Source organism: Phascolarctos cinereus, unplaced genomic scaffold (assembly GCF_003287225.1).
Source record: "Phascolarctos cinereus isolate Bilbo 61053 unplaced genomic scaffold, phaCin_HiC Scaffold_2;HRSCAF=192, whole genome shotgun sequence".
Lineage (NCBI taxonomy): Eukaryota > Metazoa > Chordata > Mammalia > Diprotodontia > Phascolarctidae > Phascolarctos > Phascolarctos cinereus.
The window spans coordinates 101645657-101887172 of NW_027555625.1; the positions used below are offsets into that span (position 1 = coordinate 101645657).

Here is a 241516-nt window from a genome sequence, read left to right on the forward strand (position 1 = left end):
TCCTAGTGGGATATCATGAACCTTCCATCCCGAAGAGGAGCAGGTGTTGGTGAACAAGAAACACTAGCAGAAGAAATGAATGAATGCGCCTACAGCTTGACAGACAGGAAACAACTGCTTATAGACATAACAGTCATTTCAAAGTCAGCTGTCTGTATGCAATCAGATCAAAGAGTTACAGCAAAGATCAAAGTGTATAATAAATCTGAAGAAAACATAAAGATGAGAAGACACAGTAATTACAATAGCTCCAACTGGACCTGATTAAACAAGTTGTCAAGTGTGGGATAAAAGGAAATGGAGAGAAGTAAAGAAACAGATTCACTGTCCCTTAGACAAGTTTAACTTATGCAAAACATTTCCAGGGGCAGTTAGGTGGTACAGTGGATAGAGCATCATGCCTAGAGGAGTCAGGAGGACCTGAGCTCAAATTTGACCTCCAACACTTACTAGCTGTGTGACCCTGGGCAAGTCACTTAACCCTAAGTGCCTCAAAAAAAAAAAAACACCACTCCATCAAAGGAAATAAAAAGAGTCTAGAAACCACCTTGGTCAGTAGCTGCCTAAGTTTATTGCCAAGTACAGACACTTAGCAGCCAAGGGTAACACTAGTTTAGAATACAAATTTATTTGCAAAATTTTAAGAGGAAGCTAACACAAGATTACCAGTACTACTTCAAAAAACACTGAAAATGGTGAGGAGAAAATAAGCCTGTAGAGAACTTGGCATGAGATCTAGCTAAGCCAGATAGTTCTAGTAGCATCTGTAGATGAAACTAGGACAAATTGATGCAAAAAGGAAGATATGAAACTGTTTTTGAATAATCCATTTTTATTGGTAATAACAATGGGACCAACACATTTGACCATATTATGTCAGTATCCAATGTAATATGCAATAAACCGGAAATACCATTTAAGAAAGTGAAGTTAGTAGGAGCCACTGAACCTAGCCAAAAATACAGGAGAAATCTGTACCAAAGGCAACATAATTTTAAAATTTCTCAGGAATCAGTTCTCAAGATCATTCCAGTTAGAGGGCCACTAGGGATACAAATGAAAAAGCAAAGATAGTCCCTACCCTCGAGGATCTCACATTCTAATGGGGGCAGACAATATAAATAGGGGAATGGTGGCTACGGTGGAACTTTTTGATCAAGGGAGGTTACCATTGAAAGTGAAGCTGCTGGGGAAGAGATTGACACATCCCACCCAAGGACAATAGCTGAGTTTATCTGAGCATGAGGTTTATGGTTCCAGAACTGGAAAGGTGAGAAAAAGGTACCAAGGGCTAATGATTGTTTATTATTGTGAAGGTTATGGAGTAGAGAGAGTGAAAGCTGAGGCTTTCTTGAAATAATGGAAAGGTTCCCAGAAAATGGAAACATCACAAATGGTGTTTTTTAATTTTCTCCACCAAAAGTGATCAAGAAGAAATCAGAACTATTGATTCATGAATGAATGAATGAATGAAAAAGCATTTATTAAGCATTTACTATGTGTCAGGCAGCGTGCTAAACATTAGGGATACAAATATATATATATATTTTTTAAAGTTTCTATTTCCCAAAGCAGCTGTACATAGTAGGCACACATTTGTAGAACGACTAAATTAATTAATTAATTTCATTTAAAGAGGTTTACGTGGGGAACAACACATACAGGATAAGTGGTATCCAAACAAGGGAATTTTGTTTTGAGGAATCAGCTAGCTTGCACAGTGGATGGAGTGCCAGGCCTGGAGTCAGGAAGATCTGACTTCAAATCTGGCCTCTGACATTAGCTGTGTGACCTTGGGCAAGTCACTTAACCTCTGCCTCAATTTCTTCATCTGCAAAATGGGGATAATAATAATAGTACCTACATCCCAGGATTGTTGTGAGGATGAAAATAATTATTGTTAAACCCTTAGCACATATTAGGTGCTATATAAACATTTGCTATTATTATTATTGTTGCTGTTGTTATTGTTGTGGGGGTGGTGAGCTGATGTATAGAAATGTCATCAGATAGATATGCCTTTTACTGAAGTAATGGAAATATTTGATTTGATTACCATGTCCAAAGCAAAAGTAGAAAGGGGAGAATGGGAAGGATGGTGTTTCTGCAGTGTCAAGATGTACAGTCATGATGTGCAGTGTGGAGAGCTGAATAGGAGGTGATAGCGAAGCATAATCCTGTGCCTAGAACTAGCTAGTAGATATAGTGAGCTAGTTTGCACTCATTCAATTTGATTTGTGACTATAAATCAACTAGGCTGTGTCCTTTAGCAGGAATTCCAAAGATTAATGTATTAAGTTCCTCCAGAGATTAGGGTCATTGACGCTAAAGGTTCATAGATATGAAAAGCTGGGGCCAGTATAGAAAGAGGATGCTGGTTCAGGAGGAAAGAATCAAGACAGTGAGAGCAGACATATAGTAAGACGGTTTGGTGTCATGGAATGCTGTGTGGCTAGATGGGATGTGAAAATGAAGCATTCATTTGCTTTCTCATCTCTGTACAATTTTATTAAAATGGTCTAATTACTATTATTATTATTATAAGTATTAGGAAGAAGAATGTACTGGTCATATAGTCAGAAAAAGAAACTATGGATGGATAGCTTAAGTGCTATACTGATGGCCCCAAGATATTAAAAGGAAGCTCCAATGCTTTGAATGGATCTTCTGTAGGCTAGCTCTTGAAACATGGAAAATTTCATAAGATGTTAAGCATAGAAAGATTGTGATTTATGTTGGTTCAGGAAGTACCCTTACCAAAAAATTCATGGCTCTATACTGCTGACCAACTGCTACCAAAAGGCAGGTAAGCGCAAGAGCCTCACCCCAGACCACCAGTCCTGCTCCCAGAGCAGCCCTCATGGCCACATCCAGGGAAGCAATGCCTATAAAGAGAGGCCAGGCATCCCTATCAACTGCCAAACAGCTGCCATCAACACAGCATTCAAGCTAGCCTAGCTGAAGGGGCAAGGTACTCTGGGAGAGAGACAAGAAACACCATATGCCAGGCAAGTCAAATCACGACCACAACCATCATCTCCCCTCACACTCCAACAGAAATAGCCCAGGACCCTAGACCCAAGAGCCTTTGGAATAGCAATACTTCCACCCCTAGAGCCCTCCAACGTCATCCTGGGAAGCAATGCCTAGTAGGTGCAACCTGGCAACTGCTGCCACAAGTACTACATCCACATCTCTTGAAGACCCAGAAAAGAAAGTTCTCGCCACCAAAGCCTTTGATATTGCCAAATGCCAGGAAGTGATATTTTATCAGTAGAAATAACATTAATGAAGAGGCATTACCATCTGCTTCGCTCCTGCACCTTAAGGACCATGAGACCTTTCTATCCGACTTATAGCTGAAACCTTCCATATATGTTTTCTCCCCCATTAGAATGTGATCTTAAGAGCAGGAGCTGTCTTATTTTTCTATTTGTAAGCAATAGTAAGCAATAAAGTGCTTTTTCAATCATTCATTCTACAAAAATTAAAATCTCATGATAATATACTATTTTTCAACTCCAAAATATTAAGGAATTGTTCTTTTTACATCTGGTTGCCCTCCTCTGGACTTCTCTATCATGTCCTAGGACTCTCTTCTTCCAATAAGATCACTTTAGCCCTGGAGATCAAACCCTGTTAGTACCTGTCCCTGAGGGCCCTCCAACACACTGATTGGAGCATAGAGAGCTCCTCCCAGAACCTCCATTTAAGAAGGATGCCCAGGTCAGCCATCTCTTTATTTCTACCCCATTGCAATCCTCTGGACTTCTCTATCACGCCCTTGGAGGGGGGGTGCAAATGTCCCCTTCCTTTTATGTATCACATTAGATTGTAAGCTCCTTGAGGGCAGGAACTCTCTTTTGCCTTGCTTTGCCCTCAGCTTTTAGCCCAGGGCTTGGCACATAGTAGGCTCTTAATAAATGCTTATTGACTGACTGTCATAGTCAATTTTGGAAAGATCCCAGATCCAACTGGTATAAACTAGGCTCTAAGGAAACTATATTGGCACAGTAAATTGGCAATTCTCAATACATCATATAATGTCTGGAAATTATGCTACATAGATAAGTGTACTTATCTACTTTTGCTTCTAAATTGAAATCCTTATGAGTTATACCCTCTTCAACAATTCCTCTATTTCTAAAATGAAGAATTTTTAAAACATTAAATGAATATTTGTAAAGGGAAAAGGAAAAATTCGTGGAAAGAAGTGGGTCAGAGCAAACCGTGAAATGAAATCGAGAAAGGACCATATGTGATTAAGCTCCCTAACAAATGTCAATATTATTCTTCATCATTTACCTAGCACTTCATTTTTCAGTGTGATTTGCAATGAATTAGCTTTCACAACATCCTTCTGAAGTAGGTCAGCACAGCCCCAATTTTTTAAATGAAGATGGTGAATTATATGACATATTCAAGGTTAAAAGCACAAGATAGACAAACACCAAGAGCCAGTCTTTTATGAATTCCTGTGAACTCCACTGGCCACTTGTAAAACAGACAATTCTTTACAATGTACATCACCCTAGGAATTAACTTCCTAAACTAACTTCCCACATACATGCCCATATACACATAGATTCACAGATGCAAAGAAAAGCTATTACAGTGAATATTACCACAAAAACCTCTGTCCAATAAAGGTATTTCCATGAATGTTGTATAAAAGCCATAGTCAATTGGGCTAGTTAGGGCTAATTCTAAACCACAAAAAATCCTGTACAAGTACTTTCTCGGATTCATAACCATATGTATCCATTCTTTAAAAGGAAAGAGATTATATAATACATATATACTGTTAGTGGAGAAAGCTGAAGTGAGATATTTTTGTTCAATCACTCAGTCATGTCCGACTCTTTGTGACCACATGAACCACTTGTCTATGGGGTTTTCTTGACAAAGATACTGGAGTGGTTTGCCATTTCATTCTCCAGTTTTATGTAGACAGGAGTTAAGTGACCTGCCCAGGGTCACACAGCTAGTAAGTGTCTGAGGTCAGATTTGAGCTCTGTTCTTTCTAGACTCTCTGCAGTGCCATCTAGGTCTCCCTTGAAATGAGATACAGCGGAAGTTTTAAAAAATTCTCTCATTCCATCATTAAGTAGCAGTTACATTTCAATTCCCCTAGGACACTCTACCTAAAGTGCCCCCAAAAAGATAAACAAAATCCTACCGCTTCCTCTTCTGTACCAGAGACCATATGCTAGAGGACTTCACCTTTTCAATTCTAAAATTTAACTTGGGCTCTGGGGTCCCTGCTGTTATGACTGGTAGAGTTCAGACAGATGGTAAGGCCTAATGGACCTTAGGATAGCACTTTTCATGGGGGCTCAAGCAAGGCTAAGCAAAGCACACCAAGACAGAGAAGATATTAGAAAAAGATATTTGAAAAAAGATATAAGAAAGATATCCTAAAATTTTCACAGTTGTTTTTGCTTTTGCATTCAATTCTTAAATTATCTAAGTCAATGGGCAGTATTAACAAAGGGATAACTTTTAATTAGCAGAGAAATTAGCAGCTCACATCTACACTGATTTCCTTCCTTAGTACCGACAAAAGGGAACTCTTGTAGCAATTTGGGCATCATGTGAAGCCCCAGAAGAGAAGGAAAAAAGAAGAAGTGGTCCTATACAAACTTGGAGACAGAGGAAGCCTAGGAAGAATGAACAGGGAAAGGGCAAAGGATACAAATGAATGAATTATTAAGTACTTACTATGTCCCAAGCACTGGGCTAAGCTGTGGAGAAACAAATAGAAAAAAAATGAGAAAGGCCTTACTATCAAGGTACTCATACTCTGATTAGGGAAGATAATATATACAAGAAAGCTCAGCTGCAGGGCAGACCAAAAGACCTGCAAGTCCTAAGGTTTCAGTGTGTGAATGGCAAGGACAAGGTACCCCAAGGACTTAGGGTACCCCAGTACATCAAATGACATTATCAGGCACCTACAGTGTATGGGGTGAGGGCAGATGGTTAGGGCTAGAAGACCTTAGGAGGCAGTGTCAGGGCAGAAGGTTAGGCCTGATGGTGCTCTTTCTGACTAGAAGGAATTGAGTTGGTGATTCTCTCTCATTAGCACAGTGCCTGGAACATAGTAAACAATAAATGCTTATTGACTTGACTCACGCAAGCCATGTGAGCAGTCAGGCAGTCCATGTGGCTTTTAGGGTATTCCAGTGACAAAGGAGGGGTGGAGAGGGAAAGAAAAAGAGGAAGATCTTCCCCAATAGCAACAGGTCTCCTCACCACCTGGCCATCCCAAACAAATTGTGGGATGGCCTGGGAACGACCATCTATGGATTTTTTTTTCCATAGGCTATGAAACACATCCTATCCTCACTGCCCCGACTAGTTGTCCTGATCTATATCTTGCTAGTGGACCCAGATGGCTCCAGAGGACAAAGTGAGGCTGGTGACTGCACAGCCTTCCCTAACTTAAACCCAACTTACTTGCACGTCATGGAATCACCTTCCAGATGTCATGGTACTCTTCGAGAACAAAAGACAGACAACAACAGCAACACTTGCAATGATTACTGTTTCTCCCAAAGTTGCCTGGTTGCTTGCAATGCTTAAGCCAAACCAAAAACTGATAACTTTAAAGACTGACTATACAATTCCTTTAAGTAAAATTTTGCTTCATAAAATTCATACAACAAACAATGTTTACCACCAAATATAATTTTGCTTTGACATTTCCATCGTAGGGACATTTTGCAAACAAATATGAGCCAAAGTAACAGAATGAGAAAAAGAATGCTAGAATTTGGTTTGGCATTTTCAGCTCCCATATCTTAATTTTTTTTTTTAATAAAAGCATGAGTGGTTCACCTGAACATCAGAAGTAATATTTTTCCTGACTGGCCTTAGTTCAGTTTTATTCCCCTACATTAATAAAGTAAATTATTCCTTAGCTGGAATTCAATTAATTGACATTCCCTCTTAGCAGGCATTTGATCACATTTACAGGATAATGATCAGTTACATACAACAAACATTTATTAAACACCTACTATGTACAAAGCAGTATGTACAATGAGTACAATGGGGATAAAAAGAAAAAAAAATGAAAGAGTCCATGCCTTCACGGGATTTATATTCTACTTGGGGGAGGCAGGAATACTATAGGGACACAGATAAGTAAATACAAGGTAATTTGAGAAGGGAGAGAACACTGACAAGGAGGACAACAAAGTCTTTCTGTAAGAAACAGTCCTGAAACTAAGCCTTCAAGGATTTTAAGAGGCATAGGTGAGTAGGAAACATATTCCAGGAATGGTGGACAGCCTGAAAAAAGAGATGAAGGAAGTAGCTGGAATACTGAGGTCAGGGAAGAATTAATAGGCCATTTTGGCTGGAACATAGAAATGGAAAGGTAGGCTGGAGCTAACCTGTAGAGAGCTTTAAATGAGAGATTGAGAAATTTGTATTTTGTCCTAGAGAAAATAGGAAGCCACTAAATATTTTTGAGCAAGGAACTGACACAGTCAGACCTATGTTTTAGAAAAATTATTTCAATATCTATGTGGTTTTAATGCCAAGTAGATTTTGTTGTATCCCGATTCTCTGAATATTACTAAAGTATATATGATAAAAAATATCAGTTTTCTAATAACGATATTACTGAATTAATCAGAATAACACATTTCTCCAACCGTATCTGTCAATTTACCATAAAAGAAGTTTGATGGTTGGTTTTTTTTTTTAATATTCTGGCATGAAATAAAAATAAGCAGTAAAACTGAGGTTGAATGTTTTGCCCATGACCACACAAATAATATAGCTAAAGCAATATTGGAAAACAAGTATTCTGAACTCCCAAGTCAGAACTCTTATCTCTAGCACCTAGCACAGTGTCAGGAACCAATTTGATGCTTAATAAATATTTCTTGATTGAATCCATTCTCTCAACTGCAGCCTACTTTCACAGTAGATGAAATAAATACTTGATGAATGATAAACCCAGCCAAGAGTGTTCTCTCTTTTCTCAACCTATATCACATTTTCTACCTATCATAAGACAGATTATATATATATATATACATATATATATATGTATGTATGTATGTATGTATATATATACAGCCTGATACTGATCACAACACTTTAGAATATGAATGACTTATCTGGCCCACTAGACTTTGTGCCCCTCACAGCACCTAGCACAGAGCCTTGCATATGGGCGATGCTCAGTAAATATGTTGAAAGAAGAAAAGAAGAAATAAATTAATTAACCACTCAGTTTCAAATGGCAATAAGTGATGAATAAGCCATCATATTCCAGCAAATATGGTCCATTCTTCAGTCACTACTACACGTCTGCATTCCCAACATGTAACACACTGCCTGACACAGACGGTGCTTAATAAATAACTTGCTGACTGATTTATTGGGGGAAACAGATCACAAGCTTGGCAAGGAAGTACAGCATAGTAGTGATGAGAAGTTTCAATTATCCAGACATCTGCTAGAGTTTGCTCTACCAAGAGTAGTTAATAATTTCTTGACTTCCCTTAATCATAATTTCATCCAACAAAATGTAGACATGCCAATGAGGAGGATTTCAATTCTGGACATGATTCTCAGTAGCATGAATAAACTGGCTACTTAGTGGATATGGGTGTGGAGACAGTGGAATGACGAGTGGAAATGATGCTAACTTGGGGGAAGTCATCATTACATCGTAGAATTTGTAATTGATAGGTTGGGATGTATTAGTCACCATCATATTGCCTTCATTAGACCTTTCCTAACTCAATGGAAGTGGGATTCCATGAATAAACGTGAGTACTTTGATAGAAGGCACAGAGTTGCCCATCTGAGATACACATTTGATAGCATCCTATCTCTTCTGGCAAGGGAAGAATTTAAAAATGCTACTTGTTAAATACAAAGATTTTGTCCTAACTTGCACTGAACATTGTTTTCTTTGTTCTGCTGTGCTCATACTTAGCTCACTTAGATGCAGCTAAGTAGAACAGTAGATGGAATGTTGGGGAGTTAGGAAGACCAGAGGCAAACAATTACTGTCTAGCAAGTCATTTAACCTCTGTTTACCTCAGTTTCCTCATCTGTAAAATGGGGATAAAAATAGCACTTCCTTTCCAAGATTGATGTGAGGATTAAATGAGATGATTATCTGTAAAACATTTAGCACAGTGCCTGGCAAATAGTAGGCACACTATTATAATCACGATTATTAGTATCATGAGAGCTGGTGGTGATCCAGAACTTAGTAAAGCAATGAAGACTCTACTATATACTTATACTTCCAGGTGAAAAAAAACCTCTGAAGCCAATACCTCTAAGATACAGAAAATAATGGATTTCAGGAGTGGAGGTGGGGGTGGATAATGTGGCATTTCTTTGTGCTGGGAGTGGTAATTTCATCTAATTATTTAGGCCATTAATTCCCAGTGATTTTCCAATGAGTCTTCCATTCCATTAAAAGTCAATAACACTTGTCAGTTTGTCTCAGTTTTTTATGCTCCTAATTATTGTTGAGTTATATTTTCCCATGGAGTACAATAGAAAACATACAAGCACACACATCCACAAGCTGAGGCATTTATCAACTCAAAGCAAACAGTTCATGAAGTTGACTCCCGAGTGAAATATATGGAACAACACTGCATTTCCCTAAATCAGGTACTTTATTATATGTACCAAACTTCAAAAGGCAAGGAATTTAATTCATCTCTTTTCAACAAATATTGTCTACTATATGCATGACCCAGTACTAGGTCTTGCAAGAGAAGATAGAGATGAATAAGACATAATCCTTATTTTCAAGGACCTAACATCTCAGAGGGAGAATGAGAAGTAAAAAATTAGTGCATGTCACTGTAACCCAGGCTACAACATGCAGTTGGGTGGGCAGCCCACTTAATTAGTCCACATATCTGATAATGCCATTTCCCTATTTCTGTCAAGGGCACCACCATCCCACCACCCTCACCCAGGTTAGCAACCTAGGTTGTTGCCATTTCTGACTCCTCACCATACATATTTAGTCTGTTGTCAAGTATTGACATTACTTCTTTTCATTATTTCTTTCAAAGCATCTCACATACTGACTTATTCCCTTTTGTCCACTCACATAGCCACCAGCCTGGCAGCAGCCTTCATTACTTAGTGAGTGGACTACAACAATAGCTTGCTAATTGGCCTCCCTGCCTCAAGTTTCTCCCTACTCTAGTTCATCCTCCACTCAGCTACCAAAGTGATTTTCCTAAAGCTTGTCTTCCCTCCTACCTACCTACACACACACACACACACACACACACACACACACACACACACACACACACACACACACACACACTTTCTATTAGCCTTAGGATAAAATATAAAATCCTGTTTGGCTTTTAAAACACTTGACTTGTCACCTTCCTACCTTTCCAGTCTACACCTTACTACCTTTTACATATTCTATATCCAGACTTACTATTCCTTGCACAAGATACTCCATCTCCTAACTTTTTTATTGGTTGTTTCCTATGCATGTAATGCTCTCCTTGCTCACCCATATCTCCTGGCTTCCCTCAAAACTCATCCCAAATCCCACCTTCTTCAGAGGACTTTCCTGGGTTCTACCACTACTCCTGCCTTCCCTCAGATTATTTCCCATTTATATTATATATCTATACATTGGAGAAGAAAATGGGAAACCACTGCAGTATCTTTGCCAAGAAAACCCCAAATGGAGTCAAGAAAAGTCAGACATAACCGAAACGACTCAACAACAACAAATAGATGTAGATATGTATACATGTGCATATATAGATATAGTAGATACATAATTTGCATGTTGTATACCCCATCAGAATGCATTCCTGAGAGCAAGGACATGGTTTTGCCTTTCTTTATAAGCTCAGCGCTTAGTACAATGACTGGCACACAGTAACAGCTTAATAAATATTAGCTGTCTGATTTTGCCACAAAGTCTTCAGTAACCTGATATTCAAGGCCCTCCTTAATCTAGCACAACCCTGTATTTCGAGATTGTTTTCTACTATTTTCTTCCACATTTTCTAGGGCAAAAGAAACTGAGTTTTAATAAATAAGAATTTTAAGAAAGATAAACATTTGAAGACATACATAAAACTTAACAAATGGAAATAGTAAACTAGTGCAAAAATAAACAATGTTCAAAGGGTACATAATAATGAAAAAAATTGAAAATGTTGATGTTTTAAAATGAAAATGTAAAATGAAAGAGCTAGGTGGTAAGGCAATGTCCTATCCCAGTTCTCAATCTTTGGAACCTGCCTAGCTCAGACATGCTGGAAGGAAGTTCTGACAATGTGAAACTCTTCAGGATATTAATATATTGTTTGGGACCCAGTAAGAAAACTCCTAAAACATGGGTAGATGTGGCGCCTTGGAGAAGTATCAAACTCCTTTGCCCAGTGATGTGACTAGCAAAACTTGTGATGGCCAGAACCATATTCAAATATAAATGGGAAATGTCTAGTAAACTAAACAAAAACAACACAACATAAATAATTTTCACTGGTGCTTTTCTGTCAATATGCTGCCAGCAGGGATCTGTTTTCATCTGAGTTTGACACCAGTGTCTTAGAGATTCCCAAAACCAGTTCCAGTAGAAATATTTTTTTAATTGCCATAAAATAATTTCTGCAAAATAAGATACATCTAATATCTAGCATCATTCAAGTGTTTATAAGTTAAAATAAAGAATAAATGAATCTATCCTTTTACATTTTGACTCAAAATACAAGACTTCATTTTCACCTTGATCAACAGAATAATTATAAATCTCTCATTCACCAACCTACAAATTGTCTTAAAATAAATTATACAATATACAATTTTGATGTCTAACAAGCCATTATGTTCTTATTACTGGAGCAGTAATAGTTGTTTATTAGATTTTTTTAAACATTTTATGGAGAGTTGGAGGTCTTTACCCCTCCTGAAGTAGTTTTTGTATGGAGGAAAAAATCAACCATAATGATTACTAGGAATTAGTTATTAGAAATTAAATACCCCACATCACCTACAACGATTCTTTGGAAGTTAAGAATAAGATAAAATGCACAAACCTGACCTATGAACTGGCCAAGGGCACTAATCATCTATAAATATTCTACAGATGTTTTCAGAGGGTTGTTGGGACCAACGTTATTTGCATTTGTTGCAAACAATGAAATGAAGAATTGATTCTGTTCCCAAACAGCCAAATGAAACTGCTACAAAACCAATATTGGATAATAAAATTCTTTCTTCACCTTGTATAAATACATATAAAATATTTATAGTTACTCTTGTTAAACTAAAACTACACTTACATTACTTTACTCCAAAGTAAAATCTCATTTTTTAAAAGACTCCTTGGTAACTTTGATAATCTGTGATGCAATTCATACTTGGGTCTTTCATACCTAGAGAGCTAAAGATGGTGAAAATGAAAGCTCAAAATGGTTATAAGAATCAGTGACTTCAAGAGATGTTCTAGAACAGGTTCTTAACTTTGTGACATAGAACCTTGGAGGTCTAGTGAAACCTATGGACCCCTTCTCAGAATAATGTTTTCTAATGCAGAAAAATACATAAGCCTACAAAGAAAACCAAAAGTTAGCAAAAATTATGTACTATTTTTCCTATACTAGTTCATAGATCTAAAAACTACAAGAACCCTTGTTCTAAGAGAAATTAAGAAAAAATGTTCCTGCACATAACTTGTTCTGGCTCAGTAGCACAGATACCATTTTTTAGTGCCATCAGGCCCCTTGGAACCTAGAAGATTATATTTACCTATCTTGTGCTACATTACGAAATGTCTGAATTTCACAGTCGCTGTGTGTTTTGCTTTAAAAAATAAATAAGGGGAAGAAACAAGCATTTATTAAGTGTCTTCTATGTGCAAGAGATCGTGATAAGCCCTTTACAAATATCTCATTTGATCCTCGAAACAATCTTGGGGGATAAGTGCTATTATGGGTAGCCAGGTGGCATAGTGGATAGAGGGCCAGGCCTGGCATCAGGAAGACATTGTTCCAAGTTCAAATGTGGCCTCAGATACTATGTCTTTGCCAAGAAAACCCCAAAATGGAGTCAGGGTGACAAGACTAAGACAACTGAATAACAACAACAAAAGGTGCTATTGTAATCTCCACTTTATGGCTGAGGCAACTGAGATAGACAAAGGTTAAGTGACTTGCCTAGGGTCACACAGCTAATGAGTATCTGAGGCCAAATTTGAATTTAGGTCTTCCTGACTCCAGGTCCAGTGCTCTATCCAATGGGCCACCTGTAGTCAATAAACATTTATTTATTTCTTTATTTATTTATTTTCAGCCAAAGACAAGGTTTATTAAAGATCAGCCAAATTGGCCAGACTCTTAAGGAATCTAAGCACTTGTATCGCTAATGCAAGTGGGCCAGATCTTAACAATCTTACTGGAAATAAGATGACATATATAGAAAGACTGTGGGAGAGATCTAGGGTTGGCCAAGTAGTCTGGGGTAACTGGAGGATGGGTCTAATGAGGATCTGGATGGGAGTGGCCAGTAAGCTGGGGAGGACAGATCTCCAAGGACCTGGACTAAGTGTCCAAGGAACAATGGAGTCTAGATAGGATTAAAGGTGGGAAGTGGGGAGATTTGGGTGTAGCACAATAAAAGGCCAGTTGGGTGGATTACAGCCTCAGGCAAACACCAGAGATTTGGGAAAAGTCCAGGAATTTTCTTTTCTGGGGTCCAGATTTCAAAGACAAGGTCTTTTCTTTTTAGGAGTTCAAATCCCATCCCCATCATTCCCCCCTCAAACAAATGGGACCCAAATTCTTTTGGGGTAAGAGAAGAAGGTCTTGGCTTCTGAAGTGCTTCCTGCTGGCAAGGGACCTAGAGTTGTCCCTGCCTCAAGGGGGTCCCAAAGAGGAGCTTGACTGGAACCAAGCACAGGCTGTATCCATGGGTTGATGAGGGGACATTGGCTAGTATGCACTGTTTGCTACCAATTGTAGATGAATGGCCTGTAGTCTGGAAGACACAAATCTGACAGAAAAGGCTGCAGGGCCCAGATATAGGGAGAAGTAAAAGTGTAAGAGTCCCATTAAAATCATTTACATTTGACTTGCAGATTGTCTCTACTTTTTCAAAAGTTTAAGTGATACTTTTGCAGGTAGACTTTTTCCACCCCTGGGTTCAATAGTCACACAAATGAATTTGCCAAGAGACTGAATTTCACTTCATTTATCACTGAAATTCTCCTCCCCAAACCAAACTGAAGATGTTTCTGATTTAATTTCAGTTGTCTGGGGGTATCAAAACAGCAAGATCTCACACACTTGCACTGATCTTTTACTGACCACTTGCTCTGATTATAGAAATTTGCCATAAAAGGATAAACCAGTGAAAAGATTTAGGGCCCATATATGATAGGATAAAACAACCTCAGCTCTGTTTAGATTCAGATAATTCAGTTTTCCAACCATACAGTATCAAATCCATTTAATAGCCAGACCAGGAATAGCCAGGTGGGTACTATTCCTTTTCAAAGAACATAATGGGGAAACTGAGCCAGGAAGATCCCATCTTAGATTGAGGCTAAAATTGTCCTTTCAGCTTTTCCCGATGTTGACTTCCCATCAGTAACACATTCTCTCTGAGTAGCTTGTGGCATTTCTCTCAGATAATGGATTTTTGATTATCAGTGGATTACTATAATCCATCAGACACCTCAAAATAAAACCCCATGAGCTTTTACCTCAAACATCAAGTTTCACTAATCACAGCTTAGGAAAAACTTTTCCAGGATTTACATGTCAAATTTGAATAAACATTTATTACATGCCTACTATGTCCCAGGCACTGTGCTAAGCACTGGTACATAGCTGACACTTGTGTACTCACAAATACATGTGAGTATGCACACACTCAGTATTTGTTTAATTAGCATATATAGGTAGTATAATATGGACATTACAGTTGGATGAAAAAAGGTTTTGAATCCTTTACATGCTGAAATAATTATAAGTACAGTAACAGTTATAAAGGCCAATGCATGTGCTTTATTAACTAACTCTTCCATTAAAACAATACTCTGACTTGGAATTAATCCCTTTAGCTCATATTATTTGATGCAAATATGCATATTAACCTCAGAATTGATCTTTTTTTTTTTAACCACTCACTTCAAGTGATAGTCATAACCAATCACTAGATGGACCTTCTTCTCAATTTATTTTGTCAAGTCAGGGTTTAAATTAGCACCTTTTAATGACTCATGATGGACTTTTATCATCCACATAGGAAAGCAGAAAATAGGAGAGGTTATGATAACCATTAGATGGTAAAGGAGACATAAACAGATGCTGTTCACAAGTCTCAATGCTCCAATGGCAATTACCACCTGCTCTACTTCATCTATTAGTGCCATGCATGAAATATAAGCCAAGAGACAGAAAAATTCTGCAGACACCAATCTTCACTGTCACAAATGGGTTTTAAATTCTTTCATTAACAATACAGACCACACATGACATAGCAGAATAACTCAGTGGTAAAGTAACAGACTGGATATTCAGAAATTTGATAGTATACTGATATACATATACTCAGAAAGAAGCGAGAGCATCAGACATTTTCGTTTCTTTCTCTAAAAAGTGGGAATGTCATACTTTACAATGCTGTTGTAAGAAATAATCAAGAGACAAATCTTGACTATTCCACTCCGCCCACTCAGAATTTATAAACTTTTAACATTAGGTTCAACTAAAACTTATCTTGAAACCGAAGAGAAAAGATATTAAATGAGATATGATTCATCCTTCTTGACCCTCCTGTAGCATGTGACACTGTTGAGCATTTCAAAGCTTGAAAACAGAACAGAAGTACATTCCTTTAAAAATATTTTATAATTCAACTTTTTACTTAATTCTGACTTTCCCTCTAATTTGTTTGAAGCAGTAAGATTTTCTTTTACTTCTTTTTTTTATTACTATTATTTTGGAGGCAATGGGAGTGAAGTGACTTGCCCAGGGTCACACAGCTAGCTAAGTAAGTGTCTAAGGTCGGATTTGAACTCAGTTCCTCCTGACTCCAGGGCCAATGCTCTATCCACTGTGACACCTAGCTGCCCCTTGTAGTAATTTGCCCCTTGCAAATGGAAAAGGAGAATTTCTCTGCAGCTCCAACACAAAAGTAAATTACAAACATACATTACTAAAGCTCACTTGGATTTTATCAACTCGAAAAGGAAATAAGTACTGTGGCATCTTGAATGAGATGGCCTATTTCATGCTTAAGAGTTGTTCAGTTATATGAATAAACTAATTATTGTATAAGCTTAAAACCAATATAGCCTCAAAGAACACAAAAAATGGTGCAATATGAAAGAATAAGGAGAATATACCCAATAGAAAGAAACTTAAAAGTTTGTTCAAGAAAGAAGACTTAATTAATTTTTAAAATTAAGCATGTGAGGAAATATTGTTATATCCCTTAATACTTTAAATTCAATCTGTATTTAACCAAGATCATTCATAATACATTTCCTCTGAGACAGTATTTGAATGTAAGCTCAAATCTATGGCATTCCTTTCCTGGCCTTCAGTCCTTTAGTAGACTTTAGCAGGAGAAACCTATTCTTGGACCATATAGAGACATCAGCGAAGCCTCTTACTTGCTGACTTGAATCTTCATGTTAATTTCTGGGGAAGAAAAGCAAAAACTCAGGGGAAAGATACTAGGAAGGAGGTATTTTGAAATGCCCAAGACTTTCTTCATCAAAGATTTTTATAACCAATCACTTATGTTGAAATTGGCTTCATGAGATTTTATGAAAGCAGAGTAATGGATGAAGTTCTGAAATAATTTTTTAAAAACCATGAGTCCTAAAACCCCTATTGTAGACAACAGAAACTACTTTGGCCTTACCTAGCCACTGCCATTATCTTCTATCATTTTCCCTAACCCTTAGATGTCTGCTCAGAATTTTTCCCTAAATATAGATTCCCATAAAATTATACTTAAAAAGAAATGCTAGAAAGTCAAAATATATCGAATTTCTAATTAGGCTCCCTTCCCAATTCTCTCTGCACTTACCATGATTTCTGTAAAGAAGCAAATATGTAAAAGGACTGTAGTTTCTTTTAAGGCTGACTCAATGTACTCATCTATTATTTAAATCCAATTAAGTTTACTTCAACTTCATATTTAACACAGGTTCTTAAAAGCAATAAAAATATATTAAAGACTTGCACAAAAAAGGTTATTTTTATCCAAGTGAGTAAAATATTATATCATTTAGCTGTCTCAAAAGTTGAATGAATGAATGAATGAATGAATGAATGAATGAAAAAATAATTTGTTAAAGGCTTACTATGTGCCAGGCACTGTGCTAAATGATGTGGATACATATAGAAAAAGCAAGACAGTTTTTGGTCTCAAGGACCTTACAATCTAATGGAAGAAAACAGATATGACGGAGTGGTGACCAGGGAGGGGATATTTTGTTTTGACAGGGATGGTAAATGGAATCATAGTGAAACCGATTGACACAACCTCTCCAGAAATTATAATATTGACTTGATTATTGATTTCAGAGCTAGAGGCAGAAAGAAAACACAGAGCAGGGCAGCATGGCAGGAAGGTGGCCAGAGTGTAGCATGGTGGGTCTAGACACTAGATATAGTAAATTCTCACTCATCAGCAGTATAGAGCCCCAGGATGGAAGCTCAAATGCTAAGTCTGAGGCCCAGTGTGACACCATATGGAAGGTAACACCAAAGAACCATCCTGAGTTATTTAGGCAAGAGCTTCCAATATATGAATATTTAATCATTGAGAGCCCAACTTGAATGGTTAGCCATTGATTTGTTTATTGTGCATCTAAATAACATGAACCAAACAAAGACACATTTAGCCACAGCAAAAAATCTACCTATATTTTTCTTCATCATGATCATTTAATAAAAATAGAAATATTACTCAAGAATATACAAAGAAAATGTGAAAAATGAATATTACTATGACACAATAATGACTTGCTCTGGCCCAGATTTAGGAATCATTTTTAAAAATTCAGTTCTTTGCCACAATTTTCACTTTCTTCACCACAAATCAGATTTCGTCACATATCCACAAATGAACCCAAATGATCAAGCATCTCTAGTAGCTCCAACTTCTCTCCTCAGCAACGGCAACGGCAAAGGTGGGAAGCAAAATACTGGCAACTGCGGCAACAATTCTTTTAAGTACGAGGTTTTGGCTATTTCTTTGGGCCATAAAAAAAAACCACCACTGTTTGCTCTAGCCTCCACACTACCTCAACTGAACAAAAGTCAAGCCCCAGCAAAGACGGACACTGTTGACTTATGCCCATATGCTATGTTCTAAGCCATTTCATCTCAGCACAATGACAAAGAACTTGGCTTATTCCTGGTAGATGAGGACAGAATTCACCAAAGAACATTCACGACTTCTTTGCTATCAAGTCTGGAGTCAAAGCACATCTGTCAAAGTACAGAGATTCTATACTGACTGACCACAGGTCCCCCAGTCACTCAGAATCACTATCTAGTGACCACTGACTACTGATCAACTTCTTACTCAATGCATCCAGAAAACAAATTTTTCTGCAACTCACTAACTTAGAATGATTTTTATATGCATTATATATATGTGGGTATGTGCGCACACACAGGTGTATGTGTGTGTGTGTTCATTTTTAGTCAAGTGATAATCTTATTTATGTAACTAAATGTTAAAGGAATTATCACTCAGTTACAAAGGTTCAAAACTGACACCTTTAATACAAGGCCAGAATTAAGCTTGAATTCTAAATCATAAATCATAGAATGTCAGAATAAGAAGGGACTTTAAAGGTCATAAAGTCTAACCTGAATATTGAAATGAGGAACCCCAGGAGAGACACTATTTCTTTAAAGATGGTAGAAAATGACTCCTTCATAGTGTTTAGAATCGAATTAAAGGGTTGTGTCAATACAGACCTGATTATCTTTTCAACTGAGTATGTGCTTGCATCCAGATCTGTCCCTGCTCTTGTAAACTTAAAAAATTGAATCTTTTGATAAAGAGAGGATAAAAGGAAGAAAGAAACTGGGAGAAAGAACAAATTTCCATAATTTTCAAAAGAATTCTTCCCTGAGGTTACATATGAAAAATCAATTGTTCATAAAAGTCAGTATAGTTTAAGAAATGAGAAAAGGATACAGCAGGAATGAGGAACTAGTTTCTTTATCAACAATATAGCCAATCTATACAAAATGCTCAACATCCACTGTGAATAGCTCCACTGAGGTTACGTACATTCCACTAAATGTTTCCAATCCAGGTAAATACAGAACAGCTGATGAAAACATCCTTTCTAAATCACTAGTGTTAAGAAGCAGCAGCACAGCCCAGATCCAAAATTCATAAAAGGATGAACAAGTTGAAAATTTCAATGAAAAGGGAGGAAATGGTTCAACAAAACAAATACCACAGCAAATAACATGACTAAGGTTTATAGCATAAACCAGCAATGCAGCAATAACAGCACTTCACAATAGATGGTTTCATAAGGAAAAGCCCCAGGCATGAGCTAAAGTCCCCTGGTTTTAATGTCCAATCATAGGAAGCAACTTCACAACTCTCCTCTTCATTTTCAAAGTAATAAATGAGCCATTAACTGGTTTCAATGGTCTCTCCATTCTGAGTAAGTATCAGTTCAGGAATTTCATTCATTCTCAAGACTTCTGCATAGAGCAGATAATGATGTAGGCTAGTGGGAAGAGGTAATTGACGGATAAAATTATCAGATCGCAGGCGTTCCGGTTTTAGAATGGACCGAATTTCCAAGCGGCAGAGGTGAGTCAGAGAAGGAACAGAGACTGTAGAAATAAACAAAATCAAGATGTTAAAAAAAAATTAAAATAAAAGGATGCAACAATACCATTATGCAATTTAAGGCTTCAAATTCTACAGTTAGCAACACCAATGCAAATCAAGGAAAGAATTCTACTAGGTCCAGTAATAGACAAAGGACAACAAAAAATGCCTCATTTTTTTTTTTGCCCAGAGCAAACAGCCTCCAGCTGTACCAAATCAAGCACCTTGAACCACTTGCCAGAAATATCCTCTTAAATTTAAGCACAACAGCATAAAACTTTAAAGATATGTGTGTATGTGTATATATTATATATGTATGTATGTATGTATGTATATATAATATGTATATATGTATATGTGTGTATGTATACACACACACACACACACACATATATATATATATATATATATATACATATAAAGACAATTTCAATCAAAAGAAGAGTCCTCAATGACTTCTATAGGAATGATTTTTTTTTCATGGCAGCAACTTAATTCCCAAGATAAAAATGAAAAAGTGTTTACAAAGGTTAATATCCATGAGAACTAACAAAAATGAAAAACAATCACACTTTCATGTGAATCAAGAACATAGCTTTTCTGTTAGTCCATTAAGTTTATATAATCCCTGTGAAATACAGCAAAGATTAATAGATCAAGAAAAGGAAGAGCTTGACATTGCCAGTCACTTCCCAAATTCCAAAAGTTAAATGACTAAACAGAAACCGCACTTCAATTTGTATATGAAAGCTGGATCTAAGGCACAGACAGATAGCTTCTTAAGCTTCATAAATCATATTTCAATAACTATTAATGTAGCATCTACATAGTACATTTGTTTCCATTGCTTTCAAGTCAATTACCCCCATTTTAATCTTAAATATCACAGTAAAATAAATAACAGCTGCAAATATGACCCTTTGTCAGATGGGAGAGCTCATGCTGCATGCTTTGCGTTTGTCGCATGGACCTAGACTCAGCTAGAGTAATGTTCTCCAGAAGCTGTGATATCTTAATTCTTTGATGTTTTCTTAACACTGAAATCAGTTAATCACCTTAGTTAGGTCTTAAAAGACTTAGGTATTCAGAATGAAAGAATGGTCACTTTAAGAATTGATCTCAATTTTAATAGCACCATTTTTGTTCTACTGAGGCTTTAACAGATCACTGACTTGATGAACCATAGTTGCTCAGAAATATGTTCATCTGGACTGAGGGAGTTTTTAATCTGTGGATTATTACCCCTAGCCCTTCGGTGCCATTTTTGCTTAACTTGCTGTTGAGTACTAAGGTGGTTTTAAATCCATGTATATAGTAATTGTGTGTGCAAAATGTCTGTTAAAGTTTTAATGCTAAGTGGTATTTCCAGATGTATACTCACTAGTTTAAATATTGCAATGGATACTAAATCTATATAACTGGTTGAGGTAGGGTCAAGCTCTCCCTTATATTAAAATATGAATGTCTCAGCAGAAACAAAGGTAAAATATACTTTTAAGAGAACCTAAAATCCACTGCTAGGAGACTTAAAGCTATTAAATAGAGATTTGATTTCTTAGGTTGAGACAACAACCTTTCCTATAAAATTAAGTGCAAAATCAACTAACACTTTCAAGTCATTTTCTGATCTTTTAATTCAAGATCAAGTCAAAGTCTCCCTAAGATGTAAGTGCACCTTCTATAGTTGGCTGTCTTGGAATAAGGAATAAGTCTCTTGTTGGATGGGAGTGGGTGGAGAGAACACTATGCTTCTAGAAGGATCTAGAGATTCTTAGGACCTGTGAGATAGTGGTGCAGAGTGATACAGTATTTCTTTTTAGTTATCTACAGTACCCAACCATCCATAGATACCAACCATTATAAATAAAATGGTTCTGTGTTCCTTCAAACATTTCCAGACAGGCAAGCCTTTACCTTTGAAAACACTGTGTGTATGAGTAGCCTACTAGCACTGTTTGCACCTCAAGCACTGATACCATCTAGGGGAGAGGAACTATTTCTGCTGAAATAAACACTTCATCCCACAATTTCTTTTATATTCCAGTAATCAATCTACAGGGCTGCATTAATAACAAGACAATAGTTTTCTTACTAATTCCCTTGAATTAGAGGATAATTCAGAAAAAAATTGGAACTTAAAGAAGACTGTTAAATATTCAGTACATTCAATGATACCAAAAAAAAAAATCAACATAAATGCCTATGAGATAAATTCTTTTGAATCTTCAACCAGAACAAAAATCTTCTTACAATAGGATGATTAGTACTCTACACAAGCTCTAGCAAGTGCCTAATTAAAAGAGAAAGTATTAATGGATTTATTCAGTTTTGGAGTTAATGCACTCATGCAAACATTTTTTGCCTTCATTGGGAAAGACTTGCCATATGTTAAGGTCTTCAGAGTAAACCTTCCCATTTCTTTCCTAATTGATACACTGCACTAATTTTCCCATTTGGCATATGTCCTTTCTTTTGACTCTGTTACCAAAACCACTGTCTCTCATCTTTTTGTACTGAATAGATTTTTGTTCTTTATGGATGTGGGTACATAATTGATATCATCAGAACAAACACTCAATGTTAAGAATTACATGCAAGTCAGAACCACAATATTAAGGGGGAAAAAATACCTCTGTACTTGAAAACTAACAGGAACTTCAGATTATTATCTTTCCTCACTGGGTATCTAATAGCTCCATTCAACCTGATAATAATAATTATATTTATACTGCAACTTAAAATTTATAAACAAAAAAACAAAACTCTCTTTACAGCTCTCTGAGGGAAGAATTAGAAGTATTATTATTTCCAATTTAAAAAGGAGGAAACTAAGAGACAGAGAAGATAGGCCTTTGTCAGAAGACAGGGTTAATGTCAGATTCTCTCTCCACTATACTATACTGTCTCTCAATATAAATGAAAAAGATTGCTAAAAAGAAGCAAAATTCTGAGTAGTGGAAAAAGCAGTGGAAGTCCCACAAAGACACAAGGAAACACATATTTCCCTCCTCTTGACAGAAAGGAAAAGGAAAACTACCAGGACAGGATATTGTGCACATCTTTAAAAATGTGAGTCTCTATATTTGATAATTTTGCTTAATTGTTTTTCTTTATTACAAGAGCAGTTTCAATCAGGAGGTGGAGATGGCAAATGGCTGTAATGTAAATATAAAGCACATCACACACACACAAAAAAGAAACAGCTACAAAAATTAAAGAGACATATCATGTTTTATGCCCCTTAAACTACAGAGCTTAAACTGAATAGCTTCAAGACCTTTTGACATACTATTGCTAGCTTAGACGTGCTTTTCTTACACTAAGATTTTTTCTATTGAGCCTTTTTTAATTTCTTCAACTAGCTTCAACAAATGGGTCAAAATGAGAGCAAAATGAAGTCTACTAGTTATTTTTTTTAAATACCAACTAGCTCACAAAATCTAAATTAGTTTCAGTCCACCTCCACAGGAAATACTTATGACACCCTATTGCACTAGCAAGTTAAAATAGATATGGTACAATGTAATAATTTTATACAAAGCATTCTGATTATATAACCCTTACTCTTTTTTTTTGAGCAGGTATGTCACATGGTCACATGCACACTTCATTGATATTTTTGGTTTCTTACTTCAATATAGTATCCCATGTATCTTTTCCCCTACCATTCTCAGAGAACCATCCTATATTATAAATAGCATTATTTGGAGAGGGGAAAAAAGAAAGCCAGCATAGCTGATCAATACATTGGAAAAAATCAGAAAATACATGCAATGTGTAACACCTGAGGACCTCCCACCTGCACAAAGGAGTGAGTTAAGGGTGTTTTCTCATATCTCTTCACTCCAAGTCCTGTTTGATATTTAAAACTTTGTTACATATTCGTTTGATTGGGGGAGGGGAGGAGTTACATTGTACTTCCCATTTACATTGTTGTAGTTAGTCTGCATACTGTTTTCTTGGCTCTGCTTACTTCACTCTGCATCAGTTCACATAGATCTTTCCATGCTTCTCTGTATTCATCACACACATCATTTCTTAAAGCATATTCATATTTCATTACATTCATGTAGCACAAGTTTGGGGTTTTTTTGGCTATTCCTCAACTGATGGGCATCTATTTTCTTTCCATTTCTTAGGTCTCTCAAAAAGTGCTGCTATCTTTTGGAAAATATGAAGACTTTTTTCCTATCAATTGCTTCCCTGGGCCATTAGCCCAGTAGTAGAGTCTCTAGTTCAAAGGACCACTTTGCATAATTCCAAATTGCTTTCCAAAATATCTGTTCCATTTCTCAGCTCTACCAACAATGCATTAGTGTGCCTATCTTTCTACAATCCCTCCAACATTGACCATTGCCATTTTTTTTGACATTTTTGCCAATTTGCATGGTGTACAATGCCCACTACTTACAGTTGTTTCCTATTACTTCTAACACCAAATACAGGGTGTCCTAAAAGTCTTAGTGCACTTTTAAATTTTAATAGTTTAACCTACCTATACAGAGTATCCCCCAAAAAATTAGTATAGTTTTAAATTTTAATAGTTTAAAACTTCACTAAGACTTTTTGGGACAGTATGAACTGCTTGGTTTGCCATTTGAAACTTTTTAATAATCTGGCTCCTTTCTAGTCTTACATATTACTCCCCTCCACTTTCTATCTCTGTTCCCTTTCACTAGCTGTCCTCCTTACCTAGAATGCTTTCCCTCATGACCTCTGCCTGTTGGAATTGCTGGTTTTATTCAAGATTCCACTCAAACATAACTGCCTCCCCAATAAAATTACCTTGTATGTATGCTGTATGTATCTTATGTATATGTGGTCTAGCCCATTAGGACACAAAGTCCTCAATGGTGGGGTTTAGTTCACTTTTGTCATTGTATACTAGGTGCTTAGTATTGTGCCTTGAATAGAGTAGGTAGTTAATTAATAATTGTTAGTTGAAAATAACTCACATTAATTTAACACTTTATCACTACAAAGCCCTTTACGTACATAATTTCATTTGATTTTACAGAATGAATAAAACTCTTTATACTCTCAAGTTAGGACATTAGAGTTAACTGAATGTTCATCAGATCACCACTTAAGTTCATTTACTAACCAGACATTTTTAAAGATACATTTTAATTAGAGTAAACTCCAAAAATGAGGATATCACTAAATAGAAGTATAAGTTCTGAACACCTGCTTTACTAATTATTTCACTTGGAAAACTAGCTCTCCTTTTAGCTTAAGGCAATTAAACTATGCTTTTTCTCAGTTGATTTATTTTTGCACCTGATTTATTTTTGGTTTTACAGTCTTGTACCACAATAGTCTAAAGAGATGTTTCCAACTTAAAGTCATGGCCCAGAGGGCAGGGGAGGACAAAGGGAATACAAATACAAATATAAAAACCAAATGGCTCACCAAAATGACTTAGTGGGACCCAGGAAGAGCTTTCTGCATGAGCAGAGAGGATCTTTTCAACAGCAAGGGGAAGCCGCTTCCAATTAGTGAACTCCAGGCTAAAGTTGAGGATATCATCATCAACTGAATGAATCCTACATAACAAGAAATTAGCACAGTTACTGACACCAAATACAGTCAGGGATACATTCTGGAAGCATTCTATAAGTTAAACCAACAGTAATAAAGTGCCTTGGCAGCCCTTTCTTATCCAAAAATATTAACCATGGAAAGATAACCATGTGACCAATCTCCAAACTTCTTATTTCTTTGAAGGGGACTTCCAGCATTTGTTACCCAGATTAGCAACTTCACAGTGATCTTCAACTCCTTACTCTCCTTCACACCCCACAAATCTAATAAGATGCCAAATTTTATTATTTCTACCTCCACAATATCTCTCACATTCATCCCTTATTTTACACTCACATCCACCACCCTACTTCAAGCTTTCATCACATCTCACCTGGACTATTGCAATAGCCTCTTAATGGGTCTCCCTGCCTCTCAAAATGATCAGACCCTGTTTGATAAACTCCATTGATTCCCTATTACCTCTTCCTTTCACCATTTAAAGGCTTTTTACAATCTGGCTCCAGCCTACCTTCCAAGGATTATCCTACATTACTCCCCTTCCTAAGTCTGATCCAACTAAACTGGCTCTCTTGATCGTCCTCACATGCAGCATTGCATTTCTCATTTCTCTGTCCTTCCACAAGCTGTTTTTCAAAGCCTAGCTCAAGTGCACTTCCTACCTGAGGCCCTTCTGGAATCTCCCTGCAGTCAGTGCCTCCTTTACCAAAAACTGCCTTGTATTTACTTGCAAATAGTTTGCATTTACTTATGTGTTTATACATAGCTTCTTGCAATAGCATGTAAGTTCTTTCATGGCAGGGATGTTTCCTTGTTGTCTCTGTGTCTGGCACATAGTAAGTGCTTGTTGATTAACCACTGTCTGAGAAAGAAATGGAAATAAAGGAGAGTATCTTCCAAACAATTGTACTTCCCAATCAATAATTCATAAACCGTACCAAACCCAAGAATTCTTTTATTATATGGCAACCCTACAACCTCAGTCATTTCTAGTCAGGAGAACACTGAGGAGAAAAGCTAGCTCTACTTCATTTCAAGGCCTTTACTCTGTTCTCCTGTCTACATACACATACACACACAAGTGTATAGATATATTATGGTAAGAAAGTAGCTGATGGGTTGATGGAAAATTGCCGAGTGGAAAGTAATGGTTGTATTACATATACATATATATATGTTATGTTATATTATGTTGTAGTATAGTACATTATATTACATGATATTATATTATATATAGGAAGATTATTTGTATACACTCAGTTCATCCCCCACCAAAACAGTGCTGAGTATAAGAAAAGTTCTAGTTAAGGTCTTGGGTTCCTTAAGTTGCATCAGGAGTTCAAACGGTAATATCCAAGGGTCTTAAGGGGTATAACAGGAGGGTGGATGGTAGAACTTGGTAGTCCTCCATCTTACCAAAAGGAATATAGTTGGTGACTCTCCGCTCACCCAAAAGGTATGGGATGCCATATTGGAAGAGTGAGGATGTGGGATGGGGAAGGGATTCTGAGGCCAGAGTCAATCAAGGGTTCTGGGATCACTCCTTCATGGGGTGGGGATAGAAGGTAAATGTCTAGTAAGAAGGCAGGAAAGGAAAAGAGGAGTTGGTACAGAGGCTGGACTGAAAAGCTGCCCAAGGGACCTGCTCCTGTTGAGCCCTCCAGGGTCCATGGAATCATTAATGTTATTATTATGCTTATGGATACAAACTGTTTGTTCAAAAATGGCTTCCCAGCTATATCCTAAACATAATGACACTTTGAAAAAAAACTCATTTAAATAGGACTTATCACTCCTGACACAATTAAATTTTTTTTACTACCAAAGTGTTTGATAAAACTTATGTTATAGGGGGCAGCTAGGTAGTGCAATGGATACAGCACCAGCCCTGGAGTCAGGAGGACCTGAGTTCAAATCCGGCCTCAAACACATATTTCCTAGCTGTGTGACTGTGGGCAAGTCACTTAACTAGCTGTGTGCCTCACAAACAAACAAGCAACCTTATGATGTGACTTAAACAATTAGGAGTGAAAAAAAAAAGACTTTGCTTGAATAATCTGAATAATTCAACCTTCACTTTGCTTTGGAAACTTACTACCAAAAGCTAAGGCAAATAGAGTAAAAGCAATAAAGACAAACTTAAAAATCTGCTAAAATTTGTCATTTCAAGGACAACTTACTTCTACAATTTAAAGATAAGTTGCCCTTGAAATCATTAAGTAGAAGATTACTAAATTTATTTCTCATAATTGATAATTCCCCAAAACACAGATATACAGAGAAAAGAACTAAAGGCAAAATCTAAATAAGCAAGTGTTGCATTTATATATAGGAAAACATTTCCATTTTCTATAGCTTTCTGCTATCTCATTTAAATCATATCTGAACAGAAAATGAAAAGATGAAATACATATAAAAGCAAACAAAACTCCCTGCCTACATCAAAGTTTATTTAGTAATGGTACTTATTTCTTTTCTAATAATTTCACTTTTCTACCTTAATGTAGTTCATGGCTGACTGTGACTGAACACAGAAACATTTTTATGCAGTTATCTGAAGAACATACAAAAGGGGTAAATCTGTTTGCACAGTTTTAGTTAATAGAATGGTATATTTACTATTGTTGATAATGCCACTAAAAATTTTATCACTATTATTACTACTAAACCACACTATCACATTGTACAAAACAGCTGTACGCTCATAAACCAGTGACAGTTAATCAACAAAATGTACATCTGACATTTACTTTCTATTATTCTCCCATTACATTCCAAGGGAGGAAATTAGTATGGCATTGAAAATTACAAAAAATATGTCAAGTTTGAAAAAAATGTATCAAGTTTGTAGATTACATCTTGGCAGTTTATTATTTTTCCAGGTATAAGTTAAAAGCTGTGTAAGATAGATAATCTGTAAGCAAAAAAAAATACTTGTAATTTACAAGGCAAATATTTTTAAAATCCACTTAATACACTGAGATTTTTATAGAATGGTCTTGCTCTTAGTTATACTCTGGTCTTTGAATGTAAACCTGATCAAATATGGAAAATCATAACAATATTTATTATATCAGGCTCACTCAATAATGAAATGATACACACCAACAAACTAAATTTTCATTAAGCATTTGGCATTTTCAATGCAAAAGCAAAAATTGCAAACAGTATGAAAATTTACAATCTTCAGGCTGGCACATCGAGAGAACATGGGAGCTAGAGGCAGAAATAACTGAGCTCAAATCTGATCTCAGATATTAAATACTGTGTGACCCTGGACAATAACTTAAACTCTCAGTCTGTTTCCTCATCTGTAAAATGGTGATGATGATAACAATAATAATAATAACAGCATCTAACACCCAGGGCTGTTGTGAACATAAAATGACATCTGTAATGCACTTTGAAAATCTTAAAGCACTAGATAAATGTTAGCTATCATCATCACCATGGTGCAAAAAATGAATAGCCAAGGCATGGCTTCAAAGGAACAAGTATTTATTATGTGCCTTATAATACACATGACACTGTTTTACCTAGAAATACAATTATGGTTATACTTTTATTTGTGATTCATGAGGTTTTGAAATTCCCATATCAGAATATGTATAATCAACAGTGCTCCCTTCTTGCCCACATAGCCTGTTCCCTTCAGTTTTTTCAGGTAAGATATGGTGGAAAGTCCTTAATTTATGAAGTGACATTCAGAAGTTCATTTTTAAGTCAACTTTTGAAACTCAATGTCACAGTGGTTTCCCCAGATTAACCCACAAAAACATATTTATCCCATAATTTACGTTTATACTAAAATAAAATGTTCAAATACCTAAACAGATCAAAAATCTAATCAATGTAGAGATTCCCTACACTGATAAAGATTGAAACCCATCCATGCCTGCCCATTATATGTGATTCTTGTCTGAATCCTTTTATGAGTTTACCAAAGGAAATCCACACAAACCACTAGGAATCTTTCTCACTTTCTCTTGATATCACAAGGATACCAATGGGGCACAAAACCAGATATCCCTTTCTCTCTACATGCGAACAGACCATCATCTTTTTCACTTAACTTTTTTGCCATTTTTTAATTCTACTTCTCCTTAATGATTCTCTATTTGTAATGTGTTATAGCCTACTCACACTGATTATGTGTTTTCAATTGTCCTCTGGGTGCCACTGATTTTTAATTCTTCAGAGACATACAACAGTGCCATAAGAATACAGGTATTAATCAGTTATAAACAATAAACATTTATTAAGTACCTGCTATGTGTTGGGCATTGTGCTAAGTGCTAGAGATACAAAAAGAGGCATAAGATAGTACCTGCCCTCAAGGAAGTCACAACCTAAAGAGGGAGACAACAATCAAACAAGCTATATACAAAACAAACAGGAAATGATCAACAGAGGGAAGGCACTAGAATTAAGAGGGGTTGGGAAAGGCTTCTCATAGAAAATGGGATTTTAGTTGGGACATAAAAAAACCAGGGAAGCCAGTAGGCAGAGATGAGGAGAAGAAGCATTCCAGGAATGGGAGAGAGCCAGAGAAAATTCCCCAACCCAAGAGATGAAGTGCCTTCTTTGAGGAACAGCAAAGAAGACAGCGTCACTGAATTGAAGAGTACATGGCAAGGAATAAGGGAAATTGGAATGGTAGAAGGGCTAGGCTATGAAGAGTTTGAATGCCAAGCAGAGGATTTTGTATTTGATCTTGAAGCAACAGGGAACTGATGAAGTTTATTGAGTAGGGAGGTGATATGGTCAGACCTGCACTTTAGGAAAATTACTTTGGTGGCTGAATGAAGGATAGATTGGAGTGGGGAAATACTTGACACAGGCAGACCCACCAGCAATTTATTTCAATAGTGCAGGCATGTGGTGACAAGGGCCAGCACCACAGTGGTTATAGTGTCAGAGGAGAGAAGGAGGCATATTCAAGAGATGTTGCAAAGGTGAGATCAACAGACATTGGTGACAAATTTAATATAGAGGGTGAAAAATAGCGAGAAGTGGAAGATGACACCTAAGTTATGAGCCTGGGGAACTGAGAGGATGGTGTTGTCCTTGATAGTAATAGGGAAATGGGGAGGTGAGGAGAGATAATGAGTTGTTTTAGACATGTTAAATTTAAGATGATTACTGTACATCTGTTTGGAGATATTCTAAAAGGTAGTTGAAAATGTGAGACTGGAGGTCAACAGAAAGGTCAGGGCAGGATAGGTAAATTTGGGAATCATCAGAATAGAAATGGTAATTAAATCCATGGGCGCTAATAAAATCATTACATGAAGGATCCAGAAGGCTCCAGCAAAGGAGACTGAGAAGGAGCAATCAGATAGGTAGGAGGAGAACCTGGAGTAAGAGGTGTCCCAAAAACCTACAGAGAAGAGAGTATCAAGGAGGAAAGTGTAATCAATGGTGTCAAAGGCTACAGATATCAGGGAAAATGAGAACTGAGAAAAATCCATTGTATTTGGCGACTAAAAGACCACTGGTAACTTTTGGAGGGAGTGGTTTCAGTGGAATGATAAAGTCAGAGCTAGATTGTAAGGGGTTAAGAAAAGAAAGAAGATCTACATCTGTATCCCAAAGAGATCTTACAATGGCAAAAGGACCCACATGTACAAAAATATTTAAAGCAGTTCTTTTTGTGGTGGCCAAGAATTGGAAATTGAAGGAACATCCATCAATTGGGGAATGGCTGAATAAGTTGTGGTATATGAATGTAATGGAATACTATTGTGCTATAAGAAATCATGAGCAGAAATAATTCCTTAAAAATTAGAATGGAGCAAATGGAAGCTAATGACTCTCTGAGAAATCAAGAAATTATAAAACAAAACCAAAAGAATGAAAAAATAGAAGACAATGTGAAATATCTCACTGGAAAAATAACTGACCTGGAAACTAGATCCAGGAGACAGAATTTAAAAATTATTAGACCACCTGAAAAACCATGATCAAAAAAAAGAGCTTAGACATCATCTTTCAAGAAATTATCAAGGAAAACAGCCCTGATATTCTAGAACCAGATGGTAAAATAGAAATGGAAAGAATCCAACGATCACCTCCTGAAAGAGATCCAAATTCCAGAGTTCCCAGGTCAAGGGGAAAATATTGCAAGCAGCCAGAAAGAAACAATTCAAGTATTGTGGAAACACAGTAAGGACAACACAAGATTTAGCAGCTTCTACATTAAGGAACCAGAGAGCTTGGAATATGATATTCCTGAGTTCAAAGGAGATAGGATTAAAACCAAGAATCACCTACCCAGCAAAACTGAGTATAATCCTTTGGGGGGAAAATGAACATTCAGGGAAATAGAGGACTTTCAGGCATTCTTGGAAAAGACCAGAGCTGAATAGAAAATTCAACTTTCGAATACAAGACTCAGGAAAAGCATGAGGGGGCAGCTAGATGGCACAGTGGAAAGAGCACCGGCCCTGAAGTCAGGAGAGCCTCAGTTCAAATCTGGCCTCAGACCAAAATACTTGTCACTTACTAGTTGTGTGACCCTGGGCAAGTCACTTTACCCCAATTACCAAAAAAAGAAAGAGAGCAAGAGAGAAGCATGAAAAGGTAAACAGGAAAGAGAAATCCTAAGGAATTTATTAAAGTTGAACTGTTTACATTCTACATGGAAAGATGATATTTGTAACTCATGAGACCTTTGTCAGTATTGGGGTAGTTACAGATGAAAAAATATATGTGTGTGTGTGTGTGTGTGTGTGTGTGTGTGTTGTGTGTGTGTGTATAGAGAGAGACAGAGACAGAGAGAGACAGAGGGCACAAGGTGAGCTGAAGATGAAAGGATGACATCTAAAAAATAAAATTAAGAGGTGAGAGAGGATTATACCAGGTCAAGGAGAAAGGGAGAGGTAGAATGGGGTAAATTATCTCACATAAAACAGACAAGAAAAAGCTTTTACAGTGGAAGGGAAGTGGGGGAAGGTGAGAGGGAATGAGTGAATCTTACTCTCATCAGATTTGGCTTAAGGAAGAAATAACACACACACTAAATTGGGTATGGAAATCTATCTTACCCTACTGGAAAATAGGGGGGAAAGGGATAAGAAGGGGAGGATATGAGAGGGGAGGATGATCAAAGGGAGGGCTGATTAGAGGAAGGGGTGATCAGAAGCAAACACTTTTGAGGAGGGACAGGATCAAAGGAGAGAATAGAATAAATGGGGGCGGATAGGATGCAGGGAAATATAGTTAGGTTTTCATAACATGATTATAATGGAAGAATTTTGCATGACTACACATGTATAGGCTATATTGCGCTGCTTGCCTTCTCAATGAGGGTGGGTGGGGAGAGAAGAAGGGAGAGAATTTGGAACCCAAAGTTTTAAAAACAAATGTTAAAAATTGTTTTTACATGCAACTGGGAAATAAGATATATAGCAATGGGGTATAGAAATCTATCCTGCCCTACAGGAAAATAGAAGGAGAAGGGGATAAGAGAAGGATTTGGGGGGTATTATAGAAGAGAAGGCAGATCAGGGGAAGAGGTATTGAGAATGCAAGTTAGCTTGGCTGGGGGGAGGGGAGGGATGGGGAGAAAATTTGGAACTCCAAATCTTGTGGAAGTGAATGTTGAAAACTAAAAATTAATTAATTAATTAAATAGAATTAAAAAGAAAAAACCAATTAGAAGAAACAGAGAAACTACATTTTGCTAAAAGGTTTGTACCCTTAGACAATGAATACCTAACATATATGCAACAAATGACATTATTAAATTCAAATGCTAAAGGAGGGGAAAAAAAGAAATCATGAGGAGGTAGACTTCAGGAAAACCTGGAAAAACTTACATGAACTGATGCAGAGTGAAATGAGCAGAACCAGGAGAACATTGTACATAGTAACAGCCACACTGTGTGATGACTGACTCTGACAGACTTAGCTCTTCCCAGCAATTCAAGGATCTAGGACAACTCCAAAAGATTCACAATGGAAAATGCTATCCACATCCAGAGAAAGAACTTAGGAGTCTGAATGCAGATGGAAGCATACTATTTGCTCTCCTTTTCTTTTGTTGCATTGTTTTGTTTTGTTTGTGGTTCCTCTCATTAATTCTAATTTTTCTTTATATCATGACTAATGCGAAAATATGTTTAATATGAATGTATAAGTAGAGCTTATATCAGATTGCATGCCATCTTGGAGAGGGGGGAGGAGAGGGAGGGAGAGAAAATTTAAAACTCAAAATCTTAGGAAGTGAATGTTGAAAACTAAAAATAAATTAATTATAAAAAAAGAAAAATTTTAAAAAAGAAAAGAGAGAGGAAAGAAAATGGAGGCACTTTTTGTAAACAGCCTTCTTAAGGAGTTTAGTCACAAAGGACAGAAAAGATATAGGACAACAGTTAACCAGGATGGAAAGATCAAGTGAGGGTTTTTTGTGGATGGGGGAGACATGGGCATGTTTTTAGGTAGTCAGGAAGAAGCCAGTGTCTACCCAAAATATTACACACAGTCTGGATAGTAGGCATTCTTCACCTACTTGTTTTTCCTTAGATAAATAGTGAAGCCAAACTTTCCTGATTTAGGAATCTCATTTATTAGACTGCAATGTACCAGGGTTTGGTGCAATTAACATGATGTTATTTACAACCAGAAGCATCTGGAGGACCTCATTATTTAAAGGAAATCCCTCTTCCATTTTCAATCTACATTGGATCTCTTCGGATGTGGAAAAATTGGAACGCTAATACATTGTTGGTGGAGTTGCGAAATGATCCAACCATTTTGGAGAACAATTTGGAACTATGCCCAAAGGGCTACAAAAATGTGCATACCCTTTGATCCAGCAATAGCACTTCTAGGGCTATATCCCAAAGAGATCAAACAAATGGGAAAAGGACCCACATGTACAAAAATATTCATAGCAGCTCTTTTTGTGGTGGCAAAGAATTGGAAATTGAGAGGATGCCCATCAATTGGGGAATGACTGAGCAAGTTGTGGTATATGAATGTAATGGAATACTATTGTACTTGACTTCAGAAAAACCTGGAAAGACTTATATGGTCTGATGCTGAGTGAAGTGAGCAGAACCAAGAGGACTTTGTACACAATAACAGCCACATTATGCAATGAGTAAGAATGTTAAACTGAACCCTTCTCAGCATTACAAGGATCTAAGACATCTCCAGAGGCCTCGGGATGGAAAATGCTGTCCACATCCAAAGAAAGAACTATGGAAGTCGAATCGCTCTCACTTATTTTTACCTTCTGTTGAGTTTTGTTTCATCTTTCTGATGGTTCCTCCTATTGGTTTTAATTTTTACTTACAACTTCACTAATGTGAAAATATGTTTAATGGGTATGTAAATGTAAAGCCTATGTCAGATTGTGCGTCGTCTTGGGGAGGGTGGCGGGGAAGAAAAGGGAGAAAAATTTTCAACTCAAAAGCATATGGAAAAAAAAATTTTAAATAAAAAAATAAAAATACATTGGATCTCTTATATGACAGTGGTGAATACCATTGGCAAATATGAAGGTCTCTTTCATGCTTTGCGTGATGTTAATAACCAGAGTCATCAATGAGGGTTGTCTCTATTGTTATATGTTTCAAGGAAACTTGTGTGTGTGTGTGTGTGTGTGTGTGTGTGTGAGACTGTGTGTGTACACACAATTTTTTTTCCTTTGCTTTTTGGTAAGACTTGCCCAGGGTTACACAGCTAGTAAGTGTCAAGTGTCTGAGGGCAGATTTGAATCTTGTATATTTTTAATTCATGAATGGGAGACATCGTATTGAAAGATAGATAGTCTTCAAAGTGTCATTTTCTTTACTAAATCCAGCAGGGGGGTTTTAAAGGTCAATAACCAATAAAACAAACAGTGGGATTACATATTTTCTATACTTATCATTCAATTGTTTGAGGCTAAAGACGTAGTCTACTATGGACTATCACTAGGCAAAGGTTTGCTAATACCCTTATTGAGGATTCCCTCTATGTATATATAGTATTGTTCTTATTAAATTTTGTTATAGGTGATTAAATAGGCATATATCATCAGCTGATAATTACCAGTGTTCTTTCAGTAGCCTTTACAGAGGGTAGGGGAAAATTAAAGTTAGAGATTTTTTTTTCCACTATTCGAAATTTCTCCTTTTTTCAGACATCTTGAAAATCAATCCTTCAGTGACTTCACAAATGTGTTACCTCCAGCACAGTTCTCCTCTGTGTATACTTGGTCTCATTTAGCTGTCTTCTTTTTTCATCTTTATTATCTTCAATGCCATTTTCAGCTTCTCAATAAGCCTGTCCAGAACTATGATAGTAGAATTCAACTATGGTGGCTCTACTGTCCTTGATGGTAAGAATAATTTGTTTTTAAAAAAATCATGCTGATAAATGTCCTTAGGATGGCTTAGTTTAGTCGAGTCTCTAAACAAGCTTTCTTCAAACTGTTAAAATTGACTTTACCCTCCACTGCTTTTCTTTCATTCTTTTCTAAAGTAAAGAACTGATGCTCAAAATCAGTATCTGTTGCATCCCAATAGATAATGTAAACTGCTTGGAAGGAAGAATTGTTTCACTCTTTGAATTTCTATCCCCAGTGCTTAGCACAGTGCCTGACACTCAGAAAGAGTTTAATGAATGCTCATTGATTGATCATCTCCATAAGATTTTAAAGACAAGCTCATATTTTAAACTGGAATTGCCCTTTACCACCATACTTCCTAGTTTGGCAAGTTAGTTTAATAACTAGGTCCTTTACATGTTCTTTTAGTCTACTCATCTGATTACGTTAAATTTAATTTACATTGGTTAAACTTTATAAAATTTAGTAATTGATGCTGATGTATTTTTAATCATTAGTATCTTATTTTTCACAGTGTCAGACTGAAGTTGTTTTACTTGAAAGCCATGTTTTGTTCTCATTGTATTCTTTCTTCTAGCTTTCTATTAATTTTGTTCACTGTGCTAAAATATTAATGGTCTAACTGTACACAGATAGCTGATTTATGGAATGACTCACAAATTAGGAATGAGTCACTTCTTGTCTGTTAAAATATAATCAATTTTTTTTTGGGGGGGAGGTAGGTGTTCATTAGGTTATTAGGTGTTCACAATATCCAGAACCTTCTGAAGCTTTTCTTAAAGAAAATTTTCATGAAAAATAAGTCTCCCACATTTCCAACACCATCCTCATTGGTTCTCATCTTTTCATTAAATCAATCAACCAAAGATCATGGCTACTGAAGTACCTTGCAACCTGAGATACATGATCCTAAGATACTCATTATAAGTGCCTATTATACACCATGCACCATGTTAAGCACTGGAAATACAAAGGTGAAAATGAAATGAGTATCTGAGTCTTTTGTCCTAAAAAGAATCCATAAGGTAGAGGCCTGTTGAGGGTAAGGAGTCTGGCATCTGAGGCAAAAGTGTTAGGTTGGGTTCTGAAGGTGAGGATTTAATGTCTAAACTTCAGGTCCTGGACTAAGTCTTTGAAGTCTTTGAATGGCAACATATATGTTGGTTTAATTTGAAAGCTCTTATTGAGATCTTTGGAATTTCTCTACCTATTCAGAGAATCATGAAATACAAGACTCAGAAAAGAGCTCAGCAGTTATCAAGGCCAAACCATACCCAAAAGGACTTCCAGCTATAACATCCTTGATAAGAGATCGTCCAGTATCTTTTTGAAAATCTCCATGAAGGGAGAACCATCACCACATTGGGGCAGGATCTCTTTTATTTTTAATTTTTTGTTTGTTCGTTTGTTTTGGTGAGGCAATTAGGGTTAAGTGACTTGCCCAGGGTCACACAGCTAGTATAGGATCTCTTTTAGATAGCTCTAATTCTTAGGAAGCTTCTCCTGATATCAAGCCTAAACAAATCCATTTGCAATTTCCTTTCCATCCTGAACCTGTTTTTTTTTTTTCCTTTTAAGTCTAATCCCTCTTCTACCTGGCAGACCTTCAAATAACTGAAGACGGTAGTCATATCCTCTCTGTCTGCTCTTCTCCTGGTTCAACATCCCCCAATTCTTTCAACTGATTCTCATATATCATGTACCCAAGGCCCTTTATCATCTCGACTGCCCTCCTCTAGATGCTCTCCAGCTTATCAATGTCTCTTTCAAACTTCATTTTCAGAACTGAACACAATATTCCAGATGCAGTCTGACTAGGGCAGAATACGGACAAACCATCACTTCCTTATTCCTAGAAGCTATGCCCCTCTTAATAAAGCCCAATTACATTAACTTCAGGAGTTACCACATCATACTTATTGCAGTCAACTAAACCTACAAGTATTTTTTTGGACAAACCATTGCCCTAAATTCTTACCCATGCCACGATGAGGTATCATTACAAGACTCTCTGGACTTTTGTAATGAAAAATGGTAGTCAAAATACTATTACAATATTAGTAATAAATAAAAACAAAAATATGAAAAGAATTCTTTTATTTAGCTTTGATGCTTGAAAATATATGCAGCCTCAGGTTCCTCCCATCTCTAATTCATCTTCCACAAAGCTGTTTAAGTAATTTTCCTAAAATAGAAATCTAATCATGCTACTCGCTTAAGTAAACTCTAATAGCTCTTTACTGCCTCTAGGATCAAATATGAACACCTCTGTAACTTTTGTAGCCTTTCACAACCTGGCCCCAACCTACCTTTCCAAACTTATTATATATTACTACACTCTTCTCCTCAGTTCAGGTCTAACCAAACTGGTCTTTTTGCTATTCTTCATATATATTTCATCTCCTGGATGGAATGGTCCTCACTGGAGCATTTTTACTGTCTATCCTCCCCACTTCGAATGCACTTCCACCTCATCTCCATTTCTTAGAATTCTTATGTCCTTCAAAATCCCACTAAACCAATACCTACATGAAACTCTTCCTGATCCCCCCAGCTGCCAGTGCTCCCTCCAAAACAAAACAAAAAAATTACCTCCTACTTATTCATGCAGACTTCTATATGCTATCTCCCTCCAATAGAATGCAAGTTCCTTGAGGCCAGACATTTTGGTATTTCTATCCCCAATTCTTAACAAAGCCTGGCACACAGATGGTGTAAAATAAATGCTTACTGACTGACTGACTGATTGGTTGGTTGGTTGCCTCTCCCAAAAGACTTTCCCTCCTTCTTTAAGCAGCCCTAAAATAGATTAGACCCCTTTGCTTGCCTCCTGCAAATTGACTAACACCCTGTCCAGGCCAAGGAATACATTCTGGAGACCACTGCCCTCAGAGATGTTTATTAATGCTGTTCCTCAACTGGGTAAACAAGAACCAGGGTGTGTTGCTAAAAGCAGACCAACTGACAAATAACACCTGACAGAGAGAAAAGAATCATAACCACAAAAGCACAAAAAGTAATTTAGGGCAGGTACAAAAAGTCTTAAATACCTTAGTAGTCCCTGAATAACTACATAGTACAATGAATACTTATAACAACATTCTGTAAGTGATCAACTACTTCAGAGATTGGTATTTGTCCCTTATTAAGTACCAAAAATGTAAGACTATAAGGCAGGGATCTCTAAATGGTCAATAATGGTAGATCAAATCATTATGCCCTCTCCTGAAGTCATTTCCAAGGAAGGAGTCCATGGCCCAAAGCTGCCACCACAGACTACCCACTCCCCCAAATTTCATAGGCATCTCACTGAGGCTCTTGGTCATTCTTCCTCCCCCTTTTTTTCCCATCAGATTGCCCCAACATTAATTGATCTGGAAGCTTTGGGGAAATGAAACACTGTTCCTCCCCAAAGGCTGGGAGGCCCCTGCTTATTCCTTACCAATAACTGCAGAGTAGATTAACGGGGTCAAATCCTGCTAATAGGAGAGATGGCAGCCATTCTTTGTACTTTGCTTGTGCTTTAACTGCATGCTTTATAAACTCAGACAAATGGTTCCATGTTTCCAATGGGCAGCCTTTCTTCAAGAAGTACCGAAATATTGAAAACCTCTCATACTTCAGACAGTATGCCAAATGCATTTCATTTAGTTGGACTCCATATTTCAGAAAAATATCCACCATTCCAAAGTACCTAGAACTTCACCATAACAAAAGAAGATAATCTAGTTAGAATAAGAATACTACCTGGGGAAAAAAATGATTCTAACTACCACGGACAAAAACAAATTAAATCTTCTAACTATATGAGCTTTTGCAATAAAGATTATACTTTTTCTCCTTTAATATAAAGTATTTTCTTAACAAGGTTACTCTTTTTTAATCCTCCCATTAATTACTGAATAATATATTAAATTTCTAAACTCTAAAGGTCAATTGGCTTGTACTAGGAAATTTGAAAAACTCCAGTTCCCTTTACCAATATCCTAGGTCAACATCTCTCCCTTACTTTTGAAATTTTCAAAATGGAAAACTAAGCAGAAAAAACTTTCAATCTAGGAACCAAGGAGAAATTAATAGTTTTAATTTTTAAATTAATTTTATTATTCAAATACTTTAAAAAAGAAAACACAGTGCTGACTGATAAAATTAAATTCTTATGCATAAAATCTTAGGGTAGATAAAGTAAATATAAAATACTGAAGTTCTGTCACATAAAATATTATAACTCTAAGAATTATTTATATAACTTTTAAATCAGTGTTTTAGGCAGCTAAGTCCCCATGGTTATATTCAAAAAGCCACCCAATCCGTGTACATTTTTAATATCTACTTCACAAAAATTCCAATTTATGTGCTTCCTCATTTAAAAGATTAAATAGCACTGTCCAAACCATTAACTATTGATCATTCTCAGAGAAATTATTAAAGGGAAATATTTTACAATTCAATGGATTTAGTATAAATTAATGGTAATGTGGCCATTGCTTAATTACATATAGTTTTCCATTTAAATAATCCTGCAATAAGATATGGCTTCTAAATAGCCATCATCATATACCTATGCTAATTGTCCTATCTAAATCAACCATTCTAAATATAATTAACTAGGTTCTCATCTTACCCAGAGCTAAAGAAATATATGTTAATTAATCATGGCAGACACGTTCTAATAGGTATGGAATAAAAGTATATGATAAATCCAAGTCATCTATTCACTAGAAAGCTTATATATGTTATAGGAGGCCTGACATAGCACATTTTGGCTATTAATCAGATACGTTTATACACATATACAAACCACAAAAAATATAAGTTCATGCCTCAAGTAATTTACAACTATCTAATACTCTGAATACAGAAGCAAAAACTATATAACAAGCAGAGTCAGAGGGATATCTTGACAGGAACAGGACTGGGTTGCAATAGTGGATAAATGAAAATATCTTCACTGTTTGGTCTTCCTAAAACACTTTTATCTGAAGTGAAATTTTTTAATCTAAATGATCATCTACAGGCATTTTCACTTCAGCAAAGCAAAACCAGCAGCCTATTTCAAAATCCAACACAGTACCTACCTGGGATTAATATTCTGATGGCAAGGTTAAAAAGACCAACTAACCTTTCTGAAAGCTGTGATAGGAACATATATTCAGGTTCAACTTACTGCAACACCAGAAATGTAGCATAGCTATATCAACTACCGTAAATATCTTTCGTTTAAGTGTTATAAAAGCTGATCACTTCATGAAACACTCAGATTAGCAAAATTAATCAAAAGAGAAACACTAGGCAATTTTTTTCCCTTAACTGAACCTGTGATTTAATCAGTATAGGGAGTGCCTGCTCAGTAACTTCCTCTACCAGTGCAGACTGGCACATTCTGTGCAACTAAAGGCCTTAAGAGAGTTGCCTGGGACACTCATAAATTAAGGAGAATGGTCAGAGTTACAGAGCCAGTATGAGTAAAAAGCAGGACTTGGACCCAGATCTTCCAGACTCTGAAACAAGCTCTGTATCCACTTGGGCACATGGCTTGTCAGACAGACTCTACATTACAATATTCACATTTTCACTCATCAGGCATACTAAAATGACACTACTGAAGGCTATGAAACATCAGTGTTATAATCAAGCTCTTCGATTATAGAATTAACTTTTCCAATTAATTCTAAATTAAATACTTTAATAACAATGACCAAACCACCCAAACTCTCAGTTTCAATTTGTTTTTCTGTAAAAAGAATATAATCATTCTTCTGTCTCATAGAGTTGCATCATTTTGTATTCAGTCTTTCTTTTCTCCATTAAAAACAAACAAAAACCCAACCCTTTAATAGACAAATGCTAAGAAAAGCAAGCTAATTCCAGAAAAAATAAGAGTTGGCAATCAGATGTAGATTCCTGATCTGATTTAGGTTCTGTTTTCTTCTTATAACATGAACTACTGCCTACACCCTATCATAGAGTGGAAAATAAGTATCATATAAATTTTAATTTTAAAAAATCAATTTCAGCCATCTTCAGCCTTTACAAGATATAGACAGAAATGGACAGTTAGTTATTCTGAGCATCAACAGTTCATCCAAATCATGTGAAGCTGAGGCTGAGCATATATACTAAGTATCAGTCTAGGGACTCATATAAGAGTATTTCTTTTACATATAGAGAGAATGAAATTAACTCACTAAAAGAGACTAAAACAATATAAGCTGTTCAGAGAATAAGTAGGATCAAGATACTCAATAAATTTAAAACGTAGCTTATGAGGAAAGAGAAGAATCTTGGGTTTCTGTTTGTTTGCTTTTAAAAGGAACAATGAATAGGTCTTGCTCTCAGAATTATATGTTGCCATGTGTGTCTACATTTTCCATTTCACAGGGAGGCCAAGATATAATTCCCAAAGAGAAAGCATTGAATTTTGAGAGGAACCACATAAATCCTATTTAACAACAACAAAAAAATTCAATATTAAAAAAACAAGGTTTTTTGAAAAGGAGAAACAGAAAAAGGCCAAAATGGTCATTTTGGATGGAGCACAAAATATAGGGCTGGGAGGGACCTCAGAATCATTTAGTCAGCTAGGTGGTGCTGTGGATAAAGCATTGGGACTGGAGTCAGGAAGACTTGAGTTCAAAATTGGCCTCAGATACTTACTAGCTATGTGACCCTGACCTTAATCTCTGTTTGCCTCAGTTCCCCTAACTGTAAAATGGGGATAATAAAAACACCTACCTCTCAGGGTTGTTTTGAAGACCAAAAGAGATAATAATTGTAAAGGATTTAGTACAGTGCCTGGCACTTATTAGATTCTATACAAATCTTATCCCCCTCCCTAGTCAAAACCCTTAACTTTTACAGATGAGGAAACTAAAGTCTAGCAGGGTGAAGGACATCATCATCTGTGGCAGAGCTAACATAGGGACCCAAGTGCCATGATTCCCCAGAGTGAGAAGTTTCCATTCCATGATCTTCAGTATTTTATGTTAAAAAGGGAGTTTTGATTGAATTCCCAGGGCCTAGTGCAGCGTCTGGCACATAGTAGGCACTTAAAAGCTTTGTGAAATGAACTGAATGAAATACTCAATTAACCAGCCATGTACCAAAATGCTGCTGAAATGCATAATGCTGGTCATTCAATAAGCTATATTAAATGAAAAATTATTCGAATAACTTTCAGCTGCTCCCCATACAGGACATATGGTTTCACACCACCAAATCTCCTGAAATTGCTTTTTTAGTAACTTTACTGGTGTGCATATTAGAAAGTAAGAAGAGTAGAAAAGCTAAATTTTTTTATTGGTTTTTTAATAATTTATTTTTTGTCTTCAACATTCACTTCCATAAGATTTTGAGTTCTGAATTTTCTCCTCTCCTCCTCCCCCCTCCTCAAGACGGCATGCGATGTGATATAGGCTCTACTCATAATTCATATCAAGGATATTTGCCCATCAGTCATGATATAAAAAAGAATTAGAACTGATGGGAGGAACCACGAGAATGAAGCAATAAAACAAAGCAACTAAAGAAAAGGAGAGCAAATAGTATGCTTCCATATGCATTCAGACTCCATAGTTTTTTCTTCAGATGTAGATAGCATTTTCCTTTGTGAGTCTTTTGGAGTTGTGAAAAATTAATTTTTTTTTTTGCTTTTTAGTGAGGCAATCAGGGTTAAGTGACTTGCCCAGGGTTACACAGCTTGTAAGTGTCAAGTGTCTGAGGTCACATTTGAACTCAGGTCCTCCTGACTCCAAGGCTGGAGCTCTATCCACTGTACCACCTACCTGCCCCCAAAAAGTTAAATTTTTTAAAATTAATTTTAAAGAATTAATTTTTTAAAAAGCAGAAAAATTGTAATTTTTATAAAAATAATTAAAGCATTTTAAAAGTAGAAACTGCTTTTTAGTTACTTGCATGTATGTTAGAAAGTAAGAAAAATAGAAAGTAGAAAAATTAGTAGAACTTTTTTAAAAAATACCATACTTCATCACATAATCATCACAGCTTTCATACCAATCTTTGCCAAAAAGTGGAGTGCAACCATCATGTGAAGCTTTTTTTAAAAAGTATCTTGGTATTACTTAAAAATCATTTATTACTAAACTATCTTTGGTGCAAGATTAGGATGCATGGAATACTTGCAAATACATGTTAAAACTGAATACCGACAATGCCTGTGAGCTAAGATCTCTAAGCTTGCTGCTAGCAATGCAAGAGAGATAAATATGTATCAAGATGCCACTGGTGAATACGTTGCTGCTCTGTTTACCCTGTAAGTGGCATGAGAAACAGAATTATACTATGCAACAATTATGCGATAAAAGGTTACAAACCAACTCTGGACTAAAAACATGGTGACACAATTATGTGGTGAAATACAGTAATTTTAAAAAACAGAAATTGCTTTTTAATTTACTTGTGTATATGTTAGAAAGTAAGAAAAGGAGGAAACACCCTGAAGGCAGGGACTATTTCATTTCTGTCTTTATATTACCAACAGCTAGCATAATGCCTTATACATAGCAGCTACTTAACAAATGTTTAATTGAACCAAAAACAAAAATGAAACATTAACAGGAAATATCTATCACACAAGACTATGGTAAAATAAAACTCATCTTTTCTGGGTTTATTTTTTGTTTTTTTTTTTTTGTGGGGGGACAGACACGTGATCAGTACTGGTTGAAAAGATAGATGAAATAATTTGACAAGCTCTGCCAGAGTTCAATTCTGGGGCCACACTCAGCCACAGTCTTCAGCAGAAGGTTAAATAACTCTGAAAAAGTTTTAACTTCCTTCTTGACCAACTCCACTTGTAAGACTTATTAAAAAAAAAAAGCTCCCAATTGAGTTTGCTCATCTGTTCACTTAAGAAATTGCCTTCATGTCATTGCACCTGCTAATGTCTGGCTGCAACGACATTAATCACTGGCTACAAATCTGTACATTAGTGGGGAAGATATGATTTATCTTTATGTTTCAAAGTACTTTTAGAAAAAAGAGGTTAAAGCCACTGCTTCAGATGCTCCTCATTTCATAGGGATACTCAGGAGAAATCTTTTAGAATATTAATCCTAGGCCAATTAAATTAATTAGATGGTAAGTTTAATATGGGGAGAAAACTAGAGAATCAAATGAGATATCAATAAAGTGCTTAGCATAGTGCCTGGCACATAGAAATGCTAGCGATTATGATTATTATTAAAACAGAGATTCTAACTCAAGGAGGCAAATCTTACCTCACACAAATCACTAAGATTCATGCCTGGAATATTCAACAATTTAATTCAACAAGTATTGATTAAGCACTATGCTTATTGGAGATGGAATAAGCACTGGAAATACAAAGACAAAAACAAAATAACCTCTGCCCTCAAGGAGCTCACATTCTACTGGGTGGATACAACATATACAAACCTAAGTTGGGGAGGGAGGAACTAACTACCAGCGGAACCAGGAAAGGTGTTTCAGAGGAGATAGCAATTGGGCTCAGCCTTGCAGTGAGAGAGAAGTTGCAAAAAGCAAAAACAAGAAGGTACAGCATTCCTGGAGTGAAAACCTGTGGAAAGCCATGCATGCAAGAGACAGACGGCTATATCCAGAGAACATCACATAGATCAATTTGGCTGGAACACAAGTTATTCAAAAGGAACAGGATAACTAGAATGAAGCAGGGTGGAGAGTAGGGAAGGAGGTAATCACTGTAAACTAAGGAATCATTCTTGTGAGAAAATCCATGTACAATAGGTATAATAGAGAAGTATGGATGAAGATCAGTGGAGGCAAAAATAAAGTTTGGGAAACAAATCACAAGGCTGGCACAAATGCATGAGATGGTACTAATGGGGGACTCCAAATCATCCAGACACATTCTGAAGTTCTCTCTCCCAAGAGCACAGCAGCCAATAATTTAGTTGCCTTAATAATAACTTCATCCTTCAGAAGGTGGCAGAACCCACAAAAGGAGAATATTTGGGATCTATCACTAACAAAAGACACTATGGTGGAAATTATGGGAACTTTAGAGGGATGCTGACTACTCCATATTCAGAAAAAACACATACATACAGTTATACAGACAGATATGCATACATACATATATATATATACACACACACACACACACACACACACACACATACACATACTTATATGTATACACACACACAGAAAAAACACAAATCTGAGAAGAGTCACATAACCTAGATTTGAGAGAACACACTTCAAAAAGTTCAGAGGAATGATGAGTAGGATCTCAAGGATTTTTACAAGAGAAGTCAGCTCAGGAAGGATGGAAAGCTCTCTCAAAAATGAAATTCTGAAGACACAAAGAGAAACAATTCCAGTGGGGGAATCATAAAAGGGAAGCTGCCTAAACATATGGTAGGGATGTTAACAACAAAAAAAAAAACTTCACAAAAATAACCTAGGTTTTAAAACAAACACACACACACACACACACACACTCTCTCTCCCTCAAAAGCAATGTGACTCTGAGCAGTCACAATTTCTCAATATTCTAGATTTGGCCCATTCCTATTTTTGTATGGCCCACAAGCTAATTACGGTTTCACATTTTTAAAAGCAATAAGACCTTATTTTAAAATGTAAAAGCCATTTTTAGCTCAGGTGCCATAAAAAACACAGGACTATAGTCTGCTGACCTCTCCTCTACACTATGACATCACAACTCCAAGTCCTATCCCAAAATTTAGAACATAGAAGCAACGATAAAAGAAGATGAATAATAAAATAATGGCATGGTTCTGAACAAATAGTGTCAGGAATGCTAAAGCTTTGAATCAGTTGAGGCTAACAAAGAAAGCGAAAGACAACAAAAAGGATTTTTAAAACAATACTAAGAAAAGATGAAGGATCAAAGAAGGGATAAGACTACTGCTTGGGATGATAAAAATTATGAGTGAATGCAGAACTAAATTATTCTGAATTTTGGAGAATTATTTTTGGACTGAAAGAAAAAGAACAAAAAAGGTTAATAAATAGTTGATATCCATTATAAATAGGGTGATCATAAGAGAACACCTCATTGCCTCTGAAGAATGGACAGATGAGACTGCTGAGTCATGATGATTAGTGAGATTCTAAAGATCACAGAACATGAAACGAAGTACCATAGGACTGAAGTACAAGTGTCCTGATTTTCAGAAGAGGGAAAATTATAGAGTTTGCAAACTATAGAGCCTAATTTCAATTACTAATAAAATTCTAGATCACAGTGTTAGAGTGACGGTGACTGAATTTATAGAAAAGAAAGTAGTAATCATAACAAGGCAGCATGGCTCCATCAAGAAAAGACCATGTCAGAAGAACTTTATGTCCTTTTTTGATAGGATAATTAAAGTTAGGTATGGGTGATTCTGTAGACCTAGTTTATCTGGATTTTAGCAAATACTCAAGAAAAGCTTTTCATGCTATTCTTGTAGAAAAGATAGATAAATGTGAGATTGAATTATGCTTAGGTAGAGTCAAGACCTGGCTGTATGCTCAGAGTCTATGAGCAGTCAATAACGGTTTAATAACAACTAAAAAAGAGGTCTCCAGTATGGTGTCCCAGGGAACTGTGCTTGAACCTGTGCTATTTAACAAAGGAGCAGAGATTTAGAACTAGAAGGGACCTTAAGTCACCAAGTCTAGACCTATCATTCTACAAATATATGAAGAGGGATTAAATGACTTATCCAAGGTAACAGAGCTAATAAATAGCAAAGTACAGGATCAAATCTCAGAAATGAAAGTTGCCTTTCTGTACTTTAGTATAGCAGTTCTCAAAAGTTTCTGCAGCTCCCTGGGGTTCCTGGGAACTTTCAGAAGCTCTGTGAAGGCAAAACTATTTTTATAATAATACTATGATTTTATTTGCCTTTTTTTACTCTCATTCTCTCACAAGTATACAGGGGGATTTTCCAAAGGCTACATGATCTGAGAAATCTGAGAATTAAAGATTGAGCTGCAAACATTAAGACTGAATAAATATCTCATCTACCGAACTGAACTTTACCTTCCTAATGGATGAATCTACAGACACAGCTGGCCATGCTGCTTTGCTTGTATTCATCAGGTATTAGAACTAACTGATCAAAGATCTTCTTTTACATGAATGCTTGACAACAAACACACGTGGTACTGAAATATTCAAAGTGCCAGTTTTTAAGTGAAACATTCTCAGGTAGAATGTCCTTGATGAAGTAATAAAGATTATTAATTTAATCAAATATCAATCCTGAATAAGAATATTTTTTTTAATAAAACAGGAAGCACTTCTGCTGCTTCCTAAGGTCTGAGGATTCTCAAGGAAAGTATGTAGGTAACTGTTTGGGTTGTGAGCTGAACTGACCACTCTTCATGAACACCATATTTACTTGGAAAAATGACTGACAAACTATAATTATTCATACTTGGAGATTTGGCAGGCATTTTCTTGAAAATGAACAAAGTGAGTTGAAGAAAAAATTGTTACCAATGATAAAATTTGAGCTTCTGAGAGAAAATTAGAGTTTTGGAAAACTTGTATCTGCTACTGTGAGCTTGACAGTTTCCCAATGATTAAAGACTCTTCTGTTAAGATCAATGATGATATTAATGAATCTGATTTATTGATATTATAAAATGAAATGTACCAATACTTTGAAAATCTGCATAATTCAGTGACCCACTATTTTCCAAATGACAATTCATGATGCTACAAAGTCACACTTGATAAAAGATTCACTCAAAGGGCAAAATAGACCAATGGAATTTAATGTAACAGAGCACAAAAAGTTCAGTGATATGGTTTCAGAGTCCACAATGCAACTAACCTTTAAGAAACTACTTGCCAACTTTTGGAGTTCTATCAAAGAAGAATATCCACAATCACCTAAAAGGGAGATTACAATACTCTTCCCTTTTTCCAACTACATATCTATGTGAGGTCAGAATTTTGTTCATATATATCAATCAAAAAACATATCACAACAGACTGAATATAGAATCAAATATAAGAATCCATCTGTCTTCCTTTAAACTGGACATTAATGAGATTCATAAAGATGTGGGGGAAAAAAAGCTATTCTCACTAATTTTTTTGTTTTGTTTTGGAAAAAAGTTATTCTTCATAAGAAAGTTACTTATGTTAATATCTTCTCAAAAAGCAAGTTTGATTATATTACTCTCACCATTCAATAAACTCCAGTGACTCCTTATTGCCTCTAAGATCAAATATAAATCCTCTATTTGGTCTTTAAAACCTTTTATAACCTGGCCCATTCCTACTTTTCTAATCCTATTATATGTTACAACTATTCACATATTATGATCAAATGACACTGGGCTCCTTGCTGTCCCTCACACATGACACCTAATATCCCAGCTCTAGGCATTTTTCACTTCATATGTCCTCTAGATATCTGGGATTTTCTCCCTCCACATCTCCTGGCTTTCCCAGCTTCCTTCAAATCTCAGCAAAAATCTCACCTTCTACAAGAAGCCTTTCCCAGTCCTCCTTAAACTTAGTGCCCTCCCTCTGAGATTACTCTCAATTAACCCTGTATATGGTTTGTTTTTACATAGTAATTTGCATATCATTTCCCCCATTAGACTGTGAGCTCCTTGAGAGCAGAGACCAGCTTTTTTTTTTTCACTTTCTTGTATTCCTGGCAGTTAGCACAGTACTAAGAATACACACATCACACAGTAGGCACTTAATAAATGCTAGTTAGGACTAACTCACATAATGAGCCTATTATTGTTATTTTTAAGTGGATAAATAAAAATATTTTTAATTTCTAATATGGCAAACACTGATAGAAAGATTATCAAAATATAAAGGGACCTTGAGAGTAAAAAGTTTGGGAATTGCTGTCTTAGTAGTCTTCCCTACCCACCCAAAAAAAAAAATTAATTTGTTAGCCAATATTTCAGTAATGACCCATCACTTGGTGCCACTTTCAAAGACCAGAGGAGATATAGGTCAGAACAAGAATAACATTTCTTACATTCTTACAAGTCTTTGGTTTTAATACTATCATTATACAGTAGCCAGCTTCACAGATAAATACTTGCCAAAGGCCAATCAAAACTTTAGTTTAAATATTTAACAATATTTAATATACAGTCAAATATTTCATGTATTTGTGTGCCTCAAGTTAAGGGAGACTATCAAAACAAATTTTGTGAAAGAGAATTTTAAAAAAAATTTAACTGCAATGGTTAGTACAAGAGTATGCTATGTAGAAGTTTCAATAAAAATCCTTTTTATTGCTGAAAAAATTCTTAGCAATTACAAAGCTTTCTTCCAAATTTATGAAATTACACTGTAAAAATAACCCTTACATGAGAAAAGATCCCTAACATAGTAACTGCCTCTGAATATACTTGCTAAAAATCCTATTTAAATTTCTGTAATGTCTTAAAGAACAAGGAAATCAGACAAAAAGCACCTAAAGCTACTTTAACATAACAAAAGTGTTTTTAAAGTTTAATAGTGAAGCTATATTAAAACTATAACCAAACCTAAAGTAGGAATTGAACATGCTATCCTACTGTTATCATTTGTATAGCCTTAAAGAGATAAATGCTTCATGGAAAGATCACTTTACAATTTAGTTATTCACAACACAATTAAACTTTATCATGAAGGCAAGAAAATAACTTTGGAACACAACTCAGTACAGAAAAATAAGGGGGAAAAGTATCAAATATACATACTCCCTTTGGAAGACCATGCACATGGGAGAACTGCATCCAAAGACTAGACCTGGTTGGGCATCTGGACTGTAGCCATTTTTAAGTAACATTTCTAGGCAGTCTTCATGACCTTCAAACACTGCTGAGTATACAGGACTCACTTTGTCCAGACCAGTGTCACAAATTCTATCAGTAATTGGTATTAGCAAGTCCAAGATTCTGCAAATATATGAATTCATGCACATTTTAAATCACAAGTAAGGTAAATTGGTATTTTTCTAATGCATATTGCTAGTAGCATCATCCTTCATCCCTCACTGTACACAGTAACTCTGCTACTTAGTAGTCATGTAATATTGGAAAAATCACTTAAAACTCTTTGGTTATTGGGGTAGCTAGGTGGCGCAGTGGATAGAGTACTGGCCCTGAAGTTAGGAGGAACTGAGTTCAAATCCAGCCTCAGACCAAACACTTGACACATACTAGCTGTGTGACCTTGGGCAAGTCACTTAACCCCAATTACCTTTAAAAAAAACCTCTTTCGTTATCTCAGTTTCCTTACTTGTAAAATTACCAAATAATCTCTTAGATTCCCTTCCTGCTCTAATGGTCTAAGGTTCCATTTTATGATGAAGGATAGCCATTTACTCAAAAAGAATATATATCTACTTTACACAAAGGTTCATGTGTATATCTTAAGCCAAATCTAATTAACTATAATTTACTTTTAAGGGCAATATTTTAAATCTTTTTCACTAGCATCTCCTGCTCAAAAGTTAAAAACACATTTTGAATCAAATCTTTGATCTAAAGTTCTAGGAAATAACTTAAAATATCACAACAATAGTTAAGTATTAACATGTTATTAAGTTCAAAACTCCTTTTTACTCTTACAAGTACCAAATAAAGTTGTATTTTTGAATTAGTAAATGTTTTTAAATGAGTGATAAATAGTAAGGGGCAGTTTTTATTTTCATCACAGGAAAATAATTATTGATGAAATGAAATCAATTTATTCTCAGTTCAAAATTTCTGCCCATTTTTATTATTCAAATCGTTCCATCCTATGCAAGGGATATAATCTCTAAGTTCTGGGAAAGTTTAGAAACCAGCCAATGCCTGAGGCAAATATTAATGAAAAACCCTACAGTTTATGGAAATCTAAAATTTTCAATAAACAGCAGGAAGCAAAAAAAAGCTGAGATACAATAAAAGTAAGACACCTCCTCTGAGAGGCAAAACACAAATATGATTTTCTCTTTGTTTCTTCCATGTAAAAAGAGGATGGCAAGAAATACTTGGCAGAACCTGAAATTCAGTGGGAAAACTAATACAAAAACAGGATGTGAAAGATAAAATCTCAGAGAAAAATTATTTCTTAAGCCCAGAATTCATCACTAGAGTTGAGGACAAAAGCCAGGAGAGTTCTGATACTAGTCTAATATTCAAACTGAATTAGAAAAACAAATATATATAAGACATGTTAGAATAAACTAACAAGTAAAAATGAATAAGAATGAAAAATATACAGGGAACTCAATCAAATTTATACAAATAAGAGCCTTTCCCCACTTGATAAATGGTCAAAGGACATAAACAAGCAGTTTTCAGAGGAAGAAATCCAAGCTATCAATAACCATAAGAAAAAAAAAAGACTCTAAATCACTAATAATTAGAGAAATGCAAATTAAAACAATTCTGACATACTCCCTGTAATGTATGACTTGGCTAAGTTGATAAAAATGGAAATGACAGAGGCTGGGAGGCTAGGAGAAAACAGGTTTTTTTAATGTACTGGTAGAGTTACTGGTAGAGCTATGAACTGACCCAACCAATCAATCTGGCAAGCAATTTGGAATTATGTTCAAAGGGTTATTAAAAGGTTATTAAGGGGCAGCTAGGTGGCACAGTGGATAGAGCACCAGCCCTGAAGTCAGGAAGACCTGAGTTCAAATCCAGCCCAGACCAAACACCTGAAGCTTACTAGCTGTGTGACCCTAGGCAAGTCACTTAACCCCAATTGCCTTAAAAAAAAAGTTTATTAAAAGCCTTTGACCCAGCAATATTGCTGCTAGATCTATACCTTAAAGAGCGATCTATATTACATACTGCTAGGTCTCTCCCAAAGAGGAAAAGGACCCATTTGTACAAAAATAGTTATAGCAGCTCTTTTTGTGGTGGCAAAGAATTCAAAGCTGAGGAGATACCCATAAATTAGGGAATGGCTTAACATATGAATATGACAGAATGTTATTGTGCTAAAAGAACTGATGAAAGGAATGGTCTCAGAAAAACCTAGGAAGACTTGTATGAACTAACGCAATGTGAAGTGAGCAGAACTTGCAGAACAATTTATACAATGTCAACAATTGTAAAGATAATCAACTTTGAAAGACTTAGTAATTCTGATTAACACAATGACCAACCACAATTGCAAAGGACTCATGCTATCATGAAACATGCTATCCATCATCTCCAGATGGAAAGCTGATGGGACTCAGAATGAAGACTGAAATATATTTTCTTCTCTTTTTGGACATGGCTAATGTAGAAATCTGTTTTGCATGACTATACATACTTGTAATGGGTTTTGTTTTTCTAGCCTTCTCAAAAGGTAAGAGAAGAAAGGAAAGAATTTGGAACTGAAAATTAAAATAAATTCAATATTTTTAAAAGAATGAGAAATATATCAAATTCAGACTCAGGTTCCTATAAATATAACAGATTATTTTTAAAGTGTGTTCTTGAGTCATATTTAAATATAGTATTGGCTTAATGCAATTTAACTTTTCTAATTTTTTTGTTTTAGAAAAGCATATTAATCTCTTTTTCACAGACAAACATGCTTTCCTGCTCACAATGGCTATTATACAATACTGCTGGCGCCATATATAACCAAATTTTAAGCAGGAAGAGGGAATATGTGGGAGTCCCCAAGAGATGAATCTGCAAAACTGACTATGAAGTGAAAGCTTTAGTATAACTGTATTTAAATTATTACTAACATTAATTATAAAAGACTTTCAATTTTGCAATGATAAATCAAAGGATCTTTGAAATGTGTAATTCAAAATTATTCAGTACTGGAATTTTTGTGATTTTGCAGAAAACCAAAGTCTTTAATTTGTTTCAAGCTAACTACTACTGCCCCATTACTTCACAAACATTTACACATGCTAATACACAATCATACTCTTAGAAGTTTTCCTACTTTGACTATGATCAGAGGGTGCAACATCCTACCAAAATCTTTTCCAACTATAACACTAGATAACCATTGCTAATAAGGTGATCATCCAGGGAAATTGTGTCATATTAAAATATAACAAATCATGACATTACAGTCAAACAATCTATTTTCTGTCTCTCTTTTACTGCTGGAAAAAATGTTCACTCTTTATTAATGTTTAATGATGAGACTTTTTTTTTGAGTACCTACCTTATATGACCCATTTGTGCAGCTGCATGGATAGGTAACTGCCATTTGTCCTCATTACAATAAAGATTGGGATCTGCCCCTTTAGAAAGTAAAAGCTCCACACAGTTTATATGGCCCTCTTGTGCAGCAATGAATAAAGGAGTAGCTTTGTCCATAGCTTGACAATTGACATCAGCACCTGATATAAAAAAATACATTTAATAGGCAATCATTACACAAACAACAAAAAATTACAACCAACATAAATTAAATTAATACTTATGCAGTAGGCACTAAAAAGTTTCATCAAGTGGCACAGCTCTTTTTGCCCATGGGTATTATTGTACAATCATATTTATTTTTCTGACTGATTGATAATCATTTAAATTGCCCTGCAATTTACACATATGTGTTATATATATATATATACGTATACATATATATATATATATATATATATATATATATATATATATATATATATTCTCTCTCTCTCTCTCTCTCTTCTCTCTCTCTCTCTCTCTCTCTCTCTCTCTCTCTCTCTCTCTCACACACACACACACACACACACACACACACACACACCCGGTATATTCGAAAGGCAGGACTTGAACATAGGTCTTCCTGTTTCTAAGACTAGCCTTCTCTCTATGCCAGGCTACCTTACATATGATAAGAAGAGAAACCAGTCAGTAAACATAAACAAAAAGGCCACTATGAAGATCATTCATTGCAGCTTTACCAACATCAACTACAGAAAATGAAGAGGTAGAAAAATGCTAAAAATAACCCAACAAGCTCCTTCAAAACAAGTCAATATAATGAAGGTGCACAAAGGGTTAAATGACAAACTACATATTGGAAAACATAAAACAGATTTGAGAAGTGAAAAAATATAAATGCAACAGATCAAACATTGACAAAGAGTCACAGGACTACTAGGACATAGCCACTGGATAGGATGTCTTTAGCTTAGCTGTTTTTCTTTATTACAAGGAAAGGTTCAACTAGGGGCAGGAACCAGGGAGAGAAGGATAAAATAAGGTTCACCTTAGAACCAAGGCTCTGATTGGTGAGCTTTCACTTTGTCTACTTGCATACCCAGTGCTTAGCATGGTGCCTGGTACATAATGAATTTTTTTTTTTTGGTTAGGCAATGGGGTCAAGTGACTTGCCCAGAGTCACACAGCTAGTTAGCGTTATGTTTCTGAGGCCAGATTTGAACCCAGGTCCTCCCAAATCCAGGGCCGGTGCTCTATCCACTGCGCCACCTAGCTGCCCCATGAATTCGTAATAAATGTTGGGGGTTTTTTTCGTTTTACTTCACAAAAGATATTAATAACGTGTAATTTTAACTGTATAAAAAATTTAAAGGCTGCCAATGAGAAGTGAGACACTTTCAATCTGACCTATTCAAATGAATAGTCAATGTTAAAAGGCGGGAAATGGAAAAAAAGCAAAAGAACTGACCATAATTAGTATCATTTCCTAGTAATATTAGATTTCCTAATAATAATATAAAACAGTCACCACAAAGAAGACACCAAAAAATACGGAGACTTTCTTAGCTAGCACACACTTGATTTCCTTGCCAAGAGGAAGAAGATTCAATGAAGCCAAGGGCAACAATGCTTTAGAATTTTAAAACTTTACAAAACTCTGGAAAAGGTTGACAGAAGATTATGATAAATAATCCAAAGCAGCTTGGTAGGAGTCCCAATTGAGCAATATAATTCCAAGGTATTTATAGATGATACTGGCAAGAGCACAACAAATAAACACAAAATGGCACAATCTATCAACATTTTTTCAACTATTTATTATTATCATCAATACCAGATCAATCAATAACCATTCATGAAGCATCACTGAGTGTAAGGCTCTGTTCTTATCACTGAGGATATAAAGACAAAAATGTGATAATCCCTGGCTTCAATAAATTTCTATTCTATTGTATAATATGCACATGAATAAGTATATACAGATTACATACAAAATAATTTTGGGAGGGAAGGCACTAGGAGCTGGGGCCATCAGGAAAGTCTTCATGTAGAAGCTGAAGTACCAGCTGAATATTAAAAGGGGCAGAAGAATGGAAGAAATACATTCTAGGCAAGAAAGATAAACAGTGCAAAGGCACAGAGATGAAGATTCAGGATCATGGATAAAGAACAGCAGTAAGGCCACTGTGATTGGACTATATCTGAATGAAAGAAGATGTTCTTGTCTGGACTATCTATCTGAAGGAAGGAGTATAATTTTGTCTTCTATTTCATATTTCTATTTTGTCTTCTATATCCAGTGCCTGACACACAGTAGGTGCTTAATAAATATTTGCTGATTGATTGATGAGATTTATAATTGGGCTGGAATTGAGGCCAGGTGGTGAAGGGCTTTAAATGCCAAATAGAGTTTCTATTTCATCCTAGTGGCAACAGGAAGCCAGTGGAGTTTTTTATTGAAGATGACATAGTCAGACTTGCGCTTTAGTAAAAATCTCTTGGGCAGATAAATGGAGGAGGGATGGAGTGGAGGACAGGGGGAAAAGATATTTGAGAAAGGGAGACCAACAAATACATTTGAAAACTAACCCTTCAGTTCCTAATGAGATATTTGAAGTAGAAATGGCACTTAAGAAGATGAAACTGGGAAGAACAGCTAAAACAAGTCAAGTAACAAGAAAATCTATGCTGGAGGTAACAAAATCTTGAAAGCATTTAGGCATTACTATAAAAGATTACTAGGGAAAAGATATTAAAAGAACAGAAAAGTCACCAAAAAAAAAGCAAGAGAAAATCTGAATAACTCCCAGCCAGTATAATTTGTTGTTATTCAGTCATTCAGTCATGTCCAACTCTTTGTGACGCCATTTGAGGTTTTCTTGGCAAGGATACTGGAGTGGTTTGCCATTTACTTCTCCAGCAGATTGGTCACAGGTGAGTGTCTGAGATTGAATTAGAACTCAGAGCCTCCTGATGCCAGGCCCAGCATTCTATTCACTGTGCCATCTGGCTGTAATCCATATTAAAATGATCCACATTTGAATTCAGAGTATCCTAAATGAAAATATGAAAAATGAGCAAGAAGAGCTTCACAAATGATTCCCTACAAGGAGCTAAATTTTTGTTGTCATACTAAAAGGTACAGAGAAGGTTTATTTTATGTTTATAGTTGTTAACTGATTGTTGATTACCTGAGCAAACAAACAAAAAGGTATTTGACTCAACAGAGTAACAGAAATCTCTCTTGCATATGGCAAAAGCATGAGAGATTATTTGATAAGTACAACAGAGATAATTCTGTAAAAAGACACCTGATTATCAATATTAAGCAAAAATATTATTTGTATTTAAAAAATGGAGATATACATTTACCAGAGATGTTTAATACCATTAAAGAGGATGTACTGTGCAAGGTCTAAGGAAAAGAGGAATTCTCTGGGGATAAAGAGGTACTCTAGACATTCTTATTAGCAGAAGAAATTGTGCTGACTTCATCATATCCTTGAGCAGCATGGGGTCACCCTGAGGATATTGACAATTATCCCAAACCAGGAAAAATTAAATGGATGAAAAATGCTTATTGTCCAGACTATGACATGTATTTAGAGGCTAACCCACACAGTTAGCACCTTTACACTTGTGGGACATATAATGAAGGAGGACAATGGATTAGTTCAAGAATTCAATGGGAAGGAAAAAGGCTAGATAGCATCTGGGAAACTTTGTAGTGTTTTTAATTATCACAAGTTGCTTCCTATACAAAGGCCCATCTTTTTAATATAAAAGTTCTCCCAGCAATGCAATATACCCGTGAATCTCAAAACACCAAAATTTTTTTGATTTCAAAATTTCAAGGGATTGAGAAGTAAAGAAGACTGACAGCTATGAGAAAGCTTAAGTATATTTACAAGAAATAGAATAAGGAATATCATTGAGAAAATGAGGTGAGCAAGACATGTGATGAATCCAAGGTTTAGCAAATGAATAGCCCAAATACTGCCCTGATAATCACAAAATGTTGAAAGATATTGAAAGAAGTCCTCTCACAGACTAAATAGTTGCTCTGCATAGACTCTATAGGAGAATAAGGACAAGAATTACACAGGATTAGCAGGCACAGGTAAGTTGAAGTCTGCACTGATGGAAAAAGTAGCCACATAGATGAGATCACAGATCTACTAATCACTAATAATAATCACTAATGATATTTGTTTATATTCTCTTTATTGGTACAGTTAATTGAGCACTAGACCAGAGTCTAGAAGGCCTAGTTCAAATCCATCCTCAGACACTTAGCTATGTAACTCTAGGCAAGTTGCTTAAATTCTGCTTCAGGTTCCTCAGCTGTTAAATGGGGATAATAATAGCATGTACCTACCAAAATTGTAAGAATTAAATGAGATGATATTTGTAAGGTACTTTGAAAACCTTAAAGTGCTATATAAATGCTAGCTTATCTTTGACAGTTTAGGTATCAAAACCATATCTGCCTTGCAGAAAGAGTTAGGTAGAATACTATATATTTTTGAAAACTGTATATAATATAGAGATTATTTTGCTCTTCAAATGTTTAAAGCAATTCATTTGTAATTCCATATAATCCTGCTGCCTTTTTTCACACCACTCAATAATAACCTATTTAGTTTCTCTTTCTAAAATTACTTTACTGGGGCAGCTAGGTGCCACAGTAGATACAGCACTGGCCCTGAAGTCAGGAGGACCTGAGTTCAAATTTGGTCTCAGACTAAACACTTGACACTTACTAGCTGTGTGACCCTGGACAAGTCACTTAACCCCAACTGCCTAAAAAGAAAAAAGAAAAAAATTTATTTTACTTAAGTTACCTATTCTTTTGCTTTCTCAATTTGGACATTGTATATGTTTACAAAAATTAATTACCGGCCTCTTAACTCTATCAAAAAAAAAAAACCCAGAAGTTAGTCTGATATGATCTGTTCTTGACGTTGCTGCTTTGTGAGCATGGCTTCTTTTTCTAGATGCCCTCTAGCCATCCTTTTATTAAAGTCAAGAATTTTGCCAGAAATTAAAGTCAAAATTTCTAATTTTTTATTTAGCTGTTTATTTGATGCATCATTTAGTTGAAGATGTTAACAGTATAACACAAAATGCTCTGCAAACCTTAATGTGCTATATGCTTGGTGGGGAAGTAGACAGAGCAGTAGGTCTAGAGTTACGAAGAACTAAATTGAAAGGTAGACTCAGCCTTAGAACCCACATGATCCTGGACAAGTGACTTTACCTCTGTTTGCCTTAGCTTCCTCATCTGTACAATAGGGATAATGACAGCACCTACCTCCCAAGGTCTTGTGAGGATAAAACAAGAAAATATTTGTAAAGTGTTACATAAATGCTATTATTATTATCAATGTAATAAACATTCATTAAGTATCTATTATTTGCAAGATACTGGCTAAGCAGTGGAGAAACAAAGACAGAAAAGGATATAGTCTCTGCCCTGAAGAAACTTATCATCTACTAGTAGAGTACAAAAGCACATAATTAAATCAAAAGGTAATTTCATGAGAAAATAACATTAACAACTGAAGAGGTACCAGAGAAGGCTCCACAAAAAAGGTGAAATGATGTTTGAAAGGTACTGAAATCCCCTACTCTTAATTTTCTAAGGGTTTTTTTTTTGGAAATAAGTATACTTTTTCTTTATGATTTTATGTTGCCATGTCATTTGATATGTTATCATTTAGTAATAAAACAGTAATAACAACTGATAGTTTAATTACATCATAGTACTTTGAGCTTTGCAAAATTCTGCACATATCATTCTTGTGATCCTCACAACAAACATGAGAGATAGGTACTACAGATATTATTATCCCTATTTTACAAATGAGGACGGTGAGGGTCAAAAAAGTCCTGACTTGCTCATTATAGTTTCCCGTCAATGACACTTTTAAATATAGTATAAATATTCTTAATTAGCTCTCTTTATACTAATTTGAATTCTGCTTTGTCAGTTATGATCACTGTAAGTGGTTTTTTGGAATTGGCTGATCTACACATACCTTTTAGCACTAGATGCATTTCCTGTAAGCAACAAATTGTTGGGTTATTGTTTTTAATCTACTAAATAGCCCTTCTTTCTTTTAAGATGGCAATTCAATCAATTTTGTTAATTGGTTATAATTATTAAACTTCATTTTTATTTATATATCTCTGCCTATGTTATATCCTATTAAGAGACTATAAGCTCCCTGAGGTCAAAGACTCTTTAATTTATATCTTATGTCCCTTAAAAGCTACTCATTTTGTTTTGTTTACAGTAGGCACTTCATAAATGTTCATCAGATTGGGCTGGTTGGATTGTATTTGTCTTCTGCTGTTATACTCCGCTTTATTAAAAGCACATACAAGACCCTCTAAACATAATCCCTATATTTTAGACTATTAAGTATGCATTTTATGGAAATTTAATCCTTTCCCCACTTTCTTCTTTTTCTCTGTTGGAATGGACCTATGATTACATTAGTGTACAAGAGTTTCAGTGAGGAAACTCCCCCTACCAATGCACATAAGCAATTGCTCTGCAATTTACAGCCTTTGAGAATTGTCTAGAACATTGAAATGTTAAATCTATATTATCCCTTCTCTCCCCACTTGCCCACTATATCTTTATTATCCTTACCAAGACAGTGTTTTTGCTCTGATGTTGCTAGTCTCTTTCTCTCTCCACTCTTATATTTGCCCATTATAGTTCCTGCCCCACCCATCCCCCCCAAGCCTTTTCTTTCTGCAATGCTCACAGCCAATTCACTCATTCTTTTGCTCCTTCCTCCCCTACAAGACTAAATATATCATTAATACAATCACAGGATTGAGTGTTCTCTTTTTGTTGTTACCATCCTCATCTCTTCCAGCTGAAGGAACTGAAATCCAATTTACACTACCATCAAAAAGCAATTCTCCAATCTGGCTTAGTAGTGCCTTAGTAGATGAGTCCTGGGAAACTGCCTAAGCTTAAGTGACTTGCTCAGGTACACAAGTAAATATCAGAAGAGGTTTTGAACTTAAACCAAAATCTATCAGTTAGTGACAAAGTAGTATTGTACTTAAGACTTGCTATTTCATCTAACCAGGGCTGTCCCTGGATTATTTTCAGCTTTATTGAGCAGAAATAATTAACCTCCTATCTAAATTAACAGTCTATACACTACTTAGGTTGCATAAATGAGTCTGCCCTGTTGCATATCCCTTTTCTTCTCTGATAAGTGTACCTGAAATGATCCTAAACACTGTGCCTGTGCTGCTAAGTACCACTATTCATCTGGTGGCAGCCCAGGAACTACTCAAGTACAGGGTTACTATAGAAGAAATACAGAAGAAAATGCCTTTAAATAACATGTCCTGTAACATCGACTCTTTTTACATTGATGAAAATGTCATAGAAAGTAAGAAAGCCATTTTCTTATACTTGCCTATGAGATGCTAAAAACCAAGATATAAACATTAAGCCAGCAGGAAAAACTGAAGGTAAGTGGAAGTCAGAGCAACAAATTATGAATTTCAATGTGAGATAGAACACAAGAACCTCATGACCAAGGAACAAAAAAATACAATAATGATAATAAGGGCAATAAAATTAGATAGAATAAGTGGAGCTTCAGAATCTCATACGGGAAATGAAAAGTGCCAAAAAGACATCCTGAATTCTGGAAGAGTCAGGAATAAGGTAGAAGGCAGAATAATGTTGTCATTTGTTTGTTTGTCTCAAGGACAAGATCCCAGGCAGTGAGTGGAAAGGGAAAGGTCCCACAGCAAAAAAGCACCATTCACATTAAAGTTGTGGTTCTGTTGGGGTTTTTTTTTTAAATAAGAACAGACTACAGGACAAAAGTAGCATAAAACAGAAGAAACCTATTGGTTTCAGTTGATGACAGTCACAGAGAAACCTACAATAAGATTATTTTAGATAATTACACAATCCAGTCAAAATAGACAAACCAAAGCACAAAACACAAAATTGTTTCTAAAAATTAAACAAAATGTAAAAATAGTCATCCAGTAGAAGGCCGGGAACACTCATGTTACAGATAGCCCACCACTCAACAGACCAATAATCTTGCTTTAGAAAGAGTTCATGATGCCAGACTCTGATAAATTGGAAGCTTGACATTGCAGAAGGTTAGCAAAACATTGTTAATAAATGGGCCCATAAATCAAATAATCATTACTCTTATGCATCATATGTGCAATCAAAAAACTTTATGATCTAGTTTAGATTTATTTGGTCATATCATTCTAGGAAGAAGAACTAAAGTTAAATTATTTGTGTTTAACCATGCAGAGGCTGAATAGCTGAATCTTACCAGATGAAATAAGTACATTCAAACTTTCCAGCTTTCCATATTGGGCTGCAACAAATAAAGGTGTGATCCCAAAGTCATCCTGGCATTCCTTGTTCGCTCCTTTTTTAAGAAGCAATTTTATTAACTCAGTGTATTCCTGAAGCATAAATTCACAATTAAAATGAGAAAAACAGGGAAGAAAAATATGCTGTCTAATTAAACATTCTAACAGAAACTTAGAGAGATGTAGACTACAAAACGTCAGAATGAATGGAATTTGTAGGGTTAAGTCATCAAATGGGTTAATTTTATCTTTTACCTTAAGTTAGCACAACAAATAAACAGAAACAATATTAGTGTCTTAGAAATGAAGCAAAGTAGGCAAAAATCTCCTGCTGCCTCAGAATATATATTTTCTACCCACTGCTAAAAAGTTTCTCAAACAAAGCTAATTGCCTGCAAATTGACTTCCATCCCAATTTTTGTTGTTGTTGTTGAGGCAATTGGGGTTAAGTGATTTTCCCAGAGTCACACAGCTAGTGAGTGTTATGTTTCTGAGGCCAGATTTGAACTCAAGTCTTCCTGCCTCCAGGGTTGGTGCTCTATCCACTGCACCACCTAGCTGCCCCTCATTCCAAATATTTTGTATGATAACATCTTAAATATGCCATCCAATCTGTCAGATTTATGGAGAACAGAAGAATTTTTGACCAAACAAGAGATAGAAAACATTATGAAATGTGAAATGGATAATTTTGATTATATTAAATTGAACAGGTTTTGCACAAACCAGGCCAACGCAACCAAGATTAGAAAGGAAGCAGAAAATGGGAAAGAATTTTTACAACCAGTGTCTTTGATAAAGGCCTCATTTCTAAAATACAGAGAGAACTGAGTCAAATTTATAAGAATACAAGTCATTTCCCCAATTGATAAATGGTCAAAGAAATGAACAGGCAGTTTTTAGATGAAAAAATCAAAGCTAGCTATAATTATATGAAAAAAATGCTCTAAATAACTATTGATTAGAGAAATGCAAATAATAACAACTCTGAGGTACTACATCACATCTATCAGATTGGGTAGCATGACAAAACAGGAAAATTATACAAGTTGGAAAAGATGTGGGAAAACTGGAACACTAATGCATTGTTGGTGGAGTTGTGAAATGATCCCACCATTCTGGAGGCCAATTTGGACCTATGCTCAAAGGGCTATAAAAATGTGCATGCTCTTTGACCCAGCAATACCACTTATAGGGCTATATCCCAAAAGAGATCATAAAAATGGGAAAAGGACCCACCATGTACAAAAATATTTACAGCAGCTCTTTTTGTGGTGGCAAAGAATTGGAAAGTGAGGGGATGTCCATCAACTGGGGAATGACTGAACAAGTTGTGGTATATGAATGTGATGGAATACTATTGTACTATAAGAAATGATGAGCAGGCAAACTTCAGAAAAACCTGGAAAGACTTTTATGAACTGATGCTGAGTGAAGTGAGCAGAACCAGAACATTGTACATAGTAATAGTCACATTGTGCAGTGACTAACTTTGACAGACTTAGGCTCTTCCCAGCAATGCAAGGATCTAAGACAATTTCAAAAGACTCATAATGGAAAATGCTATCCACATCCAAAGAAAGAACTATGGAGTCTGAATGCAGATCAAAGCATACTATTTGTCCTTTTTTTTGTTTTGTTTTTTTTCTTTCTCATGGTTCCTCCCATTCATTCTAATTCTTCTTTACAACATGACTAATATGAAAATATGTTTAATAAGAATGCATATGTAGAGCCCATGTCAGATTGCACGCTGCCTTGGGGAGGAATGGGGAGAAAAATTTAAAACTCAAAATCTTATGGAAGTAAATGCTGAAAACTAAAATAAATAACTTAATTTTTAAAAATATGCTATCCATACTTTAAATACTGAAATAATCCTTACAAACCAAAACTTCACTTTATCAGTTGGTTTATTCAGAATAATCATTAGCATTTAGACTGCCTTTTCTGTACCAACCTAACCATCATAAATCAGAGGCAAATGAAAAGCAAAAACTGGGCAGAATTGTCATCTTAAAAGGGTAAAATACACACTATACATAGAAATATAATAATAACTTTAAAGGTTACCTGAAAAGCTGCCTGGTGCAGGGCATTCCACCCACACATAGAATGGGATCCATTAACATCTGCTCCATGCCGAAGCAATAGCTTTACCACATCTACATGTCCATTTTCAACAGCTGCAAGAGAACAAAGACATTACCATTACTAAAAAAAAAAAAAGTTTAAAAGACAAGTTTTTTGTTAGTTTTTCACTGCAATATTGTGTGTGCACCCACCAAATTCAAATATATTATCATGTGACTAAATTACATTGATTAGTTTGGTGGTCTAAACTCAAATTCATTTAGCATATACTTTTAATCTCTATGCACATTCAAATTAAATCAACACTTACTGAACATTTACTATGTTTAAGGCACCATGCTAGGCACTGAGACATACAAAGAACAAAATGAAAAGTGGTTTCTGTCCACAATAGCGGATACAACATATAAAACATAAGATAAAATGAAGAAAGGGTTAGTACCAATGATTTAGGAGGATCACAGAAAATAAGTATTTTGGAAAGTTTTTGTTGTTCAGTCATTTTCAATTGTGTCTGACTCTTCATGGCCTCATTTGGCAAAAATATCATTTCATTATCCAGCTCATTTTACAGATGAGGAAACTGAGGCAAACTGGGCTAAGTGACTTGCCCAGGGTCACATGGCTAGTAAGTTTCTGAGGCCATATGAAAGCATTTTGGATAGTATAAAGCTTAATTTAAAAGTAGTCTTATAATTTTAACTCATGACCTGAAAACCTTTCTCTTTCAACTCTGGGCTTACACAGACCCAGACATATATTGGAGATGTCCTACAAATCATTCTCTTTGCCTTGTGTCCATACTCAAAGTTCCTCCTGGGAACATCAAGAAATGGCTCAGGTATAGGTCTAGTACTAATGAAGGCTGAAGTCAATGTTTGCTCATCTACATTGTTGTCCTGTACCTCGATGTTCCTCAACTCCAGTTCCTGCTTGGTTCAAGAACTCAGAGTTGTCTGGGAACTCCTCTTCTCTCTAGATGGATTTGGTTTTCCAATAAGTAGCTTCTCATCCAAGAATTCCTTCATGGTCTCTCCAAGCTGCTGCCATATGCAGGGCAGAGTTAGGTAAGAAGGTTGTACCAATAAGCTGACTTCCCTTTCTTCCTCTTATCCAGGGACCTAAGCAAGCTCTTTGTGTGGAGCCCCTCTCCTATGTGCATCTTTCAGTTATGATTTTCAATACTGTCTTTTAAAAAATCAAGGAGAAAATGGAGACTAGGGCATCTGTAAGTTCGTTTCTTTCCTAATTCTCTTTACGTCATTTTCTATTCATTTCCAATAACTGGATTTAATTAATGGTTTAAATCTTGTTGATTTGATGTTTTTATATTAATAATTACATTTTATTTTTTAATTTTTTTTATAACTAAATCATGTGCTTATTTTGACCTATCTTTTTTTTAAAGGCAATTGGGGTTAAGTGACTTGTCCAGAGTCACACAGCTAGTAAGAATAATTACATTTTAGCACAATAGTCAATAATTAATGAAGAAAAAGCTAATGATGATGTATCATGAAGACTAAAGTTCTGATAATATAACCATTTTATCAAAGATAGAATGTTTACAAAATAAAGAGGATAAATAATGCTACAAAAGCTACTTTAAAATTAATCACATTTATAAGAAACATATTCATTGCACAACAGCAACTCAAGCACAAATGAAAAATACAGTAAAACTTATCCAATTCAAAAAAAAGTAGATAAGCCTTAGCTGAGTTAAGGATGTTTACAAAGTAGTTCTGATCACCACCAAACATGCAATAACTTGAAATAATGATGACAAAAATACACTGAAACCACTCACCCTGAAAGACAGCACATCCTTTCTCCATTACTGGCTATTCATTTTCCTATACTACCAGAATCAGAAGACCTAGAGCAGAAATTCACCCACATCTTGCTTTCCATTGCCACTTCAATACTACTACTATCACTCAACAGCCTCACTTCCTTTAAAGATTATAACTTTGAATTACATCTGAATGCTGCCACTGTAGGATGCTGCTCTCAGCTGTCAAAATCACTTTTTTCTAAACTAGTGATCTGTCCATATTGTCCTGCTATTTAATAAACTCCAGTAGCTTCCCATTACCACCAGGAGCAAATATCCTCTACTTGACATTTAAAGTTCTTCATTAACCTGGCCCCTTCCTACATTTCCCATCTTCTTTCACTACAATCTAACAACACTGGTCTACCTGTTGTTCCTCCAACATCATACTCCATCTCCCATGAAATGCTGTCTTCTTACCATTGCCTCTTAACTTCTTTGGCTTCTGTCAAGATTCAGCTCCAATACCACCTTCTGCAGGATATCATTCTCAGTCCCCCTAGCTGCTAGTTCCTTTTCCTCTGAGATTACTTTCCAAATATCTGTATCTATCTAGGTGGATAGAGAGATACATACATACAGACAGACATACATACAGATAGATATAGATATCTATGTACACAAATAGATATCTATATACATATGTATGTAGATAACAATGTATATGCACATACATTTTGTAAGTACTTAATTATTTATGTGTTATCTCCATCCTTTTGTCACCTCCCCAATGGAATGGACTGTTTTTGTCTTTTTGTACCCCCAGTGCTCAGTACAGTGTCTGGTACATAGTGTTCAACAAATGTTTTGTTGACACACTCTCCTATCTTCTTCAATTATTTCAGCAATTGGCCTATAGTCTTCCTCTCCACCTCAACCTTTGCAATTGTTATGAGTGACTTCTATATTCACACCAATGACCCTAATTTCTGCAGTTTCATTTTATCAACCTACTTAACTTCCATGACATCTGTCTCCACTCTACTTCAGGTAGAACTCAGATTCCTATAAGTACCTTAATCTTTATGATCACTTGAAACTATTCTACCTCCAAGATCTAGAACTCCGAAATCTCCCTCTTTGATCACAAACTCCTATCTTCTTTTTTTAATAGTATTTTATTTTTTCCCCAATTACATGTCAAGAAAATTTTTAGCATTAATTTTTACAAGGTTTTGAGTTCCAAATTTTTTCTCCCTTCCTCTGAAGGGAGATTGTAGTCTTCTGAAAATTGTAGTCAGTTTGATATAATTTATATATGTGCTATCATGTAAAAATATTTCCATATCAGTCACAGTTGTGAAAGAAGAAAAAGATCAAAAGGAAAAAAAACATGAGAAAGAATAAAGTAAGTGAAAAAATATGCTTTGATCTGCATTCAGAGTCCATCAGTTCTTTATCTGAATACGGATGGCATTTTCCTTCTCTGTGAGTCTTTTGCACTTGTCTTGGATCACTGTGTTGCTGAGAAGAGCTGAGTTATTCATAGTTGATCATCGCACTATGGGGCTGTTACTGGGTACTGTCTCCTACTTCTGCTCACTTCACTCAGTATCAGTTCATACAAATCTTTCCAGATTTTTCTGAAATCTGCCTGTTCATCATTTCTTATTGTACAATAGTATTCCATTACATTCATATGCTACAGCTTGTTCAGCCAACCCCAATTGATGGGCATCTCCTTAGTTTCCAATATTTTGTTACCACAAAAAGGGCTACTATAAATATTTTTGCACGTGTGGGTCCTTTTCCCTTTTTTATGATCTCTTTGGATCACAGAACTATAGTGGTGTTGTTGAATCAAAGAGTGTGCAGTTTGATTGCCCTTTGGGCATAATTCCAAATTGCTCTCCAGAATGGTTGGATCAGTTCACAACTCTACCAACAGTGCATTAGTGTTCCAATTTTCCCACATCTTCTCCAACATTTATCATTTTCCTTTTCTGTCGTATTAGCCAATCTGATAGGTATGAGATGGTCCCAAACTCTTATCTTCTATTTCTTCTGCTTCCGCATTCCTTCTTTATCTGTTCTTTACCCTTATCATAACCTTCAGTCTCTCATTTTTTCCAGACTATCAAAACCCAATTCTGACTTTATTTTCCCTCTATTAGGTCATGACCTTATGGCTTAGGCATCTTATGGCATTAGGCATAATGCCTTCTACTTCACCCTTGAATCCTTTATACTCTTGACTTTCTACCATTCCAATTCAGGTAACTTTAAACCTTGAATAACTCCTAATATCCACCTCTTCCTCTCCTACTACAGAAAGGCCTAACATTGCTGAAGGAAATCAGGAAACTGTCCTGACTGGGTCTACTACAAATTTAAGATATTTAACCTCTACTGACCCTTACTACTGCAAACTATCCTCTGATTAATCCTTTACAGACTACCATTGGTCAATAGGAGGTAAATACAGTCAATAATTTATTAGCCTGCAAATTCCTTAAGAGCAGGCCCTTTGCATTATCAACTTAGCACAGTGACTACCACACAGTAGGGAAGGTATCTGGCACATAGTAGGCACTCAATAAATGTCTGCTCTTATATTTTTACATTTCTTACAATAGCTGTTCCAAACTTTCTCTTCTCTCTAAACCAATACCACCTGCCATCTTCTTCCCTCAGCAGAAGACATGACCTACTACTTTACAAAAATGACTGATGACTCAACTCCCTCAACTCCCCCTCCCTCTATTCCTCTAAATCTCTTAGTGTCTTTACCCATCATCTCCATCCTTCCCACTATATCAATATAAAGCCAACCTAATTTTTGATAAACAAATAAACATGTTTCACACACTCTTACCAACAAAATGCCAAGAAAATTGCAGAATCAAAGAACCTAGTTTTTAAGATTACTAAGTTGGCAATGATGACATTTAAAACAGTGTAAAGACAGTCTATTTTTCATGAGATGACCTTATTAAAAAACTATTAAGTAAGGCATGTAAGTTATTCACAGAGGAAAAATACCTTCCCTCAATAACACCATAACAGCCACTTTAAACCACCAGATATATGCAAGTCTTCTCTAACAATATTTTTCATAGATCATGAAGTGAAACAAAAATAGGAACAGATACGACATTGGAAATTCTTGCTAATAATTTTAAAATATCAAAGAATTTAATGGCCAATGATAGAGAATCAATATAGTTTTAAAAAGCATTTAGGGGTACAAATCTACCTCAATTCACTAGGATATTATCTCAGTTTCATCATTTGGAACAAAATAGCATTGTGCAATTTTTAAAAATTGGATTTGTGGCTAAAGTAGCTGGGAGCTAGTTTGGAAACTATAAGCAATGTTGTGTGTTGGAAAGAGTGCATGATTTAGAGTAATACAGAATAAATAAAATAGAGAACTACAGTCCTCAAGGAACTTAGAGAAATTAAATATAAATAGGAGGTATGACCTAATTTCACTTACAAAGCAACCTATCAGTCAGCCAATCAATCAATAAACATTTATTAAATGTCTACCATGTTCCAGGCACTATTCTAAGCACTGAAGACACAAATTTTAAAAATTAAATAAAAGACAGCCCCTGCCTTCAAGGAGCGTATAATCTAATGTGGAAGACAACACACAAAAGGAAGCTGAAAAGATGGGAAGAAGGGAACAAGAAGGAGAAGGTACCTGGCACAGTGGTATAATTGAGAGGTCCAAAGTAATGCAGCTGGGTGAGAAATGAAGAGATGCCTGGCCTGGGCATCTTCCTTAAATATAGGCTTGCAGAGGAGTTCTTCACTCTGCCTTCCAATCAGAGGAAACACAGGTCAAAGGGTACTGATGAAGCATGAGTACCAAGGCTAACAAAATCTTGCAGGATAATGAGGTTCCTATTGATGAGGTTCCTGGGAACATGATGGAGAAGTCCAAAGGAGGGCAGCCAGGTAGAAACACAAATTAATAGCATCTACCAACTGAGTCAATAAGCTATCCACTTAGTAAGTACGAAGCATACAAAGGTAAGTATTATCTTATCCATGTAGAAATTTTACTTGTTTTCTTATATCTCAACTTAATTATCTATGTTAGTTCTATAGGTTATGTCAGCCTCTACCATCAACCATTTATCTCAAGTCAAAACTGATAAAAATGTACAAAAAATCTCTGCAGGCTGCTCTTTTTAGAAGCCAAAAGACTTATACAAGCCAAAAGTCTATTAAATACCATTCTGAAAATATAACATAAAGACTTCAGGTAAAGATAACACTATTAGCCTTATTTTCTCCACCCACTACCAACAAACTAACTTAATTTTCCTTACATCATATTTTCTCATTACTGCTATTACTAACGATTTAAGACTCATTTCTTCACTGATTTAATTTTGATAATTTAAAAATGCATTTAACAGCACAAATCCCCTCACCAGATTACAGAAACATACTGGGGGATATGTGTCTAAATAAAATACAATAGCTTTGCAGCTGTGCTCATTTCCACCACCCGCTTTCTGCTGAATTCTTTTCAGCACTTTTTATATGCTGCACCCAGCATGGACACCACAAACTAAACTGGTGAGGCCTTCCCTCCCTCTCTTTTATGTTGACTCTGAGAAATGGACGTAGGGGTGTTTGTTTCTGTTCTGTGTTGTTTGTTTGCCCTCAGTTTCAGTTTCATATGCCACATAATCCCCAGAATTGTGGATCAGGACTTCAAGCCATGGTGACACTGGAGCCAAAATTTCCAGCCAGCCCAGCATGCAAGCCTAAGAAGCCAGGGTGCCTGGGACTCAATCCCAAGTGCGGTTTGAGACTTGAAACTGGGATTTTGCTCTACAGGAACCAAGTTCAACTATTAACCTAATCTTCCTCTCCCCAGACACTAAAGTGGTACAGGGAAGAAGAGGGCTCCCATGCGTCGCAAGAGTAAATTTGTATGTTTGTGATTATACCTTTTGAAGTATATATTCCTTGGTAAAAGTTTAAAATAAATGAATGAATGAATGAGATACAATTTATTTTCATAAGAATGCATTTTCTCTCAAAACTACACATGCCTAAACTGTTAAGCTACACATGCAGGCAGTTCTAATACAAGAAACGTTGGAATTTACTCAGTGAGAGTTCTGGCTTTTTGCTGACTGACTAATTATTTAAGCCATTTTCCCTCAGAAAATCAAGTATTAACTCAAAGCATTACATTTATTTTATGTACATACATATACACACACACACACACACACACACACACACACACACACACACACACTCACCCCTCCAGAATTTGTTGGCATGATCTTGAATTGTCATTCAAGACACAGAATAGGGAAGACAGTACTAATTTTGGAGTCCAGGAATCAAAGTTCCAACATCATCTCTGTTATTCACTATACATCAAAAATGTGCTAATAGTTCATTTTCTTGCATCATATCTATAAAACATAGCAAAACCCCAACCAATCAGAATGTTTCAGAAGATGCAAATACTCTGGTTAATTTGAACCATTTTCTCCCATAGTTAAGAAAATGCAGTGGAGTAGGGTGGTGCACAACTGCAACCCCTGCTATTGGAGAGGCTAAGGCTGGGAGAGTTCTTGAGCTCAGGTGTTTTGAGCTGTAGTAGGCTAACTTGATCAGGTGTCTGCACTAAGTCCAGAACCAATATGTGAAGTACCCAGGAGCAGGAAGCCACTAGACAGGACTGGCCCGAGGTTGGAAATGGATCAGATCAAAGCTCCAGTGCCAATCAGTAGCAGGATCAGGCCCGTGAGTAGCCCCCGCATTTCCAGCTTGCAATAGATGAGGAGACAGAGGAGGAGAGGGAAGAAAAAGGGATTGCAACACAGACACTGTCTTCAACAACAATATCCTAAGAATCTACAAGATACATAATTTTTCTTCATGATGTTTCTTCTTCCTAAGGCTTACCCTAACATTCAGTTCTTGGTCCTTCTCTCTTCCCTTTACGCCAATGACATATGTATCTTAATAAGTATATGTGATAACCCTGAAAATGGACTTAGGGTAATTTGGACAAATTCTGAATCAAAAAATTTTAGAAAAAGAAACACTTTTATTATTTTCAAATATGCTAGAAAAATGTCACCTAGTAGAATCCCTTATGGGACTTGCTTTAACTGATAATCTTTTTTAATAACCAGCATATCAAATATTTGCATGTAAATATGTGCTTCTACTTCAATAAATAAAAATATCTATTTCATTGGTATGAGTGCTCCCTCCACTGATGCAGACTACAACCATTCCTTGTCTTATAAGGTTTTATGAGTTGCTTTGGCAGATAGATAGACAGACATATCAAGAACTCAGGATCACCACTTCCATGCCAAGATGAGGCACTAAAATAAGAGTCTGAAGGAGAGTATGTTTCTAAATCACTTGAGAATACTTTGCTCCTTTATATGCCTTAAAAATTCCTTCTGCAGAGGGCAGCTAGGTGGTGTGGTGGATAGAGCACTGGCCCTGGAGTTAGGAGGACCTGAGTTCAAATATGGCCTCAGACACTTGACACTTCCTAGCTGTGTGAACCTGGGCAAGTCACTTAACCCCACTGCCTAGCAAAAAACAAAAAAACAAACCAAACCCCCCCCTCAAAAAAAAAAATTTCCCCTGCAGTATTATTAATACCATTAAATGCTTTTCTCCACAAATAAAGCTCATAACAACATTATCAGAATTTACAGTTGAGGCCTGAATTAATGAAGTTTTATGCAATTAGCTATACAAAGAATGGAGCTATCTGCTATTGAAGCAATATCTGCAGTCTTATTTCACATTACACTCCTACATGCACCATTCCTTCTAGTCAAACTGGCCTGAGAACTGTAATCTGTGCAAACCATTCCAACTTCTACCTTTGTATTCTACTTTGTCTTCTACCTATTAATCTATTTATTTACACATATGTAGTAATATATTATATATAACATATATGAGAGAGAAAGAAAGCTCACTAGACAGACAATAAAATGTGAAGAATGAGGTCGTGCTAATAACTGGGTGGATCAAGAAAGGCTTCATTTGGGAGATGGCACCTGAGTCATGCCTTCAAGAAAGTTAAGGATTCTCTGAAGCTGAGGTGAAGAGGTAGTGAATTCCAGAACGTGGGACCTCTTATGCAAAAGCACAGAGGTATAAAATAGAAAGTTTTAGTCAGTCAACTAATTTTAAGTGCCATCTTTGTGCTAGGTACTGTACTAAGTGCTGGGCATGCAAATAAAGCCAAAAGATAGCCCCTTCTTTCAAGGACCTCACAGCCAATTGGGGTAGGCAACAGGTAAATAACAATGTCCAAGAAAGCTATAGATACAGAATAAATTCAAGATAATTAACAGAGAGAAGACACTAAAATTAAGAGGGATTAGAAAAGACTTCCTGTAGAAAGTAGGATTTTACTTGGGACCTGAAGGAAGCCAGAGAAACCAGGGAAGTCTGGAGGTGGAGATGAGGAGGGAGAAAATTCCAGGCATGGGGGACAGGCAGTGAAAATGCTCCGAATAATGTGCACAGAACAGCAAAGAAGCTAGTATCATTAGATTGTAGTGTGTGCGGTAAGGGAATGGGGGAGGGAGGATGAAAAGTAGAAAAGCAAAGGGAAGAAGGGATTTGAAAGCCCTTCATAATGCATTTTGAATGTCTTTTTTTTTAATAGAGGATTTTATATTTGATACTGGAGGTGACTGAGAGCCAATGGAGTGGGGTTCACATGATAAGAACCATGCTTTAGAAAAAAATCACCTTAGCAGTTGAGTAGTAGATGGTTTGGAAGGGGACAGACTTGAAGCAGGAAGATCAACTAGAAGGTTATTGCAACGAGCCAGGTGACAGATTGGTGATGAGGGCCTGAATTAGAATAATAGCTTATCTGAGTTAAGAGACAGGACATATGAGAGATGTTGTAAAGAGAAGAATGATAAGATTCATCTTAAAAGATAAGGTTGAATTGGATATGTGGGGTGAACATGAGTGATTGGGTCAATGATTATGTAATGCCCTGGTTAGTAAAAGGGAAGTTGGAAAAAGGGGAAGGTTTGGAGGGAATTCTGATCTGGACATGTTGATTTTGACACACCTACAGGTGATCCACTATGAGGTCCAAAAGATCATTGGGGATGCAGGACTACAGCTCAGGAAAGAACGTAGGGCTGGACATATAGTTCTGGAAATCATCTGCACAGAGATGACAACTAAATTCATAGGAGCTAATAAGATCACCCCAATAAAACAGTACAGAGTAGAGATTCTTAACCTTTTTTGTGTCACAGACCCATCTGGCCATCTGGAAGTGTGTAGATCCCTTCTCAGGATGTTCTGAAATGCATCAAATAACATGCATTGGAGTAAAAAGAAAACCAATAATAATGAAACAGTTATTAACATATTTTTTAAAAGTTCATGGTTCTCATGTTAAAAACCAATGGCGGAGAAAGGAAAAGGGAAAAGTCCTAAGACACCCATGTTAGTGAGCATCAATGTGGATGAACACTGAGCAAAGGATAGCATTTAGACTTGTGACTCCCAGGCAAAGACACATATCTACAATTTATTGTCTTAGCAAGCTGCCTAAAAAACAAAGAAGTTAAGTGACTTGCTCAGGGTCAGACTGTCATTATATGCCAGAAGCAGGGCTTGAACCCAGGTCTTCCTGTCTTCAAGACTGGCTCTCTATCTATTATGTTACACTATCTCAGGGCAACTATATTATACTTAAACGACTCATAGAAAATAAAGCAATATGGATATTTAATGCAGGGGTAGGGACCTGTGGCCTCCCTCCAGGTCCTTAAGTGCAGTCCTTTGACTGAATCCAAACTTCACAGAACAAATTACCTCAATAAAAAGATTTGTTCTGGAAAATTTGTACTCAGTCAAAAAGCTGCACCCAAAGACCTAGAAGGCCACAAAGGCCACAGGTTCCCCACCCCTGAAATATATATGTGCCCTAATGACATAAAATCTAAGTACCTGTTTGAGAAGTCAACCAAATTACAGGGAGAAATAATAAAACAGAGTTGGGACCTTTGGTGTACCCTCTTTCAGACCTAAAAACATCTAACAAATAGATAAACATGAAAGAAGGACCAGAAGAGAATATGAGAAAATTTAGATGATAGCTCTCTGGTGCCTATGAAATGGTAACCAAGAAGAATATACACACACACACACACACACACACACACACACACACACACACACACACGTGTGTGTGTGTGTGTATATGTGTATGTATATATGTATATTCATAAACATATATATCTTAGTTGTGCATTTTACCTTTACAAAAACTAACACAAACCAAATAATACCAATATTGCATGAATTTATTGCAAAAATTGGGAGATGCATGCTAAAAACTCCTCTAATGAAACAATATGATCTTGACACCTAAATTAGAGCTAGATAAAACTGAGAAAGAAAGCTATAAACAAACAGTTCTAATTAATATTGATGCAAAAATACTGAATTAAAATATTAGCAAAGAGACTACAGCAACAGATTAAGAAGACTGAATACCATAAAAATATTAGTTATACAGGAATGTAGTGTGAGTTCAATACTCAAATGAGATAACATGTGCAGCATTTGCAAACCTTAAAGTGCTATATAAATACTAGCTATTATTATTATTAAAGTACTAACACAATAAGCTATCTTAAGTCAAAATCCCATGATGAAATTAAAACATGCAGAAAAATATTTAACAAAATACAATGCCCATTTCTACTAAAAAAAATTAAAAGTGCACAAATAAATTGAATTTTCCTTAATTAGTCAAATGTATGTATCTAAAACCAAGAACTTGAATGAAGAAATCATAGAAACCTTTTCAATATGGTCCAGGTAAAGCAAGAGTGCCCATTATCACCACTATTGCTTCTTGTAGTTCAGAAATTCTAGTTTAACAATAAGAAAGAGAAACTGAGAAAATAAGCATAGGCAAAGAAGAAACAAAATCATCACTCTTTGTGGATGATATGATCTATTTAGAGAACTCCAGTAAATTAAAATTAATTGATACAATTATTAAATTCATTAAAGTAGCAGAATACAAAATAAACACACAAAATGCATCAACCTTTCTGTATATTAGTATAAAACTGAACAGGAAGACATAGAAAAAGAAATTCCATTCAAAATAACTACAGAATTTTTTAAATATTTGAGAGTTCACAAACTAAACCACAAAATAGGAATAATATATATACAACTAAAAAGAGTTCTTTATGGAAATAAAGACATACCCAAGTAATTAAAAGTTATTAACTACTTACTAACAAAAATGGCAATGCTACTTAAGTTAATTCACAGAATAGAGCAAAACCAATGAAACTAGCAAAGGGTTACTTTCCAGAATTGGAAAATGGTCAATAATCTCAAGAAAAGTAACAGGAAAATAAATAAATGAACAAATAAACAAAAGGGGGCAAGAAGGATACCTAGCACTACCAGATACAAAACAATACTACAAAATAGTAATCATCAAAACTATTTGGTACTTTTAGAAAATAAAGTTTAAGAAAACAGAAAAGCTGATTAATGAAATACATAAAATACTCAAAACCTAGAAGCAATCAAACATAGCAAGCTATCAATACCAATATGAAAAGAAAAATCCAAATTAATAATTAAAAAGAGCTGCAAATTAAAACACTTCTTAGGTTGTACCTCACACCTATCTGATTGGTCAAGATGACAAAAGAGAAAAATAATTGTTGGAGAGGCTGTGGGAAGACAGACAGCACTAATGGAGTTGCTGGTGAATTGATATAACTATTCTGAAAAGCAATCTGGAACTATACCCAAGAAGTCACTAAACTATGCATACATATGCTTTAACTTAGCAGTATTACTACTAGGTATATATCCCTAAAGAGATCAAACAAAGAGGGAAGGAATCCATGTTTATCAAAGTATTCATAGTAGCATTTTTTTGTTGTAGTAAATAACTGGATACAAGTGGGTATCCATAAATTGGGAAATGGCTGAACAAATTGTGGAATATTAACATAATGGAATGTTATTACTCCACAAAAAAAAAATTATGAAATGGATAGATTTATAGGAACCTTGTAAGCCCTGAAAAAAGTTATCGATAGGGCAAGCTAGGTGGTGCAGTGGGTAGAGTGTCAGGCCTGGAGTCAGGAAGACCAGAGTTCAAATTCAGTCTCAGACACTTACTAGCTGTGTTGACCTTGTGCAAGTCACTTAATCTTGTTTGCCTCAGTTTCCTCATCGGTAAAATGAGCTGGAGAAGAAATGGCAAACCGCTACAGTATCCTTGCCAAGAAAACCCCAAGTGGGATCACCAAGAGCAGGACACAACTAAACAAGAATAATAACAACTAAGCCCTGTAAAAACTTGTTAACTTCCTTGGGCCTCCATTTCTTCCTCTGCAAAATTAGGGCATCAGATTCCTAGATTCCTGCCAGCTCTACATCATCTTGGCTCAATTCCTGGTTAAGGGACCTGAGGCAAGTTATTTTACTTTTTCTGAGCCTTAATTTCTTAATCAGCAAAATCAATAAGTTAGACTAAACAATCTGTCAAGTCCCTTCTAGGCCCGATTCCTACAATCCTATGAAATAAAGCCACACAGAATCTCTGCCTTCTCAACGTTTCTGGATATTTATTGAACAATATCACACCTTTGCTCTTCCAAAATGATTTGGAAAAACCATAACATTATTAGTTTTCATGTAAAACATCTACAGTATCAGTTTACTAGAGTTCCAATATACCAACCAAAAGTAGGGAATGCAGGATTCCATCTAGCAAAGTTTTCCACACATTTAGGGGATAAACTTTTAAGTGGATAAAAAAAAAAACCTTTTAAAACTACATGCTTGTAGAAATTTTTCTAAATTTTTTTACAAATACCATTCTATGCTCCTAATGCATACTGAAGAACATAAATTGACTTTTTATTGAATGACAAGGTCATTATTCTAAACACAAATCACTGTGACATACTGACTGCGAAACTATAACTAGTATGGGGAGTGAATAGGGCTGAATGGATACTGACCTCAACAGAAGCCCTGGAATTACTTTCTTGAAAAAGTCCCAGATGACAGCTAGCTTTTTGGTTATTTGACTCTTCCTCAGAAAGGTGGAGTAAAGGTTATATGCCCTCCTGAGCAGGGTAACACAGCTGTTTTTCAGCATAAATAACTGCTGAATCAAAGGCTAAATGCTGTTTTCTCCCAAAAAAGTGATGTCATCAACTACTGCTCCTTCCAATTCATGATTTCTATATTAGTACCACTTAAACACTATCCATTATCTCTGCATCACTGATAAAATACACAAAGGGACCACCTTGTAAGCTTATACCAATTCATCTAGATATTCTGGCTTAATATTTATAATTGTGTTAGGAAGCTACTTCAAAAATTTATCCTATGGTATTCTGGAGGTAGTTTTTTTTCAGAATCCACAAATTCTTCACTGTCAATCAATAAACATTTATTAAGTGTCTATTCTTTGCTAAATTCTTTGCTATGTGCTAACAAAAAGGCAACAGGGAAACAATGCAGGCATACCCTTGAGGAGCTTACAATCCAGACAAGGGATTCAAACTATACATACATAAGTATAGACAAAACAGGCATTAAATAGATACAAATAAAGGGGGAAGAAGGGGAACCAGTAACTGGTGTGGATCAAGAAAGATCTCATGGAAGAAGCCACACTTGTGATTGTAAGAGATGGAGTGGATTCCAGACGTGCAGACAGCCAGTACAAAGCAATAAAGAGAGGGGAGGGCATCTCATGTATGAAGAACAGTGAGGCCAGTTTATCCAGGAAGTGCTAAGTTGGGGTCAAGCTGTGACAGGTTTTAAATGACAAAATGAGAATTTTATATATTATCTTGGAGGTAATAAGAAACTACTAGAGTTATTGGGTTTAGGAGTGAATGCCATGGTAATACCTGCCCTTAATGAAATTTACTTTGGAAGCTGTGTGAAGAATGGACTGGACAGGAAAAAGAAAGTCAGGAAGACCAAATAAAAAGTAATTGCAATGGTGTACTCACAAAGTATAGAGTCTCTGAACTGGGCTGTGTGAGTCAGTCAGTCAACTAGCATTTATTGAGAGCCTACTATGCACCAAGAACTGTTGTTGTTTGTCCTTCTTTCTCAGAGAGGACCTTGACATCAGGAAGATGATGCCATGACTTGTGAGTGAACTGGATTTAAGTGAGGGAAGGCTATGCAAGGTCACCAGCCTCACTCTCTCCTTCAGAGCCATCTGGATCCAGTGGCAAGATATAGACCAGGATGACTGAAGAGAAAGTGGAAGACCTTGGCCTTTTTAAGTTGTGGTCTGTCCCGGGTCTCAATTTGACTGAGGCAACAATGCCCATTCAGTGATTAAGGCTAGGTAAGAAACGAGGCCGCCAACAGCTAACTAAGTCTGGGGATACAAAAAAAGGCAAAACATAGTCCTTGCTATTGCAGTGCTCAGTCTACTGGGGGAGACAATATGCAAAAAAGAAAAAAAATTATGTATAAACAATACAAATACAGGATAGGTTGGGGGTAAGTTCTGAGTGAAAGCAGAAGTTGGAAGATGGGAGTGTCTTGTTTGAAGACCGCTAAGAAGAACAGTATCATTGGATCAAAGAGTAATCTGGGGAAATAAGAGAGAAAGACAGGAGGGGGCAAGGTTATAAATGTTTTCAATAACCACACAGAGGATTTTATATTTGATCCCAGAGGCAAGAGGGAGTCACCGGAGTTTACTGAATAGGGAGAGATGATGTGGTCAGACCTTGAAGATCAATTTGACAACTGAATGGAAAATGGACTAGAGTGGGGCAAGATTCGAAGCAAGAAGACAAACCAAAAGGCTATTGCAATAGTTCAGGCCTAAGGTGATAAGGGATTTCACCAGAGTGGTTGCTATGTTAAAAGGGACTGTAGAAAGAATGTTAGCAAGGTAGAAGGGATGAGACAACCACTGATTGGATATGGAAGGTGAAAAAGAGTAAGGAATTAAGAATGATACATTTCCCAAGTGGAAGGGAAAAAGGAAAAACAAGAAAAGAAGTAAATTGGGTTAACTAAATCCAAAATAACAGGTACTTGTGGGGAAAAAAAAAACTTATGTCCTAAAGAAGGCTTTTGACTAAATATAACTTTTAGCCAAAACAAATTCAATCAAAACTATGTGCTGTCTGTAGTTTCAAAGGGAAAATTCATCATCATGCAGACTGCTTCAGTTTTGGTACTCACACCTCTTCAGTATATTCAGTTGCTTTGGCCTCTCTGATTGGAGGGATGGAGGGCAGAGCAAAGAACTCCTCCATAACCTCCCTTTATAGAGGGCTCAAAATCCTAGATATCTCTTCATTTGCTACCAACTTCTTTGCTTGCCTTTGACACCATCATCATTCCTCACCTGCCCTGCCCTTCCTCTGAAGCTTCTTTCTGTGTACTTTCTTCCTCCATTAGATTGTAAGCTTCTTGAGGACAGAGACTATCTTTCTTTTTATTATTTGCATGCCCAGTGCTCAGCCCAGTACCAGGGACAAAGGAGGTACTTAATAAATGTTTATCAAATTATAAATGTTTGTCATATCATAGAAAACTATAATATGAAGACTATACAAAAGTATGAACCCAAAACTAGGTCTACATAAGGGAAAATTACACCAACTCTATGCATGAATATTTATACCAAACAATAATACTAAATAAAGATCATTACTGGTTAAATCATTAAATGCCTGCTCATAAGGAAAGAGTAAATGACTAAGAGAAAACAAACCTGCTAATTATTTTATACAATAAGCAAAGGAGGTTCTTCAATAAAGCATTTATTTAGCAAAATGATTGAAGAGAATATACACTCAAAGAGCAATATTTTAGCTATATTGGGTACCAAACATAAATCAGAGTGAACCAAGCATCATATTTATACACTAGAATTATTCCTTCTTTTGATGCCCATCTTTTGACAGTTATTATATTGTGAAATACCATGGTCATTGAAACTGTAGTGAAATTTAACCACAGGATGTCCATCTCCTTGATATTTTTAGGACTATAATTTCTGAAATGTATGGAGATCACAGAGTTCAGTTATTATGATATATTACTCATGGGTTTGTATATTATGCATTTCTATGTTTTTACTATATGTATAATTTCTATGTATTTCCTTTTTATGTAATATAAACATTCTAAAGGGAAAAGATCTCTTCACTCAACAATTCATCTCTGCTAAAAATGTATTTTGAAAAAAAATCATATAGCAAGCATACCTGAATGTGCATAGCCCATTTTAATTTCCTGCAGTATCTGTGGACATACTGACATCTGGTGGAAGCAGAAATGAAATTCTATTACAATAACATTGTACTGGTCAAGTTTTGACCACTTACATTTTTTCCATGTTTTTCCTAATTAATTCTGTGACCTAAGATATTGTGCCTCTTTTTTCTCTTTTTCTTTCTGGCAAAGCCATGTTTGCATGTACAGATAGCTAGCTAGCTAATTAGCTAGCTAGCTAAAGTATTTATTAAGGGCTTACTAGGTATCAGGCCCTGTACTAAACTCTGGGAATACAAATTTAAATGAAAAGACAGTCCCTGTCCTCAAGGAACTTACATACTAAAGGCAGAAGATAACACATAAAAGGGAATTGGGAAATGAGGGTAGGAGGAGAGAAGTAACTCAGTGTTAAGAAAGCTACTGAGGGGGCAGCTAGGTGCCACAGTAGACAGAGTACCTGCCCTGGAGTCAGGAGGATCTGAGTTCAAGTTCAGCCTCAGACACATTATACTTCCTAGCTGTGTGACTCTGGGCAAGTCACTTAACCTCAATTGCCTCACTAAAAAAAGAAAGAAAGAAAGCTACTGAGACGGAGGGAGAGGAGTCTGGGGAGTCATGAGTTGAGTTAGGTTTTGAAGAGATCATGAGTGGCATGGGGACTTTCTCAAATGGAGTTTCTGAGGAGGAACTCACCAATCAGAGACAGCAAAACTCTCAAAGTACTCTTCTTATCACAATATCTGGTTAGTCAATGATTTTATATGGCAGTATGTTTTGCAGGGACCTAGAAGCAACTATCATGGTCTTCATGCCACTGTGGAAATAGGCCTAAGTTGATCAAATCATAGTTTTTAATCAGGATACTTCTATAATAGCTTTTCCATGAAGGATAAAAAATAACCTCACTTAAAATATTTTTATGATGAATCAGAATGGAGAATGTAATACTCAGCCATTGAATTGTGCCCTCACTGAAGACACTGTAGTAAGAGTTAGGATTTGTTGAGACTAAGTCTTCACACTGACTTAGATTATAGTTTAGGAAGTGTGTTTTCATTTTAAAAAAATGTTGATCCCACTGGTTAATAAAAATTACAATCAAGAAAACAGCAAACCTTCTTGAAATTGAAATATGGTACTAAAGTTTAGTAAATTTCATTTTGAAGTTATATTAATAATTATTAGTTCATTTATGAAGAATCAGAAATATTCTTATTTTATTAAAACTAATCATGTCTTCACACTGACTTAGATTATAATTTCAGAGATGTGTTTTCATGAAAAAAGTTGGTTAATAAAAATGAGGTCATGAAGAGTCAGACATGACTGAAACAACTGAACAACAAAAATTTTTAAAAAGTAGAGTTATTCCCTGTAACTATAATTCAGTGCTTTGTAAAACAGGCCTCTACAGAGGAGGGATAATCTCACTGACCTACAAATGTCTATGTAAAGGCTCAGGAAAAAAAAAGGCCAAAATCTACTATTCTTGGGAGTTTTCTTGCTTTTAGCCTAAAGAAAATGCTACAGACCCTCAGATCCAAGTATTACTCCTATGTGAGAAAAGACAAGAATTCAATCTATATAGCAAAAGAGATAGGCCACAGCAGGGTCAATATGATTATTACAGCTACATTAAGTGATTAGTGAAGATTATATATAATCAATTTGGCCATGATGAGGAATATAGATTACGACCAGGTAAGAGAAATTTCAAAAGTCATAAACATGGAAATGGTACACTTGAGAGTAATGGCAAGATCAAAAGCACAATTATAGGTGATATGAGGTAGAAGAGTAAGTCATAGGAAATGATCAGATTGAATAAACAGTAAGTTACAGTCTTTGAGGACATATCAATATGCATGCTGAACTCTCCTAGTATGAGAACAGATGTTGAGTAAGGAGAAAAAAAACTGTGAGCCAGGCCCTGATCTCATTGAGGAAAGAAGGAGAAAGTCCTGGGAGTAGGTAGATTATAGCCACCAGAATCTTGTTTGGCTGATAAATGTGAAATGAATGAACCTCTAAGGAGGAGAGGTTACTGAAAAATGGTGGTAGAGTGTGAAAGTGGCAACAGGAGTAAAGCATATTTCAATTCCCCAACTACCACCAGAGAGTGAAGCCATACAACCAGTGCTGGAAAGCATAATCAGGAAAAAGTCAGGTTTCAGTAAGTGTTATAAGATAGAGGGGGTAGGAAAGGAAAAGCAAGAGCAGGTTTCTTAACTATGGAATAGGCTTTTCAGAGAGCACAATGTTAGGAATGAATAGAAAATGAGTGGGAATTTGGAGGTATCCAGCAGGAGGGAATGGGAGTAAGGGTGTGGGCAGGAGATGGGGAATGGGATTTTTATGTCTGCCAGAGGTTTCTGTCTTACTGAGATGGGGAAAGTATGACAAGGTGGGAAAGTGTTAACCATTGATGAATGAGTTCAGGCTAACTATCAGTGACTGTAAAGAAATCCAATGAGGGAAGGAGATAATGAGACTGCTCTGCACCCTCCTTTGATGGTCAGCCTTGAGACTGGTGGTGATGTTAAGTCCAATGAGACCCAGGAAGCCCACCTGAAAAAAGACAGGAGAAGGCAAAGTACAACCCTGGAAGAGTCCAGACAGGAAGCAGGGGTTGGCAATTCAAGATAGATATGGTCTGAAAACAGCTTCTAGAGTACTGAAGAAGACCTGTAGTGAAGACAGAAACCAAAAGATTTGGGACTGATACGGGTCACTCTGGAAAGACAAAGAAGCCAAGAGGCCTGGATCAGGTTGATGCAGGAGCAAAGGCAGAAGGCAGGCTGAATATAGGGTTCCCTCAGAAGTCCCAGTGTAAAGGCAGAGACCAAAGGCAGACCAGTGCTGGATCTCAAATATCAGCACTCCCTGGTAAGTCCAAGAATCAAGAACAGAATTGATAAATAGTGGGCTGGCTAGATTAGGGTAAGGATAGAGGGAGTTTCCTCACCTGGCAGTTCTCTATACAAATGAAATTATAAGTATAGTCCTTATCTCTATATGTCAGACATACTCCTAACGATATATGTAGGGACAGCTAAAAATTGTCTTCTTACTAGCTTAGAATTGTCCTTGAAGAGTTGTCATAAAGCCCAAGGAAGAGGTGATGTAAAAATGAATACTCACATGAATCACTGTCTCACTTCATGTAATTGACTCTGATATTAGAGTCAAGATGTACTAACTCTACTTTAATTGGTGGCAAAAAATATATATATATATACACACATATATACGTATATATATGTGTGTGTGTATATATATATGTATATATATATATACACAGAGAGAGAGAGAGAGAGAGATAAAAAAACCCAAGTTTGAATCCCACAGTCCTTCACTCAAGACACAGCTAGTAAGTATTAAAGTTAGTTTTAAAACTAGATCTTCTGATTCCTGTACTAGGGGCCTTTCATCCATGTAATGATCTAGCTTGGTAATCATTTCTTCAATTTTTCAGTAAATCTGTGATGTTATCAGTGTTATTAGGCACTCCCCCCAGCAATTCAAATCACAAGTCATCCACATCTGCTAATCCTATACAACTCTTGCCCACACTCTCCCATAAATCCTCCAAAGGGGGTCCAAGTAAGATATTGGGGCTTTCCTCTAGCTCTCTTGACTGTGCGAATACCATAAGAGACAGGCTGTCAGTTATGCCACTCACATTGTCTAGGATCCCAGGAAGAATGATTATTAAAAAGAGGAGGCCTTTATTTCATTTGGGATCATTTCAATTTACTTGGAATCATTAAAAGCATTGTACAATTTCCCCGATATTTAAACATTTCTCCTCCAGTTCAATTCCAGGCTCAATTCACGAGCAATTTGCTATGTCTGTCTCATGTATATGTTAATAACTTAGTTTTACAGCTAGTCTGTGTCTAATTGTATAGCATAGTCTGAATAATAAATAGATGGGCAATCTTCATTTTTTTCTTGTGTAGTGATTATGGACTTCATTTAGGAGGATTTGTGACACTCTATGACTTAATACAATCAGCAATAGTTTCATTAGCAAACCAGAAAATCTGGAGAATCCCATCTCCTATAAAGAGTCCTTCTTTCATCTGGATTATGAATTTAATATCCTCCATAACAGAAGCAAATACCTTTGGTAACTATACATCTTTTCACTTTATGCCTTGCCTTATGCTATCAGTGGGTTGGGTAACTAAACAGTTATTTATGTTGTTACATATTTCAAGGAATCTTGAAATACAATCTGTATGAATCTGATATATGTATGACAGCTCCATTATAGGAGCAGAGCCCTTACAATACATTTAGCTATAGTCCCCAAACAATAAACACAAAGGGATCCATATACTACATTATTCAGAAAATCTTTTGACTGTAAAGATCAATGGTAATATTATTTGTGAAAGCCTGCATGTCCCTTTTCTTACACTTTCATCAACGATGATTTCAATTATGTGTATAGGTTATTCTTTTCTAAATTTTGAAGAGATGGGAAATCAGGCATATAAAAGTAATTACAGATATTCTTTCAATCTCCTTTTTTTAAGTAATGATAAAGTCTAACATTGTTTTCTTTCTTTCTTTCTTTTTTTTTAAATGAGGCAATTGGTGACTTGCCCATAGTCATACAGCTAGTAAGTATTATGTATCTGAGACTGGATTTGAACTCAGGTCCTCCTGGCTCCAGGGCTGGTGCTCTATCCACTGTACCACCTAGCTGCCCCCTTAACATTGTTTTCCATACTTAATCTACTGTCCCTTTTTTCAGTTGCCTTCATAATTGATCCTGCAATGTCCTAAAAATTGTGAAACCTCCAGCATGGATCTACTTTCTATGCACTTGTTCTAGTTCAGTTCTTCTCATCTTTGTTTTCTTTATTGACACTTCCTCATGCAGCATATTTAAGATTCTGACATTAGAATCGAGATGCACTGACTATTTAATTGGTGGTAAAAACATATTATAAAAATATTGATACATATGGCAGAAAAACAGAACATTATGGAGAAGTAAGGTAGTATGGTATGTAATGGAAAGAGAACTTAAGAGTCAGAAAAAACTCAAGTTTGAATCCCACTTCTTCAGTAGCTATGTGTTCAAGTATAAATCACTTCAATTCTGCACCTCAGTTTTCGCATCTATAAAATAGACATAATACCTATAGTACCTACCTCAAAGGGTTGTTACAAATTGAACAATAATATAAAAGTGCTAAATATATGCTTCCAAGCTATTTGAAAAATAACCCTATGCTTCATTATTGTTCCAAAGAAAAGCAATTGTGAAAACACCATAATTATAATAGCTAAGTATAAGGAGGAAGAGTGGTATTTTGGGGGTTTTGAGGCTATCCAAAGGCTACATTAGAAGATATGCCCATGTGAGGTAAAATATGATTGACCAGTGTTGTATTTATTAAATATTGGGGGAAAAAAAGCAGACTATGCATAACCATATACAAAATATCCTAATCTAATTAAAATATTACTGCTACTCTTAAAACTGAAGGTCATACAGAACAAAGAAAAAGATTTAGAATAAACAAAACTGAACACAATAATCCATCAAAAACCAAAGCTGTAGACTGAGCAGTTCCCATGGAATTTTTCCATGAAGTCACACAGGGTTCAGTGTGAATCGCCTATTTATCAATGTTGTTTTGCATATAAATTGAGGGTGAGAATCAATTCCCTGAAGAAAACACTAAGATTTTCTTTAATAGTGCAAATAAAGTATACTTTAGAGCATCTTTATTTCCAAAACAGTTTCACAAAAGTCATCTATTTCCTCCTTAGACTACTCACATGATGGAAGGGGGAAAAGGATTATTATCCCCGATTACAGAAATACAGAGATCAAAATGGACACAAAAAAGCTAAATGATTTGCCAAAAATTTGCCACCCTGCTTCTGTGGAAGCATAAGAACAAGAGTCCAGGTCTTTTAACTTTTACCTCAGTTCTCATTCAACCACATCTTGCCAAGCCAAAAGTAAAAAAGTATGCCCAAGTTACCTCTAATCTACTTATTTCCATGTCTTGATGATCCATCTAGTATAATACTAATCATCCACTAAAGTCCTACTTTGATGACTCATCATGGCATCCTCAAAGCATCCTGAGTCCTCAAAGGCTGTCAGCAGAGCATAATATCCAGCTCCACTATGCTGGAAAAGCTTTAAAACAGGCCTGATGTTAGAGGACTAACCCAGCTTAGTTCAGCAGGCCCATCACCATCAGTTTTACTTCAAAGCAATTAATTTTCAACCACAAGTCATCACACAGAAACTGTCTACTAAGGCATTAAAGAATTGTGATCTCTGTCAGCAAAGACTCACATCTATGAAATTACAAATTCTCAAAGTATTAAAGAAATACATCACTAGGCAAACGAATTACTTTCCATCCCTCAAGTACCACTCACAATTATAAAGAGGTTTAAGCTTCAGAAAATGCTTTCCTCACAACAACCCCATAAGTATTATCATCTGTATTCTGCAGATGAAGACATGAGGCAGATGAAGTTAAGTAACTTGCCCAAGGTCACACAGCTCAGGAATAATGGTTAAGATTTGAATTCAGGTCTTCTGACTCCAAGACCTGTTTGTACTGTGCCATGCTATCTCAGTGGAGATAGGGTACCATCTCTCCTTGGCCAGCATTTGGCATGTGCTCAAAAGACACAAATTATTCTTTTTTTTAATAACCTAAGCAAAACATAATTATCATGTTAAATTTGCAGCCAATGAAACTGTATCAAAACAAAAGTAAAAGTAATTGAGAATTACCTGTATTCAGGAATACTTATGTCACTGATTTCCTTTCATAAGTATAAGTAATTTACAGTTACCTATACTAAAACATTCTGACCTCCACATCTATATTTCATCATTGCTAGAAAACATTTTCCAAAAGTTTAGGAGGTAACCACAATATTGCATGGCATAAATAGAATAACAATGCGTTTCAGTAGTAAGTTAACCATATTCTGACAACAATGTTAAACCACAACTTCATTAACATATCCTAAAGATATTAAGCTTGTCTGTCTTCAAATCTGTCTGAGGTAGTTTAGTTAATGAAGTGATAAAAGAACTTCAATATAAATCAATACTAAATGTAAATCATTGAATGAATGAATAAGAATTAATTAAGCACACATACCAGAAGAAAAAATGACTGTCTATAATTCACAACAGGTATTCCAATTTCAAACAAACACTTAAAGGTGGCATTTAAAGCAGTTATTTTCACACAGGAATTGGAAAATCAAGAGAAACCTAAAACTGTATTAACAGTCTCATAACCAAAAATAGGTATCAAAACATTTATCAGTAAAACATCCTATAAGTAGAACATGACATTACAGAAGCAGTTAAGCTTAGATGCAGTTGAAAAGATAATTTTCTTTTTCTCCACCTCTGTTAGGCTACATTACCCAAAAATAGTGGAGTAGTTTCTTCTAAAGTAGTTTCGTTAGCATCTGCCCCAGCTTCTAAAAGGATTTTTGTTATCATCAAGAATCCTCTACTTGCTGAAAGATGTAATGCACAAGAACCCTCAAAAGTCTTCATTTTAATATATCTTTCAGATGGATCTGGAAAGAAAAAAGAAAAAATTTTATAACAAGAAAAACATCAAATATAGTTGCCCTGATTTTACAAAGCAAAGATTTCTTCAGTTGGGCAAAGGGACATTCAAAGAAATTTTTGGTTTAGTGAAAGACAGAACTCATCACAGGCAGAGTCAAGGAAGAGTTCTTAAGGGGTCACAAGTAAGAACTGCAGATCATTAAACAGATATTCAGTAATCGTAGAAACCACAGAACTAGCAATCTCTAGGCCTAAAACCTAGAACAGAATTCTTTTCTTTCTCTGATTTTAGAATTTGTTTAGTTCATTCTTCTTTTAAAAATAAATAAATAAAGTCACCATTATTGAGGGCCTACTATTTTGCTTATCCTCTTCATTGTTATTATCTCATTCCCTTTTACTTCTCTCAGAATCACTTATCTCCTAAGCTAAAAAAGAAAAAAAAAGTTTTTAGTCAGGCTTGCTTTTTCTCCTAATTACCAAATTCTGCCTTCTTGGGGAGGGGGGTGGAAATAGAAAGGTAGGAGAGTCAGGACATGATGGTCATGTCAAAGCATGGGGTAGAGAGGACAGAAGCAACATAAAAAGCACTACTTAAAAAGTCTTTATTCCACATTTATACACTAAAAAATACCCATGTAGATATATAATTTCATTGATTTGTATGTACTCTCCAATGATGTGTATTAGAAGCCACTCATGCCTTACCATCCTATGTGACCCTTGTCCATGTCTTCCAATTAGTCCACCAAAAAAGTTCTATCTGACAATGCTAGAAAATTTCAAATGTTCCTCACATTGTGAAGGCACCAGCATAGAACTCAGGCTGTCTATCTGTCATCCTTCATCCTTGCCACATGACCAGCCCATCTTCTTTTCCTAACATAAATTATCCTAATACTATAATTTACTCCTATTCTTCAAAGTTGCCACTTGGTTATACAGTGAAACCTGTTTACGCTTATCATGCATCTCTCCATTGCCCTCTGTGCAATATTCATTTTTAATTCTTCCAATAATGTTCTATCTCACAGCCATACAACTCACCAGTAGAATACTAGTATTAAAAAGATAGTCTTTATTTAGGAGAGAGGTCTGAGGTCTTTTATTCCTATGACATCTAGAGTCTTTAATAGAAATGAATGCTTTGGATTTTTAGTATCTAGTGATATAATCATATTTTTATTATGCACATGTATATATACATCTATACATGTATATGTATATGTATACACACACATATAATTAACATGGTTTAAAATACTGTCTTCCTTATGTTGAACCAACCATTCATTCCTGGTAGAAACTCAATCTGCTCATAACGCAAAATCTTTCTAATCTTTCTGACTGACTAATTAATATGTTGTTTTTGTCTACTTGCTAATGTGCTATTTTAAATTTCTGCATCAATATTCATTAATTATGCTAATCTGTAGTTTTCTTTCTCTGTTTTGTCCCTCCCTGGTTTAGTTATTAAAACTATATTTGTACCATAGAAAGAAAATGGAAGAGTACCTTCTTTTTTATTTTTGCAAATAATTTACGTGGTATTGGAATTAACTGGCCTTAATTGGTTGATATACAAGCTTGACATCTTTAAAGTAGCTTTGCAATTTCTGAAAGGCAAACCAAACTGTTCTTCTCCTATTCAACTCTAGGCCAATTTCATGTACATTTGTACTCTCCATCCCAAAGGAATATATTGATGGTCAAGTGCTAGAGGTTCTCCATCCAATCATATGTCAAAATTTAAGCAACAGACACACTTCATTGACTTGGTCTTATCTATGTGAATAGGCAGGTTTCAAATTCTTGAATGGTTATGAATGTCTTCTAGGAAGCTCTGCAATGTTCCAACCTTGATTCGGAAAGCAAAATATCATACTCAAAAGGAAGTATTTTGAGGATCTCAACCCACAGGAAATATTTCTTCAACTTGCATTCATTTTCTAAATCTCTGTTACAGTGGTGAGCACTTTTTATCAAGGATATATCTTCCTGTTTTATGCCTCACATGATGTTCATTATCATAAAGTTGTTAAACAGGGTTATCTCTTGTTATATCTTCCAAAGAATATGAAATGATTTTGATGAAATGAAGGATGAGAAACAAGCATTGGAAGATAGCTTTTAAAGAAGTGTTCTGCTCTAATGAATCAAGTCCTGAATAATTAACAAACAATAAGCACAGTGGGAGACTCTATTCTCCACATCTTTCAGTTAATTGAAAAATGGTAAAGATGTGATTCATTATAGTATATTGCTTGCAAAAGTTTCCTGCTATCTTCATCAGGGACATTATTACACAACTAGTATGTAGATAAATCTCATAAAGGTGGCAAAGGGCTGGGCTCAACTTTCATCTCCATCAGCACAAGGCAACTTTGTCCCCATTCTCCCCAATGAAGAATGAAATTGCCTCTGAAAACCTTCCTTCTGACAACAGGTCTGACATTTCCTGCTGTATCTGTCCCCAAGGAAAAAAGAGAAAGTTGGTGGGGACCAGAACTTCAATCTCCTGTTGTGTAGGTTTGACATTTATCTCTTGCTGTACTATGTCCTGCCTAATCACCTGCTTTTGAGGAAAAAGGAGAAATCAAATAGGGTTTTCCATCTAACCATGTGCCTTCAATACCATGCTGTACTTGTCCCCTGCCTGATCTCCATCGTCCTCTGGAAAGAAGAATAGTACCTTTCACTTAATGGTTAACATTCACAACTGTTCATATCTTGTACATCCCAGTGTTTCTGAACCTTTATAGGTCATCATTCAAACCCTATTCCCCACACCTACCACCCAATTCCTTATTCCTATCCTGCTCAATCCTCCCACATGTGCCCTCTGGAATGCCTATTCCAATAACCTGCTTTCATCTTAAATCTTTCTCTCTCCTATACCTTCCATCTTCTAGAAAACAATGAGATCTGATAACATGGCTTCTCTGGCCATCTCTTCCAGTCACAATTACACCTTCACTCATTCCCCTTGGCTCACTGTTTGAAGCAGAGGAGTTGGAGTACTCCTTGCTCCCCATTTCTACTTCCAGGTTTTCCTCCTACCTGTAACACTCAGTAACCTCAGTTCAAACTATCTGTATTTACCACTCAGTCAAAATCCTGGTAGCTGTTCTCTATAGGCTTCCAGGTCATTCCCTCTCCTTCCTCAACAAGTTTAGTACCTGGCTTATAATTTTTCTCTCGTTCTCAACTCCTGCCGTCATACCAACAGATTTCAACGTACATACTGATTCTCCCTCAAACAACGTAACTGTTCAGTTCCTAAACCTACTCATGACCTACTCCTCCATTCCATCTCAGTACACTTGACCTTACCATCACCTAAAGATGCACCATCTACATGTCCAAGAATTCCAAAATCCCTTTATCTGACCATAATCTATTGGCTTTCCACCTCTTCCTCTACCTTCTCTTACTAAACCCTACTCTGTCTACACCATGATCTCCAATACCTCAGCTCTTTGGTTCTCTCCCAAGTCATCCAATTCTGCACTAGTCACTCTCTTCTTTTCTTCACTTTGACCCTTTGTAAACCAGCTCAACTCTATACTATCTTCTTCTCTTGAGTCCTTGCCACCTTTATCATATCACCAATTATGCCCTGCCAAGCCTCACCTGTGGATCATTCCCACCATGTGCTGTATTTGCTTCTGCACATATGATAATGAACAAAAATGCAGAAAATCACGAAACCCGACTGCTTCTACCACAAATATATGTTACCACAATCTCAACTGGGCCCTCACTGCTGCTATGTAAACCTTTAACACTCTCCCTTATCAACTCACTATCCCATTCTCCATACTTTTTCATCTCTCCTCAAACTTTCCATGGCTCCTCCTTCCCCACCCCCTCAGCTGAGAACCTTATCTCATATTTTAGAAGAAAACTAGAGGCCATTCACTATGAATTCCCTCTTTTCCCTTTTTCCTCATTTCACATTACTCATATGCCTTCTGCTACTATCTCCTCCTTCACCCTTTGTCTCACAGAAAATGGCAGTCCTACTCCTTACCAAGGCAAATCCCTCTACCTGCATAAATGATCCTATACCATTCCATCTTTTCCAACAGACTGCTCCCTCTGTCATCCCTACTCACTCATCCTCAATCTCTCCCTGTCTACTAGCTACTTCCAAATATGCCCAAGTCTCCCTTATCCTTAAAAAATCCTCACTTGATCCTTCTGTCCTCATTATCTCTTCTGCCATTGTAGCTAAACTCCTTGAGGTCATCTACAATAGATGCCAATAATGGGGCAACGGGACCTGGACCCTTAAAAGTCCCAGAACTTTCCTACACTGATGTTTTGCCTGAGGCATCTGGCCCATCCCAGCCTGCATAGATATTTAATAATCCTTTTAACTGTCCTTTCCCTGTGGCTCTCAGACCCAGCCCAGACCACTTAAGTCCTTTCATTATCTGCACCTGGCTCACCCCAGGCTACTTGCCATTCTTAATCCCATCCAGATCTTCTGTCTTTTCTTCATATAAGTATCAGTCTTATTCCTTACCAAACCACAGATTTACTAGGAATCTGCCTGCCAAGCTGGTGTTACAATAAAACCTTGCTACTTTGACTGAAACAAGGCTTGGGTGGTTGAATTCTTTCAAGGTAGACTCACCTGGTACCCTTACATTTAGAGGTTTCCAGCACGCCAAATCACAACACCTCTACTTTCTCTTCTCTTATTCTCTTAACTCCTTACAATTCAGCTTCCAACTTCATCATTCCACAAAAACTGCTCTATACAAAGTTACCAGTGATCTCTTAATTACCAAATTATCAGAATCAAAAACTAAAAAGCAGAATTCACAAGAAATAAAATTATTAGGAAGCATTTTGCCCAATTATAAGGCACTAAGACTAACATGATGAAATGTATAAATATTTATAAAACTATAAAGTATCCAGATTAACAAAAGGTATAGAGAATTTAAATAACTCAATCTCAGAAAAGAAAAAAAATTGAATAAATCATAAATAAGATTCCAAAGGAAAAAACCTTAGAACCTGATGGATTTAGAATCAAATTTTATGAAATTCAAATAATTAATTTTAATAACATATAAACAGTTTGAAAAACAGGAAAAGAAGGGATTCTGCCAAATTCCTTCTAAGACACAAATATGAGTTTCATATTTAAGCCAAGGAGAATCAAAACAGAAAAAGGAAACAACAGATCGATGTCTCTAATGAAAATAATGCAAAAATTTTAAATTAAATACTAGCAAAGAATCTCCAGAAAGATATAAAAATTAATATATGCTATAACAAGGACAGATTTATAGTAGGAATGTAGTATTGGTTCAATTGGGAAAACTATAAACATAATAGACCATGTTAATAACAAGAACAACAATCATATTGTGAGAGATGAACTCTCAGAAGTGAAGCCTCCTCAAGGTCAATAATTTTTGATTATTATTTTCAAAATCCTAGCTCGCTCACACCCTGTTTTTAAGCACTTAACAGAAAGAATGAGCCCTGCCCCGCCCCCAATTTTGCCCTTGGCTTCCCGCTCCTTGTCTTTGAATTTTGGGCCTGGAATATAAGCCCCACCTCCCAGTTCAGGGGATAGGAAGAAACTTTTGAGTTTAGAATGCACACCCACCCCCAGTTGAGGGGGCAAGGGATAGTGGTGGGTGGAGACTTTGCATGGTGGGCGGAGATTTGCTTTTATAAGGCGGCCCCTTCCGTGGAGCAGACAGCCATCTCCCAAGACTGTAATAAAGGTAACCTTGGCGCAGTAGATAGAGCACCGCCCGAAGTCAGGGGGACCTGAGTTCAAATTCGGCCTCAGACCAAACACTTGACACTTACTAGCTGTGTGACCCTGGGCAAGTCACTTAACTCCAACTGCCTAAAAGGAAAAAAAAAGAAGTCTCTGAGTTTAATTTGGGTTAGGGTCTGTCACATACAATATGGTTTTATCAACAGATACAGAAAAAAAGCTTTTGACAAACTACAACACCCATTTCTGTTTTAAAAAACAACACAAGAAAACAAAGGAATCAACAGACCATTCCTTGATATAGTAAGCTGTTTCCACCTAAAACAAAGAGCTAGTGTTATATGTAATGATGATCAGGCGTAAAGGAAGGACTACCATTATCACCACTACTATTTCATATAATGCTTGCTAGCTATAGCAATGAGACAAAAAAACAAAAAAGAAAAGAAACTGATCAAAAACAGATAGGCAAAGAAACAAAGTTATCATTTTGTAGATGATAGGATGATTTACTTAAAGAACTCTAGAAAGTCAACTAAATATTAAATGAAACAATACCTTAACAAAGTTGAGGATATAAATAAATCCATATAAAACATTAGCATTTCTTTATATTACCAACAGAACCCAACAGGAGAAAAGATAAATTCCTTAAGACACACACAAAAATTATATGAATATAACTACAAAATACTCTTTTATGAAAAAATATAGACATAAATGACTGGAGGAATATTAATTGTTCATGGGTAAAAGGAACCAATATAATAAACTGACAATACTACCTTGTTTTATGACAGTCTTCTGGGCATAAGGGAGTCCCCTTTGGGAGGATAAAGGGTTCTCTTTGAGGGAATTGTAGGAATTGAGTGAACCACAATGCTTTCATCTTGTGACTCAATTCTGAAGCCAGCTCAGTTCCCTTTCTATTTAGTTATGGGAACTGTGAGAAAATTTTATTGCATTGTTTGAACCTACCCCCTATGTGACTGGGAAGCTGAACCACATTTACCTGTTGCTTAGAGACTCTTAACTAGGGACCTAGGTTATGCTAACCAGAAACTCAATTAGATCCAAAGATGGATGCAAGTTTTCTCACAATTATACGTTTTAAGCAACTCAAATGTCTTATCTGAAAACTGGCCCTAACCTGTTCAGTCAGTTATTGTTTCCATGTTCCTTTGCTTGTTTATAGATTCTTGGGGGAGAGTGACACCTTTTTTTCCTGATTTCAGGTAATTTTACCTGTTCATTCTCCCCCTCTCAACTTGGAAAATCCCTAATATTTCCTCCAAATAGAAATAAGATTACTAATCTTGTAACCTGGTTTATATACTACTAATTGCTTTCTTTTAATGCATAAAAATCTGTCTCCCCCTGTCTAAGTGCCAAGATGAGGAGGCCTGGTCCTGATTTGTTATGCAATTGGCAAGCATTACTTAATAAACTGATATGCTCAGAAACTCAAACCTTTTTTTTTCTTCAGTTATTTCAGATTTCACCCATCACACTCTGTTGATCCCTGCTTTCTACAACTGGACTCACAGCACCATGTTCCCCCAGCATAGGTGCAGCTATACAGACGTACAAATACTCAGTTTATGTCTAAGGAAAGGCTCATGGGCCAGGCAGAGATGTCAGGGAAAACAGCTCCTTAATGAGTTCAGATGCTAAGAACATGTGAAACAATGGGAATCAGTTTAATGCATTTTATTGCAAATAATGAGGAGGAGGGGAAGGTGGAGTGAGAAAAGGGAACTCTATATACAACTCAGGCACAAACACTAACATAAGAGTATGACTCATATAAGAGCCACTAAGATAGGGAGCACAGAGACAGGGGTCTGTCCATTCAGCAGGAAGGGTGTGCTCCAGTAGGAAGCTGTATTCCCCCCAGAGCAGAGGGTGTGCTCCAAAGTGCCCTTCTGAGAGTGAGGTTCTTACACTCTGATTTTCCCTGGAGCTGGCTGATTTGCATATCAGAGGTCAGAGCAAAATATTATTTGGGGATTTATTTATCAGTGAGAAATAAGCTGGTGATGGCCAAAGCATCATCTTGAGCACCCTGCTATACTGACATTAGAAAAATACTATTGTCAATATTTTTCCATGAGTATGTTCTATAAGTTTATAACCTTCCTTTAAGGGAAACCATCATGATGGCCTCAAGACCATCAAGCCTAATCTTACAACAATGGTTTCCCATGCACAGATTTTATAAGTTACAGCCTTCCTTAAGGGAAGACTGTTATGGTGGTCTTGAGACCATCAGGCCTAATCTCATAACATAACTAAATTAAATCTTATTCGATGTTGCTCTAATCAAACTCCCAACAAATTATTTTATAGAGCTAGAAAAAATGGTAGTCATCTAGGGAAACAAAAGGTCTAGAATCTCAAGGGAAATAAAGAAAAAATGGAAAGGAAGTAGCCTAACAGTACTAGATATCAAACTATACTACAAAGCAGTAACAATTAAATCTATCTGGTAGTGGTTTAAAAAAGAGAAGTCAATTAGTAGAAAAGACTAGGTACGTAACATAATGAAGCAAACAGACCTATTGGACTAGTGTTCAATATACCTGAAAACTCTAGGTACTGGGGTACTTGGTATTTGGCAAAAACTGCTGAAAAACCTGGAAAGCAGTCAGGCAAAAATCAGATTTAAACAAACATCATACATTAAGATTAGCTCCAAATGGATACATGACCTAGACAGAAAAAAAATCACATCACAAACAAATTGGAGGAACAAGGTAGAAATGTCTTCCACTTATGGGAAAGAGTTCATAAGGAAACAAGAGATGCAGAAGATTACAGAGGGTAAAAGTAACAATTTTGATTACATAAAGTTGAAAAAGTATATACAAACAAAACTAATGCATCTAAAATCAGAACCAGTTAACAGGGGAAATATCTGCAGCAAGTTTCTCTGATGATGATCTCATTTATAAGATAAATGAGTAATTGACTCAAATTTTTAAGAATAAGAGCTATTCAACAACTGACAAGTGGTCAGATTATGAACAAGCAGTTCTCAATGTAAGGAATCTACATTATTAACAACAATATGAAAAAATACTCCAAATCACTAATAATTCAAAAAATGCAAATTAAAGTAGCTCTGAGGTTCTACCTTGCATTCATCAAATTGGCAAAGACAACAAAAATGGAAAATGACAATCCCTCAGGATTACCTCTAGAATTTTGAAGTGAGTAGTCAGTCACCTTCTTGGGACTCAACCTTCCTGTAAAAGTAGGGGATGGGAGAATTATCCCAGAGGAGGCAACATTTACTTTCATCAAAGCTGCTGTTGGCTGAGCAAAGTAAAGAGTTGAGACTGTTGCATGAGACTGGCTTAAGCACATCAACAGGAATAAAGGTACCAATACCACCTCTTATTTGATTCACTACTCTAGCCCCAAATTAAATTTTGGCAATGCAACCAAGGAACATAAAGTAGGAAGTGGCTATCAGGAGGAAGTATGAAGCCTCTTCTTCCTGCAATACTTGTATATTTTCAAAATTGGCAAGACTAGATAGAGACAGAGACAGAAGCTCCTAAGCTTCAGAGCAAACTGAGCTCAGAAGAACTTCCTAAAGTTTTCATTCTTTAGTACCCGCCTCTATCTCTGCACATTCTATAGCATGAATTCTTAATGAAGGGTCTGTGAACTTGTTATGGTTTATTTTTCTTAATAATAGTATTTCAATATAATTAATTTCCTTTGTAGTATGTATTTTTTTTTTGCATTTAAAAACATTATTCTGAGAAGAGTGAGGGAACTGAGAGGATTAGGAGAGTTAAGTGGTTAATTGTGGAAATTGAGTGAACTACACTGATTCCATTTTGTGACCTGATTTAGCAGCTTCTACATTAAGGGACCAGAGGGATTGGAACGGAATATCCCAAAGGTCAAAGGAGACAGGATTATAACCATCAATCACCTACCCATCAAAACTGAGTATAATCCTTCAGGGAAAAAAAATGGATATTCAGAAGACTTTCAAGCATTCTTAATGAAAAGACCAGAGCTGAATAGAAAATTCAACTTTCAAATACAAGAGTCAAGAGAAGCAAGAAAAGGTAAGCAGGAAAGAGAAATCATAAGGGATTTATTAAAGTTGAACTGTTTATATTCCTGCATGGAAAGATGATAAGAGAAGGGGGGGGAGGTGATAGAAAGGAGGGCAGATTAGGGGAAGGGGTATTCAGAATGCACCACTGTCTTGGTGTAGGGAGAAGAGTGAGACAGGGAGAAAATTTGGAATTCAAAATCTTGTGGAAGCAAATGTTGAAAACTTAAAAATAAATTAATTAATAATAATAATGATAAAACAGAAAAGAGAAATAGGTTCCTGCTATTAGTTTTGCATTCCTCAAATATTCAAACCCCTTCTGCAGGTATTACCTTTTCACCTTTTTCCCTAAACTCAACTTTCCTTCATTATTCTGAGTTTTTCCACATTCCTTTCTTCACATCCTACCCATTACATGTCTCATAAGTATCAAAAATTCAAGGTTCCCCACAAGCCCCAATTTCAAATATTCTGTTCTATTCACTAGCCAGGAAAATACACATACAATCTATATTTTGAGCTGCTATCAAGGAAAGGATCTCCTTCAATTCTGTACTGACTTAGAGTGAACTTCTATATCTTGATACTCATCCTCTATTCTTCTTCTCCCATGAAAGATTCTTGGTTGAGATAAATAGATCTGATTCTTATTTACGTCCTTTGTTGCATTCTATACAATGAATATGAAATGAAAAAAAGGAAGTTTAATGGGAATATGAAAGGGAATTCACTCTTCTAGTGCATGTGTGATTTAGAAAGTAAGCTGAATAAAATTTTAATATTCAACAGTTTTTGTTGTTTTCTTTTAATCAGTCTTATTTTGTATCACTCACAGTAAATATGTTTAAAAGTAAATCATTTTGAGAGATTTTATTGGAGGGGTTCCTACCGGATTTGTTTTAAATTAAGGATTCTGCAGGTATAAAAATGCTTGAGAATTACTAGTATAAATTATAACATTTCTAGCTACATTTATAATTGTGTTATCTATATTCAAATTATATATACACTTTGCAGAAATATTCTGCACTTCATGTATCCCCAGGAAATTTTAGTCTAGTGAAGAAATAACTTGAAGTGTCAAATAACAACTAACTAATACAAGGACAACATTTTAATTGCTTTTCAGGAATCTAGTGAAAAGAAACTGGGAACTCTAGGAAGGTCAAAAGAAGGAGGAAGAAGAGTGATTAGATGATCTCTACAATTCATTCCAGATCTGCATCCTACAACCTTACATCACCCTCCAGGCATCCCTGTTGCTGGTCTGAAGCCTCATTCCTAAAAGGAATCACCACTCTCAGCTATCTTTCTTTATTAGAAGTCAGCCTGCAAAATAATTTCTATTAAGGTGAGTCTCATAAGTGTTATCCCATTCGTCAATCATCATATGCATTTTGATAGTGGGCTCTTAAAATTAAAACCTATAAGAACGAAATAAATTCCCAATGGCAAAAGCTTCCCTACTAAAATCTCTTAAATCTCCCTATGAATAAGACCAACTCCAGCAACATACCCTTTGGGCCAAGATTTGGCTATGTCTGACAATGAATATAAAACATTACTTAACAAAGAAAAGAATGTGTTTATTTGGAATCCTGTTGAAAATCAGATATAGAGATTTCCTCCCCATTATTGTTAGTAGTTTAATCAGCCAATAGCTTTTTTACTTAACATCCATTATATGCTGAGTACTATGTTATGAAGTGACTCATAAGAAATAGGAGATACATAGCAAGGAACTTCCTGTAGTAATACAACACACATACATTAAAAAAGATTTAACACTTTAAAAACAACAAACTAATGAGTGCAAATCAATACAGTATAAAGAACACTGAGGGGACGTGAAGGAATAATTCAAGTAGGGGGAAAACCAAAGTTTAGTTCAGAAAAAAAAAAAGAATGAAGGAAAGACAAAAATATCAGTCAAGTGCAGCAGAAAGAGCAGTGGTCTCCAAGTCTATAATAGACTTGAATTCAAATCCTCACTGAAGGCATGTGACCTTAGGCAAGTCACTTCATCCTTTGGGCCTTCGTTTTCTTACATACTAAATAGGGTGGTTGGACTTCTGAAAAATGATTTTTCTTAGTAACAATTATCTTAGAGACTCAGAGCTTCCCCATCCCCTTCTGTTCCAAGTTGAGTTTCTCCTTCAGAAGGAACTTAAGAGCGAATCTAAATGGGTCTATTCCGGCTCTTTGCGCTGTCCAGACAGGTCTGGGAAAATATTGTCAAGACAGATGGTGTGGAAATTGATTATCTCTATGATCAGGATTAAGTGACCTAAGTCAGGGACTCAAAGACTTCATTTTAATATAGCTCACCTCCCAGTGTTTTGACCAATTAGGGTTGAATGGCACCCCTTGGGAACACCTGCTCTTAGAAAGGCATATAACCCTGTACTCCTAAATCCCAAATTGAGCCAGTTCTGAACTGATCCCCCTACAGGAGCCTAGTTTTGGACTGAACTCCCTGCAATGTATGTCAAGCCAGCTTGAGAGAAATTATAATGTGACACACACACCCTAATTTCATTTGTCTCTTTCTTAGAACAGGGTCTGTTTCAATTGGAGTTCTTCAGTCGGGGTTTGTGGGGTTTGAGAGGCGAGATGAACTCTAAGGTCTCTTCCAGCTGTGATAGTCTATCGTTCTGAGAATTTTTAAGCTTCTTGAGACAAAAACGTTCAAAGAACATCAAATTTCAGGCCTATCTTTTCTCTACACGAAACAGTAAGAAGAATCCGTATATAATAGAATTTATAGAGGAAATTATACAATTTCAGAATAGCCATTTTTGATGACAGAAAGAAATGGGTAGGAAAATGCATCCTATTATGAGGAACAAAGTATCTTGTAACTCTTCAGGGGGGAAAAAAGCATTAAAGCCAAATTCCAAAGAGTTTTTTAGATGCTAAATTTTAAAAAAATTTAAAAAAAACAAAGAAAGGGGCAGCTCGGTGGAGCAGTAGGTAGAGCACTGGCCCTGAAGTCAGCAGGACCCGAGTTCAAATCCAGACTCAGACATTTGACACTTACTAGCTGTATGACCTTGGGCAAGTCACTTAATCCCACTGCCTACAAAAAAAAGACAAAGAAAAAACTGGAAACAAAGCAGATGACCATCAATTGGAAAAGGGCTGAACAAATTGTGGAATATGAATGTAATCAGATATTATCATGCCTTAAGAAATGATAAAATAAGGATTTCATGAGTGTACTGCAGAACATTTAAAATACTATCATGTTCCGAAATGTTGATTGATTTTACTGAATTTTTTCTCTTCTTATTTTTTAATAAAGTCTTGGTTATAAGGAATAGCTCTGTAAAAGAAAAGAATGAGAAGGATACAAAGAGAAATGTAGGTGATGTAAAAAGAACCTATACAATTAAAAGTCTATTTTTAATAAAGAAAATGAAGAATTCAAAGAAACATGGTAAGATCTGTATGAACAGATATGGTGCAAAGTAAGTAAAATTAGGAAAACAAATCTACAATGACTACAATAATGTACATGAAAATAACACTTTTAATAGTAAACACCAGAGCAGCCAGATGGTACAGTGGATAGAACACAGGCCCTAGAGTCAGGAGGACCTGAATTCAAGTCCAACTTCAGACATTTACTAGCTGTGTGACAGTAGGCAAGTCACTTAAGCCAGTCTCCCTCCCAAAAAAAAAATTAGTAAACACCAATCTTGGTCCCAAAGAATTGATGACAAAACAAATCTTCCTTCCCTCAGCACAGGATGAGGGACTACAGATGTGGAATGTATCATAGACCGTCAAATGGGATCACTGTGTCTGATGGTCTGGCTTAAAAGTATTTTTTTGTTTCATAAGAGGGTTTGAAGAAGATGAATGGGAATTAAGGGGAAATGGCTATGGTATAAAAATGAAAGACCACAATAATTTTTTTCAATTTTTTTTCAAATTTTTTTTTTTGCTTTTTTGGTGAGGCAGTCAGGGTTAACTGACTTGCCCAGGGTCATACAGCTAATGTCAAGTGTATCAATAATTTTTTTTAAAAAAATAAAGTAAAATTACATTTAAAATACCTGCTAAAATAGACTGAAGAATGTAGCAAATAAAAAATTAATTGTTTTTCTATGTTACAAAGGAAGACTCGGGGAGAGGAAGGAGTATGTACTGAGAAGAGGAGATTGTAGTGTAAAAAACAAAAAGCACCAATAAATATTTTTAAATAAAATAAGCTAACCCAGGATAAGTGTAGTTAAGAGAAAGAGATCTAATATATAGAAACCTGGCCTTGGAGTCAGGAAGTCTTAGTTTCAACTTCCACCTCTATTACATACAGGCTGTGTAACTCATGGCAATCACTTGCCTGACCAACTCTAAAAGTGCAAGTGACAGGGCAGATGCAGATCTGTGGGAAAGGTTTAGAGGTTAGGCTTCCACAGCAGAACAAGAGAATTCTGAGGAAGACTTCCAAGATCTTGTGCATAGTCTCTCAACCAATCAGAAAGTACCCCGAACATTTTGCAAAACAACTAGTTCCTTAAGAAAGAGCCCTGGAAGCTAAACTAGTTGCAAACCATCAGGGTCAAGGATGGGGCAAAGGCTTTTCTCCAGAATGCCTGCTTAATAAGCTTATGGAATATTAACTGACACACCCTGAGGGCAGAGACAGCCGTCATTTTTGAACATGGGATGCATGATCCGGGTGGATTAACATGTCAAGGAGCAACATGGGATGGGTGTATAAGGAAGATTGTAACCCAGAAGGGCTAGGACCAATCCTAGCTCGGATGGGAGGAGCAGGATCATGCTAACAGTATAAAAGCTGGCTCTTGCTTCTTTATGATGTGCCTCTCCCAGCAGAGGGTGCACCTGTTTTTTGCAAGAACCACAATAAAGGATTCTTCTTTCACTCCGGATTTAGTTTCCTTATTGAGAGCAAGACTCCACTCAGCATTGCAGCTGGGAAAGCAATGGGCTGTGGCAGCCCACCAGGGCTGCTTCCCAACCTTGCTGCAGGAGTCTAAGGGGCTCTATTTCTAACAGATCCAAACTGGTAGGGAGAGAATCTTCACCTAGAATTTCCAACATTAATGAAATCAGAGATCAGTTTCCAAAAAATTAAATTTTGTGACTAACAAATTTTTCAAAAACCCATCCAATCTTTCGCAATTTTTGCCAACATAACATTATGATAAAAACATACTATGTGAGGCCACAGCATTTGCCAAATAAAAACTTTCTAAGGCATATTCTCCAAATTAATTTTCAATGATTAATGTTAAGCCAAACAGATTTTAGCTGTGGAAATAGAAAAGTGCTTGTGCACCCAAGGTGATTGTAGCTGAGTACTATCTTGTACCCCAATTCCCTATAGCTATTTCTTCTGTCCTCTAAAATTATGTGATATTTGCCTCACTTTTCATGAAATCCCTAAGTCCTACTATATCAGACTTCCATAATACATGAGAAGGTATTTTAACTACCAGCTAAGCAAATAAAAATATAGAAAAGTCAAGTTTCTAATTGATTTAGAAAAATCCAAGAATGACAATCTTTACTTGAAATAGGTAGAAATGAAGAGGTTTGGGGTTCTGGGACCCTGCCTGGAATGAATTCACACACTCAAGCCTTCTCTTAGTCAAGTGGCAAGATTTATTGTAATGCTACTTGCCAATAAGTAGTGGGCAAAGTCCCTTTGGGGAATGTGCAACTTAATGGGAGTGAATCTAAAACATATATAGAGAAGGGGCAGGGAAAGGAATGTTAAGGATGCTAACTAGGTGCAATTGTCTTTGGGATCAGGTGTCAGTGATCTATGGATGGGAAAATTCAGGGAGTCTGCAGAAACAACTTTGCAGATATTAGACATCGAGGGAGAAAAGACAGTTTTTTGTTTAGTTGCCAGAGGCATAGACCTTGGGCAGGCACCCTGGGAAAGAGTCTTTGGGCCAGCATCCTGCACTAAGCTTTTATCTGAGGAAATATAGTCCACTCTGTGCCTGTAACAAAAGGAGAATTTTCTCATGGAGGGTAGGGGAGTGAGGGTTGTTGGGTTACTTAGTCAGGGTCTTAGGGGTTTTTTTAAGTCTAGGTCCCACTGATGGGGTTGAGATCAGGAACCCAGAAAGAAAAAACCCTGGACTTTCCCACATGGCCAAATCTCTGGTGTTTACCTGAGGCTATAATCCCATTCAATTGGCCTTTCATTGTGGCTACCCCCAATCTCCCAATTCTCTGTTACCCTAAACCTAATTTAGCCCTCCACTGTCTTACCTCCCTATAGCCTCCGCCACTTTCCACCCTTAATCCTAGCTAGGCTCCATTCTCCCTTGGCTACTTGGTCCAGGTCCCTGGCATTCTATTACCTCACAGACCCTGCAAGACTACTTGGCCACTCCTAGATCTCTCCCATAGTCTTTCTGTATATAATGATTCTTAAAATCTAGCAACTGCTCAGATTCTTTAAGAGTCTGCCCAATATGACAAGTGTTCTAATAAACTTATCTTTGGCTGAAAGAAGGCTTGGGTTGTATTCTCTTGGGCAGGACCCATATCTTCTGATTTTGGGGTCCCAGCACCCCTACAACTCCTAAATGTCAACACCACCACCCCATCCCTAATCTCAAAATGGAATTGAGATCTAACACAAAACTGAAAAGATGGTGAACCAAAATTACTCTATCCAGCTCACGTTTCCAGGTCCTCTATGTGTAGGCCTAAGAACCAATTGACTATAGGAATGAAATGAAATAAGCATTTATTAAATACTCACTATGTACCAAGAACTGTGCTAAGTGCTTTGCAAATATTATCTCACTTGATCCTCACAACAACCCTGGGAGGTAGATTCTATTACTATTGCCATTTTCCAACTGATGGAACTGAGAAAGAGATTAAGTGTTTGCCCAAGGTCATACACCTAGTAAGCGTCTGAGGCTAAATTTGAACTCAGGTCCTGTACACGGGCCCTGTACTCTATCCACTATGCCACCTAAATGCTTCTATATAAAACAAATGCAATAATTTATCCCAATGTAGCATTTATTAAGCCACTATATGCAAAAAGCCCATTATTAAACACTAGGGATACAAAGATGAAAAATAATCATTTCTTTCCCCAAGGAACTTGAAATCTAACATGGGCAATATGTCCTATACAGAAATGGGTATGACACAACACACTGACTGTAGAATATAATGGAGTACTTTGATTCTTTCCAAGGTCTATAGAAATTCTAAAAGGGAAACTTCACTTTCAGGTGGGACAGTTTGGATATTTTATGTTTAAATGGCAAATTAAAGCCTAACAGACAATTATAACATCAGCCACAAATCACAAGGAACTATTTTTAGTATTCCTATAAAAATCTGTTTGACATTAGACACTACACTAAAATTTAAGGCTGTATGAAATTGACACCTGACTCAGGACCTGTAAGACCAACAATAATGCCAAGAGAAGTGTGTATATAGTACAACAGAAAACTCCCATTTGCGATATAGTCTCCCACTTTTCCATTAATTCTAACACCTTCTTGGCTTGTCCTTCAAAATCTGTCTTGACTAAGTCATATAAATCTCAGATGAATGTACTGAGGAATGTCTTTAAAAATTATGTTGTATGAATGGAATATTAATGGAAGATTATTGTTAAGAAATTATGAATGGGAGAGTTTCAGAGACACCTAAGAAGATTTGAAAGAACCGATACAGAGTAACATGAGCAGAATCAAGGGAACAATTTATACAATAACAGTAGGGCAAATAAAAATAACTCTGAAAGACTAAAAAACCACAGTCAATGAAATGACCAACTACAATTCCAGAATGCCAATGATGAAGTATGCTACCTCCTAATAGAGGTGAAAGATTTATGATGCAGAATGAAATGTATTTTTAAACACGTACAACTCAGGAATTTGTTTCGCTTGACTTTGAATATTTGTTCCAAATTTTTTTCCTTTTTTTTTTCCAAAGGGAAAAGAAGGTAGATTGAGCAAGGGAACAGAGATAAAGATTCATCCTGTCCCCCAAAAGTGAAAAGAGAACAAAAGGAAAGCCAGAAGGAATCACAGAAAAAGCAGGACAGTTTTTGAAATTCATCATCACATAATGAATTTATTATATATTTAAAAAGAAAATCAAGCTCTGTATAACAGACATTTGCAATTTCATGTGCAAACCTCTTCTATTCACACTGTATATAGAAACTTATTTTACTTGGTGTTTAAGTTCAGTATAAAAAAATTTTAAATAGAAAGAAATGTATGTGTGTGTGTGTGTATATATATATATATATGCACATATACATGTATATGTACACATATATAAAATGACATGAACTATATCTGCAAATCTTCATCTTTTGAGGAGGTGAACTACAAATCTAAAATATTATGTGACCCGTCAATTGCAGTCATTGTATCCGATGGTACAGCTGCTTATATGTTTTTTGGATTATTTTAAGTGAACAGGGAGGGGAACTGACTAGTATAAAAAATGCATTATACACTTTTTAAAATAACTTTTTAAAAATATGAATACTAAATTCAACAAAGAGAAGGAAGCAGGGCTCAACAATCATAGGGAACAGTATAAGCAAAAGCACTCAGGCTAGAGGCTACAATGCATGTTTGGGGATGGAATATGGAGTATAAAGAGTAAGTCTATTTAATTTTTTAAAGATGAGAGAAGGGGTGACTTCCAGCCAATGGCACTACCTGACTGTAGGCAGAGTGCCCAACTATCACATGCCTACTCCATCTAGCAAAAACCTGAAATTTGCCCAGACCAAATAATGATCAAGAAATCAAATGAGAGTATATTAAATGACTTCTTTCACCCCAGAACTGCATAAAAAGTCATCAGGAAACCCTTGGGCAATAGAAAAGTGTGCCACGAGCTAAACCAGTGTAAACACAGGCATGCCCAACCTCTCAGCTGACCAGGGTTCTGGTCCCAAAGCAACAAGTTTGGAGAACTCCCCTAAGAATAAACCAGGGGAGTCAGAAAGATGGAAGCCTTGGGAGGTCAGAGAAGTAGTGACCAGTATGCCATGGCAGTGCTCAAACCAGAACATCCTCAGGCCAGAGGCTCTGAATTCCCTAACCCTAATTCCTGAGACACTAGAGAGGGCCCTGAAGATCCAGATCTCAAAGATCACAAGGGGCTCAGAGAAAGACCAAGTAGGGCCAATCATACTACTCAAAAGAACTTCAGGAGGCAGAGTCTTGCCCTGGTACAATGTCTCAATTAAGGAACTAAAGCTAGAGAGGTGAGTAAAACAAAGGAAATGCCCATTAATAAAAAAAAAGTCATTGTTTAGTCATTTTTCAGCCATGTTCCAATCCTCATGACCCATTTTGGGGTTTTCTTGGCAAAGATACAGAAGAGGTTTGCTATTTCCTTCTTCAGTTCACTTTACAGATGAGGAAACTGAGGCAAACAGGGTTAAGTGACTTGCCCAAGGTCAGACAGCTAGTAAGCATGTGAGGTCAGATTTGAACTCAGGAAGATGAGTCTTCCTGACTCCAGGCCTGGCAGTGAGCCAAAAAAATTATTGCAGATCTAACTCCCTAACAACTGTAAACAGAAATTCAAAGGGAAAAAATGAATTTTCCACAAGGACTGCATGAATACTTAAAAGAAATGAAGCAAGAGATTTTTTAAAAAAAGAAATAAAATGAAAAAAATTTAAAGAAATGAAAAGAAAATAGCTTGGAAAATAGTAAACTTACTTAAGAAATAGACTCCCTGAAAACCAGAATAACCCGAATAGAAATCAATGACTACATGAGGGAGTGAGGAATATTAGGACAAATTCAAAAGATGGTAATAGTAAAAGAAAATATAAGATAGCTGATATTATAAATAACTAATCTGAAAAAAAAGATAAAAGAAAGATGATTTAATAATCACTGGATACCCTGAACACTATGAATAAAAGAAAAACCTGAACATTATATTTCAAGAAGTTACAAATAAAACTGTCCAGATATATAAGAACCAGAGGGCAAAGTGTAGATAGAAACTACTTATAACCTCCTGAAAGAAAAAAAACTTAAAAAAAGGTCCCAGAATATTATGGCCAAAACCCAGAGCTTCTTGTCAAAGGGAAAAAAAAAAGTTGCAGATATACAAAAAGGAGTTCAAGTACCAAGGAACCACAGTCAGGATCACATAAGAGCTGGCAACCTCTACCACGCACAAGAATAAACCTTGTAATACAATATTCCAAAAGGCAAAAAATACAGGCTTACAAGCAAGAATAGTATCAGGGGTGGTGGGGCAGGTCCTTTAAAAAAAAAAAAGGAGGTTTTCTCATTTCTAAAATGTATAGAGAACTAAGTCAAATTTATAAGAATACAAGTCATTCCCCAATTGAGAAATGGTCAAAGGATATGAACAGGCAGTTTTCAGATGAAGAAATTAAAGCTATCTATAGTCACATGAAAAAATGCTCTAAATCACTATTGATTAGAGAAATGCAAATCAAAACAACTCTGAGGTACCACATCACACCTATCAGATTGGCCAACATGACAAAACAGGAAAATGACAAATGCTGGAGAAGATATAGGAAAATTGGAACACTAATGCATTACTGGTAGAGTTGTGAAATGATCCAACCATTTTGGAAAGCAATTTGGAACTATGCCCAAAGAGCTATAAAAATGTGCATACTCTTTGACCCAGCAATAGTACTTCTAGGGCTATATCCCAAAGAGATCATCCAAATGGGAAAAGGACCCACATGTACAAAAATATTTATAGGAGCTCTTTCTGTGGTGGCAAAGAATTGGAAATTGAGGGGATGGCCATCAATTGCGGAATGGCTGAACACAAAGTTGTGGTATATGAATGTAACAGAATACTATTGTGCTGTAAGAAATGATGAGTAGGTGGAACTTCAGAAAAACCTGGAAAGACTTGTATGGACTGATACTGAGTGAAGTGAGCAAAATCAGGAAAATGTTGTACACAGTTACAACCACGTTGTGCAATGACTAATTTGATAGACTTAGCCCTTCTCAGCAATGCAAGAATCTAAGACATCTCCAAAAGTCTCATAATGGGAAATGCTATCCACATCCAGAGAAAGAACTATTGAGTTTGAAAGCAGATCGAAGTATACTATTTGCTCTTTTTTTCCCTTCTGTTTTGTTTTATTTCCTCTTTATTATGGTTCTTCCTATTGGTTCCAATTCTCCCTCACAACACGACTAATGTGAAAATATGTTTAATAGGAACGTATATGTAGAGCCTATATCAGATTGCACACTGCGTTGGGGAGAGGAGAGAAAAATTTTAAATTCAAAAGCTTATGGAAGTGAATGTTGAAAGCTAAAAATAAATTAAGAAAAAAAAAAGAAGGCCTTTCAAGCACTTCTAACAAAAAGATCAGAGCTGAGTAGAAATTTTGAAATATAAACACGAGTACAGAGGAAACTAATAAAGTAATTTATTTGAGCAACTGGAAGGCGCTCTGGAATGATACAGTTCTAATATTTTATGAGAGAGAGAAGAAACAAGTGCCCCCTTGGAACTTTGTCTTCAGAGAGTACTGAAGGAGTTAAATATGAAAAATAAAGGTCCTAGGGATGATATTTATTCCATTACAAGAGAAGGAAGTGTAAGAGAAATACTCCAGTGTAGAAAGGAAGAGAAGAAAAGAACTTGCTATTTCTCATACTTGGCATGGATGAGTAAAGAATATACAAACTAGGGGGAAGTAGGCATCAGATGGATGCAATCTTATCTGAAACAAAGGAGGTTGAACATGCATGTGCAAACACCCACACACTTAAACAAATAATTTAGTGTAGAAATACGTCAAACTCAACAGGGAAATTACCAGGTGTAGGGAAAAGACAGAGGTAAGAGGGAAAATAATATCAGAAAGGGAATAGTCCCAAGAAAAACAAAATTCCTGATCCTGAATGGGAATTAAAATGGAGAGGGGAAAAAAAAAGAACTGAATCTAAAAGGGGCCTTAGATTGCTTCCTAAGACAATTGGGGAATAGCTGAACAAACCGTGATATAAGTATAATGAAATACTGCCCTGTAAGAAATGACAAAACAAACAATTTCAGAGAATCCTGAATAGTATGAATTGACACAGAAGAGTAATTTGTACAAGCACAGCAACACTGTAAAGAAAAAAATTTGAATGACATAAGAAATCTGATGAATGAAATGACTATGTCTCCAGAGGATTTATAATGAAACATGTTGTCTCCTAATGAAAAGATAATGGACACAAGGTGCACAGAAATATATTTCTGGACATTGTCACCATGTAGGTTAGTTTTGCTTGATTCTGGTTATTGTTTACAAGGTGCTTTTTTTTCCTCTTTCTCTCAGTTTTTAATTAACCAAAGAGGTCAGGAGAGAGGATTAGCAATAGAGATACCCCCCCAAAAAAAAGCCATCAAAAAAATGTTAATGCACATAAGAGAATAGAACGAAGTTCAGATGGAAGCACAGACAAGCAGGTCAGTTTTGAAAGTAACATTTAGAATTTATTATATCCTTTTTTTAAAAGCACACACTATAAAATAACATTCATAGTTTCATACTATGAATACAAAAATATACATAGTTTTTATGTTCTGCTGTATATACAGAAATGTTTTGGGTTTTTTTTAATGAATAATTCTTAGCGATTAAGGAAAAGAAGAATGTGTCTTAACTGGTAAAAACAAAACTGACCACACAGTGTACCACTATCAGAAAATATTTCCCTCTCCATGAAAACAAAAGGTTAAGCTGATGAATTTCAACTTCCTAAGATAGGAAGGTAAAATGAAGGAAATTCCATAGACCTGGTAGGAACTTAGCTGCCAAGCTATCAAGTTAAGTCATCTTCTTCTAACTTACTCAAAATTAGTCTTTCCATTGACAATGGATATTTGTCTAATAAGTTTATTAGCTTGTGGGTTAAATAAAAGAACATGTAGTAATATAGTAAAGTCAAAGCAATTGACCAGCTTGCCCAAAATAAGGAAAACTGAAAAGAGATAAAGATAAAATATAGTATATATCAAACACAACCACATCTCCTAATTCAAATAGGACACTGCCCTTTTTGTTTTGGAAAGGTGGAGAGAAGTAAAACCACTGACTTTTTAAAATATAAAATACCTGACTCCTTTTTTGGCATTTTACTTGGTTATGACAATAAAAATAAGTTAGTCAGGTATATCTGCTCAGGTTACTTCATAATCTCTTTCCCTAGCACAATATTACTTACTGCAGGAAGATCAGGGGATCTCACCAATCTTCAAATGACCCTTCAATGATATTTTTGTACAGAAGAAAAAGAAAACACTTTTGATAATAAGTGACAGTGAACCATAAAACCAAGCAACAACTTAGTGAGTCCAATTATCCATACCTCAACCTGACTTTACCTGAACGAATTAACAGCCGTAAACATTCTACAGAATTGTGATAAGCTGCTTCATGAATTGGCATCCATCCTCTGTTGTCAGCAACGTCAACACTACATCCTTTCTTGAGCAGTTTCCTTAGGGTTTTTACATTTCCTTCCCTGGCAGCAAGGCCTACAGCAGAACATGTATCTGAGTAAGCCTCTGTAAAATCCATTCCTTCAGACTGATCTGGAAAATAGAAAGGGGGGAAGGGGGAGAAGAATTCACAAGTTATCAATTGTGCTACAAGTCTATTTCATTAAGGACAACAAAGAACACATTTAGAAATTAATTGTGTCCAATGGACCAGCCCAGCATTTCAACCATTATAAGCAGGAGAAATGGAAAGGTGGAAAATAACCTACATTTAGATTAGAGTTTGTGCCTATAGCCTAACCTAAAGGCAATTTTTAAAAATCTGTCCCTCAGGATAAAATTTATTAGAATTGTATTAAGACACTTACTTTAGTTTTTTTTAATATTTTGTTTTTAGTGAAGATTTATCCTTCTTTCCCTCCCACCTCAAACCCCACCCCTACCAAGAACACAAGAAAAACAAAACTCATTACAAACACATAGAGTCAATCAAAACTGTCAATCCACACTGGCCATGTCTGGAAAAAAAAAATTCTCAGTCTGTATTCTTAGTCCTCTCTATCAGGAAATGGGTAGCATGTTTCATCATTAGTCCTCTTATATACCAAACTTATTCATCCATTTCCCTCTTCATGGTTACGCCTTCAGATTCCCATCCTTTGCCACCTCAAAAAGAACTATAAATATTACTGTATATCCTTAGAATTTGTGTTGCTTAGGACTAATCTTTCCCTCAATCTTAAACGTTTCGTCTAATTCTCCCCCCTTTTTTCTTTTTCCCCTTTCCCTCCTATATTCCCGTTGAATGAAACATATTTCTGTACCCAATTGTGTATGGGTATTCTTCCTTCTTTTGACCAATTCAGATGACAGTAAGATTCAATTGTCAGTCACCTATTCCTCCTCCTTGTTTGTATAGTGTTGCACACCTTCATTATGAGACAATTTTCCCTAACTTTCCTTTCCCTTCCCCCTCAATGTATTCCTGTTTCCCTCTTTCCATTCTTTTCTTAAGATCAAGAATAACAGAACCACTCACAAGCTTTGTTTAATTGTACTTCCTCTATGAACCCTGATGATGATAAAGGTTCAGAGGGGACACATGTCATCTCCCATATTTGAATGTTTAGTCCTTCTGTCATTGTTCATTCATGTTAACCTTTTCATGTTTCTCTTCACTCCTGTGAAGAACTTCAAAATTTCTCCAAAGCTCTGGTCTTTTTTCAGGAAAGTTCAGGAATCCTCTATTTCATCAAAAGTCTATTTTATTCTTTAGCATTATACTCAATTTTGCTGGATAAGTTATTCTAGGCTATAAGATCATACACTTTGCCTTCTAGAATATTGTATTCCAAGTTCTCCACTCATTTATAGGGATAGATGTTAAACCATGTGTGATCGTCACTATGGCTCTTCACTACTTGAATTCTTTCTTTCTGGCTGCTTGCAGTATTTTTTTTCTTTGATCTGGAAGCTCTGGATTATATCTATGATATTCCTGACAGTTTTTATTTAGGGGTTTCTATTGGGAGGTAACTAATGGATTCTTTCTATTTAGATTTTGCCCTCAGGTTCTAGGAGATCTAAGCAATTTTCTTTTAAGATTTTTTGAAATATAATGTCTAGGCTTTTTTTTTCCCATGGCATTCAAATAGTCCAATGGTTCTTTGATTTTTTTTCTCCTCTATTTGCTTATCAAGTCAGTTGTTTTTGCCATGAAATACTTTACATTTTATTTTTTTGGCCTTTTGACTTTGTTTTAATATTTTTATTGCCTCATGGAGTCATGGCTTCTATTTAGTCCATTTGAATTTTCAAAGAGTTTGTTGCTTCAACAAGGTTTTATATCTGGTGCTATGTTAATTCTATTAGTAATTCTACTATAGCTCTCATTTCCTTTCCAAATTTTTCAAGCACTCTCATTACATCTATAAAACTTCTTTTAGTTCTTTTTTTTTTAATTTTGTTTCATTTATTCCAGGAATTCTAGTTGTTTGTACCTGACCTTTGGTTCTCTTTGAAGTACCGGTTGAAGATATTTTTGAGTCATTCTCAGTGTTCATGTCTTGAGCATCCCTGCCACCTTAATAAATTATTATGGTGGGGTACTCTTTGTTTGTTGCCTATTCTTCCAGCTTACTTCCTCACTTCAGATTTGATGTTAGGGCTGGACTCCGCCACACTCCTCAAGAGAAAAATTAGGTTGGTCCTTTTGCTGCTTTCTCGGGGTTGGAGACCTGCAAGCTTTCAGCGCTCCTGAAGTGTTTCAATCCAGAGCAAAGTCTAATTTCTGAAGTGCCCCCTGCCCCCTGACCTCCCCAGTTCTGAGACCTGCAAGTTCCCTTTCTGAGTTTGGGTCTGAGTGAAAGTAAACTGCATGCCCCTATCAGCTAGCTGGAAAGCCCTGTTAGTGAAATGTGGCATAATTTTAGGCTCCCCTCTGGTCAAGGATTCCTGCCTTGATTATTCTTCTGCAGGCCAGGAAGATGCTGGAAGTGATACTGCTTTGTGCCTGGGATCTGAGCTATATCTCTGCAGCTACTGGCTTCTAAACTTCTTCCTTTTTCCATATGCACCCTAGGGCCTTTTACTCAGGAATACCACTCCCTTGCACAAGTCCCCTTTGCAAGCCATCATGAATCTATGACTCAGAACTGGAAAGTGGGCAACATAGCTACCAATTCATATTTGTCCCCACTGAAGTGCCTTGGTATGGGTTTAGTAAAGTTCCAGTGTGGGTTTCAGACTTTGTCTTGCCCAAGTGCACAGCCTCTCCCTGGGCACTAGCTGGACCTGTCCCCAATATCCCTAAAATTCCTTTTATGTCTCTCTATGGTAAGCTGGGCTGGACAAAGAATTCACTGTGGTCTTTTTCAGATTTCCTCCATCAGGATTCAGTCTTAATGCATTTTCTAGATGTTAGGAGGAATTTTTGAAGATAGGGTTTCCTGTACTGCTTCCTACTATTCTGCCATGATGTCTCCATTTCTCAAGACACTTATTTTAAAATACTGTACTTTGGTAGATATGTGATTTAATTGCTGTCTGTGCCCACTCCAAACCAACACCTACCCCGTACAAAACCTTTCAATTCAACAAATGTTTACTTTGGCACTGGGAATACAAAGGGAAAAAAATCAAATATTTCTTTCCCTTGTGGGGGAAAACAACAGGCAAATAGATAAGTAAATAATATATGTACATATACATACAGAATAAATATTTAACATGGCTCTGTGATCTCATCAATATGCAATGATAGAAATCCCAATCCACCCATCCCTGTCCCTCCTGCACAATACTCATCCAGGTTTTCTCTTAACTTCTCCCCAAGTGATATATTCAATGTAGTAGAGGCTTCCTTGGTTTCTCCTGACATCAAAAGGATATCAGTAGAGCACTTTGGCTGTCCACTAACAGGATAATCCTTGCCATTAACATGTGACCAGGCAATTTTCTTTTTCAGGACCTACTATGTGCCAGGTACTGTGCTAAGTGCTAGGGATATAAAGAAATGTAAGAGATTCAAGGAGTTTACAGTCTAATGATAGAGATAAAATGCAAACAACTATTTACAAACAAGCTATATACAGGACAAATTGGAAATAATCAACAGAGGAAATGCACTAGAATTTTCCATTACACATTTTCCTTCAATACTATTCTTCAAAGTTCTTCACTGGTTATATGTTACAGCCTGCTTACTGCCACCACACACCTCTCCATTGCCCTCTGTGGGATACTCACTCTCAATTCTTTGGAGATTACTATTTTCCATGTCTTATAGTTAAATAACGATATTAGCAAAATGTTGGTATTAAAAATGTGGTCCTGGGAAAGCATATGTCTACATATATGTATGTATGTGTATATATGTATATATATATAAATATATCCACACTTAATTATATCCTTCAGGGGTGGAGGTAGGGAAGAAGGGAGGAAAAAGAACAAAGTAAAAAATGCACAGCAGAGAACAAAAGAAAACTTACAAGGAAGCAAAAAAAAAGACGGACAACTCTCAACACAACATGTAGTATTTATCATATGGGCTTTCTTAAAATGAAAATTTATTGCTATATATTGTGAATCCTCTCTTACGTTCTGCTGTGCACATAACATGCTTTTTTTTCTTTTCTTACTTTGTATTTAAGTTTCAATATTTAAGTTTATGATATGTTTCTTTTTCTTTTTTCTATTCTGTATTTGAGTTCTGGTGTTTGAGTCTAAAAAAAAAAAAAGAAAAATGTGGTCCTTTGTTAATCTAGAAAAAGAAATCAGCTCATTATAAAAGCTTTGCAATTTCCTAAAAGCAAAGACTGCTCTCTTTCTGTCTAATTGTGAACCCAACTCACTGTCCATTCACATTATCTATTCCAGATGTGTGTGTGTGTGTGTGTGTGTGTGTGTATACATACACTAAGAAGCAAGCTCGATAATATGCTCGTCCATCCAACAGCATTCTGTAATTTAGCAATAGACAGTCTTCATTCACCCAGTCTTTCCTTTGTGGAAGGTCAGGTCAAACTCTTTTAAATGGTTATAGATTTCCTCCAGGAGGCTCTGCAATGTTGTAATGCAACTGGCATCATGTCATTTGCAGAGATGGAAGATCTCACCACATATGATATAAAACCTACACTAGATTTCTAACTAGTGCACATCTCCACATTTTATGCTTTGTCTAGTGTTTATGCTCACAAGGTTCCTGAGCAAAGTACTTCCTACTGTTATATCTTTCAAAGAATCTTAAATGTTTTTAAAGTATGAATGGAAGAATACCTTTTTGGAAGAAAGCCTTGAAGGTACATTTTGTTCTATTAAATCAAATACTATTTTATAATCAACAGAAAGTACAGTGGGATCTTATACTTTCTATATTCTTCAGTCATTTGTATGGTAAAGATGTGATCCACTACGGAATATCATTTCGAAAAAAACACTGGCTTTTTCCTTCTAATATCCTCATAGAGGATGTCTTTGATCCATGAATACATGTGATCCACATTAGAAAAAATTATATAAATGGAGAAATAGGGCATATAATTTATTTATTTTTTGTTTGTTTTGGTTTTTGTTGGGTTTTGGTTTGTCTGTTTTTGTTGAGGCAATCGGGGTTAAGTGCCTCGCCCAGGATCACACAGCTAGTAAGTATCAAGTGTCTATGGCCAAATTTGAACTCAGGTCCTCCGGACTCCAGGTCCTCTATTCATTGCACCACTGAGCTGTCCTGGCATATAATTTTGTGGTTGATATTCTCATGGTTGTCTTTTCTTGGAATTAATACTGCACAAACTGTTTTCTAGGCCTTTATAGCATATTTCCTCCCCTCCCCTAGAAAACAATTCCTCAGCACTCTCACAATGACATCTCCTTCAACACAAATAGATCTCTATGCATGCTTTATCAACCAAGATGCTTTTCTCATCTTTTTTTTTTCCCCTCTTCAGTGCTATTCTTACCTCTTCTGTAAGCAGATCTGGGGCTATGATAAAATTTCAAGTGTGAATTCAAGTACCCTTGAGAAAAATGTTATGGAAATCTTTGCAGATTTACTACACAAAGTAAACCCAAAGTAACATCAGGGGAGGACTGAAACAGGGGGAATCAGAAAAGGCCTCTTTGAAGGAGATGGAACCTTAGCTGAGACTTCTACAAAGTTTAGGATTCCAAGAGGCAAAGGTTAGATAAGAGAGAATTCCAGACACAGGATGGCCTAGACAAAAGCATGGAAGCAGGAGATGGCATGTCTAGTCCTGGGAACAGAAAGCAGGAGTACTGGGCTGATATATAAAGTATATGTACCTTCTCATCCTGTGCAATTCTTGACCACTAAAAACAGTAAAGAAACCACTGTTTTCCTCTTCTCTGAGAATAGTCTTTATCACTATCTCCTCAGTATTTCCATTCCTATTCTCTTCAATGGAGAACTCTACTTTCTGCCCATCAATCAGATAGCTAAACTGTTAATTCCAGGTTCAGTTCCTATTATGTCAAGATAGTTGTAGATGATACTCATCTACAAAAATCTGCTGATATTTTAATAGGACTGAGTTAGAATAAAGAAGGAAAGATAGCATTTACTGAATGTAGTAATTAATCACAACTTCTTTGCCCCTCAGCCCCTGGGTCACAAGTGGCCCTCTAGGTCCTCAAGAGCGGCCCTTTGACTGAATCCAAACTTCGCAGAACAAATCCTCTTAAAGGATTTGTTCTGTACTTGGACTCGGACAAAAGGCCGCACCCAAGGACCTAGAAGGTCATATGTGGCCTTGAGGCTTCTGGTTCCCCACCCCTGCTCTAGACTTTTCAAGAAATGGGTCAGAATTCAAATGTTACATTTTTAAATGAATAGTTCCTTTGATTATACATGACTGACCCAACAAAGTAGAATGAAAATATTATGCCAAACTTCAAATTTTCTGTAAAGAGTCTCACAATACAAATAAGCTTCTCTTCTGTAAATCTAAACAAAACTGTCAGTGAATTGTAGGCAGCCTGGTGTAGTAGTGAGAAGGATAATAGATTAGGCAGTGTGGTGTAACAGTAGGAAATATCATAGATTAGCAATCAGCCTATCTGAGCTATATCATAGCTCTGACCCTTGTGTGAGCTGTGTGATTGGTCAAATCATTTGAGTCTCAACTTTCTCATCAATAAATTTACAATAGTATAACTTAGCTTGCCTACTCCAATGGGTTTTTGTGAGAATTACATAGGATAACATAAGCAAAAATGTTTTGAAAACTGTAAAGAAACTAAGTATAACACTCATCTATGTTAATAAAAAACAATAAAAACATAGGAATATTTCTTTTCATAATATGACATATAGTATCTATCTGTAACAGAGAAGTAACAGAAGCCTTTACAATACAATAAAGAGCAAGGAATTTAAATTTTCACCACTATTATTTGATATAGTTCCAGAAATGCTAGCTATAACAACAAGACAAGAAAAAGATAAGCATAGGCAATGAGAAAGCAAAGTTATCTATATCTGCAAGTCAATTAAAGAAATTAATAATAACTTCAATAAAGTAGCAAGTTATGAATGAATACATGAAAATCACTAGGCTTTCTTGCATTCTTGCATTACTAACAAAAACAAAAGCAAAAAAAAAAAAGAAATTCCATTCAAAATAACTATAAAATGCACAAAGTATGTAAGAGTTAACCAAGTCATACTCAAGTCTTACATAACTACCACTGCAAAGAAGGCATACTTAATATAAGCAAATATTATTCCTTGATCATAATTGGGCTACATTACTACAATAAAAGATGGTAATACCTAAATTAATTTACAGATTTAGTGTCACAGAAAACAAATGACCAAGGGATTATTTTATAAAATAAGACAAAAATGATAACAAATGCACCTTTAGGACCAGAGATCAAGAATATCAAAGGGGAGTATGAAAAACAGTAGGTGGGGGGGGTGGAGAACCCCTGCAGGGAACTACCACTTCCAGACTTCAAACTATATTTCAAAGTAGTAGTCATCAAAACTATTCAATATTAGTTTTTAAAAAAGCCTGATGGAAGATGGTGGAGTAAAAGCAGTGACTTCCTTGAGCTCTCTCCCAAACCCCTCCAAATACTCATAAAAAATGGCTCTAAAAAAATTCTGAAGCAGCAGAACCCACAAAAAGACAGAATGAAACAAATTTACAGCCCAAAACAACCTGGATGATTGATCAGAAAGGTATATCGTGCCAGGCTGGGAGCCTGGGCACACAGGCCTCAGCAAACTTGGAGCAGGCCTCAGAGGACTGAATCATGGGCACCTGTGGAGGTTTCCAGACTCCTCCAATCCACTAATGCCAAAGACAACTTAGAACGTCAGTGGGAAAAGTCTGTTTCTGTGGTGCTGAGAAAGGAAGGCAGGGTCTCAGCTCCATTCCCCAAGAGCGTGGCCCTGCGCACGGGGTGGGGGGACAGCTGCTTCCCGAGCTTCCGGCCCACAGACTGAGGGGGAATCCAGTGGCTGATCAGAGAGAGGTTGCAGGGATCTCTTTGCCAATGCTGAGGCAGCAATCTCTTGCTTTGCCTGTGTTTGGATCTGCATCACAGTTCTGGGTGGCAGTACTGGGGGAAGAAGGAGCACTGGCATGGTGGAGCTTGTAGTGGCTGTGGAGAGGAACCCCTCCTCACAGTTACAGGACAGAAAGGAGTACTTGTGGTCACAGGCCAGGAAAGGAGTAAACACCTTGCCCCTTATCATACCACCTTGCAAGAACTGAAAATTTACAGGTCCCTACAACTATCTCTGAAAACAGCTGTACAAACCCCTGAGGCTTGGGACAGTACATTCTCCACATTGGAAGCAGATTCTTATCTTAACAAAGAGTTTAAAACTCAAATAATTGGCCGGGATCATGAGTAAGCAGCACAAAAAGAGTCAGACTATATTATCTTACTTTGGTGACAAAGAAGATCAAAATATACAACCAGAAGAAGAAAACAAAATCAAAGCTCCTACATCCAAAGCCTCCAAGAAATAAATATGAATCAGTCCCAGGCCTTGGAAGAGCTCAAAAGGGATTTTGAGAAGCAAGTAAGAGAAGTAGAGGAAAAACTGGGAAGAGAAATGAGAGTGATGCAAGAAAATCATGAAAAACAAGTCAACAGCTTGCTAAAGGAGCCCAAAAAAATACTGAAGAAAATAACACCTTAAAAAATAGCCTAACCCAAATGGCAAAAGAGGTCCAAAAAGCCAATGAGGAGAAAAATGCCCTAAAAAGAAAAATTGGCCAAATGGAAAAGGAAGTTCAAAAGATTACTGAAGAAAATACTTCCTTAAAAATTAGAAGAGAACAATTGGAAGCTAGTGACTTTATGAGAAATCAAGACACTGTAAAACAAATCCAAAAGAATGAAAAATTAGAAAACAATGTGAAATATCTCATTGGAAAAACAACTGACCTGGAAAATAGATCCAGGAGAGAGAATTTAAAAATTATTGGACTATCTGAAAGCCATGATCAAAAAAAGAGCCTAGACATCATCTTTCAAGAAATTATCAAGGAAAACTGCCCTGATATATTAGAACCAGAGGGCAAAAATAGAAATTGAAAGAATCCACAGATCTCCTCCTGAAAGAGATCCCCAAAGGAAAACTCCTAGGAATATTATAGCCAAATTCCAGAGTTCCCAGGTCAAGGAGAAAATATTACAAGCTGCCAGAAGGAAACAATTCAAGTATTGTGGAAACACAATCAGGATATAACACAAGATTTAGTAGCTTCTACATTAAAGGACTGCAGGGCATGGAATATAATATTCCAGAGAGCAAAGGAGATAGGATTACAACCAAGAATCACCTACCCAGCAAAACTGAGTATAATCCTTCAGGGGAAAAAATGGTCATTCAGTGAAATAGAGGACTTTCAAGCATTCCTGATGAAAAGATCAGAGCTGAATAGAAAATCTGACTTTCAAATACAGGACTCAAGTGGAACATGAAGAGGCAAATAGGAAAGAGAAATCATAAGAGACTTATTAAGACTGAACTGTTTACATTCCTGTATAGAAAGATGATATTTATAACTCATGAGACCTTTGTCAGTATTAGGGTAGCTGGAAGAAAAAAATTATATGGAGAGAGAGAGAGAGAGAGAGAAGAGAGAGAGAGAGAGAGAGAGAGAGAAAGAGAGAGAGAGAGAGAGAGAGAGGGCACAGGGTGAGTTGAAGATTAAGCGGTCATATCTGGAGAATAAAATTAAGGGATGAGAGAGGATTATACTCAGAGAAAACGAAAGGGACAGGTAGAATGGGGTAAATTATTTTCACAAAAAAAAAACAAAAGAAAAGTCTCTTACAGTGGAGGGGAAACAGGGGAAGGTGAGAGGGAATGAGGGAATCTTATTCTCATAGGATTTGGCTTAAGGAGGGAATAACATACACATTCAGTTGGGTATGGAAATCTATCCTACCCTACGTTAAAATAGGGGGAGAAGGGGACAAGAGAGCAGGGAGATGATAGAGAAGAGGGCAGACTGAGAAAGGGGGTAATCAGAAATAAATGCATCTGAGGAGGGAAAGGGTCAAAAGAAAGAATAGAATAAATGGGAAGGCAGGATAGAATTAAGGGAAATAGAGTTAGTTTTTCACAACATGTCTACTATGGAGGTGTTTTGCATAACTGCACAAGTACAACCTATATTGAGTTGCTTGCCTTTTCAATGAGGGTAGGTGGGGAGGGAGGAAGAAAGAAAATTTGAAACCTAAAGTTTTAAAAACATGTTTAAAAAAATGTTTTCACACGCTACTGGGAAATAAGAAATACAGGAAATGGGATACAGAAGTCTATCCTGCCCTACAGGAAAATAGAAGGGGAAGGGCATAAGAGAAAGGGGGAGAGATAGAAGAGAGGACAGACTAGGGGAAGGGATATTCAGAATGCATGCCATCTTGGGGGTGGGGGGAGGGGTGAGATGGGGTGAAAATTCGGAACTGGAAAACTTGTGGAAGTGAATGTTGAAAATTAAAAATAAATAAATTTATATTTTTTTAAAATATTAAAAAAAATTTTTTAAAGCCTGATCAATCAGATATGTAAGCAATGTAAGCAAGAATAAGAAGTAATTGAACAAAAAAGCCTAGCGTTCGATTAAATCCCAAAACACGAACTACAAACTGAGGATAAGAATTCCCCATTTGACCAGAACTGCTCAGAAAACTTCCCAGTTTTCTAGAATGCAATCTATCAAAAAATTAAGTTTAGATTGACATCTTACACTACAATTAGTTCCAAATGTACATATAGCCTAAATATAAAAGGCACATCAAAAGAACTTATAAAAAAATGGGAGCACCACATAGAACAACAAGATACCGTGAGGGAAAGACAGCAGGTGGAACATGTCAGGCAAGTCAAATCACTACCACCTGTCCTTGGAACCTACTGGAGATGGCATGGGACTCTGAAACAAAGACCTTTAGGTTTCATTGGCAATGCTTTCAGCCTGGGGCCCAGAGCCATCAATGATGGGAGTAGTCCCTGTGGAGAATGGGCACACCTTCCTCACCAACACCAACAGCAATAGCATAGGGCAAGTAAGCCCAAGAGCCCTGGATGTTGCAGCTTCCCCCAGACCACCTGTCATGCTTCTAGCGGAGTCCCTGCAGCCATCATCCGGTGGAACAACTCTTGCCGGAGGAGAGACCAGCCATCCCCACCAACTCTCATTGCCTCCTAAGGAATGGGCAGATAAATTTAACTGAAGCTGCAAGGTGCCCTGAGGTAAGAAACTGAAAGCACCACATGTCAGCCAAGTCAAATCACCACCATCATCTTCCACTGAAAGGAGACAACTAAGGACCCTGTGCCAAAGATCCCTAGGAATAAGAGCACCTACCTCATCACCTCCCAAACCATTGGCTTTGTGTCTAAATCAGGCCCTATGGCCATCAGTGAGGTAAGCAATCCCTGAGCCAATCTTCCTCCTTTCTGATAACATTAACTGCTGACTAACTGCCAATGACAAGAGCCTTAGGAATGAGAGCTTACCCCAGACCTCATCTTGTTTCCAGCCTAGCCCTCCCCCACATCCATAACCTCAGGAAGCACACCCTATCTTAATGTAGCCAGGTAACTGCTTCTTCAAGAGCTTCAGTCATAGTAACTGAAGACCCAGAAAAGAATACAAAGAAAAACAACAATCAAAACCATCAGAACTCTCATCAATGGCCAGTCATGACTTTTAAAGTCTCTTGTTATAAGATGCCAAACTGTAAGTTTTGAATAATACATAGACTATCAGACAGGGCCGATGTGCTGATTTGTTTTACTCCTCTGTTACAAGAGAGGATCCTACTCTGAGCAGAGTGAGGGGACAGGCATTGGGAAGTGACAGCATTATTTTTTTTTAAAGAGCATCAATTTTTAAAAAGAAAAAAAGTCCAAAACTATAGAATATATGAAATCTTATTATCATAATTTCTCTTACAACACAGTTCTAAGTACACAACATTTCTTAGGCACCTATATAAGAATATTTTTAAAAACATCAATGAAGTCTGGTAAGATCACCAGATGTTGTTCTTATGTATATGGCATCTATTGTAAACATAGGTAGGGATAGGATAGGATAGGTTCTTTTAATTTTACACAATAAGTAAATGATTTTCAATTGGCATTCTACTTTTAAGAAAGATAATCTTTTTTCCCCCCCCAGAAATTTGAGGAGTCAATCATTCAACAAAACTACATAAGGTAAAAATGTTTGGTTCTTCCTAAGAGCAAATAATGATAAAATTGAAGTTATCTTCTGTAACATGTGATGCCATGTAGAACAGGTAAGTGAAGAGAAAAGCAAAATACATTCAATCAACTAAAAGTTTTATACTGTAAAAAGATAGGCTGTGACTTTTCCTATGGCTAACAAAACTCAATTTCTCACTGTTTTTTCTCTACTATAAAAAATTTTAGCCCTGTATAGGTGATTTTAAATGGGAAAATAATTAACAAGACCTATCCTCACCACTCACAAGATTCATTTTTACTAATGTTTTGCAATTATGTTTGGCCTTTGTATCTAAAGCAAGTTGATTTGTGGCATGAACCAATTTGTGAACTGATTTAAACTTGCTTGTTTAGCAATTAGGAGATTTTACTGAGGGGAAGGGGGGCAGTTGCATAAGCTCTTTATAGATATCTTCCCCAATAGAATGTAAGCTTCTTGAGGGTAGCAACTGTTTCTTCTTTGTCTTTGTATCCACAGCACCTAGAATTATAGGCACTTGATAAATATTTGTTGTCTGACTGACTTTTTTTTTTGTCTGTCAAACCAGAGAATAAGTAGTATTAAGATACAGTGTTTGGGCAGAGCCAATATGACAGAATAGAGGAGGCACTGCAGCCAAGCTCTCCCAACATTCCCTTCCAAATAATTTCAAAATAATACCTCAAATCTAATTCTCAAGCAAAAAATCAAGGTAAGACATTCTTCCAGCCCAAGACATCTTAGAAGGTCAAAACGAAAGGTCTATGAAAGGAAATAGGGATGGGGGAAGGGGACAGAAGCCTATATGGATGCAACACCAGTGGTGGGACTTGGTGGGACTGACAGAAGCAGCAGCTTCAGAAGCTCTCAAGCCAGAGATGGTAAGTTGGGCAACTATCAGAAAAAGACTACAGGGGCCTCCTGTGCTGGCACTGGGCACAGGACATGCTGTTGTTTGGCAACTAGGTTGCCTATGCCCACTTCTGGGTCACAGTTCCAGGGCAGACAACAGCACTTATTATCTCAAAGGAGCAAGGACCCTGAAGAACAGTATTACTTCTGATCCCATGGGAGTACAGGCACTGAGGAACGATATCAATTGTGATCCCAAAGAAGCAGGGCCCTTCCTTGGTAAGGAAAAGAGCACAGACTAGGAGATCAGTGACCATACTTCTCCCTGGATCACACCGAAAATTTCCAAACCCCTACAACTAGCTCTGAAAACAGCAGTGCAAAAAAAGCTTAAAGCTTGGAAGAGTGACCCCCTAGCCCACCCCAGGAACAAAGCCCAACTTTAACATCCATTTTTTATCCCACAATACTCTCTTATGTTTTGTTTGGTGCACAGAAATAGAGTGGTGGATCAGTGGAACAGATCAGTGGAATACATAATACACAGTACTAAATGACCATGGTAAAGTCAAAGTCAAAAAATAGTCTAGAAAAAATAAGGAAACAAACAAAAGAACCCGACCATAAAAATCTACTATAGTGACAAGACAGAGTAAGACACAAACTCAGAAGAAGATAATGATGTCAAAACAGCTACAAGCAAAGCCTCAAAGAAAAGAAAAGGTGAGTTGGACACAAGTCCAACAAGAATTTCTCAAAGAGCTTAAAAAATGGTCTTCAAAATCAAATAAGAGTATTAGAGGAAAAAGTGGGGAAAGAGACGAGAGCAATATAAGGAAATTATGAAATGACAATTAACAGCTTGCACAAAAAAAACTGAAGAAAATACACCTTAAAAAACAGAATTGGCTAAATGGAAGAAGAGGCACAAAACTTCACTGATGAAAGTAACTGCTTAAAAAAAAAGTTAGCTAAATGGAAAAAGAAGTACAAAATAACTCCTTAAAATATGGAAGGAAATAACTCCTTAAAAATTAGAAGTGGGCAGTGGGAAGTTAATGACTTCAGAAGACATCAAGAAATAACAAAACAAAGTCAAAAAATTACATTTATAAGAAAACAAAGTATCTCATCAGAAAAACAACTGACCTGGAAAATAGATCAAGGAGAGATAATTTAAGAATTACTGAACTATCTGAAAGCCATGATCAAACAACTTAGACATCATATTTCAAGACATTATTAACAGAATATTGCCCTGATATTCCAGAACCAGATGGTAAAACAGAAACTGAAAGAATCCACCAATCACCATCTGAAAGAGATCCCAAGATGAAAATTCCCAGGAATATGATAGCCAAAATCCAAAGTTCCCAGGTCAAGAAGAAAACATCTCAAGCAGCCAGAAAGAAATGATTCAAATACTATAGAGCCACAGTCAAGCTCACACAAAATTTAGCAGCTACCATCTTAAAGGAATGGAGGGCTTAGAATATGATATTCTGGAAGGCAAAGGAAGATTACAACTAAGAATCACCCACCCAGTAAAACTTAGTATAATCCTTCAGGGAGAAAAACTGATATTTAATGAAACAGAGCATTTTAAGCATTCCTGATAAAAAGAACCAAACTAAGTAGTAAATCTGACATTCAAACACAAGACTCAAGAGAAGCATAAAAGAGAAACATGAAAGAGAAATAATAAGGAATTCAATAAGTTAAATTGTTTATGTTCCTATACAGAAAGATGATACATGTAACTCCTAAGTCTTTATCACCATAAGGAAAGTTAGAAGGCATCTACATAGGCAGAGGGCATGGGTATAACTCGATTATGTTGGAATGATCTAAAACAAATTAATAAGCAAGAAAGAGAGATGCAATGGGAGAAAAGGGAAGGAAGAGGAAGGACAGGAAAAATTATCTTACATAAAAGAGGCATACAAGGAAGAATTTTTACAGTGAAGGGGAAAATGGTGGCAAGTGAGCAACACAAATCTCATTCTGATCAGAATTGGTTCAAAGACAGGGAAGTAAATAAATATATATATATATAATATATGTATATTATATATATAGGTACGTAGGTATATAATATAAATAAATACATACATTCAATTGAGTGTAGAAATCTATCATACTCAACAGGGATTCAGTATAAATATACAAACAAATATGATAAAGAAGTAGATCTAGTCAAAAATGTCAAAGGAATCAATGAAAAAAAAATGTGAAGAAAGGTAGCCTAGCAATATCAGATCTTAAACTGTATTACAAAGCAGTAATCATCAAAACTATCTGATACTGACTAGGAAATAGAGTGGTGGATCAGTGGAACAGATCAGTGGAATACATAATACACAGTACTAAATGACCATGGTAATCTAGCATTTGACAAACCCAAAGATCCAAACTTCTGGGAGAAGAACTCATTGTTTGACAAAAACTGCTGGGAACACTGGAAAACAGTATGGCAAAACCTAGGTATAAAACAACATCTCACATTTATACCAAGATAAGGTCAAAATGGGCTCATGATTTAGACATAAAGGGTGATATCATAAGTAAATTAGGGGAGTACGGAAAATTTTTTTTGGATCTACATATAAGGGAAAAAGAATTTATGACCAAGCAAAACATAAGAGAACATTATGGGATACAAAATGGATAATTTTGATTACTTTAGATTAAAAAGATTTTGCAAAAACAAAACCAGTGCAGCCAAGGAAAGAAGGAAAGCAGGACACTGGGGGAAATATTTTACAGCAAGTTTCTCTCATAAAAGCCTCATTTCTCAAATATACTGAGAACTGAATCAAATTTATAAGAATACAAGTCATTTCCTTATTGATAAATGGTCAAAGGATATGAATAGGCAGTTTTCAGAAGAAGTAATAAAAGCTATCTACAATCATATGAAAAAAAATGCTCTAAATCACTATTGATTAGAGAAATGTGAATTAAAATAACTCTGAGGAATCACCTCACACCTGGCAGATTGGCTAATAAGACAGAAAAGAGAAATGGCAAATATTGGAGGGGATGTGGGTAAACTAGGACACTAATGCATTATTGGTGGAGTTGTGAACTGATCCAATCATTCAGGAGAGCAATTTAGAACTCTACCCAAAGGGCTATAAAATTGTGCATATCATTTTGATGGGGTATGGGCCCAAGCTGAGACCTTTGCCCTTCACCCCCAAAAAGAATTTGAGTGCCATTTGTTTACAGACCCCAGAAAACCCTTGAACTTTCTTTGAACTTTTACCTGGTCAAGGAAGTCCCCTGAAGTTATTCTTATTCTTATTCCTATCTTTATCCCTAGGCCCTATCTCCCAATTCTTTGTTACCCTAATTTAAGCCTAGCCCTGGGTTATATATCCCATCCTAGATCTTATCCAGACCCCATTCAATCTCCCAGACACTCCCCCAGCTTCAAGATCCTCCCTAAACTCTTCACCTAGTTACCCTAACTTCAAGATCCTCCTCCCAGCCCTTTCTCTAATCACCGAAAACTACTTGGCTGTATAAGATCCATCCTGGCTGCCCTTTAAGGCTGAGACTTATTCATGTCCTTATGAGGGTCAAAAACCTTCAGATTCCTTAAGAGTCTAGCCTATATGGTTCATCTTTAATAAACCTTGTCTTTAGCTGAAAGAAGGCTTGGGTTGAATTCTTTCAGGCAGGACCTGTGTCTAATGATTTTGGGGTCCAAGCACCCCTAAATCTCTACACCTCAACACTTTGACCTAGCAATGCTACTACTAGATCCCAAAGGAAAATGAAAAGGACTTATATGTACAAAAACATTTACAGCAACTCTTTGTCACAGCACAAAATAGGAAATTCAGGGGATATCCATAAATTGGGGAATGGCTGAACAAATTGTGGTATATCAGTGTAATGGAATGCTTTCAGAAAAACCTGGGAAGACTTACATGAACTCATGCAAAGTGAAACAAATAGAACCATTAAAACATTGTACACAATAACAGGAATATTGTATGATGATCAACTGTGAATAACTTAGCTATTCTCAACAATATGGCAATCCAAGACAATTCCAAAAGACTTAGGGTGAAAAACTGCTATCACCTCCAGAGAAAAAATTGGAGTCTGAATGCAGATTAAAGCATACTTTTTAACTTTATTTTTCAGGTTTTCTTTTGGGTTATTTTTTTGTCTGAATTTTCTTTTACAACATGGCTAATAAGGAAATGTTTTGCATGTTTTGCACATGTATAATTGCTTGCCTTCTCAAGGAGGGGGGTAGAGAAGGAAGAGAAAGAATTTGGAACTCAACACAAAAAAAATGAATGTTAAAAAAAGCTTACATGTAATAGAAGAAAAACTATAGGGGGAAAAAAGTAGATACAAAGTTCTATGAGAACATTTGAGGACCCAAACTAGCAACAAAGTTGGACCACTTTCACCTAGAAGTCAGGACCAAGAGATCACCCCTCAAAGACTCAGCCAGAATTTGAAGGCCAACATTTTAACAGCAAAACTGCATCGAATTAAGAGGCTTGTACTTTCACTCAAGAAACTCAGGCTCAAATTCCAGCTCAGGTAGTTATGAGCATAGTAATTACAGAAAAATCACTTGACCTCTGGAACTTCTTCATCTATAAAATGGAGATAATAAAATACTTGCACTGGTAAGGTTAGCATTTATATAAGCATTTTAAAGTTTACAAAGGTATTTGCATGCATTATCTCATTTGACCCTCAAAGCAATTCTCTAAGAAAGGTCCTTCAGGTATTATCATTCTTACTTCACAGATGAGGAAAATGAGGCTCACGGGGTCACAAGGCTAGAATCAGCTGGGTTTGAACCCAGGCATCTCAACACAAAGGCCTGAGCTCTTTCCACTAAACCAAGGGCCTCCCTTCTGTAGGGGAAAAGGCCAATTGGTAAAATTTACAGTACCACATAAACGGGGAGGGGGAGAGAATTTTCGGGTGCTAATCAAGCTCCTCTACAGAACACTGCTTTTTAATATGAAACATACTGAAACACAGAATGGGAAATTAACTGGCTATAAACAGCCTTCTGGGGAGGAGGTGGCTGGGCAGAAATCCAAATTAGGAAGCAATATACAACTTCTCTCCTCTAGAAGCCTGCAGGCAGGCGCTAGTGCCAGCCCCTTCTCTCCGCCTCCTATGCTGTCTCCACCTCCTACCCCACAGGCTTAGACAACAACTTCAGAGGGAGGTGGAGGGGAAGCAGAGAAAGCTGACACCCCGAAAGGCACTGTGGGCACGGTAGTTCTGGACACACAAGGACACACAAGAGCCCACAAGGTGGACTAGGCGAAGAGACAACAGAAAGTACTGAAGAGACCGTGATGCTACGAAGAGAAAAATGTGCAGTTCCTCTTAAAGTAAGAAGAAACTAAACCTACAAGAAACAAGAGGCTTAGACAGGTTTAAGGACAAATCTCCCAGAATGCCTTGCGTGCTCGGCCGCTACGCAGCCGTCGCGCCTGCGCAGGGAGACAGCCGGTTAGTTGCGGCTCTGAGACTAAAGGCTCAGACGGCTGGATCGGGAAGAGGCTGTGGAGGAGAATGTGGGTTTTCGGCTATGGTTCCCTCATCTGGAAGGTCGATTTCCCCTATCAGGACAAACTGGTCGGGTCTATCACAGGCTACAGTCGGCGCTTCTGGCAGGGCAGCACCGACCACCGCGGGGTTCCTGGCAAGGTGAGAAACTAGCCCCCGACCTTCGCTGCTGTCCCTTCCCGCCAGGGGCCCCGGCTCTCCCGTAGCGACCCCGACACCATCCCACCACAGCACACACCCCCACAAAACCCCCTGTCCTCCACCGTTAAGGCTTCAGGGACGCCTAGACAAAGTTATTCTACTCATTCTTACTCCATCTTCCTCAACCATCCCTAATTAACTCCTCCCAAAATGCATTAAGGAGAAAACTAGGAATGTTGACTGACATCTAGGGGTACTGCTCATTTCTGAAGAAATCGCTATGGCAGAGGCAAAATTTGTAGGTTTATAACTAGGAAGAGGGCCCCCACTACATGGGTTTTAGTGCTAAAGACAAGGTTTCATGGATCAAGTCACACAGACCAAACAGGAGAAATAAGTGTATTCACTTGCCTTGATCAAGCAGCACTGAAATCACCTTGACTGCAATTTATTTTCCAGGAATTAAATGCCTGGAAATTTCTACATTCGGCTATTAAAACCAGTACAGTTTGGAGATATATAGATACAGAGAGAGAGAGAGAGAGAGAGAGAGAGAGAGAGAGAGAGAGAGAGAGAGAGAGAGAGAGAATGATGTCATAACAAATCATTAACCTTTCCAAACTCTTTTCATGGTACTCAAGTTACTTATACTGAGTGATAAAAAGGAAGGCAATTTTGTTATCACAACTGAACGGCTGTTTCCTGAATGCACTTGGTAATGATAAATATGGAATCACTATTAACCAAAGTGTATTTTTCTGTTACTTTCTCACTAATCCTAAATTAAGGAAGTTTTGCTTCCTTGACGTTTTCTTTATCTTCCTCTCAACTATTACCGTCCTCTTTTATAGGCATTCATTTATATAGATAAAACGTAGCCAGAGTTAACAATCCATGGCTTACCTAAACCAACCTTGTATTGTCTTAAATGTTTGGTTTACATCCTTTATTCTTAAAGAAAATAAAGTTTTGAAAACACAATCATCTGAATTTGATGATCCCTTTTCTTTTAAATATTGATACTGTGTAAATTGATGAAACTTTTCTTAAAATAAGTTACTCAACCTTAATTGTTTACTTTTGACAAAGTACATTCCTCACAAATAAGAAGTAGGTAGGGCAAGAGTGATTTTGGCAAAGTACATTTCCTCACAAACATGAAGTAGGTAGGGCAATTGTCATCCTCATTTTTGCAGAATAGGAAATTTAGTCTCAGAAGGGTGAAGTGACTTATCCAGTCATAAAGCTTAAGGGTCAGAGCTAGGATTTCAGCCTAGATAGAGAAGATCATTGTTTTCGAATTCACCTTTCAGATACTTGAGTCAGAGAACCATTGCCCAGAGTTTAGTTTTGTTTTTTTAAATCCATCCGATTAATGAGAACAAAAGGGACAGAAAGGGTTTTTTTTTAAAGGACAGATAATATATAGATATATGGGAAGGGAAAAAAATCATAAGGCTCTAACCCAGAATAACAGAGGTACCTAACACTTGCTCAGAGTTTTAAAGTTTACAAAATTTACAAACAGTACGTCTTTTGATCCTCACAACCTGAGTATTGTCACCAATTTTTTATCCCCCAAGTTTACTGATTTGTTTATGATCAATCGCTATTAAGTGTCAGAGACAGGATTCAAACCTAGGTCTTCACATTAATCTTCAGCTGTAGGACTTGAAAGTAGCAGTTTTATAACAGATCAGAAATGAGGAGGCGCAATTAAGACATCAAAAAGTTGATCAAAAGCAGATTGATCTCCACCTAAAATTTAATGAGGTGTTACTTTCTTAGGTTGATATGCCGAGGGAGGGGTTAAAAATTGGAAATGAGATAGTATTTGAATGGTGGGGCCAGTGCAAATACCACAGACCAACAGAAATTTCTGGGAACAAATAGTGATTTTGAAAATTAGGCAAAACTGCTTAACATTTAAATTTTCCACATTTCAGTCAATTTTGAAATGATCCCTTAAATTGTTTTTCCATAGGAAAAACAAAAGCATCTTAGAGGAAAACAAGTTTATCAAATTATATATGTACATATACATATATAGTAAAAGGCAGATGATATACTAGTTTTCACTAGCATATTAGCTAGCACTATTATACTTTATTAATCTTATAAAATGAAGTTGGTATTGGCATCAAGAAGTATTATTATAGAAGAAAAATTACAAATTAGGGACAAATTTTGATAAACCAAAATAGTAGAAAAAATTTTTATCCATTTTTACACAATATCAAAACAAGTTAATATGCAGGATGTATTTGCTGATTAGCTTTTCTATTCCTGTTATGAATACTTAGCACTCTTTTTTGTCAGATAATAAAAACTGACCCCTTGAAAGGTTTTGCAAAGCCACTGAGTTCCAGACAATTTAACCTAGTTTTAAATTATCCCTTTTCAGTTTACAAAGGAAAATTATTTTTAAAGGTATTAGTTCTATACTGCAGTACTTTAAAAGTGATTTCATGGGTGTGAGTACCTTAATGAATCCTCTTGAGTTGCTGTGACTAAAAAAATAGGTCACTTAGTAGCCAACCCTCAGGTGATGAATCTATCAGAATGTAATTGGATTTAGATCAGTTTTTAAATGGGCATCAGCTTCCTCTGCTGTAAAGTGAGAGAACTGACTAGATGATCCTTAAGGATCCTTCTCTCTTTAAATCTTATGATCTTCACCTTATACCTCTTTTCAGAACTGTTTATCGTGATTAATTTGGTCATTTATTATTAAAAGTGTAGTGAAAGGAACAATTGATTTGGAGTCAAGACTATGATTCTAATCTGGACTCTGATACATATCAGTTACCTTGGGCAAGCCATTTAACTTCTTTAGGTCCTGGCTCAACCTAATCCAGGCCTAGATCTGGCTACTTTAGGCAGGGTTCAGAAGTTGCTCACCTGAAAAAGGAGAATAACATTCCCAACCTGATATGTGAAGATAACTTTTTTTTAAAACCTTAAAGTGTTGGGGGAAGGAGAAAGCACTAACAACTAGCGGGATAAAGAAACTTCCCACGGGAAGCATTTGAGTTGAGTCTTGAAAGAATCTAAGGTTAAGAGACAGAAATGAAGGAGTGAATTCTAACCAAAAGCAACAGCCTATACAAATTCAGTAAATTAATCATTTATTAAAAGATTATGAGCTAGCCCAAGTGCCACCTGTAGTGCATTCAATTAAAAATCAATCAATCCCTGCCCCCAAGGTATTTAGGTTCTAGAAGTTGAAGATGGAAAAGCAAACAGACCATTTTGATAGTGAAGGTAGGAAAAGTGCAAAAAGTTTGTTTTAAAAAATAGACTAGAGCCATTCTTGTGAAGGGTTTTTAATGCCAGAGGTTTTTGTATTTTATCCCAGAAGTAACAGTGAGTCACTAAATTCACAGGCAGTGGATCAACATGGCCAGACTTTTATTTGAGAAAGATAACTTTGGCAGCCATGTAGAAGATATAATGGAATGAGGAAAGACTAAATGACAAAATTCCAATTAGGAGGTGGTTGCAGTAGTCCAGGCAAAAGCTGATGAATACCTGAACTAGGCAGGTGCCATCATATTGTAAGCTTCTTGAGGGCAGGGACTATCTTTTGCTCATTTTTGTATCTTTAGCACAATGCCTGCCACATAGTAGATGGCTTAATAAATGTTTATTGATTGATGTGAATGAAGAGAATAGAATATGAGAGATGTTGTAGAAGTAATGTCTACTAATTGAGGATAATTGTAAACCTGGGGGAGAAAAAAAATGGTAGCCATGCCCTCAAAAAGAAATAGAGAGGTTTGAGGGAGGAATTGGTTTAGGGAGGGAAAACAGTGAACTCCATTTACAAAAGATTGAGTTTGACATCTTTGGAAATCCAGTTGTTGATGCGTAAAAGAAAAGTATCCATTTAGAACTAAAACTTGAAGGAGAATAAGCCTGGATCTGAGAGCCATCTACATATTGAAAATTGAACTCTTAATCCTACACCTCCAAGAGAACAAGGCCCAAGACAAAGCTTTAGGGGACACCTACTGGGTGAGGATGGGACATGAATGAAGACCAAGCAAGGGAAACTAAGCAGTGGTAAAATAAGTAGGAGAACCAGGAGAAAGCAAGGTCTTAAAAACTTGAGATGACTGGTTTTCTGGCTATTCTCTGGACATAACACTCGTGTCTGCCTCTATTTTAGTTAATGACACATCTAAAGAGATGGAAGGATCCCCCTCCCTAGAGGTTATTAAGCAGAAAGTGGGCAACTACTTGTTGAGTATGTTATGGTGGCAATTACATGTGTGGGTTGGATTAAATAGCTACTGAGGTCCCTTTCTCACTCTCAGAATTCTGTGATATTCTAGTTTTAGAGAGTTCCATATACATTAATAGGTTATAGTGATTTGCTCAGGTCACATTGCCATCAAGTCAGTTGTAGGACTTAAACTCAGGTCTTCCCAACTCCAAGTCAAATTCTATCCACTACTGCCTCACTGGCTCTGTATCACCCTATCCCATACAGTATTGAAAAATAACATAAGTTAATGCTGATTTTAAAATAATCAACATCATTTAGGGAATTCATCTGGGAAGTAAATAATGTTATGAGCTTTTTTTAAGTATTTCCAAAACACTAAGTAAACTCAATCTATCAAAGAAACCACATGTCTGAGTAGTTTTTTAAAATCAGAATTTTTATTAATGAAGGTGGCATAACAGAAAGCTAGCAATATTTATAGTATTTTTTTAATGTTAAATTGAGTTACATTTTTGAGAAACAGAATGATGTAGTAAAAAGAGGGCCAGGCCAGCCTGGTGTCAAGGAAGACTTAGAGATTCAAGTCTTTTTTTTTTTTTAAGGCAGTTGGGGTTAAGTGACTTGCCCAGGGTCACACAGCTAGCAAGTGTCAAGTGTTTGCTCTGAGGCTGGATTTGAACTCAGGTACTCCTGACTCTATCCACTGCGCCACCTAGCTGCCCCCTGAGATTCAAGTCTTAACCTCTAACAAATACTAGCCATAAAATGAGTAGGATAATACCTTCAGTTACCTCCCTAACAGTAAGGATCAAATAAGATAATGTGTGTAAATTGCTTTATAATATGAAAACTGGGATATATAATTGTCAGGTCCTATGAACAGACTAGCTCATGACCACTGAGAAGTACTGGTCACTTAGTTCTCTAGCAGGAGCTCCTCTCTGTTCTATTGGTGCTCCCTACAGAATAGTACCCAGGAATGTCATGTTTTTACTCATGTAACAAGAAAGTGACCAGATGTTTGATTTTACTTGCAGTTTGCCTCACCACATTTAATTTTGGAGTAGTCTCTTTAGCTATCCATATATTGTTTTTAACTTAAATTCATATAAAATACATCCAATGTAAATTCACTGAAATTATCTTTCAGAAAACAAAGCAGTAGATTTTCTGATTCAATCCACTGTAGATTACAACATATGAAAACTAAGTCCTTTGCTGAAATGTGATTGCTATTAACTTGGCATACGTTGATCCTATTTTAGCTACAGGTTGATACTATTGTTCAGTTAAGTATTTAATTTTTTTAAAAAGTATTTTTGAAATTTTTTTCCAGCCTGGAAGAGTTGTGACTCTTATTGAAGATCCTGGGGTATGGCACAGTTTTTATATAAAGATGTCTATATGAAATTATAAGAAATGTATCTCACTATAATCAAAACAGACAACCAAAGAAATTCTACAAGGGAGGTAGCATAATAGAAGGAAAATGCATGCTATCTTAGTTCTAGGATTTCCAGTTTTTTTAATGTTAAAACATCTTTTTTATTGTCTAGGTTTGGTTTCAGGTTTGCAGGGGACAAAGCTGTATAGAAGCAGACATGGTGTAAATAACAAAATGAAATAAAGCACTGAGGCACATTAAAAAAAACTATTTGAAAAATCTTACAACATTCCTTGAAATTAAGTGGAAACACTCATGTCATAAAACCAATGTTAAAGACTTTTTTGTGGAGGTGGGGGCAGACCTGTGATGTATGGGGAACTTTCTACAGTGCAGATCAGCCTACCATCACACATGTATATATACATATACACAGGTGTGTACATGTGTATATTCCCATCTCTAAGGCTAGCTAGTAGTCAAACTGACTACCATTTTCATTGTACAGATTTTTTTACTAGATAATAGATTTCTGCATTTCCATAAATCTATCAGTTACAGAATATCAACTAAGTGTCAGCGTCCTGATGTTTAAAGGAAGCTCATTTTTACTACCATAATTTCCTGGTGCTGAACAGTTAATAATTAATCAATGCAATCTTAAGTCATTCCCCATTTGCAAAGATAATCTAATCATTAGACTAATAACCTCTCCAGCAATTCTTTCTTTTATTGATTGAATTTAATTAACACCACTAAGTACAATGTTTTGTTCACAACTCCACATAGGTTTATGTGGTTCATATTCCTCAATTTCTCAGGTATTTATTACTTAGCAGTTTGGGGGGGGGCGGGGTTAACAGTTATTTTAACAAAGTTTGCAAAAAAAGAAGATGGAAGAGTTAATTTTTTAAAACGTGGCTTACAGGCAAAGCAAATGTATTATCATGCTTCATAATATGAACAAGTAAATGCTATAAATTAGGAGATGCTTTCCTGATACATATTTTTATGTGGTAAAGACTTAAAATAGGTAATTGTAGATATAAGCCCCAAACTAAACAATTAACAAATTAGACTTCATTGTGTAAACCACTTAAATCAATTTAGCTATTCAAAAAGATAATTAGCAACCCAGAGTTTAATTAAAGGCCTTCCATTAGGTTTACAGGTATGAAATAGCTTCCACTTTTGTGACAACATTCTTAGTCAAGTACCTAACATATGTTTTACCTTTTTCTTTAAACACAAGAAATGAAAAAAAAAATCCTACCTCTATGTCCACTGAAACAAAAGTCCAATGTTGGAAGTATTTTGCTTCAGTTTTAATTTTTGGGGGTTTTTTATTGCCTTAATCTTTATATAAAAATGAATAAAGGCTGCCAAAAAGTTTTATTTTAAAATAAAATTATGACTATTATTCTAGAATAAGATACAGCTTCTTCTTTTTTAAGGTATTCCCTTCACTTGTAAGCACTTTTATTGAAAACTACAAAGAACTCTTGAAAACCTTAGGCAAAAGAAAAAATTTACCAAATGGTGACTGGTTCCCATGTTGCATATGAATCTCTTATTTTTGAGAAGTGATACAGTGGAGAAAAATAGTCTTTGTGTGTGTGTACATATACATGTACATGTATATTATTATATATATATATGTATATATATATATACACACACACACACACACATATACACATGTGTATATGTGTGTATGTGTGTGTATTCACTTTAATTTCAGCCCCACTAAATACAAACTAAGAATAAATGTAAAATGTTCCAGTGAAACTATGATCCCACTGATTTGGATATTTCCTACCCATGTCTATCCATCTCGTATGACTCATCCATGTCCTACTGTAAATTCACCAATGGAGTCCAACCAGCATGCTGGGTGCCTTTTGACATCATGAGGATACCAGTGTAATAACACAAGAGCTGTTCTTTGGTTATCACTTACTCTGCCTAAGTGATTGGACCCTCTTTTTCAATCCTAGATTACAGCAGAGGAAAAAGAAACCCAACAGCATAGACTATTTCCCAACTGTGCAAATAGCTAAAGAGAATCATAACAGGAGTTATAGGTGCCACTTCAGTCTGCTGATTTAAAATTTTCAAAAACACTCTAGATATAACACTTCCCCATCTTTTATAAATATTTTACACATCTTTTAAAGAGTAAGATGGATTCACACACCTTTATTCTTCTGTAGGGTTGTGTATGGGGTGTTGCATACCGACTACCAGCAGGAAAAGAAGAGGAAGTGAAAGCTTCTCTGGATTTCAGAGAGAAAGGCGGTTACAGGACAACAACAGTCATTTTCTATCCAAAAGACCACTCTCTGAAACCATTCAGTGTACTGTTATATATTGGAACATGTGATAATCCTAACTATCTTGGTCCAGCCCCTCTGGAAGACATTGCTGAACAGATTTTAAATGCTGTTGGTCCTAGTGGAAGAAATACCGAATATCTTTTTGAACTTGCAAATTCCATCAGGAATCTTGTGCCAGAAGATGTAGATGAGCATCTCTTCTCCTTAGAAAAATTAGTAAAGGAACTTTCTGAACGAAAACAGAATCTGAATTGCATATAAAGAGATAATCATTGATTTCACAAACATTGTCTTCAGGGTAATGGTTTTTCCTAAATGTCATAATCTTTTACTTAATGGTGTGTTCAGGATAATGTAGTTTGCTATTTGAATCTGCACTGGAAAAACTACATATACATCTGTATTCAAGCATTTTTAAAAGTCCCAAGCTAAGTCATATTTAAATAACATCCAGTATCTTAAGCTATATGACAGTAGCTCTTTTTTTCCACTAGTAATATATTCTTTGTTTAGAAACATACAGGTAAATCATTATGCATCCTGTTTTGAGAATGTTAAACAAAATACAAATTTTTAATCTGATAAATAGAAGAGAAACAAGATAACCTGAGGACTCCTGCCTATGTTTTAGCCTTAGAAAGTAGTTTTCTAATATCACATCTTCTCCCTTTCTAGTGTGGAAGCATAAAATAGTGGGTAAGTTTGTCCTTTGATACAAGTATGGAACAGCTATATCTTAGGAGAACAAATATATTTTATTGTGGCCATCAATTGTGGGAAAATAATCTCTACATCTACCAACCTGCCAGTACAATACTGGAAATTTGAAATTTTTTGAAATTTTGAAATTACTGAAAAACAAACTGAAACCTGAAATTCTATAGCATGTATCTATGCTTGTAAAATTAATTCTGTAACAAACCATGGATAAAAAAATGCAAAAACTTATACTAGCATATGATTGTAGTGTGTGTATAAATGTGTGTATATATAGATATATATATATATACACACACACACATGTTTACATAGAGAGTAATAAACACGGCTTTCAGTCCTAATTTTAAACTTCTGTATTTTTCAAGGTTTGTCAGTCCCTTTAAGCTTAAGCTAATATTTTCATATAAATATTCTCCTATGAATGTTATATATTGTACCTTGTCTTCTTCAATAGCAGTTATTTTTGCATATGTAATTACTACAGAACATAACTCATTAACTTTGAAATACCATGGATCAAATATTTATAACTAGTAGTGGCCTTTAAGAGGTCATCTAGTGCAAGGCTTCTTAACCTGGGATCTTGGCAAGTAAATGTCTGAGGCTAGATTTGAGCTCATGAAGTTTTCCTGATTCCAAGTCCAGTGCTCTATCCATTGCACCACCTAGGTGCCCAAACGGGTCTAAAACACACACAAAAAAGTTATGACCCACAGATCTAGTCCAACCCTCTTCTCAAATGAGGAAGTAGACCCAGAAATGTCAAATAATTCCATCAAGGTCACAAAAGTACTAAATGGCAAAGCTGCAATTCAAATCCAGTGCTTTCTACTATACCACTATATCACACTGTAAAAAAGGGCACTTTTAAGTAAACCATCATTCACTTTGTAGTAACCTGCTAGCACAAGAATAAGATTCTGCCTTAACCTTGTGCAAAAAAAAGGATTTTACAAGAAATGTACTTTATCAGATAATCATATATTAAAAGATCTGCTTCTAAATATATTTTCAAGTACTTTTAACACAACTGCCCTAAACAAATAATAAAATCTAAAGTTTCAAAAAAGAATCCAGACATCTGGGACAAAGGAACAAAAAAGTAGGTTGGGAGAATGATCTTAAGCTAAAAGCAAAGGCTTTACTTTTTTGGATTTGAATCCTCAGCACCTAACCCAGTGCCTACTGAATAGTAGGCATTTGCACTTAATAAATGTTTGTGGGCAGCTAGGTATCCAAGTGGATAGTGCACCCAGCCTGGAGTCAGGAAAACTTGAGTTCAAATGTGGTCTCAGACACTCACCAGCATGTGATGACCCTGGGCAAGTCATTTACCCCTGTTTGCTCCGAATTTATGATCTTAACTAAGGTTAAGAGACTTGCTAAGGGGTCATATAGGTAGTATGGGCTGGAAGTAGAATCCAAGTAGAATCCTGGCTCCCAGAGCAGTAAGCTTTGCAAAACACTACAATCCCCATTTAGATCAGATTGCAAAATATTGCTAGATGTTCTCCTTTTGGAATTCTTTCCATATCTGCACATTCCTAAGCCTTTCTAGTTACACCAGTGTAGATAAAAGGAAATGCTGCACAACCTCAGTATTCAAGTTAGGGAAACCCTTCAAAAATTATACAATATTGTATTGTTGTTCAGTCATATCCAACTATGTGACCTCATTTGGCATTTTCTTAGTAGTCTTTTGGACTTCCTTTTCTATTTGGCCAATTTTTCTTTTTAGGGCATTTTTCTCCTCATTGGCTTTTTGGACCTCTTTTGCCATTTGGGTTAGGCTATTTTTTAAGGTGTTATTTTCTTCAGTATTTTTTTTGGGTCTCCTTTGGCAAGCTGTTGACTTGTTTTTCATGATTTTCTTGCATCACTCTCCTTTCTCTTTCCAGTTTTTCCTCTGCTTACCTTACTTGCTTCTCAAAATCCCTTCTGAGCTCTTCCAAGGCCTGGGACTGATTCATATTTTTCTTGGAGGCTTTGGATGTAGGAGCTTTGACTTTGTTGTCTTCTTCTGGTTGTATATTTTGATCTTCTTTGTCAACAAAGTAAGATAATATAGTCTGACTCTTTTTGTGCCACTTGCTCATGATCCCAGACAATTACTTGAGTTTTAAACTCTTTGTTAAGGTAAGAATCTGCTTCCAATGTAGAGAATGTACTGTCTCAAGCCTCAGGGGTTTGTACGGCTGTTTTCAGAGATACTTATATAGGGACCTGTAAATTTTCAGTTCTTGCAAGGTGGTATGATAAGGGGCAAGGTGTTTACTCCTTTCCTGGCCTGTGACCACAAGTACTCCTTTCTGTCCTCTAACTGTGAGGAGGGGTTCCTCTCCACAGCCACTACAAGCTCCACCATGCCAGTGCTCCTCCTCACCCCAGGACCCCTGTCCAGAACTGTGACCCAGATCCAAACACAGGCAAAGCAAGAGATTGCTGCCTCAGCATTGGCAAAGAGATCCCTGCAATGCCTCTCTGATCAGCCACTGGATTCCCCCTCAATCTGTGGGCCGGAAGCTCGGGAAGCAGTTGTCCCCCCACCCCGTGCGCAGGGCCACGCTCTTGGGGAATGGAGCTGAGACCCTGCCTTCCTTTCTCAGCACCTACAGAAACAGACTCTCCCCACTGACGTTCTAAGTTGTCTTTGGCATTAGTGGATTGAGGAGTCTGGAAACCTCCACAGGTGCCCGTGATTCACTCCTCTGAGGCCTGCTCCAGGTTCGCTGTGGCCTGCACACCCACTCTGCACTGCTCTGCACTCCCAGCCCAGCATAATATACCTTTTTTGATCAACCATCCAGGCTGTCTTGGGCTGGAAATTTGCTTCACTCTGTCTTTTTGTGGGTTCTGCTACTTTAGAATTTGTTTAGAGCCATTTTTTTTACTGGTATTTGAAGGGTTTAGGGGAGAGCTCAAGCAATTCACTGCTTTCACTCCACCATCTTGGCTCCACCCCCCATAAAGAGTCCTGGTGTTTTCTTAGCAAAGATACTGCAGTCGTTTGCCATTTCCTTCTTCCATTCATTTTAGAGATGAGGAAACTGAGGGCAGAGTTAAGTGATTTGCCCAGGATCACACAGCTAGTAAGTATCTGGGGCCAAATTTGAACTCACGTCTTCCTGAATCCAGGCTTAGTCCACTGTACCATGTAGCTGCCCCATACAGTACTATACCACATAATAATAGAGGGAGAAAGAAAGGGAAGGGCAGATAGAAATGTGTATCTCCTTCCTTTCTCCTTCCCTCCAGTGGAAATAGTAAGATTAGATATGAAGATAAGGCTGAAATGAAGGGTAGTGGTACAGTAATAGGAAGTTCAGAGAGAGGGTTTAATGGGAAAAATAATAAGTTCAGTTCAGACATGTTGAGCTTAAGATTTCTACGAGACATCTAGTTAGAAATGTCCAACATGTCATTAAGAGACTTGAGTGTGGAGGTTGGAAAAGATTAAGGCTGGATAAATAGATCTCGGAATCATCAGCATAGAGATAACAACTGAAACCATGGGAGCTAATGAGATCTCCAGGTGAAATCGTATAGAAGGAAATTGAAAAGAGGTCTGAGGACAGAGCTCTGGGAGGTGCTCACCTTTAGTAGTCATGACCCAGATGGAAATCCAGCAGAAAAGACTGATAAGGAACAGTAAGATGGGTAGGATAACCAGGACAGAGTGGTGTCACAGAAACCTAGAGTGAAGAGGGGATCAAGGAAAGGGGGGGGAGGGGTAACAACATCAAAGGCTGCAGTAAGGTAAAGAACAAAAATTGGAAAAGGTCATTAGATTTGGCAATATTAGCAACAAAAGTTCCAAGCTACTGGTAAACCAGGAAAAAAAAATTTTATTAACCTAAGCCGGGTGTCCCATGCGTGGGCACACCTTACCAAAGGGAGAGCAAAGGTTTTTTATTCCTAGGCCCCTAATCACAGTTCCCTCCCGTTTCCCCACTGGCTGGGTAATGCCAGGTTTATAGCCTATCTGGAGCACCTGATTTCCCCACGAGAGTCTGCCCCTAATTACATCTCCCATTCCCCACATTTCCTTGCAAACAGCCTACAGCTGTCAATACCCCAACAGCTACTCATCAAGGGGTTTTGGGGACTTATCCACACCCTGATGAGTGATATAAAGAAGCAACATTCCCAACCACATTTTATACAATCCCCCCTTTTCCTTTTATTTACTCAGTTGTGCCTGCATTTTAATTCATTAAGTAAACTATGATTTTAACCATTGAATTCCACTGGAGCTGTGTTGTTGGGCAACATTTCATCAAGGGGTTTTGGGGACATATAAAAAATATGGGAGAAGGAAGGGAGAAACTGATCGACACACTGACAAACCCAAAGGGAAAAAGTAACAATAAATAGTCAATTTAAGGCATCTCATGCAGCTGTCTGGTTAGTAAGCTGGACATCATCTGGTGAAGTCTGTTCCAGCAGTGTTCAGCAGACTGTCTTGTAGAGATCCTCTTGTGTCCACTCTCCTACAAGACTGATCTTAACAGAATTTCAAATTACCTTGCCTTTGTCTATTATTATAAGAGCAAAATTGGAACCTCAGCCAATTGTCATGTTTACAGTCTTATTCATATTCCCAGTCAGGAGGATGAGATTCCACTAAGAAATTAACAAAACAATTCCAACTTCTGGTGATGTACAAATAAATAACCCCTAATTAAAATGGATACTTCTTTTAAGATAGACCACAAGCCATTCTTCTTTTAACATTAAGTGTAACAAATTGAGACAGGTAAGATATTAACTAAGTAACAGAATGATATGCTGATCTCACAAGCCCATGGCCTAAGCATTCCGATATGTTTTGAGGAATTAAAGGACCCTAACTTATAATACTTAATTCTAAAATTCTAAAAACAAGCAAGATATAGGATAAACAGGGAAAAAAATAAAAGGAAGGTAGGTGGTAGAACTAAGAAGGTTTGGGAAAGGCTTCCTACACAAGCTGGAATTTTAGTTGGGTAATGAAGGAAAGCAGGGAAGCCAGGAGATGGAGATGAAGAGAACAACATTCCAGGTATGAAGATAGCCAGAAAAAAAAAATGCCTGGAGCCAAGAGACAAACTCTTATTTGTGAAACAGCAGGGAGGCCAGTGGCACTGGATGGTATAAGAAGACTGGAAAAGCAGGAGGGTTTGAAAACCAAACAGAAGATTTTGTATCTTATCCTGGAGGCAATAAGGAACCGCTAGAGTTCACTAAAGGTGGGGAAGTAACATGGTCAGACCTGCACTTTAGGAAAATCACTTTAGTGGCTAAATGAAAAATGGAATCAAGTCAGCAGACAGATCTATAGGATCTAATAAGATCACCAAGTGAAGTGGTGTAGGAGAAAAGAAGAGGGCCCAGAACCCTATGGGATACCTATGATTAGAGGGTATCATTGAACAAGAATCCAGCAAGGGAGAGTGAGAAGGAGCAGTCTGATAGGTAGAAGGACCAGGAGAGAAGGGAGCATCAAGAAAGAAAGGGTGATCAACAATGTCAAAGGCTGCTGAGAGATCAAGGAGAATAAGGATTGAAAAAAAAGCCTTTGAATTTGACAATTAACTGGTGACTTTGGAAACAGCAGTTTTGCTGGATTGAAGAAGTTAGAAGCCAGATTCAAGAGAGTGAGAGGACAGAAATTAGAGGCATCTATATATTGTTCTAGAAACGTTAGCTATAGCAATAAGTTAACAGAAAGAAACCAAAGGAATAAGAAAAGGCAAATTTTAAAAATGCTTTTTGGCTAAATAAACAATTAAAAATTAACTGAAACAATAACCAACAAAGTTGCAGGATAAAAAATAAAAACAGATAAGTTATCAGTCTTTCTGCATATTACCAACAAAACCCATCTGGAAGAGATAGAAAAATTCCATTCAAAACAGTAGAGAATGTATAACTATCTGGAAGTCTAACTACCAAGATACACCCAGGAACTATATGAATATAACAAAAAAAATACTCTACAGAAAAAAGACAGACCTAAATAACTGGAGAAATACTAATTGCTCATGAGTGGGCTATGCCAATACAATTATAATGACAATATTACCAAAATTAATTATTCATACCCATCAAAATACTAAATGATTACTTTATAGAGCTAAGAAAATAATAAAATTTAGCTACAGAAACAAAAGATCAAAAATCTCAAGGAAAACAATGAAAAAAAATTGGAGAAGAAAGGGGAGCCTAACAACCTCAAAGATTTCAAAGGACACTTCAATGTAAGCTTCAAATGGATACATAAGGATACATAACTTACATAATGCACACATCTAAGCAAATTGAAGGAGCCATGAAGAAAATTCCCTAGAGAGTTCAAGATCTCCCACGTTCCTGTGTTGGTGCCAGCTGCCCAACTAGAAGTACTTCTTGCAAGTACACTGCTTTTCTGAGGAGATAACCACCAAAAAGATAATCCTACAGTTGAAGGAATTAGAAAGCCATGACAGTCAGGCCTGAGGATCTGGACTTTGTGGGTTGCTTAGATAGCAGAGACTTGTGGTAAAAGTGAAACATCTCTTCAGAGGGGCAGCTAGATGGCACAGTGGATAAAGTGCCAGCTCTGAAGTCAGGAAGGCCTGAGTTCAAACCAGCCTCAGACCAAACACTTGACACTTACTAGCTGTGTGACCCTGGGCAAGTCACTTAACCCCAACTGCCTTAAAAAAAAAAAAGAAATATCTCTTCAGGAGGCCCACCAAGTTGTTTTCTTCTCCCAGGAAAGTAAAAAGGTATGATGAGTTATTGTTTTATGTTTTAAGTGTTTGCAATGCACATGAGTCTTTTGCATTTCTTTACATTGTGTGGTTTTGGTTTGTCCTTTGTTCTCAAAGAGGACCCTAACATTTGGGAGATGATGACATGACTTGCATTGAATTGGAATTGAGTAAGGGAGGGCTGTGCAAAGTCACTGTTCTCACTTTCTCCTCCAGAGCTATTTGGGTCCAGTGGCCAGATATAGATCAGGACAACTGGAGATGGCCCAGGACACACTGGACCTTTTTTGTTTTGTTTTGTTTTTTTGCTTTTTTAGGCAATTGGGGTTAAGTGACTTGCCCAGGGTCGCACAGCTACTAAGTGTCAAGTGTTTGGTCTGAGGCCGCATTTGAAATCAGGTCCTCCTGACTTCAGGGCCGCGCTCTATCCACTGCGCCACCTAGCTGCCCCACGCATTGGGGCCTTTTTAAGCTAAGGTATACTATATGTTGTGTTGGATATTTGCATATACCTAATTTCTGCCAGATTTCAGGACAGCTCATGGTAGTCACTTAATAACGGGTTTTTTGATGTTAACAAAGTTCTAAGTCATGAAAACACAAAAGGGTTTATATTTAATGTAATATAAATATATAATATACATCCAAGTAGGAGAGAGCACATGCTGCAGCAAATATAAGAATACTTATAGAAATCTATTTCTAAGTCTTCTTACACTTCACTTGTTAGCATCTGCCTACACTGGCTTAATTGAGGTTCCTCAAGCAAAAGATTCCATCTTCCATCTGCCTTGGTCCTGGCTCTCCCCCATGCCTGGAATTCTCTCCCTCCTTCCCTCCACCTCTTAGCTTCCTTTTAAAATTTAGCTCAAATCCCAGCTTCTACTAAAGGCCTTCCCCTGAGACTGCCTTCCACCTCTTCTGTATACAGGGTATCCTAAAGGTCTTAGTGCAGTTTTAAACTTAAAGCTTAAATCTGCACTCTGACTTTTGGGACACCCAGTATGTTTTGTATGTACCTATCTATTTACAGGATGTATCCCTCATCAGAATGTGAGCTCCTTGAAATCAAGGACCATTTTGCCTTTCTATCCATAGAGCTTAGCACAATGCTTGGCACAAGTGTTCAATAAATGCTTGCTGAATGACTGGATTTAAATAACTATAACTCACAATCCAATTAGTCAAGAGAATCTCTTAAATATACTTATCTTGGTTAAACAGTCAACCACTCCATTTCTGGAATAACTGCTGTGGTAACATAGTAAAAAAAGAAAAGGTAAGAAGGACAAGAAAGTATCACCAAAGAAACCCAATACAGTCTCAATACTCAAGGAAGTTACAATCTAGACAAGCTATATACACATGAAACAAAAAACATTTCTACAAGAAGCCTTGCCCAACCCCTCTTAATTCTAGTGTCTTTCCTCTTTTTTTTCCTAGTTACCCTGTATATAGTTTATTTGTACCTATTTGTTTGCTTGTTGTCTCCCCATAAGATTGTGAGCTCCTTGAGGGCACAGACTGTCTCTTGTCACTTTTTGTATCCTCAGCACATAAAGAAGGGATATAAAAATAGCTGCCTTCAATGATTTCAAGGGTTGTAATCGAGCACACATACACTTGTGTTGCTTCTGCCCCCAAAGTCCAGTAGTAAGTAGGAGTGAAAGTTGCAGAGAAATAAATTTAGACTTGATCAAGTGAAAAAATATTAAGCAGGTCTGCAATATTCCAGGACAGCTAGGTGGCACAGTGGATGGAGCACCGGGCCTGAAGTCAGGAAGACATAACTCAAATTTGGCCTCAGACTCAGACAAGCCCTGACCCTCGGCAAGTCCCTTAACCCTGTTTGCCTCAGTTTCCTCATCTGAGCTGGAAAAAGAAATGGCAAACCACTCCAGTATCTTTGCCAAGAAAACCAAAAATGAGGTCAGGAAGAGTCAAACGCAACTAACAACAATAAATACAATGCCAGTGGGATAGCCCACCCCCCCACAAAAAAAAGCAAAAAAAAAATCAGTCACTGCCTTCAAGGAGCTCAAGATCTAAGGGGTTTGACAATATCATAACTATGATACATGTATGTATAACCTATGTATAAACAAGTGATATATGGGATGAATTGGAAATGATCAACAGGTAAGTGACTTTTCCAAAGTCACACAGCGATTAAGTGTCTGAGGTTGGATTTGAATTTAGGTCTTCCTCACTATCAGTGCTCTCTCCACTGCACCAGATAACAATATTTAAGCCAAACCATTTAATTTTGGTTTCTGAACCCTAGTCAAACTCATTTCGCCACCGCTGGGAATGTAAATCCTACGCCTTTAGTGAAAAGAGTCATGGGGGGGAAAGGGTAGGAGGAGGTCAGGAGTATGGGACGGGGAAAACCTCTAGAAGAGCCACTTCAGGGTATGGGGGAACGAACGATCCTAAGGTACGAGCCCAACAAAAATAACAATCAGTCACTCATTAGACTTCGCAGGAGGAAAAGATTCTTTTTCCCTCAAGGAGAGAACCCTGAGGAGACAGACAACGTCTTCCTTCCCTTAATTTTTCCTATAGTTTCTGAACCTTCCCCCTCCCCTCGAGAATAAAAGAGAATCAAAGGGAAGCTGGAACCAAAGCGGGGAAGAAAGGGGCTTCGGCAAAGTCGGGGACGACGGCGGGAGAGACTGGGGCCCCTCCGGGAGAGCGCCTGCAGCTCGGCCGGGGATTACGCGGGACTCACCGGCTGCGAATACGAACGCGCCGCCGCTATGCGGCCTCCTCCCTTCCCGTCTAGGGCTCTCGGGCCGGAATCTCGGCCTGTCAGGGTCCCAAGCCCCAAGGCCAAGAGGGGCGGGTAAATGGCTGGCAGAGTGGATGCCTGCTCCCAGCGCCCAGAACAGCGACCCTCCAAGACCAGCGGGCTGCACAGGGTTTGAGGGGGCGGAGGAGAGAATAAAAACCTCTCGGCGTCCGTAGGCGGACCCGGATGTTGATAGGCCGTTTGTCCCGGAAACTGCTGCACGAAAGTGAGAGAAGTGGAGGCGGTTTCGAGGGGCTCCCCGGAAGGAGACGTGGCGGCGGTTGGGGCTCCCGTTCGCTGGGCGATCTCTAGTCCCGCCGCCTCCGCCTCCTCTCAATGGGCCAAGGAGGCAGCGACGGCGGCGGCGGCGGCGGCTGGAGAGAGAAGCGGAGGAGGATGGAAGAAGGAGGCGGCGGCGGACGGAGGCTGGTCCCGGGTGCGCCGGTGCTGCTGGTCCTCTGCGGGCTCCTGGAGGCGTCCGGGGGCGGTCGAGTGCTCCCTCCGCTCAGTGACGACATCCCCTTCCGAGTCAACTGGCCCGGCACCGAATTCTCCCTGGTCAGTGCCCGCGCCGACCCCCCACGGTGTCCCCCAAGCGGCCCCCGCTCTTCCCCCCCCAAGCTAGCGAGTGCTTTTCCTTTAACTCGACACGAGTTTTCTCTGGCTTCTTGACAGGCGTGCGTAGACACCCGCCACCAAAGACACGGAGCTTAGCTGCCCAAGCGCGACCCTCCCACCTTCCCACCTTCGCCCGGGAAGCATTCCTAGATACCTCCCTCAAAAAAGAAAAATCATCAAAAACGATGTGTACATACATACATGCATACGTATATGTACACATGTACTTAAATACACATATGCATGACGTGCTTGCGAATATACATATCCATATACATAACACAAATATTACCGTAACCTGAATCCCAAAGCCCATTGGTATGGGACACATATGCACATATTCATTTCATATACATATACGAAATATACTTAAGTCTGTGCGTATCATGTCCGCCTTCTCCTTGGCCAGTAGCTAACAGCTGTTCCTTGAAACAACCACCGTTCTCCCCTTCATCCTGACATACAGCCAGGCCTTGTCTAAGGCCCTCAAAGGCGGTTTTTTCTTTCAGGTCAATCCAGCAAGGTTCTTTTAAAGTCCTACAGCATGCCGTGTGCTGAGCTAGTTGCTGGAGATAAAGAGAAAATAAAAAGCAGTCTGTGCCCTCAAGGAGATTGGGGCGGGGAAGAGTGGAGGATACAGCATGTAAATAAGATGTGGAGTAATTTGGCGAAGGGGTTCAGGCTTCTAGTAATCAGTTAATAGGCTCTTATCAAGTCTCTATGTGCTAGGCACTGTGCTAAGTGCTGCAGAGAAAAGTTAGAAGGCAAAAAAAGTCCCTGCTCTCAAGAAGCTCACTTTGTACTTGGGGAGACATACAAGATAAACTGGGTGTTATCAACAGAGAGCAGGCACTAGCATTAAGTATGAGGTGGCATGTGAACTGAGTTTTTATTTTGGTTTTGGTTTTTTTTGTGAGGCAGTTGGGGTTAAGTGACTTGCCTGGAGTCACACAGCTAGTGAGTGTTATGTGTCTGAGGAAGGATTTGAACTGAGGGTCTCCTGACTTCAGGGCTGGTGCTCTATCCACTGTGCCACCTAGCTGCCTATGGACTGTTTGGAAGCAAGGAATTCTAAGGTAGAGATGAGGAAGGAATGCATTCTGACATGGAGTGCAGCCTAGGCAAAGGCAGGGAGAAGGGAGGTGGTATCCTGTGTTAAAGAGAACAGCAAAGTTTGTCTAAAATGAAGAGTATCCTTGAAGGAATAATGCTCAGTAAGCCCCAAAAGGTAGACTGAAGCTAGATTTTGAAGGGCATTAATGTCCATCTGAAGAGTTTGAAGTTCTTCCCAGAGGTGAAAGAGAACCACTGAAGTTTCTTGAGCCAGGGAGTAACATGAACAGACTTGAATGTTAAAATGATTTGGGCAGCAATGTAAAGGATAAGTTGGAAAAGTCAGCAATCCAATTAGGAGGTTCACTCCAGGTAGGAGGTATTTAGAACCTGAAAAGGCAGCTTGGCCTTGTAAGTAGGGAGAAGAGGGCAGATTGGAGAGATGTAGAGAAATGATGGAAAAAATTATCAACTTAGTTGGATATAGGGGAGTAAAGAAGGAAAAAATCTGGATTGACTCTAGTGTTGTAAAACTAGGTCACTAGAAGGTGGTTATGCCTTCAACAGAATTAGAGAAATTTTGTCTTTTACGAATAAATACTAAATACTATAAATTCTAGAGTGAGAGCTCTCCCTGCAGGATTGTTTTGAAGAATTCAGTAGGACTGTGTCTACCACCCTCACTCTCTAGTCATAATGCCCCTAAGAAATAACATATATAGAGACAGCACAGTTAATTTTTTTTTTTGTAATCCTAATCAGGAGTCAGGAACTCAGTGATCTGGTCCCAGTTTTTCTAACTGTCGCTGAATCTGGCTCATCACTTCAACTCTAAGGCACCGTTTTCTCACCCATAAAATAAGGCATTGAATTAGATGAGTGCTAAGGCTTCCAGGTCTAAGAATGTGATCTTATGAACACTCCACATTCACAACCTTAGGGAGGGACTAAAAGCTATCGATGTTGAATTGACTGAAGAGTGATCTAAACACTCACAAATACTACAGATAGATTGTGTTATTACAGTGGGAAAGTCTTCGATGTTCATCAATGTACAGACTCCTTCCACCAAAGTAGGCTGCAAATTCTTTAAGCCCACATTTGGTCTTGAATTGTATGGTTGAACATTTATTACCCTGTGATCAACCTGGGGTTAGCCTCTATAAATTTAGCTATGATGGCCCTGGAATTGCTGGGCCCTGCTTTTAATGTTTATTCCTGGTTCAGACTATATTATACATATTGTTGCCCATTCCACGTTGTGGACCTTGTTATCTGAGGAATAATTTTTTTCTGCTTTGTGAGTCTCTTATTACAGTGTTAGTGACACATGACATATTGAGCCAATCCTTTAGTACATCCATGATTTCATCATTGCAGGTATTCCCTACATCAGCATATATTGCCCATATGCCATACACAACTTTTCATCTTGTGTACGGGGTCTATTCAGTATGCTGAAGGCCTTAATCTAGGCCTTTTTAAAATTTCTTTCATCCTATTATATCACCATCCTGTCTGTATGTTACCTTACTGTATACCCAGCCCTTCACCTTTTTTAGATGTGCATTTCCTAAGAGCAGGGACTGTTTTTTTCTTGTTATCTTTGTAATCCCAGTGCCTTTCACAGAGTAGGTTTAACAATTGTTTGTTGAATCAGCTGTTGCACTCTCCTTATCCTCCTTCAAACACAGAGATCACGGTTGGAAAAGTGCTGCAACCATTTCCATTGCCATTCAGGTTTCCTGCAACCTTGATTATTTGAAGATTGTTGTTATATTGGGTCAGACCAAGAGAAAATTCAATTGTGTTATCAGGCTTATGTCTGTCATCTAATGTAAATTGAGAAATGTTCTGTCTATTCTTTGTGCCTTGTTTCTGTGTCAATACTTCCTTTATTTTCAGTCTTTCCTTTTTAATATTTGATGGGTAAATAATATTTCTCATTACATGGAATGTTGAAGCAAGAAGGAACATTGGAGATTGTTTTGTCCAATTCCCCTCATTTTTCATGAGACCAACAAAAAATGAAATGGTTTCCCCAAGGTCACACAGTGGTAGGCAAAATCTAGGACCACGACTCCTAGTTCTGTCTCACATTCTTTATATATTACCTGGTTGATGCTTCAGAGTTCCAACTCTGTTTTTCAGGTTTTTCAGAGAAGGCTGGATTTATAGACACAAGTCCTGTCACTTACCACCTGCTTAATTTTGGACAAGTCATTTCATCTCATTGGTCTTCTTCATCTATAAAATGATAGAGGTGGACTAGATCAACTTTAGATCCATTTCAGCTCTAAATCTATTTTCCTTAGTTCCTAAATTCAATAATTAATACATTTTTCAGTGCACCTAACAATCCCTACTCCCTGGTTATAACTGACATTGGACAGTTGTGAAAGGAAAGGGGGAGGAGTAGATGTGGAAAAAAGATCTACTGCTAGTCAATGAGGTGATCTGTTTTTAATTGATTCTTCAATCATTTCTTTAGCAATTTAATTGATTTTTAAAATAATCTCTGATTCATAGTTCTCCCAAGTGATTCTAGATACCTTTGGCAATTTTATTATAGTTTGCATTGAATATCCCCACTATATTGTGGGTTTTTAAAGTTTGGGTTAGTATTAAAAAAAATCCATCAAACAAGGTAGGTTAGCAGCCAAAGAAAAAGAAAAAATAAACTCTCTTATCTTCCCTGCTTACAGTAGGTTTCTCCAATCAATCTCATCTTCTTTTCATGAGTGTCACTTGGCTCCATTTGTGAAGTGTGTAATTCTCTTGCCTTTCTCTGTGCTTTAAACCATAACTCTCAACCCCAAAACCTTTGGCTTTAGTTTTCTCTTAGAAAAAAAATAAGAAAAGAAGGGGCCTACCAACTTCCTTTTATACCATACATATGGTCTTAATACTTAAAACGGAGAGTCAAAACAAAGAAAGAAAACTATAGACCAATATGTTAAATAAAATATTGGCAAGGAGACTACAGCAACCAATTAATTAACTAGTGTATTGAGTACCTACTAAGTGCCAGGCACTATTCTAAAGTTCTGGGGATACAAATAAAAACAAATATGATCCCTGCCCCCAGGTAGCTTAGAATCTAATAAAAGACAACACAAAAGAAAGCTTAAAAAGGGAGAAAAAGATGAAGTTACCCTTGGCCCTGCCCTCCAGTCATTGAGTCCAATAGGGGGGTGGGGCAAAAGGTACTGATAAGATTTGAGTGCCAGGCAGATTCAGTCTTGAAGGATAATGAGATTTCCCAGTGATACTTTCCTGGGAAAGGAAGCCATAATGGAGAGTTTGAAAGGAGTCCAAAAGCATTGTACCTGATGGGAAGTATGTATAATCACAAAAGTTATACACTATGACCTAGATTTATGCCAGGAATGTAAGGTTCATTCAGTATTGGGAAAATCAGAAATATAATTGACCATATTGATAACAAAGCAACCAAAATCATATGATTATGTCACTAGATGCAGAAAAAACATTTGACAATTTACAGCACCCATTCCTGTTAAAAATATGAAACCATAGGAATAAATGGAGCTTGCCTTAAAACAAGTAGTATCTGTCTAAAATTACCAGCATTATCTGTAATAAAAATAAGCTCGAGGCCTTTCCATTTAGATTAGAGGTAAAGTAAGAATATCCATTTGCATCATTACTATTCAGTGTAGTGCTAGAAATGCTAGCTGTAGCAATGATAAGAAAAAGAAATGGAAAGAATAATCAAAGAGGAAACAAAATCGCTATTGCAGATGGTTTACCTAAAAGTGCTCTGGAAAGGCAAACCAAAAGTTCACTGAAACAATTAACAATTTCAGCAGAGTTGCAGGATATAAAAGTAAACCCATACAAATCATCAGCATTTCTGCATATTATCAACAACAATCCAGCAGGAAAAGATAAAAAGAGAAGTTGTATTTAAAATTGTAAGTCTACCTGCCAAGATACAGTAATTGTGTGAATTCAATTACAAAACTCTTAACACACACACAGATGATCTAAATAATTGGGAAAATACTGATTGCTGATAGATAGGCCAAGTCAATATGGTGTAATAATAAAGTTGATATAGAAGAACAGAAGGTCAAGAATATCAAGGGAAATTTTTATAGAATTTTTTTAAAAGTACAAGGAAGGGGGCCTAGTGGTACCTGTTGTTGTTTAGTTGTTTTCAGTTACATGTGACCCCTTTTTGGTTTTGTTTGGGTTTTTTTTTTGGTTTGTTGTTTGGTGAGGCAAATGGGGTTAAGTGACTTGACCAGAGTCATGAAGCTAGTGAGTGTTATATGTCTGAGGCTGGATTTGAACTCAGGTCCTCCTGACTCCAAGGCCGGTGCTCTATCCACTGCGCTACCAACCTGTCCCCTTTTTGGCGTTTTCTTGGCAAAATCCTTGAGTGCTTTGCCATTTCCTTCTCTAGGTCATTTTACAGATAAGGAAACTGAAGTAAACAGGGTTGAGTGACATACCTAGGATCATACAGCTAGTAAGGGTCTGAGGCCGGATTTGAACTTCAGTGGTCCTGACTTCAGGCCTGGCACTCTATCCACTGCACCACCAGTACTATTCTATGAAATAATTTGATTACTGGGTAAGAAACAGAGAGGACAATCAGTGGAATATATTAGGTATACAAATGAGCACAGTGTTTGATAAACCCAAAGATACCAGTTATTGGGGCAAGAACTCACTATTCAACAAAAATTGTTAAGATAACTAGAAAGCCAGGGGCAGGTAGGTGGTGAAGTGGATAGAGTACCGACCCTGAAGTCAGGAGGACCTGAGTTCAGATGTGGCCTCAGACCAAACACTTGATACTTAACTAGCTGTGTGACCCTGGGCAAGTCACTTAACCCCAATTGCCTAAAACAACAACAACAACAACAACAAAAAATGACTATTTGGGGGCAGCTAGGTGGCACGGTGGAGATAGAGCACTGGCCCTGAAGTCAGGAGGACCTGAGTTCAAATGTGGCCTCAGACCAAACACTTGACACTTACTAGCTGTGTGACTCTGGGCAAGTCACTTAACCCCAGTTGCCTAAAAAAAAAAAAAAGATAACTAGAAAGCAGTTTGGTAGAAACTAGGTAGACTAACATCTCACACTGTATATACCAAGACAAACTACAGATGATTTATATTTTATGTCTATGATTTAGACATAAAGGATGATATTTAAAAAAAAATAAAGGGTGATATCAAACAAATTAGAGCAGCATGGAAGAAATTACCTGTCAGATCTGTTGATAGGGGAAGAGTTCATGACCAAATGAGAAAGACAGTGAGAGAGAGTCACAGGAGGTAAAATAGATAGTTTTTGTTACCAATACAGTTAAACTAAAAAGAGAAGCAGGAAATGGGGGGTGTGAGGACAGAATCTTGGTAGCAAGTTTTTCAGGTAAAAGTCTTATATCTAAGATATAGAAGGAACTGATTTAGATTTACAGGAATAAGAGCCATTCTCCCCCTCCTCCCAGATAAATTTCTCTTTGAAATTCATTAGATAAGAGAAAATTATCTGAGAGATTTAAATAGAAATTTCTTTTCTTTGGTATGTTACAGAAATGTTCTATTCACAACCATCTGTCACTTTACAAAGTACATTGTAACAAGGTAGAGCCATTAAATTATGTAAAGTGAATTGTAATTTTTCCATTGATTTTCATTACTTAATAGGAAGGCATTCCCAACATTTACTATAATCACCCAAGAGACTGACTTGAAAAGTTTAGTCAAATAATGGGTTAATGCCATCCATAGTCAGAAAAATGGAGCAGGTTATATCTTCTAGGCCAGTCAATGCTGGAATCAGGCTTGGTGCACTTCCAGCCTGGGTGAAAAATAAGGAGACTATCACTAACCCACCCTCCCCGAAGAAAAAAAAAACCCAAACCTTTCCTCACAACAATCCTATAAGGCAGAGAGAGCAAATATTATCCCCATTTTACAGATAAGAAATTTAGATTCAAAGAGATTAAATATTCTCATAGCTAATGTGTCGAAAGTGAGATTTCAACCCAGGTCAGCTGACTCTACATCTAGTACACTTTGCACTATTAAATAAAACCCAATACTTCAGATACCTGACCAACGCATGTTATTTGTGGATTACTACCCTGATTCGAACGTCGTACTTTTCTTGGAATGAGGCTGTGGTGTTGTGAATGGATAAAGACCTGGACTTGGAGACAAGAACACCTAGATTCAAATCCTATCTAGAGCAAGCTGCTTACCCTATCTTAGCTGCAGTTTTCTCTTCTATAAAATAGAGATAATAATACTTACCTACCAACCTTACATGGTAGTTGTAAAGTTCAAATGAAATGTTTGCATTGTGTTTTGCAGCCAGTAACATGCTATATGAATGTCAGCTGTTATTAATGTAACCTAAGATTACATTAGCTTTTATGGCAGTGTTAACGGGTAGACTTCAAAAGGCTTGAGTAGCAACTTACTTTATTACAAGAGATAGCAAAAGGCATGCCTGTTGAATCCTCTTGCTCAGAGTATGGAGGAGCCCAACAATACAGACAAAGCATTGGGTATTCAAGGGTTACAGTGAGAAGAGGAGATCCCATGGGAAGAATAATGGGCAATCCCCTCCCAAATAGGAGTGGCATGGGAGGAGAAAGGGGGCAGTAGTGGAGGGAGAGCAAGAGGGGAGCTCGAGCACACACACACACCCTCCTTACCCCCTCTCATGCTGCACCCCTTTAGGTAGAGATTTCTAGTACCTCCCCATTCCTTTGCCCTGCTGTCATATGTGTGCAAACTTCTTTATGGATTGTGAGCTCTTTGGTTTCCACATGCATGTTCATTTCTCTTGTAATAAACCTAGTTTTCAGATAAGTTTTGTGAAGTTGTAATTCCCTGTTGACACAGACGTCCTAGAAAAGTTAAGTGACTTCTCCAGAATCACACAGCTAGTAAAGAGCAAAGCTGGGATTTATCCGGGTCCTCTGACTTCAAATCCAGGACTCATTCTACTGCTCCTCTTAGTGCATTATTCTAACCTAAAAGATCTTCTTAAATTCCAATTCTGCCATCCAATATTTTAGTTATTCTTCTCTCATTGTATCAGTAATGGATACTACTTCGCTTACAAATATGTAAAGAACATACACATATACAAACATCAGTTGCAACAGTAGAACAGTTTGAATAAACAACAACTGTAATTATATTTTGTTTCACATACTTAAGAAATTAAACTGTCTACTTGTTTTTGTATCTTTCTAGCCTACTGCTGGTGTTTTTTATAAAGAAGATAATTATGTCATTATGACAACTGCAGATAAAGAAAAATATAAATGCATACTCCCCCTTGTAGCAAGTGGAGATGAGGTAAGTTCTGATAAATGTATTGATAGTAATGCAACACATATATTAAAGTTCTTCCTTGGAAGAATTAATGCACAATTACAAATAGCAACTGAGGGACTAAAACTTGAATTACAGATATAATTTGTTCAATTTTTTTTGTATTAAAGATCAGTAATCTTACATGGACCTTTTTCTCATTTCTCTGCTTTTGCTTCTTATCCCTCTGCACACACATATCTAGAATGTTCCTCTCCCCTCTCTTTCCATCCTTTAATATAGAAAATATTAAAAGAAAATCATAATTAGTAAAACCTTATTTCTTGTAGGAAGAAGAAAAGGACTATAAAGGCCCTACTCCAGGTGAATTATTGGAACCACTGTTTAAACAAAGCAGTTGTTCATACAGGGTATGTATTTTCTATTCATTTGACCTTTGTTTCAGAACTTTGGTAGATTAGGTGCAGGATCTCATTAGTGTGGGTATAACTTCCAGCAGTACAAATTGCAACCTATCCACACCTTCTCATCGTATTTGATGCTTGTCCATGTCTTCCCATCAATCTTTTTTTTTTTTTGGTGAGGCAGTTGGGGTTAAGTGACTTGCCCAGGGTCACATAACTGGTAAGTATTATGTGTCTGAGGCCAGATTTGAATTCAGGTCCTCCTGACTTCAGAGCCGGTGCTCTAACCACTTCGCCACCCAGCTGTCCCCCATAAATCTTTCATATAGAGGATCTATTCAGTGTTCTAGAGGCATTCCTTTAGATCTCTTTACATTAGATAGGTACTAGAGCAGCTAGTTGGCACAGTGTATAGAGCACCGGCCTTGGATTCAGGAGGACCTCAGTTCAAATCCAGCCTCGGACACATAACACTTGCTAGCTACGTGACTCTGGGCAAGTCACTTAACCCCAATTGCCCTCACCAAAAAAAAAGAAAAACAAAAAGCATTAGATAGGTACCAGAATAAGACTCAGGCTCTTCATCTATTGGCTATTGCTCTTACTATATGACTAACCAAAATCATATTCTAATGAAACGTTTCTTAGATAATATCCCTTATTACTAGATGTGTTAAACTTGGTGAGGCCAAACTAGATTAAAGTATAATTGGGAAATGTTTAAAAAAATTTTTTAATATGTTAATTTGTAGTTTTCTAAGTCAACATGCAGCTCTATTTCTATTCAGATTTAACACTACTACCTTACGTTTCTTATGCCCAAATTATAGGGTATAATAGTATGCTGCTTCCGATTTACCCACCACATGACTCTCTGTTTAACCTTATTTTACATAATGTTAGAAAAGAAATACTCAGCACCCAGTTGTGTCAAAAACAATTCTTTGTTTATTCTTATTTTAATATATGTTGTACGGCATTGTTAGAAAGTGAGCTATGATTCTAGAAAACCAAACATTTAATAAATTGCTTAACTCATATAAGTTCAATCAATCAATAAACACTTAGTAACTAGTACAAAGTGACTGATTAATAAGTGCTGGGAATATGAAAAGAGGCAAAAGACAGTCCTCAAAGACTACCCTCAAGGAGCTTATAGTCTACTGGGGGAGACAACATGCAAACAAATATATACAAAGCAAGCCACATACTGGATAAACAGGAGATAATTTTTAAAAGAGAAGGCACTGTAACCAAGAGGGATTGGGGAAGGCATCCTGTAGAAGTTAGGATTTTAGTTGGGACTTGAAGGAGCTGGGAATTCTGAAACTTTCAGAAATACACTTACATGTGTATTACCTGAAGTTTAGAAATATCTCTTTCTACACTCAACAGATATTCCATTATACCAAATTATAAATTGCTTATAGGTGAATTTCAAAGTTAAAAAAAAATTTTGATTTATTTCTTGAGTGTATTTTATGATTTATATCTTCAAAGTGGGTTTACCCTTACATATTATTTCACTTCTTGAAGTAGAGTATTCCCTAAGAAGTGGTTTTTGGTATATTTTTAATTGCTGCGAAATTATTTCTAAACTATGTGACTATGTAACAGATCCCAGAAGAATCAAACTGTCTGCTAGCTAATTTCTTTTCCCTCAAAACTTCAGTAATGATTAATTCGTGGTTTTAAAAAACTCTGCTTTAGAATTCAAGAAATATTTGTCATATTTTTCTGAAACAGTCACTTAACATTCATTTAAACTGTTACCCTCCTAGCCATACCAGATCTCAAACTATATTATAAAGCAATAATCATCAAAACTATCTGGTACTGGTTTGGAAATAAGAGTGGTGGATCAGTGGAATAGATATGTTCACAAGACACAGTAGCAGATGATCATATTAATCTAGTGTTTGATAAACCCAAAGACCCCAGCTTCTGGAACAAGAACTTACTATCTGACAAAAACTTCTAGGAAAATTAGAAAACAGTATGGCAGAAATCAGTTATACACAAACATTTTAACACTGAATACCAAGATAAGGTCAAAATGGGTACATGATTTAGACATAAAGGGTAATACCCTAAGCAAATTAGGAGAGCAGATCTATGGAGAAGGGAAGAATTTAGGACCAAAAAAGAGATGAGAGCATTATGGGATGGGAAGTGGATAATTTTTGTTATATTAAATTAAAAAGGTTTTGCACAGACAAAACCAAAGCAACCAAGATTAGAAGGAAAGCAGAAAGCTGGGAAACAATTTTTGCAGCAAGTGTCTTTGATAAAGACCTCATTTCTCAAACCCCATGGAATTAACAAAGATACTAATTGAGAAAATTAGTAACTTCAGCAAAGTCACAGGCTACAAAATTGTCCAAAAAATCAACAACATTTCTATATAACAACAACAAAACACAAGGCAACAATGGAAGTGGAAATCCTATTCCAAATAACCACAAAATACACAAAATATCTGGGGATCAACCTCCCAAACCACACAAAAAAATTATATAGATTCAATTACAAAGCACTCCTTGAAGAACAAAAGGACAATCTACATAGCTGGAGGAATATGCTAGTGGCTAGGCCATGCCAATATACCAAAATTGTCTTGCACTTTTAGTGCTATACCAAGAGGATAGCTCACAGAGATTGATAACAATAACAAAAATCATTTGGAAAAACAAAAGATCTAGAATATCAAAGGAAATGATGAAAAGAAGTAAGTAAGGGAGAATAGCACTTCTAGACCTCAAACTATATAGAGAACTGAGTCAAATTTATAAGAATACAAGTAATTTCTCAACTGATAAATGGTCAAGGAATATAAACAGTCAGTTTTCAAATTAAGAAATCAAAAGTATCTATAGTCATATGAAAAAGTGCTCTAAATCACCTTTGAAACTCAAACTTTTTTTTTAAATGAATGTTAAAATTTATCTTTACATGTAATCGGAAAAAAGAAAATATTCTTAGTAAATAAATGAACTGTTGCTAGCTGATCAGCTATCCATCTGATAAATTCCTCAATATCAAATTTAAATTCAAAAGATTTCAGTTTTCAGAAATTTAAGTATGTGCTGGGTTTGTCTTTTTGTTGTTTTGGGGTTTTTTTTAAAGATTGAATCTTATTGGACTTACGAAGTATGTCATGGAAAACACATTCGGCAGTATCATGAAGAAAAAGAAACTGGTCAGGTATGTTTTTCTTAAGCATGATCAAACCTTGTCACATCTTCATAATGAAATTTGAGTGTCAGTCACACTATTTTGGACCTCTCAAAAGGAATTATCTTATAATAATCTCTGTATGTGCCACATCTATCTTCTAGGCTATGAGTACCTTGAATATAGAAACAATGCCATACCTTTCTCTAAACCTTGTCTCTTCTAATGCCAAAAATCTGTGGTAGATGCAGTGGTAAATATATGTCAAATCAAATTGAACAAGAGTAAGAATTTTTAAATACTTTATTTTTAAAGTAATTATATTAGCAAAGTCAGCAATCCATAAATATAAAATATTTATTAAGTAACTACCCAAGTTCTCCCATTCTATTATTAGAATTTCTAGGTATTAGAAATACAAAGATTAAAAAATAACACAGTCCCTACCTTCGAGGAACCTATATTATATATATAGGTAAGTATAATAAAAGAGTAATAGGGACAAAAGAGAAATTTTTTAAAGGTGCTTTAAGAAAATTTGGGGGAAAAGAAAATATTTTTTCTGCTAGGAGATCGAGAAAGGCTTTCTACGACTTAAAAACTCTGATCAAAGAAATAACTAACCATGACTCCAGAGGACCAGTTTTAAGATATGCTACCAACTTGACAGGGAGGTGATAATAGACTTAAGATACAGAATGAAACATATATCCTAGGGTATGCCCAGTGTGGGAATTTGTTTTGCTTGTGTGTACATATTTGTTACAAGAGTTTTCTTTTCATTTTGAGGGTCAAGGATACAGGAAGAAAAGGATGACCTGGGATAAGGTTCCCCCCTGTACTACCCTCAAAATAAAAATAGAGCAGAAGGAATCACAGATAAACAGGACAGCTTTGAAAGTTACATTTTGAATTTATTATGTATTTAAAAAGAAAAGCAAGCCCTACATTCACAGTTTCATATACAATCCTCTCCTTTCCTACAATGTACATGGTATTAAGTTCAATTTTTTTTAAATGGGGAAGAAGTCTTCAGGTAAGAGATAGCACTTAAACTAAAGAAGAAAGGATACTGAAAGGCTGGGATGAGAAGGGCACTAGGGAAGGCATTGAAGTAAAAGTTAACACGGTAAATTAAAGTAACTAAAAAACAGTCCACTGTGTCTCAAAAGCAGATTACCTGAAGGGAAGTAATGTGAAATAGTACTAGAAGGCTATACTGGAATTAGATTGGAGAAGGGTTTAAATGCCAAGCCATTGTATTATAAAAGGGTGGGCAGTATAGAGTCATGCAGGGTTTTTAAGAAGAGTGTAACATGTAAATATTGGAAATATTATTAAAGCAGCTTGGTTGGGAATAGATTAGTGAGTGTAGAAGTAGGGGTAGCTGCCTGAGCTAAGATGGGCATAGTGTGAGGGAAGAAAAGGGAGTAGATGTGGGAGTTATGGAGATAGAATCAATAGGAGTTAGCAAATGAGAGACACAAGACTGTTGGAGTGGAGGGAATGGGATGGGGGAGTAGGACTTAAGGATTCCTAAGGTTTTGAGGCACTCAGCCTGGGAGAGTGGTAGTTTTATCAAAAAAGAAGATTTTATCAAGGAAGACCTGAATAAGTTTGAGAGACCAGTGGAACATCCCATAAAGGTGTCCAGCAAGTAGTTGGGAGTATAGAACTAGGATTTAGGGGAGAGATTATCAGATTAAAAATTGAGATTGCAAAATCCTGAAGATTGAATGGGTAGTGAGAAAATGGAGATGTTATATGTAAGGATTTAGCATTGGTTAGGAGAAAGCTAGGACAGTAGCTCAAGCAGATGACGAGATCAAGGGAAGTATTTTTAAGGGTAGAAGAGACTTAAGGATATTTTTGGGCAGTAGGAAAAGCATTAGTATGTAGCAAGAGATTAAAGATGAAACAGAAAAGGAAAGATTGATGGGTCCCAAAAGAGACAGAGAGAAATAAGATAAAAAGTATATGTAGAGAAGTTATCTTTAGTAAAGATTCTCAGAATTAAGAATTAGAAGGAACCTATGACCTTGTAGTCCAGCACGTACTTGAAAAAGAATCCTTACTACAGCATACCTAATGATAGGAGCGTTTGCCTAAAGACTTCCAATGAGGAGAAACCCACTCTACTTTTGTACAGCTCTAATTGTTAAGTTTACCTGACATCAAGTCTTGATATGAATCTTAGCAACTTATTATATTGTTCCCAGTTCTTCCTTCTGGAACCAAAAAAGCAGATGTTAACCCTTCTGCATGACAGTATTCATTGACTTGAGAGTAAGAGTAGAGAAATCAAATGGTAGAGATGACCCAGGATTGAAGATGAGCAGGGCGTGAATAGCCAAAAGGTGTTCAAAGTTAGAGGACAGTGCCTTTTTGAACTAATTAATTGCAAAAAATTTTACTTTTTTTTTTCATCTTCAAATATAGAAAATAAATATTCAAGAATACTTCCTTGGGAACAAGATGAAAAAGAGCCCACTTACTGAAGCAGGTTTGTCATTGCATGATAATTTAATAGTAAGACTTGAATTTATCTTAAAGTATATGTTTAAGTAGTAATTACTTCTAAGATGGTCTCAGAGACTCCAAATTATAAAAATAGTAAAGCTCCAAATTATTAGAAATTATTTCTAAAAGTCTTTTCCTTTTTTATTCTGTGTTTTGGCAAATACTGATTTTTTTTCCTCCTTCACCTGTTTTTCTCAGGAAGATACATTTGGAAATGTGCATGTGTACACACTTGTACAAATATTGTGAAGGCAGTTTGTGAATTAACTTGGCCAAGTTCCCTAGCGAATATTTTATTCAGGGATAATAAGCCCAGAATATTTCAAAAGATTATTTTTAGTCTTAATATGAATAAATAAAGAGACCATTTTTCCATCTGAAGATAAAAAAGATAATATCTTATGTGATGATGTTCTTTAAAATTTTTCAAGGAAGTAAACAAAATTACTATATGTTGGCCAATAAAAGTAAAACTCATATATGTATGTCCTATATTAAAATTTTCTTTCAGAAATATTTTAATGGAAACCTTCAAGGAAGTTTGGAAGAACCCATTTATTTCAAATTTTGCGTTTCTAAATTAATTGAAAACTTTGTGTCATTTGTAACTGCATTATAAGTTGCTACACTTACTTCATTCATTCTTATATTACTCCATAGAAAAAGAAGAAAAGGAAAAATCCAAAGAAAGTTCAAAGGAGGCAAGTGAAAAATGTCAAGTTTCATTCTTGCTACCCATTGACAGTGAGGCCACTGAATTAAGAATTTGATTTACATAATATTTCTTTTACTGATCAGTGTTTAGAGTAGGGCAATATCTTCTGTGACTGTTACTAAATACAATGTAAACCATTGACTTATTTCTTCATATTGAAGTTATTGCTTTTTTTAAAAGAAGCTTTAAATGTAATAGCGTAATCTTATTCATTTTTAAAGATTCTATAACACAAGCCTACTAAAGTTGAATTTAGAGAGTCTGCTGTTAATATTGTCAGAATATATTGTTAACATATTCTGCCATGAGACTATTAAAAGAATGTTGCAAACAACATGAAATTATTATGCTGTCTTTTAAAAAGTCCCTTAGGATTAAAATCAGTTACATTCCTGACATCTCCTGTGTATGACAGGTCTTTAAATTATAGGTCATCTAGGTTAACTGCTAAGTTGCCTGTGTTTCAACAAATCAGCCTGAAATTCCCATTCCCGCCTTAAAGAAATGTTCCCATATCATGCAGCTTGCCTTAATGACCATCACAGGATTCTTGAGTTTCTCCCTGGTATTTCAGCTATATAGGTGACCATTACAAATACTTTACCAAAAATGATGTTTTTCTTTTTGCCTTAAATGTTCTCCTTTCAGCCCTGTAATTACCAGCTTGGAAAAAGTATACTTACGGGGAAGTGCCAGCCTTCAAATCTGGGGACATGCAAATTTTCCTGCGGTTTGTGTGAATATTCTAAGACTTGGGTAGTTTATTAGAATTGAAGTAACATCATAAAAGAAAATAGAAAAATTGTTGATTAATGCAGTAAGGTGGTCTACTTTAGCAGAAATTTTATTTTGGAAAAAAATTTCTTCTAAGATTTTTGAGTTAAACCAGCTTAGAAGGAGGAAGTCAGAAGAAAATGGGCAGCTAGAGGCATGCACACTGACAACGAGAAGAAATGGTGGATAATTGACAACCTGCCATCCAGGGCAGAGGTGTAATCCAGAGTGGATACAGAAAGAGAACTGCATGGCCATTTAGGGCAATAGGCAGCCTGACAGGCCTCAAAAGCCTGTCAAGGCTTCAATGTATTGCTGGAAGGGGAGAGAGATATTTGGTCCATATCTCTGATGTGTTCAGTGTGAAAGACTCCCATTGCAAAGACTCCCTCCTCCAATGCAGTTTTGCTCATTAGTCTCACCCTGTTGATTCTCGCAGAGATGCCAGGGGTACCAATAGATGATTTGTTTATGATTTTGTAGAGTTATAATGTGTCAGGGGCAGGACTTAACGTGCAAGTCTTACTAACTCTAACACTGGCCCTCTATCCATTAGGCTTAATAGTGGATAATAATAATTGATGTTCATAGAATAAACCTGAATAATTAAGAAAATGGTTAGATTTATGTTTTATTATATTTTTTTTAAAGCAGAAAGTTTTATTTTAAAAGTTTAGGAAGATTTCTGTCTTGAAGAGGCAAGCTTCCATTTTCTGAAAATTTCACTTAATGTGAAATGGAAATATAATAATAATCACATAGATCACTTTCCTCATAACAGTTCTATGAGGGAGGTAGTATAAATATTTTTATCCCCATTTTAAAGACAGGGAAATCTTACATAAAGACATAGTCAGCAGTTGCACAAAATGAGTAAGTATGGATGGGCTAGAATCTGCATCGTTAGTATTTACTTCCAAATCAATGAGATAATAGGTCTACTGAATACTTTAAAATAAGTTAGGGAGGGGGGGAGGTAGAGGACAAGGGTATGGAGCCAAGAAGGCAGAATAGAGGCAGCAACCCGGCCAAACTCCTAACATTTTCTTCCAACCAACTTTAAAATAACACCCTAAATCGAATTTTGGAGCAACAGAGCCCACAACAGGTTAGGGTAAGATATTTTTCCAGCCTAAGACACCTTAGAACGTTGTTAGAAGAGATCCGATACCACAGTGGGGGCTAACCTAGAGCACACATGGCAGTAATATCCGGTGTGGGCCTTGGAGGTGACATTGGCAGTAGAAACTTCAAGAACTCTCAACCCACAGTAAGGGAATCAGAAAATTGGTCAAAAGAAGATTACAGGGAACCGTTTGCTGGCCCTGGGTACAGGACGTGGCAGTTTGGCGGTACTATTGCCTGTATGCAGTCCTGGGTTGCAGTTCCAAAGTAGAGGGGAGTGGTTGTGGTTGGTTACAAGGGAGCAGGAGTCCTGGATGCAGTTCCTAGGCAGAGAGAAACACTAGCCCTTGAAGCTGCAGGAGAGCAGGGGACATAGTCACAGTTCAAGGGCTAAGAAGAGCTCTAACACTCATGGCTGCAGGAGACCAGGAGCCTTTCTGGGTAAAGACCAAAGCACAGACCTGAAAAGCAGTAACCACAGTTCCTCAGAGGATACCTCCTGGGAAGCACTGAAAACTTGTAAACCCCTAGAACTAGCACTGAAAACAGTAGCATGAAAAAGCCTTTAGCCTGGGACAATGCTTCTTCACTCCACAGTGAGCAGAGCCCAAGTGTAACATAAAGTTCAAAGTCAAGAAACAGTTTGGAAAAATGAGCAAACAGCAATTTTTTTAAAAAAATGCCTGACCATAAAAAGTTACTATAGGGGCAGGAAAGACCAATTCAGAAGACAACGGTGTGAAAACAGCTACAAGCAAAGCCTCAAAGAAAAATGTTAATTGAACACAAGCTGAACAAGTATTCCTGAAGTGTTAAAGAGATAGAGTGTTAGAGGAGGAATGAGGAAAAAAAATGAGTGATGCAAGAAAATTAAGAAAAGAAATTACAGCTTGGTAAAAGAGGCACCAAAAAAATGAAGAAAACAATACCTTAAAAAACAAAATTAGCCAAATGGTGAAAGAGGCACAAAAGTTTGCAGAAGAAAAGACCTTCTTAAAAAGCAGAATAGGCTGACTGGAAAAGGAGGTACAAAAGTTCACAAGAAAAGAACCTTTTTTAAAGCAGAATTAGCCAAATGGAAAGAGTTACAAAAACTCAGTGAAGAAACTAATTCCTTAAAAATTAGAATTGGGCAAGTGGAAACAAATGACTGACTCCATGAGAAATCAAGAAATCAAAGAATTTAAAAATATCAGAAAACAGGAACTGTCTTATTATAAAAACAACTGACCTGGAAAATAGATCCAGGAAAGAAAATTTAAGAATTATTAGACTGTCTGAAAGCCATAATCAAAAAAAAGAGCTTAGACATCATATTTCTTTCTTTCTTTTTTTTTGGGGGGGGGCAGTTGGGGTTAAGTGACTTGCCCACGGTCACACAGCTAGTAAGTGTCAAGTGTTTGGTCTGAGACTGGATTTGAGCTCAGGTCCTCCTGACTTCAGGGCCGGTGCTTTATCCACTGTGCCACCTAGCTGCCCCTTAGACATCACATTTCAAGGAGTTACCAAGGTAAATTGCCCTGATAGCTTAGATCCAGAGGATAAAATAGAAATTGAAAGACTCTGTGGATTATATGAAAGAGACCTTGATGAAGACTCCCAGGAATCTTATAGCCAAATCCCAGAACTCACAGGTCAAGAAGAAAATATTGTAAGCAGCTAGAAAAAAAAAATTCAAATATCATGGAGCCACAATTAGGATAACACAAGATTTAGCAGTTTCCACATTAAAGAAACATAGGGTTTGGAATATGAGATTCCAGAAGACAAAGGAGCTAGGATTACAACCAAGAATTACCTACCCAGCAAAACTGAGCATAATCTTTCAAGGGGAAAAAAGTAGATATTTAATGAAATAGAAGACTTTCAAACATTCCTAATGAAAAGATCAGAACTGAAAAAAGAAGTTTGACATTCAATCACAAGACTTAAGAAAAGCATAAAAAAAAGTGAACATGAAAGAGAAATAAGAGACTTAATAAAGTTAAACTTATATCCCTGTATGAGAAGATGATACATATAACTCCTAAGAACTTTGTCATTATTAGGGCAATTAGAAGGAGTCTACATAGACAGAGGGCACAAGAGTGACTTAATTATTTTGGAATGATCTTTAAAAAAAAATGGAGTTAGAAGATATATTGGGAGAAGGGAGAGAACTCACCCATAAAATGGAAGCAGCTAGCAGGATCTAACAATGTGTTATTTACAGGAAACACATGAAACAAAGACAACAGAGAGTTAAAGAAAGACAACCAAGAGTTAAAGGGGCTAGAGCAGAGTCTGTTATTCTTCAACTTATGTAATAAAGGTAGTGGTAGCAATTATGATCTCAAAGCAAAAGCAGAAATAGACCTAATTAAAAGATAATCAGGGAAACAACATTTTGCTAAAAAGTTACCATAGACAAATAACATTAAAAAATCTTCCAGCAAGTTTCTCTCATAAAGGCCTCTGTTCTCAAATATCTAGAGAAGTCAAATTTATAAAAAAAATTAGAAACATTCTCCGATTGATAAATGGTCAAAGAATATAAACAGGCAGTTTTTAATAGAAGATTAATAGATTTAATAGAAGAAATCAAAGCTATTTATAGTCATATTAAAAAAAACACTCTAAATCACTATTGATTATAGAAATTTAAATTAAAACAATTCTGATGTATCATCTCACTCCTACCAGAAATGACAAATGTTGGAAGGAACATAGGAAAATATGTATACTAATGAACTGTTGATGCAATTGCAAATTGGTCCAACCCTTCTGGAGAACAGTTTGAAACTATGCCCAAAGGGCTATAAAACTGCATACCCTTTGACCTCGCAATACCATTACTAAGTCTGTATCCCAAAGAGATCAAAGAAAAGAGGAAAGGACCTAGCTGTACAAAATATTAATAGCTCTTTTTGTGGTGGCAAAAGAATTGGACATTGAGGGGACCAGCATCAATTGGGGAATGGCTGAACAAGTTGTATATAATTATGATGGAATATTATTGTGCTATAAGTAATGACAGCAGGAATGGTCTCAGAAAAACCTGAGAAGACTTATATGAACTGACACAAATGAAGTGAGCAGAGCCAGGAGATCAGTAACAGCAATATTGTAACAGTGACCAACTGTGAAAGAACTCTGATCAATGCAGTGGTTCAAAACAGTTCTGAAGGATCGTGACGAAAAATGCTGTCCGCTTCCAGAGAGAGAACTGCTGAATTCTGAGAATAAATGTATAATTTTGCTCACTTTCTTTGTTTTTCTTGATTTTTTTTTGCAACTTGACTAATATAGAAATATATTTTGCATGATTTCACATACATAATTGGTATCATATTGCTTGCTTTCTCAGTGGAGAAGGGGCTGGAGGGAGGGAGAGAATTTGGAATTCAAATTTTTTTTAAAATGTTAAAAATATAAATTTTTAAAAGATAAAATAAGTATTTTCAACTTTAGTAGGCTTGCGTGACCCAAAGACATTCAATAACTTATTAAAAAACACAGTAAAATTCAGAGCTAGGACTCAAACCTTGGACTTTTGACTCCAAGACCATTCTCTGTGTACTATAAGCTGTAATACTTGTAATATAAAAAGAGTGTGTATTTTATTATATAAATTTGTGTGTGAGCTTATTGATTAATTTCCTTCTGTGCAGTTCTACAGCTGGAGTTGTTGAGAATGCCTAATAAGAAAACTCCCTCTACCAGTGCAGATCAGAAACTGTTACGAAACTAATCATCTTGAAGTGTTGCCTAGTGTACTAAGAAATTAAATGACTTGACCATGGTCACATGCCCAGTTTGTTTCTGAGGCAGGACCAGAACCTGAGATGTCCTTACTTCAAGGCCAGCTTTCTCTCCCAACTGTGCTGTTGCTGCGTCTCCAAAAAAAAAAAAAGTACTCTATTATGTAATAGGTACTTTTAAGATACAGAAATTTTTCATGAAATATATAAACTATAAAAATGAAAATAGGGCTCTAAATGAATTTATAGTTCTTCCCTAACATGAACGATGGCTTAGATTTAGTGTGTGTATTTCATATATGATGAGCATTTTCTTATAGTCTGTGCATGTGTTTTGGGTTTTTGGTTGGGGCAAGGATTTAAAGAACCATTAAAATAATCAAGAACACTGTATAGCTTTAAAAATGGACTTATTTTGAAATTATTAAGCATTACAATTAAGGCAATTTCATTACTCTGTATAAAACTTGCTTTGGCAATATGTGTACTTAATTAGATAAGGATTCATAAGTCAAAAAGAAAATTAGCAAGAAGAGATCTTCAAAAATTACCTGTGTATTTGTGAACTCTTAAAGTATGCAGCTGTTTTAAGTTTATAAGAAATGTCTTTTGTGGTGGTTTTTTTCCTTTTGTTTTTAAGATTCCCACTAAAAATATCGAAGGTCAAATGACTCCTTACTATCCTGTGGGAATGGGAAATGGCACACCTTGTAGCTTGAGACAGAACCTCCCCAGATCAAGTACTGTGATGTATATCTGTCATCCTGAAGCAAAACATGAAATTCTTTCAGTAGCTGAAGTTACTACTTGTGAATATGAAGTTGTCATATTGACACCTCTGCTGTGCAATCATCCTAAATATAGGTAAGGTATTCAGAGTTAATAGCATTATATCTGTCAATCCTAAATATTTGCTCCACCCTTTGTACACAGTAGCTTATGCCCTTGTTCTGTTTGAATAGGTTCAGATCTTCCCCAGTGAATGACATATTTTGCCAGTCACTTCCAGGATCACCCCTTAAGCCTCATAATCTGGTACAGTTGGAGCAGCAACAAGAAGTAATGAAGATCCCTTTTAGAAGAACTAAAGAGGTATAAAAATGTCTCTTGTTGTTAACTTAATGCTGTTTATTTAATGCTTTGTATTAATATGTCTTAATATGTCCGTGATTTCTGTAGTTCATTCTCTTTTATGACCTAAACTATATTGGCTTTAAATAAGAAATTTTAATTTTTTATTTTCCTTATTTCAACTCACCTTTCTGTTCCATTCATTTCTACCTTCCCTTTACTACTACAGAGCTTTAAGGTATTTTGAATTTTGTAAACATTCTATTCAGTTTTTTTCCTTCAAATTTCCATTTTTAGCTTCAAATATAATCCATACTTTTCCCATCTTTCCTGATCTTTAAGCATTTAAATGGACATTAACAAATTTTTAAAATATCACTTATAATGTACCAAAGCATTTATTTGCCTTGTGAAAGAAAATGTGTGTACTCTTTCTTTATCCAGTGACCAACAGTGTCACTCTGGAAGGAGGAAAAAATAATATATAATGTATAGATTCTTTGACACACTACATTGAGTTTCTATTCCAAATGAAATCCTGGCCTGTCTTCTTGGTAGTATTCTTAGTACTAGAGCAAGTGTGTTGTGGTAGAAAGAGTATTAGACTTAGACTGAAAAAGTTATATGTTTGAATTCCTGCTTTGCTACTTCTCTGCCTTTGTGACCTTGGATTCATCCCCCTGGCGATTAATTTCTTTATCTGTAAAATTAGGTTTAATTAGATATCATCTAGTCCTGTGCACATCCTATGGTCTGTTATACTCATAGGTGACTTCAACCAAAATACTGAACAAAATCCAACTTTGTTGTATTTTTTCAAAGGAAAACAGTACAGTTTTAGTTGATACTATAAAGTTTCCATTTCAGTAAGTGAAGTTTTCAAGGAAATTTAGGGTCTAATGCTTTAAAAATATTTTTTCTAGCATTTGTAACATTTCACATATCCTAAATATCAGTATTTTTTGGGTAATATTCTAGGTTCCATGAATGGTTAAAACTGAATTGAATTACTGACATTTTTATAAGTATAGTGAATATGTACGGCTTTTCTTTTTCAGGTTTTAATAGGTAAAATTCAGTTTGAGCTTCAGGCTTTAAATCTGTATAATTAAAATTCAGGTTCCCTCATTCACCCTCCGCTATAAATTTTTCTTACCCTTTTATTCCTTTCAGCAAAAAATAAGAATGTTTTATGTTTGCTTCTGAGGGTTTTTTATGTGCTACCTGGTGGTATACATCACATTCATTTAGCAATAGCAAAATGGTCTTGACATTTGGGTTTATGAAAGTGAAAATATTATATAAATACAAGCTTACAACTTGAGAATGAATCCTTGAGAATGAAAATTTATCTTCTGTCCAAAAGGAGCAATAGTGACCTTTGTTCATGTTCTGTAAAACATTGAAAGGTTTTGAACAAATCATTGATGTGATCAGATCTGTACAGAAGGAAGATTAATCTGGTATATGAATAATGAATGAAGGGAAGAGAAAATTGAGTACAGAAGACCAATTGGGAGACAATTGTAATATTCTAAGTAGATGGTAGTGACAGATTTACTGGGTTGGTGGCAATAGAAATAAAAATTCAATCTCAGCAAACATTTATCAAGTGCCTACTGTGTGTCAGGCATTGTGCTAAGCACTGGGGATACCAATAAGAAAAAGACTGTCTCTGCCCTTAAGGAGCTCATAATCTAATGAGGGAAGACAGCACACAAAAGGAAGCTGAAAAGCTAAGGAGGTGGGGGTATTGCCACTAGGGGGCACACGGGGTACCTTACACTGAAGCTTCGTATTCTGTGGAGTTCAAACCAAGCAGAGCTGCAGATGGCAAGTGGAGAATAGATTCTGAAAAGATCTTTGAAACCAGTCACCTTAATGATTTGATTTCTGTGTTGTCTTATATTCTTGGATCTTTTCTTTCTATCACTATTTTTCTTTGCCTCTATCTCCTGTTCTTAAACTATTCTTCAGAGATGCAATTATCATTGGCAAAGCAAGGAAACAAATAGCCAGTAAGACCATAAGATCATAGAATTAGAGTTTGAAGGGACTTTAGAAGCTAGCAACTCCTTCATTTTTACAGATAAGGAGGCTGAAACTCAGAGAGTTAGGTCATTTAGCTAAGGCCACACAGGGAGTACATGGCAGAAGCAGGATACAAATCCATCTATTCTAATTCAGTCCTCTGCTCACAGTACCATGATGCTTCTCTAAGAGTATTTGTATAAGCTTATATATGTGTGTGTGTGTGTGTGTGTGTGTGTGTGTGTGTGTGTGTGTATATACACACACACACACACACACACACACACACACATACATATACATCTATATATGTGTATATATATCTGATGTTATGTATAGGTATATGAAAGCAATATTAAAAGACATGAGGTTTTAAATTAATGCAGTGACTAATCTTGACTCAGCAAGACTGATGGTGACATAGATGTTCCTCCTTCAGAAAGAAAGGGGTGAACCCCTCCCTTCATGGAGGTAGGAGGGCCACAAGTATTGCACATTTCACCTATTTTTAAATTTTTTCAATGTATCAGTCAGTTTTGCTGATTTTTTTTTCTCTCCAAAAAATACTATTTGTCTTAGGGATGGCTCTCTGAGAGGAAGATAAGGAGGGATAAAGGGGTACTATGGTGATATAAGAAACAAAAAATGGGGGGCAGCTAGGTGGCACAGTGGATTGAGCACCAGCCCTGAAGTCAGGAGGACCTGAGTTCAAATCCAGCCTCAGACCAAACACTTGACACTTATACTAGCTGTGTGACCCTGGGCAAGTCATTAACCCCAGTTGCCTAAAAAGAAACAAAAAATGAAAAAAATTATTTAAAAAAAAAAAAGAATGATATATAGCCACCATCCAGCTCCATCTTGGTTAAACATTTACATATGCTGCTCATAACTTGAGTGCCTCAAGCTACTCACTGCTTAAAGCAGTTTCAGTAAAACATGGATCTATACCAATGGTATCCCCTGCTTGCTTGCTGTCCATCTGAAGGGGCTAACTACGGGGATCTCTCGTAAATAAATTTAATAAACCCCCTGAAACCCCCTGAAGGGGGCAGCTAGGTGGTACAGTGGATAGAGCACCAGCTCTGGAGTCAGGAGGACCTGAGTTCAAATCCAACCTCAGACACTTGATACTTACTAGTTATGTGACCCTGGGCAAGTCACTTAACCCCATTGCCTAGCAAAACAAACGAACAAAACAAACAAACAAACAAATAAATAAATAAATGAAGCCCTTGACGGAGGGGGGGAAAAGGTGTTAGATTGCTGGTGTAGAAATAGGCAATACATTGTCAGATATGGTCAGTGTGTATGTTGATTTTGTTTAACTATACTTCTTTGTCTGAAGAGAGGATTCTTTGAGGGGCCAAGGTAATTGGGAAGTGACAGCACTTGTGGGAGTTAGGGGGAACATAAAGCATCAGTGCAACATTTTTAAAGTGTACATTGAAAGCCCTTAAAGATTCATGTGCTTAATTTCAGGAAGAACCACATTCAACTAAAGAAGACAAATTTACCTCCATCCCCAAACCAGTTGTTCTTGGCACTCATCAACTCCTCACTGTTGGAACAACACACATCTCCAAACTGACTGATGACCAGCTCATAAAGGAATTTCTTAGTGGCTCTTATTGTTTTCACGGGGTGAGGAATGAATTATTAAACTCTTAAATTAAGAGTCTTATTTTTTAGGGACTCGCTAACTGTACATTGACAGGATTAAAAATTGAAAGATGTGCTTGTCTTTAGGAAACAACAATTTTCTGGGAAACATCCAATTAGGATTTTTCCAGTTAAAATTGGCTGGTGACCACAATGTAACCTTAAAGGTGTTACACTTTGTCAATTCATGTCAATTAACTCTTATCTTAAGCAAAAATCAATTAGTTTGAAAAATTGTACGTGTACTACAGCTACTTCAGTGGTTGACACAAATCACAGTGGTTTTTTTGTCATAATTTAAATGGTGAAATTTATTTGATTTCTGATTTTTTTAGTAGAAAGCCAGGATTAAACATAACTAAATTCTGTAAATGTTACACACTAGTCTCCGATATTGTCTAGTTTTGAGTCTGTAAAAGATATGGAAGAAAGTACATGAAGGTAGAAAATTTTAACCTTTTCGAACTTATTTTCCTAATATATGCTGCTTCATTGCCTAAATTAGTTTGTACATGATGATTAAAATAGCAGCTGCATTAAATGTATTCCTGCTGACACGTGGTAAAAAATGAGAAGAAAAATGGGAAGTTGCATTCTGGTTTAATATTGCTAATATTTCCATCGCGAACTATATTTCCCTCGTCTGTGTTCACATTCTTTATTTCATATTGTCGTAATCGAAAAACATTTTGTCAAATGCCTCTTGTATAGTGTAAGTAGAACTGATTTCACTATATTTCTCACTTGTACTGAGAGACCTCTGAAACTGTCACTGACTTTTTTTTTTTTGCTATCTCTTAGGGTGTAGGTTGGTGGAAATACGAATTTTGCTATGGCAAGCATGTTCATCAGTACCATGAGGTATGTAATAGTATTTATGTCGTCATACCACTACATATTTATGTTATTATACCACTATAAATTGAAGTTATTTTTATTTTATGAAACAGTTGGTATTGCAAGGAAAATCTGGTTAAATCATCTATAAAGTCTGAAAGATGAAGGACAGGCTATTAATTTTGAGCCAGTCACTTTAAAGTTTGCTCTTAGAAGGATCATTTATTCCTGTGAGCGTGTAAAAATCATTTTATGTATGGGAATGAAAATTTTATGTTAGTCTGATGTCTAAGATACCTTATGTATGGGCAATGATAAAGAGACAGACTTGGAGCCAGGAGGACTTGAGTTCAAATGTTGCTTCTGATTAGCTACATAACAAGGGTGAGTCACTTAAGCTCTCTGAGCCTCAGTTTGCTCGGTAACAAAATAGAGATGATAATACCCATTTTACATACAGGGGCAACTAGGTGGCATAGTGCATAGAGCATTGGGCCTGGAGGCAGGAAGACCTGTGTTCAAATCCAGCCTCAGACTTTACTAGCTGTGTGACCCCAGGCAAGTCATTTAACCTCTTTTTGCCTCAGTTTCCTCATCTCTAAAATGCAGATAATAATAGCACCTACCTTTCAGGATTGTTGTGGGAATCAAATGAAATAATAATCGTAAGGCCCTTAGCATAGGGCCTGGCACATAGTAAGCACTATATAAATGTTAGCTATTATAGCTAGCTCTAAGTGTTGCTGTGAGGCCCAAAAGAGATAATATTTGCAAACTCTTCACAAATCTGAAAGTGTCCGATATCATAAGTATTATTATTTCCTGATGAAGCCCTAAGGTTTAGATTTGTGGCAGGTCATGAAAGTATTTTTTATGATAAGATTAGTGTTTTATGTAATGCATTATAAAAATTATATAACAGATGAAATAGGAAGCTAATATGTGAACATAGTTAATACATCTGGATAAACTAAGCCAGTTACTCTGAAAATAGATCCATCATATCCATCAGAGTCACGGTAACAATAAGAATAACTATAGTTAGACTGTAGTTAATGTTTGTCAAACATTAAAATTGCTATTACCTTTACATACATTATCTCGTTTGAAAAAGGTGAACATAAGATCTGAAATTAGTCATTATTCCCTTCTTTTCCTTTCTTCAATTAATAAGCATTTGTTAAGCACTCATTGTGTGCCATATACTGTTGGGCATTGGGGATACAATGACAAAAAAAATCACTTTTCTCAAAAAGATGATATTATATTACATCAGGGAATACAAGATAGAAAGATAGATTGATAGAGAATTTATTAAGTGCTTATGAATGGCAAGAACAGGGAAGACCAGCTTGACTGAACTGTAGAGTAAAAGAAACAAAGTAAATGGATAATGAAAATAGAAAGAGAGATTGCGGTTAGATTGCAAAGGGCTTTAAAATTTAAACAGAAGAGTTTGTATTTTTATCCTGTAGGCAGTAGGGAGCCAGTGGAATTTGAGTAATGGACTAGGGCATAAGTATTCATGGAAAATAAATACATTTCTGGACTCAAGGTCCCTTAGGTGGCAGCTTTTTATGTTCCACCCTTTTTGTGTTATATAATATGTACTTTTGTGGTGTTAATAAGATAAAAAGATTACTTTTTATGAGGAAAAATGTGGGTAAGGGGAGAAAATACTTTTCTGATGGTAATAAAATAAATTTTATATGGAATGAGTATTCTTCTGGCATAGGCAAGGTGTCTTAAAATCTAAGAAAATTTAGCAGAAACCTTTTTTTTTTTCCTGTATGAAGGGGAGTGGGAGGATAAGGGGTGATATGGATAGGGTAGGAATGAAAGGAAAAAGGGAGGAAGGGAAGGAAGAAAGAAAAGATCATAGGCTTATTGAGGCATCTTTTAAAAAAACAGAACAAAAGCGAGAAAGAAAGCAAGACAGCTTTGAAGGCTACAGATTGAATTTATTATATACTTTCTGAGAAAAGCAAACTGTACATAATGGAGATCTGCAGCCTTTTTGATATTAAGCCTAGAGTAATTTTATTTTATTTTATTTTGGAAATTAAAAGAAGCCACCTGCCCTTTGTCTCCTGAACTTTAGAGAGGACCGTATTTGAACCATCTCAGACAAATAAGACATCCTCTGACCTAGTATTTTTTATTGAATTATTCATTAAATCAGCAAGCAATATTATACTAAAACAATTTTGTATAATATTTAAGTGACAAAAAGTGATGTATACAATAAATAATAGTGAAGTTCAGAGAATGGGATATGAAAGTGACCTGGATGAATTAAAGATGATATTATGGAGAAGATAAGACTAGAGCTGAAAAGTCAAGGATAGATAGAATTTAGATAAATAGACTGTTAGACGAAGGGCATTCAGAGTAAAGCAAACAATATGAGCAAAGTGTTGACATTACAAATAAGTATGACATGTTTAGTGAATGGTATGGAAACTAGTTTGACTAGGACCTAGAAGAGCAGTTGGAGATAAAATCAGAAAAGTTGGCTGAGACAAAGTCATGAAGGGCCTTGAGTTTCAGATTCAGGAATTTGGCCTATTTTTTTTTTAGGAATTTTTTTTAGGAATTAGAAAACTGTTGAAGAAAAGCAGCATGATAAAATCAAGTACCTTAAGAAGATTAGATCTACATGAATATTTTTGTTTCCTCACAGTTGTAAGTAGCCAGAAGTGGAATAGGCTGCCTCAGGAATAAATGGGTTACCCCACCCCTCCACCCCCCCCATTTGCAGTCTTCAAATCATTGTTGGATAAGCACTTTAGGGTATGTGGTGGAGGGCTTCTTGTTCAGGTCTGAGTTGTACTATTGGCTAGTGTTGATCAAAAAAAATACAAGTTTATATGAGACATGCATTGCAATTGGATTTACTACAAGAGAAATGAACATGAATGTGGAACCCCTATATAGGTGCAAGGAGATCACAATTCAAACGAAGCTTGCATATTTATGAAATTGCAACAAAGAGAGGAGGAGGGGCATCAGTCTCTCCCAAATGGGAGTGGCATAAGAGAAGGAAAAGAGCAGTAGAAGTGGGGAAAGGATTAATTCCCTCTCAAAGGGAAGGAGAAAGGCAACGGCAAAAGCTGCATTCTTTTCCCTTGAGAATTGCTAGATCATGAAGATAGGATGGTCTGTTTATCTACCTAGCTGCGCAGAGATTCTAAGTCTGGTGCAAACTGACTGGCATCTTTTTTTTTGTTGCTGATTTGACTCCCAAGGTCACATAGGGAGTCCAGTTAGGAGTACAAACAACAAAGTATGTCAGGCAGGGTAGACTGTGTCATTGACATGTTCAGGACCTCCAGTATACTCCAGGTCCAGTGTTTTTGGAAAATATGGCAACTCAAGAAGACAAGTTCAGAAGGTCCCTTAATACTACTCAGGTCCCTTCCAACTCCAAAATTCTGTGATGAGTCTACAAGAGAATTGGAAGGGAGAGGGGCCACTTAAGAGGTAGTTGCTGTTCTCAAGGTTGATGGAAATCATTTGTATTTGTGTGGCATTTTGTAGTTTCCTGAGCCCTTTACATTAATTGTAGCTATCATTTGATGCTCAAAACCACACTGCCAAGTTGGTTGTTGAAGTAGGTGAAGCGATTTCCCCAAAGTTAAACATTTAGTAAGTGTCAGTCATAATGGTCCTAAGCCATTGCTTTTTCCCCACTACATTATAGCTTCTTACTTAGCAATTTTCAAAGGAAGTGATGGTACTGGTGGATATAGAAGAAGAGAGAATTGTAGGAGCCAGAGAATTGTTTGTAGTCTCGGTGAGTAGGAGACTGGTGGTGCCATTAATGAAAAGATAATTTGAGAGGAGAATCTAATTCAGCATGAAGATGGTAAATTTTGGATGCATTAAGGTTAAGGAATGGCTAGCTGAATGGATAGTATTCAATAGGTAGTTTCGATACAGGGCTAATGGTCAAAGCAAATTGGAAAAAGAGATGTGAGATATTGATATAGATATGATATTTCAAACTGTAAAACCTGTCACAAGCATTTTTCCATATTTTAGGATAAGGAAATTGGAAAAACATCTGTGATTGTGGGAACATGGAACAAAGAAGAGCATATTGAATGGGCAAAGAAGAATACTGCTAGAGCCTATCATCTCCGAGACGATGGTACACAAATAGTTAGGTAAAGTCCAAAGAAGAGCAAAGAAAAACCAGAGGGTGATGTTAAAAAATTGAATGCTTTCATTTACAACTTCAAGATTTCGAATTCCTCAAATAGGACATGACATTGTATTAGGATCCAAAGATATAGAATGAGCATGTGGCTGCTCTGATGCTTTCATAACTACACTAGGTCCAAAGGAACTCCATGCTTAATGCTAGTATTATTCTGAGGTTTCAATATATTTGGTACCGTTTCCTCTTAAAAAGTGGTATCATATGTCTTAAATGATCTCCTTTGATTATCAGACTTAATGACTTGGCTGGTACCCCTGCTTTCCAGCTATGTTAAATGTTAGTCTTCAGTCCTGGGACAAAGTGGGCAGTCATCTGATTTGGACTGCATTTTTTCTCTTGCCTCTCAGGCTCTGAGTTTAGCCTTTGAGGAGCTGATTGTACTGAGAGGCTCTGGTTTCTGAATGTGCTGGATTTTCTAGCTGATTAGAAATCTGGTTTCTTAATCTTAAGAATATTAGGTATAAACCTTTTACTTTTTTTTTTAATATGGATTGTGATTTGAATTGTAAATTGTAGGCTAATTTTAGCTGATAAGTAAACTTTATAAAATTTTAGAGGAATATTACACAAATTAACAAAAATAGGAAATGGGATTGTAACAAAGACTTTTTGCAAAGTAAGCAACAACAGCAACAAGAACGACAACTAAAATTTGTATAGCACTTATGGTGTGCCGGGTACTATGCTAGGCTTTTGACAATTATTATTTCATTTATTCCTCACAAGAACCCTGGTAAATAGGTGCTGTTATTATCCCCATTTTGCAGATGAGGAACCTGAAGCAAACAGAGGTTAAGTGACTTGCCCAAGGTCACACAGCTAGTAAGTGTCTGAGGCTGAATTTGAACTCAGGTCTTACTGACTCCAAACCCAGCATTCTGTCCATTATGTGACCTAGAGAAGTTAAATGACTCGCCTAAGGTCACAGGTAGTTATTTGTAGAGATTGAATTCACACTTAGGTCCATTAATCGTTCAGCTTTCCAAACTCAACATTTTCACCCATTATGCTATGAAAATAAAGTGGCTCTTCATTAACTCAGTAAGTAATATCTATTTAAAACCAAGTGCCAGTTATGTGCAATGGAGAAACACTAGAGGCCTTTCCAGTAAGATAACATATAAAGCAAGAAAGTCCATTACCAGCAGTTACTTGATATAGTTCTAGAATTGCTAGCTCTGTCAATAATATAAAAAAAAATTTGAGGGAGCAGACAAACAAGAAAAAAATATGATTTTTACAGATACGATGGTTTACTTAGAGAACCCTAGAGATTTAACCCCCTCAAAAAATGAAACAGTAACTTCAGTAAAGTAATAGGCTATAACGCCTAAGATTACATTGACTTTTTTGGAAGCTTCATCATATTGTAGAATTACATTGAGTTTTCAGTGTACTAAAACCCCCAGATTATTTTTCAGAACAACTCTTGCCTATCCATACCTTCTGCTAAATTATATTTGTGAAGTTGATTTTCTTGTACCCAAGTATAAGACTTTGTCTCTTTTGAATTTCATTGCTCTAGATTAAGCCCAATGCTAACCCAAAGGCTCAAGGCCTTTCAAGGTCCTTTTGGATACTAACTCTTATCTCCCATTGGGTTAACTATCCCTCCAAGCTTTGTGTCATCTACATATCTAATGAGTATCTATGCCTTTATCCAAGTCATTAATAAAAATATTAAATGTAACAGGACTAATCAGAGAACTCTGGAGTACTCCACTGGAGACCTCCTGCCCTGTTAATATTAAACCAGTGACAGCTACTCCTTGAATCTAGTCATCTAACCCATTCTGAATCCATTTGATTGTATGATCGTCTATTCCATATCTTTCCATCTCATCCATAGGAATAGCATGAGATATTTATCAGAAACTTTGCTAAAAATTAAGGTAATCTAGGTCCATATCATTCCCTTAATATATTAGTTTAGTAATCCTGTCAAAAAAAAGGCTATGGAATTAATCTAGAATGACTTGTGGTTTTTTGGGTTTTTTTAATCATCACTTTTTTGGTTTGGTTTGGTTTGGTTTGGTTTTTTGGGTAGGCAGTGGGATTAAGTGACTTGCCCAGAGTCACACAGCTAGGAAGTGTTATGTGTCTGAGGTCACATTTGAGCTCAGGTCCTCCTGAATCCAGGGCCAGTGCTCCATCTGTTGCACCACCTAACTGCCCCTAGAATGACTTGTTCTTGATGAAACCATGATTGCTTTTTATAGTCATTGCTTCCCTTTCTAGATGTTTAATCATCTCTTTTATGAGCCATTCTAGAATTTTCCCAGGAATCAAAGTTATTCACATTGACCTATAGTTCGCACACTCTTATCTTTTATTTTTTGAAAATCATAACATTACCCTTCTTCATTCTTGTGCTTTGTCTTCTATTTTCCATTATTTTTTCAAAAACCACTAATAGTGGTTCAATACTTACATCTGCCAGTTCTTTAAGGATCCAAGGATGTCATTCATCTGATTAGGTAAGCACTTGACTTCAACAGTGTCTTCTTACTGATCTTGATCATCAGCTCTTTGCTAGCCATTTTGTTATGTCGTTTCCAATTTAACAGTCAATCTCTTTAACAAAACAAAATATCAAATATTTGCCAGTTGTCATCATCTCATCCAGCTAAAGCTGGGTGCTTTTTTGGCTCTCCTTTTTTCATTCATAATACCTTTTAAAATTCCCTTTTTGTTGTTCTTACCTTTTTTCATCCATCTCAGCTCACTGTGAATTTTTGCATTCTGTTTTTAAAGAATCATACTACCTTCTTATATTCATTCATCTTCTATTACCTGGCCTTGCTTCCATCTTATATACAGTACTTTAAAAAAAAAAATCTTAAGTTAATGAGTTCCCTTTGCATTCACAACAGTCTCTTCAGATAAATCTGTTTTCCTTTATTAGAACTGTTTCCCTTTGAGTCTTCTGAAGTCCGTTCTTAAGCATCTCTTATCCCTCCTGGGCTGACTTCCCAGAAGTATTTTATTCTATGGGATCCTACCTGTCTTTCCTCTGGACTCTTTTGAAATGTACTTCCCAAAAATCTAGGATGCATGTCAAGTCAGACCAACCCAACAACTATTTATTAAACACTTATTATGCCAAGATTTCCTCTCTTCTGTCAGAAACTTTAAGGAGTGGTCACTTCACGTCATTGCCTTCTTACTTCCTCTTAGTAAGAATCAGATCCATATTGGTTGTACTCTCCACCTTTTGAAGAATATTAACTACTCTGCTTTTGGCAGAGAGAAAGCTCCAACAGATGACTGGATAATTTAAGATCATTATCGTATCATGATGCCTCTGTTCCCACTTTGTTTTGTTTCCAAAACTCCTCGTTCATTCCCTCTTTCCATCAGGGTGCCCTGTAGTATACTTTAGTTGACAAAATCACTACTTCTTCTCATTCCATTGACCTTTACCCATATACCTTCCTAAATGCTTTCCCTTTCTGGGCTCTGCATTTCCTCACATTGGTATACCTTTTTAGTAGACAGTTGTCTGTGGGACAAATTAGATAAATATATTCCAGAAACAAATAAACATAGTAGCATGTTTGGGTTTTATAAACCCCAAGACTTCAACTACTGGCATAAGGACTCACTATTCAACAAAAACTACTGGGAAAACTAGAAAGGAGTCTGGCAGAAATTATGTTTAGACCAACATCTCACACAGTATATTACAATTAGCACCAAATGAATATGTGACCTACATATAAACAAGTTCACATCATAAACAAGTTAAAGGAACAAGGAAAGAGATGACCTTTACAACTATGGATAAAGAAAGAGCTCTTGACCAAAAAAAAAAAAAGGAAAAAGAGGATCCCAGAAGATAAAAATGGACAGTTGCTATTACATAAAGTTGAAAAGCTTTTACACAGACAAAGCAATGCAATTAAAATTAGAAAAGAAAGGAGTTTCAGCTAAGATGATGGTATGACCAGTAGTATACAGCTCAGCTCTCACATAGATACTCTGGCAGGGGTATAGAAGAACAGCTTATGATTGCAAAAACCTAGAAAAAAATGATAGTAAGCATTTTTCTAACCCAGGTTTACATAGAGAGATAGCCAGAAGCCTGCAGGCACTGTGAATAATGTACAACCAGAAAAGCCCAGCCTCAGAACAGAATATTGAAGTCTTTACAGACTTCTGAGTCTGGGATGAGCAAGGAAAAACTGAATTTAGCAGCAGTTTACCTAAGGGTGAGAAGATGAGAATGTAAGCCATCAATATTTGGAAACTGTGGCTTTGTAATCTGACTCCATAAAAGGACTGAGAGCCTGAAAAGCTCAGACAGCAATCAGACTCCATCCTCAGACTCTGAAAGTTTGCCATTTATTTGCCTGAGAAACCCTGAGTTCCTTGAAGAACATAACACTCAGTACCCAGAATAAGCGTTGACAGGACCCTCATTAAGAATCCAAGAAGGCCTCAACATTTCTTTAGAAGTACTAGAGTATTAATTTATGAAAAAATGAGTAAATAGAAGAAGATACTAATGTTGAAGAAGTATTATGGATCCAAGTTTGGCCAAATCACAATCCTACAAGAGAACATCTACACAATTTCTCCAAGCAAAACTTCAAACAAAAGCACAACTTGGCCACAAGATCTACTAGAAATCTTAGAATTGAAGCAAGAGCTAAAAATTATGAATGAAATGGGAACTAAAGAGGAAAGAAGTGGCAATGAAATGAGAGCTCTACAGCTAAGAATTGGAAGATTAAACAGTGCAGGATAAGAAGTTAAAACCTTTATAATAGACTACTAGAAATTCATAATGAACTAAAAAGAATTTGTGACTCTGTGAGAGAAAAGAAATTAGAGCAAAAACAAGCCTGGAAAAAAAAATGTACCTTATCTACTATCAAAAACAACTGATCCAGAAAACCATGTCAAAAAGAGATAACAGTCATCAGACTACCTGAAAATCACTATTTTTTTATTAGGGGGTGGAGCCAAATCTATTATGCTTCAACTCAAAAAAGCAAGAGTAACACTTATGATCTCAGACAAGGATTAATGGTAAATATAGACTTGATTAAAAGAGTTAATAGGGAAACCACATTATGCTTAAAGGCAATATAGATAATGAAATCAGTATCAATACTTGATATAGATATATATGTACCAAATGATGAAAAAGTTGATGCAATTACAGACAGGGGGAAATGGACAGTAAAATTCTGATATTAAGGACCTTACTGTACTCTTTGTAAAACAATAGTAGCTAGCATTTATTAAGTACCTACCTTGTGACTACTGCCATGAAATTAAAAGATGCTTGCTTCTTGGAAGGAAAGCTATGGCAAATCTGAACAACATGCTAAAAAGCAGATGCATCACCTTGCTGACAAAAGTCTGTATAGTCAAAGCTATGGTTTTTCCAGTAGAAATGTATATTAGTAAGAGTTGGACTATAAGGAAGGCTGGAGAAGATTTTAGTTCCTTGGACAGCAAGGAGATCAATCAATACTTAAAGAAATTAACTCTGTTCATCAGAAAAACAAATAATGAAGCTGAAGCTTAAAACTTTGGCCATATGATGAAAAGACAGGACTCATTGGAAAAGACTGTTTTTGGAGAAGATTGAAGGCAAAAGGAAAGGGGACAGAAGAAGAGGAGATGGCTAAATGGTGTCGTGGAAGCAACAAACATGAGTCTGGACAGACTTCAAGAGATAGTGGAGGACAGAAGGGCCTGGCATGCTATAGTCCACAAGATCATGAACACAAAAAACACATGAAAAGTTGAACACAACTGAACAACAACAACAGTGAGCCAGGCACTTTGCTAAGCACTTTTCGAATATTATTTCATTTGATCCTCATAACAACCTTGGGAGGTAGGTGCTGTTATTATCCCTATTTTACAGATGAGAAAGTTGAGACAAACAGAAGTTAAATGATTTGCCCAAGGTCACACAGCTAGTAAGTGTCTGAGGAGGGGATTTTAACTCAAATCTTCCTAATTCCAAATCTATCACTATATCGACACTCTGACACCCAGCTACCTAGATGTAGACAGATCTGACATAAAAATAAATGAAAAGGAAATTTAGATGGAATTTTAGAAAAACTAGATATAATAGCTGTCAGATGATTACTAAATGAAAATAGAAAGGAGAAACATTTCTCAGCCCATGGCATTTTTACAAAAATCATGTATTAAGGAATAACAACTTCACAAAAGAATGTAGAAAAGCAGAATATTAAACATCTTTTATAGCTCACAATACAATAAAATTATGTTCAATAGTGGGTCAAAGAACAAATCATAGAAAAAGTAGTCATTTCATCAAAGAAAATTAGGACAGTGAAATATAAAACTTTGGTGATGCAACTAAAGCAGTCCTTAAGGGAAAATTTATACCACAAAATGCTTTCATCAGCAAAAGAAAGAACAAATCAGTGATTTTGGCATTCAGATTAAGGAAAAAAAACCTGGAAAAGTGGCAAATCCCCAAAAAAGGTCAATAAATACAAAAATGTAAATTCTGAAAGACAGTACAGATTAACATAAATGAAAGCAAAAAGATAATTGAAATGATAAAGCTAGAAGTTAGTTTTTTTAAGATAAGCTAGTTTGCATTTAAAAGAAACTAAACTATCATGAAAAATGAAAGAGAATTAATGACAAATGGAGAAATAAAATTATTAGAAACTATTTTGCCCAATTCAGTGCCAACAAAACTACAAATAAAGTAAATGAATATTTACAAAAACACCAAATTCCTAAAATTTAAATAACCCAATTAGAAAATGAAAATGAATAAACTATAAATGAATTCCCAAAGAAAAAATAAGACTGGATGGATTTAAAAGTGAATTCTATCAAACATTTTTTAAAAAAAACTAATTACAGTATTACATAGGTTGGGATCCTGTTCAAATTCCTGGGGCAGCTAGGTGGCAAAGTGGATAGAGCTTTGGCCTTGGAGTCAGGAGGATCTGAGTTCAAATTTGACCTTTGACATTTACTAGCTGTGTGACCTTGGGCAAGTCATTTAACCCTAATTGCCTCACCAAAACAAAACAAAAAAATTCCTTCACAGATGCAAATATGGTCTTGATCATTGAACCAAAAAGAGAGAAAATGGAGAAACAAAACTATAGACCAATATCTCAAATGATTCCAGCCTCAAAATTTTAAATTAGCTAAGAGGCTATAGCAACACATCCAAAAGAAAGTATACACTGAACTAGGTTTGATTTATAACAAGACTTTAGAGTTGGGTTAATATTGGGAAAACTAAGTATAATCTACCATATTAAAACAAAAATGATTTAAAAATTACTTCAGTGGTTGCAAAAAAAAGCATTTAATACTATTAGCATTTGACAGCATTAGTTTCTCTAAGAAGCAGAGGAATAAATGGACCTTTCCCTAATAAGGTAAATAGCATCTATCTAAACTCAAAAGACAGCATTATATGTAATGAGATAAATATAGCCTTTCTACTAATGTTGAGAGCAAAGCAAAAAAGTGTTATCACCACTATTATTTTATGTAGTTCTAGAAATGCTAACTATATCAAAGCAAAACTTTCACTTTTTGCAGATAATGAGATGACCTGAATGCATAGAGAAACATAGTCAACTAAAAATTAATTGAAGCAATAACTTCAGTAAAATAGAAAGATGTAAAATAAACTCACGGAACTTTGTACAGCCTTTCTGTATACCAACAAAACCCAATAGGAAGTGATAGAGAAATTTAGTTCAAAATAACTGTAGAATATATAAAATATTTGAAAGTCTATGTCAAGACTCTATATGTGCCAGGAACTATATGAATGCAATTATAAAACATTGTACAGAAGTAAAGACAGACCTAAGCAATTAGAGATATATTAATTGCACATGGTTGGGCTGTGACAATATAATGATAATGACAGTAATCCTTAAATTAACTTTTCCAGTACCATACCAAACTATAAAAGTATTGTCTTACAGAACCATAAAAAATAATAAAATTAATCTGGAGACATAAAGGGTCAAGAATATCAAAGAAAGTAGGAAATAGTGGGAAGGAAGAATGATCTCAGATTACAAAGGTATGATCATCAAAACTGGTTAAAAAAAATAGAAAAGTTGCTCTTTAGAACAGATTAGGTACATTACCTATAGGAACATAATCAACTACTGATGTAATGACTAGGACAAAACCTGCTGGGAAAGCTGCAGAGAAGTTTGAGAGAAATTAAATTTAAAACAACACCTCACATCATATATCAAGATAAACTCCAAATTATGAATGACGTAGATATAAAGGCTCACATCATAAACAAAGGAGCAAGGAAGGAAATAATTTTGGACGAGGGCAAGTTCTTAACCAAAAAATGATTGAAGGATATGAGCAAGCAGTTTTTAAAATAAGAAAGTCAAGCCATCAACAGACATGAAAAACATGCTCCAAGTCCCTGGTAAGAGAAATCCAAATTCAAACAGCTTTGGTGTTTCACCTCACAGTCAACAGATTGGCAAAACTGACAAAAATAGGAAAGTGACGGTTGTTGGAGGGAATATTCAGAGCACACTAAAGTGCTATTGATTTAGCTATCAAAATGTAGCTATCCTGAAAAGCAATTTGGAGCTATCTCCAGAGTTAATACAGCCTTTGACCTAGTAATACCACTACTAGACATATACCCCAAAAAAATCCAAGAGAAAGGAAAAGGAGCCCTATATACGAAAATATTTATAGCAGTTCTTTTTGTTATAGAAAAGTATGGGAAACTAAGGGGAGTGCTCATCAATTGGAGAAAGGCTGGACAGGTTATGATATATGAATATAATGGAATGTTATTGTGCACTAAGAAATGACGAAAGGGATAAATTCAGAGAAACCTAGTAAGGCCTTTATGAACTGATACAAAGTGAAGTGAGCAGAACTGAGAGAACAGTACCTACAGTGTTATAAAAGAAAACAGCTTTGAAAGTCCTAAGAACTTTGATTAATGCAATTACCAAGCATAATTCCATAAGACTGGGGATGATGCATGTTTTCCCACCTTTTGACAGAGATGTGCAGAATTAGACATACTCTTTCAGACATGTTTGATAAGTAGAGAGGAAGTAGTGATACTGGTGGCCAAAAATACCCAAAGCAGCATCAGTGAAATATTTTTTTTAAATGCATAAGAAAAAACAGAAGGAATTTCAGAGGGAGCCACAAACAATCAGGACAGTTCTAAAATTCAAGTGTTGAGTTTGTCATATACTTTTAAAAAGTTTTACCTAATAGAAATTTGTGATTTTGTATATAGTCCTCTTTTTCTGCTCTTTGTATATGGAAATATTCTTGTTTATTGTTGTTTGCCAAGTCCATAATAATAAAAACTTTTTATTCTAAGGTTATAGAGGAACACAACACATTAAGAAAATATACAGGAAAATCTATTAATTTAGATTATAGTAATTTGGAATTTATTATTGAGCCTGTATACTATCTAGAATATATTAAAGGGAGGGTGCACTCATAAGCAAAACAAAATAGTGGGATATGGCTAACTTTACTTAATAGAGAAAGCATAGTTTACTGCTATAGCATTTTATAATATACTAATTGAAGTATGCATGTTATCTGTAATTACAGCATTGAGTAGGACCTAACCTTGATAAACATTGTTTGCAGTAAATTAAAATTACAACATATACTTACACCTTAATTTTTTTCTTTTAAAATTCACTTTATAAACCAAAATTTTCCTTTTAAAATATACTTTATAAGGCAAATTTTATACTGACCTTATTTTATTTTTCCTGAATGAATAAAGTTTTGCTTTATTAATAACGACTTGTTTTCTTCTCTGTTGGTAGGATGGTATCCCATTTTTATGGGAATGGAGATATTTGTGATTTAACTGACAAACCAAGACAGGTCACAGTAAAACTAAAGTAAGTTTAACGTTTGAATCATTCTTCATACGTTTTTAATCAACCATGTTATATACAAAATTTTCATAAATAGAGAATATATTTCTAAAAACAAGTCCTATTTAAGATTATACAAGATCTTTGCTTTATTCTTTTTCTAAGTTAAAGTCCTTTGTGGTTTATTTTATAGCTTAAAACAAACATAAGCCTTTATAGTTTGTGGAATTCCTTAAAGTATTTTTTTAATTTGTTGTAGATGTAAAGAATCAGAATCACCTCATGCTGTTACTGTGTATATGTTAGAACCTCATTCCTGCCAGTACATTCTTGGGGTAAGTACAACAGATGTCATGAATTAGTCTTGGGCTAGATCTAGAATCTAAGTTAAGGCCTTGGGGCTGCCTACAAGGAGCACCTACACTATGTTCTCATGTCCAAAAGGAACTTTTCACAGATTGAGAGCCTTAAAAAATATTAGAGACTCCCTCATTTTATAGATTTCTCTGACTTTTTCCATCTCTCAAATGCTCATCCTCCTCTGTTCTGCCTACTGACCTCCCTAGCTTCCTTTAAGTCTAATTAAAATCCCTTCTTTACTGGAAGTCTTCCTCAATCTATCTGATTTCCTATTTATCCTGAATATAGCTTGTTTTATGTTTGTTTGTATGTTGTCTCTCCCATTAGATTGTAAGCTCTTGAAGGCAGGGGCTGTCTTTTGGGTTTTTTTTTTTATTCCCAGTGCTTAGCACTGTGCCTGGCACAAGTAGTCACTTAATAAATCTTGATTGATTGATTAACTAATTGAAGCTAAGAGGTTAAGTAACTTACCCAGGATCATATAGCTATTTAGTTCTGAGACAGGAACTCAGCATTACCTGACTACAAGCCCACACGGCACCAGCTAGCTGCCAGTGTTTACCTCAGACTATCTCAACTTTTTAAAATTCCTGCTCATATCCAAATCCCATGGTACTGTTCTATGTGGGAAGCCTTTCCCAAATTACTTTAACTTTCCTTTGTCTCTGAAAAGAAACATGGGCAGGGGTGGGGGTGGGGGTTGGAGAGGGACAGGCCCTACTCTCAAGGAGCTGATTTTCTAATATTTTAGCAAACATTTATCAAACACTCATTTTTGAAGATAAAAAAAAAAGCAAATAACATTCCCTGCCCTCCTGGGGCAATCTTTTTGGGGAGACAACAAACAGAACAATATATACAAACAAGCTGTATGCAGGTTAAATAGGAGATAATTAACAAAGGGAAGGCACTAGAATTGAGGGATTGAGAAAGTCTTCCTATAAAAGATGGGATTTTAGTTCGGACCTGAAGGAAGCCAGGGAATCCAGAGGGGGAGATAAGGGGAAAGAGCATTCCAGACATGGGGGACAGCCAGAGAACATGCCAGGAGCTGAGACATAGGTGTCTTGTTCATGGAACAGCCCGGAGGCCAGTGTCACCGGATCAAAGTGTACATGTTGGGGAGTAAGGTGTAAGAAGACCAGAAAATAAGAGTATGCTAGGTTATAAAAGGCTTTCACTGCCAAACAGAGCATTTTGTATGATTCTGGAGGTAATAGGGAACCACTGGAGTTTATTGGGCGGGAGAGGGGGTTGGAGGTAACATAGTCAGACATCTGCTTTAGGAAAATCACTTTAGTGGCTAAATGCAAGATGTATTGGAGTGGGAAGAGACTTGAGGCAGGCAGACCAATCACCAGCCTATTATAATAGTCCAGGGGTAAGGTGTTGAGGCCTTGCACCATAGTGGTGGCAGTGTCAGAGGAGAGAAGGATACATTTAGAAGAGATGTTGCAAACATGAACCCAATAGGCAGTTACATTACTACATTTTACAGTTCTCCTTTGAACAAGAAATATCTGGGCAAGCTTTCCAGTTCTGACTCTTACAAGTATTTTTCTCCCACACCTGTAATGGAAAGGATAGTTCATTTTCTTGCCCATTTATCCTCTTGACATCTAAGAATGCCCAAGAGATTTTTGTTTTCCTAATTGTGAATAAGGAACAAAAATAGAATAGTATTTTATATTGTCCCCTCAACAACATTATGAGGCAGATTAGCATTGCTACATAATGAGAAAACCAAAGTATTAAATACCTAAGTTCATTTAATGTCAAAGCCATGTTTAGAATTTGTAGTAAATGTTTCTTCTGCTCTTGAATTTATTATCTTTACCTCATATTATGGCCTAGATTCCTCTTGCAAGAATGTGTGCCTGTTTCTAGGATATTAAAGGAGCTACTTTCTCCAAAGGCTTTTTAACCCTTCTAATTAATTTTTAACCTTACCTATGGCATTAGATCCATGAAAGAGCATGGTGTAATTTTTTTAAACAATCTTTTTAATAGTAAGGTTATATCATCCTGAAGCTAGGTCTTCCCTGACAGAGTAAACTGAGAAAGTTATCTAGATAATTCAGACTAAAGCTTCTTCATCCTGTTTTTATCTCAATTATCCGTATTATTATCTTGCCATAGTTTTTAATATTCATTTTGCCAGTAGTAACCTGGCCTCTGTCTCCTTTAGCTATCTGTACCCTTACTTCCTGCTCCAGAGTTGAGACTTTTATTCCTCCCAAATCTGAACATATTCCCATCAGGATGTCATTTATGATGGAGCCAGAGATCACCTAGAGATTCTTAGCAGAATGGCATGACAAAGTGAGACCTCCAAGTTTCCCAAGGAGGGCTAAACCAGCTCAAGTCATAAACTTGGTGGATCAATGCATATTGTTTTACTGATCTTTATCCTTCAGAATTGTTACTTGGGCAAGGTTTATTTTTGAAACCCATTACCTAGACAATAAGACACAACCTTTAGGCAGCCTAATCCAAAGGAAAACTAAATAAGAAGACTTAAAGAAAAGAATTGGTAAAACTCTATTTGAAAGATGTCTGCAAATTTTTGAATGAGAATATTAGAGAACAAGTATTTATAAGGCTCCAATGGAAGTTATACAAACATCTATAACATGCAAAAATTGATCATTTGCTGGCACATAGAACTCAAGCAAATGCAGAAAGGCAGACATATTGAACATATTTTTGTAGACTATAACTCTTTAAAAAGCAATCAGTAATGGAAATATGAATAAAAGATATGAATCTAAATGGAAATTAAAGACATCCTAAATGATGACTTAGTCAAACACACAAAAAATAAAGAATAAATATTATTAAATAACATAAGATTTATAAGCTATAGCCCAATTGGAGGAACCAAATTAGATCACTGAATGTTTACAAAAGGGTGGACTAACAAAAAAAAAAGACTGAGAGGAAAAATATTTAGTAATTCCAAAAAAGGAACAAAAGACATTTTGAAAATTAAAGATAAGATAAACAGAATTAAACTAATAAAGCAGTGGGGTTTGTTTAAGACTTAGAAACTCACAAACCATTTGCTATATTGATTTAAAAAGAGAGAAAGAAGAAAAACCCAAATTATCAAAAAGTAGCTGTTTGCACCAAATAGAGAGGGAGTAATTTTCCACCCTCTTATACAAAATGGATGAGTATCTACAAAACTGTGCCAACAAAACAGGCAATAACCCAATCAGTGAACTCCTAAGGAGGAGAATAAACCCCAAACTCCAGATCCAGAATCATTTACAAATGACTTATGGCAAACATTTAATTTTTTAAAAAAATAATATTTTCTCCCAATTGCATGTTAAAACAATTTTTTAACATTTGGGGGTTGTATTAAGTTTCAAGTTACAGATTCTATCCTTCCTTCCCTCTCTCCTTCCTCTCCCCCCTCCCTGAGAAAGTAAGCAATCCAATAAAGATCATACATGTGTAATCATGTAAAACATTTCCTTCTTAGTCATTTTGAACAAGAAGACTCAAAAAGAAAGACAGCATGCTTCAGTCTGTATTCAGACAGTATCCGTTCTTTCTCTGGAGGCGGATAGCATGTTTCATCATGAGTCCTTTGGGATCGTCTTAGATTATTGTATTGCTGAGAATAGCTAAGTCATTCACAGTTTTTCATCATACTATATCGCTTTTTCTATGTATAACATTCTCCTGGTTTCGCTCACCTCACTTTGCATCAGTTCATGTAAGTCTTTCCAGGTTTTTCTGAAATCATCCTGTTTGTCATTTCTTATAGCATAATTATATTCCATTACAATCTTATACCATGGCTTATTCAGCTGTTCCCCAATTGATGGGCATCCCCATGATTTCCAGTTCTTACTGGCAAGTATTTTAAAAAGAGAAATAGCCACTCTGTATAACTTATTTTCAAAAACAGAAAAATAAGGCACCCTGAGACTCAAATCTTTGTACAGTCCTCATTCCCAAATCTCGGAAGAATAAAGCAGAGAGAGAACTATATAGACGAGTAATAACAGTAACACTAGTGAACCTGTGTGTGTGTGTGTATTTGTGTAAAGCACTGGCAAAGAGATTACAAGAGGTCAAAAATCATTATGACCAAATTGTATTTTAAGAAAAAATAATGGTTAAAAATTATGAAAGCAATTAGCATAAAATATTAATAACATAATTACATGATTATAACAATAGATGGAGTTAGTTAACAAATATTTGTTAAACACCTACTATGTGCTAAGTGCTAGGATTACAAAGTAAGGCAAAAAACAGTCCCGCTCTCAAGGAACTCTAAGTCTAACAGAGGAGACAACATGAAAACAACTATGTGCAAAAAAGGTATGTACCGGACAAAACTGGGGGGGGGGGGAAGGAAGCAGTTTAGTCTCAGCAGGAAGGCAACAAGATTAAAAAAGACTGGGAGAAGATTTTTGTAGAAGGTTGGACTTCACCTGAAATTTAAAGGAATCCAGCGAAGCCAGGAGTTGGAAATGAGGAGGGTGAACATTCCAGGCATGAGGGGACAGCCAGTGAAAACACTTGGAATTAAGAGATGGGGTATTACGTATGAGGTAAGGAACAAAAAGGAGGCCGGTATCAGTGGACCTTAGAAAATGAGGGCAGGGAGAGAAGAGGAAGTAAGGAGTAAGACTGCAAAGGTAGGAAAGAGTCAGGTAGCAAAGGACTTTCAAAGCCAAGAAACAATTTTCTGTTTGCTCCTGGGTGTAAAAGGGAACCACTGAAGTTAACTGCATATGAGGAGAGTGATGTTCTCAGGCCTGAACTTTAGGAAGATCAGTTTGACAGCTGAATGGAGGATGGCCTGGAGTGGGGAGAGACCAGATAGAGAGAAGAGGTATGCATATATGAAGGATACTACAAAGGTAAAAACAGCAGGACTTTATCACTGATTGGATATAATGAAGGAGAGTGAGGAATCAAGGGTGGCACCTTTGCTTTCAAGCTAGTTCTATGATTCTGGGTAAGTCACTAACCCCTCTCAGCCTCAGTTTCCTCATTTGTAAAATGGACAGACTACTACCACTTGCCTCACAGCAAAGGCTCAAATGAAATTTGGAAAGCATTTTTAAAATCTCAAAATCCTTTGTAAATGTTAGCTATTATTATCTTGCTCTGTTTACCTCAGTAGATCCATATAGATAAATTAACAGAAAATTAGAAGAGAATGGAAGGTTATAGCTCCCAGCTGTGTAGTTAAGGGATATGACATTATTATAAAAGACAAAATTACTTTGATTTTATAAAAAAAAATTCTTTTGTTCAAATAAAATAAATGCAGGTAGAATAAATTATTGAATAGCAAAAAAAATTGCTGAAAACACTTCTGACAAATGTCCAGTATCCAAAATCTACAGAAATTTCACAGAAACCTATAAGATTAAGAGCTATACTCCAACAGTATTCGAAGACTATGAATGAAGTTATCACAAAAAAGAAATGCAAACTATCAGCAATGTTCAGTAACACTAATAATCATGGAAATGCAAATCAACTGACACGTCACCTGGAACCCATTGGCAAATGTGGTAAAGTTATAGGAAAGGACTTGAGAAAACAGGCACAACGAGTCACTGTTAATGGAGGTTTGAATTAATCCAGCAAGTCGGCAGGCGTTTAATCAGTGCTCCGTAGACATTGTGCTAAGCCCTGAGCATGCAGGGAAAGGCAGAGACGGCCCCTGCACTCAAATAGCGCAGTCATCTTGGAATACAATTTAAAGTCATGAATGAAAGAATGCATAAATGAGCATTTATCACATATTTAATATATGCCAGACATTGTGATAAGTGCTGATAATACAAATATTAAGAAACAGTCTTAGCCCTCAAGGAACTTACATTCTAATCAGAGAAGACAGCACATAGGGGAGAGATGACCAGAGACGGGAGGCTTTTTTGTTGTTTTATCTTGTGGAAGTGAAAGGAGATGGGCAGGATCACCTGCAGTAATACACAGCTGGTAAAATAGATTATAATTGTTTGTAATCTTTTAACTTGTAGTGCTACTATTAGGTTCATACCCAAAGGAGATTATTGACAAGAAAACTCCTATTGATACAACAATATTCAGAGCAGTACTGTTTGTAAAAGCCTCATTAAGAAGTGAGTCAAGGGATGGCCCCTTTAATAAAAAAAAAAAAATCAAACTGGGAGAGGAAGACTCTCAGGGTTGCTTACCAAAAGAGAAACAGTTACTGTTTACGTTCACTGAGCCAGGAGGGTCCAAAAAATAGCCATTAAGTGGTGCTTGGGCACCACTAGTTACCTCAAGCTAACTAGGTAGCTTTTGGCCATCAAAATTTACCTTCCTTTGGGCAGAACACCCTCAAGTAAGGGGAGGGGAGGCTAAGTTGCCCAACTGGAGCTGGCCAGCTGGGTCCCCATTCAGGCAGCTCAGGCTACTCACAGGTTATGGTTTGTCCTTTGTTTTTAAAGTGGACCATGTCATCGGAGAGATGATAACATGACTTGTAATTAACTTTGATTTGAATGAGGGAGGCTGTGCAAAGTCACCAGCCTCAGTGGGTGTTGCCTCACTCAAAGTAAGAACCTGAAAAGACCTTAGCTTAAAAGGGCCAAGGTCTCCCACTGCATCCTGAGCCATCTCCAGTCATCCAGATTGATATCTAGCCACTGGACCCAGATAGCTCTGGAGGAGAAAATGAGGCTGGTGACTTTGCACAGCCCTTCCTCACACAAATCAAAGTTAATTGCAAGTCATGTCATCATCTCCCTGATGTCATGGTCCTCTTTGAGAATGAAGGACAGAGCAAACACAACCACCACCTGTTTGTAAAAGCAAAATATGGAAATAGATTGTATTTGCAAATTGGGGAATATCTGAATAAATTGTGGTATGTGACTGTTTTGGAATATGCTATGGCCTTACATTCATCCTTGTAACAAATAGAACTATTAAAGTTGCATATGCTATCAATCAACTTTTTTATGTTGTTTTTATTTAATTAAGGGTAGAATTCATTGAGGATCAACTGGAGGTTTGTATATGTTGAAACAATTTCTAAGAATATTAATAATATTAAAAGAATAATACCGAATTGTTGAACCAAACCAGTGAAACAGATTATTTCCATTCCTTTGTCTTAAAGACTGTATTCACTAAATAATACTTTATTTTTTTTTGTTCTGTAGGTAGAATCTCCAGTAATCTGTAAAATTTTAGATACAGCTGATGAAAACGGACTCCTTTCTGTACCCAGTTAAAAGATTAGTGAAGCAAGAAGAATGAAGATCACTAAAAACACCATGATTTCTACTGTCCATGGCCAATGACTTCATTAGAGTTCTCAGCCAATGGAGCTTGACTGAAGGACTGTTTAAGGGGACTCGTTGAACCACTTTGTGAATATATATGTGTATATAAGAGGTTATTGATAAACTTTTAAAGCAGACAGTTTTGTCTTACTCATTTCATTCGTGTTGTGAATTAGAAATTTTGTAAAAAAAAAAAGTGTTTTTTCTTCCTCTGAGGTAAGAGGATTCAAAAATAAATCTTGCCCAAGAAAGTTAATCAGGTGTCATAACCATTGCTAAACAGGCAAGTTTTCAAACTGACTAATCAAGCTGGTCTTATCGATGCCTACTCTGGTTGGGGAAGTGAACATCATGGCTGAAGATAACTTGACCCTTGATTATCTTCAAGAAATATTGATTTGCAATAGGTCATTTCCTTCTGTGACCAATTATTACTTATTTTTCCAGTGTGTATTAGTGTGGTTGGTTCTTCCCTTCAAAGTACATGTTCTGATATAAACCATTCACTTTCAAGGATTCTGCTGTATTTCCTGTTGTTTTGATCTAATAGTATATACATTATTCTGACTTTCTTGTACTTGATGATTATAAGCTGTATATTTCAGGTCCTGGGATCATAGCTGTAAAGCCAAAAGGAACTTCAGATACCTTCTAGCCAAAGCTCCTCATTTTACAGATAAGACACTGAGGCCTAGGGAGGTAAAGTAATTTGTATAAGGTCACAGAGGCAGAATTTGAACTCAGTCTCTTCTCATGTTTGCAACCAGCCTCTATCATGAAGTTAGTGCTAAATTATTCAGGATTGAGATTCTCCATTCCTTTACTTCTGTTTTCACATCTTGTCATATGTCTTTTAGACATCTTAACTTCATCTTACTTTTAATACCTGTGACAGAAATAAGGAAAAAGTGAAAGAGAGAAAAAAAAGTGATCATAAACTTATTTATTTTCTTACTGGAATCAGTTTTTGTCAAAGGACTGTTCACAAATGTCTTGGTATTTAAAATAATATTTTCCTTAAAATTATGAGGCTTGAATGATTCGATAAATATTTGAGTCTCCTGCTTGAACTGAGACCATAGGATCATCAATTTAGAGCCGAGAGGAACTTCAGATCCAAGGGATTAACCAACCACCTAATTTTAGGAGTAAACTGGCCCAGAGAAGGTAAGTGACTTGTCAGAAAGCCAAACAGTTAAGCAGTAGAGAGCAAGAATTTTAATTTGGACGCTGAATCAATCCTGCTCTGAGCTGATGGAACCCATTTCTATTGGTGAGATTAGTAACTATATAACATCCAGCTTTTCACAGTATAAATTATGTGCTATTTGGATACTTCTTTTCTAGCCTATATATAATTGAAATCATGGCATTTCTTGGAGAGTATGTCCTTTTAGCATTTTTTATAATGATAACCAGAATGCATATTTTGTCCTTTCTAAGGATCTGTTAGATTCAGATTGGTCAAAAGCTGACCCTTGCTGTTAAAATGAAACCATGTAAGGAACTTTGTTGAAGTACAGGCGTGGTGAGGAAAAAAGGGCCAAAATGATTAAAGAAATAGAAAAAAAAATACATGATCAGCAAAGTTAAAGGGATTGAAGTTTAACCTGAAAAAGAGAAAGCTAATGATAACATTAAGTTAGAAGACTCAAACCCGTTCTTTTCTTGTGATGAATAAATCTGGACTTCTATGAGGAATAATGTAGATAGAATAAGAATTTTAGAATTGGAAGGGGCCTCCAACTCATAAGAAGCAGTGTGGTATAGGAGAAAGAGCACTAGATCTGAAGATAACATGTATGTTCAAGCCCTGGTTGTACAACTTCAGACAGCTAGGTGATGCAGTAGATAAAGCCCTAGACTTAGATGTCAGGAAGACCTGAGTTCAAATCCAGCCTCACTTATTAGCTGTGTGAACCTGAGCAAGTCATTTAACCTCTGCTTTGCTTTCTTCATCTGTAAAATGAGGACAAATAATGGCACCTACCTTCCAGATTTGTTGTGAGGATAACATGAAATATTTCAGTGCTCAAGTGTTCTATCTGTGCTCCTCTTTTTACCACTTAGTACCTGTGGGATTGTGGGCAAGCCTCTGCTTTTTGAGGCTTATTTTTGTCACCTGTATAACAAGAATGATAAAACTGTACCACCTACCTCAGGGTTGTTGTGAGGTGTCATCATAATTGTCATTAAAGATTTTAACTGAATTGATGAATAGGCCATGAAAAGACTGACTTTAAAAAGAAACAAGCTTTCTTAGATATTTTGGCTCTTATCCTGGCTTAAAGGCAAGGCACTGGACCAGGAGAAGATCTTGAGTTTCCTTCTAGCTCTGTGATTTCGTTAAAAGTAGGAATTTCCAACCAGTAACCTTTAAAATCTTAACTGGTAACACTCCAGCATGGGCTACTAGCAGTACCTACACACACACATACACACATGCAAACACTGATTATCTCAAGACTTGGATGAAATGAAAATTAACTCCTCTTCCCACAAAAGGTTGGAAACCCCAATATTGGGGGGAGGGGGAATATTTTAACTTTTTAAGAAGCCACAAGGTGGCACTTTCACCATATTTCTTGGAAGACAGTTGGCAATAGTTATGAAGAGCAAGTAAACTTTTTTTTTGGTTAAGCTTTATATCAGTGACTGCTGCCTACAGAGAAGTCTCCACTTCTTGGGGAATCTATTAGTTATAACCATTGTTGTCAGTTGCACAATTGGCTGTTCAATGCTTTTTAAAGTGTATCTGTCCCACACTAATTCCCTCAAAACTGTTGACCTGATAGTAACAAAAACCTAGCCAAAAAGAGCTTTGAACTGAACAGAGAAAAAGTAAATTAAGTTCAATTCATTAAACATATGTTAAGCACCTACTATGTGCCAGGCACTGTGCTAAGTGCTGGGGATACAAGAGGCAAAAGATTGTACCTGCCCTCAAGGAGCTTATAGTCAAATGGGGAAGACAACATGCAAACAAATGTATACAAAGCAAGCTATATACAGGAAATAATTAACAGAGGGAAGGCACTGGAATTAAGAGGGTTTGAGGAAGACTTCCAATAGGAGGTGGGATTTTAATTGGGGCTGTAAAGGAAGCCAGGGAGGTCAATAGTCAGAGGGGAGAAGAGAGAGTGTTCCCAGACGTTGGAGACAGCCAGAGAAAAGGCTGAAACCACCTTGTTCATGAAATAGCCAGGAGGCCAGTGTCACTGGATCAAGTTGTATATGTTAAAGAGTGAGGTATAAGAAGGGTGGGAAGGTAGGAGGGGGCTGGTTTATAAAGGGTATTGAATGCCAAACAGCATTTTGTATTGGATCCCAGAGGCAAGGAAGCCACTGGAGTTTATTGAGTGGGGGGGGGGGAAGAGGGGAGTTATATGATCAGACCTGCATTTTAGGAAAACCACTTTAGTGGCTAAATGGAGAATGGATTGGAGTGGGGAAAGACAAGGCAGGTATGCCCACCAGCAGACTATTGCAATAATCAAGGTCTGAAGTGATAAGAACCTGCACTAGAGTGGTGGTGTCAGAGAAGAGAAGGGGGTGTATTTGAGAGATCTTGCAAAAATGAAATGGATGGGTCTTGGCAACAACTTAGATATGGGGGAGGGGGTGAGAGGTAGTGAGAAATATGAAGGGCAAAGGCCTGCACAACCTGCGGCCCAAGGGTCATTCCAAAGGATTTGGGGCAGCCCTTGAAAAATGTAGAGGAAAACATTCTTTGTATGTAGAGGAAATCCTTTGGCAGGCCATAGACTATGCAGGCCTGGACTAAGGTTGGTTTTGCCCTCAACTGTAATAGGAAAGGTGGAAGTGGGGGAGGGAGGGTTTAGGGGGAAGAGGAATGAGTTCTGTTTTGGATATGAGTTTAAAATGTCTACTGATCATGCTGTTTAAGGTGTCTGAAAGGCAGTTGGAGATGAGAGATTGGAGGTTAGCAGCGAGATTTGGGCCAGATAGGTGGATTTGAGAACATCAGCAAAGAGAAATTAATCCACGAAAACTGATGAGATCACCAGTGAAGTATTATAGAGGCAGAAAAGAAGAGGACTCAGGACAGAGAACCCTGAGGGACACCTACAATTAGACGATGTGATCTGGAGAAGGATCTAGCAAAGGAGACAGAAAAGTAGTCAGATAGGAGGAAAACCAGGAGGAAGTGGTATCTTAAAAACCTAAGAGAATGTCAAGGAGGAAAGAGTGATCAATACTGTCAAAGGCTACAAAGGGGTCAAAGAGAATAAGAATTGAGAAAAGGGCATTGGATTTAGCAGAGAGCATTAGTAATTTTGGAGAGAAAGTTTCAGTTGACTGATAAGGTCAGAAGCTAGATTGGGAAGGGTTAAGAGAATGAGAGAGAAAGTGGAGACACCCATTGTAGAAAGTCTCTTCAAGGAGTTTAGCTACAAATGACGAAATGGAAATTGGATACTTAGGGACAGAGGATCAAGGAAGGGTTTTTTTCAGGATAGGGAAGACATGAGAATGTAGGCAGTAGGAAATGAGACAGTAGAGAGAGAGATTGAAAATAAATGAAAGAATAAGAATGACAGAGGTGGCAATCTGTTGGAAGAGACAAGATGGAATGAGATCACATGAGTTAGCCTTGGTAAAGAGCAAGGCCACTTCATCATGTGAAAAAGGGGAGAAGGAGAAAGTAGTAGAAGGCACCTGAATGATAGAAAATGAGAACAAGGAGGGAATTCAATAGCCTCATTTTGTTCTGTAAAATATGAGGCAAGGTTCTGAGCTGAGAGAGTATAGGGAGACAGAGAGCCTTCCTTTGGAAGAACTGCTGTGGAGAATGGCTAATGGTATATTGACAAGGGAGATGGTAGGATTGCCTAGAAACAGTAAGAGCGCAGTTGAGGTTATATAACATAACTTTGTAGTGGAACCAGTCACAACAGTTGTATGATTTTTTTCCATCTTGGTTTAGCAGGCTTGTGTAGGCACAAAGGTGACAAATAGGGGGAGTAATCCAGGGCTGAGGCTTGGCTAGGCATAATGAGTGATTTAAAAGGGTAGGGATTCCAGAGAAGAGGACAGTGTAGAGTTGAAATGGTTCACCAAGAAGTCAAGATGGGGAGAAAAGGAGAGACTAGAACAGAGGAGATGGCCTGAGAGAGAATTGAGGGGTCAAGGGAATGAGGTCATAGTGAGGATAAAGTGTTATAACAACTTGACCTACAGCCAAGAATTGGTGTTTCCAGATTCTGACTTCACTTCTCTGCATTTCAATTACATATGGAAATTAGAGATAATAACTGGTTTCTACTTTAGAGAGAAGATATGAGCATCACTGAGTTTTTGAGATGTAAGTTTTCAGATTTAGTTTTGCTACACTGACATAATTTAAAGTGGAAAGAATATTTAACTTCCACTTTTTTTAGAGAGTTCTGAAGAATCAGGAAGTAGTTTAACAAGATGTCAGTCTCTTTAGCCCAGCTTAAGAACTAGGTTACTGTAGTCCCCCTTTCACCAAATAAGAAATTTAAGCAGGAAGCCTTCCTAACCAATTTTAATTCCAGTGTTTTCTCTTTTAATTATTTCCCATTTATCTTGTGTATAATTTGTTTTGCATGTATTTGTTTACATATTGCCTCCCCCATTAGACTATAAGATTCTTTGGGGCAGGAACTGTTTTTTGCCTCTTTTTAGCCCACTACCTGGCACATAGTAGGCAATTAATAAATGTTGGGGTTTTTTGTTTGTTTTGTTTTTTTTCCTTTTCCATTTGGCAAATTTTTTCTTTTTAGGGCATTCTTCTCCTCATTGGTTTTTTGGACCTCTTTTGCCATTTTGGTTAGGCTATTTTTTAAGGTGTTATTTTCTTCAGTATTTTTTTGGGTCTCCTTTAGCAAGCTGTTGACTTGTTTTTCATGATTTCCTTGCATCACTCTCCTTTCTCTTCCCAGTTTTTCCTCTACTTCCCTTACTTGCTTCTCAAAATCCCTTTTGAGCTCTTCCAAGGCCTGGGACTGATTCATATTTTTCTTGGAGGCTTTGGATGTAGGAGCTCTGACTTTGTTGTCTTCTTCTGGTTGTATATTTTGATCTTCTTTGTCACCAAAGTAAGATAATATAGTCTGACTCTTTTTGTGCTGCTTACTCATGATCCCGGCCAATTATTTGAGTTTTAAACTCTTTGTTAAGATAAGAATCTGCTTCCAGTGTGGAGAATGTGCTGTCCCAAGCTTCAGGGGTTTATATAGCTGTTTTCAGAGATACTTGTAGGGACCCGTAGATTTTCAGTTCTTGCAAGGTGGTATGATAAGGGGTGAGGTGTTTACTCCTTTCCTGGCCTGTGCAGAAAAGTGACCAAGGTCCAAGCACAGGCATGCCAAGCAAGAGATTCCTGCCTCAGCACCAGCAGAGAAATCCCTGCAATCCCCCTCTGATCAGCCACTCAATTCCCCCTCAGTCTGTGGGCCGGAAGCTCAGGAAGCAGCTGCCCACCCCAGCGCCAAACTGGAGCTGAGACCCCGCCTTCCTCTCTCAGCACCGCAGAAACAGACTTTTCCCACTGACCTTCTAAATTGTCTTCAGCATTAATGGATTGCGGAGTCTGGAAACCCCTACAGCTGCCCACGATTCAGTCCTCTGAGGCCTACTCCAGGTTCGCTGCGGCCTTTGTGCCCACGCCGCCCGGCGCTTAGCTCCCAGCCCGGTGGATATGCCTTTCTGATCAATCATCCAGGTTGTCTTGGGCTGGAAATTTGTTTCACTCTGTCTTTTTTGGGTTCTGCTGCTTTAGAATTTGTTTAGAGCCATTTTTATAGATATTTGGAGGGGTTTGGGGGAGAGCTCAAGCAAGTTGCTGCTTTTACTCTGCCATCTTGGCTCCCCCCCCCCACTCCTCTTATCCCCAACTTCTCCTCCCCCCGCAATTAATAAATGTTAATTGAATTGAATTGAATTGAATAGCCATGACCAAGACATTACATGCACACTGTCAACCTAATCTGAAAGCCAAGTCTGCTCAAGCTCTCCAGTCACTAATTGGGTCACATTTAATCCCTGCTTTCAAATGATCGGCTTCAATGCTGAAATTAAAAGGCTATTTTAGTTGAGCTGACAAGCTGCTTCTGTCAAAGGTTTGAACTTCTTTGAAATTTTTCTAACTATGACAAGGATTAAGGTAGAATTTTTTCTAAGGTTCTGCCACTCAAAAAAAAAGAGTTCTGAAAAGGTATCTCATAAACTGAATTGGAAGGAACATCCGGCCATTTGGCCTTTTGCTTAAGGACCTTTAGTGAAGGGAAACCAACTTCCCAAAGTACTTCATCCCATTCTTTGATAGGAAGTTTTTCCTTCTATTGGGCAGAAATCTGTAGCTTTGCTAGTTCTTAACAATGCTCCTAGCTTCCCAAGCCAAATATCCCCAGTTAATTCAACCATTCATCATAAGGCTTTATCTTTGAGGTCCTTCACCATCCTGGATGTCCTCTTTGAGTGCTCTCCAGCTTATCAATGTCCTTCCTAATAAGTATGGTCTGACAGGGTGAAGTTCATTAGTGGCGTCACTTCCCTAGTCCTGAACACTATTTCTTGCTTAACACAGCTTAAGAATTCTATTAGCTTTTTTTGGCTGCAGTATCACACTGTTGTCTTATACTGGCAAGTTTCCTGGGTATCCACATTGGTCTCTTTAGAAAGCTCTGCCTTCGGGGCAGCTAGATGGTGCAGTGGATAGAGCACTGGCCCTGAAGTCAGGAGGACCTGAGTTGAAATCTGACCTCAGACCAAACGTTTGTCATGTTACTAGCTGTGTGACCCTAGGCAAGTCACTTAACCCCAATTGCCTACAAAAAAAAATTCTGCCTTTTCTATCTTATTAGATTTATCTTTCTATTTAAATAATTTCATTCTTGATAGCTTCTCTTGGGCTCTTCCCCCTGTGCAATTTTAGACCATGGGAATTTTTATAAAAAACCCTTTTGCTCCCATACAAGAACAATTTGAGTCTAACAGAGAAAATGTTTCCCCTAATCTAGGAGTAATAGTGTGGCCAGCTAGGTGGCACAGTGGATAGAGGGCCAGGCCTGAAGTCAGAAAGACTCATCTTTCTGAGTTCAAATCTGGCCTCAGACACTTACTAGCTGTAGGACCCTGGGCAAGTCACTTAACTCTGCCTCAGTTCCTCATCTGTAAAATGAACTGAAGAAGGAAATGGCAAACCTCTTCAGTATTTCTGCCAAGAAAACTCCAAATGGGGTCACAAAGAGTTGGACACAATTCAAACGACTTAACAAAGAGGAGGTAATAGCTTTGAGCTGTGGCTCAGTGCAATCTATGCATGAGCCACCAGGTGGCACTCCAAGATAGAGCTGTTTAAGTCCCAAGCCTCTTCAAGTCTCTTTCACATCCTCTTGAAACTTGCTGCCTCTGTCGCCTTTCTATCTGACTTCACTGGTAGAAGCTGCCCGATCTGGTCAAATCCCCCTTTCTCCCTATTGCTCCCAGATGCTAGTGCCTTTAAGAATCAGCCCAGGTTCCTTCTTTCATTCAGTCTAAAGTTGAAAATACAAAGATTATCATAATTTATTTTATAACTTTATCAAAATGGGAAAAGGTTGAGCCCTTACTCCTTGAAGAGCCTTATCTCCCTTCCAAATTTTCATGACCCAAAGGACTACACACTCACATTTTAGATTATTTGAATGGAATAAAAGGTAAAGATAGAGTGCTAAAACTCTTGGGTAGCATATTACTAAAATATCCATACCCTTTGCCCCAGGTTCCATAATTAGGCACACACCCTCAGAAAGCCATTGATGAGAAAAAAAGTTCCCATATATACCAAAATATTTATAGCAACACTTTTTTATGACAGCAAAGAATTGGAAACAAAGTAGATGCCCCTCAACCAGACAATAGCTAAACAAATTGTGGTTTTACACAGGAATGTAATGATATATACATCAGGTAGTCAATGTGATGAATACAAGCATGGAAAGATAGCATGAATTGATGCAGAGTGAAGGAAGCATAGCCAAGAAACAATATATACAATGTAAACAGAAAAAAACAAATTTAAAAAATGAATGTTAGAAAATTAAAAAGAACAAGCACAGTTCAAAAGAAGAGAGATGAAAAGTACCCCACTTTCTTTGCAAAAATGGGAGATGCACAAACGTTGTGCATTACATGTTGTTTTAACTTTTTTGCTAAATTGATCAATTATGCTAATTTTTTGCTATATCGATCAGTTATGCTGATGTTTTTCTTTCTTTTTTTGTCTTTAAGAATGCTATTTATTATCTGGTATGATTGGGGGAAGGGAGAGGGCACTGAGGAAAACAATAGTGTTATGAAAAAAAAATACTTTTAAAAAAATCATCTGTTTTCAGCATTACTTTTTCCAAGAGAACAGACACACCAAGAAATCATTTGTAGAAGAAGACTATCAGAAATCCTTTCAACCCTATGGCCAGAGGGCAATCAAACTGTGTATAGTGTGTATACCCTTTTGATCCAGCAATAGCACTACCAAAGAGATCATAAAAAGGGGAAAGGGCCTACATGTACCGAAGTAGTTATAGCAGCTCTTTTTGTGGTGGCAAAGAATTGGAAAGTGAGGGATGCCTGTCAATTGGGGAATGGCTGAACAAGTTGTGGTTTATGAATGTAATGGAATATTATTGTTCCATAAGAAATGATGAGCTGGCAGACTTCAGAAAAACCTGGAAAGGCTTACATGAACTGATGCTGAGTGAAATGAGCAGAACCGGGAGAACAGTGGGCACAATAACAGCAACATTGTACGATGACCAACTTTGAAAGACTTAGCTCTTCTCAGCAATGCAATGATCTAAGACAATTCCAAAAGACTCATGATAGAAAATGCTATCCCCATCCAGCCAAAGAACTACGGATTCTAAATGCAGATCGAAATATACTATTTTCACTTTTTTGTGTGTGGTTTTCCCCTTTTGTTCTATTTCTTATTTCATAACATGACTAATGTGAATATGTTTCACTTTATTGCACATGTATAACCAATATCCGATCACTTGCCATCTTGGGGAGAGGGGAAGGAAGGGAGGGAGAAAAATTTGTAACTGAAAATCTTATAAAAATGAATGTTGAAAACTATATTTACATGCAATTGAAAAAAATGAAATACTGTTTACATAAGAAAAAATAAATCCTTTCAACACCAAAGTCACAAAAAATTGAAAGATAACACTTTCACTGTGTAGTGAATAGTAATCTCCCACCCTAATTCTTCAAGGGATAGAAAGTTGGATCTTGGCCAATTGCTAGGTGACATATATAGTTCTATGGTCACTGGAAAGTCTCTGTCTCACTAATGTCTCCAAAATTACAGGTTTTCCCCGTGGCTCAAAGCCTTACAAATTCGTGATATAAATTCATTGTCTATTCTGTATTGCATGTTGCCTTTCACATGACCCTTTTCCATCCTCAATGTAGGAAATAAGCGTGTTATCTATATATGGGCTAAGTAAACACCTTTGGTAAGGCATTTACCTGGAGTTTTGACATACTATAGATGGTGTCACAAAGATTAAGACCCTGCCAAGAAAGTTAGATTAGTTTAGGGTACATCTGATTTGGCTACTAGGTGGCATTCTACCTAGACTGAGTTTCTGGGTCTGTCATGCATAGACACCAACCTTCTAGCAGGCTGACAGCCTAGATGGTTTTTCCTGCCATCAGCACATCTTACTATACAGATTTTCCCTAGCTACCAGGTTCTAGACTAATCTAAGAGATGAAATATTGGTAAAACAATAAAATTTAAAAGTTCCTATTTTGACTTGTTGCCACTCAAGTACATTTCATTCTTTCTGCCTTCTTGCCTTGACTCCCATTGTTTAAGATACTTACTGTATGGTGATCATGCAGCTTTAATATCGTAAAATTAAAATGCAAAAGAAAATACGAACTCTTTCATCACACTCATTCCCTCTTAGATCTTCAGTGCAGAAGGTTCTTCCTAAGAGCACATAACCATGAGCCACAAAGGGAAATGGGAGAAAGGGACATTAATTTCCCCATCTCAAAATTATCACATAAAGGAAAGTTGAGAAGAGCCATACCCCCAGCATAGGAATCAAAGCTGCAGTTACTCAACTGATCCAGGGTGATATTGGTCACAGTCTACAATAGTGGTGTTAACCACAAAGAGAAATGAATCCCTGGCTATAGCAAACTGACTTAGAAAACCACAAATTAACATTGTCTATATTATGTTGTGTTTTTATTTATGTCCCATTTATGTCTCTCCTCATTAGTGGAGACAATACCTCACAAAGGATAGGGAGGAGTTCTGGGATTTCTTGAAGTTTCTGGGTTCTACAGTTGTTTCAGGTACTTTTAGCTTCCAGTTTTGAAAAAGAAGGTAGAGGATGCCAACCCCACTTCTGGTTGCTGAAGAGAAAATGAGACTCTGGGAAGAAGCCAACATAAGAGGATCTGGCAGTCTCCATCATGTCACTATCCCCAAATTGCTACACTAGAAATTTCAAGGAACTTCTTTTTAGATGAGATCTAGGATGGACTTTCTCTCTCTCTCTCTCTCTCTCTTCTCTCTCTCTCTCTCTCCTCTCTCTCTCTCTCAGTTGAGCTGAGTTACCTCATTCTCTTGGAAGAGCTCCTTCACTCTATATTGTCTGTATATATTCTCCTATGTATACATCCCCTGATTTCTGTTTAGCTATTGACTTGAATAAACAGGTTTCTTTGCTACTTACTATGTGTGTTCATTGTAGAACTAGTATTTGGTGGGAAGAGAGTCAAGTCTTGGATATAAAGCTTGGGTCACTCTCCCCCCTTCCCCCCCCCCATTGAGAGACAGAGACCAGAAGTTAACCTGAAAATCACATCCCTTCCTAGACTAATAATATTTAAGGAAGCAGAAAGATATAATTCCAACCCAATGCCCCCCTCTGTGAGGAGAGCAGAATGGCCAAAATCTCCAGCCCCAAATTCCTACTTCCCCTCCTGGCAGGAATTAAAGTCTCCCTTGGAGAAAGATGGGGGAAGAAGAGTCTAGAGATGACTCATCTGATTCCCTTTGAACCAAGCAACACTCCCATACTATGTGTCAAGGGCCAGCCTTTGCTGCATTTATTTTGTTAAGCATTTCCCAATTACATTTTAATCTGGTTCAGGTTGCACTCATAGGCTGTAAGTGGCCAGCAGGCTGAAAGTTTCACCATTGGGCTGAATTTAATAAGCTGAAATACTATAGAGATAAAGATAAAATCTTACACTGGAGGTAAAAAAATGAATCTCACAAGTACAAGATGAGAGGGACACGGATAGATAGCAGTTCATATTTTTAAAAATCTGTGGAATTTATCAGACTGCAAACTCAATGTGAGTCAGCAAGTTGATAGGGCATCTAAGAAAGCTAATGTTTAGCTTTGGGAAGAGGACTTAGGAAGGTCATGATAGTTTTTTTTTCACATATTTGAAACTCATGTATAAGAGGGACAACACTTATTCTGAATGACCACAGAAGATAAAACCCAGAGCAATAAGTCAAAAGTTGGAAAAAAAGCAGATTTCAACTAAATGTAGAAGAAAACTAACAATTTGAGTTGTCCGAAAGCTGACCACGTTGTCTTTAGAGGCAATGAGATTTTTATTAAGGTTTTTTTTTGTATGTGTTCTTTCATTCATTCATTTGTTCATTCATTCATTTATTTATCTATCTATTTATTTATTTAGGTCTGACTTGATGATTTCAGGCTCTTCCCAATTCAGAGATTCCATGATTCTGGGAATAATAATAATTGCACTCAGAATAAGTGTGAGGATCAAAGCAGATAATATATGGAGAGTGCTAATAAAAACTGTATATAACTCTGGGACATCCTGTAATTAGCCCTCATTCTACCCATTCTCCTCTATTACTCCTTCCTGAAGGCAAACCCTCCATTCTAATTAGGTCTGTCTCTTATTCTCTTCTTCATTCCCCTTTCTCTAAATCTATTCAAACTTCCCAGTTTCAGTTTCTTTACCACCATGAAGTGTTCTCTAACTCCTTCTTTCTCTGTATGGCTATTGCACTCCCTCATAATTTGCATTATATTGTGTAAGGGTAGACTTTTATGAAATGCTGCTGGGGGAGGGGATGAGAAGAGGTAGAGACAGTTAGGGTGGCACAATGGAGCCAGTGCTGGACTTGGAGTCAGGAAGACCTAGGTTCAAATTAGGCTTCAAGACACTAGCTGTTGTGACCCTGTGCAAGTCACTTAACATTTGACTGCCTCCATATCCTCATCTGTAAAATGGACATAATAATAGCACCTACTTCCCAGGATTGTGATGAGTATCAGATAATATAATATTTCTAAAGCACTTTATAAATCTAAAAGTGATATATAAATGCTAGCTATTATTACTCACCCTCTCCTCCATAAATGGGGGGACCTCTCAGCTCTGGACCCACACATTCTTGATGAGGCTCAGTCCTAGGGGAGCCTGACCACCTTAAAAAAGGGTCAGAGTTCTTCCCACATCGAACCTTTTGGCTTTTCATAAACAACCATCACGGGGCAGCTAAGTGGCGCAGTGGATACAGCACTGGCCCTGAAGTCAGAAGGACTGCGTTCAAATCTGGCCTCAGACTAAACACTTAACCCTTACTAGCTGTGTGACCCTGAGCAAGTCACTTAACCCCAATTGCCTAAAAAAAAATAAACAACCATCACCACAACCAGTCTTCAGAACCCCCTACACCAGTTTATTTTTCATATTTAAATGTTCCCCCTTTGTTTTGTTTTGTTTTACCCCAGGGTAAATTACTTCAAGCTTGGTTTCTTGGGTCTCACCAAAAAGGAGAGTGGAAAAGTAGTCAATGTTCAATATAGAAGCATACTTTGTTTTATTGTGCTTCATAGATATGGGGGGGGTGTTCCTTACAAATTGAGGGTTTGTGGCAACCCTGCTTAGAGCAGATCTATCAGTACCATTTTTCCAACAGCAAGCATGTGCTTACATTGTGCCTCTGTCACATTTTAGTAATTCTCGTAATATTTCGAACTTTTTCACTATATTATATCTATTATGGTGACCTGTGATCTTTGATGTTATTATTGTAATTGTTTTGGGATTCCACAAACTGCACCCACATAAGACAGTAAACTTAAATCAATAAATGAACTTAATCAATATGTTCTGACTGCTCCACCAACTAGCCATTCCCCCATTTCTCTTCCTCTTCTCCAGTCTCCCTATTCCCTGAGATAGAACAATATTGAAAAATATTACATAAACTTAGTTGATATTGCATTTGCGGAGTTTGAGAGGATTGACTCCAACTTTGAAAGAAGTTCTACTGTGGGTAAAATGCTATCAAAAGCATCACATGCTGCAGAAAAATCTTTTATGAAAGGAAGAGTCAATCATGTGGAAAGCAGCCCTGAAAAAGGGTTCAGCAACCCTCACACCAGAGGAACTAGTCCTCCCTGAACATCCCATACACTTCTCCTCTACACAAAAGAAATAATTAGCATACAAATGCCTAACTGCACCCCTGTTCTAGGTTGTATGCTTATGTAAGTCCCAGAGCTACATAATGCCACCTCAAGAGTCAAAGGAAAAAAAGACAGAGTGGAATCATTCCCTTTTTAAGGTCAACTGACAGGGCCATTTCTTCCAGATTAGTGGCCAATCCTACCTGTTACAATTCTGTTGAAGCCTCCACCCCTCTCTCCTTTTAGCTCTCACATAGTGAAGGACCAAAGGATAAAAAGGGTTTATTGTCTCATCCCAAAGCAACAGTTCTTTCAGAAGTAAGCTGGTGTCCCTGAAAGTGGCAAGGGCACCTCAATTCATGGCCCATGAGATGGCCCCTGCCGGCCCAATGCCATGCCCTATGCTACTATCATGTGTTGTATTCTAAGTGTTTCATATGTGTTGGTCTTGTTTCTCACCAAAAAAGTAGCAAAAGACTTAAAAGCAGAGTTTGTGTTTATATTCTTTTTTTAAATTTTTTTATTTTTTGGCTAGGCAATGGGGTTAAGTGACTTGCCCAAGGTCACACAGCTAGTAAGTGTTATGTGTCTGTCTGAGGCCAGATTTGAACTCAGGTCCTCCTGAATTCAGGGCCAGTGCTCTAACCACTGTACCACCTAGCTGCCCCTGTGTTTGTATTCTTCTTAGATTGCCAACTATAGTGCTAGTACATAATAAGTGTTCAATAAGTTACCTGATGATTGTTGGACTGAGGTCCTGTTCTCAGGGACATAAAAGAGGTTAGAACTTTTCAAGCTAAAAAAGCTGAATATATTCAGGTTTCTAAAGTACTCTGAACTTGGACTAGGTTGTCTTAAAGGTTCTTTCCAACTAAGATTCTGTGATTCTCAGAGAAAAGCCCTAACATTGCAGCCTTGTAAAAAAATAATTTGCCATTTGCTATTTCTTCTAAGAGTATATAAAACCAGTATTCACAATTGCCCTGACATATTACTTATGCTAACCTGACTTCTGTAAGACTTTGATAATGCAAAATATTTTTAAAAGTAGACATGTTAGAACTGAAGAATTTAAACATATTCTAAGTTATACCATTCAGTGCTCAGAGCGCTTTTTAAAATTTTTTAAATATATTATTTGTCTGGAAGACAGCCAGTAGATCCTCTCTGAATCTATCCCAGTTTGGTAAAGTATCGCTGGCATCAGAATAAGTTGTATTTTGCTGAACATAAGGACTTGAATGAAAATCAAGATTCCTTCATGAGGGGGTCACTTGGAAGATTTCTCTGCTCATTAGCATGCTACAGAAAGCTGAAGGTCCCAGCAAGGACTGAAAAAGGAAACTTACTTAAAATGGAACTCAGAGAAATACGAACAGAATCTATTTTTGAACCATCTAAGAGTTTGTCCTGAAAGCTAGCATTGATCCATTTGTTAAGAAATTAAGAAAATGAACTAAATTCATTCACATACGTGACATGAGTGAAATTAAGAATTGTAGTCGTATGTGTTTGTGTATGTGTTTTAGGTGCTGTACTTTTGGGCATAAAACATACAGTGGGAATAGATGGAATCTACTTCTTTTTAATGGAGCAAAATTTATACAGAAATGTTTTGCCTCTTGAATGTAAGCATAAAAATCTCTAGATTATCTTCTATCAAATGGGTCTGGCTTACCTACACAGTAATGTCTCATCAAACCTGTCTGCTTATTTAAAATATTTATGTAAAGCAACTGGCATGACTAGATTCTCTATTCTTTAATAAAATTACCAATTAATCCAATCGGACTCATTCGAAGTATGAACTGTGAAAAAACTTATCGGGGGGTGGAGCCAAGATGGTGGAATAAAAGCAGTGACCTGCTTGAGCTCTCCCCCAAACCCCTCCAAATATCTGTAAAAAAATGGCTCTAAACAAATTCTAAAGCAGCAGAACCCACAAAAAGACAGAGTGAAACAAATTTCCAGCCCAAGACAACCTGGATGATTGATCAGAAAGGTATATCAAACCAGGCAGGGAGAGGAATGCAGTTTGGGGTGGGCATACAGGCAAACCAGGCCTCAGCGAACCTGGAGCAGGCCTCAGAGGACTGAATCATGGGCAGCTGTGGCAATTTCCAGACTTCTCAACCCATGATTGCCAAAGACAATTTAGAAAATCAGGAGGAAAAGTCTGTGACTGCAGTGAGAGAGAAGTGTGGTCCCAGCCTCAGCCCTGAGCGCAGCCCCAGAGTGGCGACTGCTTCTGGAGCTTTCAGCCCACAGATTGAGGAGGAATGGAGTGGCTGATCAGAGGGGGATTTCAGGTGTCTCTTTGCTGGTGCTGAGGCAGGATTCTCTTGCTTTGCCTATGCTTGGATCTGGGTCACAGTTCTGGGTGGCAGTCCTGGGGCCAGAAGGAGTGCTTGTAGTGATGGTGAAGAGCAAATTCTCCTCACAGTTACAAGGCAGAAAAGAGTGCTTGTGGTCACTCATAGACCAGAGCACAGGCCAGGAAAGGAATAAACACCTCGTCCCTTATCATACCAACTTGGAAGAACTGAAATTTTACAGGTCCCTAGAAATATCTCTGAAAAGAACTGCACAAAACCCCTGAAGCTTGGGATAGTACATTCTCCACACAGGAAGCAGGCTCCTACCTTAACAAAGAGTTTATAACTCAAGTAATTGGCTGGGATCATGACAAACCTTGCAAAAAAAGTCAGACCACAGAATCTTTTTTTGATGATAAAGAAGATCAAAACATACAACCAGAAGAAGACAACAGACTCAAAGCTACTACATCTAAAGCCTCCAAGAAAAATATGAATTGGTCCCAGGCCATGGAAGAGCTCAAAAAGGATTTTGAGAAGCAAGTAAGAGAAGTAGAGGAAAAACTGGGAAGAGAAATGAGAATGATGCAAGAAAATCATGAAAAACAAGTCAACAGCTTGCTAAAGGAGACCCAAAAAATACTGAAGAAAATAACACCTTAAAAATAGCCTAACCCAAATGGCAAAAGAGATCCAAAAAGCCAATGAGGAGAAGAATGCCTTAAAAAGCAAAATTGGCCAAATGGAAAAGGAAGTCCAAATGTTTACTGAAGAAAATACTTCCTTAAAAATAAGAATGGGGCAGTTGGAAGCTAGTGACATTATGAGAAATCAAGACACTATAAAACAAATCCAAAAGAATGAAAAAATAGAAAACAATGTGAAATATCTCATTGGAAAAACAACTGACCTGGAAAATAGATCCAGGAGAGAGAATTTAAAAATTATTGGACTATCTGAAAGCCATGATCAAAAAAAGAGCCTAGACATCATCTTTCAAGAAATTATCAAGGAAAACTGCCCTGATATTTTAGAACCAGAGGGCAAAATAGAAATGGAAAGAATCCACCAATCACCTCCTGAAAGAGATCCCCAAAGGAAAACTCTAGGAATATTGTAGCCAAATTCCAGAGTTCCCAGGTCAAGGAGAAAATATTGCAAGCAGCCAGAAAGAAACAATTCAAGTATTGTGGAAACACAATCAGGACAACACAAGATTTAGCAGCTTCTACATTAAGGGTCCAGAGGGCTTGCAATAGAATATTCTGGAGAGCAAAGAAGATAGGATTACAACTCAGAATCACCTACCCAGCAAAACTGAATATAATCCTTCAGGGGAAAAAATGGTCATTCAGTGAAAAAGAGGACTTTCAAACATTCTTGATGAAAAGACCAGAGCTGAATAGAAAATTTGACTTTCAAAAACAAGACTCAAGAGAAACATGAAGAGGTAAACAGGAAAGAGAAATCATAAGGGACTTATTAAAGCTGAACTGTTTACATTCCTGCATAGAAAGATGATATTTGTAACTCATAAGACCTTTCAGTCTTATGGTAGTTGGAGTGAAAAAATTATATGTATGTATAGATATATAGATAGTATGTATGTATAGATAGTAGATATATATATATATACACATAGATAAATAGAGGGCATAGGGTGAGTTGAAGATGAAGGGGTGATATCTGCAGAATAAAATTAAGTGGGGAGAGAGGATTATACTAGGAGAAGGAGAAAGGGAGAGGTAGAATGGGATAAATTATCTCACATAAAACAGACAAGAAAAGGCTTTTACAGTGGAGGGGAAATGGGGGAAGGTGAAAGGGAATAGATGAATCTTATTCTCATCGGATTTGGCTTAAGGAGGGAATAACATACACACTCAATTGGATATGGAAATATATCTTACCCTACAGGAAAATAGGGGTGACAGGACAAGACAGCAGGAGAATGATAGAGGGGAGGGTAGATTGGGAAAGGGGGTAATCAGAAGCAAACACTTCTAAGGAGGGACAGGGTCGAAAGAGAATAGAATAAATGGGGGGTGGGATAGGATTAAGGGAAATATACTTAATTTTTCACAGCATGACTACTATGCAAGTGTTTTACATGACTACACATGTATAACCTGTATTGAGTTGCTTGCCTTCTCAGTGAGGGTGGGTGGGGAGGGAGGAAGGGAGAAAATTTGGAACCCAAAGTTTTAAAAACAAATGTTAAAAAAAATTGCTTTCACATTCAACTGGGAAATAAGATATACAGGAAATGGGGTATAGCAATCTATCTTGCCCTACAGGAAAATTGAAGGGGAAGGAGATAAGAGAAGGGGGGGGTGATAGAAAGGAGGGCATATTGGGGGAAGGGGCATTCAGAATGCATGCCATCTTGGAGTGGGGGGAGGGACATGATGGGGAGAAAATTTGGAACTCAAAATCTTGTGGAAGTGAATGTTGAAAACTAAAAATAAATAAATTATTTTTTAAAAAAGAAAAAACTTCTCAGGGTTTGTGGTTGGATTAGCATAGTACCTAGCACATAGTAGGCATTTATACTAAACGCCTGTTGACTTGATGTGCTCCAAAAGAGTCAGAGATATTTTTCCTTAGTTCTTCACAGCCCACTGAGTAGCTCGTTCTTCCTGGATCAGTAATTATCTTTGCCAAACTCCCCAGTGATAGGAAACAGTAATAAGGAGTGTCGAAGTTATCCCAAGAAAATACATGGCCTTCAGCAAGGGATATAGACCACAGAAAGGGATCTGAGTACATATTTAACTCCATGTAAGTTGCCCCAGTTCAGCAAATCAAGGACACTCTCCTAATCACTCAATTGATTAATTTAATTGAATGGAATAATCACCCAATATCAGGACCTGACTCAGAACAGTCCCTTGGTTATGTAAGTTTTATATTGGAACAAAATGAGAAACCCAGAATTCATTCAATAGTTAACAAAATACTTAGTCATAGCAGGAGAGGGATATTCAATAAAGCTAGGCATTGAGAACACCTCAGATGATCTGGAACAGAGTATTGGGCCTAGAGTCAGAAACACCTCAGTTCAAATCTGGCCTCAGACACTTACTAGTTATGTGACCTTGGGCAAGTCATTTCATCCTATTTGCCTCACTTTCCTCATCTACGAAGTGAACTGGAGAAGGAATCACTCCAGCATCTTTACCAAGAAAACCCCAAATGGGGTCACAGAGAGTTAGACATGACTGAAACAACTGAACAACAAGAAGTTTATTCAGTTGAGTTGCCCTTGCCTGTGTTTTCCAAGAACCAAGTATAGAGAAGACCAAGGGCTCCTCATGACTGCTTTCCAGGAAATGATGTCAACAGTCTGAGCCTTTAGCCCTCTGGGCCAGCCAAATCTTGTAAGTGGTCTCAATGCCTCTGAAAGAAAAACAGACTTAGTTTGAATATAAGCAGTTTGAATATTGCACCTATCACATTCCATCCCCTGGTGGTAAGGTTCTTAAGGTCTCCTACAGGACGTTTTACCACTTGGATAACTTTTGGTCTGTCATTGGTCAACTCAGACCTTCAAAATTCAAGAAGTCTGATGAGGTTAAAAAAAAAACAAAACCCAAACTACCACATGAAATGGATCAGTTGACTCTTCAAAAAAAGGATTCTGGCTGGTCCTGTCAGTGACTGGAGTCTCCATCCTCTCAATGGTCATCCTTTTTAATGCAGGAAATCCCTCCTGCTGCTAGTCACCCTCTACAGAGGTCAGGACCCAGGAGCTCCTGACATCTTGAACTCACAGGGCTGCCACCAAAAGTAGAAATGTTTGGCTGAAGGTCACTCATCTATAATCTGGGAAAGACACAAAGCAAAACAAAAAGCAAAAAAATCCAGAGAACTCCATGTACTAGGCCAGAACACATGCTCTATTTGCTATGTGTAAGCAAATTACTTTAAAGCATTACTGCTGGGGTGAGTGAGTGCACCTGGGGCCTCAGCTCACTCCAGCCCTGGACTTACAGATTGGAAATACTCCCCACCTCTGCAGCCTCTCCCTCTGGCTGGTTCCTCTCAGAAAACCACCCATATCTTCTTTCCTCTCCAGGCTGCACTCCTGACTCTTTCTGGACTTTCTCTACCATCCTTCTCTACTCCACACCCCACACCAAGTCTCTTCATCTTCCTCCCCAACCCTGACTTTCTAGCTTCCTTTTATGTGTTGTCCCCCCACTAGAATGTAAGCTCCTTGAGGGCAGGGGATGTCTTTCTTTTTTGTATTTTTTATATATTTTCTTTTGGTATCCAGAAACACATACAAGCCTAGCACACAGTAATCATTTAATTAATTAAATTAATTAAGTCGAGCATGTTGCTTGACTTAAGTTGACTTAGCTCCACACAAAGTCAGAGAAGAAAAAGTACCAGAACATATAGCAAGATACTACAAGGATTTCTATGGGAAATCAATAAGCAAATACATAGAGCTTTAAGGTTTGCAAAGCACTTTATAAATATTATCTCATTAGATCCTCACAACCTGGAAGGTGGGTGCTATTATTATACCCCCTCCCCCTTTACAGATGAGGAAAGTGAGAGAGAAAGAAGGTAAGTGACTTATCTTGGGTCACACAACTAGTAAGTATTTGTGGTGCAGCTGGAACTCAGGTCTTCCTAGCTTCAGGTGTAGGGCTCTATCTACTTCACTATCTGACTTATTATCCTTTCTTGTGGGGACAGTAATTATTCCCACTGATGGATTGAAAAGGAGACTATTTTCTGTTTTGGAGACGAAGTAAGTCATGTCAGGACTAACTAACTACAATTGATGCTTTAAAAGGAAAGCGTGCAAGAATCTGAGCATTCAGCCTAAAAATCTAAATTCAAATACCATGTATAGTGATTCTGTTTTGATCTCTGAACATCAAATTCTCACTGATTTATTGACAAGGTTCATCCACTTCCAAATTGATCTTATATTTTAAAATGTATTTTAAGTATTCTTAACTTAGTGATACCTTTGGGACAAAAATTACATCTTACTAAAATTTTATAGTAACATCTAGAGTTCTTTACCATGGGTAACAGTCTATTTTCTGTAAAGATTACACAACTAATCACTTCATGTCATTAATTCTGCTGTTAAAAGAATTATTTCCATGAAGTTGTAAAGTTCTTTTCAACATAACTTTCTTTACCTACCTGGTAAAAATGTTAATTACAGAGTATTCAAAGTTTCATATAGATATACACCAACTCATTTAAAGTAATGATCTCCTTACAAAGTGAAGTTCAGAAATTTTGTAATTTTTAATATATGATTCTCCAAACATCATTTTAAAAGAACTTTTAAAGTATTAGTATAGAAATACAAATCTGAGTTTACAGTTGAGAACAAATATTACAAAATATTTGAAAAAACATCACTTTGCATCACAGTAATACACCTAACTTGTTATAATTAACTAATCCCTGCTTTTTTTCATATTCAGCTACTTTTTCTTTCCCCTTCATGCCCGTTTTAGCCCTTAAAGAAGACACAAGGAATATAAGAGACTGAAAGTCTGGCCCATAGTGTAGTTCATGCAAACTAAAGCAAATACATAATTTGTAGATGAGAACAAAAAGACTCAATATCTCATATGTGCATGCTAGGCTGTTTCATGTTATAACTTTTCCTTCCAAAAAGATGGGAACTATGATGGAAAATATTCCAAACCACAAGCACAAACATAAAATATAATCTTTTAAAGTTAGAAATGCCTCAAATAATTTTTGTAATAATTCTTTTCTGAAATTACATATTAAATATTTGAACCCCCAAAAAGAATAAGAATATAATTTAATACAGTTAAAGGAATTTTGCAGTGTATTTGGGGATATAGGACAGACTTGAAATTTAGGGAAAGAAGATAAATTTGAGCTTGATCAAAAAAGTATTTTTCTGTTTTTCAGATTTATATTTGTTAAATAGAAAAAACATGCCAATCTATCTCTCAGGTTTTTAATGAAAAATAATAGCCAATTAAAATGGTGATTAATTAATTAATTAAAATGGTAAAACTTAAAAACAGAACCAATATGAATGATTACATTTTCACAATAATGTTCAGGTCTAAAAATGAGATAAGGGATAAATGTTAATAAAAAATACTGTGCCCCAAACAAAGGTACAAAGGGCTTCAACAATGAAGGAAAAAAAACAGACATTTATACAGTGTTTTAAGTGCAAGGTGCTTTACACATATCTCATCATAATCCTCACAACCACTCTGTGAGGTAGGTGCTATGGTTTTTATTATACCATTTTACAGATGAGGAAACTGAGGCTCAGAGAGATTAAGTGATTTGCCTATGGTCAAACATCTAGTAAATGTTGAAGACAAAAATTGATCCCATGTCTCTTGACATTGTGTCTAGCAATATTTCCACTACACTAAACTGTCCAAAGACTAAAGCAATAAAAAAGAAAGAAGGAAAAAAGAAAGAAAGAAGGAAGAAAGAAATCAAAACTAACAGTCAATCCGAAATGAAAATGGTGAGCGTATATTAGGATAGAAAGCAACTGAAAACTTTCTGAATGTACAAATTTTTAAGAAATGCTTTTTGTTTTCAAAAGTTACAGACGCACTTAGCAATTATTCTCATGATTAAAGTGAATTAAAATAAGTCTAAATTGTAAATGCTTAACATTACATTTTTAATTTGGAAACTATGCTGATTGTTATTATGGTGTAATTTCTCTCAAACCCATTGAGATGAGCAGAAAACTAAAAAAAAAAAATTCCAAAGAATCAATAATGTCACACTGGTTATGCTAGGATCACAGTGTATAAAATATGCCATAGGTAAAGAAATATTTAATATATTTTAACCTCTGCACATTTGCAACTCATAGGTAACTGAAGATAAGATACTTTGAAGTGACATTGAAGATAATCTTAATAAATCACTACTAAGAATTCACTTAGTAAATAAGCAAAGACAAAAAAAATACTACAATACTGTTATTACATGGCTACTCTATTTATCAGGTTGTTAGTAAAATTCCCATTCTCATCCCAATTTCTTTTCACAGGAGAGTTATTATTGCTTCCCATATAAGAGCTGACCAAAACAATTACAGAAGTTCATGGTTCCTTATTCATAAAGAGTACTATGTAAGGAGTAGTCAAGTTCCTCAAACTCCTAAGTAAGATCATTCATTACTTAAGCATTTAACTTTTAATAAACCCCCAAATATCTCCCTGTTCTCCTATAACCTTTGAATTGATCCAATATGATACTGCCTACAATAAAAATAAAGAATGAGAATAATTAAGATGTTGCATATTTAGCCTACTGTCTTATTAGACAAGAGGGACTAATGCTTCTGGAAGTTACTTCAGGAGAAATACTCTTTAAGTTATGTGCAAAGTATTTTTTACATTCTGCCACAGCAAAACATTCAGTTAAAGTATAGGAAAATACTCTTTTTTAAAAACTATTTCAAATGCTGAAAAATGCATATGTCCTCATTTCTTCATTAAAAATACTGCCTCCTCAAAAACTCCCTTTACCAAGTCTGTTATTTTACATTCTTTAAGAATACAACAAATTCATAATTCAAAAAACTATTACACTGATTCTTCTCAAATTGTTGATTTACTATTTTGATGTAATTAATAATAACTTGTGGTATCTATTCAAAGTTTCAGTATAGACATAATCGACAAAATTATTATTATACAGATCAGGTTGTAAATCTAAACAATAGATTTTAATGTGAACCCTTACAATTTCCAGGAAAAAAATGCAAAGCAATCACTAAATACTAATTTTCATTCAAGGGCAAGTAACTGAGCATTTGTAGGCAAAAAAATCAACTGGCAATTGGCAATTATTTATTTTCACCTTCAATTGTAGTTTAGAACTGCAACTGATTGCCTACACACACTCACACACACACACATACATGTTTAAAATAAAATCAGTAAAATGGGCTGTAAACTCAAAGGAAGTTTATACAGGATTCTATAGTCTCTACTGTGTCAAACTGAGGGGATTGGAATTTGCTTGGCAGAGATGCTGTCACAGTCTCGCAATAAATCATTAGTGGTGTGATAATGCTTAGCAATGCTCAATTTAGTAAATCCAAAAGCGTTCACCGGCTGTACGCTATTTGGGGTGCTCACCTCTTGGGATGGGCTACTGTTGTAAATGCTGTAATAAGGTTCAATTCGAGTATTGATGGGGGTTGAACTGCTCTGACCACAGTGCTGATGTCCAGCTGAGACTTTGGGGCTCAGAACACTTTCTTTTGAGTGACTTGGACCACAAGCTTGGTCCACAAATTTCTTCTGAGGTTTTGGAGACAACATGTAAGCTGAGTTGGTTTCATGATGGGAGGACTTATTCCTATTGACTTCCAGGCTCCCTTTGCCTATAGCTCGAAGCCTAGTCTTCTGCTTGCAGCAACAAAAGCCCAGGGCTATATACTGGAAGCACCAGAGGACTTTTCTCCTCAGGCCTGCACTGTTCCGAGAATATATAAAAGGGTTCAATCCTGATTTGAAAAATATGAGGGTAAATCCAAACAGTTCAAACTGGTAAAAGATAAAGCTCCCACTGCTTGACAGAACTACCTGTACCAGGGAAATACCCAGGGGAAGGCAGCAAAGCAATACAGATAGCACAATGACTACACATGTGACCACTGCTCTAGAATCCTTTGCAGTGGACAGATTGACAGCAGAGACCAGCTGGAGCCGACTGGCTGCAGGAGTTGGTAGCTGGTTGGAACACTGGGTGTATCCATGGGTCTGTACATGTTGCAGTTTGTTGTAGTTCTGGTTCCTATATAGAGCTGGTCCAGCACCCTGGATGCTATCTATGCCTCCCATCTGGCCCCCACCCATGAAAGGCTGAGGCCTGGAAGCATCAACTGTGATGACTGGAGGACATTTTCTTATCTGAGCATTTTTCCTCAGGGCCTGAGCTATCATGATGTAGGAGACAGAGACCACCACCACACAGAAAGTGAAATCAACCACATACAAAGAAAGGATGGTTTTGCCTTCTCTGGTAATCAGACTGGACATGGGGAGACAGAGGTGTGACTTGCTAGTTTTCAGTGTAGCCAGGGTGGCCAGTGTGAAGCTAGTAGTCCAAAGAAGTAAGGTAAGGATCAGTGTACACGGGAAGGAGGCAGTTCGATTGGGTTGCTTCCCCAGAACCATTCGAAGTCGGTGAAGGGCAATCACTGCCACTGTTTTGAGGGACATGATGATGAAGCCGGAACTTGTGAGGTGAAAGGTGAAGCAAAAAGCATCAGGGATGCTGGCAGCTGAGCTAAAGAACAGTACAAAAGTGAACATGGGAGTTGTCACGCCACAAATGAAGAGGTCACAGAAGGACAAGTTCAGGATCATGAAATCAAAGTTGGTCCTGAACTTCCTGAAGGCTGGGTCAAAGAAGGACATGAAAACAATGATGTTGCCATAGGAACCCATGAAGAAGATGATAACAAGCAGGAAGGTACAAGTCACCAAGGTGGCTGTGTGAATGATCTCCTGAAGATCCTCCTGGAAATAGGTGTCGTTGCCTTTTGGGGAGATTGGCAAGGTGATATTGGGGGCTATCTGAAGATGGTCTGTCAAATTCATCTTCAGAAAAAAAAATGTCTCTTTTCTCTGCACCAAATAAGTATGAAAGGGAAAGGAGTCAGAGCCTCAACTCAGAAATAAGTTGGTAAATGTCAAAACAGCTCCAAGGTAGATGAGTCTGCACACAAAAAATGAATGTTGAAAAACAGAAAAGAGTCAGTGTAAAGCGTATATTCCTCAAAATATAAAAAAGTAACATCATCTTGTACAAAGCACATTATATAGTCTTTTTTTTAACCCAAGTCTATGTGCAGAACACATATTTACCCATAAAGGCGAACAGAATAATCACTCCCAAATCCTGATATGTGCGTCCCTTTTTCTAACTTCCATGAATCATTAACAAATCTGTTCTTTCTCCAGGGATCAACCCTTACTTATTACTTTTGTTTTGTAATTTTTCTATTTCCTACTTTCAGTTTCTTCTGTTCTGTACTATCCCTATGTGATCTATGGCAAATCCCAAGGTTCCCCATATCCTGTTCAGTAAAACCCTGAAGTAGACCACACTTGCTTCTATACTACCTCTTGTAGTTTCAGCGCCCATTTTAAATGGGTATATTTTGAAAAGCAATTTTAATTACTTCCTTGTCCCAAATGTGTAGCTCAGATCTTATCATTTCATTTGTAATCAGTTAAAAATGAAGAGGTGGGACTACAGGTACCTTCTTTTTGACTGCCACACATATTTATGAATACTGAAATATTTTAATTCAATGAGCAATTATTAAGCACCTACTATGTGCTAAGCATTGGGGAAACAAAGACAATGATAGATAAAATACTGTTTGTCTGCAAGTAAGATCTAGCTCAGGGGTGAGGAACCTGCAGCCTCCAGGCCACATATGGCCCTCTAGGTCCTCAAGTGTGGCCTTTTGACTGATTCAGGACTTGAGAACCTAAAGGGCCACATGTGGCCTCAAGGCTGTAGGTTCCCCACCTTTGACTCTTTTAGGTAAGCACTATGAATCATTTGCATCTATTTCAAATTCATAAATTAGTTTAATATTTCCTAATTTGTAATTTTTGGCATAAGAGACAACATGATATAGTGACAAGAACAAAAAATTTGGAATCAGAGGACCCGAGTTCAAATTCTGGCTCTATTAGTTATTATTTATATAACCTTGGACAAGTTCCTTCATCTCTGGGTTTAGGTCTTCTCAGGAATACAATAAATGAGTTAGTCAAATAATCTCTAAGTTTCCTTACTCCTCTAAATCTTGTTTCTATCTAAGCAAGTTAGTATGAGATAGAAGGCTTGCTTGATTCTGTGAGGGTAGAAAGATGGAAGGAATCAATGCCACTTGATTCATGCTTTATGCTTACCATGCATGACTTCCAACACAATATACCCTAATAAGAATAGGCATTTGTTACCTATAGCTGCTGTAGCTACTGCACTCACCACAGACTTTTTTTTTTTGCAGTCATCTTTGATACAAATTTTGTAGACCACCACATATCTCAGACCCTTAGATGATTCTGTTCCCAAACTGGCCCCCAATTTGGGGCACTTTCAGTGAACTCTACCCTCCCCTTTCCCCCAAGGTTCTGAGCTGTTCTGGAATTGGCAAAGTGCTTCCAACAATCTGAAATGTCTCTTTTATGCTTAAACCCAGTCCTGGGGTTAAGTGAAGGATACCTAGAAGATTTACCTTTTCTGGTCTCCCCAGCTGCTAATGACTTACCCTCTGAGGCTACCTTCTATCTATTCTGTATATATTTTGTATGTACCTATATATCTATATGTTCTTTTCTTCTTGAGGTCAAGGACCATTTTTGCCTTTCTTTGTATCCCCTGAGTTTAGCAGAGTGTCTGGAACATAGTAAGCACTTAATAAATGATTATTCATCTTTGTATCAAATTTCTCAGATAAGGTCTCTACATCCAAAACATAGAGACAACCAACAGAAATGAGCTCAAAATCTGTTCTCTAATAGTTAAATGGTCAAAGGATATGAACAAACAGTTGTCAAAAGACCTGCAAACAACCATATGAAAGAATACTCCAGACATGACTAAAAATAAGAAACATGCAAATCAAAATAACCCTAAGGTTTTGCCTGACACCCAGAAAATTGTCAAAGATGACAAAAGATGGGAATATTCAATGTTGGAGGGGTTATGGAAAGACAGGCACACTAATCCATTGTTGGTGAAGATGTGAATCAGTAAAAACCATTTTGGAAAGCAATCAGGACTTATGCAAATAAAGTGGCTAAAATGTCCATACTCTCTGACCTAGAGATTCCACTGCTAGGAATATATTCCAAGGAAGGCATTGATAAAAAGAAAAGCCTACATGCACCAAAATATATTAGTAGCCCTTTTTGTAGTAGCAAAGAACTGGAAATCAAGTCGATGTCCATCAACTACGGTAATGGCCAAACTATGATACATGTTAAGTATGCAATATAATGTGTGTGTGTATATATATATATATATATATATATATATATATATATATATATATATATATATATATATATATATATATATATATACACACACACATACATATATATGTGTATATATATACATATATACACACACATATATAATGAATATATCTGTGCTGTAAGAAATGACATATAATGAATAAGAGAAACACGGGACGACTTACATGAATTGATGCAAAGTGATGTAAGCAGAATCAGGAACACAAAATACACAATGAGAAGCACAATGTAAAAGGAAAGAATAATGACCACAAAACAACTGGAAAATTGATTGTTAAAATTTTACAAAACCAAAACAAAACACTTCAGCCCCAAATAAGAGATACAAGAGGAGAGACCACTGATGTTGGCATATAATCAGATTTTTCAATGTATGGATTAGTTTTATGGGAAGAATAGAGGAAGGAGGGGAGATTTAAGTTATGTAAAAACAAAAGATGTCAAAATTTATTTTAAAAACATGCTTCCTGACTATCATAGAAATCTTTCTAAAGCACTCCTAATCAATTTATATCTTCCACCTCCTGAATTCCTTCGCTGTTCCTATGAGGGAGCGGCTGGGTTATTACAGATTTTTATTATAGAGATAGGCACTCAAGCGATCTTATAACTCTCTAAGGGCAACAACTGCAGTTGCTGCACCTTGATTCCAAGAATTCTGGGCGAGAAATCCCCGCACATGCCAGGCTCCTTCTTTGCCTCAGAAAAATGCAAGAGAGATGCAGGGGCCAAACTTCCCACACTTGGATGCTCCACCTGTCCCTAATCCCACGTTGTCCATATTAATGTCCGGTGAAAGAGACGACTTGCCTTTGGGATTTTTAAAAAGTCGTGGGGATCTGCCGGGAAAAATACTTCGGAGGGCTGGAGATCCAGGCACCTCCGAGCAGGAAGCAGAGACAGGGACGCCAGGGCCTGCTGAGGACAGAAGTGAGCGAAGCGAGCTTCCAAGGGGTCTGAGGAGTAAAGGAGTCTGGGGCTGGGGGGAGCGGTGCTGGACGGACTGCCTGGGGGGGTCCCGGCTGGGGAACGGAGGAGCCCGCCATGGGTAGGATCCCTGAAGGCCAAGGAGGCAGACTGGGGTGCCGCCTGCGGACCTGGGCCCTAGACACAACCTCCTCCCACCACCGCATCCCTCCCCGCAGGCCCCAGCCTCTCCGCACAGCCTCTCACCTGCCCGTGTCTCCTCCTTCTCCATCCCGGGCCCAAGAGCCGGGATGCTGGGCCCGATGCAGCAGCTGCCGCCCCAGCCAGAGGATGCGGGCACGCGGCATCCACGCCATCGCGGCCACCTCCTCGAAGGAGGAGGCTGGGGGCGGAGAGACTCTGGGAAAGAGCACTGGGAGGAGGGAGCGCCGCGTCTCCCCACCTTTATCCCTCCCCGGCCCACTCCAGCTCTTCGGCTTCCTCCCCGCAGCTCTCCCGCTCCTGGGCTCGCGGCGCAGCCCCTGGGCTGCCTGCCCGCCACTTCCCCCGCAGCTGCGGCGCCCCTCCGTCCTTCTCCACTTGGCTGGGGGCTCGCGGCAGTGAAGAGGCAGGCTAGCTTTTGAAACGACTCGCGGTCACTGCCGCGCCCCCACCTCTTTCCCCAGGACCTCAGCCTGGCCTCCGGGGTGACCAGTTCCCGCAGCCGGTGCTTCAGCACGGCCCCCTCAAGCTCGCGATATGGCGCAGGCGGCTTTCCTCCATCCCCACTGAAGCTCCCTCGCCCCTCCCGCAGGGGCAGGGATTTGTTAAGGATCTAGGTATTTGTCTCAGGGGCTACAGGGTTCCCCGAAGGCTGAGAAGATCTAGGGTAGGGTCACGTTCCCAGAGCTGGAACAAAACCCAGACGCCACCTCATCCCTCCACCACCTGTGCCCGAAGCCGAATGCTCGCTCCTCCATACCCGACCCGCGAGAGGGGAGAGACAGGGGGCTTAGCAATAAGGGACAGTGTAAGGAAGGAGAGAATTCATGTGGGGAGGAGAACGGGGCTAGTAAATGTGAAGAGACAGCCTTCCTTGCAGCTTGTCCAGGTCGGGAACGCGCGGTGGGACCACATGCGGTTTCTCCTGAGCTAAATCGCGCAAATTCCAGTGATTCACCCCCGCCCCCTTTTCTGGCCGCCCAGACGCAGAGGAGGTTGGGTTTTCATCTCACACGCCAGAATTTTAGCTTAGCTAGAGAAGAATTAATATTGGCTTTTCTTATTCTGCGAAGAGGATTTTGCTTTAAGGAAGAGAGCTCGGTTTCTTAGCGGTGTGTGTCCTTCCCTCCTCTAAGTGACCCCTCAATTGGCTCTCCAGCATGCATTAGGAATTCCTGGCCCTCTTCCTCCCACTCGCTGAAGCAAGTGACTAGCAAATAAATGGCAAGCCCCGGTACCGGAAACACCTGGGTACTTTATTGACCTTGGGCAAATGGCTTTACCTTTCTAAGACTTAGTGTCCTAGGCTGTAAACTGAAGGTAATTATTGTACCAATCTCATTGGGGTGTGGGGAGACTCAAATAAGATCATGTCAAGACCTCTGCAAACTCTAAAGTATTATATATCCGTTATCATGGTGATTTTTGTTGTTCAGTCGTTTTCTACTCTCCATACCCCATTTGGGGTTATCTTTGCAAAGATACTGGAGTGGTTTACCATTTCCTTCTCCAGCTCATTTTACAGATAAGGTATGGAGGCAAACAGGATTAAGTGACTTGCCCAGGGACACAGAGCTAGTGTCTTAGGCCAGATTTGTAGGAAGATGAGTCTTTCTGAATTCAGGCCTGGCACTCTATCCACTAAAATTACTCCCTTGGTTATTTTGGATGCTCAGAAAACAAAACAACTCTAAAACAGATCAATGCTAACATTTTAACTACACGTCCAATAGTTGCATGACTTATAGCTTATTGATACATGTCAACAATGATGCACATTTATGAAAAAAAATTCACACTTTGGATTCCCTTCTAAAGCTCTTTTGGATCACTGATTTAGAGAAGGAACTTAGAGGTCAACTGTCAATTTACACAAAATGAGGCTCACAGCAGTTAAGTAATTCACCTAAAGTCTTATGGAGAGTAAGGCCAGGACCTATGTCCTATTTCACCCAGTATGGTGCTCTTTCTACTGAAATGTTTTAGGGAATTTACTGCTGGAATTAATGTCAGCACTTCCAACTGAGGGACAAAGCAATGAAATGCAGGGAAACAGGAAATGTAATAAAAATGAGGTGCAAATCATGACTGTAATATATGGGCCTTCTGATCATGAATTAAGATGAAAAGTAAAAAGAACCACTTTTCCACTTCTGTCCATGGTGAAACTAATGTAGGTGGGGTTAAGGCCACATGGCATAGAGAATTAGGCCTTGGAACCAGCCATACCTTGACATAAGGGTTATGTGATCTTGGCAAATCACTTCACCCTTTCAGTCCTCAAGGCAAATCTCTAAGGCACTAAGTGGCTGACTTTGAACAACAGAGGGAATTTCCTCAGTTGGGAATTGCCCATACTCATGAAATTGCAGGTCTCATTCTGGAATCCTTATTCCTCATTTAAACCAGTTTTAAACTACCACACACATCCCCTCCACTCTTCCCCTTTCAAGCAGAACTTAAGTCTTAAGAGCAGGGAAAGGTTTTGTTTATGTAACTCCAGCACCCAGAACATTCTTCTTAGGTCCAGAACTGTGATTTCCTTGTGATAGGGAACTAAGGTAGACCAGCAGTTCTTCTGTCATTTATAGCCTGAGAGAGTTGCCTAGAGCCCTGAGGGATTAAATGACTTGTCCACAGTCACACAGGCAGTATAAGAAAAAGGGAGGACCTAGAACCAGGCTTTCCAGACTCCATCAGGACAAGACAGGACACAAGGCTTCCGGCTTTGCACATAATAGTTGCTTAATACATTTATTACTAAATTAAATTCTTCCAAAGATTACACAATGTCTAGAATGGACTGTCAATACCAGACTCTAGGAATCTGGAGTCTGGTAGTTTTGCCATCATCAATGTTAATTGTGCACCAATAAACATGCTGCTAATGCCAGACACAACACTGAAGGCAGCAAACCAGATAATGGTGGAAGTTGGAATTAACCCAGTTAATCTATATGCAAGGATTATTATTACCTTGCTAACAGTCATCTTACTATTTTAACCAATTCCACAGCAGATTAATTTTTTTTAAATCTGATTTTAGATATTTGTTTTGTTTTACCAGTTACAAATACCAAAGCTACTAATAAGTTCCAAAACAAAGTTTACTAGGTTCTCAAAATACTGACTTTGACTAGCACATTTATATAGCTTGTATATAGTTGTTGTTTTTTTGAGGCAATTGGAGTTAAGTGACTTGCCCAGGGTAACACAGCTAGTAAATATCAAATGTCTGAGGCCACATTTGAACTCAGGTCCTCCTGACTCCAAGGCTGGACCTCTATCTGCAGTACCACTTAGCTGCCCCTTCGACTCTATATAGTTTTAAGGTTTGCAAAGTACTTTATATATCATCTCATTTGATTCTCCCAATAATCTTTTAAGGCAGGTGTTGTCATCATTCCCATTTTACATATAAGAAAACTGAGCCTCAGAGAGGTTAAAATGATTTTCCATGGTCAAAAGGCTAGTAAGTGTTAGAGGCAGAATACCAGACAAACACTCAACTTCAAGACCACTATTCTTTCCACTGTTCCTTACTGCCTTTCAGAAGTATTAATAAATTAGCATATGATTTATATTCCCCCTTTTTCGCTCTAGACAATGCCTCTTTTCCTACAGAAGTCATAATAGGCAGCATGGCATAATCAATAAGAGAACTGGACTTGCAGCCAGGAAGGCTTGAGCTCAAGTCCTTCTGACAGACACAGGTTGCATGGATCCTGGGCAAGTCACATAATCTCTCTGTGTCCCAAGGCAACTCTCTAAACCAGGAGTTCATCGACACAGATCTGAGAATTTATTTTTAAAAAATAATTCCATATATTTGGTTTCTTTTGTAATCCTATGTATTTGATTTTAGCCATTTAAAAACATTCTGAGAAGGGGTCCACAGGCTGCCAAAAGGACAACACACACACACACACACAAGTTAAGAACTCATGCTCTAAACCCATAAATTGCAGAATAGTTGCTGGTGTGCACTGGTGGGACCGCAGTTGCTGGCACTGAGGTGGCACATAATAAATGCCTGCTGACTTAGTAGAGTGAGATTTTTTTTCAGCCCAGTAGTGCTTTACACAGATTCTCAGGTCTGGACAAAAATAAAAGCACTATGAGTTTTTTATATGTATATGAAGTGGCAGTAGGGTCTGAGACCCTAGAGATAAACTAGAAAATGATTGGAGGATAGTTGTTAACAACTCAGGAAACTCCATTTCATTTACCAAAATGAGAATTTCCTCCCATTCATTCTGTTTCTATATAGATTTCGGCTAATTCATTTTCAAGCCCTGGACAGCGCAGATAAGGAAATGAGAATACTTCTTGCCAAATATACTCCTAAATTGGGGGAGATGATGAAGGAAGAGTCTCTCTCTTCATCATTACAGAACATTAGGACAGTCAGGCTTGGATGGGACCTTTGCAGTCCTTTAACTCTTCCTTCCAAGTGAACCTCAGACTATTAATGTCTACTCTTTGGGGCAGGCCACTTAACCAGTTCGTTTCAACTAACTGTATTATCTAGCCAACATCTCTGAGTCCTGTCCACAAGAATAGCATGAGATACTGTGTCAAATCCTTTGTTAAAAATCCTGGTAAACCACATGTACAACACCAGTGTCCAAAAAGGAAATGAAGTTAGTCAGATCTAAGCTATCCTTGATGAAGCCATGATAGTGATTAGTGATTACTACTTCTTTTTCTACATCTTCACCAACATTCCTTTATTGTTATTTTCTAAAATTTTCTGGAGTATAAGTTAAGCTTGCTGGCCTACAGTTTTTAGATTCTCTTGTGTTCCCTTTTCAAAATCAAAACAACATCTATCCTTTTTCAATTTGAGACTCCCATTTTTTAGGACCTTTCAGAGATCACCTACAAGTGGCTCAGCAATCATATCTGTCAGTTCTTCAATACCTAAGATTATTTCCTCTGAGCCAGATGACCTGAACTCAACAAGGGCAATTAGATGTTCTCTTACTATTCCTCTGATTCTTTTGGGTTATTAACTCCTTATCATCCATTTTTCTACTTCTTTTTCCGGTCCAGACTTCATTCTCCTTCATAGATCAGGATGGCAAACAGCCTTGAATTTGCGTGATGAGGATTAATTGAAGGGACTGAGAATGCTTATCCTACAGAAGAGAAAACTCCGGGCAAGTAATGATTGTTTTCTTTAAGTATTTGAAGAGGTTAGTAGCAAAGAGATTAAACTTGTTCTGTCTTCTGAGGCCCAAAAGAAACAAGTGGAAAAAGAGAGAGGTAAATTTAGGCTTAATGTCTGGGAAAACTTCCTAACAATTTTAGATATCCGTAAATGGAATATGCTGCTTTCGAAAGTAGTGGGTTCCCCCTCATTGGAAGTCTTTGAATGGAGACTGGATGACCACTTGGATATTTTGTAGTAGAGATTTCTTTTCAGGTCTAGCTTAGGCTAGAAGGCCAGCGAAGTCTCTTCCAACTCTGAAACTCCTGATTCTGTGATTCTGCAGGAAAAAAACAAAACAGAAGCAAAATAAGAGTTAAACAGCTCTGCCTTCTTTCATCATCCCATCTACCCTGAGCAAGCCTTAATTCCTTCTATGATCCTCTTTTCCCCAAATTAGCCTTTAAAGAAAATCTTTTCGTTGTCCTTATCTTTCCCCCTAGCCTAAGCCAATTGTGAGTCCTACAATTCCTGACACCATGCTTACAGAACTTAGCTCTGCTTTTGTATTTCGAATCCATTACCTGCCCTTGTTTCCATCTTCTGTACATGCCTTATAAAAACCTAAGTTGGTTGATGACACTTCCCTGTGCATCCACATTGGTCTCTTTAGATAGTTCCTTTTCCGCCTCATTGGAATGGTTTCTTTGATAACTATAATATACATGTTAAATTGTTTATGAACAATTTTATGTTAAATTCCTTAGAAAGGTACAAAACAAAGAACTCTATGGGGTTTCAGGGAGTAAGATCATTACTGACCAGGAGAATCAGGGAAGATTAAAGAGAATCATAGATTGCAAGCCGAAGATGTAGGCGGTATTTCAATTCAATTTAACAAGGATATAATAAGTACATATTAAATGTCAGGTACATAATATACTAAGGCTTGGAATACAAAGAACAAACAAACAAGAAAAGGAAACCTCTGCCCTCAGGGAGCTTACATTCTACTGAGGAAATACATACACAAATATATACAAAATATATACAATGCAAATACATTATTTTTTAATTTTTTTTTTGGTAGGAGAGGAAAAGAGCATTAATCACCTGGGTAGGGGATCAGGAAGACTTTGTTTAGATAGTGGTGCTACAGCTCAACCCTGAGAGGAGCTCAGGATCCTAAGCAACAGAGATGAGAAGTGCATATTCAAAGTATGGGGGACAACCTATACAAAAACAAAAAAATGAGGCAAAAGGTAGAATATTCTGTACAGATTACAAGTAGGCCAGTCTGGCTGGAACACTGATGGAAAGCAATGTTAAATCAGTCTAGAAAGACAAGTTGAACATGGTGACATTTAAAATGCTAAATAGATCAATTTGTATTTTATTCTAGAGTCAATCAGGGAGCCAGCAAAGTTTGTTGATGTTGGGAATGATATAGTTAGACTAATGCTTTAGTACACCAAAATGGCAGCTTTGTGGAAGGTAGATTGAAGAGCAAGAGAATGAAAGCAGGAAGATCAATTATGAGGCTGTTGCAACTGTATAGGTAAGAAGAGATGAAGGCGTGGATGTTATTTGGGGAGGGAAGAAGACTTATTTATTAACCTGTCGACTTATTTATTAAACGCTTACTTTGTGTCAGGCACTCTTCTAAGTGTTTGGGATACAAATAAGAAAAAAAAAGATAGTCTATGCCCTCAAAGAGCTCACAATCTAATGGGGGAAGATAACACACACACAAAAACTGAAAAGAGAGTACCAGAGGGTACCTGGCAGGGTCATGATAATGACTGATTGTAGCATCAACACCATGTAGAGTAGCTGGTGACAAATAAGAAATGGTTGGCATTTTGAGCCCTCTATGAAGGGAGGTGATGAGAGTAGTTTTTATGCTCCATCCTCCAATCAGAAGAGCAGAAACAACTGAGGGTACTGTTCAGGTATAAGTACCAAGGCTGAAGCAATCTTCTAGTTGAGTTTCCTGGTGATAAGGTTATGCAAGAAGTGGGAGGGAAAGGAGGAAGATGAGGATGATGATGATGACAGTGAAGTCAAAACCAGGCAAAGCAACTGGTGGCAAAAGAAGACCAGCATGAGAGATGCTACAGAGGTACAATCAACAGGACTAAGGGTAGATTAAAATACAAAGGCAGGTGTAGTCAAGGAACATCTGATAACCTGCTTTGGTTGGAATGCAGAATTCATGGTGGGAATATTATAAGATTAAGATTAGAATGGCAGGGATGCACTCTTTTTTTGGCTAGGCAATGGGGTTAAGTGACTTGCCCAACGTCACACGGCTAGTAAGTGTTATGTGTCTTGAGGCCGGATTTGAACTCAGGTCCTCCTGAATCCAGGGCCGGTGCTCTAACCACTGTGCAACCTCGCTGCCCCCAAGGGATGCACTTTCTAAGCAGACTTGTATAGTATATGCCATGCTTAGTTTAGAAATTTGAACTTTACTCAGACAGCAATAGAGAAGTGACATGCTTAAGGAAAATTAGTTTGGCAGAGACATGAAGTATGAATTGAAGTAAAGCAAGAGTAAGGATGGGAAGATCTGATGAAAAATTATTACAATAATCTAAGTAGTGAGGGCAGATAGGTGGCACAATGGATAGAGTTTGGAGCCTGGAGCCAGGAAGACTCATCTTCCTGAGTTCAAATCTAGCCTGACACTAGCTGTAACTCTGGGCAAAACACTGAAGCCGGTTGGCCTCAGTTTCCTAATCTGTAAAATGAGCTGGAGAAGGAAATGGCAAACCACTCCAGTATCTCTGCCAAGATGGGGTCATGAAGAGTTGGATATGACTGAAAATGACTGAACAACAACAAAAGTAGGTAGTAGACTTGTACTAGGGTTGTGATATGGGAAAAGAGGAGAGAGGAGAGATATGAGATGTAGAGGTGGAATTGATAGGCCTTGACAACTGATTGGATATGAAAGAAGAGCAGACACATCCCGAGTATTACACATGGATAGACTGAGTGAATGCTGGTACAAGGATAAATAGTGAAGTTAGAGAGAAGAGCATCGCTGGAAAATACACAGTAGCAATAGGTTTATGGCAATAGGTGTGGAATAGATTGTCAATCAAGACTTAATTTATTGAGTGACTAGTGAGTGCAAAGCTCTGCAGTAGATGTCTTAAAGCAAAAAAAAAAAAAAAAAGGACCTGGTCCCTTCCCTTACGGAATTTAATAAAATATAGAAATAAGAACACATACACATTAATAAGATGTATGAAAATTTGGAAAGTAAGTTTCAAAATCTATAATGAACAGTACCAATTGTGTACACTAGTCGTTACAGAAAATCACAACAAAAAGTATTATCAGATAAGTACGTCTTTGTCACATTAGGTTTTCTAAGAGGCAAATTTTGAGCAGACCCAAAGGAAAAGGTGGGTGGAATATTTGAAGGAAAGAAACAAGCATTTAAGTACCCAGCATGTGCCAAGAACTGTGTTAATTACATTAGAAATAATTCATTTGATCCTCAACAATCTTGCGAAGTAGGTGTTGTTATCATTCCTATTTTACTGAGGAAACTGAAGCAGACACAGGTAAAGGGACTTGCCAGGGTCACACAGCTACTAAGCATCTGAAGCTAGAGTTAGGTCTTCCTGACTCCAGACTCGGCACTCTATTCACTGCACCACCTAGCTGCCCAGGTGGAAATTTGTAAGATCTAAATTCTACTTTTGTGTTTAGTGGCAATTTAGGTTACCATTCTGCTTTCAGTTTAATGCTGGTATAAATCTTAGTTTTCCAAACATAGGACCTTCCCTTTCCCCCTTAAACAAAAACAAAAACCAAACAAAAAAAAAATGGAAAAGGAGTCTTTAAAAAAAGTAGACATGGACTGACTTGAACTTGGGCAATTGGTTAACTCAGTAGAGTGGTTCACATTTTTTGGATAATTTTATTTCCAATTGGTTTTTTTCTGTATTCATTTTTAAAAAGTAGACATATTGACAAAGATCTGATAAACTTGTTTGATACACAAGAGATTTGTTTCATTAATTAAGCTTATTTTTGAGTTACTTATTTGATATAGTAGTAGGATAGATATTTTCTTCTGGGGAGAGAAAGACTGGCCTGTGATTTCATTGTTGGGGAGGTAGCTAGCTATGAGGAAATTTCTCTACCATTACACCCATTCTATAACTTAATAGTCTTAGTTTCCTAGAGAACCAAGAAATGAAATGACTTGTCCAGGGTCACAAAGAGCCAGTATGTGTCAGAGGACTTGAGGACAGAGATTTTCCAAGAAAAGATTTCATTTGGGAAATAGAGAACTCAACTAACAGAAACCAGAACACATTCTTGTTATGACTGCTAATAACCATATTCAGTAACCAAAGCCCTGGTCTTAATTTGGCATTTAAAACCAGTAGCATATGGATACTATATTACCAATAGCATTTTAAAAAGAAAAAACCCATGCCTATTACATGGTCATAAGATGTTGAAGTAGAAATTTCTAGCAGGTTGGCAAATTAATACCTAGGTTTAGAAGAGGTTCATCAAAAAGGTTGGTATGAAAAATGTCAATTATGCTGTTCTGAGTCATTTGGGCACAGACAGAATGACTTTCATTCTGCTATGAAGAACAACTTCCAGGGACAGGTTGTTGCTGTTCCCTTACCTGCCCCAAGGAAAGTCCAAGTTAATTAAAAGGTCATCAGGCTTTACTGCCTTGCCCCTTGCAATCAGTTTCATGCAGATTTACAAAAAGCTAGTAATCTTTGGCAAAAATTTTGATGACCAGCTCCACCCACCCACCCGTGGTAGGCAGTTTTCATGCCCATTTCATTTATCAGGATGAACAAAAATAGCTAGGATGAAAATTAAATTTTCTTAACTTTGAGTTCCAGTATTAGAATTTCATTTGTTTTGTGGAAAGCCTGAGGGATAGAGAAACAATAACATTTCCAGGAGAGACAATGTAGAATAGTGGAAAGATGGCTTGGATCTAGTTAGAAGGGCCTGAGTTTGAATCAGTATTAACTGGTGTTACCTTGGGCAATTTAGTTAACCTATCTGGGCCCATTTCCTTATCTTGGAGTAGATGATTTCTATGGTCCCTTCCAATTCTAAATTTATGAAATAAGACCTTAAAGATTTGTAAATAACTCTCACGTCTCAGTTCATTTTTACCTCAAAATAGCCCTGTAAGAGCAAGTATTATCTCCATTTGACAGGTAAGTAAACTGAGGCATTAAGAGGTTACACAACTTATAGTTGGCCATAAAGTTTTAATTATAGAACTAAGACTCAGTCTGAGTGTCCTAATTTCTAGCCCTGCTCTCCTTCAATTATACTGGTCAGCAACACTGAGAAAATGCAAACTACAATACACAAGAGACCAAGTAAGCCTTAGCAGGGCCTACCCCAATGAACTATAAGGCTTTACAGTCTTCTTCATACAGTGACTCCCTACTCGTCCCACATCACAGAGGAATGAGACTCTAAAACAAACTTGTTTCACATAAAGACTTGAATTCAGCTTGAAATCAGCTGATACCTATCTCTCTAGTCCATGTTATCTGGAATGAGGAAATTTCTGGTTCAAGACTTTAATTATGAGGCCCACCAGACTGCACTAAAGGACCTGGTATTAATATATATTACATAACACAGCTATTCTACAAATTCTTTTAGTTACATAATAAACATGTCACACCATTGCCTTCCCTAAATTTGGAGAGATTAAGAATCCTGGTTTAAAAAAAAAAGACAAAGGTCTTTGACTTTTATGCATGAAAGCATTAACTGGTAAAGGCATGACATCCCCTCAAAGCATAGCATAATGGAAAGAACATCACGCTAACTAAGACTGGGGAGACTAAATCCTACCTACTTGTGACCTTGTGCAAATCACTTAACCCCTCTGAGCCTGTTTTTGCATCTACGAAAATGAAGAAATATTGATTGCTAATATTCCTTCCATCTCTTAAATTGAGTCCTGTGATTCTCGGTTAACCTATCAGCTTTCCTTTTTCCTTCTTCGTCACATTCACATCATATAGCTTATTTTTTACCAGACCATCTTTATTTCAACTTTGTACTTCCTATGATGAGACTCACATTAGGCAAACAAAAACAGGCCCTCAGCCTAGGACAAAGAGATAATTCACAATCAACTTAGGCAAATTATAACATGAGAACTGAAGTGTGTGTAGAAGGCACTAGAAGTTGAGGGAACCATCAAAGACTTCATGTAGAGAAGGTGGTACTTGAGTTGACCACCTAAGAATTGGGATTCCAAGAGGGTGTAGAGGTAATCTACCACAGTCATAAGGAATAGAGGCATGACATGAATGGCCGTAGGAGAAACAACAAGGGCAATTTGGTTGGGTAATATATATGGGAGTGGGTGTAATGTATAAGGCTAGAAAACTTAGTTAGGGTCAAGTTATCAAGGGCATTTTTAAAATGTGAAACAGCCAATTATATTTGATCCTGCAGACTATTAGGAGCCTCAAGGAGGTACCTGAGTAGGAATAGAGACATGGCCAGCCCCATATTTTAGAGAAATCACTTTGGCAGCTGTGTGGAAGATGAACTGAAGTGGGTAAAGACCAGGTAGGGATATCAACTAGAAACCAATTACAACACTTCAGGTGAAAGATGATAAAGATCTGAACTAGGGTGGTGGCTGTATGAATGAAGAGAAGGGGACAGGGGTGAAGATGTGGCAAAGGTAGAAATGACAAGATTGGCAACTGCTTGAATGTGTGGGTTGAGGGCGGCGAGAAATCTCAGATGACTCAGGAAGCAGGTGGACTAGCAGAATGGTATTACTCTCAATAGAAATAGGAAAGTTGAGCAGAGGAGTGCGTTGGGGAGGAGGGGTAAGAAAATACCTTTGCACATGGAGTTTGAGGTGTTCACAGGACATCTGGTTCAAAATGTTCATGAAGCAGTTGGTAATGTAGGACTAGAGTTTGGGAGAAAGTAAGGCTAGATGTATAAGATCACTAAGTGCAAGAGTGAAGAGAAGACCCAGGACAGAGCCTTGGATTATAACCACTTTTAGTGAGCATGAAATAGATGATAATATAGCTAAGGAGACTGAGGAGTGGTCAGACAAGAGAGAACAGTGTCATGAAAACCCAGAGAAGAAAGGTTTGGCAATAGTGTTAAATGCTACAAAGATTATGTACATAAACTACAACTCTACATCTCCTCTTCCAAAAGGACAGCAGCATAAATCAATATTTGCGAATAAAATGTAAATAAGACAAAAAAAGTTATAGAAGCTAAGTATCTGCCAGGGAAGATAAAATAATGAAACCCAATGCATATCATTTATGCAGTTCCTAAAAATGTGTTACTTCCAAAATTTGGTAATAAGATTTTCTTATAGATTTAAGCCAATTGTAATTTGTAAAACATTTTTCTACAGTAATAACACTCCATAGAAAATGTTTAGGTTTCTGGGGGTACAAAACATTTTTACACTTAAAGTATAAATGAATTTTTATTGTACTACTAGCATAGGCAACTCCCAACACACAAAATAGGTTATGTTTCAAAAATTCATTGGTGTATTATCTTGGAATTTTAGAACATTTCCTCACAAAAATGTTCTAGTCTAGCTGACATAACTTACCCATAATGTAGCAGAACAAGGTTTATGAAAAATTAGTAAAAAGCAATATTGTGGAAAAACTAGTAAATAATACTGAAAATAAGTAAAACTGAATCAGAAAGAGTTTGGTTAAAAAGACTGTTCAACATTTAAGAGATGTTGTATTAGTTAGATGAAGATTTTTTTTGTGAAGCTCCTAAAGGCTTTTTATTTCTTTAGTACCAATAAAAATATTACTATACTTATCCACTATAATTTTGGACTTTTTTTTAAAACTCGTTAACTTGAAGGCATTCTCTAAAGTAGAAGCTAGAGCTGGGAAAGAAGGGACTCACAGAAGATACAGGTGCACATTTTAGAAAGATTACCTGAGGTACAAAAAGTGAAAAAGGAAATCAGAGATGCACAGTATGTGTACAGTGTCCCTGAATGGGGTGGGAAGAGAATCTGGATGAGTCAGACAATTCTGCTTGCGGATCATGAGGTGACATAGGCACAGGACAGCTTGGATTACTATAAAGAGCAAGCACCACTTGGGTGGAGGTAGCCACATTAATTTGCAAGGTGATGTCATAACCCAGAGAATACCTGATTT

The 241516-nt window shown here is 37.0% G+C and overlaps 4 protein-coding genes across 9 annotated transcripts; 2 read left to right on the forward strand and 2 right to left on the reverse strand.

Annotated features, from left to right (window-relative positions):
- Positions 1 to 17833: 17833 nt before the first annotated feature.
- ASB3 (ankyrin repeat and SOCS box containing 3) lies at positions 17834 to 149564 on the reverse strand. Of its 5 annotated transcripts, XM_020996265.2 has the most exons (11): positions 149292 to 149564; positions 112254 to 112463; positions 88869 to 89027; positions 69823 to 69939; positions 64316 to 64428; positions 62200 to 62335; positions 53877 to 54054; positions 50459 to 50656; positions 39195 to 39452; positions 25282 to 25415; positions 17834 to 19871 (listed from the first exon to the last, which is right to left on the reverse strand). In XM_020996265.2, exons 2-11 carry the CDS (start codon positions 112447 to 112449, stop codon positions 19666 to 19668), a joined length of 1695 nt encoding a protein of 564 aa, XP_020851924.1. In that variant the 5' UTR covers positions 112450 to 112463; positions 149292 to 149564; the 3' UTR covers positions 17834 to 19665. The 5 variants fall into 5 exon arrangements, with proteins under 5 accessions (XP_020851924.1, XP_020851926.1, XP_020851927.1 ...); XM_020996267.2 differs by lacking the exon at positions 69823 to 69939; XM_020996268.2 differs by lacking the exon at positions 50459 to 50656.
- On the forward strand, positions 130644 to 140253 carry CHAC2 (ChaC glutathione specific gamma-glutamylcyclotransferase 2). Of its 2 annotated transcripts, XM_020996274.2 has the most exons (3): positions 130644 to 131155; positions 136723 to 136758; positions 138984 to 140253. In XM_020996274.2, exons 1-3 carry the CDS (start codon positions 131021 to 131023, stop codon positions 139365 to 139367), a joined length of 555 nt encoding a protein of 184 aa, XP_020851933.1. In that variant the 5' UTR covers positions 130644 to 131020; the 3' UTR covers positions 139368 to 140253. The 2 variants fall into 2 exon arrangements, with proteins under 2 accessions (XP_020851933.1, XP_020851934.1); XM_020996275.2 differs by lacking the exon at positions 136723 to 136758.
- Positions 149565 to 149583: 19 nt separating the features above from the next.
- ERLEC1 (endoplasmic reticulum lectin 1) lies at positions 149584 to 198312 on the forward strand. The gene is made up of 14 exons (XM_020996273.2): positions 149584 to 149909; positions 158275 to 158379; positions 158685 to 158765; positions 161886 to 161963; positions 164373 to 164436; positions 165114 to 165154; positions 171448 to 171671; positions 171770 to 171899; positions 175392 to 175553; positions 176373 to 176432; positions 180453 to 180577; positions 190464 to 190541; positions 190777 to 190852; positions 198053 to 198312. The coding sequence occupies exons 1-14, from the start codon at positions 149688 to 149690 to the stop codon at positions 198122 to 198124; spliced, it is 1518 nt and encodes a 505-aa protein (XP_020851932.1). The 5' UTR covers positions 149584 to 149687; the 3' UTR covers positions 198125 to 198312.
- Positions 198313 to 222783: 24471 nt separating this feature from the next.
- On the reverse strand, positions 222784 to 224682 carry GPR75 (G protein-coupled receptor 75). Its single transcript, XM_020996211.2, has one exon. The coding sequence runs from the start codon at positions 224564 to 224566 to the stop codon at positions 222953 to 222955; it is 1614 nt and encodes a 537-aa protein (XP_020851870.1). The 5' UTR covers positions 224567 to 224682; the 3' UTR covers positions 222784 to 222952.
- Positions 224683 to 241516: the final 16834 nt, after the last annotated feature.

Excerpts from the sequence above, each read along its gene's own strand:
- CHAC2 (XM_020996274.2), top strand. The coding sequence starts at position 131,021 with ATGTGGGTTTTCGGCTATGGTTCCCTCATCTGGAAGGTCGATTTCCCC. Across the intron at positions 131,156-136,722 it reads ACCGCGGGGTTCCTGGCAAG|CCTGGAAGAGTTGTGACTCT; the intron begins GTGAGAAACTAG and ends ATTTTTTTCCAG. Across the intron at positions 136,759-138,983 it reads CTCTTATTGAAGATCCTGGG|GGTTGTGTATGGGGTGTTGC; the intron begins GTATGGCACAGT and ends ATTCTTCTGTAG.
- GPR75 (XM_020996211.2), bottom strand. The coding sequence starts at position 224,566 with ATGAATTTGACAGACCATCTTCAGATAGCCCCCAATATCACCTTGCCA.
- ASB3 (XM_020996265.2), bottom strand. The coding sequence starts at position 112,449 with ATGGATTTTACAGAGGCTTACTCAGATACATGTTCTGCTGTAGGCCTT. Across the intron at positions 89,028-112,253 it reads ACGGCTGTTAATTCGTTCAG|ATCCATCTGAAAGATATATT; the intron begins GTAAAGTCAGGT and ends TTTTCTTTCCAG. Across the intron at positions 62,336-64,315 it reads TGCACCAGGCAGCTTTTCAG|GAATACACTGAGTTAATAAA; the intron begins GTAACCTTTAAA and ends TTTATGCTTCAG.
- ERLEC1 (XM_020996273.2), top strand. The coding sequence starts at position 149,688 with ATGGGCCAAGGAGGCAGCGACGGCGGCGGCGGCGGCGGCTGGAGAGAG. Across the intron at positions 149,910-158,274 it reads CCGGCACCGAATTCTCCCTG|CCTACTGCTGGTGTTTTTTA; the intron begins GTCAGTGCCCGC and ends GTATCTTTCTAG. Across the intron at positions 190,542-190,776 it reads CAGGTCACAGTAAAACTAAA|ATGTAAAGAATCAGAATCAC; the intron begins GTAAGTTTAACG and ends AATTTGTTGTAG.